The sequence below is a fragment of the Humulus lupulus genome, chromosome 6, assembly GCF_963169125.1.
Source record: "Humulus lupulus chromosome 6, drHumLupu1.1, whole genome shotgun sequence".
NCBI classification, from domain to species: domain Eukaryota; kingdom Viridiplantae; phylum Streptophyta; class Magnoliopsida; order Rosales; family Cannabaceae; genus Humulus; species Humulus lupulus.
Genome location: NC_084798.1, coordinates 3,289,002 through 3,577,359, shown reverse-complemented (window position 1 = coordinate 3,577,359; position 288,358 = coordinate 3,289,002). Strand labels below are relative to the sequence as shown.

Here is a 288,358-nt window from a genome sequence, read left to right as displayed (position 1 = left end):
ATTCAATTAGATAATGTTATTTAATAAAAAATAAATTATTATAAGATATGTAGTAATTTTTAATTAATCATTATTAATTGTAAAAACTATTATTAAATAAAATTTTCAATTTCTATATTCAAATAATTTAATAATAGTTAATATTATTAATTATGTAACATTAATTATTAAATTAAATAATTAATAATATTAACTATTTAATTAATCATTATTAATTTTTAAGATTTGTATTAAATTAAATTAAATTATTCAATTAGATAATGTTATTTAATAAAAAATAAATTATTATAAGATATGTAGTAATTTTTAATTAATCATTATTAATTGTAAAAACTTTTATTAAATAAAATTTTCAATTTCTATATTCAAATAATTTAATAATAGTTAATATTAGATAATAATATTTAATAAATAAATTAAAATAATTTCTTATAATAATTTATTATTTATTTAATTAGTCATTATTAATTTTAAAGACTTATTTAATTAAATTATTTAATTAAATAATATTGAATCAAAATTTTATTATTTAATTAATTAAAAAATAAATTTTTATAAGATATGTAGTAATTTTTAATTAATCATTATTAATTGTAAAAAAATTTATTACTATAAAATTTTCAATTTATATATTAAAATAATTTAATAATATTTAATATTATTAATTAGATAACATTAAAAATTAAATTAAATAATTAATAATATTAACTATTTAATTAACATCAATAATTTATTATTTAAAGAAAATTTTATATACCACCTTTTTCAAAATTGTGTGTTGTTAACTTCGAGAATTTTAGTTTTATTTTTTGTTCATATCAATTTTGAGTTATTTCCTACAAAATTTTAAATTATTTGTACATTATTAAAAAAGAGTTTTATTATACAAGTTAGGCTATCTCAAATGGTTGAGTGTCTTCGAATATTATCAAGCTTATATATGTAGATCTAAAAGACTAAAACATCATTATCAAGTTTCTCTTTCATTCATAATAATTAACTATTAATATATTCATGTCATAATCAAGCTTACACTACTAGAAATATAGGTTTTTACTTCGGTTTTTATAGTGAGCATTCAAAAAAAGCGAAGTAAAAACGTTTTCAAACTCTTTTACTTCGCATTTCAAATTGGCGCTCTGAAAAAAATTACTTACTACTTCGCTTTTTTTTAAAAAACGAAGTGAAAAATTCATAGTGGAGAGGGCCGTGTTTGTTTGCACAAGCCCTTATATTATGTTTAGAGGTAGTAAAAATGCAAAAAACTGGCCAAACCAAACGCGGCCCTTGTGCACTTTTAACTTCGGTTTTTACCAAAAAACCGAAGTTAAAAGTCTCCAACGGGTATAACTTAAGGACCTTTAACTTCGGTTTTTTGGTAAAAACCGAAGTGGAAAGTCCACTTTCTACTTCGGTTTTTACCAAAAACCGAAGTTAAAAGTCCTCTATATGCCCCTTCCCTAGACCCGAACGGTCATCTTCTCAAAACCCCTTTCCCGTCTGTGCAAAAAGAAACCCCCAAAACCTCCATTAACCACCGTGAGCCAACACCCATTTTGATTCTCCAAGCCTTTTTTTTTGTTTTTTCTTTATTTCTTGCAATATTTCTACCCTATAAACCGAAATATAGTCCAAAAATCTTTTTTTTTTTGTTTTTTAGAGAAAAAAAGGCATTTGGCCGTGGGTTTTTTCTCCATTTGAAAGTGGTGTTTATTGCCGGATTTTGGCCGGATTTTTGACATTGCAAGGGGATTTTGAGCTTCAAAACAGGTATAGATTACTAAAATGTGGTTTTGATGATAATTTTTTAATTTTCCATGTTTTTTTTAATTTTTTTTATTATTCCGAATTTAAAATTAATATAATTAATATTTTATTAATTTTTATAATTATTTGTTTATTTTGTTAGTTTAAATAATGTGATAAAAATTAGGTTTATTATATATATATATATGCATATTAGTTAGTTTTAGAAATTTTTACAATAGATAAATTTGTTTTTTAAATATTTGAAAAAAAATAACTTGAAGATGATCAAAGTGTTGTTCATTAGTTTCATTAACTAGTTTGATTTTTTTTATTTATTGATTTGATAATTAATTATGTAGTTTACTAATTATGTAATGTTTTAGTAGGGTCGTTGATTGAGTGGTGAACTTTGTTGTTCATTTCGGGTGCATTGAAGATTAATATTGAAGGTTAGTTATTTTATGTATTTATATTACTATAAGATTTATGTATAAAGATAAGACTAATGTAATCAGGCATATTAGATTTAGTGAAAGTTATGTTTGAAAATTAGTGAAGTAGGCTCTGGGAAATTTGCGTGTTGTGGTGATATAAGGATGGATTGATTTATGCTTGATTATTTTGTTTGTTTGTATTGTTGTTATAGGAAATTTTGAAATTGCGGTATGCTATAGAAACAGAGGATACTCTGCCGAATTTTTAAAAAAATTTATAAGACTAGAAACTAATAATGATAGATTCATCTATGCTTGATTATTGTGTTTGTTTTAAATGGTTTTATAGGTAATTTTAAAATTACGGTATGCTATAGAAACAGAGGATACTCTGCCGAATTTTTTAAAAAATTTATAAGACTAGAACCTAATATAAGTTTTTTTTCTAACTTATTAGGAATTGAATATTTTTATTAGTATGGATAAATCATGGATGCTTGAGAGGAGAGAAACATCACAATTTCAAGATGGATTCAACAAATTTTTAGAGTTTTGCCTAAAGAATTGTAGTGATCCAAAAAAAATTCGTTGTCCTTGTATCGATTGTGGTAATGGAGTAAAGGGGAATATTACCATGATAAAGGATCATGTATTTTGTCGGGGATTTGATATGAGTTATAGTAAATGGTATTGGCATGGAGAATTATTAAATGATGACACATATCCATTAGGTAGGCGAGGTGTAGATGATTTTGAGAGTAATGATTTTGATGATCATCCTATAGAATTGCTTGATGAAGCACAAGAAGAGTTTTTTCATAATCCAGAAAAATTTGATAGTATGGTTAGAGATGCAGACAGACAATTGTTCAGTGGTTGCAATAAACTAAGATTGCCCACAATGGTTAAATTTTATAACATAAAAGCAGAAAATGGAGTTAGTGATAAGTGTTTCAGTCAATTTTTAGCTGCTTTCAAGGAGATTTTGCCGCTAGAAAATTGTTTTCCGGAGTCTACATATGAAGTAAAGAAAACATTAAGTTTGATAGGGTTGAAGTATGAGAAGATTCATGCATGTCCGAATGATTGTATTTTATATCGTAAGGAGTATGCAGACATGGACGCTTGCCCAGAATGTGGTTTATCACGGTACAAACCTAACAAAAGTAAAAAGATTAGGAAACTTATTCCTCAGAAAGTGCTATGGTACTTACCTTTGATTTCGCGGCTGAATCGATTATATCGAAGTGTAGAACTCTCTAAGAACTTAATATGGCACGAGACTGGACGAGTGAAAGATGGTAAACTCCGGCATCCTGCAGATTCACAGGCCTGGAAGAAGGTAGATTATATCAATCCAGAATTCAAAAATGAACCAAGACATCTTCGTCTTGGTTTAGCTGCTGATGGAGTAAACCCGCATAGATCTCTTAGTAGTAGGCATAGTTCATGGCCTGTCTTCGTGGTTATGTATAATCTTCCTCCTTGGTTGGTGATGAAAAGGAAGTTCATGATGCTTTCATTAATGATTTCGGGCCCAAAACAACCAGGACATGATATCGATGTTTACTTGGCACCATTAATTGATGATTTGAAAGAGTTGTATGAAAATGGTGTTGAGGCATATGATGGTTTTAAAAAAGAAGTGTTTAATTTGAAAGCGGTGTTGTTATGGACTGTTAATGATTTTCCAGCATATGGTAACCTATCAGGTTTAAGCACAAAAGGTTACCAAGCTTGTCCAATTTGTTGCACCAACACAAGGGCCCGTCGCTTGTCACATGGACGCACAATGTGTTATATGGGTCATAGACGATATTTGCATTTAAGTCATCCTGACAGAAATAAAAAAAAAGCATTTGACGGTACTGTGGAACGAGACATTGCTCCTTTGCCATTGTCAGGTGAGCAAATTCTTAAGGAAGTAGAAAAAGTTGACTTTAGGTATGGGAAGAAGAATAAAAACAAAAAAGTCAATGGATGTTTTCAAAGAAAATCAATTTTCTTTCAACTTCCTTACTGGAAAGATTTACTCGTTAGACATTGCTTGGATGTCATGCACATAGAAAAAAATGTATGTGAAAGTATAATCGGTACATTACTTGATATCCCAGGTAAAACCAAAGTTGGTTTGTCTAGTCGTTTAGATCTTGTTGAAATGGGCATAAGACACCGCTTGGCACCTGAAGAAAAGGGGGCTCGCACATATTTGCCTCCTGCTTGTTTTACATTGTCTAAAGAAGAGAAGCAAGCCGTATGTCAATCATTGGCAGGGATGAAAGTGCCTGATGGTTACTCATCGAATGTTCGAAACTTGGTGTCTATGGAAGATTTGAAGTTAATTGGAATGAAATCACATGATTGTCATATATTAATGCAACAATTACTTCCAATTGCCATTCGGTCAGTTTTACCAAAAAAAGTTAGAGATAGTGTGACAAGTGTGTGCATCTTCTTTAATCAACTATGCGGAAAAGAATTGGAAATGAAGAAGTTGAATGCATTGCATGATGAAATAGTTGAAACCTTATGCAAGCTTGAAAAATATTTTCCACCATCATTTTTTGACATCATGATACATTTGATGGTCCATTTAGTAAGAGAAGCCAAGTTGTGTGGGCCAGTTTGGGCGAGATGGATGTATCCATTTGAAAGGAATATGAAGGTGTTGAAAGGATATGTACGTAATCACCATCGCCCTGAATCTTGTATGGTTGAGTGTTATTTAGCTGAAGAAGCTGTGGAATTTTGTTTAGAGTACATGGTTGGAATCGACACAATCGGAATTAGCAAACCACGGAATAACTCGGATGGAGTTGATAGAGGATTACGAGGGAAAGGAACAGTAGTGACCATATCTCGTGCAGAATTAGATCAAGCTCATTTAGTTGTGTTGGAAAACAATCCCGAAGTTCAACCCTATATAACGTAAGTTATAGATTTAATAAACATTATACTCATTTTTATGTATAATTGAAATTTTAATATGTTGTATTTTGTATTGTAGTGAGCACAGGGAGTTATTACAATCAATGATTCCCAACAAGGTTAAAAATAAACAGAAATGGATTATAGATGAGCACAATAAAACATTTAGTCGATGGTTGAAAAATATTATTCTAGCAAGGTTGGGAGAAGAAAACCATGGAGTGTCGACAGAGTTAAAACGCATATCATTTGGACCAAGTGTTCATGTAATAAAGCACAATGCTTACATTGTTGGAGGAAAACGATTTCACACAAAGTCACGAGATGATGCTCGAATGGTTCAAAATAGTGGAGTAAGTATTGTGGCAGAAGCAGTGCATTTCGCTAGTGCAAAAGACAATAATCCAGTTGCTTGTACTATGGCATATTATGGGGTTGTTGAAGAAATATGGGAGCTTGATTATTCCTTATTTCAAATTCCTCTGCTCAAGTGTTCTTGGGTGGACAACAATGTTGGGGTTAGAATTGATGAACTTGGATTCACTTTGGTTGATTTAAGTAAGAAAGGTCACAAGAATGATCCTTTCATCATGGCTACCCAAGCAAAACAAGTGTTTTACATAACTGATCCTGCTGATGATAAATGGTCAGTTGTTTTACGAACCCCAGAGAGGCAGTTTATAGGAGATGAAAATGACGAAGAAAACGATGATTTGTTCCATGACAATTTTATTGTTGGACAACCAATACATGAGCAAGTTGAGAAAATCCATAATTTCCATGAAGTTGATGATGATGGGGAATATATTAGAAATGATATTAGAGACGGAATATGGGTAGATTGTGGATCAACCAAGAAAAGAAAAAAGAAAAGAAAATGTGTCCAGTGAGTAATGTATTCATTTTTATGTTAAATATGTATTTATTTATGTCATAATTGTAACATTAATTCTTGTTTATGTGCAGATGACAATTTCTGAAGGGGAGAACACACCAAATAGGCGAGGCCCAACAAAGAAGAACAATATCAATAATAAAAAAGCTAAGGGAATAAAGATAAATATTCAGTTTAATGATAAAGGTCAACCTATAGGGAAAGCATATAGTGAGATGCAATTGTACCTTGGAGTTAAAACTAAGAGAACGGTCTCTCTCAATTATAAGGATTGGAGACAAGTCCCACAAGAATTGAAGAATAGAATATGGGAGGATGTATATGTAAGAAAATATTTTATGAATATTTTAATTACTTTAATATATTGATCATTTTCATGAATTACTTTGCATTTCATTAATCATTTTCTTTCTATTTCAGGGTGCCTTTAACATTCCAGAAAATTGGAAACCAGAATTAATGAAAAGTGCGGGAAGAATGATGAGAGATTTTAAGACCAACATCACTAGTGACTACATCTACCCTTTGGCAGAAGACAGTCTGATAGATGAACTCCAAATCCTTCCTAAGAAATATCCAGAACTTGACCTAGAAGATTGGAGGACATTTGTTAGCCACCGTTTATCTCCTGAGTTTATGGTACTATTGTGTATATCTATTATGTATATGATTTATTAGTTTTGAAATACTAATAATTGCTTAAAAACTTATTGTTACCTATTTAATGTAGGCTTTGCGGGAAGCACAACGTGAAAGAGCTCTCAAATATACTTCGAGGCATCGTACATCTCGTAGAGGGCTTGCCAATGTTAGAGAGGACCTGGTAAGTAATTCGCATCACTATTTTATAATTGTCAACTTGTTATGAAGAATATTGCACTCACCAACTTTAATTAATTGTTGTATGTTGTAGAAAACTGAACTAGGTGTGGCAAATGTAGAACGGGTACCAAGTATGGATAAGAGCACGAGAAAAGAGGAAGGTTCTTGTTACAGATTTGGACAAACAAATTGAAGCAAGAATTGTAAGTGGTTTCAAGCAAGTATTTTAAAGTAATTTAGGAATGATAAAGTTCTTATAAGTCACTAATATAAGTGACCACTGGTTTGTTCCACAGAATGACCTGAAAGAAAAAGTTAGTAGTGGAGAAATCATTGCAAAGGGTCGGAATGACATATTAACGCAAGCTTTAGGGACACCTGAGCACCCACGGCGTGTTAGAGCACTTGGGTATGATATTATTTTTTATTTGTTGCATTTAACTTAATTCTATAATATTTTAGTTTTAAATTAAATTTGGTTGATTATTGTAGGTCGTTTGCGAAGATTTCGTCCGTCTTTGGAAGAAAACCAAAAATAGCAACAGAAATGGCTGATGTTGTTAGTAAGAAAGATGCAGAAATTGCGAGGCTCAAAGCAGAACTTAAAGCTTTAGAGGAGGAAAAAGCTAAACAAGCAGGTGGGTTAGATGATATGGATGAACACGACAATGATGACAAGCAGAGCGACGAAGAATACCACACACCGCACATGCAGGATGACACACCGTACATGCAGGATGTGTTACTTTGTTCGGATAATATTCATAATGTGGTGGCAGAGGGTGTTATCATTGATGGGGTGGGTCCACTGACTATTCATGGTGTTCAACTGACAGACGAATATGCGAGGGTGTGAGTCACCAAAATGTTACAAGAGGATGCTGAAATCCCATGTTCTGTTGGGGAGATACAATATGTTCGAGATACTTATGACACATTTCTTCCTTGGCCAAAAGATTTAATTATGACTGACCAGGTATAAACGAATTCTTTAATTTGTTACCTATTAAAATATTTGTTGGTCCAGTATTTTAATATTATTTTAACTTGATGTTGTGTAGGGTCCTCTAAGAAAGAAACCTCCTATGTCAAAAAGTTCATCCAAGGATATGTCAAAACCTCCTATGACTAGCCCGCATCTGTCATCAGCTGGGTCTCACATCAATCCAGAAAACACTCTGACCGAAGGCCAACCATTTGCCGATCACATCATGAATCGCATCATGTTAGCCTTCAGTTTATGGTGAGAGAATTTTGCAGAGTTAAGGGAATAAACTCAGTCGTCTCCATTCCAGTGGACCCAACATTCATGAATCGCGAGTCAATATTCCTAACTTCAGAGGATGTGGAACAAGTTGCTACCTTGCATATGATTGGAGGCTCAGCAATGATATTCGGATTAAGGTATCCCTTAAACTAATTCTTTGGAATGATAGGAATTTAGAATCAGTTATGAGTACTGCTCTGTGATCTGTTGAAAATTTTCATAGACATTGAATGTTTACAGGTTTGGGAAGTCCTATTTATAGGGGAAACTCTGCCGAAAATTTTTCAAAATATTTAACACTAAAGAAAATTTTGCAGATGCATTTGGGAGTCTCTATTTCCAAATCAGCGTGTCTATTACAAGTTTTATGACATTGAACGTTTTAGCATTAATAATGTTAACGATGTAGAGCGATCAACCATTGACTTGGCGAATTGGTTGATGACCATGGATAGAGTTGGTCAACTTTACTTTATACCTTGGAACATACGGTAAGAAATAGTGTAATTTTTTTTTATTTGATTAGTCATATATTAAAAATTTAATTATTTTACTTAACATACGGTTCTTATTTTAGGGAACATTGGATGTTGGTGATTGCTATGCCAAAAGGAAAAATCGTGTTCTTAGATCCATTGAAATCACACAAACGTCCAGAAGAAATTGATTCAATGATAATGAGGTAAGTTTTAAAATTTTTAAAATATTTCTTAATATGCAACAAATATTACATGTTACTACATTTTAATAACTTTTGTTAATAATTTTCTTTTTAAATAGTGCATATTATAGAGCTTCTTCCAATGCATTACTCGGCAATCCCACAAAGATATTCAATGTTACATGTCGAAGACAACCACAAAGTCATGAATGTGGTTTTTATGTCTTGAAGTACATTAGAGATCTTGTACGGGCATCAAATGCAATGGCTACCCCAAAAGAAAAAGTAAGTTCATTTTTTATAATTTATTTGCTATCGATAATCTATGAAATTAATTTATATTTATTAATTTTACAGTTTGGTGGGAAGACGCAATATTGTGAGATTGCAGACCTCTTGCCAATCCAACACGAATGGTTAGCCAAATTGATACCATACATTTATCAGTAAGCCTATTTTTGTTTAGTTGTAAGTTTAGTCTTTTGTAAATGTATTAATGTTAAGGCTAGTTATCTTACTTAAGTACTTGTATTTTATATGTTTATGTACAACATTTTTAATTAATAAAAGTTATCATATATTTATTCAAAAAAAATTCTTAACCAATTTCAATTGTAAAAATATATATAATTGTAATATTATATAATTAAATTGTTGAAAAATAATTAGGCCAAAAAAAAAAATATTAATTAGATCAATTAAATAAAATCAGGCCAAAATATATATATATTTATATAAAAATAGAAACCATCCATTTAAAAATAATTAGAAACATATATTAAATAAAAAATGCAGCCACTTTCTACTTCGGTTTTTAGGTAAAACCGAAGTAAAATGTACACTTTCTACTTCGGTTTTACCTAAGAACTGAAGTAGAAAGTCCTCTTCTACTTCGGTTCTTAGGTAAAACCGAAGTAGAAAGTGTACATTTTACTTCGGTTTTACCTAAAAACCGAAGTAGAATCCCCACTTTCTACTTCGGTTTTACCTAAAAACCGAAGTAGAAAGTCCCCAGGATGCTAGCGTATATACACTTTCTACTTCGGTTATTAGGTAAAAACCGAAGTAGAATGTGGGGATTCTACTTCGGTTTTTAGCTAGTTTTTACTTCGCTCCGAACTACTTCGGTTGCGAATTTTAGCGAAAACCGAAGTAAATCAAGCTTAAAAACCGAAGTAAAAGCCCATTTTCCTTGTTGTGTTAGTAGAATAAACAGTGGCAAAGCAGGAACTGTAAATTGTATAAAAAACATATTATCAATGCTTTTTTTTATTTATAAAAATCCCAGTGAAATACTATAAAATAATTTATTTTATAAAAAACAGAGTAAACAAACAAACAGAATAAACAAAAAGAGTAAATAGACAAACAGAGTAAACAAAGATACATACTTGAGAAAAACCCCAAAGAACCTTCAAACTTCAAACTTCAATACTGTAAACGATCCAAATCTGAAATAAAAATACATACACACAATCAATTTTGATAAATCCATAAATAAAATCGATAAATCAGCCAAGGTTTGAAAAAGAAAAATGAAAGAGTCACCTGGTTGTATAAAGCAACAAAGATAGTTCTTCCAAAAATAAACAGGGCGCAATATAGCCCTAAAAGCAGACTTAAATCCCTAGCACAATCAAAAAAAAAATTTCGAATAGGGTGTTAAAAAAAATTATTGAAGTGACGAAAAAACTCTTTAAGAATTTAATAAATTTGATTAAAATTAAAAAAAAAATACATTCACCGAAAAAGAATGCATTATACTACTAACTCTTGGACTCATACAAGTCATTTCCTCAATGAATTAATTGGTAGTTAAGTAAAGCAAAATGGTTACTTATTGCCCATTTCCTCAATGAATTACTTATTCCTTAGGTCCACAGGGAAAAATATTCGGAGTAAACAACTGTTTGGTTCTTGTAATGATGCCTGCATAATCCCAAAATCTAGTACTTAAGAACAAGTCCAATGTACCCCATTGCTCCACACCCACCCCAAATAAATAAATAAAAAATAAAATTACCCTGATAGATTAAATCATACACAACATACTGAAAATAATATAGAAATTTGAAAACTGCAAAAGTAAACTGCCATTTTTATTCCTAGAGGTTTGCTATTGCACCTTAAATAGATTATACAGATTAAGATTTTTTATTCAAGTAATATTAGCAAGTACTTAAATGGGAGTCAGTTTTTTTTATTATTATTTACTTGTCAGGCCAAACAACGAAGTGGCAATGAACATACAAAAAACACACAGCATCCATTCAATATGAAATCCACTTCTATCAAAAGCCATCATTACATTAGATACATTGGATTCAATTTTAACAGTAAGAGAAATCTCTTATCTTAAAATCAGTGAAATGGATTTCACTATAAACAAATTTAATATGATATGCTTAATTGGTAACTACTTTATAACGCAAAAAACACACAAAAATCATAAGACAAAAACTATACAGAAGAAGGAAAAACAGAGTTGGAAGAGAAAGTAGTACCAGTTGAAAGCACAAAGGTGGGATGAGGGTGAATAAGAGGAGATGGTGCATTTGCTTTTAGGACAAGCTGAAGTCCCTGCAAATAGGGGGAAAACAGAGATAATAATATCCATTGCAAATAGGGGGAAAATGCAAATTAGTTTAAGGAAAGGTAATACAATACGACCACAATACCAGGTTATCGTTGACACGCTCTCGGTTGAACGATTTGGAGGCAAAGTATTTCTCATAGGCTGATTTGGGATTTGGGTATGCTCCAAAACCTCCGAAATTGCAATGGGATAATGAGAAGAACCAATACTCTCTACTCTGTATTGGAATAAACGGAAGGCATCTATAATAGTATTACCGGCGGGTCTCCGCCGGTAATACATACATCACCGGCGGGGTCCGCCGGTATTACCCCGCCGGTAATACAGCATCGGCGGAGGTCCGCCGGTATTACCCTGCCGGTAATACAGCATCGGCGGAGGTCCGCCGGTATTAAACTATTACCGGCGAGTCCCGCCGGTATCACCATAACCCGCCGCCCCGGGCCCGCCGCTATATCCCTTATCCCGCCGGTAAAATGTCCGCCGGTATTAAATGTGAAAAATCAGTAACCGGCATTTGATTTCCTTAATATTAGCGGCGGACCTAGTACTCCACCGCTAATATACTGCACATTACCGGCGGAGTTAGTCCGCCGGTAATATTTCCGCCTCTAAAAACTATATTTCTTGTAGTGCCTCTCTTGCTTTGACTACTTTTCTTCCCAGCTCAACTCCCAATAATTTCCCTAGTTGTCAAGGAAGTTTCGTGGAAATGGAAATGGAAAGAGGTGAATTCAGTGGAGTCTGCCTAGTAATTGTTTGATTGTATTTTCCTGGAAGTCTCGTGAAAATACTTAATTAGCCAAAATTAAAAATAAATAATAAATACAAACAAACAAACTTTTTTTTACAATGATAATCTTCAGGAATCTTATCCCTTCAGTCAGCTGATAATAAGTTTTAGCCTATTTCCATTTATTTGTTATAGCTATCTTTTGAGCACTAGTCATTTATTTGATTTCCAACTTTATGATATATGTATCTCTTGAGTACCTATGTAATAGTTAAGAATGAAGAATAATGGGTACTAATAATTATTTTGGTATTTTGTGACTTATTAAATTTATTAGTTGGTTGATTATATAACTTGGGAGATATTATTGTTCTATGTATAATGATAGATGATCATGTTTTTATCACTAATATTTTTATATATAATTATAGGAGATATTCCATTAATTTTTATTTATAGTTTTGATATTATTTAGTATAAACTAAATGATCATTTATAATGATTATTTTCCAATAATGGTCAAAATTTGACATTTGACCACTCACGTTTTGGATATTACAAATATGTCACAGTGTAAGGCCCAGTTCGTAACATGTTAAATTTTTATATTTGTTTTAATATATTTTTAATGGTAGTGAGATCATGTAATAAATTTATTTATTTATAAGGAGCAAGTGTGTCTCACGCTCGTTTTTTCCTTCTTCTCTCTAATGTTCTTCATGTTGGTAATTGGTTTACCATATGCGTAGCGGAAAGCACGGGGTGATGGGCTAGAGATTTTAAAAAAGATTATTTAAACAAACTTTAAATAATCGGGTCAATTAATATGCAAAACATTAATCAAAGTGAAATAAAAATATAAGAATTTACTAATTGTAGAATAATCAAGAATCTTCGCTATCTTTTTGTAACTCTAACGAGCATCCAATCTTAAGCAGCCTTTGGAATACTCAGATCAAGATCTTCAAATATATATTTTTACACCTCAAGAAGTGTGTGAACACGTAGAATTATGATAAGAAATTTTCTGATTCGCAAAATTTACTCAACTCATGAGATGAAAAATATGACACGATATATTTTTCTCTCTCTGAAAAGCTTAGAATTTATCTCTTTAGAATATTCTCACTTAAGCAAGTTCTGTGTTAATGTGAAAAATTATTTCTATTTGATACATTCATAAAAGAATTAATTAAATTTAAATTATAAATTAATTATTAAATAAAAATATATTAAAATCCAATCTTGATTCTTGAAATATTATGTTTAGTACTATAAATTTTATTGAAATATTTTTTAAAACTGCAATTAATAAGTTCCGGGAACTTTCAAACTTAAGAAGTATTAAGTACATATAAAATACCCTTTTTTATTATAATTTTGGTCAAAATTAATTACAATATACGTGATAATCATCGAATTAACTTAGACCAAACTCAGTTCATCTCTAGCTATAATTCATTTTCTTTTCTAATTAAATTTACAAAGCCAAATAGAACATGTGTTTTTTTTTATTCTCAATAGTATCATATTGTAAATTGTTTTGTCAAATAAATATATACAAACTTAGCGAAATAACTGAGAACTTCAAAGAAATACTTTTATATGCTTGTTTGTTGTATACACGGGAAAAAAGCTGTACGTAGAAGTTTAAAAAAAATAATGATATATATATAAGTTAAATATTCTATATATAGTATTAAATTTCAAAAAAATATAGATAATATAAAATGTTTAGCTTAATACTAAACTATAAACAATTTTGTTTTGTTATCATAAAAATACAATTAAAATGAATGAGTTTTACACTAGCACATTAACAAATAGATCCACTACTTAAATTATCATACTTGCAGGACATCATCTATAATGGTGAAGTATTGTTGGTACATCTTATGATTATTCTAATATATATCCGAAACACTTTACTAATACTTACAGTTCTAAACACTGAAATGGCAGAAATATTTTCAATCTAACTATTTGAAAAACAAAGGTTGAAAAAAATAATAGTTATTCATATAAAATGGTAAGTCAATAGTCAATATTCATCAATTGTGATAGGGAAATTTCACTTTTTATACATTCTAATAGGTATAATTACAAAAACATCTTAGCATTATTAACTTTTTCAAATTGATGCTAAACTTTTCCCTCCTACCCAAAATACCCTTCCCATTCAATCTCAGCCTTCTCTCTCTCAGTCTCGGTTTCTCTCTCTCTCAGTCTCACAAAAATCCCCCAAAAACCATCGAACCCCCACCTCCGTCGAGCCGCCATCTCTGTCGAGCCGTCGAGCCCGCATCTCCGTCGAGCCCCTACCTTCTCCCATTTCTCCGGCGATCTCGAGCCCACTGCAAACTCCCATTTTTCTGTCAAACCCGAGACCCACGGAGCATATTTCCTTCAAAGTTTAAAAAACAAAGGTAAAATCTTGAACCCAAGTCCATATTTGCTTTATATCGTTGTTGAATCTGTGATTTGTGGAATGGGTTGTCCGATTTTGTGGGAAACTTTTTCTGGGTTTGAACCAGTGGCTCGATAGGTTTGATTATGGTTCGATAGTAGGCTCGATAGGGTAGTTTGAACAGTTCGATGGTGGATCGATAGGAGCTCGATAGATCTACGGCAATATATGAAACTAACTCGATAGGATCGATTATGGTTCGATAGTAGGCTCGATAGGAGGTCGATAGGAGCTCGATAAGATATGTGGTATTATATTACGAGGGCTCGATAGGTTCGATAATGGTTCGATATTAGACTAGACTGTAGCTCGATGGTTATTTATGTAGACAGATTTTTCTTAGCTTGATAGGCTCGACACTGGCTCGATAGGCTCGATAAATTTAGGTTGTTGATATTGCTCGATGGAACTCGATAGTTTCTCGATAGTTGCTCGATAGGGTATGTTCCAACTCGATTATAGCTCGATAGAGCTCGATGACAACTTATTTCAGTGTTTTTATGAAAACTTTTTTATTCTGTTTTCTTACAAAAAAAAATTCATGTGTTGTTATAGATGCCTAAGTTGCTTGTTCCGTTCAGTGATCACTTTCCTGGTCGAGTGACATATCGGGGTAGTAGTACTTTAAATCACATTAAGACCAGGTTTTTGGAGCTCGGGCTGCTTGAAAGGGCTAAGGAATCCCCTTTCAAGCAATTCTTTTTGGCTTCGGAGTTTAATTTCTCCGGAGTCTTGGTGCATCAACTGTTGCTGAGGAAAATCGCCAGCAACAACGAAGATGAGGTGCATTTTTTCTTGGGGTCGAAGTCTTGTAGATTCGGCATGGGAGAGTTTTCCCTGGTGACGGGGTTGGATTTCAGTGCCTTCCCGTCACCAGAAGAGTTGGAAGGGCGTAATCTCAGCGACCGGTTGATAAAAGAGTATTTCAACGATGCTGAGAAAGTAAAGCTGTCACAGGTGGACCATGCTTTCAAGACTTGTACGGTTGTGGAAGATGTGTACAAGCTTGGTCTATGTCTGTTTGTTGAGGGGGTTCTGAATGCCATTGAGGGCAAGTTGCACATTTGGCGAGATATTCTAAAAATTGTTGAGAATGTAGAGTACTTCTTCAGCTATCCATGGGGGAAGTACTCTTAAAGGAGGCTATTGCATTCTTGTAAGAAGGACATGGTGAAGCAAAAGGCCAACTATGATGCCAAGAAGGATGCCAAGGTGCAGCAAGAGTCCAAATACAGTATGTATGGTTATGCCCCCACCTTACAGTACTGGGCATATGAGGCTATCCAACAGCTTGCGGTGGAGCTTGTTGTGAGCTCGGGAAACATGTTCCCGAGGATGCTTAGTTGGTCGCATCGGAGGAACAAGGATTTCACCAAGTCCGTCATCGCACCGATATTATTGAAGAAGAATGTAAGTTATGTTTTTTTTTATCTATATGCTTATCTTTTATCATTATTTGAGTTAAACAAATGTTTTATGTTGTTTGCAGTTAATTGTTCTTCCGATGTTGAAGCCTCGGCCAGCAGAAAAAGACTATTACTTGTCTTTTACTGAGGGAGATCTTCCCCTTTATCCTGGGCTTGGCCAGGATCCCTCAGCGACTGATGAGGAGGAGGATGCGACTTTTGAGAAAATGGCAGAGAAAGTTTTTCAGGCAGCCAAGATATTTGTTGATGCTAACCTGGGGGAGGAGGTTGCAGGTCCCACCCCTCCTATTGCCCCAGCCTCAACCTATGCCCCAACATCAGCCCCAGCCTCAGCGTCAGCCCCAACACAAACCCGAACACTAGCCTCAGCCTCAGCCTCAGCCCCTGATCTGGCTGACTTGATTGAGCGGTTGGACAGAGTCGAGGGTCGACAGGAGACCCTCTTGAAGAACCAGTCAGTGATCTTGGACGTACTCAGTCAGATCTTGACATTTGTTAAGGAGAAACTGAGGGGCTCCAATGAAGATTCAGACTCAGAGTCATTGGATATTCCGCTAGACTATGTTGATGATCCAACGACGCCTCCTACCATCATTGTGACACCTGATGCTGAGACTCCGGGAGTCGTTACTGTCAAACCTGAGGATGTTGCTGGGGTTCAGTTTCAGAGGGCTAGACGCCAAAGATGCAAGCCAGATTGGTTTGAGGACTATACGGATCCCACGAGGAAAAGACCTCGCACTGATGCAACTGCACCAGCAGACGAGGCTACACAAGAGGCTACACATGTGCTGGACCCTCTCAAGAAGCCAGATCCCAAACAGTATAGGACAATGTGCAAGTGGCTTCTTGGAGACATGCCCAACAAGACCCCGCAGGATGTAAAGACTGGGAGTCACGGTCCAGCGTGGTTTCTGACGTTGAAGACACCCCAATCCTGGCTCAATGATGGGGTAAGCCATTTATACCTAGTTATGGACTGTTTTCAATTTTACATGTTTTGTTTTTACTGACTCGATGTGAGCTCGATAGGAGTTCGATAGTAGTTCGACATGGATGTTAAAATAGGGGTTGTTCTTTACTGATTCAGAGTGGCTCGATGTGAGCTCGATAGGTAGTTCGATAGGGATGTTAAAATAGGTTGCTTTTTTTTACTGTTTTATACTGGCTCGATGTGAGATCGATATGAGTTCAATAGTAGTTCGATATGTATGTTAAAATAGGTTTTTTTACTGTTTTAGACTGGCTCGATGTGAGCTCGATATGAGTTCGATAGTAGTTCGATAGGGATGCTAAAATAGGTTTGTTCTTTACTTTTTCCGGACTGGCTTGATGTGAGTTCGATATGAGTTCGATAGTAGTTCGATAGTGAAATTTCCCTTAAAAATAGGGTTTTTCTTTACTATTTCGATGTGAGCTCGATGGAACTCGATAGAGAGTTCGATAGGGATGTTAAAATAGGTTGTTCTTTACTGTTTCAGACTTGCTCGATGTGAGCTCGATAGGAGTTCGATAGGGATGTTAAAATAGGGTTGCTCTTTCCTGTTTCAGACTGGCTCGATGTGAGTTCGATATGAGTTCGATAGTGAAATTTCCCTTAAAAATAGGGTTTTTCTTTACTATTTCAAAGTGGCTCGATGTGAGCTCGATGGAGCTCGATGGGGAGTTCGATAGGGATGTTAAAATAGGTTGTCTTTACTGTTTCATACTGGCTCTATATGAGCTCGATAGGAGTTCGATGGTAGTTTGATAGGGATGTTAAAATATGTTGTTTTTTACTGTTTTAGACTGGCTCGATGTGAGCTCGATATGAGTTCGATGTGAACTCGATGGAGCTCGACAGCAACAATTTATGATGGTTTTTGCTAATTTTTTTATCGTACTCTCTTTTGCAGCATATTGATGCGGCAGAACACATGCTTTGTATGCGTCGCAAGTATTTTCCCAATATATATCGACAGAATGCAGTTGTGATGAACAGTTATTTCTCACAAGTGATACCTGCCCGATATGATCAGTACAAGAAAACAGCCGACAAAACAAAGTATTATTGGGATGCTGACATTATGTCCATGTTGACCGGCATCGAGCAGCAGTTTCTGGCATCTTGGGGAGGAGTTGAGGATGTATATTGGTGCCAGAACTATGGACAACAACATTGGTTTGCCATTGAGGCTTCCATTGCTAGTTGGACTCTGACTGTTTATGATTCGGACAACTCGGTGATTAGTGACGCAAAGCTTGAGGATATTATGAGTCCATGGTGCTTTATGCTTCCTTCTCTGTTAATGCAGAGTAAACTGTTTACTGATAGCTTGATGTTGAAGATTCCATCAGCAGGAAATAGGCCGCATCAGTTCACATTGCGTCGCAAACAGAAACACGAGCTCCCTCAGTCAAAGAGAAGGTAACAAACATCATCTTCATACTAATTTTGTTTATAACTAAATTTATAGTAATGTGCACTTAATATTTATTTATTTTTACAGTGGGGATTGTGGTGTGTATGCTATCAAGTATATTGAGCATCTAATGGTCGGTCTTCCATTGGAAGCTATCTGCGATGAAAATATAGAGGTGTTCAGGAACAAGTGGACCACAGACTTGTGGTATCAAAATTTGTTACCTTGATGATTGTATATATATAGGGTCTTTACATGTACAGTTTGTTGTTCACATTTTTTTATAACTTTCATGGGCTGTTATCGAGCTAACATCAAGCTATATCGAATTGTTATTGAATTATCAAAATTTGTTACCTTCATGATAATCTTGTATACGGGGTCTTTACATCTCCAGTTTCCAACTGTTATCATTTTTTTATAACTTTCATGGGCTGTTATCGAGCTAATATCAAGCAATATCATTTTCATATCGAACCATTAACATAACTTTTAAGAAAAATTAAATAAAAAGAGTTTATTAATACAACAAGTTCAAATGGGAAAAAAGAGTTTAAAGCCTAGCTTTGCCATTAACATAACTTTTAAGAAAAATCAAATAAAAAGAGTTTATTAATACAACAAGTTCAAATGGGAAAAAAGAGTTTAAAGCCTAGCTTTGCATGTAGCCCTGTTGTGGCCAAGACCACCACACATGCTACACTTGCGCTGACTAGGAATGATTTCTCCATTCGATGGAGTTCGGTTTGTCTTCCTTCTTCCCACCTTATTCTTCTTCGGTCGACCAACTGGTTGTTTTTCAACGGGAACCCCAACTTGTATTTTCTCTATGTTCTCGGGAACTTCCCAATCATCCTCGTTGCCAGTTGGGTAAATTGTTTCTTTGTAAGACTCCCTCCACATCTTAGTAGTGTAATATGGTGAACACAGTGAGTAAATGTTGACATTGCGCAACATGGCCACAGCCACACCATGAACACAAGGGTAACCCATTATTTGAAACTGACCACAAGAGCATGATTTGGTCATCAAATTCACCTCACCATCACCTTCTGGGTCTATCACATGAAATTCAAACTGTCCAAGAGGATGGACTTTCAAGTACCTTGCATCATCCGCAATGCCTGAGACATCTTTCTCATATATTGTTGTTAATTTGGATGTGCACTTCTCTACCTCCTCACGACGCGCGGCAAACCATGACTGAATTGTGAAACGAATGAATTCCACAAAAGTAGTGACTGGGAAGGTTCTTGCATCTCTGGTTTTGTTGTTGAAACTTTCAGCGTAGTTGCTTGTCATTACATTGTATCGATTCCCAGGAAAGTATGCACGAGTCCACTTATCGAAGCCAATACCCTCGAGATATTGAGCTATGGCAGGATCCATTTGCTTTATATTGTTGAAGAACCTGTGAAATTTTGACTTCCGAAATGCATATGCCGCATTCCACATGTCCTTGTGACAGTGATCGGTCTTGAACTTAGCGATTACATTCATACTTATGTAATGGTAGCATGCGCCGTGGTAGGCATCAGGGAAGACCAACTCAAGAGCATGAATAATGCTAGCATGCCTATCTGATACAAAAGACAGATTATCAACAACTCCAATGGCTTCCTTCAATTTCATCATGAAATACTTCCAAGAAGCATGATTCTCCCTGTCAACAATCGCGAATGCAATTGGATAAATGTGGTTATTCGCATCCAATGCGACAGCACACAACATGTGGCCACCGTACCTTGACTTTAAGAAAGTGCCGTCCACACATATAACAGGACGACATGATGTAAATCCCCTTCTACAAACTCCGAGTGAGAAGAAATAGTAAAGAAAGCGACCGTCATCTGTGACAAAATCAGTAATTGTACCTGGATTCTTTTGCTGCAGCATGTACAGGTAAGAAGGTAACTTGGAGTACGATTCTTCAGGTGTCCCCCTGACATAACCGAGTGCCTTCTCTCTGCATCTCCAAACCTTCATGTAACTCATATCGATCCCAAAATTATTCTTCATATCCTCCTTTATGCTGTTTGGTGGATAGCTAGTGCCATCAGTAGCATATTTGTTCTTGATAAGGTGCCCAATGACAGAAGGTGATGCTTAACGGTGGTCTTTTTGTCGCAATTCTAGTGAGCAAGTATGTACACTACTATAAACAGTGATCTCAAACATCTCTGATCGCGCAAATTTTTTCCCTCTTATTCTCCAACCACAATCAGGATCCTTACAGGTGATATACAACACATCAGTACCAGACTTCTTAACCATAAACTCAAAATTATTCTTCATTGCAAAGAGAGCCGCTTTGGTTTTCAATTCCATCTTGTTCTCAAATGTCTTCCCAAGATGTAATTCCCCCAACGCTACACCGGATGAGGGTGATTCAGAATGACTACAAGCTATGATATCATCTTTTGTAAACATGGGAGCACTCCATTTTCTGTGATCTTCTGTTGAACATATTGAAATGTTCCCTGTATAGTTATATTATGTTCCACCAGGACGACTAGAGCTGGTGCCAGGTGTTTGACGTCCTTGACTTGGTGGGTTCGTCCATGCAATATGACGTATTGGTTATTCTTGTGCTTCTTCTACTTGCAAATGTTCAGCTAATAGATCATCATCCACTGAATTGTCTCCTAAGTCCTCATTGTGTTCGGCTACCGGATCGTCATTCACATAGGGGTTGTACTCATACTGGTTGTCTCTCAGGTCACCAATAGGAAATCCTAAAGTACTGGCTGCTCCCTCAGGTCCGGGAGTGGAATATGGGTCTACAATGACAATCTTTTTAACAAGAGTGACACACAAGGCCAACCTTTCTTTAGATGTTACTCCTATGAATGCACGGACACCAAGATCACTTTCAACATGAACGGGTGTAAACGGTTGATCGCCGCATGGTGTAAGGAACCTCCAGTTTCAACTCATACATCTGTTTATCAACTTTAAGTTCCTTGTGCAATATGTCAAGAAGTTGCAAGTACGTTACAGGTTCCTCCATTGGTATCACCATGCATTGAGGGTCCTTGAAAATCCACTTATTCCCTTGTAATTCCTAAACACCATTGTAGGATACAAAAACGTAGATAATAGAGCCTGTGTTGGAAAAAAAAAACATTAACATTGTCAGGAAAACTGTCATTTTTCCAGAAATGCAATAAAATAACATTATCGAGCTTTATCGAGCTCACATCAATCTTTATCGAGTTGTCATCGAGCTATTATCGAATTGGAATCAAGCTACCATTTCTCAAAACAGAACATAAACCTAACCAAACCCTCCATCGAACCCCTATCGAGCTATTATCGAGTTAGCATCGAGCTACCATTTCTCAAAATCGACCATAAAACCTAACCAAACCCTCCATCGAACCCTATCGAGCATATATCGAGAAAACCTAAAGCTATCGAGCTCAAATATTGTAGGGTCCATTCGAACCCTTATCGAGTTTCCATCGTGCACAATGGAGCACTAAACCCAAACCTATCGAGCTATATTGAGCTCACATCGAGCTCTTACAAGACCTTCTTCTACATACCATCGAACCGTTATCGAGCAAAAAAATTGCAGAGAACCAAGAAAAACATAGATCGCGGAATCTCTAAAAAAATCCCGAAAAATACACCAATATAGGCTCAGATCTGTTCAAAATAGCCAAAAAAATTTAAACAAATAATACCAAGACATAAAATGTAAAATCTCATTACCCATGGTTTTTCTCCTCCAAAAACTCTCAAAATAGATGTTGCCTTTGATATTAACGACTTCACAGAGAAAATGGAGATGACTAACAATGATTTTGACAAGAAAATTATACAAAACTGTAGGTTTTATGGATGATTTCGTGAGAATTAGAGAGAGAGAGGGAGGAGAGTGGAAGAGAAGGTTTTGTGATTTTTTGATATAATGGAAGGGGTATTTTGGGTATGAGAGGAAAGTTTAGCATTAAATTGAAAATATTATTAGTGTTGGGATTTTTTGGTAATATTAGACATTATTAGACATAAATAATGAAATTTACCTTGTCATAATATGTCACAGACTAAAACTTTGAGGTAGGTGGGTACATAATTTCGACTGCTTTTGTTGTCAAGTTAACAATTGCTGGTAAAATTGGTCAATAATATGACTTTGGTGGAAGATGAGCCTCCTATATACATATACCCACATTTTTTTTTGAAATTTCACAAATAATACTTAATAATGTTTAATATTACTAAATAACCCTAGCACTATTAATCTTTTCATTTTGATGCTAAACATTCCTCTCATACCCAAAATACCCATATCATTATATCAAAAATCCTAAAACCTTCTCTTCCCTTTCTCTCCCTCTCTCTCTTTCATTCCCACGAAAGCATCCCTAAAACCTACAGATTTGTATGATTTTCTTGTCAAAATCGTTGTTAGCCATCTCCATTGTCTCTGTGAAGTCATCAATATCAAAGGCAACATCTATTTTGAGGGTTTTTGGAGGAGAAATACCATGGGTAATAAGATTGTACATTTTATGTGTTGGGTATTATTTGTTTACATTTTTTTTTGGCTATTTTGAACAGATCTGAGCCTATATTGGTGTGTTTTTTGAATTTTATAGGGAAATTACACGATCTGCGTTTTTCTGGGTTTTCTGCAACTTTTTTGCTTGATAGGAGCTCGATAACGGTTCTGTTTACCGAGATTTTTGGAAACGATATTAATAAAAATTAAGCGAGATTAATGATAAGGGATTTAGAAGATATACACAAGATTTTTACGTGGTTGGGGCGTTAATGAGCCTTAGTCCACGAGACAGTTGTATTAGAGCTTGGAAAGTCTATAACAATGGAGTTTTTCTCATTGTTTTAGCAGAGTAACTGTATACAAACCAAAAAGAGATCCTTTCTCCAGTGCTCTGTCACATGTATTTATAGGCTCACAAGAGCACTGGGCTTGGGTCAGGCTGACCCGGGCCCAACAAAGGTATAAATACCACTGGCTTCTCTATCGGAAGCCCAATACAAAGGATAAAAAGATAAAAGGCAAACAGTAACCAAAGCCCACTGGGCCAGCCCAAAGTCTATTCGTCACCTGAAAAATTGGGGCTTTTGGTCTGGGCATTTCGAGTTACGAGGCCGGTTCAGGGGACAAGATCGGTCAGAGTAGTGGCGGCGCAGGTCTGAACCAACGGCGTATAATCCCGAGGTGGCATTTTCCGTAGGTGAGACGTGGGGACAACTCCCACGCTTCATGGGGCGGAGTCAGGGTCACGGATGCTTTATCCTGCCAACCCTGAGGACTCGACCCGGGTTCGTTACCTCTGTCACTCTTCGTTTATCGTAAGCTCAAATCATCCACCAAGAGCCCGGATCATTTACCAGGACTCGGGACCGTTTGCATACATCCCGATCGTAAGCCCAAATAGTTGTACGTCTCCCAGATGAACGTTCCCATATCATTCTTCCTGGACACCGTCCGGGTTTGGACCCACACTTGGGCCGTCGATGTCGATCACTTCCTGCCAAACGAGCCTGGGCTGGGCCAAACCCCAATTGCCCAGTTAATGGGCCTGGACCACTATCCCGGGCCCAAGGCAGTGATAACTCTACAAAATAGAGTTATTTTACCACTTTTTATGTGCTAATTGTTGCTTAGTTCTTGAGTTCTTAATTGATTTATTAATTTTTTAAGTAATTTTGCATTTATTAGTCTTATTGTAATTTTCTAGATTTTTATATGTTTTTATAGATATTTTATTGTGTTATGTTGTAATTGAATTATTTAAAATTAGTATTGTTAGTTTGAATGCTAAAAATATGATTTTATTGAAATTAAATGTTATGTAAATTAAATTTTAATTAATGTTTTCATGGGAGTTATATGATATATTTTATTATGAAAATATTTAATTTTAATTTAGTTTATAATTTATTTTGTAGGAAAATTATTTCATTTGTGGCTCTTGAAAAGCAAGGAATTCAAATGAAAGGTGGTAGTTTTGAAAGAAAGTAACAAGAAAAATGGTATTCTTCTTAGGCCCAAGGAGGCCTACCGAAGCCTAGGCCCATGAAGCCTCTCTCCCACTGCTGCCACGTGTCCAGCTGCCACTCCTTCACCCATCTCTCCAGCCGCCACGTGTCCAGCTGCCATTTCTCTTCCAGCCGAAGACTCCACCAGTTGCTGCCACCTATCCCAGCCTACTGCCTTCATCAATGACCCATTTCCCATCTCCTCCTAGCTGCATCAATTTGGGCCAGCTCAATGCCCCACGGCCCAAGACATCACCCAGCAGCTTCTCCACCACATAGCATTCGCCCCAAGTTCCCCAACGCCCAGTAGGCCTCCAGCAGCTCACCAAGCCTCCCAGGCCCACGCCTGCTCCAATCCATTCGCCCCAGCAGTGTTCAGCTCGAGAGTCACTACCTAGCCACCTGGTGCTACCGTACACCATCCCCTTGAGTCCATCAACTTGCTCATTTGTCCCCTATCACAAAAATGCCAACTTTTTACCCTTTTGTCTACACATTTTCACCACAACATCATCATTATGTTGAGTAAAATTTAGAGTACACAACTACTAAACTTACTAATATTGGACCTGAACAAGTAAACAAATTACTTGTATTATACCACAATAAAGGACACTACAACACTTTCCAAAGACCACTCACAATTTGAAGAGAAATAGACACTCAATAGGAAGCTCACAACTTACACTCAAAACACCACACTAAGAATACAAAGACTTATTTTTGGAGGGATGTCTAACCCAAATGCAAGGGAGGGTATTTATAGTCCTCACCATGCAATCTACACCATACAAATATTAAATTGAGAAATAATCCTAGCCATACATTATTACCACATTCTACACACTTCTCCTAAAAAATCTACTTTCTACATCCTTCTACAATTTTCTCTTAAAAATATCTTTCTTCCACATTTGTTGAGAAGCTTCCAATGTCTTGGCTTTAGATGAAATGGATTGGGCTTTTATTTACCTTTGGGCTTGGATATTTGGAATTTTTGGGCTGACTTGATTCTTAACACTCCCCCTCAATGTCAGCTCTTATTCTTTGTACTATGTCAAGCTGTTGACGAAACTTTTCGAGCTTGCCTGTACTTAGACTTTTTGTGAATAAATCTGCAACTTGATCATCCGTCTTGATCTGTTTCATCTCAATTTCTTCTTGCAGAACCTTTTCTCTGATAAAGTGATAGTGCACTTCAACATGCTTAGTTCTTGCATGAAAGACTGGATTCTCCGCCAAACGAATTGCCGACTGATTGTCACAGTACATCGGAACTGCATAATCTACTACTTGATGTAGATTATTCATCAACTGTATCAACCATGTACTTTCTTGAGCTGCCATTGCTGCTGCTCGATACTCAGCTTCAGTGGTTGACAATGATACCGTTGGCTGTCTCTTGCTACACCAAGAAATTGTTCCGGAGCCAAGCTTAAACACATACCCAGTTGTTGATCTCCTGGTGTCATGATCTCCTGCATAGTCAGCATCACAGTAACCAACTAACTTGCAGTCTTCACCTTTCTTGTACAAAAGACCATAGTCAATTGTACTCTTCACATATCTCAGTATTCGTCGAACTGCTTCCAAATGAGGCTTCTTTGGATTTTGCATGTATCGACTCATCACACCAACTGCATAAGAAATGTCAGGTCGAGTCAAGGTTAAGTAGATCAGACTACCTACCAATTGTCGATACATTGTCGCATCTTCCAAATCTTTTCCTTCATATGCACACATTTTGGCATTTGATTCCATCGGTGTCGAAATCGGCTTGCATTCGAGCATTCCGAACCTCTTTATCAAATCTTTGGCATATTTCTGTTGACAGAGAAATATTCCTTCTTGTATGCGATCAACCTCTAGACCAAGGAAGTGCTTGAGTTGTCCAAGTTCCTTCATCTGGAAACGAACTGATAAATTCTCCTTTGTCTGAAGAATTTCTGCCTCATCATCACCGGTTATGATTAAGTCCTCCACGTACACTAACACTATAGCTAGCTTCCCTTTATTGGTTTTGACAAACAAGCTGGAATCTGCAGGTGTTACTGAATAGCCACTTTGTGTTAGAAATTCAACAATCTTACCATACCATGCCCTGGGTGCTTGTTTCAATCCGTAGAGTGCTTTCCACAGCTTACACACATATTCAGGATGATCTTGGCTCTGAAACCCCATTGGTTGGATCATGTAGATCTCCCGATCCAGCTCTCCATGAAGAAAAGCATTCTTCACATCCATTTGCCACAAATTCCAGTCTTTGTTGGCTGCAAGTGCAAGTAGGACTCGTACAGTTGTAAGTTTCGCCACTGGACTAAATGTTTCGTCATAGTCTAGTCCATACTGTTGAGAGAAACCACGAGCCACCAATCGTGCCTTGTACCTCTCGATTGACCCATCTGGACGACGCTTTATCTTGTAAACCCATTTGCAAGATATGGGTTTCACATCTCTCGGCTTTGGCACAAGATCCCAAGTCTGATTTTGCTGAAGTGCATCGATCTCTTCTTTCATAGCTGTCATCCACTCAGAACTCTGTGATGCTTCTTCGAACGTCTCAGGCTCTGTTGCTTCTTCAATTATGGCTGCATTGGCATATTTGGGATTTGACCTTCGTATTCTTGTTGACCTTCGGAGTTGAGATTGTGGAGTTGATTCTTATGTTTCACTAGGCCCACCTTCTTCGTTTGGTTGTTGATACACGCCAGTTTGCCAAGGATTCTGAGTCACTCTTAGCTTGACATCATCGTTGTGTAGATCTCCTGATTCATCTGAACTTGGTTGGAGTTGAACAGTATGCTCCCCCATCTTTTGTTGCAGTTTGTCTCCAAATTCTCTCGAGTCTGGCAACACCTCCTTCTCTGGGGACCACCAAGAAGATGCTTCATCGAACACCACATCTCGTGACGTGTAGCATCTTCCCCTCATTGGATCACAACATTTCCACCCCTTTCTCTGACTGTCATATCCCACAAAGATACATCTAACAGCTTTCTTGTCAAACTTGCTCCGTAAATGATCAGGAACAAACACATAACATACACAGCCAAATACTCGAAAGTAGCTAACTGTAGGTTTCATGTTCCATAGTTTCTCAAAGGGTGAAACAAATCCTATCCTTGGCTGAGGAAGTCTGTTGATCACAAAGGCTGCAGTCCTCATTGCTTCGGCTCAAAACATTCCCGGTACATTCTTTGCATGTAGCATACTTCGACAAATTTCTGCAAGATGCCGGTTCTTTCTTTCTGCTACACCATTCTGTTGTGGCGTGTTGGCACAAGTGTACTGATGATGTATTCGGCATTCCCTTAGGTATTGAGAGAACTCGATTGAGCTATATTCTCCCCCGTTGTCTATGCGCAAGCAACATATCTTCTTTCCCACTTCTCCTTCAGCTGACTCTTTGAACTCTTTAAACTTTGATAATGTGTCAGATTTTTCTTTCATAAAGAAAACCCACACATACCTGGAGAAGTCATCAATGAATGTTACAAAGTACCGCATACCGCCAATTGACTGTTGCTTAACTGGTCCGAACACATCAGAGTGAACTAACTCTAATGGTTCTTTTGCTTTGAACTTCGATTTGTCGTATGGTAATTGGTGTGCTTTACCATACTGGCATCCTGCACAGATCGTGTCTGTTCTCACGTCTAGTTGAGGAAGCCCCTTAAGCATCGACTTCTTCACCATCACACTTAGCTTGGAATAGCTAACGTGACCTAACCGCATGTGCCATAGATCTGCTGTCTCATTTTTCCTTGTCCTGTCTACATATGCAGACTCTGCTGACATCACGTAGACTGACTCCAAACGTCGCCCCTCCATTGTCGGTGTTTCTGAGATTTGTAGGTCACGATACACCTTCACGTCTTGGGGACAAAATAAGACATAATGGCCTGATGATGTCAATTGAGCCACAGATAGCAAATTTTTCTTCATTCACGGGACATGGTAAACATCTTGAAGTGGCACCTGGTTAGAATTATATCGAGGTGTAACTATTGTCTTACCGATGTGAGTTATCGGTAACCTTGAGTTGTCAGCTGTCACCACCACACGACCTCCCTTGTACTCAGACAGGTTTTGCAACTTCTGTTTGTCACCCGTCATATGATTTGAGCAGCCCGAATCTACAATCCAATCGTTCTTGTAGTCAATCCATTCTGGTGTTGTTACCATGAGAGCTAATTCTTCTTCCTCCGTAGCGAATAACGCTTCAGCATCCCAACCATCTTCACTATTCTCCTTCGAGCTAGAAGTAGCAGTATTACTTTCAACAGGCTTTTTCTTGGTCCAACAGTCTTTCACCATGTGACCCATCTTCCCGCAGTTGTAGCACTCGCCATTGAACTTTCTACTATTACCGCGATTCTTGGAAGCTCCCCCTGGACGAGAAATTCCCTTTCCTTGGTGACTTTTCACCTTGTCGCCATTCTTTTTAGATCCACTACCAATATACCACTTGAAAGTGCCTCTGCTCTTGTTGGTGTAGAGCGCTTCCTCTTCACCCTTCAGCGAGACTCCTCCCATTTGCTTAGCCATAGCTTCTTGACCTGCAAGCAAATTTTCGAATTCAACAAGCGATGGTTGTGTCGGCCATCCCTGTACAGCGGCAACGAACCCTCGATATTCGGGTCTCAAACCATGGATACTTATTCTCTTTATCCTGGTTTCCCCAATAGGAGCTGTCGGATCTAACTCTGAAATTTCACGGCATATCGACTTCACCTTGTGAAAGTATTGAGCAATCGTCATGTCGCGTTGCGCCATCGATAGCAGTTCGTTCTCGAGAAGTTGCAATCTTGTATCATTCTTCTTTGAAAAGAGTGTAACAAGAGTGTCCCATGCTTCCTTCGGTGTTTTGGCATCTCGAATGTGCTCCAACATTTATTCTTCAATTGTGGTCTTTAAAGCAAACATCGCTTTGCCTGCTTTAATTTTCCACTTTCGCAAGATGCCATTGGCATCTTCTGCCGCCGGTTGTGTAACTTCACGACCACCGACAACCTCCCAAAGGTCCTGACCTTGTAAGTAGGACTCCATACATGTTGCCCACGTGTTGTAGTTTTTGTTGTTGAGCTTCTTGATTCCTCCAACTACTTGAAGGTCACCCATCGTAGCGGCAAGGCTTTGACTACACCGAACAAGCTTGAGTAATAAACGTGTAGAGTACTAAATTACTCTAAACACAAAGAAGCTCCACAAGGTTTGTAATACCCCCGACAATAATCTCAAGAAATCTTTTCTGATGTGGAAGATCAGTTAAAACTGCAGCCACAGAGCATACTCGGAATTTCAAGAGACCTTATAACTTGGCTCTGATACCAATTGTTGAGTAAAATTTAGAGTACACAACTACTAAACTTACTAATATTGGACCTAAACAAGTAAACAAATTACTTGTATTATACCACAATAAAGGACACTACAACACTTTCCAAAGACCACTCACAATTTGAAGAGAAATAGACACTCAATAGGAAGCTCACAACTTACACTCAAAACACCACACTAAGAATACAAAGACTTATTTTTGGAGGGATGTCTAACCCAAATGCAAGGGAGGGTATTTATAGTCCTCACCATGCAATCTACACCATACAAATATTAAATTGAGAAATAATCCTAGCCATACATTATTACCACATTCTACACACTTCTCCTAAAAAATCTACTTTCTACATCCTTCTACAATTTTCTCTTAAAAATATCTTTCTTCCACATTTGTTGAGAAGCTTCCAATGTCTTGGCTTTAGATGAAATGGATTGGGCTTTTATTTACCTTTGGGCTTGGATATTTGGAATTTTTGGGCTGACTTGATTCTTAACACATTACACCCTATAATTTACCTCTACATACCATATTTATTTTATTTAATTAATCTAATCAATTTAAATTGATTATTTTAATAATCTCACTTTGGCTATAAATATAGAATTTCAAGACCATTTTAGGGTGCTTAATTTTTAAGTTACTATCTTCTTTTCTCTTATTTTCTCTCTACCATTCTCTCTTCCATTTATCTTATACCTTTTTCTTTTAATTACTGTAATGTTTACATACCTAGCTTTTCATTGTTTATTAAATATTCATGTCAATTTGTATAATGAGTTGTGATTTTACGATGTTAATTTGTTTAATAGGATGATGATGATGATCAAGTTTCTTCTATTTTTTCAACCAGGTAATTATTAATGACAACTTTTCTCTGTAAAACAATATACTTTTACAATTTGTTTGTATTTTTTTATATATAATATAAAATAATTTTTTTTTTCTATTTAATATCAATAGTGGCCTTAAGCTAAAGATATGTGCTTTTAAAAGCTCTGTTTTTGTTTTCTGAACGTAACTAAACACTGTATGGATAATTTTTGTGGTATTTGGTTGTTGGGCAGATCTCAAAGACACTTGAACACTTGAGAAAGCAGCAACTAAAGCAGTCAGAGAAGATAGAATGCTGAAAAGCTTTAAATAAATTCTTTCTCATGCAAAACATTTCCATAGAATAGAATAAACACTTGTTTCAAATGTATATTATATTTGTTGAGATTTTTTTTTTCTGTTCCTTTTTAAATTGTTCCTTTTCAGTCCATGTACCAGGTCACCTCACCAAACCAGTCTTTGATCTGATTTTGTTGCCTTTTTATAATATATCGTGTGCTCTGCTCATCTCATCACCAGCTCAACTATATATATTCAGCTCCCAACTAAATAGGCAAAGAAATTGATATATAACACAATTGAATTAGTTGCTGGAAAAACTAAAAGAAATTCACAAGTAACATTGTGAGAAAAAGAGGTTATATACGGGTCTCAATCTCAACTCTCAACTACATCTTAATTAAGGGGTCCTTATGCAGCTGAGAACCAAACCTGGGTTAGACTCTATTTTCACAATCCCTTATCTAATCTAGTCAACTTTTCTCATCATTTCGGCTCAAGTACTCAGCTCCAGGGGGACCACAACTAGCCAAGAGAGTAAAAGAGCATCTATTGTCATCAGATTCAGAGCCAACAAAACGACTCGACGAAAATACCAAACGAGGGCTGGACCACGTACGGTGCATGGGTTCCCCTCATCCCAGTGTGCCAGCTCTCAATGCAGCCCCACAAGGACGCCGCATATCACTACAACATGGGCAAGGCATTGTGTTAGTGAGGCCCAAGATACAGGCCCAATTTAGCTTAGTGAGGCCCAAAATAAGGCCCAATTTAGCTTAGTGAGGCCCAAGATACATGCCCAATTTAGCTTGACTCTATTGCAATCCAGGAGCAAATGAAAAGCTGGGAGAGGGACTTGGCTCAGCTAGTTGAAGAAGCTCCAGTGCGTGAAAAGGGCACATGCAACAGTCGAGCTGAAGAATAAATAAATAAACCATAGAAATTTTAAAATTTGTTTATTGTAGGAGAATTTTCGACAAAATGGGATCCCAGTAAAAAATAGTCTTAAAATAAACATAGCAACAATTTTTATTGACGTGTCTGAGATCTCCATCGATTATATGATTCTTACAGGATACACACACTTTTAGAATTGGATTGAGTCTCATCTTATTGTATCGTTTAACAAATTTCATATTTTATATGCATAAAAAAGATAAAGAAAGGAATGGGCAACTAAAGGAAGAATGAGAAGATAATATATGAGTGTTGCTATTTGACATTTTATGGTGTCTAACATCATATGATGTGCCACTTTATGGTTGGTTAATGATATTTTATAATAATTCTTATTAAATTCAAATATGTGAGACTTGATATTAAATTGTATCAATAGTTGTATGTCACATTCTTGTGATATATATAATGAAAAAAATACATAGAAAAATGAGAAAACGGGAAACTTGTAATAATAATTTAAAAAAAAAAAAAAAAACCTCACTCAATTTTCTTTCTCCTAGTAATAATTTAAAACATAATCACTCTCAACAAAATTAGTAAGTCCAATCACTGACATTGCAGGACATGCATAAACAAGAGTGTTTGTGTTCAAATCACACCAATACAAACCAAAAAAATAAGAATAGAGGAGTACATAACCATTGTAGCCGACACTACAACAAATTCTACTTTCAATGACTCCCTACAATGTCTTACACCATTGGTGTAAGACATTAAAAATTAGAAGGGATTTTAAATGGCTAATGGTGTAAGACATTGAAAGTGCATATTAATGGTTACAATTGGAAGACATTAAAAATAGTGGAAGACGTTGGAAATAGGCTGGTAGTGATAAGTGGAGACATCCAACGTCTCCCACTGGGAGACGTGCCACGTGTCCCACGTCTCCCAGTGGGAGACGTTGGATGTCTCCACTTATAAAACAAACTCTACACAGCCTTCTTCCTCATTCACGAACCCGAGAGCAAACCAGAGAGGAATTGGGCGATTTGGGGCTGCGTTTTTAGGGTTCTAAGGTAAGTTTTTTTTTTTATTTTCTTGATTTTTAGTTAATTATTTTGCAAATAAATCATAGGTTTTGCATTAGGATGAGTAATATACATGATTTTGTGTTAGTTTTACATTTTTATGCATTTTTTTATATACATTGTATGTTTTTGTGGTTTTTCAATGGAAGTTTTTAGGGATTTATGATTTTTTAGTTTTTTTTTTAATTTAACCTATCACATTGTATATATTTCATTAGAGTATATATGTTCATGATTTTTTTAAATTTTTATCAATTTTTATTTCGAAATTTAGATATATTTTTGTATATTTGAATTTTTTTTTAAATTGTAACTATTTTGTTATATATATAGTTATGTTAAAATAAATTTATTAAATAGAAATATATTAAAATTTTTATGTTTTTGTTTATTATTAAGTTTTTAGGTTATGAAATTTTATATTGATTTTTTGTTGAGGTTATAATTAGCGGCACATTGTGATTTTTTTTATTTGTTTACCAATATCATTTACTATTATTAGATATTTAGTGATATTTGTTTAGTAATGTTTAACATATTAATTAATTTAATTTCATAGGTTGTGATTTTGTGGTGAGATTTTAGAGAGTATTTTGCATCAAAATTTCAATATCAATCACACATTTGAGGTAATTAAGTTTCTAAAATTACAATAATACATTATATATTGCTAGATATTTAGTGATGTTTTATTTATTATTTATTAATTTAATTTTATTGGTTTGTGGATTTAATAGCGAATTTGATTACTAAGTGAAGTAACTTTGCTAGCTTTTGGATTAAAGATTGCAAGAGGTACATATATATTCTCGTACTTCTACTTTTAATATTATTAAACAAATGTTAGAGGAGTTTGAATATCTTAAATATTCATCCATAGTGAAGTAGGTTCTGAGATTAAAATTGTGTGCTGCGGTGATAACGGAAGGTTGAGAACTTGTGTGTATTAGTGAAGTAGGTTCTGATAAATTTTACTGTGTGCTGCGGAGCTATAAGGAATAAACTTATTGTGTGTTGTTTGAATTGTTTGTTTTTCTATTCACATGCAGATGGTTAGGTCACTATTATAGGGGAAATGCTGCCCGATTTTATCTAGGATAATAAACAATTAGTTTTATATAGACATTCTATAAGGAAGAAACTTATTGTATGTTGTTTGAATTGTTTGTTTTGATATTCACATGCAGATGGTTAGGTCACTATTATAGGGGAAATGCTGCCCGATTTTATCTAGGATAATAAAAAATTAGTTTTATATAGACATACAACTTTATCACGTGCTTATTTAGTGTTGTTTCTTTTCTTTTCCATAGACATAGGAGAATATATGGATAAACAGTGGATGTCAGCGAATAGGTTATCTGCGGAATTTAGGAACGGGGTTGATTTGTTCTTAAGGTTTTGTTCGAAAAATGTGAAAGACCCAAATTTTACTTATTGTCCATGTCTTAAGTGTGGAAATGTTAAAAAGATGGATCTTAAAAAGATTAAAGAACACTTATATTTCAATGGGATCGACAAGAGTTACACAATTTGGTATTACCATGGGGAGATAGCTCCGATTGCTCCAACTCTGCCAAGTAGACCAAAAGGAGTGAGGAGGAATATAGTGGAGGAGAACTGGGATCCATTAGATGAAATGATTGATGACGCACATTATGGATCAGGAGTAGACCCAAATAAGTTTGAGACACTCCTTAATGATGCCGAGAAACCAATTTACCCTGGTTGTACAAGGTTTACAAAATTATCTGCGCTTCTTAGGTTGTACAATCTAAAAGCTAAACATGGCTGGAGTGATAAAAGCATTACTGAGTTATTTGGTTTCTTGAAAGAGTTATTGCCTGAAGTTAATGAAATTCCAATTTCATTTTATGAGGCAAAGAAGACATTATGCTCATTAGGCATGCAGTACGAAAAAATTCATGCATGTCCTAATGATTGCATATTGTATCGAAATAGTTTTGCAGACGCAAAATCGTGTCCTACTTGTGGTGAGTCACGATGGCAAATGAAAAGAAATGGTGACGATGTCAAGGAAGGAGTACCTGCCAAAGTTTTGTGGTACCTTCCGCCAATTCCTCGTTTCATCCGATTGTTTAGAAATGCCGAACATGCTAAAAGTTTGTCGTGGCATGCTAATGAAAGAATAAAGGATGGTAAATTAAGACATCCAGCTGACACCCTTGCTTGGAAGAGAGTTGATTTGAAGTGGCCTTCTTTTGGAAATGAATCTCGTAATATTCGTCTAGGTCTTTCGACTGATGGGTTTAATCCACACGCATCCCTTAGCAGTAAGTATAGTTGTTGGCCTGTTATGCTTGTTATTTACAATCTACCCCCATGGTTGTGTATGAAGAGAAAGTTTACGATTTTGACCTTGTTGATATCAGGACCTAAACAACCTGGTAATGATATTGACGTCTATCTAGCTCCTCTTATAGATGACTTGAAAACTTTGTGGGATGAAGGGGTTAAGGTTTATGATGCATATAGGCAGGAAGAATTTAATCTTAGAGCGGTCTTATTGTGGACAATTAATGACTTTCCTGCTTATGGAAATTTATCTGGGTTTAGTGTGAAAGGATATAAAGCTTGCCCCGTTTTTCAAGAAAAAACATGTTCTGAATACTTGAAACACTCTCGGAAAATATGTTATATGGGACATAGGAAGTTCTTGCCTAATACGCATAAACTTCGGACTTGGAAGAAGGCATTCAATGGTAAACAAGAGTTTGAAGAGGCTCCTGAGCCATTGAATGGGATCCAAGTACTTGAGAAGATGTCTAAAATTGTGTTCAAGTTAGGGAAGCCCAAAGTTCGTACACCTACAAAGATGAAACGTAGTCGCAAGGCCAAGGTTGTGGAAGAGCCAAAAGGGTGTTATAAAAAGAAATCTGTTTTCTTTGAACTTGAATATTGGCCTTTCTTACTTATACGTCATAATTTAGATGTTATGCACATAGAGAAAAATGTATGTGATAGTTTGATTGGCACTTTGTTGAATATTCCTGGGAAAACTAAGGATGGAATTAAGGCTAGACAAGACTTGGTTGCAATGGGTATAAGGGATGAATTGACTCCAAAACCAGATAAGATACGAACATATTTACCTCCTGCAGCTTACACTCTTACTAAAGAGGAAAGAATGGAAATTTGCAGATGTTTGTTTAATATAAAAGTTCCAGACGGATATTCCTCAAATATAAGGTCATTGGTAGACATGAAAAGTTGTATTCTGACTGGCATGAAATCTCACGATTGTCATATTCTAATGCAACATTTGCTACCAGTGGCCATTCGATCTGTGTTGCCTAGGAGAGTTCGAGATGTAATCACAAGGTTATGCTTGTTTTTCAAGTCACTGTGTTGTAAGGTGATTGATCCGCTAAAGTTACCTAAGTTAAGAGATGAAATTGTTGAGGTATTGTGTGAGTTGGAGAAATATTTCCCGCTGGCATTTTTTGATATAATGATCCATTTGACAGTTCACTTGGTTAGAGAACTAAGATATTGTGGCCCAGTTTATTTAAGATGGATGTATCCATTTGAGCGATATATGAAGATTCTTAAGGGGTATGTTAGGAATAGAAGTCGGCCGGAAGGATGCATCGTCGAATGTTATATTGCAGAAGAGGCAGTTGAATTTTGTTCTGAATACATGACTGGTGTACAGAAAATTGGGTTAAATGATGTTGAAAATGTTGAGATTCAGAGTCGTCGTGGTAGCGTTGTATGCACAGTAAGTCGAGATCTTCTAGATGAAGCGCATCGTCTTGTGTTGCAGAATATAAATGAAATTCAACCTTATATCGAGTGAGTTATACTCATATAATACATTAAGTTTAAGTTGTGTAATTTCGTATATTCAATTGTTTAACAACATATTTATAATTGAAGGGAACATTTTAATTGGATAAAGACAAAATTTCCATCCAAGTCAAGGAACTCAAAATGGTTACAAGACGAACATTATCGAACTTTTAGTAGTTGGATAGAACAAAAGGTAAATTGTGTTGATTATTGAAAGTTGTCATTAATTAGTACTTAATTACAAGGTGACATTTTTTGTTGTTTTTGGTATGTTGATTTGATAGGTTGTGTCAGAATTACAAAACACATCAAATAAGGTTTCAGACATTGTTAAGTGGATTTCTCGAGGACCTTCAGTTAATGTCATCAAGTTTTCATCATACATGATTAACGGTACTCTATTTAACACTAGGGAGCGCGATAACAACAGAAACACACAAAACAGTGGTGTTAGCCTTGTTGCTAAAACTGTGCAAGTCTCTAGTGCAAAAGATAAAAATCCAGTTGAATGTGATATGACTTTTTATGGAGTAGTTAATGAAATTTGGGAGTTAGATTATATCACAACTCGAGTACCTGTTTTCTTTTGTGATTGGGTGAAAAGTGATAGCGGCATAATATATGAAGATTTTGGTTTCACATTAGTTAATCTAAATCGAATTGGGCACAAATCTGATCGATTTATATTAGCTTCACAGGCGAAACAAGTATTTTATGTGAATGATCCTTCAGACAACCAATGGTCAATTGTTCTTCCAACGCAAACAAGAGAATGGAACATTAAAGATGGTGATTTACATGATATACCTCTCGGAGAAGAACTTGTCACATTCACCGCAATAGAAGATAATGACGAAGTTGATGATGATTGTATTTGTTTCCGTGAAAATGGTGAAGGATTGTGGGTTGATGATAATGGGTCTTGAGGTACCATTTAATATGTTTCATATGTTTATGATATGTGAAATTCTTAGTTGTTATCACAATGTGTTTCATCTTTTGATTATGAGTGTCCAAAATTGTTATAATAATGATATTTATGGTTCACAGATGGAGGCTGATCCTTTTGGTGGTAGTTCTGATGAGGGAGAGCAACGCCCTAATTCTCAGTCAGTGGAGCAAGAAAATAAATCTGTGAGAGGACGTACATGGATGTCTAGAAACACCAAAAAAAGGAGTGAAGGACATCTTACTCTTGTTGAATACAATGAGTATGGTCAACTAGTGGGTGGATCTAGAAGTAATGTTTCATCATAGCTTGGATCAGTTGTTCGAGCAACTGTGTCCATCAACATTAACAGTTGGAAAGATGTTAGTGTGGTGGATAAAAATAAAATATGGGACACAATGAAGGTATATTTTTATTAATTATATTTCATTTAATGTTTTTAAAATATATATTATTTTGATAATATGCTTCTTATTACTTTCAAACTTGCAGAAAACTTATGATTTGGACCCCAAACAAAAGCAACAGATGTTGAAGGATGCGGGAAAGTACTTCCGAAATTGGAAGACTAATCTTACTAGGGTACACATTTACGACGCTTTGAAAAAATACCCAAATGAGTTCCCGCCAGCTTTGCCATTTGGATTTGAGAATGTCATAACTCCGGATGAATGGTTAGCGTTTGTGAACTCAAGATTAACTCCCGAGTGGCAAAGAAAGAGAGAGGAGATGCAAAATTATCGAGCACTGAATAAATACAATCACAACCTCTCTAGAGGAGGCTATGTGCGTATTGAAGAGATGTTAATGGAACAAAGTGGGAAAAGTCTGACTGAACTTGATAGGGCAGATTTATGGAGCATGGGTCGTCGGAATGCAAAATGAGAGCTAATTGGAGAGGCCTCTGAGATTCAAAAAAATATTGTAAGTGCTCATATTTAATAATGTTGATATGTCAAATTATTAGCTTATATATATAACTTTCTGTGAATATTGTTTCACAGGATCATTACCGGCAACTCCAAGCTGAGGGTAAATGGGCACCTGATGGCCCTGATGATGTGCTGACGAGGGCGTTGGGCACTCCTGAGCCTCGAGGACGTGTTAGGGCTGGAGGACACGGTGTGTCCCGCTCAGTATATTGGAATACTCCAACACCTACCTCAACGAAAAATAAATCAAAAGCCTCTTCTTCGAATGACGACATTAGAAAGGAATTTGAAGAAAGATTTCGAAAACAAGAAGAAGAGCATCGTCAACAAGCACAACGCCTAGAAGAGCGCTTTCAACAACAAGATGAGCTCTTGAGAAAATTATTGGCCCAACAGAGCGGGTCAGGATCTAACGTTGGAGTCCCACCAGCGCCATCATCATGCTATGTGCCCGACCCACCAGTGCCACCAGCGCAGGCGTCCTACTATACTCCAAACCCAGTAGTGCCTCAAGCAGAACACCACATTGTTGCACTACAACCACTTTTGCAAGAGGTAATTAAACTTTCTTGAATATTCTGAAACCAAATAAATTTCTTTGCTGCTTCAACATGATTATTTGTATATAATATGTTTCTTACGCAGGGCCGAGCATGCCAATTAGCAATTGGTTCGGTTTCAAACATTGTTGCATCAGGTACACTCATTGAAAGAGAGGCAGGCAACAACTTCCAAGTTATGATTACGAGTGTTCTTAAGCCAACCTGTCCTCTCCCTTTTGCATATCCTGATTTGGACATGTACATAGTTGCTCAGGCCATTGGGACGCCAATAGCGTGGCCTAAGGATTTTGTCATTATATCTGAAGATGTAACTCATGAGGTGATGCCATGTTTTTACATAATTATCTTTACAATTCTATATTTGTTTGTAATTTTTTTAATTGTTGATATAATTGTATACAGACTCCCTCTACAAGTAGGACCAGATCACAACGACCAAGAGCTCCATCAACACAACAACCTCGAGAAAGAAGACGACAACAAACTCCTCCAACACAATTGGCCCAAACTCCATTGGAACGATTACAGAATATCGTATCTCATTGGGATGATGGCGAGTGTGTCAATCTAGGCATAGAGTCTGAAGTTTTTGATCAGGATATGTCTCACTGTTATATATTTAAGGATGACATACTTCAGTTTGCTCGAAAGGCGAAGATTGGACAAGCAGTACTCGTTAGCTACATGAGGTATATATCTGACAAATAAGTTTGTTCATTTAATTTTCTAATTTGATTTATTCATTCATATAACAATTTTTCATATTTTTGTATTAGGTTCATTTACAGATATGTGGTACAACAAGGTCGCCAAAATAAGTTTTTATTTGTCAATCCTAATATCGTCGCCACTCAAGGGAGTTCATTCGACGATCGTGTTCAGAATCTGTTCAGACGTTGCAATGACGTAAAATCAAAAGAACAAGTTATGCTTGCCCCTTGGAACCATGGGTAAGTTTAAAAACTTGTCATTTTTCCGACCCATATCAATAATTTCTTTGTTTAACATTTGAGCTATAATTTTTTTGTTTTTCTTATACAGTGAACATTGGATGTTGCTTATTTTGGCACCATATGCATATCATGTTTATTGTTGTGATCCGGTGAATTCAGAGCTAAATAACCGTGAGGAGATTGTATCAGTGATCGTCAGCGCTTTCAATCTTTTTTTCTCTATGAATCTTCCTGATGTCGAGATCCCTGATACTCTACGCATTAAGCAACCTCAGGTAAGTAACTTTAGCAGAAATTTTTGAACATTTATAATAATTAAGTAGAATAATATGTATGCATTTTTTAAAAAGTTTCAATTTAATAATAAATTACTCATATTTTTAAATAATTAGTGTCCACACCAACCGGACAATGTGGCATGTGGATACTACTTAATGAGGATGTTGAAGGATTTGATTGAGCATGCGAGTCCTGGGCATTACTTGAGAACGGTATTATTAATTAAAATTTACAAATTATTTTTGAAACTATAAATGTAATCAAATAATTAATTAATATATTTTACTTTATATTTCTTGCAGCTAACAAGCACATCATATACAGAGGCACAAATTGATGAGTTGCGACAAGAATGGGCAACATATATGTTGCCGATAATCCAAAGTTACCGACCTCGTTGATAGGTTTTTTTTTTTAATTTTTTAACTCTTTCTTCATACACAATGCAATATTTGTTCATTTTGAATATTTCTAACAAATATTGTATTTCTTGTATATATCTAACAAATATATTTTTTTCTTCCAATTTAATTGATTATTAAATTAATTTAAATTTAGATTAAAATAATTTAAATTTAAATTAATATTATTTCAATTTAATTAATTATTAAATTAATTTAATAATATTAAATTAATAATATTAATTATTAAATTAATTAATAATTAATATTAATTTAATAATTAATTAATTATTAAATTAATTTAATAATTAATTAATTATTAAATTAATTTAATAATATTAAATTAATTAATATTAATTATTCAATTTAAATTAATAATATTAATTATAAATTTATTTAATTTATTTTTTTTAAATGTGGGAGACTTTCAATGTCTCCCATTAGGAGAGGTGGGAGACTTTCAATGTCTCCCAATGGGAGAGGTGGGAGACTTCCCACGTCTCCCAATGGGAGAGGTGGAAAGTCAACATTTGACTTTCCACCTCTCCCATTGGGAGACGTGGGAAATCACTCACCTGTCCCAATGGGAGACGTGGGATGTCTCCTAGGGACTTCCCACGTCTCCCATTGGGAGAGGTGAGTGACTTCCCACGTCTCCCAATGGGAGAGGTGGAAAGTCAACGTTTGACTTTCCACCTCTCCCATTGGGAGACGTGGGAAGTGAGGCACGTCTCCCAACGGGAGACGTGGGATATATACCTACAATGACCCTAGCAACAACGTTTCACTAAGTGGGAGACATTGTAGACTTCCAATGTCTCCCAATTAAAGTCATAAAACATCTATTTTGTTGTAGTGCGAGAGCAACTGGATAAAAAGTAGTTTTATATGGAAGATGATGATGAATATGAATCCATGAAAAAACTTGCATGAGAAAAGGTGGTCGTCTATTATAATAGTTTCTATAGAGCATTTCGACAAGGTTGACTTGTTTGACCCAAGAATCTTCCACTTTCACACCATACTCCTTCATTGCCCAAATCTCAATCAATCCTGGTGTCCCATGAGTCATGGATGCAAGGTTTTCACATAATGTACCTATAACTTGCCTAGATTCAAGACTTGTAACACGATCTTCTTGTTGAGGTGATTTTATGAGCTTGAAAGTCTCTTTGTTTAAATCAAATGTTCTTGAAAGTACCAACTGCCGCGCCAAGTGATACGTCCTGTAAAATGTTCTTCTACTGGAACTATCAGTTGTGGAGGTCTTAAATTCTGCATAAAACAAATAAATACCCAATTAAATAGAATAACAAAAAAAAAACATCAAATTTTATATTCTGCAATCTACTATCAAGCAACTATCGGACACTATCGCACCATATCGGATACCACTGAAAACAAATAAAAACAGGAACAACTATAACATTATCGTGCACCATCGTACCTCACATCGTACACCATCGGAAATTTAAAAAAAAAAAACATCGGGCACGAATCGTACCCTATCGTACATTCATCTTCAATCACAATTTATCAAAAAATACATAAACTATCGTACCAATGTCGACCTACTTTCGTACCCTATCGTACCTCTACAACAACCCAAACAATTTGTTCCCAATATCGGGCACACATCGTACCCAATATCGTACCCTATCGTACCTTCATCTTCAACCTCAAGTTATCAGAAAACACAAAACTATCGTACCAACGTCGAACCACTATCGTACCCCTATCGTACAGTCATCTTCAACCTGAAGTTATGAGAAAACACAAGCACTATCGTACCCCTATCGACCCACTATCGTACCTCTCAAAAAGCCCAAAAAAAAATTCAAAATTTTATGGTTTATCAGATTTCACACAGTCAGATTTCACACAGTCAAATTCAAACAATACATACTATAAACATTTTGCAATGGAAAAGAAATTGAAAAAAACACATACCCTAGACATTTTTGCGTAATGGGGTGTCGGTTTTTCTTCGGGGTCTGGTTTTTTCTTCGTCTCCGGTGGTGGTTGAGGTTTGGGTGAGTGTCGGGGTTTGGGTTAGTGTTTGGGTGAGGCTTGGTCTCCAGTGGTCTGGGTTTTCCTTCCTCGGGTGGTGGGGGTTTTTCTGACCGTCGGGTGAGGGAGAGAGATGCGTCGGGTGAGGGTGGGTGAGGGAGACAGATGCGTCGGGTGAGGGTGAGAATGGGTTGCTCGATGGTTTTGTGGGAGTGAGGAGTTCTGGCAGAGAGAGGGAAAGGGAAATGGCAGGGGAAAAGTTTAGGTTTTTATTTATGTTTTTTATCACTTAAAACAACTAATATCGGGCAAGTATCGGGTACCATCGTGTACCATCGTACTATTAGGTCCGCAGTAGCTTAAAAACAACAATCGGGCATATATCGTACTATTATCAATCCATTATCGTACTTAAAGGGCGTATAGATTCAAAATAATAATTGGGCAACCATCGGGTAGCCATCGAACCTTTAAGACCATCGGGTAGCCAAAACTATCGGGTAACCATCGGGTTGCCATCGGACCTTCATCCCTAACCTTGAAACTCAACAACTATCGTGCCCGAATCGGGCCTCTATCGGACACTATCGGGCATTTAGAAAAAAACTCAAGGAACCCAAAAAAACGGAGATTTTCACAAAACACGATTTTCACCCAAAAAACAGCAAAAAATACCAACAAACTACAGATCCAACATCTAAACAGCATTCTAAATCATAAAAACAACCAATAACAACAAGAATCAAAGAAAATCACTTACCCATGTGTATCTTTCTTGCAAGATTTTAGAGAGAAAAGGTATGGGATTTTGTTATGAGAGGGGTATTTTTGGTATCAAATGAAAGATGAGCATTTGTATCATATGGTGGTTAACTTTGGTTCAAATTTTAATTATTAAGCTAATGTAAGCATGATTTATCAAATTTTCCTATTATAATCACATAATTAATATTTCATAAGTAATTATTTTTATTTTGAGAAATATAAATTTAATTCCAAAAATAAAATTTATATATTGATGACCTGATAGAAAAATATAATGGTTTAGGTACAAGATAAGTTTTTTGTGACTAAAGATTACTTTTAATCACAATTAAATAAGTTTTGTGACTAAAAAATAACATTTAGTCATAAGTTGTCGCTGATACACTTAACTGTGACTAAATATTCATGACTTATTTGTAGGAACATTCAATATGTGTTTTTGACAAATTGGAACAATAGACCCTAGCTAGCTAAGACTTAACCATCAAGAAATATGTTAAAAAAAAACTTACAACAAAAATAATTAATGCATGTATTAGCAAATTGAAATTGGTGCCCAATCATACTACTTTTAATATATTTTAAACTTTTGACGTTAATAGTAGAATTAAAACTAAATATAAAATATGTTAAACATAATCAGGTTGGGAACAATTCGCCAATATATGTAAAGTTTTGGGACTAAATTGTATTTAAATTTTTTGTTGTCAGCTTTTTAATGAACATTTTAATGGTGCTAGTGATATTTAATGGTGCTAGTGATAGAGATGTATAATATGGGGGAGCAACTTGCCAAAATACATTTAGTCACAGCATATTAAAAATTTTGCAACTAATTAATGCTTTTGGAGATTGATTTTTTAATAACAACATATGTGTTGTGATGAGTTTTTAGTCACAAATTTTGAGACGTTTATAAAGATATGGTAAAAATGAAGTTAATTTTTATGTTTATGTGCATTTAACTTTTGCTACTAAATATAGTAAGTTGATCCAAAAAATAGTTGAAAATATGACAATCCAATAAAATATATATATGTATAAAAATAATATTTTACGATAAACAAAAACATAAAACTCTGATCTCTCACGCCCACACTTCCCTAAAACTCTTTGTTATCCACAAAGTAAATGTGGATGACGTGGCAAATATTTTCAACACGTCGCTGACACCTGACAGAGGTTTTGTTCAACCATCGATCAAGGATATTCCCCTGACACGTCATTTGAGTTTTATATACGACCAGACTGCTTGTATAATCTGTATATTTATGAGTAATCTTGTAAAATTGTAATTATATCCTAGATTATTTCCGTTTATACCTGATTATCCGATTAATTAGGCAAAAATATATTTGACTGATTCATGTAACCCACCTTGAGCCTATAAATAGAGAGAAATAGCTCAAGGGAGGGACTTTTGGCTGATTTTTGTTTATACTTTAGAAGAGAATTTTGGCTATTATCTTTCGGTTGTATTACTCATTCCTCTAAGGCTTGTGAAACTCGAAGAACCCTAGTTCTTTGAGCACTCCTTTGAGAATCAAGATCAATAATAGCTTAAGTGGACGTAGGTCATTACCAATTCTTGGGGCTGAACCACTATAAATTGTTGTGTCGTTTATTTTTCTTTCCATTAGATCTTATTCAATACTTTCTATCACATCAAGCATTTGACTCCGTGTCAGTTGAGCAAATGAGGGTGAACATTATGGTGCTTTCATTGAGAGCTTGAGAAGAAGTTGTTGAAGGTACTAATGGCAAAGACATCCAAGAAAACTGGACAGGCTGCTGCCACTCCATCCCAGCCTCCTCCACCAAATATGGTTAAAGATGAGCCGCATTTGGAGTTCCATGAGGAGGAAGTAGACTCTGAGGCCCTGAAGGCAACACTGGGGGTGTTACAAGATGAACTAGCCACTCTGAGGGCCAATCAAGAGAGTGCCGCCGATATAATGGCATCACACCAGAGGGAAATAGAGCGCCAGCGCCAAGAGCTGAGTGAAAGACAGGCGGAGATGGACCGCCGTCAGAGGGCTGCCATGGCAGCCCTCGAAGTAGCCCTCCAATTGGCTAGGAATCAGGCTGCACCTGCCTCGCAGCCTGATCAACCCCCGAGTGGGCCGCCTCAAAGAGGTCCCAATCCTAGCCCTTCGCTCCAGCCAACAAGCCCTCAAAGGCCGGAGCAGCCACCAATGCCTCAAGATGATGTCCCACCTAGGGACCCTGAGAAGCAGCCTCCATCCCAGGCTGGTCGAAGTAATCCCCCGCGTCCAAGGCAGAATAGGGCCGGGCAACAGCCCCGCAATCCTAGACTGTAATGACCCAACTACTCTAGACTTTTGGACCATTAACGAAACTATACATACAAATTCTTAATAAAGCTTACATTGCGAAAATACCATAATTTTATTAGGAACTTGTAAAAATAAGAGTTACTTACAAAAATACCAAGAAGGATATGGGATCCCATTGTCTTAAAAACAAAACATAATTTAAAATAAAGGAGTTACATAGCAAGTGCGGAAAAATTACACATAAACCCATAAATAAAAGACTACATCCTCGAAATCGAACTCTCGACTCCTTGAATCCATTCACCATCGATACACAATCTCCAAGCATCCATGAACCTTACCGCCACTATAGCTATTTTCCTGCACATATAAACAAAAAGGAATGAGCCTAATGCCCAGCAAGGAAAAATCTAACACATAGTTCATATACATAAATTTCATAAGAAACATAAAAACTTAACATAACACTTTATCATACACATACTATAATGGCCATTATTACTTGGGGTCCCATAGACTAAACAAGTCATATGCCCATTAGATTAGTGGGGTCCTACTAGCTAAGTAGGTCATATGCCCATAATCTATTTGGGGCTTGTTAGTCAAATGGGTCATATGCCCAAGCCTACAAACATACACATTTCATAACACTTATCATAACATAAGAAACATAAGATAACATATAACATATGCATTTCTATCCTATTTTCCTTACCAAAGTTACCAGGATGTGAGGACAGAGTTGAGACTTTTGGAACACTCCTAAAACCATATATAACAGGGTGAGTAGATTTGAAGAAAAATAAATGAAAGGAATGGAAGGACTAAACCTTGAGAAAAATACTTACCAAAACCTTTTTGCTCAAGAACTTAAATTTCCTAACCAAAATAAAGATTAAGGTTAGAGGCTGAGTAGAAGACTATGAGAACTTAAAAGAACAAATACAGAAATGAACTAGAGTTTTGGGTTACCTTGAAGACTTGTAAGACCAATCTACACCTCAAACCGAAATACTATAAAACCTTACTTCCCGAAGTGTTTGATAAGCTTAAGATGATCAAGCTTATGATTCCCCAACCCAGGTGTTTACACTCTCACACTCACTTAGCACTTGCAGCCTCTGAACTTAGAGCAAAAGATGAATAATGGCTGGGTACTAGGTCCTATTTATAGAGTTTAGGAATGAAAGGATCTTAATTTCACTTGAATAAAAATAATAGCTTTTTAGGTGAAAATAATTTGAATAATCGTTCAGCAGAGGCTGAAGACTCGTTCAAAAAGGTGCTGGACTTATCAAGAGGTTGAATGGCTGAATGGAAAAAGAATTCAAAACTTTTCAAAATATACTGAAGGAGGCGATATATCGCCCCCTGTAGGCGATATATCGCCTGGGCCAGTATGCCCGAGGCGGTCGTGCATCGTCTCGTGTTTTCTGTATCTACGTGCTGTGATATATCGCCCCCTATAGCTGCGATATATCGGCACACACTGATTATTTAAACACGAAATTACACATTTTTAGCTAAGTTTGAATGGAGTAAACAGCCTTGACTAAGCCCTCAACGTATTCAAAGCTGCTGACTGACCTTAAAGCATCCAAACTTTACCCCTTATTAAATTTAATCCTCAAAATACTTAATCCTTAATCACCCATTCATAACATGTGCTTAAAATCCTATTGGTTCTTAACTAAACCTTATAGTATAATAAATATTATCCTTAATATCAGTCAAATTACTCAAACCTTAGGTTAAAATTAATATTCTTAAACTATAGGTTAAACTTAGAATATCTATAAGTACTACTACGAGTGTCCAAATAATTCCCGGTCCGAACCAAAAATCCACAGTTACAAAGATAATGCTATAAATACTATAATACTACTATCTATCTTAGCTAAGTAAAGTTCTTGGACTCTACATAGACGCCCGGGGGGTGAACAGTCGCACCCACCGAGCAGGGGACAGCGTCCTTCTGCCAACAGAAGGAGCTCATAGACAGGCTTTCCAGTCAGGAGCCCCCCATGGCATGACAATGCACGGGGACCCACCAATCAGTGCAGGCCTCCCCCTAACGCTCGGGAAGTTCCAGCCCAAGGAGGCAACTGAGGAAACAGTCGGTCCCACCATAACCAGTCGAGGTTCAGAGATGGCCACGACTACAATGAGGATGACTCAGGCAGAGGGAATACTAGTCGGAGAAACGAGGAGAGAGGTGGAGGAAGAAGCTCCCCACCTAGAGAAGACCGACATGCAGGACATAATGCTGGGGGACAGCCCAGACAAAACGTCTTTAGCCGGCTCAGAGCTAGCGAGCAGCGGAGAAGAGATGACGACCTAAGGGATGTACTCAACGATCGCCGAGAGAGGCACGATGAGTACATTCCCCCGGCACCAGAGGCCCCGACAATTCCTGAGGCCGTCCAGGCCCAAATAGATGCCCTAAACTAAGTAGTGCAACAACTGGTCGGGGGAAGAACGTCCCATATCGAGTACAACAGGAGAAAGGGCACTCCTTTCATACAAAGGATCGCCATGGCTGAAACCCCCAGTAAGTTTAAAATTCCCACACTTCCGAACTTTGACGGATATGGTGACCCGGTATCTCATGTCAACAAGTTTGAGATACAAATGGACATTCAGAAAGTGTCTGAAGACGCTCAATGCAGGATCTTCCCTGCAACACTTTCTGATGCCGTGCAGGAGTGGTTCTTTAAGTTCCCACCTGCAAGTATTGTATCCTGGGAGATGTTCGTAAATGAGTTTTACAGACAATTCTATGCGGGTCGTGTGCACCCAACTGAGGCAAACCAGCTGGTCGAGATACGCCAGCAAGAAGGAGAACCACTGAAAGATTATGTCCAGCGTTTCATGTGAGCAGTAGCTGGGGCCAAAATAGTGGGAGACGAAGGCAAAATGATGGCCCTAATTGCAGGAGTTAGGCGCCGTACGCCCCTTTGGCGTAGCCTCAGGAAGCATGGGGTTAAAACTACCCAAGAGTTTTTGGATCGAGCTGATTGATACATCAAGCTCGAGGATGCAATTGCCAGCGAGGGAAAATCCCCAAATAAGGATAAAGGGACTAAAGACCCCGCCAAATCCGCCAATGGGTCAAAGCCCAACGGCAACGACAAAGGCAATGGGAATGGCAACGACAAGAATAGGGGGAAGAATCCCCATAACGAACCCTCTACCTTCGAGAGTAAGCGCTCTAAGGGAAACTGTTATGAGCCAAGGTTCACTAACTATACCGCCCTTGTTGAATCTTGAGCAGAGGTGTATCAGGCCACAAGTTTCAATGTACCCTACAAAAGACCCGCTCCCATTCGAAAGGATATTTCGAAAAAGGATACGACTAAGTTTTGTCATTTTCACAACGACTACGAACACGATACGAATGAATGTAACCAGCTGAAGGACGAAACGAGTTCCTTATTAGACAAGGACACTTGAGGAAATACGTGCGAGCCGCGGGAGCTTCCCAACAGGAGGCTCTGGGTGGCTAGCCAACGCTCGCCACCTTTACAGCCTAATCCCGTGGCAGGCACCTTACTCACCATCTATGGAGGTCCGCATCTCACGGGAAACAACAGAAAGGCAAGGGAACGATACGCTCGGACCCTACGCCATGACCAGGACATCGAGATGATGACTGTGGAGGATCGGGCAACGAAAAAGGCTTGAACAGGGGACGATGCAATAAATTTCTCTGATAATGATGCCCAGCATGTCAGGTTCCCACATTCCGATCCGCTGGTCGTGGATGTTCAGATTGCCAATATGATGGTAAAAAGAGTACTGGTCGATATAGGAAGTTCAGTTAACGTCCTGTAAAAATCTTCACTGGAACGAATGAAGTTGTCCACAAAGGACTTGGAGCCTTGCAACCAAACAATTTATGGTTTCTCTGGTGAGGGACTCGCTCCAACATGGTCAATCAGGCTTCTAGTGACAGCAGGTACTGCGCCCGCCAATAGGATAATACTCACTACTTTTATAGTAGTTGACTGTCATTCGGCCTACAACGCAGTGATTGGAAGGCCAATATTGGTCGACCTTCGGGCCGTTACCTCTATATGGCACTTAGCCATGAGATTCCCAACAGACGCAGGGATAGGACGCGTATTGGGAAACCAGAGGGAAGCAAGGGGGTGCTACAATGCCTCAATCACTAAGGCCAAGAAGGGTATGTTGAGGAGTGCTCCCCCAAAAGAGTTGCAAATGGCCATTGATGTACAAGCATAATTAGGTGATGAAGTCACCAAATAGGGTGTTGCCCAAAGTGAGGATAGAGACTTAGATCCTTGCTTTGGGGATTTTGAAGAAGATATAGGACCTGTCAAGGACCTTGAAGAGATCCAACTCGATGAAGAGTTTCCGACTAGAGTTGTAAAGGTCGGAAAAAATTTAGAAACAACAACCAAATACGCATTGGTGGAATTTTTGAGGAAGAACCAGGAAGTTTTCGCCTGGTCGCATAAAGACATGGTTGGGATAGATCTTGCAGTCATCAGCCATGTCCTGAACATTGACAAAAGCTTTCAACCTGTGCAACAGAAAATAAGGCTGCTCGATAAAGACAGATCAAAAGCCTTAAAGGAGGAAGTTGAAAAACTGAAGGAGAATGGGTTCATCAGGGTGGCATTATATCCGTCATGGGTCTCTAATATAGTGCTGGTTCCCAAGCCGAATGGCAAATGGCGGACCTGCGTGGATTTCACAGACCTTAACAAAGCCTGCCCTAAAGATTGCTTCCCACTCCCAATGATCGATCAGCTGGTCGATGCAACTGCAGGCCATGAGATCGTCTCTTTCATGGATGCATACTTAGGGTATAACCAGATCAGTATGTATCCCCCTGATGAGGATCACACTAGCTTTCGGACCGATACAGGGCTATAATGTTACAAAGTAATGCCCTTCGGATTGAAAAACGCTGGTGCGACTTACCAGCGACTAGTTAACCACATGTTTAAGGAGTTGATCGGGATAAACATGGAGGTGTACGTTGATATGATGCTGGTGAAGTCAAAAAAGGCAGAAGGCAACATGTGAAGGATTTACAAGAGTGTTTCAATGTTCTGAACAAATACCAGATGAAGCTAAATCCTCTCAAATGTTCCTTCGGAGTAGGATCGGGGAAGTTCTTGGGGTTCATTGTCAATTTGAGAGGAATCGAGGCTAATCCCGAGAAGATCAAGGCCCTGATCGATATGAAATCGCCAGTGAAGATCAAAGATGTGCAAAGTTTGACTGGAAGGATTGCCACGCTCAGTAGATTTATTTCAAAATCAACAGATAAGTGCGTCCCTTTCTTTAATCTACTTAGAGGCAACAAGAAGTTCGAGTGGACTGAAGACTGCGAACAAGCTTTCCAAGCCTTAAAAGCCCACATGGCGCAGCCTCCCGTCTTATCAAAGCCTGTAGATGGGGAAACTTAGTTCATATACCTGACGATCACTGAATATGCTGCTAGTGCAGTGTTGGTAAGAGAAGAAGAAGGCGTACAAAAGGCGGTGTATTATGTGAGCAAGAGATTAATCGGAGTCGAATTGAGATATCCTCCCATTGAAAGATTAGCCTATTGTCTAATTTTGGCCTCAAGGAAGTTACGTCCTTACTTCCAAACCCATCCAAAATCACAGTCTTGACTGCCAGCCCCTTCAGCAAGTTTTGCAAAAGCAAGAGGCTGCTGGTCGTTTAGAGTCCAAGAACTTTACTTAGCTAGTTATTTAGTAGTATTATAGTATGTTTAGTATTATCTTTGTAACTATGGATTTTTGGTTCAGACCGGGAATTATTTGGACACTCATAGTAGTACTTATAGATTTTCTAAGTTTAATCTATAGTTTAAGAATATTAAGTATAACCTAAGGTTTGATTAATGTGACTGATATTAAGGATTATATTTATTATATTATAAGGTTTAGACATCAACCAATAGGATTTTAAGCACATGTTATGAATGGTGATTAAGGATTAAGTATTTTTTAGGATTAAATTTAATAAGGAGTAAAGTTTGAATGTTATAGGGTCAGTCAGCAGCTTTGAATACGTTGAGGGCTTAGTAAAGGCTGTTTACTCCATTCAAACTTAGCTAAAAATGTGTAATTTCGTGTTTAATTATTCAGCCTGTGCCGATATATTGCAGCACGTAGATACGGAAAACACGAGATGATGCACGGTCGCCTCGGGCATACTAGCCCAGGCGATATATCGCCTACAGGGGGCGATATATCGCCTCCTCCAGCATAAATTCAAACACTTTTGAATTCATTTCCTTTCAGCCATTCAAACTCCTCCATAAGTCCAGCATCTTTTGAACGAGTCTTCAGCCTCTGCTGAACGATTATTCAAATGATTTTCACCTAAAAAGCCATTATTTTTATTCAAGTAAAATCAAGATACTTTCATTCCCAAACTCTATAAATAGGACCTAGTACCCAGCCATTTATTCACCTTTTACTCTAAGTTCAAAAGCTGCTAGTGCTAAGTGAGTGTGAGAGTGTAAACACCTGGTTTGGGAAAATCATAAGCTTAAACATCATAAGCTTATCAAACACTTTGGAAAGTGAGGTTCGTTAGTATTTCGGTTGTGGTTAGATTGGTCTTGCAAGTCTTTGAGGTAAACCCGAAACTCTATTTCATTTGTTTCATGTTATTTTCTTTCTCAAAGCCTTCTACTCAGTCCCCTAACCTCATTCTTATTTAGGTTGGGGAATCCAAGTTCTTAAACACATAAGTTGTGGTAAGCATATTTCTCAATGGTTTAGTCTTCCTATTCATTTTCATTTCTTCTTCTTAAGACTCACTCTTTCTCATATGGTTTTAGGAGTGTTCCAAAAGTCCCAACTCAGTCCATCATATCCCGGTAACTTTGGTAAGGAAAATAGGCTAGAATCTATATGTTTATGTTTATGTTATGTGTTATGTTATGAAACATGCTATGAATATGTTATGAATGTGTATGTTTGTAGGCTTGGGCTTATGCCCTATTTGACTAACAAGACCCCAAAAAGATTATGGGCATATGCCTACTTAGCTAGTAGGACCCCACTAATCTCATGGGCATAAGCTTGTTTAGTCTATGGGACCCCAAGTAATAATGGCCATTATAATAAGTGTATTATGTGTTATGATATGTCTTTACGTTTATTATGAAATTTATGTGTATGACTATGTGTTAGATTTTTCCTTGCTGGGCATTAGGCTCATTCCTTTTTGTTTTATGTGCAGGAAAATAAGCTTTAGAGGCGGTAAGATTCGTGACGCTTAGAGGATGTGTATCGATGGTGAATGGAGTCAAGGGGCCGAGCGTTATTCGATTCGAGGATGTAGTCTCATTTTTTTTTATGGTTTTACGTGTATTTTCCACATTATTTATGTAATGTCTTTTATTTTAAATCATGTTTTGTTTTTAAAGACAATGGGATCCCATATCCTTCTTAGTATTTATTTGTAAGTAACTCTCATTTTTACAAGTTACTCAATAAAATTATGGTGTTTTTGTAAAAATGTAAGTTTATGTATAGTTTCGTTAATGGTCCAAATAGTCTAGATTAGTGGGTCATTACAAGTCTTGGCTGACTTCATTACTGAATTCACTGAACTCCCAGATAATAAGCAGGGTGAAAAGCATAGTGCGCCTGAGCCTGAAGTTGAAGCTCCTTCGTGGAAACTATTCACAGACGGATCATCCAACGAATCCCATGCAGGAGCAAGAGTGATATTGATAACGCCAGAAGGGCATCGATTTCACTGCGCAATTAGGTTTGATTTCACCGCTTCAAACAATGAAGTTGAATATAAAGCCCTACTCGCTGGATTAAGGATAGCCAAAGACATGAACATAAAAGTGCTGGATATCTACAGTGATTCACAGCTGGTAGTGAATCAGGTCTTAGGGTTGTACCAAGAATGAGGCCTAAAAATGGTGGCTTATCTGAACAAAACAAAAGATCTGTTGGCACAATTTGAAAAATATACCCTCTAGCAAATACCTCGAGATCAGAATTCAAACACAGATGCCTTAGCCAAACTCGCGAGTGCAAAAGATGCTGACACTTTAAATATAGTGCCGGTTGAGCGGCTATGCACACCAAGCATACGAGCAGACGAAACCAGTATGGTGATCCAGTTAGCAAATACATGGATGGCACCATACTTAGAGTATCTCACGAACGGCACACTACCAGCAGATGGAAACACATCCAGGACCCTTCAGAGACAGTCTGCAAGGTATATCCTGGTCAATGGTATTTTGTACCGAAGAGGATACTCGATGCCACTGCTCAGATGTCTTATGCCGGAGAAGGCTAAAGAGCTAATGAAGGAGGTCCATGAAGGCTTCTGCGGAGACCACGCTGTGGGGCAAAGCCTATAAAAAAAGATCCTAAGGCAGGGATTTTTCTGGCCAACGATGAATGAGGACTCGATGGAGTTCGTGCGAAAATGTGATAAGTGTCAGCGGTTTTCCAAGATCCCACGAGCAGCTCCCAACGAGTTAAAAAAAAGGTCATGGCCCTTCGCAGTATGGGGTATAGATTTAATTGGGTCCTTTCCTACAGGGAAAGGTGGTGTGAAATATGCGGTGGTAGCTGTCGACTACTTCACAAAATGGGTCGACGCTGAACCGCTAGCAACCATAACGACAAAGAAAGTGTAGAGTCCAAGAACTTTACTTAGCTAATTGTTTAGTAGTATTATATTATGTTTAGTGTTATCTTTGTTACTATGGATTTTTGGTTCAGACCGGGAATTATTTGGACACTCATAGTAGTACTTATAGATTTTCTAAGTTTAACCTATAGTTTAAGAATATTAAGTATAACCTAAGGTTTGATTAATGTGACTGATATTAAGGATTATATTATTATATTATAAGGTTTAGACATCAACCAATAGGATTTTAAGCACATGTTTTGAATGGTAATTAAGGATTAAGTATTTTTGAGGATTAAATTAAATAAGGGTAAAGTTTGAATGTTATAGGGTCAGTCAGCAGCTTTGAGTACGTTGAGGGCTTAGTCAAGGCTGTTTACTCCATTCAAACTTAGCTAAAAATGTGTAAATTCGTGTTTAAATATTCAGCGTATGCTGATATATCGCAGCTATAGGGGGCGATATATCGCAGCACGTAGATACGGAAAACACGAATCGATGCACGGTCGCCTCGGGAACAAAGGTCCAGGCGATATATCGCCTATAGGGGGCGATATATCGCCTCCACCAGCATGTTTTAAAATACTTTTGAATTCTTTTCCTTTCAGCCATTCAAACTCTTTCAATAGTCCAGCATCTTCTGAACGAGTCTTCAGCCTCTGCTGAACGATTATTCAAATGATTTTCACCTAAAAAGCCATTATTTTTATTCAAGTAAAATCAAGATATTTTCATTCCCAAACTCTATAAATAGGACCTAGTACCCAGCCATTATTCACCATTTGCTCTAAGTTCAGAAGCTGCTAGTGTTAAGTGAGTGTGAGAGTGTAAACACTTGGTTTGGGGAAAAACTATAAGCTTAAACATCATAAGCTTATCAAACACTTTGGGAAGTGAGTTCTATAGTATTTCGGTGGAGGTTAGATTGATCTTGCAATCTTTGAGGTAAACCCAAAACTCTAGTTCCTTTCTGTATTTCATGTTATTTTCTTTCTCAAAACCTTCTACTCAGTCCCCTAACCTTATTCTTATTTTGGTTAGGGAATCCAAGCTCTTAAGCATATAAGTTGGTAAGTATGTTTTCTATGGTTTAGTCTTTCCATCTCTTTCATTTCATCTCCTTTCTTTAGACTTACTCTTTCTTATGGCTTTAGGAGTGTTCCAACAATCCCAACTCAGTCCATAATCTCGGTAACTTTGGTAAGGAAAATAGGCTAGAATTAATATGTTATGTGCTTGTGTTATCTATATGTTTTATGTTATTAATGTGTTATGTTTTGTTATGAATATGTTATTGATGTGTATGTTGTAGGCTTGGGCTTATGCCCTATTTGACTAACAAGACCCCAAAAAGATTGTGGGCATAAGCCTATTTAGCTGGTAGGACCCCACTAATCTCATGGGCATAAGCTTGTTTAGTCTATGGGACCCCAAGTAATAATGGCCATTATAATAAGTGTATGTTATATGTGTTATGTTAAGTCTTTATGTTTTCTTATGAATTTATGTTTATGATTTTGTGTTAGATTTTCCTTGCTGGGCATTAGGCTCACTCCTTTCTGTTTATGTGCAGGAAAATAAGTTTAGAGGCGGAAAGATTCGTGACGCTTGGAGAATGTGTATCGATGATGAATGGAGTCAAGGGGCCGAGCGTTATTCGATTCGAGGATATAGTCTCCTTTTATGTTTTTATGGTTTTTATGTGTATTTTCCGCATTATTATGTAATGTCTTTTATTTTAAATCATGTTTTGTTTTAAAAACAATGGGATCCAATAATCCTTCTTAGTATTCTGTTACTTTGTAAATAACTCTTATTTTTCAAGTTACTCAATAAATTATGGTATTTTTGTAAAAATGTAAGTTTTATGTATAGTTTCGATAATGGTCCAATTAGTCTAGATTAGTGGGTCATTACAGAAAGTACTTGACTTTGTTATCAAAAACATTGTTTGTCGATATGGATTGCCAAGAAAGATTGTCTCGGACAATGATACCCAGTTTGATAGTGACTTGTTCATAGACTTCTGCGAAAGACATGGCATCATCAAGAGCTTTTCTTCAATTGCTCACCCCCAAGCAAATGGGCAAGTTGAAGCAGTAAATAAAACATTGAAAGATACCCTGAAGAAAAGGCTCGAGGAAGCTAAAGGAGCATGGCCAGAACAGTTGCCTGAAGTCCTCTGGTCGTACATAACATCCCACCGAACAGCAACGGTCATACCCCATTTTCCTTAGGATACGGGTACGAAGCCATGTTGCCTGTCGAGTTAGATCCGCCCTCGCACTGCAGAATAACATACGATCAAGATCAAAATAGCCAATTATTGATGGAGTCCCTAGACCTAGTCGAGGAGAAACGAGAAAAAGCCCAGCTCTGAGTAGCTGCGTACCAGCAAAAAGTCGCTCGGTATTTTAACTCCAAAGTAAAAGAAAGAAAGTTCAACGTCAGGGACTTAGTACTTCGCAGAGTTACACTCAAGGTCTTCCACTTGCCCATAAAGTTTTGGGTTCTCATATATATTTAAAGGGCAACGAAGTATGGCAAAGCATATTTTAAGTTTTCTGACCAAAACATTATAAATACACTAAAATTAAGTTTTCATGGATACTGGATGATACAGAAAAGAGCATATTTCTTGATATAGCATGTTTCTTTCGGGGTGATAAAAGATATTATATATGTGAAAGAAATATTGGATGATTGTGGTTAATTATTAAACTTTATTAATTTTATTAATAAATACATAAAAAAAATAATTTTTAACTATAATTTACCAATCATAATAATTAATAATTAATTTTAACATTAATATTAGATGTTTTGTAATTGAAAAAAGTTAAAAATATAAATGATTTAATAAAATATAATTAAGTAAAATATAAATATAATAAAATTGTTATTAATTAAGTAAATAATCAAATACAAATTGAAGAATTTAATAAAAAATTACAATATGAAATTAATGTATAATTAAATTAATTTTAAAATAAAAGTAATAAATAAGTAAATAATTTAAAATTTTGTAATAATTAATAATTGGCTACATTTTCTTTGGTAAATATAAATAAGAGATATTTGCGGCTAAAATACCCAAACTTAACTCACTAACACTTAAATATCTAAACTTATTTTTTAGTACCAAAAGTACCAAAACGTGAAATTTACTTGCAATTAGAGATACACGGTGTTAAATGTTAAAGTTGACTGGTCAAAGGTGTAACAGCCCGACTTTTCTTAACTAGACTCACCGAACACGACTATGACTATCCGGGGTCAACTGGACCCTTACGGTCAACTTTAGTAAAAATCGGACGTTAAAAACTAAATAAACTTTAGAAAATTTTACATTGGAGTACTTCGAAATAAAATAGTATTTGGATGGGATCCCATAGTTTAAAAAAATAAACAAAATGTAGTTTAAACGTAACTTAAGAAATAGTCTGTAGCCACATGACTTTCTTTAGATAAACTAGTAAACATGAAATTGATGAAACTGTCACTGGACTCAGCGGAAAACTTAAGAGAACCCTGACAACCCTGTAGGTCAGTTGTTTCACAGTATGCATACTTCAGACAGAACCCCCTCCAGCTTATTGCACTACTCCTTAAGCTTTGCTCTTACCTACACACACAGAGTAACTGATGAGCTATAACGCTTAGTAAGGAAGCTAGCTACAACTTATGACTCTACTATCCAAAACAAACTTTGCATAACAGAAATGCATATCTAGAAACTGCAAACTGAGCAACACACGTCTAGCATATTCACATAAGTCAAAGTGTTGCGTAACATACTGAAAACATATAACTGAGCCATCGTGTTATTTGTGGGGTTTTAATCCCAGTGTGGCCTCCACAGCCTAGAGAATTGTAATGACCCACTACTCTAGACTCTTGGACCATTCCGAAACTATACATACAAATTCTTACTAAAACTTACATTTGTGAAAATACCATTATTTTATTGGAAAACTTATAGAAATAAGAGTTACTTACATAAATACCAAAAAGGATATGGGATCCCATTGTTTGAAAAACAAAACATAACATGACTTATAAAATAAAGGGATTACATAGTAAGTGCAGAAAATACATATAAAGACCATAAACAAATGACTACATCCTCGAAATCGAACTCTCGACTCCTTAACTCCATTCATCATCGATACACATTCTCTAAGCGTCCACGAATCTTACCACCTCTAAAGCTATTTTCCTGCACATAAAACAGAAAGGAATGAGCCTAATGCCCAACAAGGAAAATCTAACACTTAGTCATAAACTTAAATTTCATAAGAAATGTAAAGACATAACATAACACTTACTACATACACATACTATATGGCCATTATTACTTGGGGTCCCATAGACTAAACAAGTCATATGCCCATGAGATTAGTGGGGTCCTACTAGCTAAGTAGGTCATATGCCCATAATCTATTTGGGGTCTTGTTAGTCATATGGGTCATATGCCCAAGCCTACAAACATACATATTCATAACATATTTTATAACATATTTCATAACATAAAACATAAGATAACATAAGCATAAAACATATAGATTCTATCATATTTTCCTTACCAAAGTTATCGGAATATGTGGACAGCGTTGGAACTTTGGAACACTCCTAATAACCATTATGAAAAAGAGTGAGTCTAATGAAGAAAAAGAGATGAAAAGGAATGGGAAGACTAAACCATTGAGACACATACTTACCAAAACTTATGTGCTCAAGAACTTAGATTTCCTAACCAAAATAAAGATTAAGGTTAGAGGCTGAGTAGAAGATTATGAGAACTTAAAAGAACAAATACAGAATTGAACTATAGTTTTGGGTTACCTTGAAGACTTGTAAGACCAATCTACACCTCAAACCGAAATACTCTAAAACCTTACTTCCCAAAGTGTTTGATAAGCTTATGATGATCAAGCTTATGATTCCCAAACCCAGGTGTTTATACTCTCACACTCACTTAGCACTTGCAGCCTCTGAACTTAGAACAAAAGATGAATAATGGCTGGGTACTAGGTCCTATTTATAGAGTTTAGGAATGAAAGGATCTTGATTTTACTTGAATAAAAATAATAGCTTTTTAGGTGAAAATAATTTGAATAATCGTTCAGCAGAGGCTGAAGACTCATTCAAAAAGATGCTGGACTTATCAAGAGGGTGAATGGCTGAATGGAAAAGAATTCAAAAACTCTCAAAAACATACTGAAGGAGGCGATATATCGCCTGGGCCAGTATGCCCGAGGCTGTCGTGCATCGTCTCGTGTTTTCCGTATCTACGTGCTGTGATATATCGCCCCCTATAACTGTGATATATCGGCACACGTTGATTAATTAAACACGAAATTACACATTTTTAGCTAAGTTCGAATGAAGTAAATAGCCTTGACTAAGCCCTCAACGTATTCAAAGCTGCTGACTGACCTTATAGCATTCAAAATTTACTCCTTATTAAATTTAATCCTCAAAATGCTTAATTCTTAATCACCCATTCATAACATGTGCTTAAAATCCTATTGGTCCTCCTCTAAACCTTATCGTATAATAAATATTATCTTAATATCAGTCATAAATATTCTTACACTATAGGTTAAACTTAGAAAGTCTATAAGTACTACTATGAGTGTCCAAATAATTCCCGGTCTGAACCAAAAATCCACAGTTACAAAGATAATGCTATAAATACTATAATACTACTATCTAACTAGCTAAGTAAAGTTCTTGGACTCTACAAGAATACTCAGCTCCCGTACCAAAGGGGTACACTCCGCTAAAACACGACGACTTTATTGACTTGGCGGATAACCCCACTGTATGGCTGCATGGGGAATCTGCCTTCCCAAGGCCTTGTACTGAGCCATCGAGTTATCTGTGGGATCATGATCCCCGGGTGGCCTCCGCGGCCCAGAGAATACTCACCTCCCGTGCCAAAGGGGTATACTCCGCTAAAACCCGGTGACTTTACTGACTGAGCGGCTAACCCCACTACACGGCTGCATGGGGTCCACCCTCACAAGGTTTCCCTTGACAATCACAAACATTGCACATGCATTCATGATAACTTTACTGCACTAAGCACATTCAAACCCGATAGATGGGTACTATCATGCGCATCCAGCCATATAATCACACATATATATAGCAACTAGAATTTACCTAGCAGTATACAAACATGCAAACAATCCACTAAGATCACAACAAACTAAGTTACTCTTGGTGTATACTTCCTTACCTCTTGTCCTTAGCTTTCGCAAATTATGTCTTTGTGAGTATTTCCGATCGCGTTTAGACCCTATAATCATATTGGGACAATATGTCTTAGTTTATGATTACTAGGATTCTAAAATATATAAGGGAATTTAAAAAAAAAACAAAACTGAAATTCCCGACCCTGGCCCAAACCCGAGCCCGTGGGGTAAAATGACCATAATACCCCTCTCAGAATCCCAAACTCAACTTAGAAAATTATTATTCCCAATAATAATTTTATCCTAGGCCATGTTCGAAATCGCAAGTCAAAACTCCAATTATTTCTAAAAATTTCGTTGTTCGATGCTCGAGTCCAAATTCACGAGCCCCAAGCCCACCTCTTGACCTTGAGACTTAAAATCGATAATATTGCACTTCCTAAAATATTTTTTCTAAGTCCTTGAAAATATTTCGTAGATTCTAAGTCATCAAATCTAAACTTTGAAACTAACTCTCAAACCTAGAATTTTTCTTGAAGCTTACATAATAATTCCCGAGCCTAGCTTGTAAATTATTATACTTGGACAATTAACTAGGGAATTTTTATCCTTAATTCTCAATAATCAGATTTTGATCTTAGAATACCTAATCCCAAGCCTTGCAGTAACATCCTAAAGTTTTGGGACCAAATACCACTTTTTGTCCCCTTTGGTTACAAATTGGTAACCAATAGTAACCAGTTCAAAACATGCATGCTCATGCACGTGACCACCTGAATATGGACTCCCTCTCCCACGGCAGCCTCCATGACCAACCCGACTATGGTTGGACTTCATCCCTACACCACCAAGACCACTACCTCAGCCACCTCTGACCGTCACCACCACCACCGGTCTCCACCACCAATCACCGGCAATGCTAATGAACTGCGCATACCCGTCACCCACAAGCACTAACAATCCTCAAAACATCTCAAAGTTCAAGATTTATCCTATAAAACTATCCCTAGCACTTTAATGAGTGTCTCCAGCCCCAATAAACTTATTAGAACTATGTACAACAGCCCAAAAATTCATATCCACGGTAAGGAAGCGAAAACGAACAATCGGAAACATAAAACTACGAAGGAAATCTTTGAATATATACCTCTTACTGTGGTCGGTTCTTGGTGTTTTCTTTCTTCTCCTCAACTTAGTCCAAAACACTATGAACACAAAAAAACCATTCGACATGAATTTGGTACTCAAAATCTAAGAGAAAAATCAACGCAAAGTAGGTTCGGACGTACGTTATTTTTGTATAGGCTATTCTTGCACCGAACTCTCAAAACACTCCCTTCTTTCTCTTGCTTTCTTCTACAATCAAAACAGAGGTTCTAAGGACGTGTCTAAGGTCCGTAATCCAAAGAAAAACCAAAGAAATGACTCACCTTACCTTCTTATTCTTTGACCCAAAGTGGTCGTACACTACAAGAACACAATGTGTTCTCTTCCTCTAACCTCTCTCAGTTTTCTCTCACGTTCAAAGATGGCTGAAACAAATGAGGAAAAACAATCTAGAAGAGACAAGATTTGGTTTGATCAATTGTAATTAGAATATTATATCAGGCCTCTTGGGGTGCTGTAGGATGTAAATATGTTTGGTTTAATACACAATTATCTGATTTACCAAAAAAAAAAAAATGAGGAAAAACAACGGTTCTAATTCCCTCCCTAGTAACCTCTAAAAACTGCCACGGCTGTTTAAATTACGTTTCCCTCCAATAAGTATGTGTGCAGCCAAACACACCGTACGCTTCTCAAAATAAAACATTAAAACTATAGCTTAAGAATGATAAATATAAACTATAGTCTAAACACAAAAAATGCAACTTAATATATGAAATTTAAGTTTCTTGATGATAAGCTCATTCTCCCTCAAATTCATGAACTACAAATTATTGTAAATACATTGAAAGAAAAGAAGTGAGGTTGGAGTATGTGAAGTCTCAAGATGAAGGGACAAACATCTTTATCAAGCCACTCCAGAGAGAAACTTTACTCATAGTATGAGTGTAAAACATAGCAAGATATTATATGGAATCATTAAAAATATAGATTATTGTAGTGATCCCAACATACATATGTCGTGTATAATGTGATCATCATACACGATACCTAGAAAGAATATCTAAGAGATCCTCATCAGAGAAAGCGTATTGAAATACCTTATTTTTGTCAAGATAATATAAACCTTCATAGTTCATAAATATATAAGCTAAATTACTAGCAGAACTTTAAAATAGAATCAGTATACTTCAGAGTAATTATTTCTTTGACACAATGCATTTTAGCTTTAGAGTAATGCCAATACATATTTAATACTTGGATACAATATAATACAAGATGCATGGACAAGTATATGTAATGCATAAAAACATCAAAAGTAAAAAAAATTGTTCCAAATGGTGAAAAATAAAATGTAGACTACTTAAACACAATAACTGAATTACCATTGATGAATTTTAAAAAGATTTTTCAGGAAATGATAACGACCATGTTATATAACCTGTATTTGATCATGTATCTTCAGTGGTAGCCTCGGCGTTATTATAAGATTCTTGTGGATACAAGCAAGGCTTTGGAGGCATTTCTAAACATTCAACATCACCCTCTAACATCTCTATGACTTTGCTCATGGAAGGGCGATCACAAGGCTTCAATTGTATACACCATAATGCAACCACAATCATCTTTTTTGTTATTTCTTCTTCATGTTCCTCATTTGTAATGTCTTCTTGTACTATCATCCGTTCTTTCTTGACATGGTCATACACCCATAATGGAAAATATATTTGGCTTGAATGCTCTGCTTGTGTGTTCAAGTTTTTCCTTCTACTAGCCATTTCCATCAACAACATTCCAAAACTATATACATCTGCTTTGTGGGAGACTCCTCCAATGTTTTTGTAAAATAGTTCTGGAGCTATGTATCCAGTGGTTCCTCTAACTGCAGTTAAAGACACAATGCTATTCTCCAAAGGGCATAATCTTGCTAGACCAAAGTCTGAAATCTTGGGAATAAAATTTTCATCCAAAAGAATGTTGTGAGGTTTAATATCAAAATGCAAAATTTGCATATCACATCCTTGGTGAAGATACTCAATACCGCGAGCAATTCCAAGTGAGATATCAAATATTTTTCCGTCGCATAAGGAATTATTTATTTCTTGGTCTATCAAAAAAATATGGTTATTCAAAGATCCTTTGGGCATGTATTCATATACAAGAGCACGCTTTGAACCTTCCACACAAAAACCTACTAGTCGCACAACATTGACATGGTGAATCCTTCCAATAGTAGAAACTTCATTAATAAAGTCTTGCCAACTACTATTTTTGGATTTTCCCAACATCTTTATTGCCACAAAATGACCACTACGAAGCGTTCCTTTATATACAGAGCCAAATCCTCCTTCACCTAATTTAATTTTAAAGTCTTTAGACATCTTCTTAATATCTGAATATGCATATCTAATTGGTATGAGATTGTTTTGACTTTGTAGAAACTTTTCAATGCCATCGTACGCTGACAAATGTCGTCTACGCCACTTATAAATGACAAGACCAATCATAAATGAAATTCCAATTGTTGTTCTTGGTGCTAGAATCTCAACTGCAAGGATTATCAGAATAATAGTATATAAAAATGTCACTCTTATATATAATAGTATATATGATTACATAAAATTTACTTATGTTCGCCCAAACTTATACACAACATATTAATATAAAATGAATAGTTATTTGAACCCAATGTTTGAAAATTTTAACCTCATATACATATATTCATATTTGATTAGTGGGGCTAGTATTCCTTTTGGGACTAATCCCATTCATATATATTTTTATGTATGAAAACTAATAATTTGAATACGAAAATAAAGAGAAATATTTCAATAATAAGACAGTATGTTTTGAACGTGATAAGAAAAAATTACATGGGCCACCATATATAGAGGCGTATTGGAAATTAGTATGATACTGTAAGTATAGCACACTAATTTTCACTTAGTTCACTAAAAACTACGTTATTAATTTAGAATATAACATGACTAAACTCATTTAGACTTGTAAGACTATCTCTATAGATAGAACCAAAAAGGACAAAAGAGAATGTCAGAAGCGAAAGCAATCTTCATCTATCCTAAAAGTTCGAAGAGGGCATCTAATAGAAAGGAAAAGAAGAACGACTCCAAGAATAAGAATACCAAGGGAAAGTGTTGTTAATGTGGAACTAAATATAAACAAAATGTATTATACATTATATTATTAAAAAAAAATAACAGTTTTATAAATGTAATTATTTTCTAAATAAAACTAAATATATGTAATTATTAATTAAATTATATTTATCGTACAATGATTTAAAACAAGAGATAGTGAAATTAGTAAGGGAGATAAAAAAAAAACCACTTTTTATGAAATATTCAAGTTTTGAAGTTTATACTTTTTTTTCTTCTTCCAAAGTATGAAGTTTATAACAATGGATAAATCTGTTGTGTAAATTAAAGACAAATGTCTTAGGTGCATGTAGGATACTATATAACAGAATATACCAATCTTATGATTGAATCTTGTCATATATAGGTTTGTGTGTGATTGGATAACTATAACTTGGGACAAGATCCACTCAAAAAAAAAAAAAATTCAATTTTAGTCACAACAAAATTTGTTGGAAAAAATTAAGTGAATGAGAAATTGATGCCTTTAATGATTCAGAAAATCACTTTGGTTAAAGATGAGAATATCATAATATTGTGTGATTTATTCTGATTGATTTTAGCAAATCACTTTGGTCAAAATTGAAAGATCAGAATATTGTGTGATTAATTCTGATTGATTTTCAGAAAATTACTTTGGGTAACTACTGATATTAACAGAATAAGTGATTAATTCTGATTTATTTTCATAAATTAAGATTCCAAATTTGTTGGATATTTTGACATTAATGCACTTGATTCACACACATTATCAACTCTCCATGAAGCCTATAAAATGATGTTTTTCCTCTCATTCTGAGACACACAGATACAAAGTATCACACACTTAGTATCTTTCTCTCTTCTGTCTCTATAGTATTTTCTGGTAATAGAAGAAAGGTTTGTTTCGAGTTCGCCTAAGCAGACGCAGTGGTGCTTTCGCTCTGCTTGATAGCTGTTGTATCCTAGGAAGTGGTTGCTCACGAATCCTCTAGCACCGTTCAGGTAGAGGGGGCAAATCTGCTTTAAGGAAAGCATGTTTTGCGTGTCTCGGCTTTGGTTTATTCTTTATATTGTATTTTTGTATTTCCATTCTTCAATTAAATATATTAATATATATGTTTCGTTCTTCTCTACTATATTATTTCTAACAATCTTAATGCACATTTCGACTCCTTCGGAGAAGACAAATAGGTTGAAGGGCGGAAACCAGTTTGGGTTTTCTTTGTTTTATATTTAATTGGTGCCAGTAACTTTATACTTATATATGCACTTATCCAATTCTTTTTATTTTTCGGTACCTATTTTTTTTTTCATATTCTACTCAATCTATATATATGTGCATGAAAATTATATAGATTCATATATATGGCATTGTGCATAAAATTTTTCTTTGTAGGTTTCGTTTATCTTATTTGTCTCATGTTATATTTTATGTCTATATATATGTTTCATATATAATTGTCTTATATTAAATTTTATGTTCTATATATATGTTTCATATATAATTGTATCATAATTAAGAGATATTCATATATAATTATTTCTATATCTATTAATTTCCTTCTGTTTCATATTCATGTATTGAAATTATTTAGATGAAGAAAAAATTGCTTAATATATTTCAATTGGTGGAAAGTCATATTTCGTCTATAGTATATGTATGTTTTTTTTTCTTTTATTGTCTTTTATCTATATACTAACATTAAGGGAGTAGTGTTACATTTTTTTTCTTCTCTGTTTCTTTCTAAGATGAGTTTTGCATATTTAAATTATTTATAAAGTTAAAATCACTTTTTAAATATATATATACATAGAAAATTATATATGTATTTAAATGTGTCATTATTAATGTTGTCTTTAGTACCTATCACATGTGTATACTCACCATTCAAGTATGATGTAATTGCTAGCTTTCAATTTTTTATCTTAAAACGTAATTGCTAAAAGTGCAATTTTTTTTATTTCACCATTCAGATATGGTTGAAAACATGGATGTTATTCCTACTTGTTGGCGCCGTTTTTCGTTAACTTAAAAAGAAGAGCAATTAAACAGATATTATACCAGAGAAAATGAAATAGGAGATGAAAACAGAATTTTATTACGTGGTTCAGCAGTTTAAATCTGCCTAGTCGACGAATCTATGTTATTAGAACTTGGAAGTTCTTTTGGAAACTTTCAAAGAATAGTTTCCCAGAGTTTCTCCTCAAATCTCAGAAATTTCGTTCCTTACAAATGGAGTGTTCTTCTCTATTTATAGAGAAGATTTTTGAATTCGTTCCCACATATCTCGGGAAAATATTCTGTAAATCAAATGATATAATGTCTTTTAATGCATTATTTTCTACGTGCATGATAATATCCCCTAGAATGTGGGATTGGATAATTTATTACATTATATCCCTTAAATATAGGGATTTTATAACAATAAATACATCCATACGTACCCGACTGACTTTGATTTGGGCTTATTACGCCTCCGAGATTATTTGTCAATCACAAACTTGTTATTCTTGCTTTGTCTTTGCTCCCAACAAGTCATTGATGGAGTCATCAAAATCGAGCTTATGTTTCTCAAGCTCAGGTCATTATCACTGAGAACTAGAGATACACCAAAAATATATACAAGTGTTGAACCCTTTGCTGTTTCGAGCTTACCTTGACAGCTCGAAGCATCTTCGAAGCTATGTACTTTTCGAGCTCACGAGATCGTCGTTTACAGCGAGACCGTCTGACGGGAGGATCATATGATGACTGTGCACATTTCGAGCCTACACCTAACAAGGCTAGATTTTGGGATCACAATTCCCCATGCTCGAAATCTGAGTGTAACATTTTGCCCCCTCAAAAGTATCAGTTCGAATCCTATGAGAATGAAACTTTTGAACTGCGCTCCTTGGACACTTTATCGTCTAATGGACACGTTTCAGCTAAGGGTTGCTCAATAAGAGTACTCGAATTCTTTTGGTATTGTGCCCACATTTGTTCGCCTGCCAACTTTATGCCGCCATCATCACGTTTGTACCCGTCCGTCAGATCAGATACCAAATATGGCCAATGGCTCAGATTAGCCCGACCTTTGACCTCCTTTTTCATTTTGCATATATATATATATAGATATATATAGCTTCATCTTCTCTCCTTCTTCACTTTCATTTTCAAACTTTCAGAAAGAAGAAAGAAAAACCAGAACGCAAACATTGTCTTGTCCTCGTATGTTTTCCAAACCGAGAAAACAAAATAACCTTGGATTGCTCAACTCCGTGAGATCGTTCTTGCAACCACTCCTCCGGTCATCAATCTCTCTGTATCCGTAAGCCACCGTGTGTAATTTTCTGTTTTTGATCTCGTTTGTTTATACATATTCTGCTTTTACATTTCTGTGTTCTTGTTGCAGCGTAAGCATATTTATTAGTTTTTTCACTAGTTTTATAAGAAATTTCGTAGCAATTAGTAATCCCAATCACATTTGTTTAGCTGATATTGTGTAAACTCTAGGTTCAAAAAATTTCTAATATCATGGGTTTCAAACCCAGATTTAGGATAGAGGATGCAAATGTAGACATTTTTTATATATAGTTTTAGACCACGGGTGACGTACCGTGTAGACCACGAAATAAGGTACTGAATTAGGGTTTTAAATTGCATGTTTCCCAAAATTAGCACATTTTTGAGTAACCGCCAACTTTTTCCCTAAAAATCTGGGATTCATTAAAACAAATCCACTTTCCCTTTTCGCGTTAAATACATGATCGAAGCCTGAATCCTCCAATGGCTCGAGGCTCCTTCAAATCTTTCAATTGAGCTTATTCTGTGACTTTGAGCTTTCGAGCTTGAATCACTTAGAATTTTATTCTCTGTTCCTTGTGTGCTTGGCCCTCACCCTATTCTTTCTTGTTAGATGTCGCAGAATCTTGAAAGGCAATGGGGGTCAGTGCTCGCAATTCCCTATTCTCGAGCTCACTTCTGGCGTCAAATCGACGAGGTCTAGGAAAGGAAAAGGAAAAAAATTCGGATCGCCATCTATCAAGACCCAGACCCCGAGCTTAGAACGGTCCCTCTCTATCCCAAGCTCAAAGTAACTGTCGCCTTCAATCCAGGAGAACTCATTTTCTCAATGATGGAGACATTAAATCGCCCATCCACCTCGCAACTAGCTGCCGTTCCTACCTCGAGAGAGGAGTTTTTGAGGCCGAGCATTATTGGAGCTCGGTTTCTTCATTAGGACAAATCTCTAACATCCTGGCTTGTCACAGCCTAGGATTGTCAGGATCGTTGAGGTGCCGAGCTTTTACCTCCAACGAACGAAGCTGCTATGCCCCGGGAGATGGCCATCCCGACAAAATACTGAGGCTCGCGGCCTGGAGTCGCGAGCATATGAAGGCAGGGGCTCTTTTACCCTTGAAGTCCTTTTTTAAGGACTTCTAGATTTTTTCGGGCTCCCACCTTTTCAACTCCAGACCAATTCATCCAGGGTCTTGTCAGCCCTGAGGTCGATGTACCACGAACTAAATTGGCAAGGACCTTCACCAAGGGAGATCATGTGTATGTTTTGCTTGAAAGCAACCCCTCCCGAGCTAGGGGAGGAGACGACTTCTATTGCTTGTTGAGCTATCCCAAGTAGAAGAAGATCTTCGAGGGTATGCCCAACAATCCTCCCAACTTCAAGTCGGCCTTCTTTTGGACAAATGGCCTGGCTGCTTCAAAGTTTTATTCATTAAGACGAATTCGTAAGTATACGACCCATTTCCTTTCATGCTTGTCTAACGTTTAGACACGAACTAATTATAATGTGTCTGACTCTTTAGCCAATTATCATCGTCCTACCCCTACAGATGCAATGAGGGAGCACAAAAAAATTCTGCTCCAGCTGCCATATGGTAGGCACTCCCTATCTTATCTTCTCCGTGAAGATAAGATTTGAGCCTGCGGTCTTCTGAAGCAGGACCAGTCAACAGACGACACCGCCTATCGGAAGTACACCATGTGGGAGCATGTACCCCTCCCTACTGATAAGCTTCCTCTAAGGAAGAGGTCAAAAAGCTCAAAAGCACGATCCCCAGCTCGCCATCTCATTAGTCCGTGCTCCGGGAATGACACCAATAATGAGGCCTCGAGCTCGAGTGACAGAAGTAAAGTCATTCTCAGCTCGGCCATGTGGTCCCCTTCCCAGTTTCAACATAGATCCGGTGTCTTTGGTATGTTTCCCCAACATTTTTAAGCCCAAAAGGCATGACATTGTAACAGTACAACCCTTTATCTATTACAAAGCTCATATGCTATTGGTCCGGTGCATGCATGGCGATCTGGTTATATCCATAATAAGCATTCATGAATGACATAAGACCGTGCCTAGCTGTGGCATCTACGAGCTGATCGATCCGAGGTAGGGGAAAGCATAGGTTTGTTGAGATACAAGGGTCGGATATGTGTTCTGTAGGACAATGCGTTGAGGCGAGAGATTCTGGATGAATCTCATACTACTCCTTACTCTTTGCATCCAGGCACCATGAAGATGTATCAAGATGTGAGATTGATGTATTGGTGGCCCGGGATGAAGAGGGATATAGTGGAATATGTGGCAAAGTGCTTGGCATGTCAACAGGTCAAGGATGAGCATCAGAGGCCGGCCGGGTTATTGCAGCCTCTGGATATCCCAGAGTGGAAATGGGAGGACATCACGATGGATTTCGTGGCGGGACTACCCAGGACTGTTCGTCAACATGATTCTATTTGGGTTATAGTGGATCGCTATACCAAGACAGCTCACTTATTGCCAGTGAGGACTACATATATAGTTGACCAGTATGCAGATCTCTATGTGAGAAAGATCGTGCGCCTTCATGGAGCGCAGAGTTCGATCGTGTCAAATCGAGACCCTAATTTTACTTCCAAGTTTTGGAGAACTTAACAGAAGGCCATGGGAACACAGATGAAGTTCAGTACTGCTTATCATCCTCAGATAGATGGACAATCTGATAGGACGATCCATATATTAGAAGACATGCTGCGAGCATGTGTGCTGGACTTTGGTGGATCCTGGAGCAAGTATTTACCTTTGATAGAGTTTTCCTATAATAACAATTATCAGTCTACCATTGGGGTTGCACCTTATGAGATGTTGTATGGTAGGAAGTGCAGATCTCTTATTCATTGGGATGAGACAGGTGAAAGGAGATACTTGGGTCCTGAGGCAGTTCACAGGACCAGTGAGGCCATTGAGAATATTAGAGCTCAGATGCTCGCTTCTCAAAGCAGACAGAAAAGTTATGCAGATCCCAAGCGCAGGAACGTAGAGTTCCAAGTGGGAGACTACGCCTTCCTTAGAGTCTCGCCATGGAAAGGGGTGAGAAGGTTTGGGAACAAGGGCAAGATGAGCCCTAGATTTGTAGGTCCATTTGAGATCCTAAAGAGGATTGGTCAGGTGGCTTACAGGTTGGCCTTACCTCTGGCATTGTCGGTCGTGCATAACGTGTTTCACGTTTCAGCTCTTTGAAGGTATGTATCTAATGTGACTCATGTTTTTAGCTATGAAGATTTGGAGCTTGAGGCAAATCTCTCCTATGAGGAACAACTAGTCCAGATACTTGATAGAAAGGACAAGGTCCTCAGGAATAAGACGATACCTTTGGCTAAGGAATTATGGAGGAACAAGAAGGTTGAGGAAGCATCCTGGGAGCTGGAATTAGATGTGCAGAATCAGTATCCCAAGTTGTTCAGGTAAATTTCGAGGACGAAATTTTTGTAAGGAGGGGATAGTTGTAATGCCCCAAAATCCCTAATGCAATGTAATTGTTGGATTAGTAGGTCGGGAGGGCCGTAATTGATTTATTATGTCATTAAATTATTATATGCATGTTTATGTTAATTATATTATAATATGATGTTAAATGCATGCATGTGAGTCCACATTTCATTGCAGGGACATTTTGGTAATTTAGCCCGTTGAGGGTGTAATTGTATATTTGTATGCATGTCGGTGACCTATTGTCGAGGCCACATTATAATGTGGATTTCTTCGAGCCATTCGGGATGAGACGATCTTTGAGTGCAAATTAGCGGTTTAGTCATAACGGGATTAAGTTTGGGGCTCGGGGTGAGTCTCGGGGTAATTTGGTGATTAGAACGTTGCCGAGAATTAAAGGGTAATAGGATATAAATTATTGGTATTTGAGAATATTAAGAATAACGAGAATTGGAGGGTATTAATTATGATTAACGAAATAGGTGGGAAATGACGGTTTTACCCTTGGGAGCCTTTAGAAAACCTTAAATGACCTAGGGGCAAAAAGGCCTTTAGACCTTATGATATGTTTTAAGCCATTGACGGCTGTTGAAAGTTATATAAAAAAAAGCATAAAACATTCCTCCCGTACCTCCTTTCTCTCCTTTTCTTTTGGATTTTTGGAGCTTTTCTTGAGGATTTAAGTTAGGGAAGTGGATCTTGAGGGCTTGGGATTGTGTTCCACCTTTAAAGAGGGTCCTAATCTGAGCTTGAGGTAAGTTTCTATCAATTAAAACTCTAGCTTTGCTCTATTTTTTTTATTTAGATTTCATCTTGGTTTTCTAGGTTGGTTGATGGGAATTGATGGGAGTTTTTGGCTAGGGTTCCTTGGGTTATGATGCCTAGGACATGTGTAGATGGTTTTTGGGTTCAATTGGGACTTAAAATGAGGTTTGGAAGTGTTTGGTTCAGGTTGGAAATGGTGGAGTCGAAGGGAAAAGTTTCAGGGGCATTTTTGGCTGTGTATAGCGCTACAGCGCCCACAAGTGGGCACTACAGCGTTACTCAAGGAGGAGTTTTTGCTGACTTAGGGGTTGGGGCGCTAGGGGGGGTAGCGCTACAGCGCTACCCTGCTTCTTTAGATTTTGGTTTTGTGCATTTTTAAGGGTTTTTAGCTCGAAGTTTCAATCCATAAGGCTCGGGATCGAATCTACGCACTGTTTGGGTACAATTCGGGGTCCCGAGAGTGAGGTTTAGGTCAAGACCCTTTCATTGCTGATTTTCTTTAGTTGAGGTTATAATTGGTTATGGCTAGGTAACCTCTAAGGAATCTAAAGGTCAATCATTCTCAAGGGTTGTTCTGTTACTACTTCTTGCTCGAACTAGAGCTAAGAAAACTGCACCCCATCTGTGACATGCATGGTTATTATTTAGGCATGTTGAGTGTTTAAATGTGGACAGTGATTGCATATCAAATGCTTAGCAAATCTTGCTTACGTGTGAATGGCACTGACTTACTAGTCAGAATCGGCAATGGTGTCAGATCCGTCTGTGAAGCTGTGACTTACTAGTCAAGTTTGACAGCGGTACTGAGCAATGGTCGTATGTTACTAACCTATGAGTCAGGAGCGGCATAAGTGTCATGAACGCAGAGCCGATAAATATTAGATCTAATTAACATCAGCATTGAATGACTCATCATGAGTATTAATGCCGGACCGACCCCAAGTTCGATGAAAACTAAAAGAGCTTGCCTAGTTCTATGACTAGTCACTCAGAGCCAGGGCCAGAAGGCCCAGGTGACCGTATTGTCACATGGCTAAGGCTACGGAACCTACACTAGTGACTCCATGGTCACTCATTTTGTTTATATTGGTGACTCGATCACTCACTTGTAAAGGGTGCGGAACCCACATTAGTGACTTACACATTTTTCACTCATATGTTTTGGGCTATAAGTCCTGGATGATTATTATGATCATCATTTGATATTCATGCAGTATTGAGTTTTCTTGCTGGGCTTTGGCTCATGGGTGTTATGTGGTACAGGTAAAGGGAAAGAAAAGCCCACCCAGCCTTGAGTGGAGAGCTTAGGTGGCGATGTGTACATATGCGGCCGCTTGACTATCACGAGCAAGGAGTTTCTTAGAGGGACTAGGGGTTAACCCTAATTTTGCCGCTTAGGTCGGGGAGTTGTAAATTTTACACTGTAATGACCATTTTGGATTGTAAATAACTTGTAAACGTTTTTATGGGCCCATGAACAGTTTTATGTTTTAAATAAAATATATAATTTTCTTTTTATTGGCTTTTCACCTTAACCTACTAATAACATCTAGATGCACGTTTATAACCAAAGAACTCGATTAGCGAGTTAAGCACAGTTCAATGTTCACAGTAACGGTCTTGGAGTAACCAGGGCGTTACAATTTTCTTGTGATAAAGGAAGGTTTGTTTTGATTTCGCCTAAGCAGACGCAGTGGTGCTTCGTTCTGCTTGATAGTTGTTGTATCCTGGGAAGTGGTTGCTCACGAATCCTCTAGCACCGTTCAGGTAGAGGGGCAAATCTGCTTTAAGGGAAGCGTGTTTTGTGTGCCTCGGCTTTGGTTTATTCTTTATATTGTATTTTTGTATTTCCATTCTTCAATTAAATATATTAATATATATGTTTCGTTCTTTCCACTATATTATTTCTAACAAAATTTATGACTAATACTAAAAAAAATTATTTAAAAATATTATCTTAATTATGTCATCTCTTAAAAGTTCGTAGTTAAAAATATTAGTCACAAAAATTATAATTTGTTGTGACTAAACGTGTCACAACAAACTTTATTACTACAAGCAATAGGATGTAACTAAGAATATATTAGTGATAATTTGTAACAAAATATGATTTTTTAGCCACAAATAATTTTTTGTTTTCCCTAAAAGTGGCACTTAGTCACAAAAAAAAACTCTATGCTATGACTAAAAAGTTGTCACTAAAAATTTAAAAGAATTAAATAAGTGAAAGAAAGGGTTCTTATAGGATTGAGATAGTTGTTTGAGGGATAGCTTAATGGTCAAACTTGTAATATACTCCCACAAAATCTAAGAATAGAGTTCCTTTCAAATTCACATCACAATAGTTAATTATTAAATAACTAATGACTTGAGTTTTGTTATTTGGCATGTGTCCAATAATGCTACAAAAGTTAATTGGTACAATTTAAGATTAAGTTCCACTTACTCAAATTTGAAATAGAATATGTGGTACATGATATTATATTATTGCAATTTGCCACAACTTGCGGTGATGGACCATAGCAATATTCCAATTAATTATGTCATTCTTTTCTACTTTAACTATTACTCATATATCATCAAGCGCCCACAACAACATATAAGTAATACGTACGGGTGTAGAATTTTACGCAAAAAAAATATATATATATAAAATAACTAATTAAATAAATTATAAATTAAAAAATAGTTAAAGATCTCTTACCAATCTGCTTCCATCTTTCAATTATAAAGTCTGCAACAAAAACAAGAGAACAAAAGGTGATTAAAAGGGGAAAATCGTCGGTGATTAAAACGATATTGGTAAGGTAGAACTCTCTCACCAGGAATAATATAGAGCAGAAATTCTTGGATTATATTCCACAGTGCTGCGTCATCCAATATAGAAATACACATGTAAATTTCTAATAACATTAATTAACTAATCCCAAAGCAGTTTATGTGGTATATAAATATTAGTACATAGAGATGAATTAGTCCTTACTGCACGACATTAAAAATCGAGTCCCTCTTATTGATAAGCAGTAGTCATAAATGCAATGAACCTTGTAGGACCTTTCATCGATGTAGCAAATTTTCCTTGAGTTTTCTTTATGAGGAGCTGCATAGATCCATGACAACTCAAAGCCATTGGTAAGCTCATCGTGGATGTTTCGGTAGGACATCTTCTTCCTCTTCTCATCTTTGGCAGATACGACAGCCGAGTTGACTGTTTTGCAGGAGTCGGCGAAATCAGAATATTTGAAGCCAGAAGCATACACCACATATACGAACCGACCTTTGGGATTTTGCTTGGAGAAAGTAGAGCTATTTATGCAAGGAGATGTGTCTATGTAGAGAGAATTATTGTACACCTTGTTTTCACAACTCAAGTATAATAAAAACTCTGAAAGTTGATATCTTCTAAACCTACTCGACCAAAACTTGTCAACGTGTCCAACCCTGGTTTCTAGTTCAAAATAATCATAATCGAAGCTCCGTGTCCGTTGCATAGGGATGGATGAGCAATTACCCTTGCGGAGATTAGGGTCCACAAGTCTAATTGTGAAGTTCTTTGAATTGATCGCCCGAACACCATATCCGTTGTAGGTAAACAACTTGTTGTTCTTGCAAGAAAGATTAATGAAATGCCAGTCGTAGGACGCCCAGCTTGGTGCGCAGCGGGAGCTGGATGGATCTGTTTCTAGTCCGAAAGGGAAGACTATATTGTGGAAATCTCCACAAGAAGAAGAACAATTAGCAGTAGTCATAGTAGTAGTAGTAGTATTATAATTACTACTATGAGTACTGCTGATCTCATGGAGTATAGTTATGATCGTGATCAGAATAAGATGAAGGGCTTCCATTTCGCAATTACATCTTTTTAAAATCTTTCTTCTTATAAGGCTCCAATGGTTAAATACATAATGATTTAAATTAAAAGCAACTTTATTTAATTTATGGACTTTATTCTAGTGTCAAACTGTAAAATTTCTTTACTTTTACAATTGAAGAGAGAAAATATATGAAAATTATTTAGTGTCACCATCATTTATTAAACAGGGTGTAGAAAAGTATTCGTATGATCAATAATTGTAAAGAAATTTCATAAAGAAAAAGACAAGAGAAAAGTATTCATATGAATAATTGTTATGATATTACATAAAGCAAAAGACAGAAGAGAAGAAAAGTATTCGTATAAATAATTGTGAATAAATTTCATAATGAAAAAGACAAAAGAAAAGTATTCGTATGAGCAATTGTTAAGAAATTTCATAAAGAAATAGACAGATATACGTGTGAAACTTAAACTTCCTTTAATTATTATTTTTGTGTGTAAAAATTAAACTTTGTTTATACTTTTATTATATGGAGAGAAAAATGAAAAGTGAAATAATATGGAAGAAAACGTATGAACCACTTTCACCTCTTACATTCACCAATATCTTTCGAAAAAAAATTAATTATATTTCACTCCCTACGTACCTATATTTTATTTGGAAAAATTAAGTCCTTTTTACACTTCTTATAATTTAAAAATAATAATAACAAGGTATTTTTCTCAATATTATATATGATTATTAAAAAAATGTATATAATTTATAATGAATTTTTTATTTTAAAAAAAATAAGTCTTTAAAAATTGGAATATTTTTGGAGGACTTGATTGGAAAATTATATGTATGTGGACATCAATCCTGCTAACAATATATAATATCAATTGTTTAGTTAATATGTGGTAACTAGTAATGATGGTGAGCATGGTCACCTCTCGTGGTGGTTTGTTGTTGTTTTCCATCATCATATTATTATTAGTCCTTACAGACCAAGCATTAGGAGGAACAGCCGCAAGGAGGTGTTCTCAAGACGAACCACCGATTAGATTCCCTTTCCGATTCGTAGACGAAGAAACAGACAGTCATGCCTATCCAGTCGGTTTCGATATATCATGCTCATATGCCACTTTTCTGAATCTTCCAAGTCTTGATGCCCAATTAGAAGTAACAAACATAGACTATGTTTCACAGGAAATCCAAATAGAATATGATCCATTAAATCATTGCCTTTTGACACTACTGCTGCTTTCGGAAAATAAGATTAGTAGTAGTCGACCATTTAAATTTCCATTCCAATTCAAATATGATCGTCGAAAGAATTACACAAGCTACGCTGTCTTCAATTGCTCTTCAATTTTAAATTCGCTTTGCACCCTTGGATTGTTACCTTCTAATGATGAGATTTTTGGGGATCAGACCATGGGCTGTACCAAGATGTACGACACTCAATCTATTCCAGACAACATATGGACGTCATATAGTTATTCAACTGTTTCTACATTGACATGGGCCAAACCGGATTGTAGATCTTGTGAAGCCAATCGCATGGGATGCAGATTTAAACTACATAGCCATGACCAAGTTGAGTGTTTCCACATACCTATACACAAAAAAGGTAATTATTGCTAGAGATTACTATTATTTTTATACATATAGTCATTATATTATTAGCTATTAAATAATGATAATTTTGTTATAAATATTTCAAAACAGGTGCAGAAATTGTTTTGCAAGTGATCAGAAGTACTATATGTGAGTTTGGACTAAGTCCAATAAATATTAATTTAACTCTCTCTTTTCACTGCTACTTAGTAAACATATATATATATATTCTTTTTATGTGTTTAATTTGCATGCAGTTGTGGTGTTAGCCTCATCAGTCTTAAGTTTAATGGCGGCAGCTGCATCATTTTATCTTTACACAATATACGAAAAAGATAAAGAATATCGGATCAGAATTGGAAAGTTTTTAGAGGATTATATTGCTCAAAAACCATCAAGATATACTTATTCTGACATTAAGAAGATTACAAATCGTTTCAAGGAAAAGTTGGGCGAAGGAGCCTATGGAACAGTGTTCAAAGGAAAGCTTTCCAATGAGATTTTGGTAGCTGTGAAGATCCTAAACAATTCATCAAAGGCAAATAATGGAGAAGAGTTCTTGAATGAAGTGGCTACAATTGGTCAAATTCACCATGTGAACGTGGTTCGCTTGGTTGGATATTGTGCCGAAGGATTTAGAAGAGCTCTCATCTATGAATTCTTACCAAATGGTTCGCTTCATAACTATATATCCTTAGAAGCCAGTCGAAGTGGAGACCGTTCACCACTTGGTTGGGAAAAATTACAAGAAATTGTCATAAGCGTTGCCAAGGGAATTGAGTATCTCCATCAAGGTTGCGATCAACGAATCCTTCATTTTGATATCAAACCACACAATGTATTGTTGGACCACAACTTCAAACCAAAAATTTCTGATTTTGGGTTAGCTAAGTTGTGTTCTAAGGATCAAAGTTTGGTATCAATGACTACAGTTAGAGGAACTGCAGGGTATATGGCACCAGAAGTATTCTCTAAAAACTTTGGAAATGTGTCCTATAAGGCAGATGTTTACAGTTTCGGAATGTTGTTGTTGGAAATTGTAGGAAGGCGGAAGAATACAACTGAAACAGATGAAATTTATTATCCAGAGTGGATATATAATCTCTTAGAAGGAGGAGAAGATCTTCGAATACAAATTGAAAATGAGGAAGACAACAAAATTGCTAAGAAACTTGCAATTGTGGGACTGTGGTGCATCCAGTGGCACTCAATGGGACGTCCAACGATGAAAGTTGTTGTCCAAATGTTAGAAGGTGAAGAAGCTCTCCACATGCCGCCAAATCCATTTGTGTCAACAGGCCAATCAAATACACATACAACGATACCATCAAGAATAATGACGCCTGAGTTAGAAACAATTGTTGAATGAATGCAATGGCTCTGTGTTATGTAGTTTATTTTTCACTTTATGTTTTCCCTTTAGAGTATGATTTTTGTTCATGTCGTATAAAAGTAATGTAAGGAACAACAATAAAGTAGTATGTTTAACATCTCGCTATTGTGTTTAACTGTTACTTCATGAATCGATTGAGCTATATGAGTAAACATTAAAGTCTATGTAGGACGCCCTTCATATATGAGGGGTTTGTTTATCTAATTAGTCCACATCTGACGTGTTTTGAACCAAAATATTCAATGAGTTATAACTTCATTAATCATAAATGATTTTGGTTTGGTCTCTACTCTCTACCAATTATATAAGAGCACTTATTTGACACCATAAGGTATAGGTAACATTAATGACAACGAGATGAATCAAGATTCTATGTCGAATTAGTGTGCCTCATATTGTGTCTAACCAAGGGGATAAGGGTCTGCTTACTCTATAATTCATGCATACATTAAAAGATTTTTCAATCGCGTATATAAGTCAAACTAGACAGCATATGCTAAGAATTTTGCTTCTTATTTCGATTTATCCATATTTCAGATCATCATTAATAGTCTATCTTTTTTACCATTCCCAACACCACACATAAGTGTCATTTTATCTTATTATAAGGGAACTTTGAGTTTTTATGCATAACGAGAGGTTCTAAGTCAAAACAAAAATTCGCAGTTTTTGAACTTAGCGTAGAGTTGATGCCCTTCAGTCGTGAAAAAAACAACCTCAAATGTTCCTCTAAAGCAATATTTATACTAGTCAAGTCAACTGCTATACAATTGGAGAAAACGGATTGATATATATAGAAAATTACATCTTTTTAAAATCTTTCTTCTTATAACGCTCCAATGATTAAATACATAATGATTTAAATTAAAAGCAACTTTATTTAATTTATGGACTTTATTCAAGTGTCAAACTGTAAAATTTCTTTACTTTTACAATTGAAGAGAGAAAACATATGAAAATTATTTAGTGTCACCACCATTTATTAAAAAGGGTGTTGAAAAGTATTCGTATGATCAATAATTGTTAAGAAATTTCATAAAGAAAAAAAGACAAGAGAAAAGTATTCATATGAATAATTGTTATGATATTACATAAAGAAAAAGACAGAAGAGAAGAAAAGTATTCGTATAAATAATTGTGAATAAATTTCATAATGAAAAAGACAGAAGAAAAGTATTCGTATGAGCAATTGTTAAGAAATTTCATAAAGAAATAGACAGATATACGTGTGAAACTTAAACTTCCTTTAATTATTAATTTTGTGTTAAAAAATAAAACTTTGTTTATACTTTTATTATATGAAGATAGAAAAATGAAAAGTGAAATAATATGAAAGGAAACGTATGAACTACTTTCACCTTGAGTCTTACATTCACCAATATCTTTCGGAAAAAAAAATTCAATATATTTCACTCCCAACGTACCTATATTTTATTTGGAAAAATTAAGTCCTTTTTACACTTCTTATAATTTAAAAATAATAATAACAAGGTATTTTTCTCAATAATATATATGATTATTAAAAACACGTATAAAATTTATAATGAATTTTTTTTAAACAAATAAATCTTTAAAAATTGGAATATTTTATTGAAAATTGATACTGTACGTTATTCTTCACAAACAAATTGATACTGTACATCAGACGTGTTTTGAACCATTCAATGAGTTATAACTTCATTAATCATAAATGACTTTGGTTTGGTCTCTACTCTCTACCAATTATTCAAGAGCACTTATTTGACACCTTAAGGTATAGGTAACATTAATGACAACGAGATGAATCAAGATCCTCCTTTGTATTAATATGCCTTATATTGTGTCTAACCAATGAGATAAGGGTCTGCTTACTCTGTAATTCATGCATACATTAAAAGATTTTTCAATCATGTGTCTAAGTCAAATTAGACATCATATGCTAAGACTTTTTCTTCTTACTTATCCATATTTAAGATCATCATTAATAGTCTATCTTTTTTACCATTCCCAACACCCCAACACCACACATACTTATTGTAAGGGAAATTTGAGTTTTTATGCTTAATGAGGGGTTCTAAGTAAAAAAAAAATGCTAAGCATTTAAATCATTTCAAAAAAATAACAATTTTTTTGACAATACTAAAAATATCCCTCTCATATTGTCATAATTTTTTTGACAATATTAATTTTTCTCTCTCTCCCCCAACCCATTATTCAACCACCCATTCATCAACACCATCGAACCACCATCGAACAATATCGATTTTTTCATGAAAATCTTGATTTTTAAGGCCCCATCGAGCTGGTATCGAGCACCATCGAATCACATTGATTTTCTATAGATTTCAAATTTTCATATTTGAAAAAATCACAAAAAAAACTCAAAAATCATACCTAGATCTGTTCAAAATGCAATATTTTAGTGTTCTAAGTAAGGAATATCTGTTATTACATTGAGTTCTCTTATATTTTACCTTACCCATAGATTTTTTTCTAGAAAGAGAGTTGAGATGAATGAGTTGAGGGAGAGAGAGGGAAGAGAGAAGAGGAAGTGGATGGGAAAAATTATAGGAGGGGTATTTTGAGTATTGTCAAAATATTTGACATTTTTTTCAAATGATTAGAAGGCTTAACATTTTTTTAATTTTAGACACCTCATTAAGCATAAAAACTCAAATTTCCCTATTATAATGACAAAGACATGGTTTTAAATTCACCCACATTAATCTAAGCACTCAAAACCAAATATGTAATGAACAATATTTTCAAAAGTCTATTTTCATTATTTACTCCTTATAACATATCATAACGTTTTTGTCTAAAGAGACCAATAATCTCACTACATAAATCAATTTCTGGTTTTATATTTTGTTTCGTGGAAATAGACACTTTTAAAATTAAGTCTCATCCTAAATTTACTTTGTCATTTAAAAGTAGAGGACAAAGAGTTACTTAATAGTAGAAGACCAAAACTTTAGTAGTGAACGATAAGGTTAAAGAGATAGCAAAATTTATCAAAATTTGACCCGATTGGAAATACATGTACATATGTCCTGTATTAATTTTAAAAATCATTTAAAAGAAAACCTTAATTTCATAGAAACTTTAACTAATGTGACTTGGATTGTGTTGAAATTTCAAGCGTGTTCATCACTTTCTTTATTAATCATTCATATATTTTCATGATATTGACTAATAGAACATGACTTTGTCTATAGTCCTTGTATGATTTTGTCTTGGTCATTGTTCGAAAATGACAAAAAGCAATTAATGCATTGAGTCTTCTTATCAACAATTGTCTTCTTCGTTTCATTAAATGAACTTTATGAAAGTGGGCTCCTATTAACAACAAGTGTCTAGTCTCTTCTTCTTCATGGATACTTCACCAATTATATCATCGTATTTTCCACAAATTATACATCTTCATTACGTGTTTTACATATTAAATAGTACTGACAAGTTTTCTTGACTGATGTATGTTGAATCGACAACAAAAATAATTGATTTATAATAAAGACACAAATCTAACAAGGATGTTTACAATAAATATAATATTGAATATTAAACATTATAATTCCTAATGTATAAATTAATTTCCTTTCTTTCTATCTTGGACCATTAATTATATGACTTTCCCATCTCTCTTTTTCTTGACTCTTAAGAGCATCCACAATGCTGGTGGCCACGGAGGTGGCTTGACCATATTTGTCAAATAAAATGCCAACATGACATTACCAAGTGAGATTTCTATTTGTTGTGGTTAGAGAAGTTGCTACTGTAAGGCAACGTTGCCTATTCTAATTTCGAAAAATTAATAATATTTTTAATATGATTTATGTACTTTTTGCAATACAAAAGGTTGCTTCCATTACTGATGCTCTAACAAGTTAGGCATCCATAACGCCAAGACTAATCGGATTTTTGAGTTTGTGACAATTATTCTTGACTTTTGTGGGCCATGGGAAAAATTAATCAACTCTTTTTTTTTATACAAACATGTATATATATATATATATGCTACTTAATAAGTACATGCCTAATTGTAATATTTGTGTTTATCCTTTTTGTTGAAGGAAAAGATTCTATTTTTGAAAATTTAAAATATAATTAAAATTAACATATTATAAAACTTTGATGAAAAATAAGTTGAATAATATATTTGTAGGAATTATACTACTTTTTTTTATTTTCTTTTTGATACCAAAACATTGCTTAGTATTAGTTATTTAAATAAACTAATGTTATATGTTTATAAAGTTACTTTTGTATTAATTAACAAAAATGAGATGTCCACTGCTTAAAATAAAATAAAAAAGATCAATATTTATTTTTTTAAAATTTTAAATATTATTTAAATCAAATAAATTTAATAAAATTTTGACAAAAAAATGAACAAAAAACTTTTGACAAAACATTTTGGTGAATTTTGCTATGACTTTAATCTTGCAGTAAAGCTCACGACAAAAGTCTTGGTCTTCTACCAAATACCAAGACCCACTTTAGCCGTGAGCCTTACAATTAGGTTAAAGTCATAGAAAAATTCACCAAATTTTTGTCCCAATTGGAAATATATGTATATATGTCTTGTATTAATATGCAAAATAATTGAAAAAAAAGTTATATATTTATGTAGTAATCTGAACTAAGGTCACTTGGACTGTGTTGAAATTTCAAGCGTGTTCATCACTCTCTTTATTAATTATTCATAATCTTATTGACTTGAAACATCTAGCCATTCTATTGTGTTTATTATGTGATCCAAGTTTAACACAATTAATAATAGGTTAAATATTCAATGCAATTAATAATAGTAGTGGTTCGTCCTTAGTCTGTCTCTAGCTAGCTAATGGGGTCCTACTGTATGGTCAACATCATCATATAAATAAGTAAATATAATTTTATATTTTCTTGAATAGTGAATAGATCATCACATGGTCTCTGATAAACAAAAGGACTTCTCCTACTATTTCTATGGAGTACTGCTGTTTTGATTGACAAATTTTCTTTGTAATTTCACTCTCAGAAATTTCACTCTCAGTAATAATTGTACTGCTTCGCAAGTTCTGAAGTTTCGTAGAAATGTTTAACAGGAAAAGAAAAAAAAAAAAACCATTTTCCAATCAGTTTTTTCAAACACCACTTTACTAGTAATAATATAATCTAGGAATGATGCTGAGTTAATTGACGAAATTGTCAAACATATTAGTGGGAAATTGAAAACTCCATCTTCAATTGATTATTTAGAGAAAGGCTTAGTTGGAATCGATAAGCGTATTAAAGATCTCAACAGATTGTTAGCAAATGCTTCCAAGGTAGGAATTTGTGGCATGGGCGGGCTGTGGGCAAAAAAATCTGGGCTAAAAAAAAAGTGTCTTGCTTAATAAATTTAAGGTCTTTCTTTGCGAGTGCTAAAAAAATATTAAGGACTCCCAAAGCAATCCTTTAAATATTTTATGTATTACTAGGATAAAATTAGAGTTTTATAATCATATTTTTTTTATTTGAATAATATGATCAGATTTTTATTTATAAAATAAAAATATATATATATATATATAAGTGACAAATCATTTTCTTCCTCCCTCCCTACCCATCCACTTTCCTTTCTCCCTCTCTCTCTCGCATGCTCTCTGCTATCCCGAACGGCTGCCCTCCGATGGTCGCCGCCGTGTAGGCACCGGATCAAGAGTACCAGACACCGCCGAAACTCCAGCCTCACGAGCCCTTCGTTGCCGTTCTCCACTGCGAGCAGAAGCCTCCAGGCTCGTACGTCACCGCCGTGGCTTCAAGGCCAATTTCTGGCCTCCTCTGACATCGTCTCAGGCGAAGGGTACCGTGGGTGAACTCAGGGTATCAAGACGAACAAAGCCCATCCAAGGATCGGGATTTTAAGTGACCGAAGGAGACGGAATCAGCTCTCCATTTGCTGCTTGTAGTCTTCTTCTCGAGGTGAGTTCTTGTTTGTCTCTAACATTGCCTTTTCTAATTGATTTTATGGTGGGTTTATGATTTAGGACTCTTTCCATATGTGAACATTTTGAAGAGCTGAAAATACGAGGAGTGTACTCAATGGGAATAGCTCAAATAATTAGGTCTGTAATTTGCTACTACAAAGTCTGTTCAAATCTATCTTGGGTACCAATTGCTATAGTTCTGAGTACTCAATTATTGTAGGGTTAGATGTTTGCCGGTTCAAATAAATATAAAGTAAGAATAAAACTATTGCAGTACTTGTTATAACCAATATCTATTAGTTCTATAAAATAATTACTTCTAATTCATGCTTAATAAAAAGAAAGAAAACAAAGGGGTTTTGGTTTTTTTTTCACTTATTCAGTTATGTGTGTTTCCTTACACAATTGGGGTATATATAATGAGTCAAAATTAGTAAGGAATATACTCTATACTAGATTCATTCTCTTCATCAAAAATAACAAAAGATTCATTCTCATTACCTTATTACTCCCTGTTGCAGACCAGGTTCTAAATGTCATGTTCATCCACATGAGAGGGGTATAGTTGATTTCCACCCTATATATGTGAGTGACCTTCCAGTCTAGTCTCAAAATTTGGGGAACTGAAAGCTCCTTCCAATTCACTGTCTATTTTTTGGGTTAATTTATTTTCTGCTTATCTATTTTGTTTATCTTACATGTTAGTTATCTTCTATTTGTTTTCCCTTTTGACAATTCCATTCAAATGAGGCTAGTGGATCTATGAAACCAATTACTTATGCGGTTCCATATAATTAACGACAGTTGACCAATCAAGATTTAGAAGGACTCGAGTTACTGAGGGTGGTATGATTCTTTTTGCAGCCATCATTGTTGTGCCTGCTCTTATTATGACTTTTATTTGTGAATGTGTTTTGATTATTAGGAAAGATCTCCTTTTGAAAAGCGTTCTCTCATATATACATATATATAAATATATATAGGCATGTGTTCTATTCAGATAAATTTGAACCATCTAAGATTACTACTAAGCACACCCAAAGCTTCACCCTATCAACCCAAGACCTTTAATTATAGGCACACCCTATAACCATTTAATCTTGGTTGTATGTAGTACAAGAAATGACCCACCAGTCACATCTACAATTGGCTAACCAACATAATTAATTGTTACATCATATAAGAGGGATCATAGAATATATATTTATATATATTGATTGTTGTACGTTCATTTGGCTTTGATCAACAGTAGCAGTTTTATAAGCTTAGGACACACAATTACACAGGTAATCCTTGAATTAAGGTACTGTATCAACTTGCATTTATTATGATTCTTGAACCATTTTTCCCTCCATTAACTGAGTGATGTAGATTGATGGTCATGGAGATTAATTGTCATTGGAAGCCTACTTTTTTCTGTAAATTTCTACAAAATTTACTATGAAATGTATTGTTATGAACTTATGGCATATACTATGGTGGAAGTTCAGTACATTTCAAGGAGCTGTAACTATGTCTGGTGTGGTAGGGTGTTAAGTCTTTGTATTGCTGTTTATTTCTCTGTTCCGTTAGTCTTTGTATTCTGTTAGTTCACTTTCTTTTCAGTGTAATTCCCAGGTGTAGGTCCGGGTGTATTTTGTCTGTTCTAGTTCTTGTTGGCTGGTTCAGATATCTCTGTTGTGTTATTAATATATTTGGTTGCTATGTTTGGCACCAGTTATTAAAAACAAAAAAGATATCTAAACTCTACTACTGATCATGTGATTCTAGTTTTTTTTCCTGTATCCAAGATACAAGAATTGTTAACTGAGTTGTGATGAGTAAACTTTATTTAATTGGAGTTTCTCATTGGCAGTTGAAACTTTATTTAGTCTTTCTTCACTCTATTATTCATCATGGTTTTTGTAAGTGTTGATGATTTTTAATTTAGAAAATAATTAATTTTGCTCTGTGATTCCATGGTAAAAATTCTTCTTCGTGTATGACTTGTTTTTTTTTTTATCGTTTAAGAATAAAAAGGCTACTTTTAATGGCCAATTCAATTTCGTCTTGTGGGCAATGTTTCTTTATAATAATATATCTTGTTATATATAAAATTGGCTCGTTGATAGCAGAAGTATCATATATATTTTTTTTCTCATTAGACTCTACATAATGTTTAACTCTGTTGTGATTATAGTTTTAGGAACCAACCAATAAATGTAAAACCAATGGTATAATACCATCTCTTGTGTTTTTGCAATTGTTTTATCTTTTGGGCCATTAAATCTAACAGCCCATTCATGATATATATATGTATGGTTTTTTTTTTTAACTCAATTAGTTTTACTCATCTGAAATATACAAAGTATAAATAATATGTATGGCTTATTCCAGACTTGATCATTGTACATTATCTCAATTGAACTTACTTGTATGTAGATATATTCTGACATGAGTGTGAAAATTACCAAGTAGTTTAGTTGCCAAATATAATCAGAAGACTTTTATTTAGCAAGTTTTCTAGCATGTGGATTTTCATGGAGTGCTTCATCACATTTTTTCCTTTGTTTTTTCATATAATCTTAACATTTGACCGTCTAATTAACAATTAAGTTGATTATAGAATTTTAAATAACATGACTTGGAGTAATAACATGATATGGAACATACATCTAACTTTTTTATTTTTTATAATGTTGATAATAATGTTTAGGTTAATATTTTGACTGGTCTTAAAGCATTGGATCGGTAGCTAATTGCAAGAGGTATGTTGTATTTAATTTTTTTTTTTAATTTTCAATATTTTACAATTTTGAATGATAAATTGTTTTTAGCAAATTTATGATCATGAGTATCATCTGAAATGTGTTTAAGAGAGTCTATGAGTTTTAGTTAGCCTCTCGTGGTTGTAAATATAGTTTGGACACTCAAAGGGATATATTTTTTAAATCAAAATGAAAATTGTAGCAATTGTGAATAAACTTATTTATGTACACTACAATAAAATCTAGTTATAATTTTTCATGTTCGGTGTATTATAATGTGATTTTTCATGTTTCAGGGATGATTTTAGAAAGAAATTCATGGCAGTCAATCCTTACTTTAGAAAGACAGTGACGAGGGTGAGTACAAGGACAAGAAGAAAGAAGAAATATATATATGTAGTTTGACAATGAATTTAGTGTTTTATTATATTTGTAATTTTTATTAGAGTAAATGATTCTTGTTTGAATGGTGAATTATTTACTTTGTAAATATAGTTATATATTTTTCAAGGTCAAGACGATTATAATTTTAATAAGTTTTGTTATTTTAATATATAAATTTTTAGATTAATTTGTATATAAATGTTTCATTTAAATCATAATTTTTTATTTAAAATAACAATAAATAAATTTTTTAAATATTAAAAAAATAACTTTTAAGGGCACCCAAAGAGAGTCCTAAAAACTTTACATAAATGCACTCAGCAAGATCTTTTAGGACTCGCAATGCGAGTCCTAAAAACCTTACTTAAAGGCACTCAACAAGATCTTTTAGGACTCGCGGACATTCTTTTAGGACTCACAGCGCGAGTCCTAAAAACCTTACTTAAATGCACTCAGCAAGATCTTTTAGGACTTGCAGACATTCTTTTAGGACTCGCAACGTGAGTCCTAAAAACATCATTTTAGGACTCGCAACGCGAGTCCTAAAAACCTTAGTTTTTAAGGCTCTCAAATAGAGGACTCGCGCCCCGTGTGTCCTAAAAACTTTTTTAGGACTCGCAATGCTAGTCCTAAAAAACCTTTTTTGTAGTAGTGTGGTCCTTCTCACCCTGAAGATCGACAAGGGACGCCTCGTTCTCTTGCATACAGCCATCATCAAACTCAATCGGTTCCACTCCGAGTAGTTCTGTCACAGATCTGGTCTTCCGAACACCATCCGAAGAAGTGGGGCCTTTCTTCTTCTTCTTCTTCCCCTGATCCCCTTTTGCCATGGCACCAACTCGAGAGCTGAGAGAGAAAACAGGGTCGGAGCAGCGGTAGGCAGTTTTGTTCAGGTGTGCCGAAGAGGAAGGTAAAAAAAAAAAATTCCGGGTTATTACAAAAGGACATGTGGCACTACATGATTGGTCCACATTGTTATTATTATTTTAAATAATTTAACACTCTATACCTCATGTAGTGGTGCCAAACAGCAACACTCTAAAATTATACATCATCTATTTTAAATTAAAAAAGAAATATGAAAAAAAAAGATGAGATGGCTAATAACGAAAATGAAACAATGTACGTTAATTTTCTGGTGCCAGATTCATGAGATCTTTCAAGAAAAACTCACAATAGTAAAATGAGCAAAACTACATGCCTTAAATAAACGATGGATTGGCTTATTTTATCGAAAGGGTTAAATTTGCCCAATAACATTAGAACTATAATAACCTATTTTTTATTTTACTTTGCAAATACTAACCTTAAAATCAAAAGACCGATTTGCCCATAATTCTACCCTTATCATAATTAGGATCAAGTCTTTCTTGTAATTTCCCCTTGAACTAGTAGTTTTGGCTTATGAAAATTACAATCTCTACCGCAAGATTCATAATTATACTTTAACCCCTAATTTCCAATATATTTGGCACTTAAGCCCTTGATACTTGAAGGTACCGTGTTTTGCTATTGTCATACATACACATATCATAATCATGAAATAAATCACATATTATCATGAAAATAAAAATAATTCATATGTGTCACCTCTCGATCACCTTCAGCAAAGAACCCCTTCCTTCACACCAAGAACAGAACCAGTTCAACTTGATTGAATTATCTCACACATAACTCATAGAATTAACACAAAGATCAAATAATACTAAGTCAACTTAAAGAGAAAAGTATAGCTTTATTGATCTGTATATCAAGTTTACAAAATGAATGAAAGAGTAGTACATTACAGAGTTACATTGCCTTATTTGTACATATAGGCTATGAACCAAACACAACAGTCATAGCTGACTGGACAAAGGAATGACCAATAGAATAATAAACATGATCACTACTAGAAATATAGGTTTTTACTTCGGTTTTTATAGTGAGCATACAAAAAAAAGCGAAGTAAAAACCTTTTCAAACTCTTTTACTTCGCTTTTCAAATTGGCGCTCTGAAAAAAATTACTTACTACTTCGCTTTTTTAAAAAAACGAAGTGAAAAATTCATAGTGGAGAGGGCCGTGTTTGTTTGCACAAGCCCTTATATTATGTTTAGAGATAGTAAAAATGCAAAAACTGGCCAAACCAAACGCGGCCCTTGTGCACTTTTAACTTCGGTTTTTAGGTAAAAACCGAAGTAGAAAGTGGACTTTCCACTTCGGTTTTTACCAAAAAACCGAAGTTAAAAGTCTCCAACGGGTATGACTTAAGGACCTTTAACTTCGGTTTTTTGGTAAAAACCGAAGTGGAAAGTCCACTTTCTACTTCGGATTTTACCAAAAACCGAAGTTAAAAGTCCTTTATAAGTCCCTTCCCTAGACCCGAACGGTCATCTTCTCAAAACCTTTCTACCCTCTGTGCAAAAAGAAACCCCCAAAACCTCCATTAACCACCGTGAGCCAACACCCATTTTGATTCTCCAAACCTTTTTTTTTTGTTTTTTCTTTATTTCTTGCAATATTTCTACCCTATAAACCGAAATATAGTCCAAAAATCTTTTTTTTTTTTGTTTTTTAGAGAAAAAAAGGCATTTGGCCGTGGGTTTTTTCTCCATTTGAAAGTGGTGTTTCTTGCCGGATTTTGACCGGATTTTTGACATTGCAAGGGGATTTTTAGCTTCAAAATAGGTATAGATTACTAAAATGTGGTTTTGATGATAATTTTTTAATTTTCTATGTTTTTTTTAATTTTTTTTATTATTCTGAATTTAAAATTAATATAATTAATATTTTATTAATTTTTATAATTATTTTTTTATTTTGTTAGTTTAAATAATGTGATAAAAATTAGGTTTATTATAAATATATATACATGCATATTAGTTAGTTTTAGAAATTTTTACAATAGATAAATTTGTTTTTTAAATATTTGAAAAAAAATAACTTGAAGATGATCAAAGTGTTGTTCATTAGTTTCATTAACTAGTTTGATTTTTTTTATTTATTGATTTGATAATTAATTATGTAGTTTACTAATTATGTAATGTTTTAGTAGGGTCGTTGATTGAGTGGTGAACTTTGTTGTTCATTTCGGGTGCTTTGAAGATTAATATTGAAGGTTAGTTATTTTTTGTATTTATATTACTATAAGATTTATGTATAAAGATAAGACTAATGTAATCATGCATATTAGATTTAGTGAAAGTTATGTTTGAAAATTAGTGAAGTAGGCTCTGGGAAATTTGCGTGCTGTGGTGATATAAGGATGGATTGATTTATGCTTGATTATTTTGTTTGTTCATTCCTAATAAAGGCTGTGTATTTTGATAGATTGAGGGCGAAAACTATATATGGGAGAGTTTATTTTCTCAGAATACTGGTGTACTGAGAGCAATTTGTGTCTGCATTTCGGCCTCTATGGACCTTACATAAGTATAAAATTAGATTATGCAGCTCTCTGCACCAGTTATATACAATTTAATACAGGGATTATATATTTTTGGATCCTGTGTTTTGTTCCATTATCTGTTTGATAACTTGACTAACATATTATGGTGCGGTCATAGATCTTCGCCATTAAAACAAACCAATGATTAGTGTGGAAGCTACATGGCCACACCTTATCCCAAATCATATTGATTTCATTATATATTTCCAAATCATATTGATTTCATTATATATTTCGAAATTATCAAATCTATTTTAAAGACTTCACATAATCATTAGAAAAAAAAACCTCAAAAGTAGTTTATAATATACAAAAAACATGTGAAATCTAAGAAAATATATAATAAAAGTGAGTGACTACTCATCACAATTTATATAGTAGATACTTTTCTTATTAACAAAAAAAAAAAAAAACTATTCCACGTGTTTTTTTTTATTTGTTTTCTTAAAGTATACTAATATTTGAAATTATTTGTTTCATCGATCCTTTAAGTATATATTTTGAGATATTTAATTGTCAAGTGATTTATGCAATTAGAATTATCTTTGTAGGTTTCGCTTCCGAATTTGAAGTAATTGGTTATGAAGAAATTAGATGTAGTAATCTTATGGCCAGACCAACCTCTATCAAGTTGTGACCTATAAAACTTAACAAGCTTGAAGTTAGAAAGTTGCAAGAGAATATAATATCTATTTTGTTTTTTTAAGACTGAAAGACTTGTAAACTTGAAAGATGTGAATGTATATGATTGTGTGGCTATGAAAGACATTCTCAAAGGTAGGAAAACAGGAGAAGAAAGACGTTCTTCAGAGAATAACACTTTGTTTGCTAAATTAGAAACTCTTCACCTTTCCAAACTTCTAGTTTGCAAAACATTTTTTTTCAGAAGATTCGTGCATCGAACAAGTATCAATTTCTAGACTTCTAGGTTGTTTGGCATATGTTAGGATGATGATGATGATCAAGTTTCTTTTATCTTTTCAACCAGGTAATTATTAATGCTATTAATGGCAGCTTCTCTCTGTAAAACTATATACTTTTACAATTTGTTTGTATTTTTTATATATAAATATATAATAAATTCTTTTTTTTTTGTATTTAATATCAATAGTGGCCTTAAGCTAAATATATGTGCTTTTAAAAGCTCTGTTTTTGTTTTCTGAACGTAACTAAACATTATTTGGATAATCTTTGTGGTATTTGGTTGTTGGTCAGATCTCAAAGGTACTTGAAGAGCTTGAGAAAGCAGCAACTAAAGCTTGATCACTCACACTTGTTTCAAATGTATATTATTTGTTGAGATTTTTCTTTTCTGTTCCTTTTTAAATTGTTCCTTTTCAGTCCATGTACCAGGTCACCTCACCAAACCAGTCTTTGATCAGATTTTGTTACCTTTTTATAATATATCGTGTGCTCTGCTCATCTCATCACCAGCTCAACTATATATATTCAGCTCCCAACTAAATAGGCAAAGAAATTGATATATAACACAATTGAATTAGTTGCTGGAAAAACTAAAAGAAATTCACAAGTAACATTGTGAGAAAAAGAGGTTATATACGGGTCTCAATCTCAACTCTCAACTACATCTTAATTAAGGGGTCCTTATGCAGCTGAGAACCAAACCTGGGTAGACTCTATTGTCACAATCCCTCATCTAATCTAGTCAACTTTTCTCATCATTTCTGCTCAAGTACTCAGCTCCAGGGGGGACCACAACTAGCCAAGAGAGTAAAAGAGCATCTATTGTCATCAGATTCAGAGCCAATAAAACGACTCGACGAAAATACCAAACGAGGGCTGGACCACGTATGGTGCATGGGTTCCCCTCATCCCAGGGTGCCAGCTCTCAATGCAGCCCTACAAGGACGCCGCATATCACTACAACATGGGCAAGGCATTGTGTTAGTGAGGCCCAAGATACAGGCCCAATTTAGCTTAATGGGGCTCAAAATAAGGCCCAATTTAGCTTAGTGAGGCCCAAGATACATGCCCAATTTAGCTCCACTCTATTGCAATCCAGGAGCAAATGAAAAGCTGGGAGAGGGACTTGGCTCAGCTAGTTGAAGAAGCTCCAGTGCGTGAAAAGGGCACATGCAACAGTCGAGCTGAAGAATAAATAAATAAACAATAGAAATTTCTAAATTTGTTTATTGTAGGAGAATTTTCGACAAAATGAGATCTCACTAAAAAATAGTCTTAAAATAAACATAGCAACAATCTTTATTGACGTATCTGAGATCCCCATTAATTTTATGATTCTTACAGGATACACACATTTTTGGAATTGGATCGAGTCTCAACTTATTGTAATTGTTTACAAATTTCATATTTTATATGCACAAAAAAGATAAAGAATGGAATGAGCAACTAAAGAAAGAACGAGAAGATAATATATGAGTGTTATTATTTGACATTTTAAGGTGTCTAACACCACATGATGTGCCAGTTTATGGTTGGTTAACGATATTTTATAATAATTCTTATTAAATTCAAATATGTGGGACTCGATATTAAATTGTATCAATAGTTGTATGTCACATTCTTGTGATATATATAATAAAAAAAATAGATAGAAAAATGAGAAACGGGAAACTTGTAATAATAATTTAAAACAAAAAAAAAAAAAACCTCACTCAATTTTCTTTCTCCTAGTAATAATTTAAAACATAATCACTCTCAACAAAATTAGTAAATCCAATCACGGACATTGCAGGACATACATAAACAAGAGTGTTTAATTTGTATTCAAATCACACCAATACAAACCAAAACAATAAGAATAGAGGAGTACATAACCATTGTAGCCGAGAGCAACTGGATAAAAAGTAGTTTTATATGGAAGACGATGATGAAAATACTGAATAATCCATGAAAAAACTTGCCTGAGAAAAGATGGTCTATTATTACTAGCAGTTTCTATAGAGCATTTAGACAAGTCAAGGTTGACTTGTTTGACCCAAGAATCTTCCACACCATACTCCTTCATTGCCCAAATCTCAATCAATCCTGGTCTCCCATGAGTCATGGATGCAAGGTTTTCACATAACTTGCCTAGATTCAAGACTTGTAACACGATCTTCTTGTTGAGGTGATTTTATGAGCTTGAAAGTCTCTTTGTTTAAATCAAATGCAACTACCCCAAACTTGCATTGCTCCATGTCCGGATCTAGATAAGTCAAGCTCCAATGAATGCAACCATTCAAGACAATGGAACAATCATAGTTCTTGTAAATTAAAGAAGAGTAAGGAAACAACCTAGGCAATGGAATTGTTTTCCATTTATTAATTCGCAAAGAATAAACTAAAGCCGGACCAAAATTAGTGTGAAACAAACCAAAAGGACAAGATTTGAGAACTCGACCTTTAAATATATCTAATGGTTTGGTAACCACCACCACTTTGAAATCATCTGTTAATGAATCGTACCCTATTCCGACTCGGAATCTCTTGTTCTTCCAATAAGAATTCAAAGGAGGAAGAGGAGTGGGGAGTTTCTTCATCTCCTTTCTCATAGGGTTCCATAGGTAAATAGTGATATTATTATTATTCGGATTATATTTATAACCTTCCACAAATAGAGATGATTTACTCCTTCCCTGATCATCATCTACAAGCGGTAGTTTGATCATTTATTAGACAAATGACTAAAAACCAATATATTTATTTTGTTAAATTTAATGACATTTTAAATATATAGCATCTCAGCTCTGGAATCTAGCAACAGCCAGAGAAAGAAAAAAGTAAGAGGATTTTACTACGATGCTAATGTTGAGAGAAAGATCGCAATATTGCGATTCAAGGGGATTACCCATATGAAAGCGGAGTTTGATCCAACGCCTGGATATAATGGTGAGAGAACTAAAATATCAAAAAGTACGTAAGCATTTTTCTTTTCATTTTGCATTAAACTTCTCTATTCTGGATACATCATTAATTTGTTAACACGTCTATTACTATATCCACTGCATGTCACAAATCTCATCATTTCAATATATTATTATTACTATTTGAAATTTAATTACAGTAAGTACTGTATGTATATATTGAATATACTATTAATTTTCTCGGTACACACTCATATACACACAACACAGCATAAATATATATATATATAAATTTGATAGCACATCTATATATATGTGATTACTTGCATTTTTTCTTAGTGATTAAGAATAGTTAGTAATGTAAATATAGACAAGTATATTGTTTTCACTCTATTCTTCATTATTAACTAATTAAAAAAATGATTTAATCTAAATGACTAATCATCAGGTATTTAAGTGTGAAACACGTATTGTCAACTGACAAAGATGTTCATGATCTTCTTTCAAGCTAGGCAATGGTCTTCGATTGATACGATTACATCAAGCTGGATTATTGCGGGTCTTGAATTGTTGTTTGGACTAACAGTTCAGATTTTCCAGCATCTTTTGTTTGCTCTTTCAAGGTTTTAGCCAGACATTGCTATAAGTATATTACAGTGGTTTTGTTTTGGCAAAATTGTGTGTGATCCTATTTGTGTTGAACTTTAATTTGGCTTTGTATTTTTCTGTATTTAGAATATGCTTTATTTTTTCCCCCATCTTTTGGATGGAATACTTCTCTTTTGGATGGAATACTTCTCTTTGAACTTTAAAAGGTTGGTTAGTGCTCTTACTAGATAAGCAAAAATATCATAGTTTTACTGTTTCTCTTTTATATTAGTGCACTGTTTCTCTTTTATAGTTGTTTTGAACTCAAATTATTATGACATTTGTAGTTTCACTAATATATACACACTTTATTCACATGTCAGGTATTGGTTTTGAAAACAACTCCAAAGTACTAGGAATGAAATGAGCGAGAAAATAGCATAAAAGATGTAAAGAAAGATTGATCTTTGACTTGCTAAGGCAGGAGTTATGCCCCTCTCAATATCCCATTGTCTAATTATAATACTTATTGTTTCTCAACTCAATGCAAAAACAAAAGACACTTCTACCGATAAAACCAAAGTAACATACACTATTGCCATCCCTCTATTGCCATTAATTTAGATAAAATTTAACTCCTTTGAAAGTGATGAGGCAGCAGAGAATAATTAAATTAAAGCAAAATCAGGCTATATTGTAAAAGCCGTCCGGTTTGGATCATAATAAGGACAACTGAACCCTCTTGTAATCATCAATCCATAAATTAAGAGAAATTGGTGAAAATAACCTCTTTTTTTAAGTGGTTTTGCACTCTGGCCTACTTTCGATAATTTTTTGCAAATTGACCTCTGTCTAAAATTCGACTAGTTGTCTAAATTTTTCGACAAACTGTCTAAAATTTTCGACCACCTGTCTAAATTTTTCGACCACCTGTCTAAATTATGAGAGGTCATTTTGCAAAGAATTATTAAAACTAGGCTAGAGTGCAAAATGACTTTAAAAAATAGGCCATTTTGCCAAGAAGCCCATAAATTAAATGTAAATAGGCGTAGGATGAGTAAACATTGGATGTATATATAGCAAATTCAGGGTATCTTATTTATTATTTTTGTTTTGAGAACTACTTTGTGAGAATATCTCTTTATTGTAAGATAAGAATGAGTGTTGTTATTTTACTTATGCTGTTTTTACTAAATATTGATTAATAAATTAAATTATGTGAAACTAATAATAGCATGTCACTTTCATATGGTGTTGGACACTATTGAAACCAGTTAGCATTTCTCAACGAGAATTCATAAAATCACTAATTCTTATTGGTTTGCTTTCTTTTATGAATTCTGCTAGAACTGAGCCTTTCGCACTATGTCGAGTATCCATCTCCATACACCGTACTTATTTCGAACAAAAGTAGCTGGTGTTGCTGGAGGCGATGCATCAAAGATGAGGTATATATGTAATTTATTATATACATGTATATGTATATTTATATTTATATATATATATTTTGATTTAGAGTGAGTAAGTTTTTTGACTGATCATTGGAATAATATATTCAATGATCATTTATTACTCTATATTTGTATTAAATAATTCTAAGATTAAAAATTAAAATTTATACAAATTAAAATTCTGAATTTATAAGAATTTGCTTACATAAATAAATATATGCTTCTAAAATATCTCATCAATGCAATATTAATTTTCAACAAAATATCTCATCTCAATATTTAGTAATTTGAATTAATAATGTAAATGCTAGTTATTATGTTATTCTCTTGTTGTTTTATTATTGTGTTAGTTTTAATAATTTAGAGATTATATATATTTATACATATAATTTAGGAAAGATGGTGAGTTGGTTGATGAGATTGTCATTCCTATACAAGTGAAATCGAAATCTACATCTTCAACTAAGGAAAACTTAGTTGGAGCAGACAAAGCCATTGCATATATCAAGAAATTGTTATCGAAAACTACCAAAGGACGAATTTGTGGCATGGGTGGGTCAAAAGTAGCCTATTGATCAGTATATTAGTATAGCCATTCTCTGTAGCTGACTCTGTATTGTTCTCTTCGATTATATATCTTAGCTAGCTCACAAGTAAAGTAACCAAAAATTATTTCATTTGCAACTTTTATGCTCTCTAAATTTTCTCTTTAAATTTTCCCGGATTTTTCTCTGTTCAAGTATAGTTAAATGCATAATATGTGAATTAAGGAATTAACTAGTATATTAGAATTTAAGGGGGTGTTTGGCACCTTAATTAAAAAACTGTTTTTTGTTTTTAAAAGCTAAAAACTGTTTTCTGAAAACAAGTGGGGGTGTTTGGCATTGTTTTCAGAAAACAATTTTTAAAAACAAAGTTACAAAAAACAGAAAATTTTGAGAACAACAAAAAGTTGTTTTCTGTTGTTCTCAAATTTTTTTTCATAACTTTACTTCTTATTTTTCATCATTTTTTCTTTCAAATTATTTTATCTCATTATTTATTACAAACTTTTAAAATATTTTTCTCTTTGTAAATATATTTGTTAATTTTTTTATTTAAGATTTAAAAAAAAATAAAACTAAAAAATTGTTTTTAGAAAACATTAACCAAACACCTCTTATTTTTTGAAAACTACAAAAATAGTTTTCTGTTATCATTTCTGAGAACAAAATTTTGAAAACAAAAAACAGAAAACAATGCCAAACAGGCCCTAACTTATTTGACTCAGGACACATAATCCTTCATAGTTTTCGAGTTCAACCTAAACTAGAAAGTACTTTCAAACAGATACAATATTATAACCATCTTTTTCATAGTTTTCTCATTCAAGGGCAAACAAAAGAGGCTTAAATTTTATACACCATAATGATTTTTCATAAAAAAAAAATTCTAGTTCCTCATTTATCATTTATGCTTGTACAATTATCTTCTTTGTTTCTATTAGAATGGTTAAGAAAGTAACTAGGATGAGGTTCCAACTCAAAATCAATTGGTAATGAGTGAAGTAGCTCAAATCTTATAAATAGTATTAAGTTTCCACATACTTTCAATGTGAGATTCCCTAACTATTATTGCTCACTGAACTTGGACGTCTCGATCGCAAATGATTCTTTAGGTCTTTTCGGCTCACTATCCCAGAATCACAAGTGGGTCTTTTGACTCTCATTTTTGGATTTGGATCGATACTTGTTAAAATTTTCTTTGGCTCGGATAACATGTTAGAATGTGGAGTGTGGTTTAGAAAGTAGCTAGGATGATGAGGTGTATGGGAAGAAGCTTGAGATTCCAACTCAAAACCAATTAGTAACAAATGAAGTAATCTGTGCTCTTAAAAGTATTAAGTTTCTACAATGTTGACTGTCTTTTTCGTTATCAACCTAATCTGAACTTTAAAGAAATTAGAAGAAAAGAACACAATGAGTTTTACGTAGTTTAGTCTATAAAAGAGCCCTAGTCCACGAGTCTTTAGTATTTAGTAAGCTTGAAGCTTCAATGGTGGTTCTCAGGTAGCATTTAGAGTGCTCTGAGTTACAAAGTTTTCTCTCCAAAAATCTCAACCTCCTACAAGGAGATACTTCAACCCTATTTATAGGGGCTGGGGTCATTAATGGGAAATTAATACAAACTCTCCAATTATTTGGGGCATTAAATGTTAAATTAATACAAAAGGTTGCACTAAAGAAAGAGCGGGCACAGTTGGATTGCACGAGGCCCATTGCAGAAAGTTGCTCACCAACTTTATGGGGAACAGGACTCTGACGGTGTCAGAGATCGGCTGCATGTTTCTCCATGTCATGCGACGTTGTGAGAAATATCGATTGTCGAGTGTACGAACTCTACACCACAACTCAAAGCTCTCCACAACTCAAACAATCTTCTGGTGGCCCATAGCTGCAATGATTGACACCTGACAGTCCCTCTAGATCCTGAGGAAAAAATTCAAGACCTGGAGGATTGGTAAATGAAGAAGGTGAGAAGGCCACTAGAATGGTCATCGAGGCATGGCCTCATCTAGAGACATCCACGCCTTGGAACTAGACCACGAGACGTGGCCTCGCTTGGAGATATTCGCGCCTCGAGGACATACCTCGTGGTGTGGCCTTACTTGAGGCATCCATGTTTGGCCAGTCTACAGTAATTACTCCCCTAATGACTGCCACGTGTCAAGTGGTGAAAACACAGATAAGATACACATTTCGATTTTTGATTCTCTAAAAATCTGACCATATATACACCACTAAAGAAAATAAATATTTTTTGAATGCTTTGCAAGTATGTTCAAAATTTTCTTGTTCCATTAGCCATTTCCATGACATCGATACTCCAAATTAAAGTTTAGGGTATATATATTTCGTGTTAGTTTTTTCTTAGATTTATGATATTTTGAAAATTCATAAACTTTATGTATATGTGTTTTGTATATTGATTATAAAAGATTTGTGATATGTTTATTTATTTGAATTTTCTTTTGTTTGTTGGCATATTTTAGAGAAAAAAAATGTACACGAGCAATATGTGTTGGTAGTGTTTGTGCAACAAAATGTACTTTTGACGATAAAATATTTATGACATTTGTTTTTCAATGTCGTCAAAATTTAGTTAAGATGATATTTTTTTTTAAATGTTGTAAAAGAGTGTCATGAAAAATAATTTATGATATTTTTAATAATAAATGTTATATAAATTTGTATTAATGATACAGTAAAATTTTGTTGAAAATATTCTAATTATAAACCTTTGAATTATTATTGTAATATTTATGATGATATTTTTATTACACACATGTCATTTTTAATTTAAATTTTGTTAATGTGCAAAGTATAGAGTTATCTTAGAATAAATTTGAACTCTTACAAATTAATATTTTAATTTATACATAGTAAATATCAATTAAGGAAACTTACAAATAAAACCATAAATAAATAAAAAATATTAAATCAAAGTGATGCATACATAAAGCTGTAAATATGGGCCGAGCTTTCTAGCACGGCACGAGCCTGGGAGGCACGAGTACGACACGACACGAAAAAATATGGGCTTGGGCCAGGCACGACACAAATTGAAAATTGGTACGGCACGGGCCTGAGCACAGCACAGCACGACAAGCCCGAAGGCACGACACGAAAGCATAAACAAACTAGCCCGAAAGCACGACACGATAAAAAGCCCGATATTTTGACATTAATAATGATAATAAATTTTTATTTGTCAATAAATTAAAATTATTATAAAAGTCTATTATTTTTCTCAATTTTATATTTTTATAATTATATTAATTTATTTTAAGATTTGTGAGTTAAAATTTGTAGTATTTATTATTAGGTATTCGAATTCTAATAATTATCTTTGATATAATTTTGTGCAAAATATTGTTAAAAAGTATATAAAAATATATAAAACTATAATTTTAACAAAGATGTGTATTTGGATTGGTGTTGAGCTTATTGGTTGTTAAAGAAGAGGTAGAGGGTTCAATTCTCATTCTCACATTTTTTGCCAATAATAAAATGGGCCTAAAAGTGGGGCCGAATAAGGAAAGTGGGCCGGCCCGACACAGCACGGCACGACATGGGCCGGGCCCATGGGCCGTGATGGGCTTACTCTTTCAAATATGGCCCGGCCCGGCACGAATTGAAATATTCTAAGTCCTTGAAAATATTTCATAGATTCTAAGTCATAAAATCTAAACTTTGAATCTATCTCCCAAACCTAGAATTTTTCTTGAAACTTACATAATAATTCCCGAGCCTAGTTTGTAAATTATTATACTTGAACAATTAACTAGGGAATTTTTATCCTTAATTCTCAATAATCAGATTTTAATCTTAGAATACCTAATCCCAAGCCTTGCAGTAACATCCTAAAGTTTCTGGACCAAATACCACTTTTTGTCCCCTTTGATTACAAATTGGTAACCAAGAGTAACCAGTTCAAAACATGCATGCTCATGCACGTGACCACTTGAGTATGGACTCCCTCTCCCACGACAGCCTCCATGACCAACCCGACTATGCTTGGACCCAAGGTTCCTCACCATGGCCACCACGACTTCATCCCTACACCACCAAGACCACTACCTCGGCCACCTCTGACCGTCACCACCACCACCGGTCTCCACCACCAATCACCGGCAATGCTAATGGACTGCGCATACCCATCACCCACAAGCACTAACAATCCTCGAAACATCTCAAAGTTCAAGATTTATCCTATAAAACTATCCCTAGCACTTTAATGGGTGTCTCTAGCCCCAATAAACTGATTAGAACCATGTACAACAGCCCAAAAATTCATATCCACGATAAGGAAGCGAAAAAGAACAATCAGAAACATAAAACTACGTAGGAAATCTTTGAATATATACCTTTTATTGTGGTCGGTTCTTGGTGTTTTCTTTCTTCTCCTCAACTTAGTCCAAAACACTATGAACACAACAAAACCATTCGACATGAATTTGGTACTCAGAATCTAAGAGAAAAATCAACGCAAAGTAGGTTCGGACTTACGTTATTTTTGTATAGGCTATTCTTGCACCGAACTCTCAAAACACTCCCTTCTTTCTCTTGCTTTCTTCTACAATCAAAACAGAGGTTCTAAGGACATGTCTAAGGTCCGTAATCCAAAGAAAAACCAAAGAAATGACTCACCTTACCTTCTTCTTCTTGGACCCGAAGTGGTCATACACTACAAGAACACAATGTGTTCTCTTCCTCTAACCTCTCTCAGTTTTCTCTCACATTCAAAGATGGCTGAAACAAATGAGGAAAAACAACGGTTCTAATTCCCTCCCTGGTAACCTCAGACAACTTAAAGAGAAAAGTATAGCTTTATTGATCTGTATATCAAGTTCAAAAAATGAATGAAAAACTAGTACATTACAGAGTTACATTGCCTTATTTATACATATAGGCTATGAACCGAACATAACAGTCATGGCTTACTGGACAAAGGAATGACCAATAGAATAATAAACATGATACACGTGGATATGTATTAGTAGGCATCTATGATATCTACAACAATACCAAGAGCGCCAAGGAGATTTGAGAGACCTTGGAAAAGAAATATAAAGCGGAAGAGGAAGGTACAAAGAAATTCATTATTACTCAATACAGTATATGAAATTTAAGTTTCTTGATGATAAGCTCATTCTCCCTCAAATTCATGAACTACAAATTATTGTGAATGCATTGAAAGAAAAGAAGGGAGGTTGGAGTATGTGAAGTCTCAAGATCAAGGACAAACATCTTTATCAAGCCACTCTAGAGAGAAACTTTACTCATAGTATGGGTGTAAAGCATAGCAAGATATTATATATATGGAATCATTAAAAATATAGATTATTGTAGTGATCCCAACATACATATGTCGTGTATAATGTGATCATCATACACGATACCTAGAAAGAATATCTGAGAGATCCTCACCAGAGAAAGCGTATTGAAATACCTTATTTTTGTCAAGATAATATAAACCTTCATAGTTCAAAAATATATAAGCTAAATTACTAGCAGAACTTTAAAATAGAATCAATATACTTCAGAGTAATTATTTCTTTGACACAATGCATTTTAGATTTAGAGTAATGCCAATACATATTTAATACTTGGATACAATATAATACAAGATGCATGGACAAGTATATGTAATGCATAAAAACATCAAAAGTCAAAAAATTGTTCCAAATGGTGAAAAATAAAATGTAGACTACTTAAACACAATAACTGAATTACCATTGATGAATTTTAAAAAGAATTTTCAGGAAATGATAACGAGCATGTTATATAACCTGTATTTGATCATGTATCTTCAGTGGTAGCCTCGGCGTTATTATAAGATTCTTGTGGATACAAGCAAGGCTTTGGAGGCATTTCTAAACATTCAACATCACCCTCTAACATCTCTATGACTTTGCTCATGGAAGGGCGATCACAAGGCTTCAATTGTATACACCATAATGCAACCACAATCATCTTTTTTGTTATTTCTTCTTCATGTTCCTCATTTGTAATGTCTTCTTGTACTATCATCCGTTCTTTCTTGACATGGTCATACACCCATAAAGGAAAATATATTTGGCTTGAATGCTCTGCTTGTGTGTTCAAGTTTTTCCTTCTACTAGCCATTTCTATCAACAACATTCCAAAACTATATACATCTGCTTTGTGGGAGACTCCTCCAATGTTTTTGTAAAATAGTTCTGGAGCTATGTATCCAGTGGTTCCTCTAACTGCAGTTAAAGACACAATGCTATTCTCCAAAGGGCATAATCTTGCTAGACCAAAGTCTGAAATCTTGGGAATAAAATTTTCATCCAAAAGAATGTTGTGAGGTTTAATATCAAAATGCAAAATTTGCATATCACATCCTTGGTGAAGATACTCAATACCGCGAGCAATTCCAAGTGAGATATCAAATATTTTTCCGTCGCATAAGGAATTATTTATTTCTTGGTCTATCAAAAAAATATGGTTATTCAAAGATCCTTTGGGCATGTATTCATATACAAGAGCACGCTTTGAACCTTCCACACAAAAACCTACTAGTCGCACAACATTGACATGGTGAATCCTTCCAATAGTAGAAACTTCATTAATAAAGTCTTGCCAACTACTATTTTTGGATTTTCCCAACATCTTTATTGCCACAAAATGACCACTACGAAGCGTTCCTTTATATACAGAGCCAAATCCTCCTTCACCTAATTTAATTTTAAAGTCTTTAGACATCTTCTTAATATCTGAATATGCATATCTAATTGGTATGAGATTGTTTTGACTTTGTAGAAACTTTTCAATGCCATCGTACGCTGACAAATGTCGTCTACGCCACTTATAAATGACAAGACCAATCATAAATGAAATTCCAATTGTTGTTCTTGGTGCTAGAATCTCAACTGCAAGGATTATCAGAATAATAGTATATAAAAATGTCACTCTTATATATAATAGTATATATGATTACATAAAATTTACTTATGTTCGTCCAAACTTATACACAACATATTAACCTCATATACATATATTCATATTTGATTAGTGGGGCTAGTATTCCTTTTGGGACTAATCCCATTCATATATATTTTTATGTATGAAAACTAATAATTTGAATACGAAAATAAAGGGAAATATTTCAATAATAAGACAGTATGTTTTGAACGTGATAAGAAAAAATTACATGGGCCACCATATATAGAGGCGTATTGGAAATTAGTATAAATAAATTAACTAAAGAGTTTACCGGTTTGACATGGATGCCAATTGAATCAATGTAGCTGCCTGATTTTCCATGGAATCCAACAACGAGGCCACCTTGAATTGGGTTTGAGAAAGCAGTGCCTGTCTCTTTTCCGAATGGTCCATATGTATCAACATTTGTTATAAATGATAGTGATGTGATCACAGTTATTCCACGATAACTTCCATATGTCCCACTTATGGATGTCAAAAACTTCGAACTCCCATCAAACTCAATCTACAATAATACAAAACACATAATGAATGATTTCATTTCGTTGTTGTGTCTCATCAATATTGGTCAACCCATAAATATATTGCCATATATGCTTACTATTTTTTCTACACCCATATCGTTAGTATTCTTGCCACCAAATTTTCCATAGACGAGGCCATTGCCGTCCAAGAAAGTGAGAGACTTGATATTGGAATCGTCATAGCCGACAGATATCTGTTTTATCCAACTGCCACTTCCCACCTTGAAATTAATCGTGTCATATCCACCCGAACCTCCCCATACCCCTGATGAAAAGATTTAGGGGATACTTCAAGGTCAGACTACAGATAGGATTGGTATAAGGAATGTTGTAAAAGACGGTTTTGGCCGACAGAAAGTCTATTGAAGCGATCGAAGGAATCTGAGCCGGGTGTAGCCAGTGTGCTATACTGCGGGGATTGTTGGCATCGTCGGGTTAGAACAAAAGTTTAATGTTGGATACAAGATGGGACGATGTCCCCAAGAGTTGATCTACGACCTGGTTATTACCAGTTGGAAACCAAGGATAAAGACTTTTCGTGAATTTATTAGGTTGCACCGGGTAGGGTGTGAGGAGTTGGTAACAAAGATTCTGGAACGGTTCAAGCTACAGCAGCACAGGTAAGTTCTTTAGGCAGAGGATGCATGAACGGTATGGACAAGTTCCCTTCAAGCTCAGGAGCAGTGCTTACGGATTATCCCCAAACGGAAATGGTGAGCAAATGACTATGCGGAAGACGTTTGTACCTAGAAGGCGGTGTCTCAGGTAAGGTTCTACGGAGTGTTAGTTTGGGTGTCGTCAAGAGTACTCAGAATAGAGCTACAAGAAGAAAGGACAGGTATGAGAAGAATTGATCTGAAGCCGCAAAGAAGCTAATGAAGAACGTCTGAAGAATTGAAGGCATAACAAGACTGGTAAGCACGTCATCTATTGCACAAGCACCTCCGGAGACGACTACATCAGAGATGAGAAGAACAGTAAAACTTGAGGTTAGACGAACTGAGTGGTGTCACATCAGAAAGAAATTCAGAGGACAAGGTAAGAACTGATTGATATCTAGTGAGGCCGGAATACGTGCGTGTTAAGGTTAAGTAAAGAGTGATTGCATAAAGGACCTGATCTATGGTAAGGATATGGAATTATGGGAGTGCAGCACGAGTTGGGCACGCCCAGGAATATATTGGCGCGAGGATGGATTGAACCTTGCGGGAGACAAAAGAATGAATGTGGTTGATATCCTTGGAACGTTAAGTTGACAGTTATGCATATCATAAAGTGCTTGAGTACTGGGTATTAGTAAGAAAGATAGCGTTGAGACACAGAGGTGGTGAAAAGTAACGGACAGATGATCAGTGTTTGAAATCCTCGATTGAGCGAGGGGAGTTATAATTGGAGACGGAACTCCTAGCTGTGAGGCGTGTGTTAGTCTGGGGATAGCGCCATAGACTGTAATAGAGTGGACAAGGCAACGACTGAGATCTGCGTAGCGTTAGCATGTATGATTAGCTGGTGAGTGTCACTGAGCTATGGAATCCGAAGTGTCGGCTTTGGTTGAAGCAGGGAAGGACCCTGCTAAGGTGGTACAAGTTGGGATACCAGGAATGGATGAAGGATCCAATTAGATTTGGTTTATGAACGAGAATTCTGAATGGATATCATTCCACCTCCTAGGGTACGTCGTACCGGGAGGGTCGAGCGGGTGACAGAATCTAGTGTTTTCCTTTGGAGCCTGAGGGGTTAGGTGATGTGGTAGTGTATCGCGGGAATAGACCACTTTGGACCTTGAGTAAAGTGATTGGACATGAAAAATTTTAACTCGGTGGTTTGAGTTAATGTAGTTGGTTCAGGTGAACTGGTAGCAGGGTAAAACGTCGATGATACGGAATTGAGACCCAAGAGTATTTTAAATTTTGGAATGGGTCTAGAGAACGAAAAAGAACAGAGTGGGAACCTGGAATTATCAGTTGATTGCAAGTGGAATGGCAGCCTGAAAGTTTGTCGGATATCTAAAGAATTGAGCGCTGAGTAGGCGAATAATTGAGGTATTAAGGGAAGTGTAATCCCTGGTAAGTTAGTCGTGGTGGCAGTTGCTGGTGTCTTGTTAATGTAACGCGACATAGGGCTTGATAAGAGGTGAAGCATAGTGAATACTACAATTTGGCTTTAGTTCAGAGTGAAAGCCAAAGAGGTCGTTGAAACTTCTTAAGGCAGGAGTGTCTGCCTATTTGAAAGAGTAAAGAGCTGGTAAATTGCTAAGTTATGAAGAAATAAAGTTCCGGAAGGAAAGAGTTGCGTCTCTGCGTAATTACAGACGAGGACCTGTAAGGTGTTCAGAGAGCGAAGGGAGAGTTCTGACTCTTAATTCAACATATATTCTGAAGTTGTACTAAGGGTTAGGCCAGCGGGGCCTACAAGCTGATCCCACCTAGTAGAGGTGATGATTTTGAGTATCTCTGGAATCAGGAATAAGACAATGAATTGGTCATTGTAATCTAGGCAGACCCTGAGGCTTCAGCAGGGTTGCGGTGTAAGCGAGAGGCTATCGAGAGTATGGCCGTTAGACAAGGTCTTGTGGGGCAAGATTGATGTGCCTGTAAGAGTGTTGTTGGAAACTAAAGTAAAGGCGGAGGGCCTTGGAAATTATGGTTAGAGTTGCGGGTTTATGAGGAGGGGATAGTTGTAACGACCAAAATTAGCTAATAAGGCTTAAGGGCCTTGATTAGTGTGCCTGGAGGGCAGGTTGGGATTTATGTGTGATTTTATGAGTTAAATGCATGGTTATGATTTAAAGCATGTTATTTGGCTATGTGTTTATCTGAGATGCATGACTATGTATATTAGTATGCATGTAGGCCCGGATCGTGTTGGAAGGGCGTAATTGTAATTTTGGCCATGTTGGGCATAACTGTATTGATATGTGATAATTGTATTCTGTGAATTGTACCACGTGAGTGTGGTTTTATTATTGTGATGCACGTGCCGAGACGGTCCTAGAGAGCTAGTTAACTCAAGAGTCGCAACGGGATTTCTATACCCGGCTCGGGGGGAGCCTAGGGGTACTTTGGGAATTTTATGGTTAAGTTCAGATTTAGTGGGTAATGGTTATTGGAGATTTAGTAACTTGGGTAAACATTAGTTACTGCTGTGGGTAACAAGTTTTAAGGTAAAAAGTGATAGAATTGGAATGAAGTGTAATGACTTAAGTGCCCTTTGAGGTTTAGCCAAGGAGGATTAGTAGGAAAGGGTAAAATGGTCTTTTGGCAAGCGTTATAGACAAAATTCAGCTGGGATTTAGGGGGGTTCGGTTTGGGCATTTATGTCACTTGAGGCTTGATAGAAATTGAAGAGAAGAAGAGAAGGAGAAAGAAGGTTAGGGCAAGAAGAAGAAGAGAAGGAGAAGTGGGAGTCTAGGAGGAGATCAAGGACTTTGTGTGGGTTCTCCATTTGAGGTAAGGGTTTTATACACATCTAAGTTTTGATTTCTGTCTTGATTTGTAGAATCTAGAGCTTGGGTTGTGTTTTTGACCTTTGGGTTTGAGTTTTCTGAAAGTTGAAATCAAATGGGTGATTTTGAGTGTGATTGTGTTATTGAGTTGGGTTATGATGTTTATGGGTTGATGTATGGTCTATATGAAGTTTGGATTTGAGTTTTGGGGTTTAGGTATTGGTTTGGGGTGATTTGGAGAGGTTGAAGCTCGGGAAAACGCGAAGGAGAAACCCAGAATTCTGGGTCTGCGAAGGCGTGCCGCGACACAGGTTTTTCGTGCCGCGGCGAGGGAGCCCCTGACTGATGGGTGCCGCGGCACAAGGCAAATTTCAGGTTGACATTTTTGGCAATTTTAGGCCTTTGCTCCGGGGGTTCGGGGGATGTCTCCGGGGTGTTGTTTTAAGATTTTAGAGGTCCCGAGAGTGCGGGATTGGTCCCGGGAAGTGGTTTTGGGGTTGATTAGTATTGAGGGATGTTTCTTGTGTGTTGTGACTAGGTTGTTGGTGAGGCTCATGCTAGAGGACCGTGCTCGCGGCTTTAGTGCATCAGGAGGCTCGGATTACAGGTAAGAAAACTATAACACCCGTAGGATAGGGCGTGGGCCCATAGTGTGATTGCCGGGCATGGCCCTATATTGCATGTTGCATGATGAGATGATTGCCGGGCATGGCCCTATATTGCATTACATGTTAGGGTGCAGATTTAAATAAATTGGCATTTGTTTGAATGTTGCTTGATTTATGCTATATATGATTATAATGAAATGAACGGCAAGGGCCGAGTGCGGCGTGGGCCGAGTGCGGCGTAGGCCGGGTACGGCAGCGGAGCCGGAAGTAACACTAAGCACATGGGATGCTTATGGTCAGGGCAGGGCCCGGGACCCAGAGGATATGTGTGAGATCCTTGCGGTGAGGACCGAGACCCCAGGCTTCGGTAAGGCTTCGGGGGCGGCATGGCCGTGTTTGCTTAGTCTAATGGTTGACTTGTTTGTATGTGGATTATCTGTTATGATAAACTCTATGGATTGCATATGTTATGTTATGCATGAGTTTTCTTGCTGGGCTTCGGCTCACGGGTGCTCCGTGTTGCAGGTAGGGCAATGACTGAGTCAACCAACCATGAGTACGGAGAGCGTGAAGCGACGCGTACATGTTTGGCTTGCCCGACTGCTTTGGTTGGGGGTTTATTTGAAATTGGCTGTAATAATCTATGATTTTATAACTGATCAACTGTAAACTTATTTCAAGATGTAAATAGTTTTCAAACCTTATTTTTGGGATCCCAATTGTTTAATACTAGAAGTTTTTATTGAGTCAACGCATTTTCTAAGATTACAGCCTTAACTTTTATTAGTCACACTTTTGCTTCAAAACCTCGGTTAGCGAGTTCATTGCACTGTTTTGTCTTAAAATTCACTTAGTAACGGCTCTAAGGAAGTAGGGCGTTACGCTGAAAGTAGCAGCCACAGAGAAGAGGGTTTGTTCTTCTGAAATGAAGAGAGAAGAAGAAGAGAAATTTGGAAAAATTTCGAATGAAAGGGTGGCCCATGCGTAGAGTGGCCACCCCCTTTATATACATGAAGGACCACGTATAGATGGCCGTTGGATGACCCTGGTGAGGGATCCAAGGCCCTCCACTCGAAATATGCAACGACGGCTGGGCCTAGGCTAGGCCATTAAATGCGGTTCTCGTAAGACGTACCGTCACCAACCACGATGTTCCACGTATCAGGCGCCTGCGTAAGAGGTGGAATGTGAAGAGTCCATGAGGAAGCCTAAAAGCCCTTACTGTGGTCCAACGCGACGTGGAATACCACGAGCAGGAGCTTGGGGGGCAGATGTACGCCCTGATTTTACCACGGGCTGATTAGCAGTCAGAGCTGCGGCCTAATCGTGATTATCCCATGGACATCCCCAAGACCGGAGCTCCCGTCAAGAGGTCGTACCTCTTGAGCTCGGGATAACCCAAGGGTTTGCCAAGATTGCCTAGGACCTGTGTCCGGACTCTGAAGGCCGAAGGTCGAGTTAAGTATCCAGCTCGTGGTACGATCTGGATATGGAGGCTATGACCCTTTGTAAAGTCTGCACACGCAAGGTAAACGGGCATATATCAGACATCATCACGTGTCTGATATCCCCCTGACTTCTCGGACACGCAGCAGGAACGTGCGCATTCAGACACCCACGATTAGGTTGGGCCGTGCAGCCCATTATCTCCTTACCTATCGATTTGACCACACTTATGTGTCAGGTTTAGGAATTAATCATGGATGTCGCAAAATTGATATGACAGGTAAGAAGGTCACGGGATGACCTTCTTGCCAACTTCCAGGTGCCTTCTCCTATAAATATGGAGACCCTGGGAGTTGATAAGGGGTTGGATAAATGATCTCTTGTAAGAAATACTCTGTAATCAAATACTCAGTATATATCAATAATATCGACTAGTGGAGTAGAAGGATTTTAACCTTTGAACCACTTAAAAAACGTGTCTCGAGTCACCTCTATCATTTTCTAAGATCATATATCTGGTATGGTTCATTATAAGCACTAATCTCTTTCTCTTCTTCTTCTAATTATCTGTTGGCGAAGAACCGCGTCAACACGTAGGTACATTGTCGTTAACTGCCAAGTAAGCACATATGAGGCAACTTATGATTGGTCCACGTTATTTACTATTTGATTTTTATTTAAAAGATTCATTTTAAGATTAAAAAATTAAATAAAAATACTTTAAATTATAATAAAAATTATTTAAAATTCATTTTAAATATTAAAATTTAAAAACATCACTTAAACTTAAAAATTAAACACAAATTCTTATTATACAAAAAACAAACTTAAATTCTTATTAGACTAATAGTAAATTTATATTCTTCAAACCCTGTACGACATGGATCCATGTTTGGAAACTAATTGGTTATGTTAATCTATATTTCAATGTATAAGCATATGAAATTATATATAACCTTGTACAGAAATTAACTACACTTTGTTGCTAAAGCCGATAATCCTTATTTATGTTGCAAAGTAATTAACTCAAACTTTCTCTCTAATGTTTTTTGGTATCAGATTCAAGACTTTTTTCTTAATCATCACAAAGCCTTACATATTTACCTGACGACATCAACCCAACACGGCTTTCTCTAACCCAGATCCATATGAGCCTCAAGTCTTTAAGCATCTCAGTGGCCACATGAAACCCAATCTGCCATCAACGGACCTCTCTCTTCTCTAGTGATTGGCATCAATTTTTCAGATTTAGTTTAATTTGATGGGTTTCAGGCATCTTCTTTAATGGTCAACAGACTCATTTTTTTTCCATGACTGGCTTGGAATGCGATAGATCTGGGCGAAGCATGAGTATAGGGTTCAACAACTGGGATAAAGTGCGACAGGTTCTGGCCACGATGCCTCAATGGGGTGGGTGAAGAAGGCTTCAAATGAGGTGGGCGACGGAGCTTCGGTCGGATGGACAACAGATCTGGTGAAGAAATGGACCAATTTCCATACATTTGTGAAATTCAATCTTGTTTTGCTTACTTGGGTTGATAGAAGGGTGCTTGGAAATGGTTGCAGATCTGGGTTTTGGATTCAAAATTGGCTAAATTTTTATTTGTATGTATTGGAATACAAAAGATATTTTTTGCTTAATTTGTGGAAGAACATGAATATTTTGATTTGATTTTGTTTTAATATTGGCTTGTTTGATTTATGAGTTTTGGCGTTATGTTGAAGAAGATGAATAAGTTTGATTTTTTATTTTATTTTTTTGAAAAAGTGGGTTTAATTTTTATTTTTAAAGGATATTTTTAAATTTAATATTTTAAAGTGTTTTTATTTAATTTTTTAATCTTTAAATGAATTTTTTAAATAAAAATCAAATAATAAATAACATGGATCAATAAGAAGTTGCCACGTATGCGCTTACTTGGTAGTTAACGGCAAGGTACCTACGGATGCCAAGAAAGTGTGACGGAAGGTATTTTAGCCGCAAAAATAAAGAATTCGGTATTTAAGTGTTATAATATGAAAAACTTAAGTATTTTTGCGGTAAATATCCCTACAAAAGATACCCTAAAACCGAAATATACATTAAAAAAATCAAGTTTTTGTAATAAAAACATGTTTTAAACAATGAAAATGTCTTCTAATCGTATATAAACTTTAAAAAATGTTATAAAAAACTTTGAAAATAACCATATAAACATGCATTGAAACCCCCATTAAACCCACTCAATACATTGAAACCTACTCAATATTTCTTCATTAGTAATATTTTGGTGAGATATTTTGAGAGATAGAGTAGAGCACCCATTGTGAGTGCTCTAATTAAGGTGAATAAGGAGTATTGTTGTTGGGCATTTGTTGAATTGTTTACTTTATTTTAGAGCATCTCCAATGAAGTGCCAAATCGGTGATGCATCGCTAAAATATAACTCACTTTACAAAAGAGTTGCTCCAATGGTGTGCCAAAAGTTGTGTCAAATTTGGCACCCAACATAGCATGGTGCATATTTTATATCACCATAAAAATGCTACACGTTTTTATTTACTTTTATGTCATTTTTATTATTTTAGTAATATATTTATCTATTAGCATTAAATATTATAACTTTTACCTTATTATTTTATTATTATCTTATACTATTAATAATAAAATATAAAAAAAAATATTATTTTTTTGCATATTTTTAATAAATATCAAATTGACATTAATGAGAGATTGGTTTTTACAATAGTTTTTACAATTATACAATGCTAAAAATTGTGCTAAATATATAATATATTAATTTTTTTTTGTGCCAAATATATCAAAATATATGCATGCTATTGGAGATGGTCATAGTGATAGTAGGACCAAGCTATAAATTAATTAATCCGTACGTTTGTTGGGAGTAGAGAGTAAATACGGAGAGAGAAGGAATTGGTTCGTTAGGTATATATAGTGATAATAATTGTATGAGTTTTAATTGAATTTGGTGGATCAACATGCAATAATGAAAGAAATTCGGGGGAATGAAGAAGAAAGAAAATAAATTTTAACTTTTTATTCTTTTTAATTAATTAGATTTTAGAACATATTTTTTTTAATATTTAATAAATTTAAAAACATGCATGCATGTGAATCAATTTAATGGGTTTCTTTAATCAATCACAATAATAAAAATTCTGATATGTATTCTACAGCTAGAGCACAATTGACTAAACTCATCAGTTCATCTCTATAATTAAATTTACAAAGCCAAATAGGACCTGTGTTCCGTAATGCATTTTTTTTTTTATTATTCTCAATAGTATCATATTCTTAATTGTTTTGCAAATAAATAATAAACTTAGGGAAATAACTAAGAAGTTGAAAGGAATACTTTTATGCTTGTTGGTTGTATATAGTGTAGTATTGTTGGTACATCTTAACATTATTCTAACATATAGTTCTAAACACTGAAATGACAGAAATATTTTCAATATCTAACAATTTGGAAAACAAAAATTAAAATAAAAAAAATAATAGTTATTCATATAAACTGTAAGTCAATAGTCAATAGTCATTACAAAAAATAATATATAACTGGTAAAATAATGATGATGGCCAATAATATGACTTTCGTGGAAGATCAGCTTCCTATAAGCATAAGCCGACATTTTTACGCGTTTTCTGAGAAAAGATAACAGTGTTTTTGTACATATATTATTTCTCTTCTCTGAGCAAAAATCAATTCTTTTTGTACATACATTATATATTTTTCTATATTTTTGTACATACATACAAATGGTCCCAAGTTATCAAGGAAGTTTCGTGGAAATGCAAAGAGGTAATATCAGTGGGCTCTTCCTAGTAATTGTCTGATTGTATTTTCCTGGAAGTTTCGTGAAAATACTTAATTAGCTAAAATTAAAAATAAATAATAAATACAAACAAACATATTTTATGATAATTCTATAGGGCCTTCAAAAAGAGCTCTATTGTAGGACTCTTTTGTATTTTCAATCTGTGAATAGTTTTTGGCGCGATTTTTTTTTATGATCATGTATATTGTAGTTATTTAGAGTATCCTGTAAATTTTTAGAAAATTCCGAATAATTTTCAATGCCGAAAACAGATTATTGCACGCATGTATAATTTTTTTTATGCTTGTGGAAAATAGCATGTTTGAACTTAGTTTTCGGCACTGTAAATTATTCAAAATTTTCTGAAAATTTGCAGGATGCTCTAAATAACTACAATATACACGATCATAAAAAAAATCGCACCAAAAACTGTTCAAAAGTTGAGAACACAAAAAAACCCTACAATATGACTCATTTTAAAGGCCCTGCCAAATAAATTTCCCAAACTTTATTTTACATTAATAATCTTCAGGAATCTTATCCTCAGCTGAAAACAAACTTTATATTAGTTATCTTTATTATATATCTGCCTACCAGAATGTCTAGAAATGCTACTATTTTATTATTTATTATAAAATAATAAGTAATTAAAGATATATAAATAAATGTGTTATATCACCAAAATGATCTCAAGGAATCATACTCTTTCTTTTAAAACACGAGGTTTAATATATCATTTAATTTTTAGGATCTATCTCTTCTATTTAATACTCAATGGCCAATTAAAAATTTAAATAAATCAGAAAAAAAAAGTACATAATTAAAAGTTCGTGAAGCTTTTGAATGGGATTCACATGGCTATAGTCTTCATCATGGAAAAAACAAATAAGCTTTTCGAAAGGTTAGATTAAAGAGAGCACATTTTCGATTTCACATTTGCTGATGAAACCTTTATTGACAAAAAAAATTAATACAACTTTAATATATATTATAAATTCTTTCACCGAAATATATCAATAACACATAAAAATAAACAACAGCGAAACGATCACTCCATTTGATGAGTAATTAATATTAATTATCTATGTAATTAATTATAATTTTGTCTACAAAGCTTCTTCAGCGAAAGTATATATGTTACCCAAAATTGACTATGTATTTTCTGAGAAAAGGTCGACTAGTCATTTTCTGAGAGAAGATTAGTGTTTTGACTATGTATTTCTTGTAGGATTTTATTTAGCCTTTTAAAATATCTAACCCTAAACACTTTGCAATTTTCAGATCTACTATTTCATTACACGCACAAATCAGAGACCAACACAATCAAAAAAAAAAAAAAAAAAGAAGAGATAAAGTGGGAGAAAGAAAGACAAACAACGATTATAGAGGTTCACCACCAAATTACTGGAGCTACATCCTCTTGAGCTCGCCTTAGAGGTGATTGAGCTTGAATCTGCACTAAAATGATGAACTAGTTACAAGATCTTCTGAGATTCCAGCCACAGCGAATCAGCAAAGGTAATCTCCTTTCTTTATTCTTGTTTCTACAGTTCTAGCACTCAATACACAGATGTTCTCTCTGTTTCTTACAACTCTCCTCTCTTTCTTTTCTTTCTGCAGGTCTTTTCTCTCAACCTAAACACAAAGACTAGCTCTCGGTATCTCTTTTTTCATTTTCTTCTGTATATTTTTATTACAATAAGTACACATATATATATAGTTTTGAAATACAGAGAATAATCATGAATTTTTGACTGAGTTGTAAAGTTGTTTGAATTTATTGTAACTGAAATATTGATGTAACTGTCTTTCTGTTGTTTCTGTTTGAAACGGGTTAGGACTTAGGGCGACTCCAACCTAACCCCGTTAAGCCGTTAAGCCGTTTGTGAACAGTGCCACATTATACATACTCTGCACTGTTCACAGAGCAATTTTTTTTAATTTTAATATATATCATATATTTTTAAAAAAAATTAATATATTTATATCTTATTTATTATTTTATTAAAAAATATATTTTTTTAGGGTATAATTTTTGTTGTTATGAAAAAAAAAAGTTGCTAAGATTTGTTCTAGTGATGGGGTATCACTGTATATATTATGAGTTGGAGATGCCATTAACGTGTGGACTTGATATTTCAACATTTCTCTCTCTCTGAGCAAAAATCAATTCCTTTTGTACATACATTATATATTTTTCTGACAAATGGTCCCTCTTGCTTTGACTACTTCTCTTTCCAGCTCAACTCCAATAGTTTCTCAAGTTGTCAAGGAAATGGAAAGAGGTGATATCAGTGGGGTCTGACTAGTCATTTACTGATATCAATGGATGTTGATGAGCTCTCCATCCTCACCTCTCCGAAGAAGTACGCTGTGTTCATTAGCTTTAGAGGCGAAGATACTCGCAAAAGTTTTACTAGTCATCTGCTTAAAGCACTCATCAACAACAGAATTGAAACCTATGTTGACGAAAAACTTGATCGAGGAAAGAAGATCTCCAAAGAGCTTCTTAATGCCATCGACAACTCTAAAATTTCTGTAGTCGTTTTCTCTGAAAATTATGCATCTTCTTCTTGGTGTTTGGACGAACTGGTGCATATTATCCAATGTATGAAGAAGGAAACACAGATGGTTTTGCCTGTGTTTTACCACGTTGATCCAAGTGACGTACGTTCACAAAAAAGAAGTTATGCTGTTGCTTTTGAAAAACTTACTAAAGAAAGTTACAATGATGCTACCATACAAAAATGGAAGGATGCTTTAACAGAAGCTGCTAACCTTTCTGGATGGCATGCAATAAATTATAGGTTCTCTCTCTCTCCTTTAATCAAATTACGTTTTTTCTACCACTTGATACTCATGTTGATCTTTATATATATATATATATATATATATATAGGAATGAAGCTGACTTAGTTGATGTGATTGTCCAATGTATACGATGTAAGTTTGACTTAGTCGATGAGATTGTCAATTATATACGAGCGAAGAATATTACCGATATATATAAATATATATATATATATATTATTCTTTGAATCTAGCTAAATTTCGAGAATGTTTTATTTGCCATTTTTTTTATTGTTATTGCAGTGTTGATCATATTTTCGTATTTTTAAATCTCACGTTATTTATTGCAGTCTGATTCGAAACTTTTGGAATAATGATAACTTTGGTTATTGGTCATTGTTCTAAGTTTTTTAGATTTCTATTTTTAATTGTCGAATAGAGATATACAAATGGCCAAAAATTGACAGGGGCAGAAAAAGATCTTGGAGAAAACAAAATTATGATTTTATAATTTCAATAGTGATCTCAACCCTCAAAGATGACTTGTTGAACACCATAACACGTGAAAACGTAATTACTTTATTATTACAAAAATAATTACACCAAAATTTGAATACAATATTTGACTACAATACACACTAAATACTTACACACTTTATTTTGAAGCACTCACTAATGACTTCTCTCACACTCTTTACACACATTTATATAGTACTCACTTAGAGATTCACACGAAGTGACACACTTTTTAAAAAAAAAAATTGTGTACTCACTTTTGGACACACACTTTCCTACAACTTGGACACACACTTGAAAGGGACCTAAGATCCCTATTTATACTTCCCAAAGTCGGTTGCAATAGCTGACTTTAACATGCTAGAAAACCTTAGCAATTAATTGATTATGGGCTTGGCCCAAAGACTAGAACAATCTTGTATCTAAGGACTACAAGCTTCTTGGAACTTTGATGTACATATATTTCTAAACTTGAAAAGAAATGGATGTGCTAGAAACATCTAGAGGCCGTGGTGAATCTTTAATACTCCCCTTCAACACCCACTCTTCATATTGAGTTGTTCTCTAAGTTTCTGAAATCTTGTAGCGTTGAGTCCTTTTGTGAACAAGTCTGCTACTTGATTTTTCGTTCTTTATTTGGTGCATCTCTAGCTCCTCTTGCAGTACTTTCTCTCTTAAAAAATGATCGTGCACTTCCACTTGCTTTGTCCTTGCATGAAATACTGGATTTTCTGGTAAGCGAATAGCAGACTGATTATGACAATAAAGTGGCATTGCATTGTCTGTAAATTGGTGTAGATCATTCATTAGTTGTATCAACCACGTACTCTCCTGAGCTGCTAGTGCCGCTGCTCTATATTCTGCTTCATTGGTTGACAAAGACACCGTTGGTTGCCTTTTGCTACACTAAGATATAGCTTCAAATACAAGCTTGAATACATACCCGGTAGTTGATCGACGGGTATCATGATCTCCGGCATATTCAGCATCACAATATCCAACTATCTTAACCTGCTCACCTTTCTTATATAAGATGTCATAGTTAATGGTATCTTTGACATGCCTTAGCAATCTTCGCACTGCTTCCAAATGAGGTTTCTTTGAGTGTTGCATATACCGACTTGCTACACTAACTGCATACGAGTTATCTGGTCGAGTCAATGTTAGATAAATTAGACTACCAACCAGTTGTCGGTACATTGCTCCATCTTGCAAGTCCTTCCCTTCATGCGCACATAACTTGGCATTAGCTTCCATAGGTGTTGAGATGGGCTTTCACTCGAGCATTCCAAACCTTTGCAATACATCTCTTGTGTACTTTTGTTGACAGAGAAATAAACCTTCCTTAGTTCGGTCAACTTCAAATCCAAGGAAGTGTTTCAATTCTCCAAGTTCCTTCATTTGAAAGCGAACTGACAGGTTCTCCTTTGTTTGGCAAATTTCTGCTTCATCATCGCCAGTGATGATGAGGTCATCAACATATACCAAAACAACTGTGATCTTTCCTTCCTTTATTTTAACAAATAAACTTGAATTTGCATGTGCCATGACATATCCGCTCTCCACTAAGAACTCAGCAATCTTGCCATACCATGCTCTTGGAGCCTGCTTCAATCCATAGGGCACCTTTTTAAGTATACAAACATATCAAGATGAAATTTATCATCAAATCCTCTTGGTTGGACCATGTATATTTCTCGATCTAGCTCTCCATGTAGAAAGGCGTTCTTCACATCCATCTGCCATAGTCTCCAGTCTTTACATGCTGCAAGCGCTAGCAGGACTCGTACTGTTGTAATCTTGGCAACTGGGCTAAACGTCTCATCATTGTCTAGCCCATACTATTGAGAGAATCCACGAGCTACTAATCGGGCCTTATATCTCTCAATCTATCCATCAAGACAAGTTTTTACCTTGTATACCCATTTGCAGGAAATGGGTTTTACTTCCTTTGGCTTTGGCACTAGCTCCCAAGTTTGATTCTTCTGTAGTGCACTTATCTCTTCTTTCATAGCTTCTATCCACTTGATATTCTAGAACACTTATTCATATGTATCTGGTTCTCTGAACTTTTCTTCTTCAGCTACACAACATTTGCATGCTTAGGATTTGACTTTCGTGCTCTTGTTGATCTCCGAGGTTGTGCGCTTACTTCTTCAGATTGAATATCACATGCATCGTCTACTGCTCTTTGATGCACTCCTGTTTGCCAGGGAATTTGTGTTTCCTCTTCGTTGTCTTCCTCACTTTGTTTTTCTTCATCTATTTCTAGAGTCAAATGTATCTCAACAATTTGCTCCCCTATCTTCTTTTGCAAATTGTCTTCTATTTCTTTAGAATATGGCAACTTAACCTTTTGTGGTGACCACCATGATGAGGCTTCATCAAATACCACATTCCTTGACGTGTAACATTTTCCAGTATTAGGGTCGAAACACTTCCACCCTTTCCTTTGGCTATCGTATCCCACAAAGATACACCGAATTGCCTTCTTGTCAAATTTGCTATGTAGATGACTTGGCACGAACACGTAGCATACACAGCCAAACACTTGAAAGTGACTTACTGCAGGTTTACAACCCCCACAATTTCTCAAAGGGTGAAACGAACCCTAACCCTAACTTTGACATGTCTCTACAAGGTGTCAATTCTTCCTCTCAGCTACTCCATTATGTTTTGGTGTATTGCCACATGTGAATTGATGGCTTATGCGGCACTCTCGTACGTACTGAGAAAATTCATCTGATGTGTATTCACCGCCATTGTCTGTTCGCAGACATTGAATTTTATTACCAACTTCTCCTTCGACTATTTCTTTGAATTCTTTAAATTTTGAAAAAGTTTCAGACTTTGAGAAGTCGTCAATGAATGTAACCATGTACCGCATGCCGCTGATCGATGGTTGCTTGATTCACCCGAATACGTCAGAATGGACTAGCTCCAACGGTGCTTTGGCTTTGAACTTTGAGTCTTCATACTGTAATTGATGTGCCTTATCATATTGGCAGCCAGCACATACAGTCTCTGTTCTAACTTCAAGTTGAGGAAGACCCTTCAGCATAGATTTCTTCATCATCACCTTGAGTTTTCGCTCTTTCGAGTCTTGTCTACATAAGCAGACTCTGCTGACATTACATAGACAGACTCTAAACGTCGCCCTTTCATCATCGGTGTTCCAGAAATCTTAAGGTCTTGATATATCTTGACATCACGAGGAGCAAATACGACGTGGTGTCCTGATGTCGTAAGTTGCGCTACTGACAGTAAGTTTTTCTTCATTCTAGGTACATGGTAGACATCTTGGAGTGATACTTCATTTGTATTGAATCGTGGTACTATTTTTGTTTTACCGATATGGGCAATCGGTAATCTTGAGTTGTTGGTTGTCACTACCACACGACCACCTTTGTACTCAGTCATTCTTTGCAACTTCTCTTTGTCCCCTATCATATGATTTGAGCGGCCAGAGTCGATTATCCAATCATTATTGTAGTCAATTGGTCTAGGAACAGTAACTGCCAGAGCTAATTCTCCTTCCTCCACAGCGAAAGATGCTTCAGCGTCCCATTCTTCATTGCTTGCTCATCCTGTGTTTGATGTGACTACATTGCCCTCTGTTATTTTCTTCTTGGACCAACAATTTTTAGCAATGTGGTCCTTCTTCCCACAGAGCATTTACCATCAAATTTATTGTTACTCTTAAATTGGCCACCCCGGTTGTCTTTCTTTTGAGCTCCCCCTATTTGGGAGCTTCCATGATGACCATCTTTGTCATCATATCTTCTAGAACATTTGCTAGAACTTGGCCGGGGTCGACCTTTCTTATTACTACTAAAGAGTGCTTCTTCGTCACTCTTTATCGAGACTACAAATAATTTCTTAGCCAACGCTTCTTGGTCAGCTAGCAAGTTTTCTAATTCAGTAAGAGAAGGTTGGCTTGGCCAACCTTGTATTGTGGCAATAAAAATTTTATATTCAGCTTTTAATAATCAATGAATAATAATTCTTCTAATTCTGGAGTCTGACATACCAGCTGTAGAGTCTAATGTAGAGATTTTGCAACAAAGAGATTTTATCTTGGTAAAGTATTGGCTGATCGTGATGTCGCGTTGTGTGATAAAGAGAAGCTCGTTCTTTAGAAGTTGCAATCTCACATCATTCTTCTTTGTGAATAATGATGTGAAAGTATCCCATGCTTCTTTCGATGTCTTCGATTCCCTGATGTGCTCCAACATTTCATCTTTGACTGTGGCCCGAATAGCAAACAATGCTTTTCCAGCTTTAATCTTCCATTTCTTTAGAGCAGCTGCCTCCTTTGGTTGTGTGACCTCATTTCCTTTAACGATCACCCACAAGTCTTGGCCTTGGAGATATGCCTCCATATGCAACACCCACGTGTTGTAATTTTGACAGTTATGTTTCTTAATTCCACTAACCACTTGAAGGTCACCCATCGTGGCTTGGCAAAAATTCTATTTTTTCCAAGCAAGCTAGATTTTGACAACAAACTTTGTAGTACTAAACCACACACGAACTCTCAAAGAAACTTAACAAACGACTCTAAGAAAGCTCTCTCAATGACAATCTCAAGAAATCTTTTCGAATGTGGAAGTTCAGTTAAAGCTGCAACCACAGAGCATACTCAGAATTTCAAAAGATCTCATAACCTTAGCTCTGATACCAATTTTTGAACATCAAAACACGTGAAAACGTAATTACTTTATTATTACAAAAGTAATTACACCAAGACTTGAATACATTATTTGACCACAACACACACTAAATACTTACACACTTTATTTTGAAGCACTCACTAATGACTTCTCTCACACTCTTTACACACACTTATATAGTACTCACTTAGACTCACACTAAGTGACTCACACTTTTTTTTAAAATTCTTTGTGTACTCACTTTTGGACACACACTTTCCTACAACTTGGACACACTTGAAAGGGACCTAAGGTCCCTATTTATACTTCTCAAAGTCGGTTGCAATAGCCGACTTTAACATGCTAGAAAACTCTAGCAATTAATTGATTATGGGCTTGGCCCAAAGACTAGAACAATCTTGTATCTAAGGACTACAAACTTCTTGAAGCTTCTTGGAAATTTGATGTACATATATTTATAGACTTGAAAAGAAATGGATGTGCTAGAAACATCTAGAGAAGGTGGTGAATCTTTATTATGACCCACCTCTCATAAATAAACAATAAGATATATCGACACTTAATATCGACTAGCTAGGTCGCTTAATCAACGGCACTAAACAAAATAGCATCTTTATTGAGAGAAAAGATTAAAGGTAAATTTCTGGTCCTAAATGGGGACATAGTACTATTCTACAACAAAACTCACATCTAACAAACAACACTAAACTTCTAATAAACATAAACATGAAAAGAGAATAACAATAACAAGCAGTGAAACAACCACAACTCATTTTCTCGTCCCTCCATATCACTAGCACCCCATCCCATCGGAGCCTTAGAAAGCTGAGATCTCTACCACGAAGACCATGGTCGGGAGGAGGCGAAACACCACATAGACACCAACGGAGAAGATGTGTGTGCCACCCATTCACTACAATAAATCTGACATTTACCTACCAATTTTTTACCTACTTATATTTATTTGTGGGTAAAGATGAGTTTTACCTACCAATATTTAATGGTAAGAGCTATTTGTAGGTAAATATTGCAAAATATATAAATTATTTCAGATTTATTTTTTGCCACCTATAAAATTGGTAGGTAAAGAGTTTTGCCTACATAAATATTGGAGGGAAAAATTTCAGCTTTTGGAGCTTATTTTTCCCTCCAATTTTATTTCAATTTTTAAAATTTTATTAAAATTAATGTTGATGTGTCTACTGTTGGCTTTTATGCCCTTAATAAAACCATACTTCTTATGTAACACATTATTATTATCAATAAAAGAAGTAGAAATCATTTTTTTTATTCAATTGCATTGTTCGCTTGTTTTATTACATGTTTATTTAATTAATACAAACATTCATAAAATTTTTAACATATGGATAGTTACAATTATAGTGACTAGGTCACAGTGGATTATAGTTATAATTATATGTTCAAAAGAACGAGTCCTAGATTAGATCAGTGCATTGGATTTTCACTGATTAGGAAATCTACGATATGATCTACTTACACATTAGGAGTGTGATGTCTTGTCCAAGGAATTGACCAAGTAGATATGATAGAATGTATTTGGTTACATCGGACTAAGACTGATATTGATTATTGATTGATAAATAAGTATCATTGTTATCGAATCTAATCAATGTCACAATATTGACCATAGGTTAAGTCGATCTTAATTCTGAGTGATAATATTCTGCTAATTATATTATTTAAATCTTTTGACTTGTTCGTTACCAGCTTACCCTATGGTCTAGCCCATACTTACATCTTGGAGATTTAGTAATGTAATTGAGTGGGAGTATTATTCATAGATATGAAATCTATAACTTCTGTGTGAGAAGTGAAAAGATGATTTTCTCAATTGCTTTGTTCAAAAGGTTAAATGATTGAGATCTCATTTCTGTGATTAAGTTCATGGAAATATCATTTATAAGGAACTTAGTGGGAGTTAATGATAAAATACTGATGAGGGGTAAAACGGTAATTTTCACCCAGCTTGTTAGTAAGTCATCGATAGAGAATTGACTAACTGTAATGGTTATAACAATGGATAACATATTTATGGTTTGGAAAATACGTTCTATGAATTCAAGAGTTCAATTCCAAGTCTATAGTGGAGTCGCGAGGAATTAATAAGGCAGTGAAATTATTCGTAAATAAATTCACGGTAACTTATTGGAGCTTGATTTCATGGATCCATGGTCCCCGCATCACCTTTGAGAAAATCATCTAGAATGTCTCAATTAATTGATTTAATTATCAATTAGGATTTTTTAAAGTTGACTGGGTCAATTTTGGAAAATTTATAGAGATATGAGATTTAGAGAATAAAAGAGAATCTTTGGGTAAATTTATTAATATTGATAAATTGATGTCAATATAAATAATTAAATTTCAAATTATAATTAGTTTATTTGAATAAGGATTTAATTAATTAATTAAAATAAATAAATAAATAAAAGGTTTTGAATTTACGCACAATTGGGATTTAAATTCAAAATAAAGGCATTGGGCCCAAGTCCATTTGTGGGAGCCCAATGCTTTTATCTTTTTGTTTATTATTTTAATTAATTCAAAATTTAAATTTAAATTTAAATAAAGCCCATTAAGTAGTCTATATAAGGAATATGATATCTAGGGTTTTCATAAGTCAATCTCAGTTGATTCATTGAGTAAGTGAAAACCTAGACACTCTAATCATTTCTTAGCCACTATCTCTTCATCTTTTCTATATCTCTATCTCATGTGTTGAGAACCAGCCCACACTAGTTCTAGGTTGATCAAAGGCTTGGTGAGGAAGACTGTGTTGCTAATCTAGTTCAATCTCTTGATAATACTCTGCTATAGAAAGGAATCAAGAGTTAGAGAGATTGAAGGAATGAGTTGTTCCAGCTCCGCTGCGTATTCGTAAGTTTCTACGTCATTATGTTTATTTTAATTTACGAATCTAATGTTCATATGTATGTCAAGTTATTCTATGTTTCTATTATGTGTTTGGAAAATTAATAGGAAACATGCATCTAGATTTAAATTCAAAGATCCTACAATTGGCCTCAGAGCCTAGGTTGCCTAGATCTAGATGTTAAGAATGCATGATTATATATGTTTGTTGACATGTTTAATTTTAAAAGTTTAATTGGATGGTACATGAAATTTGATATGAATGTTTTGAATGTTTATATGTCATATTGCTAATGTAAGTTGTCATATTTTTCATGTATTTTGAGATCTTAATTGGTGCTTGATAAAATGCTCATTGAAAAATTGCACATTTTTTTTTGTTTTTTGGTAGTTGGCAGCCCCAATTATAAATATATATATATTTAACTCATTATATATATGTACGGTTTGATTTATATATATATTATAAAAAAAATACAAACCGTATAAATCTATTTATATATATATATATAAAATGGTAACCGTATATATGTTTATATATATATATATATATTTTAAAAATAACCGTATATATATATATTTGTTTATATATGTAGGGAGCGACTTCAATGCATCCCCCTTTTTTGCAATACCGGTGCATCATTTTTCTATTACGGCACATGAATAGTTATAATCTCAAATTTTTTTGTATGATGGTGTATATTATAGCTATCTAGAATATCATGCAAATTTTCAAGAAATTCTGAATAAATTATGGTACAGAAACAAGGTCTAAACTGTCTGTTGCACGCATACCTGTTTTTTTGTGTACACGTGTAAAATTTGGCAGTTGAACTCTATTTTCAGCTTCGTAAACTACTCAGAATTTCTTGAAAATTTGTAGGATATTCTAAATACCTACAATGTACACAGTCATATAAAAAATTTGGGATTATATCTATCCAGATACCGAAATACAAAAAATATGCACCAGTGTTGCAAAAAAATGGGATGCATTGTAGTCGTTCCCTATATATATCTATATATAATATAAAAATTGGTTAAGATATTTTTGTTGTTGTGCTAAAGAAATATCTAAGTATCCAATTTTAAAATTTGAGATATTTTCTTTAATGACAATTAAATTAATTTTATGTTTAATTAATTATGTGTTAAGTTTTTAATTGGGAAAAACTTTATGGCAATTAATTAATTTTGATAACTCAATTAATTGTTTTAGATATTGATTGATTTATTTATTTTAGCAATTAATTTATTTATTTTGGTGATAAATGTAATGATACATAAAGATGTGTAACATGTCATATAGGTTTTCATGTTAGACCCATCCAATTAATAAGAAAATTAACATATCTAGTATCATTATTAAGTTATTTTTTGCATTTGGGCTTTAAATATAAGTATAATGATGACTAATTTTTTTGTTTTGAAAAATATGGGAAAAATCAAATAAAACTTTTATAAAATGTTAGGTTTTATTTGGGCCCAATTGAACATGTAAAGTTTAAATTCCTCTCTTGTGGGTGGTTCCACTTGTGAATACTCATTTGCTTTACATTATTAGATTGGGCTTAATCAATTGAATAACGATTAATAAAACGAATGTTTAAATTCCTGTCTTTTTGGGCTTTGTGTGGAAGTTAGGGAATCTTAGTAGTGGGTCTGACATACTGAACACAGCTCTCCTCCATGCAAGCTTGAATTGTTAAGGCCCATTTACCTAAGGTGAACTTAATTGTAATTCCTTTTAGTTGGACCTAATAATTGATTAGAAACAAATTAATTCTAATTTTTGGATTAATTTTCAATGGGTATTTTTAGAATTAATGAGAAAATTATAAACTATGGTTTATTGATTATTTTAATAATTTGACAAACCTAAGTTGGTAATTTTCAAAAGAATAAAATATTAATTAAATAATGAGTTTTTTAAATTTTGAATTCGATCTCCACCGTTGATTTAACGAGGTTAGGGTTTAGTGGGGCTTAATGACGCTTTGATTTCGTCTCCCTACGGAAGGTGTTCACTAGACTCTTAACATGGTTAAATTTTTTATGATAGATGGTTATAGATAAACCTTCTATAGACTCATCCTTACGGTGACTATAGGAATTAAGTCTATAATAATCAAAATCGTGGGTCAAACTCATAAAGTAAGAAATACTGATGTTAAACTATTTCCACATCCAACTACCACCGTCCCACCCCCTCTGAATCGATGGTGGATCATAAGGCAGCCCTGCTCCAACTGCCTTATGGTCGGCGGTCTCTATCATATATTCTCCGAGAAGATCGGCTTTGAGCCTGCGACCTCTTTGAGGAAGGCCAATCGACCGATGACTCGGCCTACCGCAAATACTATAGGTGGGATCATGTGCCACTTCCCAAGAAAATGATTGGAAGCTCTCCGTTCGAAGTTATCTCCCTCAAGTCCAATACACCGATTTTAATGGTGTTTAGATTGTGATTTTCGTTTCTGAATGGTTTCTCTTCGTTTCTCTACAACCAAGATGATCCTTAGGCTCCTAAGAATCTATCCCAAACACCCAAAACTGCCCAGAATCCATATACACTCCAACCCAATGCTCTCTCCTTTTTTTTGAAAAAAAAACGATAAAGAATGTGTTGTGCTCGGTTTAGAGGATCCTCCACTCTTTAAGGTATCCCAAAATTGTGTCTTGAATGAGAAAAATAAAAAGAGAAATCAATATGGCTGGAAAACATCACCTACCATTTTAATGATGCTTAATATTTCAAAAAATATCATAAATAGAATTTTAAATAAATAGAAAAATATCATAAAGATAATTTTCCCAATGGGCCATTTTACCAAACCCAATACAAGGGATAAAATGGTCATTTCACGTAACATGTAGAATTATTATTATTTAATCCCTTAAATAATAATAATATTCCAACTATCTAATAAAATAAATAAAAGAAAACTATATGATAAAATAAATCCCAAAAAATATTATTTTTCATTAATATGCTAATACTAATAATAATATCTTTTTAAATAAATAATTAATTTAATTCAAGTAATTAACTATTTATTAGACATATACTCATACCGGGATTTAATTACCATTGACATCACAAGTTCATACATCTCCAATTTCAAAAAATATGCAAAAAGACAAAAATGCCCTAAGTGGAAACATTACAAAATTACCATTTCGGGAAAACAGATATTACAATTATCCCCCTGAAAAGAAATTTCATCCCGAAATTTTATTCAAACAACTCAGGATACTGCTGTTGTGTATATTTGATTATATATATGTATATATGTGTATCTGTATATATATGTGAGTTAAATTTAATTTTTATTTTTATTTGTATTTTATGACTCTTGTTGTGGTCGTGAGTGTATATATATATATATGTGTATGTGTGTATATGTGTATGAGTATATATATGTCATTGTATGTATGTGTGTATATATATACTAGATATAAGTAACGTGCAATATGCACGTTTGTTTAGTTTTATTTATAAAATTTATTAATTATTTTTATTAAATTTATATTAATGTCATATAAATTTTGAAATAAATACCCTACTTTAATTAAATAATTTATTTATTTTTATTTAAGTTTAATTTTGTTCTAATTTTTTAATTTGGGAGTGACAACAAAAGATTATACATTATATATTTAATGTAATATTATATATTATACATATATTTTAAATTTAAGTATCTTGCTAGTTTTTTTTTTTTAAAAAAAAATCTTTTGTTGCTAATTCACAGTAGATTATATTATATGTTTAATATGATATTATTCTAATAAATGAGTTTAATTTTAATTAAATTTTATTTAAGTTATAAAACGTATGATTTTATTATTTTTAAATAATTATCATTGTAAAATATTATAAATATATCATATTTTAATTTGTTTAATTATTTATTATTTTAAAATAATTATCATTGTAAAATATCCGAAAAATATCTTATTTTAAGTTGTTTAATTATTTATTATTTTTAAGTAATTATCATTGTAAAATATCTTTAAAATATAATTTTTTAATTATTTTATTTAAGTTTAAGTATTTACAAACTACTGTTAAATATAAAAATATTCTGTTAAATATAAGAATATTCCGTTAAAGTTAACATTAAAAAAACAAAAAACCGTTAAAACCAAGAATTTCCGTTATCTACACACTTATTATATAGAAGAGATATATGTCCCTTTTTGACATTTCACTATTACCGCTTGAAAGGTTCTACTATTGTCGAAATTCAATAAATTGCATAAAATATATAAATCACAAAAATATATCCTCAGCGGGTCAATTTATAAATATGTCCATTCTCACAAAAAATGGGTCTTAATCACATATAATTTATATAAACATACTTATATGAAATCACATAATTCCACATAATGAGCATGATACCTTGGTCAATCCAATTTATCTTTATAAATGTTCCTTAAGAAAGCTGATATTACAAATAAAGTGCAAAGTGTAGAAGCTCCAAGACAAAGCTACTGTTTATTTTGTTATATAGTATAATCAAAATGCTAGTAGAATTGCCTTTTTGTCTATTTATTTTGTACAAGTATATGTCTTTTATTAATGGTGTGAAATAGCAGAGAGGATGTGAAAATGCCATAAAAATGCGAGTATTTTTCCCTGATTCAGAACTCTAGCTTCTCTGAAGAATAATACTGTTCTATAGCTTTACTCACATTTGATCATTGTGATTAAGAAAAAGTGTATACACAAAAGCTATACTAATATCAGTTCTTTAAGTATACGTTCCATTACTTGGATTCTGAATTCTAAGAAAGCATAAACTGAGACTCAAAATGATCAATAATACCCTCGAACTGTCTTCGAAAGAGAATCCCATCCAAACATTATTCTTTAGTCAAACACACACACACACATATATATATATATTACAACATTCAAATATACTCGAGTTCAACATGCATCGATCAGAGGATGTGGCAACCTTCCTTTACTTTTGCTCTACCGTCCTGAGCTGTGGTATGCTTGTGAAACAACTGATTCAAGAAATCTTCCATTCCTGCTTTTCTTGATTGCACCCTCTTAGCAAGTTGTTTCACTAGACGTATATCCCTGACAAGGCAACAGAAGTGGAAAGAAATAGCCCCCAAAATAAAATACATATTAGAGAAAAGAAAAATAATCACGAACACAAAAAGTATAGTATAAACCAAAACTAACCTCACATCCAATGCTGCACAAAGTTGTTTCAGTTCATATACCATGTCAGCCATATCACGAGATGATGAGATATTTTGCTCGAGTAGGCGAATGTATTTTTCCAAAAGCACCTAGAAAAAGATGATAGAAGGAAATAAGAAAAATAAAATAAAAAACCTAATAGCAACGCATCACAATATCTTTACATGCTCATATGTGAAACAAAAACAAGTATAGTAGGTTACCTTAATTTTTTGAGCATTTGATGTAAGCTTATTCTCTTGATCTATGCTTCCCTTTCCTTCAGAGTTAATGGCTTCAAATATTTTCCAAAAGCCTAAACTCATTGGTGGATTTGTCTCACACTTAGAACTTGTCTCCCTTGTAAAAGCTTTAACTCTTTTCTGAAACAATGTTCTTAATATGTCATTCTTGCTACGATTCACACTCATATCCACAACATTAAAATCCTCAAACCAAGGCTTTGAGATCCCAAAACTTACAACGACCAGAGAATTTCCAATATGCTCAAATGCTTCAGCGAGCATAGTTACATCACAACCAACTAAATATGACTTGAGATTATCACAAAATTTTAAAGGCAGGTGTTTAGTGATCCTAGGCATTCCCAACAAATCAAAAAGTAGACTTGAACCCATTCCGAAATTTTCTCGAAGCACACAAAGTATCAAAACCATCCTAGACACGAGTAATGAATAGGACTTGTTATATCTTGAGGGAGATTTGTTGATCCAATCAATCATATCCTGCTCGTTGTTAAGGCATTCCTTGATAACATGGGTCACAAATGGTAGATCAGATTGCAGAAAACCAACTGAAGTGTTGAAACATGGCGTGGTCATAGTATGAATCTCTTCATAGACAAGCCATTCAACAAATGCAGACTTTGTTGTAATGAAGTAGCCTTTGAATGATATAGATAACCAAATCACAAAGCGCTCAACAAGATAAAAGAAAAAACCAGGAGATATTGGGTCACATTCTCTCATGCAACTTTCATTGTATGCATCCACCAAAACACCATGAAACCTACAAATAAGAGATGAGCTTGGAAAGTATGACCCTCTAGACCCTTGCAGACACTTAAAGAATGCCTTCCATGGCAGGTTCTGGTTCATCCTTTTCATAATCTTCTCAAATAGTTCATCATTAAGCCTGCTAGAGCCGAGAACAAACACAGCTATGTTTCCAACTTGACTGTGAGTCAGATCATTCCTCGAGTTGCAATGTTCAACAATCATTTGTTTCAGAAACTTATTACAAATGTCTGTTCCTCTAAAAGAAACAAAGTCCTCGCCCAATGATTTCTGCCAATCTAAAGGGAATATGTATCCTGAAAAATCAGTTGCCAGTCTTATCAATTTCTCGAGATCATCTGAATTTTGACATGTTCTATTCAGATTTTTGGACCCTAAAAGAAATTGTGCGACCTCATAGATAAGAGTAAAAATCATGCATTTCCTTGAAAGGGAATCATATGCATCAGTCGCAAAGGTATGGATAATGGCTTCTAGCTTGTGCAGAACCTTAAAACCAACAGAGAGTACTTGTGAAGACCAATAGACCTGGGCAGCATGTATAACCTGGTCAACGTCAATAGAAAGCACTAACTTATTTCCAATACTCCGGACATGTATATGCTCCACATTTCTAGCCCAGTCTGCATCAGAGTAGAGCAAGACATAGTTTGTGAGGGAATTGTGGCATTGTTTCAAAACACCTAAATATTCCAAACAAAACTCTCCATAGCTCGTGAATTCATTGACATCTTGAGTTTGTAGACCTTCAAGATATTCAAAAATTCGAAGAATTTTATCCTTCCAGATATTCCAGAAATAAACTAGTGACTCCACTGAAACATGGATTTGAGACATCATGCGTTCTTCTGAATCCATCAATTGGTCACGTGGTAAATCTTCTTCCCTTAAATATTCTGTAAGATTTGAATCAAGATGAGCATCAACAACTCTCCAAACACATAGGATTTCACCTCTAACACTCTTGTGTCATTGAGAAGAAATCATTTCATTTTTCATCACTGCCAGGTCACTCTTCTTATTTGTAATAATTTCAGCTTCTGTGCAAACAAAATCATAGAAGTCTTTCGTCTCATTCTTGGCAAATGATATGGCTTTTGTTAGAAGATTATCATTTTGTTTAAAACACTTTAAGGGCCAGCCTATTTTACCAGATGACCAGAGTGAGTTGGAAAGAACATAAGCAAGAATAAGCGTTGCTGCTTCCTTAAATTTCCCAGCCTTCTCAAGTAAATCTATCACAACTAGTATATCTCCTCTGAGCCTTGCAATGTCTACAGCTTCCACAAAATTTCCTAATTTTTCTTCCAATGACATAAGCTCATCAAAACAACCCAACAACCGCAAGAATTTACGTATTGAATCCAATGAATAAAAAGCTTCAACAAACCTCATCATAGATTTTATATTTTCAAGCTTGTAATAATGTAGAGCACACCTCTCCAGGAATTCTTGTCCAATTTTTTCTATTTCTGTGCCTTTACCACTCATCACAATAGAGTCTTCTTTTGCTTGTAGTGTCCAGGATTGTATATATGCCAAACCTGTGTCAAATAAGAGTCCTTTGGCACAAACATTTAGACACTCTGAGAACAAATTGCCTTTAGCATAGGCATTAGCAGCTTTCTGATAATCACCTGCCAGGGAGAAGCACTCCCCAGCTCTCTGCAACCCAGACTCAAACTCACCAAAATTTTCCAAATAAATCAAACCTACAACAACAAATAATAGGTGATTAATTTAGATATAAAGTACTTAAATTTCAAGTAATTTATGAGAATGGGCATGAGATGAATTTATATACCTATTTCCTCATTGTCTCCTAAATTTCTATAACAACTCATTGCAGAATCAAATTTCCCCATAGTTTTGAATATCTTGGCAGCTTTTCTTAAGAAAGAGCTTATTACTTCAGGATTGGAAGTAAGCATGTGGTCAGCCATAGCTTGAAGGCTAGCAGCTTTAGACTTCATTTCCCAAGATGTGTCATGAGATTTTTCAAAGCAAATTGTAGCCATTTCATAGTTATGCGCATAATATAGCTGTTCAGAAGCAAATTGAATAGTTTAATTTAAATTATTGAAAAATGGCTTTGTGCATGTGTGATAAAACAACTTGAATTGCTCAATCAAGCAAAATGGATCAAATGATGATGATGATGATGATGATGATGTGATCCTAAGATAATGATCATTCTTGAAAAAAGAAATGATCAAGAACCAAACCTACCTTTACACCCCTCGATTTCCACTCATGTGGACTGCTTGAGACTTGCATTGATAGAGCAAGTGAATCATCTAGTTGTTGAACTTGTACAAGGCACTTCTTCATCCAATACTCAAACATAGGTTTGGAGAATTCAGTGGTATCACAAATCCACAATCTCTTCTTTGTACATGCAATGGCAACATGTAATTGTTTTAGCTCAGCCAACAAAATCCTATCTTTGCTATCGTTGAAAAGATGAAACTGTGGAGACGTGGAGTCAAACAGATCTTGCTCATCCATATATTTATATATAAGCCTCCACTGCTTTCTCAACGGGGAAGATCCAAAAAAGTTATACAGCAGCACATCCTACAACATGCCATAATATATATTAACTTTCATAAATAATGCAAGAACATATTAATAAATATTGTAGTTACCTGAAACTCCAAGTCTTTGCACTCAAGTATGGTTAAGATAAGGGCTTGCTTTCCAACAATGTCCTTTATGCTTTGTCGTGATGTTTCATCTCTGACCAAAATTACCTGCTCCGCACCAAAACTAATGGCATTTCTGCTCGAGTTGTTGTCACATCTCCCAAAAAGTTCTATGATTGCGTTTTCATTCTTCTTGTATTGAACTATAATTGGAGCTTCACCAGGGACCATAGAGGTTTCAGGTTCAATAATATCAATTGACAGAGGAAAGAAATGATATATCAGTTCAATAATACTTTGTGATAGTTTTAGAATGCGAGCATGGCTACGAAAGTTTTGACTCAAACTGAACATATTGGTGATATGTCCCACTTTTCCTTTCATGTTCATCATGGGATTCAAAACAAACTTGTTATAAAAAATAGAACGTAGATCTTGAATCCTACAATCAATGCCCCCAGCATTTGGTCTTACAACATCTCCAGAAAAAACAAAACCCTCTTCCAAGTTACTGCATACATACTTAAACAAAGCAACTTGACTCACTGTGAGATCTTGCACATCATCTACATAGACAAAATTCATTTGATCACCACCATATCCTTCTTGTCTGAGTCGAAAATGAAGATCATTTACAAAGTCAGCCATATCAAATTCACCACTTTCCAACTTGAGTTTTTCATATACCTGGAATATATCATATATAATCTCTCTTTCTTTCCTCCTTAAACGACTAGATCCACACCCCTTTGACAACCTAACATATCTCTTCCTTGTGAGTTTACCATATTTTGTTTCCAGGGCTTGTGGGCTGCCTTTGATTTGAGAAACTATCTGAGTAAAGACACAAGAAGGGTTGAGATTTTTCGTTATTTGGGAATCAAAACAAGGCCAGTATTGTGAACAAAATCTCGTATAATCAACTTCTTTGGTGCTTAAGAAGGAATAGTATATATGTGATCTTGAATTGGGTATTTGACTTTGAGAAACTTCATCGATACCAAGGAATCTTTGGAAATAAGATGTTTTCAGTGTTCCGTCAAGCATCATCAAGAACTTATGGAATGTTATGGCAAGAGGATACGAATTAGGGGGAATGTCGTGAAAGGAGTCTGGGATGTTGTTGAATCTTGAATCTTCATTATCATTATTATTTTCATGAATCAGACCGCTTTCAACTGAATGACTACCACTGCAAAAGAATTTGTGGAAATGTTCAAAAGTTAAATGAAATTTAAGTATCTCATAACAATTTTTATGCTTGTATTTTTAAGTATATATTTAAAGTAAAATATAGCACAGTCAAGTGAAAACTTGAAATATTTAGCACACACCAAAATGAATATATATCACAAATTTCAACGGTTGAATAATGTTCAAGAGATGTTTGCAAAATTATCCTTGGAATTATTCTATCTAATCATTCAGTTTGTACCCATGCAAATGACTTCTCTACCCCTACACTACAAAAAAACAAGGCTTATACCGATAACAAATGTCGTCAGTAGAAGCGCAAATTTTCTCAGTACAGCTTCTACTGAGAACATGTTCTCGATAGTAGATTCTCGGGACAGCTGCATCGGTAGAGGTAAACTTCTACCGAGGACATTGAATATGTCCTCGGTACAACCTGTCCAATTTTGTCATATGGATGGGCTATACCGAGGATAATCCTCAGTATAGACTGAGCCGAGATTTTTTTATATGTGCAATGTTTATTCACTTATATATTTATTTATTGATTTAATTTGAATTAAATATAAAACAATAGAATAAAATTAAAACACTTATATTAAACATATAAATAAAAACATAAGAGTATGTTTGCTTAATCAAAATAAAGAGTTGTCCTAAACATGAAATTGTAATAGTCCATAGTAATAAAACTCATACATAAGTCCTACTGACTTGGTGCTCCAACATCGGGATCATCGGGTGGTGGTGGGGCACTTGAGATCCTGGGGTGGTACAATGATTCCGGATATGCTCCTCTAATTGTCGAACACGCTCTCTTATCTCAATCATCTCTTCATCTCTAGTTTGTGGAGGATCAATAGTAAATGAAGTTCGGTCCCTTATGTTAAGGATATACATCCATATCCTTTGGTGGTTACATCATTTTCCGAAGACAGTTTGTACAAACTCTTATTCTTGCACTGCATACATTGTACAAGAGGGAGATGGAGCCTCCCTCCATCTATAAATATGACGGAGTTCATTGAGAAAAAATAAGCTCAATTAGAGAAAAATAAGAGATAATGCTTGGGAAATTCAAAGACAGCATAGGAAACTCTAGAGATAAAATACTCAGTGAGTGAGATTTCTATGAGTTTGAGAAAACAATTTGGGAAATAACTTAGAGATATTATTGGTGAGAAAATATGTATTTTTATTGTGTATACTTCCTACTTAGCTCCATAATATATGTTGCCTCCTTTGGACGTGGGAAAATTGTCGAACCACGTAATTCTGTGTATTTTATTTTATCGAGACATTTCACCAAGCCACAAAGTTGTTGATTGAGTCAGCAGACTATGTAATTGAGCCGTCAAAGTCGTTGACCAAGTTGCTTTGTGAGTTGACCGAATCGCTAAGCCTGTTTAACCGTTGACTAGTGAGTCAACTCAGTCAAAAGTGAACTTTGGGCCAAGTCAGTATGTTTTTCAATAGAATCAGACTTATTCCTAGCTAATTGGACCAATCTGTATTCAACTATAGACTTCGTTTTTTCAAATAAGGTACAAAAATTTGGAAAAACCCTATTTTAAGTTATTAGTGCAAAACTCACTTATTTTTTTTTTTTGCACTAATTACTAACATCGGAGAGTCAAAAGAAAGTGCACAACTTGATATTAGAAGTTCTAAAGATGAACAATGTGACATTAGAAGTTCTGGTGAAACAAGTGGTTCTATTTGAATAACCATGTTATCCAACACAAAGTTTAAGGTGAAGAAATTCAACGACACCATTAACTTTGGTATGTGGGAATTTGAAGTGTTAGATCTATTGTTCAAATAAGGATCTAATATTACCTTCAAGACTAAGCAAGAAGATTATACAAATGAACGCTGGAATTTTGTCAACTGAAAATCTTGTGGCACAATCTAACTGTATTTCAGAAAAGATCAGAAGTACTCTGTCTTGAAAGAGAATGTAGTCAAAGTTCTCTGGAAGAAGCTCGATGACAAGTACATGAAGAAAAGTGTAGATAACTGACTCTACTTGAAGAAGAATCTTTTCTATTTACAATATAAGAAATGTACCTCTATGATTGAGCACTTGGATAATTTCAATAAAATTTTGGCTGATTTGCAAAATCTAGATGTTGAAATTATTGATCATGAAGATAAATCTTTGTTGTTGCTAAATTCATTACCTGACACCTATAATCATTTAACCATAACTCTGTTATACGGAAAATATGAGGTTAAATTCATAGATTTTTTTAGTGCTTTGGTGAATAATGAGTACCAGAAGAAGGATCAACATGATCACAGAGGCTTAACACCAGAAACACTAACTGTAGCTAGAGGTTGGGCAAACAATAAGAATTCAGGCAGATCAGATAATAGGGGTCGATTCAGATCAAACTCCAGAGGAGAGTCATCCAAAAGACGTGTTGCGAAGGACGAGTGTGCCTATTGCCACCAGAAAGGGCATTAGAAGAAAGATTGTCCAAATAAGGACAAGTCAAATACAAATGTTGCACAAAAGACTGATGATGATGATAATCCGCATTTACAGTTTCATCATCAGACACATACTCAGACAGATGGATCCTTAATTTCAAATGTTCCTATCATATGTGTCAGAACAGGCATTGGTTCTCAAGTTTTGAGGAGCTTGATGGAGGAGTTGTGCATATGGGCAACGAAAATTCCTGTCAGATAAAAAGGATCGAAACATTATGACTGAAGAAGCATGATGATACAATTAGACGACTTACGAATGTCAGGTACATTCCCGATCTAAAGAAAAACCTTTATTTATTTAGGTGTTCTTGATTTTGATGATTACTAGGTAACTTTTGAAAATGGAATCTTGAAATTTCTTCAAGTTGCATTTGTTGCGATGAAGGGTACACGAAAGATGAACTTATACTCTCTAGAAGAGAGTATAGTTACAGAAAGAGCAGTTGTCTCTAGCAGTTCTAAAGAGAAGACATCTAATTATTAACGCCTTTGGCACATGTGCTTAGGGCATGTCGGAGAGAAGGCTTTTGCAAGGCCTAGTGAAGCAAGGTTAACTTAAAGGTGCCAAGACTGGAAAGTTTGATTTCTGCAAGCATTTTATACTAAGAAAACAAACGAGAGTCAAGTTTGGCACTACTGTGCATCCAAAAACAACTTCTTGTTTTCAACTTGTCCATTCAAATGTTTGGTGTCCATCTTTTTATACTTATATGGATGGTTACAAGTATTATGTGAGTTTTATAGATGATTTCACTAAATTTGTCTAGATATTTCCCATGAAATGAAAATCTGAAGTTTCCACTATGTTTTCTCAGTTCAATACATATGTTGAGTGATTATTCAATAAAAAAATCAAAACAATGCAAACTGATTGGGGTGGGGAGTATAGAAAGCTTCAACCAATTCTTCAAAACTTAGGCATCGTTTTTAGACACCCTTGTCCCCATACACATCAACAACAAGGAAGAGTGGAAGGTAAACATAGACATGTAGTTGATATGGGACTGTCTTTACTTGCTATCAAGCCCAAATGCCATTAAAGTTTTGGTGGGAATCCTTTGTTTCTGCAGCTTATTTAATAAACAGGCTTCCAACTCCAACTTTACAAAATATATCATCTTTTCAAAGCTCTTTAATCAATCTCCTAATTAAAACTTCTTAAAAGTCTTTGGGTGTTCATGTTTTCCACTACTCGGGTCTTATAATTCTCACAAATTTGTTTTTCAAACTTCTAAATGTCTGTTCTTGGGTTATAGCCTAGCACACAAAGGTTATAGATGTTTTCATCCTAATGGGAGGGTCTACATTGCTAGAAGTGTCACTTTCAATGAGCTAGAGTTTCCATATATGTCATTGTTTAAGTCAAACTCGGCCTCTCCTCATAACAGCTACTCAAAACATACACATTGCTTTTCCTCTTCCCAATGTACCTATTCCAGCTGCCTCACCTGTCCCTATCACTCAACCAAGCTCACCCACTGACCATATTCCCTCCTCGATCCCAAACACATTTGAACCTCATGTCCTTGCTACTGCATCATTCCCCACAAATAACCCAACCTCAGAAACAGACAACAACTTGCCTCACCACTCAGACACTTTACCTTAAAATCTAGTAATAGACACATCTAAATTCCTTTTACCTATTCCAAACCTTTTTTCTTAGCCTACCCGTACCCCCAACTCAAACTCAGCCCCACAACAAACACACCATGATTACTAGATCCAAATCTGGAATCTTCAAACCTAAAGCACTAGTAACTATGCACAAGAGTTTATCTTTGGAACCAAAAACAGTAAAGCAGAATTTGACAAACCCTCTTTGGACACAAGCAATGAAGGAGGAGTACATTGCATTAATGAACAACAATATATGGACTCTTGTACCTCCATCTCCTCATATGTTTATAGTCAACAACAAGTGGATATTTCAGATAAAGTATGGACCATATGGTACTGTGGAACGTTACAAAGCATGCTTAATAGCAAAAGGTTTCCAACAGATTCTGGGGATAGACTTCTTTGAGATATATAGCCCTGTGGTGGAACCTTCCACAATCCATGTTATCTTCACCATTATTGTTGCTTTACAATTGGGAGGTACAACATATTGATGTTAATAATGCTTTCCTTAATGGTGAGCTTCAAGAAACAATTTACATGTATCAACCTCAGGGATTTCAAAACTCTCAATTTACTCAGCATGTTTGCAAGTTAAATAAAGCCTTATATGGCTTAAAACAAGCCCTCAAGGCTTGGTTTGACAAGTGAAAAGTTCCTGAAGAGTTCCTTGCTACAATGGGGCTTCACCAATTCAAAGTCTGATACCTCTTTGTTCTACACAAGGAAGAAAGGAAAACTCATTCTTCTCCTTGTCTATGTTGATGATATTCTCATCACATGAAAATATATAGCTATGGTGCATCGATTGATCACTGATCTCCACCTTCAATTTTCTCTTAAAGTACTTGGGCAAGTCAATTACTTCTTGGGGGTTTGAGGTGTTTCGAAATTATTTTGGCCTCTACCTTACACAGAGAAAATACACCAGAGATCTCCTTGATAAAACCAACATGTCTACTGCAAAGTTGATGTCAACAACCATGTGTCCCAACTCACAGTTGTACCTTGATCACGGTGTTCCTCTAGCAGACCCTTCTCTTTAGAGAAGTGTCATTGGTGCACTCCAATATCTGACATTGACAAGGTCAGATATTGCCTTCTCCATTAACAAGCTGAGTCAATTTTTGAAGGCCCCCACCACTGATCACTGGAATGCCTGCAAGAGAGTTCTAAGATACTTAGCTGGAACTACCCACTTTGGGTTATACTTTAAGCCATCTACCAATCTCTTCATCAATGGCTTCACAGATGCTGATTGGGCCAGCTCAATTGATGATGGGCGCTCCACTTCGGGATATTGCATCTTCGTTGGAGGAAATCTAGTCAGTTGGTGCTCTAAAAAGCAACATGTAGTAGCTAGATCATCAGCAGAATCTGAGTATAGATCTCTGGTGTTAGCAACATTTGAGATTATGTGGCTACAGTCCTTACTCAGTGCGTTGCACCTAACACCTTCTCAGTGCCCCATACTTTGGTGTGACAACTTAGGTGCAAGCTCTCTAGCCTCCAATCCAGTGGTCCATGCCCGCACGAAATACATCGAAATCAATCTTCACTTTGTTCGTGACTAGATCCTTGCCAAAGCTCTGGAAGTTCGTTATGTTCCGTCTGAATTTAAGATTGCTGATTTGCTCACGAAGCCTCTTCACATCTCTCATACAACTTGTTCTCCAAGCTGAAACTTGTTGTTCCCCCGTGTCACTTGAGGGGGGATGTTAGTGAAGACCAAGTCAACTCAGTCAATGATTAGTTAGAAGAGTCAGTTTTAGTTACTTGATTAACAGAATATTGTAACACCTTTCTTAAATAGTTGACTTATCTTTCTTTAATTGTTCTTGTTATCCCCATTTCCTGCCAGGTGCCCGGGTTCGTGCTTCAGGCCCACGGGCTGGCCAAATTAGTTTGGGCCCAGCCCAGGCCCGTTTGGCAAGAAGTATAATAGATATCGACGACCCGATTTTGGGTGAGGCCCGAAAGGCATCCGGGGAGTATTGTCTGGGACGGTCATCCGGGAGATGGTATGTTTGGCTTTCGGATAACAGCTGGGATCGACGTGGATTGATCCCGAAGCCTGGTAAACAGTCCAGGCTCCTGGTAAATGGTCCGGACCCATGGTAAGCGGTACGGGACCTCGAAGAATGGAGAGGCACATGGGTAAACGAACCCGGGTCGGTTCTCCAAGGTTGGCAGGATAAAGCATCTGTGACCCTGACTTCGTCACAGGAAGCGTGGGAGTTGTCCCCACGTTTCACCTGTAGAAAAGGCCACCTCGGGATTATATACCGTTGGTTCAGACCTGCGCCGCCACTAATCTGACCAATCTTGTCCCCTGAATCTGCCTCGTAACTCAAAATTCCCATACCAAAGCTCCAATTTGTCGCATGATAGATGTGGTTTGCGCTGGCCTAGTGGACTCGGGTTAATATTTTTCTTTTATGTTTTAATCCTTTGTATTAGGCTTCTGATAGAGGAGCCAGCAGTATTTATACCTTTATTGAGCTGGGTCAACCCGGCCCAAGCCCAGTGCACCTGTGAACCTATAAATACATGTAACAGAACAATAGAGAAGGGATCTCTTTTTTGCGTGTATACAGTTACTCTGCTGAAACTTGCAGAAAACTCCATTGTAAAAAGCTCTCTAAGCTCTAATACAACTGACTCGTAGACTAAGGCTCATTAACGCCCCAACCACGTAAAATCTGGCTTACAACTTCTAAACCCTTTCTCTTTAATCTCTCTTATCTTTTACTATTGTAGTTTCCAAAAAACTCGGTAAACATTTTGGTGCTTTCATTGAGAGCCTGAGAAAGCTAGTGTTGACATCAAACCTCTCATGGGTGTGAGCATCAGGATTAGAGTGAGTTGATAAATTAAAGTCAGGAATAGTCTAGTCCAGGCTGTTGGAACCGGGACCAAACACTCGGCTCATTCATGCACGGTGGTGAAACACTTAGTGAAAGCTTAGCGGATGGAAACGAGAAAGAAATAAGCAAAAAATAAAGTGGATAAAACACCAAAAATTATCTTAGACGCATGCGCGTCCATAAAAGTATTGCAAAATTATAAACAAAAAGAAGATCCGGGTCTAGACTTCGCCAGGTCCTGATGCCTCTGGGATGGCTCCATCCGCCTCTTCATCATCCAGGGGCTCCGCGTCAGCTTTCTCCTTGGCCTCAAATTCGGCTCTCTTCGTGGTAGGGTAAGGATAGACCAGGAGGTTCATGTTCTTGTCCCGGACCCAGGCCATATAGATGGCCTCATCGAAGGAGATGCCCAACATGTCATCCGCATGCTCTTTTTCGCAACAGGTCTCCTCGTGTGCCTTCACCTCCTTTTGAAGCAAGCCATCCAGCTCATGGATCCGGGCTCCAGACCTTTGACCCTCTCCCGGTCCTGGATGGACTGAGTTAATGCCGCCTCCTACGAAGCCTTTACTCGGAGAAGCTCCACCTCCAGATTGGCCATCCGCTCACCAGCCTCGGCTTCTTTCCGAGACAGAGCCTCTTCAAGCTGAAACATGACCCGGTCAAACTATGTGCAGTCCGCTTCCGCCTGAGCAACCGCGTTGGCCAGGGACGCTTTGGCGTGGGCTATCTCCTTGGCCAAGGCCTCATTGGCGACTTCTCTTTGATTCACTGCCGCCTCCAGCTCCAGCTGGAGTGTCTCCATCTTCATGGCAACCTCGGCCACCAAGTCGGCATTCCGATGGGATATTAGAGCATCATGGAACAAAGCAAAGTTAGAAGAGTCCTTTTTGAGCAAAGAAAAGGAGAAAGAGAAGATGCAAAGCAGACTTACAGCAGTGGCTTGGTGGCGGAGAGCTTGGGAAATGAACAGTATGTCCTGGTTGGCGATGGTGGCATATCGCTTCAGTTGAAGATTGGACATGGTGCTCCCCACTTGATCCAGTAGATCCACCGCAAACGGGGTCGTATCCTGCCCCAGCTTGGGGCGGAAACCTGTCTCGGAAACCAACCGATCCACGATTTCCTGAGGGGCACTGAAGGCAGTCGGGCGATCAGAAAATTCAACCTAACGACGAATCGTCAGGGCCTTGTAAACCTCCTCCCTCTTTTCCCGGCCACTCTCCCAGGTCCGGGATATGAGTTTGGACTGCTCGTCTCGCAAGACGGCCTCCCCCTCCTCAGGTAAGGCCGGGTGGACGGGAAGAGTCGGTGCTGCCGGAAGGTCTTTAGTGGCAAGCTGACTCTCCCCGAACGACTCCCTATCTGAACCAGCCCACCTTGTCTGGGCTCTCTTGTTTCGTGGTTTTGCCTCCTCCGCGCCCAAATCCGCGGCTCTTTTCTTGGAGCTCTGGCTTGCCTCTGGTTCAAGCTCCAGGTTAATCACAGGGGGTGAGCGGGAAGGTCGGGGATATTGGCCGGGTCAACGGCCGTGATCGGAACCGCTGCTAGGGTGGCCTTGCTGGGTTGAAGGGCCCTAGAGTCTCCTTGCTAGGTTGAAGCTCTAGCCCTGGCGTCTCCTTAGACGCTTTCTTGGCGACCTTCCTGGTCATGGCCCTCGCCTTGGCAGCCCGGGTCTCGAGGAGCTGCTTCATCTTGTCCACGAGGTCGGACATATCAGAGTCTTCTGAAATAAACACAAATAAAAGAGTTAGTACAATAAACAAGCAAACAAGGAAGTCAAGACTAAGAGTGACCCGAGACGAACCCTTATTTAGGCCCCGGACCTGATTCAAGTCATCTAACGCGAAAGAATAGACTCGGTCCCCCATGTCATCCAGGTGTAGAAAGTTCCCGTATTGGAGAAACCCGGCCAAGTACATAAGGACTTCCGAGCCTACGAGAATGGGAGACGAAGGTCTCATTTCCCCATCAGCCCCAAACAAGGGGCCTCGGTGTGCTAGCCTATCCCTAGCTAAGTCCCCAACTTGGGGAGCATAAGTCAAAATCATAGGTGAGTAACCTCGCCCTGATACGCTAGCCCTGGGGGTCCCCATATTCGTTTGTCCCTTGTCGAAGAGGGCTTCCAGCTCCTTGGAGGTGGCCGCCTCCCTCGACTGAGCTTGGTCCCTTTTTCGCTTGGTTTTGTCCGCCAGCACCGCAACCTCTATGGCCCTGATGTGTTCCAGGGCCAGCTCCTCCCTCAGCGCGGGGTCTTTCTCGCATTGTATCCCCCGGAGGCTCGGGGCATGGATCGTTTGGTGGGCCGCAAGCATTCCGATCACTCGGAGGTTGTCAGTGTTGACATAGCCCCCCACGTCCAGATCCTCCACGCTTAGCTCAGAGTAAAGCTTCTTCTGATCCAAGATGAACTGGGTGAGGGGAGTCTGGGCAAAGGGTCCTGCCACCCTAGATGATGTGATGAGAATAAAAGAAAAAGAGGAAGAAAAGAGGACAAAGACAAGAAAAAGGGACGGGAAACCACTTACCCAATCACTGGAAGTCGACCATCAGTGTGGGGTTCTTCTCTATGAGGAAACCAGACGTCATGAACCAGTAGTGTTGGACGTCAGAGGGATGCTTTCAGGCACTGGTAGGAGCAGGGTAGTTGCCCCGCGGTTTGAGCCTGTAGAAGCCGTCCAGGGTCTTGTCCTTGACGTTGACCTACGGCTCCATATTGTAGAAGTACAAGATTTCTACGGAGGTTGGCTCCGGGATCTCCCTCGCGAAGCAGAAGACACGCCATCCTGCAAGCAATCGCTATGCATGGGGCAGAAGCTAGAAGGGCGCGATCCCATGAACATCAGGAACTGTATGAAGTAATCTTGAAGCGGGAGTGTAACCCCCGCATTGATGTGGCCTACGCTCTATGCCCCGAACCCGTTCACGGAGGTGTGGGCCCTCTCCTCTTTCTTGGCCAGGCGATTATGGAATAGTCAGGGAGTCGACTCCACGCCCAAGCACTTCTCCAGGGTGTACAGCATCCGATAGTTCTGGAACAAGTTCGGCACCACGTCCATCTCCCACCTGTTGCCTTTGGTGGTGTTTCCCCCGAGAGGAGTGAAAGGGGCTTGTTAACTTCCTCCACCGAATGAAGGGTGACGCCCGATGTCATGGCTGGTGATCTGAGAGTAAAACAGAGAAACAAACCAAGCACTCAGTACCAAAACCCAAGAAGGTTGGTTAAGGTACGGGGGCTCTCCTATGAACTGCTTGGAAGAGTCCTCTCCGGATCAGGTCTGGGATCACCAGGGATCTGCAAGATCCTAATCGGAAACGAACAATAGGCTACACTCCTAAGATGACCCATTGACGCTTGTCCGGGGATCACCCGGACCCTAAAAGGGCCCAGAGCGGCCCGAACCAGGCTGTTTTTCCCTAACACTAATTCTAAACGCAGGCAAGGTCAAGCAGCATAAGCAGATAAGCAAAATGACACGAAATCTATGTTTGTATACATATAAAGGTGCAAAGGCGAAAGGCAAGGAAACTTACTGTAAGTTGCTGGTCGTGAAAAATGGTGGTTGTCCAGTGGCAAGGACGGTAGAATCTCAGTCTTGAACAAGTGGAGATGATTCAGCAGCTCGTCAAAAGGGCAGGCTGGTGGCGTCTGCTCAGGCAAGGGTGTAGATATCGGAACCATTGGAAAAAGGCAACAGCGCAGGCGGAGCAGACGGTGGAAGATATCAAGCTCGGTCATAAAAAAATCCTTCGAGTTCTTTGACTGGTTCAAGAGTGTAAATGTTTCAAATAAAAGCCTGGGGGGTATTTATAAGAGCCTAGGCGATGATTTTTTATCTAACGGTTGGGATCGGTCCCCCTATCGGACGGTCCAGGATCATGCAGGGGCATTAATGGATCCACTCGAGTGCTGGATCATGATACCCCCAAGGCGCGATCTGCGCCACTTCGATCCGACGTCCCAGAGAGAGGGGCCCTTCAAAGGTCGCCCCATCCTACGGTCCTCCTTGTCACAAAAGTAATAATGGAAAGTGCCCGTGCGGATGGGACGCTTCATGATCTGAGCAGACATAGTAGCCCTAACCTAGCGACCTTTAAGGTGGTTGTTGACCTTTCAGGATCAAGTGCCATCGATGCAACAGTTGCTAGGAGACACGTGTACCCCTCGTCATGAACCGGGGCAGTGGTAAACGAACCCGGACCCTAGTAAATGGTCCGGGCTCCACAGTCGTCCGGCACGCGGTGCCCCCTGCCGTGGACCAGTTGCTCTGAGAAGGAACTGGGAAGAAGGCCGAGAAGATCCGAGACTGAGGTAAGCCTACACCACGCAAGCCCGGGTGAAGGCTTGGGGGTAAATGTTATCCCCGTTTCCTACCAAGCGCCCGGGTCTGCGCTTCAGGCCCACGGGCTGGCCAAATGTATTTGGGCCCAGCCTAGGCCCATTTGGAAAGAAGTATAATAGATATCAACAACCCGATTCTGGATGAGGCCCGAAAGGCGTCCGGGGAGTATTGTCCGGGACAATCATCCGGGAGATAGTATGTTTGGCTTCCGGATAATAGTCGGGATCAATGTGGAGGATCCTGAAGCCTGGTAAGTAGTCCGGGCCCATGGTAAACGATACGGGACCTCGACGAACGGAGAGGGACATAGGTAAACGAACCCGGGTCAGTTTTCCAAGGTTGGCAGGATAAAGCATTCGTGACCTTGAATTCGTCACAGGAAGCGTGGGAGTTGTCCCCACGTTTCACCTGCAAAAAAGGCCACCTTAGGATTGTACGTCATTGGTTCAGACCTGCGCCGCCACTGATCTGACCGATCTTGTCCCCTGAATCTGCCTCGTAACTCGAAATGCCCAGACAAAGCTCCAATTTTTCGCATGATAGATTTGGTTTGGGTTGGCCTAGTGGGCTCAGATTAATATTGTTCTTTTATGTTTTAATCCTTTGTATTAGACTTCTGATAGAGAAGCCAGCAGTATTTATACCTTTATTGGGCCCAAGTCAGCCCGGCCCTAGCCCAGTGCACATGTGAACCTATAAATACATGTAACAGAGCACTGGAGAATGGATCTCTTTTTTGTGTGTATACAGTTACTCTGCTGAAACTTGCAGAAAACTCCATTGTAAAAAACTCTCTAAGCTCTAATACAACTGACTCGTGGACCAAGGCTCATTAACGCCCCAACCACATAAAAATCTGGTTTACAACTTCTAAACCCTTTCTCCTTAATCTCTCTTATCTTTTACTATTGTAGTTTCCGAAAAACTCGGTAAGCAGTTCTGTTAGTGTTTCTTATATTCTGTACACTATATAAACCTATCCTCTAGTATTATTGGGGTGTGGTTTTCATTTTTCAATACAACACATTCATTTTCACACATCTCTATTGTTTATTTCCATTTCCATTTTTCATTCTCTTTCTTGATCACTTTGGTTACAAAACTATTTTAACAAACATGAATCGATGTCATTAAGGATCAAAGGCATGTTTATGAATGTTTTCATGCACCTTCTCCAGTATGAAATGTATTGCTTGACATTATCACAAAGCTTATGAGTTGCTGTCACAAAAAGCTGGCGTAAAACAACATTCTTTGTATCAACAGTTCCAATCCCATTTCTCTTGGCTCCATAGAGTCCTTCCATTTTCAGGCGATGCATATATTCTTTTTGGAACAACTTCATGGATAAAACAGTAGTTTTCCCAGTACCTGACCTTCCCAATACAAATGTACTTGTAGGGAAAAGGATGGTCTCTCTTTCTTGGTCTGGTACTTCAAAAGGGAGATCCAGTTCTCTACCATCTCGATCAGATAGCATGTGATTCACTACACAATTTGATAGGGAGTAGAATTTCATTGGCATCATATGGAGATCCTCAAACCAACCAATGTTCGAAGAGAGCGGCCAACTCTTTGGGATTTCCAATTTTCTAGGGACAAAATCCAGAAAAATCAAACCAAATCAAAGAATAGAAAAATATTACTACTTAAACACAAACTAAAGGAGTTAGCATACCCTTCCAAGCACCTTTCATTGCAATTGTTGATGAATTCTTCTGTGTACTTGTCAAAAACAATATCAAGCTGGTTTTTTAACCTTGGAATTTCTTGATAAGGCAACAAATCCCAGATCTTCAAAACTTGTATATATTCTGAATGCTCTTTTGCTATGTCAACAGTACTGACAACATAAAAACCTTCAACCTTATAACTCATAATCTGCAAAGAGTTTTCACAGACTGAGACGCTAGGCCCCCTTGGTCTCCAGCCATCAGAAAGCTTAAGTAAAAGTTTAATAACTTGTTTCCTTGCTTCAACTACTTCAAGGTTTTTGAACGACTTTAGAAAGTTTTCACTGAAAAAAACCTACAATATTTGGAGATGTACAAAAGAAGCTCCTTTAGTATAGATGTAGAAACCAAATAGAGTAAATATTATGTTAAACTATATTGACTCAAAAAGAGACAGAATAGTAGTAAATGCATGTGAAAACGCAGTACCTTCCACTTTGAACGCTTGAAAAGTATACCATCATTATGGATCATATCATCAAATTGACCGGACTCTTTCTTGACCTCTGTTATAGCCTTGGCCAAATCATCATCTCTGTCAGCATTAAAGAAGCATTTTCTATTTTTTGCATCAATGACAATAGGTGTCCAAACAGTAAGACTCTTAACCAGAGTTCTTTCCTCACCCAATATCCAGAGGCAGTGCCTGAAAACATGAAAAGGGTCGATGTTTATTTGCTGTTATGAAGTTATAATCTTAATGAAAACCATTGAAGAATTTACTTCACATAGTTTGCCTATGTAGTGTTTGTCATACATACCTAGCCCTTGTTAGAGCAACATTAATTCTTTGTGGTTTGGATATGAAATCCAGTGAATGATGAGAACCACTGCAGCGTACAGTAGACATTATTATTATGTCCTCTTCCCCACCCTGAAAGCCATCAATTGTCTTCACCTTTACTTGAAAGCCATTCTTTTCATTGTACCTAAACCTAAGTTGGGTTTGAATTTCAACCACTTGAGCAGCATATGGAGACACAATACCAACACTAAGCTCATATTTTGACTCAACCCAGGCTGAAAAACACACAAAGCAAAGAAAAATGAGTTATTCATTGTAATAAATTTCATGCTTCAAACAGCAAGTGAATATCAAATTCATTACATATTTTTCTTATCACCTTGAAACTTATATACCTTGGTACAATTTTTGTAGTATTCTCATGATAACAGCTACCTCAACCAAATTTTTTCGACTACGCTCATCATCATCCTTATGCTCTCTTCCACCAATTATATTTATAAAAGAATATGGACCAAACATTGGACCTGGAAGATAACTCCTTTCATAGCTTTTCATCTTAACAATAGCAGCATCAAGTATTTGGCTACGATAGAATAGAGAATTTGGGAAAGAGCTTATAGATGGATGCATCCTGTATTGCATACTTAGGAGGTGCCTTGGATGATTTTCTGAACTCAGCCTTTCAAACAAACTTCTTCCGAAGCTAGCTTCCTCTGAAACCTATAAAACAAACATATAAATAGTTAGTGGATTTGTGTAAATTAATAATAAAAGGAATAAATAAGTCTCTAGCGTAGATATATTTAGGGGAATTCTCCTAAGGGTTTACTTTAAACACTACCGGTGGGGCTCTCACTGTTCTCGACCTATGAATATTTTTCGACGCAATTTTTTTTTTATGAGCGTGTATATTGTAGCTATTTAGAGCATCTGCAAATTTTTAGAAAATTCCAAATAGTTTACAATACCGAAAACTAAATTCAAACATTGCACGCGTGACTAATTTTTTTTATGCACGTGGAAAGTAACATGTTTGAACCTACTTTTCGGTAATATAAACTATTCAGAATTTTCTGAAAATTTGCAAGATGCTCTAAACAACTACAACATATACGGTCATAAAAAAAATCGTGCCGAAAACTGTTCACGGGTCGAGAACACTGAGAGCCCCACCAGTAAGGCTTAAAGTGAAGCCCCTATAGAATATATATATATATATTTATATATTATATATTATATATATATACTTTGCTTTTGACAGTTGCTGGTAATTGCCATTCATCACCAACAAGAATAGCATGCTCTACTCCTGGAAGTTGAAGAGGTATGATTGATTCACACTCCTTCAGTTGAGCAGCTTCATCAATAACCAAAATTCTTGGCCTAATTTTCAATCTAAGTAGCTTGTAAGAACTCGATACAGTACAGAGAATTAGTGAAGCATTTTCCCAACAAAATTGTGTAATTGTTTTCTGGTTCTTAAACCAAGAATAGTCAAGCATGTCAAGGGAATAAAGAAGAGATCTCATACTTGAAACACATTCCTTTCTTTTCATATTGGGACTCAAGGAGATATCATCAACACATGAATGAAAAATATATTCAGAAGAAAATATCATCTCCACTACTTCAGAAACCATATTCTCTTGGCATAGTAACGATTGAAAAGAAACGAGTGAGCTAATAAGGGAGACCATATCTTCAAATAGTTTTTCCGAAATGTAACTTTTCGTTGTATGTGTACAGATGATAGACAAGTACTCCTTAAGTTCTGAAAATTTCATGTTAAATTCTTCTCTCACATACCCAAGAAATGTTGGAACGTTTTTCTTCACAACTTCACAACCATTTACTTTTATTATGTGTCTCTTTTCTTCTTTCTCCATGCTTGACTCACTCATTTCCAGCATATCATGGTAACAGAGATCAGAATTTTCAAGAAGATCTATCATAGAAGTCAAGCAAAATCTCCAACCACCTAAACCGAAGCACTTTTCAAGCTTCTCAACTCGATCATCCAGATATATAATTTGAAGATCTGAGTCAATGTTCAGCCTCTCCTTAGTACCGAAAAGAAGAATATTTCCCAATGAATAGAACAAACCATCAGTACCATATGTATCTACTAACACCATCTTCAGAACACCAGAAGCCACCTTAGTAATTGCAATATTCGTGGGAGCACAAACAAGAGTTGTATAGTTCATTCCCAATAGCTCGACAAGAAGAGCACTGGTAGTTTTAGTTTTCCCTGTCCCCGGGGGACCCCATATAAGTTCCAAAGAAGATTTTGTCCCACAGTCCATCATATGAAGACAAGAAACAAGTGCTTTGGTCTGAGACTCATTCAGTTGAAAAGGTAACTTCTTAACCAATCTGTCACCCCATAGTCCATTACTGATTTTGGAACAAACATCACACCACCTCTTCTTACTCTTGGCCTGTTTATCATCAAGGGTATAGAAATTTCTGTCAAAAGTAGTATGTGGGAATTTCAACTTTAGAACAAGAATAAAGAAATCTTACCTCTGAATAATCAATGCATATAACTTTATTTAGAAACCCCAGATTGGTTGACATGTGCAATGCTTCCCATATTCTCCTGAGAGGGGTTAAATTTGCCAAGAAAATGATGAACAATGGCTTCTGAAAGTAATATGTGAGCTCTTTTGATGCCTTCACTATGAATGTCTTACCGCCATTCCCAATGAGATTAATGAGTGATAGAAAAGCCCATGATCTGTCTACCATTTGGAGATCACAGACAGTTTTTGGCTTAACATTTGCCAAAACAAAAAAATCTCCAGGCAAAGCTTTGTAAGGCTCCTTGCCATTTTTACTGTGTTTGTTTCTCCAATCACTAACTTGAACTATATAGTTCTTGTTACCATATGGATTAACTTCTTCTTGGAAATCGTTTACTTCAGTGAAAGGCGCTCCATATAGAACTTCCATGCTTGAGTGCAATTCAGCTCTTGTTTCTTCCAATAAAGGATTAACATAAGACCCCAAATAATGGTCAACTGATCGAAATGAGTTGGGAATCTTTTCAATCTGCAAAATATATAATAAAACAAAACAAAATGAATGAATGAATGGTTGTTTATGAACCGAAAAGAGTTCTTGGAAGTGTACACAAGTTTTAAAATGAAGTCAAATTGAACATATTCAGTTTTGCATAAACATATTATCTAGTTTGCTAACCATCAATGAATAATGAAAATTTAGTTGAAAAGTTACTCAAGGAAAATGGATGGCAATAGTAAACCAATGGCTTAATGATGGTTTTACAGTAAGACACTTGATCAATAAAGTGGATAAAAATTGAAAATTCATTTTGTACAAAGTGATATATATATATATGACAAGAATTAATTATGGGACTTCATCTAAAAATCAATTGGTGATTAGTGAAGATACATTTTTATTAATGGTTCAATATTCTTATTGCTCGCTTTTTTTTTTTTGGATCTCAAGTGTCTTTTCGCACTATGCTAGAGAATACAAGAATCATAGGGCTCCAACTAAAAATCAATTGGTGATTAGTAAAGTTACACATATTCTTATTAATTGTTTAATATTCTTACATTTATTACAAAAATTACACAAAAATTGAAAATCCATTTGGTCTCTATCTAAAAACCAAACTAATTGGTGATTAGTATAGGTTAGTGTAGTGAAGTTACACATGTTCTTATTAATGATTCAACATTGTTACACTTACTGGCGATTTTTCGCTCAATATTCTTACATTTATTCCATCTGGAATACAATAGTCTAATATTCCTTAAGATGGTGGCGATTTTTCACTCCTCAATCTTGAATCACCTGATCACAAGTGGCTCATTAAGTGTCTTTTCGCACTATGCTATGGAATTGGCTCATGATACCATGGCAAGAATCACGGGGCTCCAACTAAAAGCCAATTGGTAATTAGTAAAGTTACACATGTTCTTATTAATGGTTCAATATTCTTACACTTATTTCACGTGGTACACAATAGTCTAATTATATATAATAAAGGTTTTAGTTAGACACTTGATCCATAAATAAAGTAGGCAGTGGGAAATGGGTTAATAATGATGGTTTCGTTTATCTAGTAAGTGTGTGAAAAAGCTTTAGAATTGAACTCAGAACATACCCTGTATTTTCCTAGAAATCTAAAGCTAATAGAACATAGATCATCACACATATAATTATTAGTCAGGCAAATGATATAATAATAAACTCAACCAAAATAATAATAATAATAAAATACAAAACAAACAAACCTTGTTGATGAAAAGCTCTTCATCGAAAACATCTTCAAGAGACCAAGAAAACAGAGTTTCAGTAAAACGGTCAGCAACAGATGATGTCTTATTATTCATCATCATAATATGTAGTATAGCATAACTCACTCAATCACTCTCTCTATCCCTTATAATAATTTTCTCACTCAAACAACTTATAACAATTCAAACCTTAATTCTACAATTTCTTACACCACTTTATCATATTCCACCTCACATAGTATTATAATAAACTAAAAGACTTAGCATATAATCTGTAAGTAAAAGGTAGATTTTCATTCATGTCAACTTAGTTTCTCATTTTATAAAGGATAGCCTAACTCTTAAGCACTCTACTGAAATTAGAAAGGCATAAAAGATAAAACTTTAACGATATTCTATCATCAAATTCGTCTGACTTTAATGTCATTATTCAAGAATATAGCATCGTATTCTTTTTTTTGCTGGAATTTTTTTTCCCGTAGTTGTTGGAATAGTATTGTATTCTTTTTTTTTTTTTTTTATGACTTTTTCAGTAGTGTATTTTTAGTTTGTTATTGGTCCTAAAAGGAACACTTCTAACGCACACTCTTACCTTTGTATTTTCTTTATCAATTTCTCCCTTTATTTTGAGATATATTTTTTTTTCTTTTTTTGATTAATTTTGGGAGATTAATCCCGTCCAATTTTGAATTTTTAATAATAGGGAGAATCTTATAAGGAGTTTTTATGGTGCTCCTTCCCAAAAGGGCTTTTGGTGTACCAATGCACCTTATTTTGTTTTTAGCGACTATTTTTTTAGTTATGAGTAGAAGATAAGAATCTTCTATGACCAACATAAATCGTCTTCCCAATTACTCGACATGAAGGAATATCTTCGTTGCATGACATATCCTTGGCCTAATATATATATTCAACCTTTCTTTCTTCTTCCCCGAGCGCACGAACCAGAGGCGGAGAAGGGCGATTTCAGGGCCATTTTTTGACGATTTTGGCCGATTTTAGGCTATAAAGTCTCATTTGAGGTAAGTTTTTATTATTTATAAGTGTTGTATAATAGTTAGGATAATTTTCATGCTTATTGTCTCTAGTTATTAAGGAATTGATATTGAGATTTTAGGGTTTATGAGTTGCGGTTTTTGGTGATTTTTGGCTCAACAAAGTGGATTTAAAGCATATTTGAGGTAGGATTTCAAGATTAAACAATGTATTATAGTTAGAATGGTAGAAAAAATTATTTTTGTGCATTTTTTTTATATGATTTGTGGGTTTTATTAGAAATATTAGTTTAAAGTATGAAAAATAATTTTTATGTATATTTGAGATACTATATTGTTTAATTTTAAGATGATACCACATTATTTACTATTTTAAAATTTTTATTACTATTTAATCCGAAAATTATACATTTTTTAATTAATTTTTAATATTTGTTAAGCAAATATATGTAAATATGTGTTTGCTAAAATGTATTTAATAATTGTCTAAAATAAGAAAAATAATTTAATTTTAATTTTACATAAAAAATAGTAATTCGAGTTTATAATGTTTATAATTTTTTTTAATTTATATTATTATTTAATTAGAAAATGATATATATTTGTAATCTTTATTAAAATTTAACTAGGTTATTTATATATAGTGATGTTATTTTATTGATTTAGTAATATTTTATTAATTAATTAATTTAAATTTTTAAGTTGTGGTTTTAACTTAGATTTTTACCTCAAATTTTCGATTTCAAGCACACATTTGAGGTTTTTAAATTTCTAAAATTTCAATAATAAATTATTGTTAATCTAATTATTTAATGAAGTTTGTTTATTAATATTTTATTTATTAATTAATTTAATTTTGTAGGTTGTGAATTTAATAACAAAGTGCGCTCTTTGCAAAGTGAAGTAAATTTGTTAGCAATGACTATTAATTGCAAGTGGTACATACATTATCTTCTTTCTTGTTTTAGTATTATTAAACTTTTGTTAGAGGGGTTTAAATATCTTAAATATTTATCCATAGTGAAGTAGGTTATGAGATTAAAATTGTGTGTTTCGGTGATAACAAAAGGTTGAGAACTGTGTGTTTTAGTGAAGTAGCACTACTACAAATATAGGGTTTCTCTGCGTTTTTTTTTCAATCTAAAATAAAAAGCGCAGAGAAAATGATTGAAGGACACTTAGGAATTTTGTTACTGCGGTTTTTTTTAAAAACGCAATGTAAAGTAGGAAAAGTGGGAGAAAAACGCAGAGAAAAGTTGCACTACTTTTCTCCGCGGTTTTCTTAAGAAAACCGCAGAGAAATAAAGACTTTTCTCCGCGGTTTTATTGAGAAAACCGCAGAGAAAAGTAGTGTAATTTTTCAAAACTTTTACCAAGCATAACTTTTTGCTCGGTTGTCCGTTTTGATTGTTTTTTTTTTTAACTTTGATATTTTTTCGAGATCTATCCAAAGAAAAGACTATTTTCTTTGGATAGATCTCGAAAAAATATCAAAGTTAAAAAAAAAAACAATCAAAACGGACAACCGAGCAAAAAGTTATGCTTGGTAAAAGTTTTGAAAAATTACACTACTTTTCTCTGCAGTTTTCTCAATAAAACCGCGGAGAAAAGTCTTTATTTCTCTGCGGTTTTCTTAAGAAAACCACGGAGAAAAGGTTCCAGACCTATATATAAACTCATTCTTCCCCACAAGGTTCGTAAACCTACTTCATTTCGCGAAAAAACTTCTTCAACAGCGGCGGTACGTCTTTCAACCTTCATCTTACTATTTTATTTTTCATCTTTTTTAGCTAAATCTTAGTTAAAAACTGAAGTTGATGCTTAATATTTGTCTATTTTCAGGTTTTTTGTAGTAAAAATGGGTAGGATTTGGTCAAAAAATTGTCCATTTTCACTGTATTTTTGGGCATGCATTGTGTTCTTGAGCTTCAAAATAGGTAATGATCTATATATCTTTGTTTGTATAGTTTTTTGTTTTTTTTTCATCATTATTTTTAGAGTTTATTTTGTGTGAAATAGAAAAATAGAAATCAAAATTTTGAGAGGTTTTTCATAAATCATTAATTTGGTTGCTGAATTTTTTTTCTTCAGATTTTTCGGTGACAAAACTTGAAAATTTTGTTTTTTTTTTTTTTTTCAGGTTTTCAGGTTTCTTTTGTATGCAGCTAGATAGATCTCGAAAAAATACCCAAGTTAAAAAAAAAAAACACCAAAAACAGAGAACTGAGCACAAAGTTATGCTTCGTCAAAATTTTGAAAAATTACACTACTTTTCTCTGCGGTTTTTTCAATAAAACCGCGGAGAAAAGTCTTTCTTTCTCAGCGGTTGTTTTAAAAAACCGCGGAGAAAAGTACATCTTTCTCTGCGGTTGGCTTACTACAACCGCAGAGAAAAGTGACACTTTTCTCCGCGGTTGGCATACCACTTTTCTCTGCGGTCGAATACACTGCGCTTTTCAATACTCTCGAAAACCGCAGTGTATTGAGTAAAAAAACCGCAGTGAAAAGCCTTTTTTGTAGTAGTGTAGGTTCTGGAAAATTTGTTTGTGTGCTGCGGAGCTATAAGGAAGAAACTTATTGTGTGTTATTTAAATTTTTTGACTTGTTGTTCACAGATGGTTAGATCACTATTATAGGGGAAATGCTGCTCGATTTTGTCTAGAATTATGTATTTTATTATTCTATTATTATATTTGTATTGTGTTGTGTTTATTCGATTGGATTTGATTAGATTGACAGATGGTTAGGTTACTAATATAGGGGAAATGCTGCCTAATTTTTCGTATGCTGATTTAGTATTTTTTTTTAGTTTAATTTTTCATAGACATAGGAGATGATATCGATAGAAAATGGATGTCAACGAATAGGTTATCCGTGGAATATAAAAATGGGGCCAACCTTTTTCTGGACAGTCTACCAAAACATCCCGAGATTCCAAATTAAATATAAATTGTGTAACCTAAAGTAACTAACTACAATTTCAATTATTTTGACAATCTATAGTTGAATTTTACTAATATTCTTTATATTAAGTATTTTTAGTTAAATATTAGTGTCCACACCAACCAGACAAGTGACATTTGGATATTATGTGATGAGGATGTTGAAGGATTACATTGAACATCCACGACCTAGACATTACTTGAAGAAAGAGGTATGTATATATAAATTTATACAAAGTTAACAATTTATTTATTATTAAAGTATATATAATTAAATAATAATTAACTAATATATTTTACTTTGTATTTTTTTGTAGCTAAACACTACGCCATATACACCAGCACAAATTAATGAACTGCGACAACACTGGGCGAACCATATGCTACCGATAATTCAAAGTCATCGTCCCACATATTAGGTTTTTTTTTACATTTTATTTCTTACCATATGTCTAGCTATCTAGAGTAATATTTATTAATTTTGTATGTTTAACAACAAATATTACAATTTTGTATATTTAGCTAGCAAAAACATATTATATACACATTTCGGTTTTATTAATGAAAATTCACAATTTAAACTTGCAAATAATTTAGATTTTTTAATTAATATATTTAATTCTATTTCAAAAAAAATTAATATATTTAATTCTATTAATTAATATACTGAAAATAATTATTTAATTATTTTTAAAAAAAAATTACAAAAACCAATGACGTCTCCCACGGGGAGACGTTAAAAGTCTACAAAGTCTCCCCATGGGAGACGTTGTAGGTACCTATGACGTCTCCCATGGGGAGACTTTGTAGACTTCCAACGTCTCCCAGGGGGCCACTTTAGATGTCTCCTGCAACAACGTCTCCCCTAGGGGGAGACATTAAATGTCTACAATGTCTCCCCAATATAGCCATTAAATGTCTATTTTGTTGTAATGGCGGCAAGCCGAGATGGACCGTCGGCAGAGGGACGCGATGGCCGCCCTTGAAGCAGTCGTCCAACTGGCAAGGAATTAGGCTGCACCGACCTCTCAAATGAATCTGCCACCTCAAAGGGCAGAGCAGCCACCCGTGGCTCAGAATGAGGCCCCACAAAGGGATCTCGGACCATAGCCTCCATCCCCAGCTGGTCAACGCAATCCTCTGCTCTCAGGGCAGAAAAGGGCAGGGCATCAGCCCTAGACGCCCACTGGAAGAGGAGCCAAACCTACCGAGCAGGGGGCCACATCCTTCTGCTAACAGGAGGAATACTGAGTCAGGCTCTGCGGTCAGGGGCCCCCCATGGTACAACAGTGCACGGGGACACCACGACCAACGTAGTCCACCCCCCAACGCTCGTGGAAGACCAGCCCATGGGAACAGTGCGAACAGTCATTCGCACCGAAGTCAGCCACAGTTCAGAGATGGCCATGACTACAATGAAACTGACTCTGGCATGAGGCATGATGGTCGAAGGCATGAGGAGAAAGGTGGAGGCAGGAGTCCACCTCCCAGAGAAAACAGGCCAATTAGCTATAACGCTGGGGGGCAACCTAGGCAGTATAATGTTTTCAGCCGACTGGGAGTCAGCGAGCAGCGACCTCAAGATGATGACTTGAGGGACGTACTCAATGACCACTGTGAGAAGCATGATGAGTACGCCCCCCCCCCCCCCCCCCAGCACCAGCTACTCCGGTAATCCCAGAAGTTTTCCAGGCCCAGATAGACGCCCTGAACCAGGCAGTGCAACAGCTGGTCGAGGGAAGGACGTCCCATATCGAGTACGACAGGAGAAGGGGAACCCCTTTTGCACAAAGGATCGCCATGGCTGAAACCCCCAGCAAGTTTAAAATGCACACACTTTCGAACTTTGATGGGTATGGTGACCCAGTATCTCATGTTAACAAGTTTGAGATACAGATGGACATTCAGAAGGTATCTGAAGTCGCTCGATGCAGGATCTTTCCTGCAACACTTTCTGATGCCGCACAAGAGTGGTTCTTTAAATTCCCTCCTGCAAGTATAGTATCCTGGGAGATGTTCGTGAAGGAGTTTTACGAACAATTCTACGCGGGTCGTGTGCACCCCACTGAGACAAACCAGCTGGTCGAGATACGCCAGCAAGAAGGAGAACCACTGAACATCTCCATCCAGTGTTTCATGCGAGCGGCAACTGGAGCCAAAATAGTGGGAGACGAAGGAAAAATGATGGCTCTAACTGCAGGAGTTAGGCGTTGTACCCCCCTTTGGAGTAGCCTCAGGAAGCATGGGGTTAAAACTACCCAGGAGTTTTTGGATCGAGCTGATCGATACATCAAGCTCGAGGATGCGATTTCCAGTGAGGGAAAGTCCCTAGGTAAGGACAAAGGGACTGGAGAACCCTCCAAAGCTGCCAATGGGTCAAAACCCAACGGCAACGGCAAAGGCAACGAGGATGGAAATGGCAAGAATGGTGGAAAACGGGCCCATAATGAACCCTCGACCTCCGAGAGTAAGCGCCCGAAAGGCAATCGTTATGAGCCAAGGTTCACCAATTACACCGCCCTCGTCGAGTCTCGAGCAGAGGTGTATCAGGCCACAAACTCCCCTGTGCCCTAAAAACGACCCGCTCCCATTCGAAAGGATATTTCGAAAATGGATACAACCAAGTTCTGTCATTTTCACAATGACTACGGACACGATACGAATGAGTGTAACCAGCTGATGGACGAAATCGAGTTCCTTATCAGACAAGGACACTTGAGAAGAACCGTGCAAGCCACGGGAGGTTTCCAACGAGCAACGAGTAGGCGCCTGCACACCAACGCTCGCCACCTTTACAGCCACATCCTGTGGCAGGCACCTTACTCACCATCTGCGGAGGCTCGCACCTCGCGGGAAACAGTAAAAAGGCAAAGGAACGATATGCTAGAACCCTACGCCATGACCAAGACATTGAGATGATGAATGTAGAGGATTGGGCATCAAAAAAGGCTTGAATAGAGGAGGAAGTAATAACCTTCTCTGATAACGATGCCCAGCATGTCCGGTTCCCACATTCCGATCTGTTGGTCGTGGATGTTCAGATTGCCAATATGATGGTGAAAAGAGTACTGGTCGATACAGGAAGTTTAGTTGACACCCTGTATAAATCTTCGCTGGAACGGATGAAGTTGTCCGTCAAGGACTTAGAGCCATGCAACCAAACAATTTATGGTTTCTCTGGTGAGGGACTCGCTCCAACGGGGTCAATTAGGCTTCCAGTAACATTAGGTATTGCGCCTGCTAACAGGACATTCACTACTTTTATGGTAGTTGATTGTCCTTTGGCCTACAATGTTGTAATTGGAAGGCCAATACTGATTGACCTTCGAGCCGTCACCTCTATATGGCACCTAGCTATGAAATTCCCAACAGAAGCAGGGGTAGGATACATATTGGGAAACCAGAGGGAAACAAGGGTGTGCTACAATGCCTCAATCACTAAGGCCAAGAAGGGTATGTCGAGGAGTGCTCCCCCAAGAGAGTTGCAACTGGCTATTGAAGCACAGGCCCAATCAGGTGATGAAGTCACCAAATAGGGTGTTGCCCAAAGTGAGGATAGGGACTTAGATCTTCGCTTTGGGGATTTTGAAGAGGATATAGGACCTGTTGAGGACCTGGAAGAGGTCCAACTCGACGAAGAACATCCGACCAGAGTTTTGAAAGTCGACAAAAACATAGAGACAACAACCAAACATGCACTAGTGGAATTTTTGAGGAAGAACCAGGAAGTTTTCGCTTGGTTGCATAAAGACATGGTTGGGATAGATCCTGCAGTCATCAGCCATGTCCTTATAATCGACAAAAGCTTTCCACCCGTGCAACAGATAAGAAGGCTGCTCGATAAAGACAGATCAAAAGCCTTGAAGGAAGAAGTTGAAAAACTGAAGGAGAATGGGTTCATCAAGGTGGCATTTTATCCATCGTGGGTCTCTAATCCAGTACTGGTTCCTAAGCCGAATGGTAAATGGCGGGCCTGCATGGATTTCACAGACCTTAATAAAGCCTGCCCTAAAGATTGCTTCCCAATCCCAAGGATCGACCAGCTGGTCGATGCAACTGCGGGCCATGAAATCCTATCCTTCATGGATGCATACTCAGGATACAATCAGATTAATATGCATCCCCCTGATGAGGATCACACTAGCTTTCGGACCGATACAAGGCTTTACTATTACAAAGCAATGCCCTTCAATTTGAAAAACGCTGGTGTGACCTACCAGCGACTAGTTAACCACATGTTTAAGGAGTTGATCGGGATAAACATGGAGGTGTACGTTGATGATATGCTGGTGAAGTCGAAAAAGGTAGAAGGACATGTGAAGGATTTACAAGAGTGTTTCAATGTTTTGAACAAATACCAGATGAAGCTAAATCCTCTCAAATGTTCCTTCGGAGTAGGATCAGGAAAATTCTTGGGGTTCATTGTCAATTCAAGAGGAATCGAAACCAATCCTGAGAAGATCAAGGCCCTGATCGATATGAAATCGCCAATGAAGATCAAAGATGTGCAAAGTTTGACTGGAAGGGTTGCCGCACTCAGTAGATTTTTTTCAAAATCAACAGATAAGATTGCGGATAAGCTTTCCAAGCTTTAAAAGACCACATGGCATAGCCTCCCATCCTATCAAAGCCTGTAGATAGGGAAACTTTGTTCATATACCTGGCGATCACCGAATATGCTGCTAGTGCGGTGTTGTTAAGAGAAGAAGAAGGCGTACAAAAGGCGGTATATTATGTGAGCAAAAGGCTAATCAGAGAAGAATTGAGGTATCCTCCTATTGAAAGATTAGCCTATTGTCTAATTTTGGCCTCAAGGAAATTACGTCCTTACTTCCAAGCTCATCCAATCATAGTCTTGACTGACCATCCCCTACAGCAAGTTTTGCAAAAGCCAGAGGCTGCGGGTCGATTGTTAAAGTAGGCGGTTGAACTTGGGCAGTTCGATATAACATACTCGCCACGAGCAGCAATTAAAGGACAAGTCTTGGCTGACTTCATTGCAGAATTCACTGAACTCCCAGATGACGAGCTGGGTGAAAAGCTTAATGAGCCTGAGCCTCAAGTTGAAGCTCCTTCGTGGAAACTGTTCACAGATGAATCATCCAATGAATCCCACGCAGGAGTAGGAGTGATATTGATAACGCCGGAAGGGCGTCGATATCACTACGCAATTAAGTTTGATTTTAGCGCTTCAAACAACGAAGCTGAATATGAAGCCCTACTCACTGGATTAAGGTTAGCCAAAGACATGAACATAAAAGTGTTGGATATCTACAGTGATTCACAGCTGGTAGTGAATCAGGTCTTAGGGGAGTACCAAGCACGAGGCCTAAAATGGTGGCTTATTTGAACAAGACAAAGGATTTGTTGGCACAATTTGAAAAGTATACCCTCCAACAAGTACCTCGAGACAAGAATTCGAACGCATATGCTTTAGCCAAACTCGCAAGTGCCAAAGATGCTGACACTTTAAATATAGTGCAAGTTGAGTGGCTATGTGCACCAAGCATACGAGCAGAAGAAACCAGTATGGTGATCCAGATGGCGGATACATGGATGGAACCATACTTAGAGTATCTGACGAACGGCACGCTACCAGTAGATAGAAACAAGGCCAGGACCCTTCAGAGACAGGCTGCTAGGTATATCCTGGATGATGGTATTTTATACCGAAAGGGATACTCTATGTCAATGCTTAGATGTGTTACACCAAAAAAGGCTAAAGAGCTGATGAATGAGGTACATGAAGGCTTCTGTGGAGACCACGCTGGGGGGCAGAGCTTATCGAAAAAGATTCTAAGGCAGGGATATTTCTGGCCAACAATGAATGAAGACTCAATGGAGTTTGTGCGAAGGTGTGATAAGTGTCAGAGGTATTCCAAGATCCCACGAGCAGCTCCCAATGAGTTAAAGCAAATGCAGAGTCCATGGCACTTCGCAGTATGGGGTATGGATTTAATTGGGTCCTTGCCTATAGGGAAATGTGGTGTGAAATATGCAGGGGTGGCTGTCGACTACTTCACCAAATGGGCCGAGGCTGAGCCACTTGCAACCATAACGACAAAGAAAATACTTGATTTCGTCATAAAAAACATTGTTTGTCGATATGGATTGCCAAGGAAGATTGTCTCGGATAATGGCACCCAATTTGATAGTGACTTGTTCATAGACTTCTACGAAAGGCATGGTATCATCAAGAGCTTTTCTTCAGTTGCTCATCCCCAAGAGAATGGGCAGGTCAAAGCAATTAATAAAACATTGAAAGATACCCTGAAGAAAAGGCTCGAAGAAGCTAAATGAGCATGGTCAGAACAGTTTCCTGAAGTCCTCTAGTCGTATAGAACTTCTCACCGAACAGCAACAGGGCATACCCCGTTTTCCCTAGCATACAGGTATGAAGCTATGTTGCCTGTCGAGTTAGAACAGCCCTCGCATCGCAGAATAACATATGACCAAGACAAAATATCCAACTATTGATGGAGTCCCTAGACCTGGTCGAGGAGAAACGAGAAAAAGCCCAACTCCGAGTAGCTGCGTACCAGGAAAAAGTCGCTCGGTATTTTAACTCTAAAGTAAAAGAAAGAAAGTTCAACATCGGAGACTTAGTACTTCAAAAAGTTTTCTTAAACACCCGCGATCAAGCTACTGGAGTACTCGGACCAAACTGGGAAGGACCTTACCAGATTGAAGAAGTCCTTCAGTGTAACGACCCAAATTTGCTAATAAGGCTTAAGGGCCTTGATTAGTGTGTCGAGAGGCCATAATGGGAATTATGTGTGATTTAAATGAATTAAATGCATGATTATGTGAAAAGCATGCTTATATGGTTAATTGAATATTTTTGATGCATGACTAGGTGTATTAGTATGCATGTAAGCCCTGAATAGGTTAGAAAGGGCATTTTCGTAATTTTGGCCCGTTGAGGGCATAAATGTTAATAACTGTGATAAATTGATAAGACCACATTATTATGTGGATATATTAATTACCAGTGATTCAAGACGATCCTAGTGAGCGAGTTAGCGAAAAAGTTACGGTGGGGACTTATACCCGACTCGGGGCGAGCTAGGGGGTATTTATGGAAATTTAGGTAATATATTGGCAATTATTTGGTATTGAGGAATATAAAATGAGATTAGTTAGGTGTCGGGAATTAAGCGGTAAATATTAGAGACATACGAGGAATTAGCGGGAATTGGGGTGAAATGACCAAAATGCTCCTAGATGCACTTAAAGGTTTAAAATTAAAAGGGAGGGCATTATGGTCATTTGGCTTACAAGATAAGTGTGTTGAGGCTTTATACTTAGTGGGAATTGTAGAGTAATGTAGAAGTCTGAGAAAAGAAAGAAAAGAAGGAAAAGAAAGAGAAGAAAACAGAGCAGTTTTTCCAAAGGGTCAGTTTGTGATTCTTTCACCATTTTTTTCTTCAATTTTCTTGGAGCAAAACTCAGAAGGGAGCTAGGTTAGGCTGAGCAACAAGAATACTAAGCTAAGCTTGAAGGGTTGGCAAAGGATTAGCAAGAACACACCAATGCTTGAGGTAAGCCTTGAGAGTTTTCAGTTTCTGGTTTGGTTTGTTTAAACTAAGGTGTCTAAGCTGAGTTGGTGGGAACTTTAGGGAAATTCAAGCCAAGGAATTGAGGAATAACAATCTAAGGAGGGCAAGAGGCTAACTTGAAATCGAATTTCCATTAAAGGTATAAAATTATGAGCTTTAAACTTTGAAGTTTTGACTGTGTTTTGCTGAATTCTGAAGTCTAGGAGTGACTATGGTGAATTTTGGGATTAGGGGTGCATGTGGTTAGGTTTTGTATGTTTGGGATGCTTGGGATGAGTTAGATATGTTGGTGAGCTTGATTTTGAGTTTGGTGAAAGTTTGGGGAAGTTTTGGTTAAGTATGGCTCGGGGGAAATCGCAGGAAGAAGTGATCAGTTTGGGTAGTCTGTGACTAGTGCTAGAGCGCTAGCCTTTGGGCGCTGCAGTGCTAGGCCAAGCATGCTGAGGGCATTTTGGTTCTGTTTGTAGCGTTGTAGCGTCCTCCAATGAGCGCTGTAGCGCTACCCTGTTTTCAGAAAGGGATTTTAGGGTTATTTTCAAGGGTTTTTGACCAAGGGTTCGGGGTTCAATTCCACCACCCTGTTTGGTGGAATTAGGACTTCCCGAGGGCTCGAGATGGGTCCCAAGGCTAGGTTATGGAATTAAGGGTTGGTGATGACTTTTGGTCTATGTTGTGACTAGGTACCCACTAGGGCTCGAGAAGGATCGTGCTTGAGGATTTCATTGAACAAAGCTAGCAATTTCAAAGGTAAGAAAACTGCACCCGGTTATGTGTTTGTGATGGGACTAAGTGCTCCCGATATCTGTATAATGTCATAGATGGTATTACGCCATGGGACATGTGATATACGGCCTAAGAGTGTCGTAAACTATATTTGTGCATAGGGCGCGGCTCGGCCACTGGTAGTCGAGGACAGCTTAACATTCACTGAGCTCGGTTTAAGCGGGCCAGAGTCAGTGGGATAAATAGAGGGTGCGGCCTTAGGGAATTAACCCTAGTTATCATTGTAAATGGATAATTGATATGAATTGATATGTTTAGTGAGATGAATACTTGATTATTGAGAATGTTTATATTGTTGAAAACATGCTTATGTTATAAGAGATATTGAATTGTCTGTTGATTGCTTATGCACTGTTGTTGTGTTTTCTTGCTGGGCCTTAGCTCATGAGTGCTTCGTGGTGCAGGTAAAGGCAAAGGCAAGTTGGACGAATCCTGAGATGGAGAGCTGCGGGGTTGAATGTACATAGTCAGCTATTCGGTCGCCATGGGCGAGGAGTGGATCAGGACAGGGATTGCCTAACTTTCTGTTTTGCCTTAATATGGCCTATTATTGTATTTAAACCTTATGTCTTTTGTAAACAATCTTTAATCCTATTATTTTGGGACCCCGTGTAAACAGAAATAGGTTATCTATAAGAAATGCAGTTTTTTGAGACCAAAATCTTTTAACCCTAGTTCCGCTTTAGTTTCAATAACACGGTTTTAATTAAATGACTAGATTAGCAAGTCTAGCACTTTTATAAACACACAGTGTAACGGTCTTGGCTATCCAGGGCGTTACATTCAGCCAGGCACTTACAAACTTGCACGCCTAAATGGAAATCTTGTTCCACGTTATTGGAATGGAGAACACCTGCGCAAGTATTATCAATGAACAATCTATCTTAAAGGATTGACTTGTATTAATCTTTTACTATTTATAAGTTTTGAAAAAGGGTTGGTCATTTTATATGGCTAATCGCTTATAAGTGTAAGATCTTTTTAAGATCACTCGTAAAGACATGTTTAGTCCATTTAATACGAGAATTATAAAGGACTGTGCGCAGCTAGTCATTCTTGCCAAACTTTGTATTTTTTACAAGTATTTGCTCATTGCGAGTGTTATTTTGCTGTATTCCAAGTTTTATATTTTATACCGAGCAGTAATGTTCGTACAGGTGTTGGTCAAGGCAAGTGACCAAGGACCTAAAGCTCCTCGATCACTTGGGGGGCATATAAGGTACATAGAAAGCAAAGCATACCAAAAGGTATGTAAACACATGAGAAAAATAAGTGAAAGCATGCTACGGTACTTAGAGTATTTTTCAAACTTTTATATTTTGTTAAATCAAACCAAAGTACTATGCTAAGTTCGGTCATGCGAACAAATGTTATAATAAAGCAAAAATATTATAATATCAAAGGAATTCTTTTGCACCGCGAGCAGTACTGCTCGGATGTAAATGTCAAGTTTAAAAGAAAAAGCTGCCTGTGCAGCAATATAAAAATAAATAATGGTTTTACATCACGACCCGTGGGTCGTGCAAGTTAAAGAAAAGATAAAAGAAAAAGACTAAGAGGCAGCAGGAGGATCTTGGGGAACGTCTTGGTTGACCACTTCTTCTTCGGCTTCCCCTCCTTCCATCCCCGTGGCCAGCGAAATTTCTGGGGAGGTTGGAACTCTTGCTCTTTCTTCGGCAGCCAGGCGAGCAGCGCAGTGAGCCAACTCAGCTTCCCTTGCATTCTCTGGAAGGTAGTCGAAGTTGGCACCCTGGTTATGGTTCCAGAAGTCGTAGAAGCATCAAAGTGTCGCGTTCTTGTACCTTTCTAGGTCTTTGGCGTTCGTTAGCTTGAGTTGCTCCACTTGACTCTTCAGGCTGGCAATGCTTTTGTCCCTCGCGAGCAGTTCCCCCTCGAGCCTTTTGTTTTCTCGCCAGCTGGTTCAACAAGCCCCTTGGTATTCTTCTCTCTATTTTACAACACCTTCCAGAGAGGCATGCTTCTCCGCAAGTTGCTCGGCCAGTGAGTCCTTCTGCTGGGTCACCACCTCCAGCTCCCCCGCGTGCCTTTCCTCCGCAGCTTGAAGCTCCTCCATCAGCTTCAACTCCCAAGCCCGGGACTGTTCGGTGCTTGCACCCAAGCGTAAACGAGCTACCGTCAAAGTCAGCATTGCCTGCAAACAAAAAACAAGTGTTAGACAGCCTTTAGAAAAATCAAATTATTTACAAAGGAAAGTAAGATGCTTATGTTGGCCATCTCGTTTAGAGCCCTGTTAAGGATCTGGTCAACCCACATTGCCTCTGTTCCAGCCATGACCTTTTTGCAGCAGTCATGTTTGATAATTTTAGCAAGGCGGTCCTTGGCTGACCTCAAGGCTCAGCCAAGGCACGGTTGACAGTTCGGTCCCGAGAGAAGCCCCCCCAGCCTGTTGCATTTGTTCAGTAGGGGCTGGGGGTAAAGGAGTTTCGGCAGTTGGAGCGGTTGGGGGCAGAACCTCTTGTTCGAGAGGAGGTTGTTCGTTGTCTTGGGCAGAGGGCCCATCGGGGGAAGGGCCCGTGGCTCGGCTCCTCTTAGCCGAGGGCATCTGGCTGGACTCCCCAGCATGTCGCCTGGTCGACTTTTTCTTGCGAACCAAGGGGACTTCAGCTTCAGTTTCCTTTTAAGTACTGTAAATGTCGAAGACGTTAGTGGAGTCCATTTCTGCAAATAAAGGTAAACATGCGAACAGTGAGCCAAAGTGAATGACAAAGTATGTTGCATCAGAAAATGAAAAAAAAATTGTGAAGTCCAATACCCGAGCTATTACTATTGGTCGCTATACTATAGACTCTACTAGTCATACACTCACTCTCTAGCATGAAGAATTCTGGCCCTAAGTTTGGAGCATATGTAAAATTGTCGTTCCAATCGAATAAATGACAGGGAATTGACAAGCTATTTAAGAGTAAAATAACTGTACCATTCTTGTCAGATGACTCATCTAAGTCTATGACAGGCTCGGTCACCTTTTGTTTTCCCTTTCCTTGGGGGGCAGAAGACCTTTCTGCTGGAGGGGTGCCAATGCATTCCCTGATCGTAACCCCAGTTGGTCTCCGTCGAGGAGAAGACAATGACGGTTGCTGCTCAGGTTCTTCCTCGGCAGTGGCACTCCCTGCCATGGATTCCTTCACATCCTAGTGAGGGGCCAGAAGGCCAACTAGCCTCAAGTTGGCCTCGGTGACCAGAGTCTTGACGCTTTTCTCAACGTCCGTCATGCTGGCCAACATGGCAGACCTCAACACCATTTTTGGTGTTGGGTCTGGTCGCAACCACGGCCCTGAAAAACACAAGAATTTTTGAAAAGAATGCAAGGAAAAAAGCTAAGTAAAACCAGTGACCAGTGGAAGAAGACTTTTACCTCCTCGAGTGAAAGCCAGGTTATTCGCGACCATGTCAGTCGTGAGGAAACACTCCTGACTGTATTTCCCCACGTTTGAAATGTTGGTTGTGTCACTTAGGAAGGTGCGGCTGGTTTCCTGGTGACAAAAGTGAAAGAACCCCGTACCAGATTGTTGGGGGTTGGACTTAAGGTTAAAAAGGTAATTGACCCCATGGAGAGTAGGCTCGGGCCATTTTTTGTGGTTATAAAGGATATAGAGTGCAGCAAGCATTCTTTATCCATTTGGTGTGATTTGGAAAGGGATGACTCCAAAATAGTTCGCCACCCCTTGGAAGAATGGATGAAGAGGAAGGGTAACCCCAGCCTCTATATGGTACCTCGACCAGGCGCTTAGGACGACCCCAGGCAGGTTCGCTCGCTGGTCGTCGGTAGGAAGTTTAAGGGTTACCCCAGGAATGCCGTATTTTCTAAAGTAGTTGGCTAGCATCCTAGGGGTTACGTGACTGGGTGGGGCAAGATACCGGTCGATGTCAGGAAGAACCGAGTATCGAGGACTGGCTCGGACTTGAATGTGGGGCTCAGGAATATTACTTTCTCGACTACTGGTTGAGGGAGCCCCAGCCTACGAGCCACGTTGGGCTGGAGGATTTGAAGGGTTTGAAGGATATTTCTTCTTTTGGGCGGTAGACTTGACACGACCCATGCTGACTTGAGTTGGTTGAGGTCTTGGAGGAGAAACTCGTGAGAAAAGGATCTCTTGGATGCGCTGAGCTGGCTGTTCTTCACCATCGAGAAGCTGCGCGAGCAGGTCGTCGTCTATCAGCCTCTCACCTCCCCACAAATCTGGCATTAAAAGCTGCAAATAGAAAAAGGGGGAGGTGAGGATGAAGAGCCTAAAAAGTTGGTTAGAATAACGCTGCTTGTGTATAAAAGTTTAACTTTTCTACGACCAGCAACATTCTAACAAAAATCTAAATTTTTATACGAAAGTTTGAAAAACAGATCAAAATGTGAAAGTAAAAAGTTTTTTCTGGAAAAGCTTTTTCAACTCCAGAAAGGGCGGGAGAAACCCAATTTTTCAACTAGCCTAAAAATCAAATTTTTACTTCGATTTTACGCCCTAAACCTATGATCTCGACTATCAAACTGATTCATAACCCCTATAAGGAAAATATACACTACCATATCTAGCATCAATCAGCAAACATACTATTTTCATGCATTTTTACCCAAGAACACGAAGCTATTTCAGAGCCTAAAAACTAGCAGAAACTGACATGCATGGCACAATAAAGGGTACGAAAGTTCTGAAAATTACCTATGCGAAGATTGAGAAGTTCTGGAAAAATTTAGCACTGGGCGTGCGAGCAGCAGATTCGTGGAACAGCAAAGGATGATCTTCGAAGAAATTTTTGGGCTTTGACTTGGGAGTTCTTGGAGTGTTCTTGGCGAGAGATGGCGAGTAAAAGGTGAAAAAGTAATTTTAGAGGCTATATATATAATGTCTGAGATATGGTAAAAAGGGGTAATCATGAGTTACCCTTTTTCAAAGTATGGGGAAGCGCAATAGCCGTCAGAAGGTTACTTGGAAACCGAAAAGGCATGATTGGACGTGATTATGTCACTTTTTTCGAGGAGGCACGAACTACTCTGACAGATTTGGTGGGGTAATCGAATGGTCATTTTCCTAAAGTTTATTTATTTCTGGTCGTAATAAATAAACTTGGGGGCAAATGTTATCCAAAAAACAAGTATGGATGACGTGGCAAATATTTTCAACAGGTGGCTGACACCTAGCAGAGATTCTGTTTGGCTATCGACCAGGGTTGTTCCCCTGACACAACATTTGAGTTTTATATACGACCAGCCTAGTCGTATACTCCGTATATTTTTTAATGATCTTGTACAATTGTAATCATATCCGAGATTATTACTCCATTATACCTGATTATCTGATTAATTAGGTAGAAATATCTTTGATTGATTCATGTAACCCTCCTTGAGCCTATAAATATACAAGAAATAGCTCAAGGGGGGATCTTTTTGGGCTAATCTTTGTTTTACGCTTTAAAACAAAGAACAAGATAATTATTGCTATTTTTCTTTCAGTTGTATTATTCATCCCTCTAAGGCTTGTGAAACTCAAGAACCCTAGTTCTTTGATCACACCTTTGAGAATCAAGATTAATAATAGCCTAAGTGGACGTAGGTCATTACTAATTCTTGGGGCCGAACCACTATAAATTGTTGTGTTATTTATTTTTCCTTCCATTAGATCTTATTCAATACTTTCTATCCCATCAAACATTTGACTCCGCGTCAGTTGGTCAAAACGAGGGTCAACAATTTGTTTATCCACTATGTGATACAGATTATAGCAAACAGTAAATATGTTGACATTAACACTCAGAATACAAAAGTTAGGCAAAAATGAAAAATTGAATATTGATGTAATTGCTTCCGGTGGTGAAGATGTGAATAGAATTGGAATTCATGAGAGCCATAATGAAGAAGATCACAAGGAATAGCGTTGTGTAATGGCATTAGGAAAAAAGTTTTGGAGATTCTTCACATCTTTATAGTGCTAGAAAGTAGCTTCAGCATTGTATGATGTTAGAACGTGGAAAGTGGTCTAGAAATATAATGGAGTACATGGTAAGAAGCATGAGGTTCCGAATGCCTGGATGACTACTCACCACAAACAAAGCACAAAGAGGGTGACAAATGTTGAAATTGTTATTAATATAGATATAGTATTTTTGTACATATTTGTTTTTAAGTTTTCATTACTATGCTTTCTTGCTTTGCTTAACATATTTTTCATACTTTAGCATTTGAAGTATACAGATTGCAATAATGCTTATGGACTTTTAGAAAAGAAAAATCTGGGAATGCCCATAAAAAAATGTTAATACTTAGACTAAGGATGGTGTGTGTGAATGCCCATCAAAAAATATATATTATACCATATATGTGTGAGCAAAGAATAATTGTTATTGAATAATTTATTATAACAATATGTAAACAACGACTGAAAACTATTATAAATGGTTGCAAACTTTTTATAAAATAAATTATATTACCATTTCATAAAGTATTTTCAATTTTTTTTTAAAATGTTATCAATTCTTCCGCTTAACAGCTGAAATTATAAATATGTACATATTAATATCATTACACATATATAAATTATAAATTCTTCATGTTTACATGTATTAAATTTGATTAACTAATGTATATTTTATTATTAAAAACTTGAAGTCGTCAATTTTTTAGAATACATAATTGCTATATTTAGGTCCACTATAAACTTCAAGGAAATTTCTCTTATATGTATATTATTCCACGCTAAAAAGTGAAACCAATGCTATTAATTAATAGGCTTATTATGATTTTTTCTTCCCGAACTATTACCATTCTAAATCGTGCCCCCAAAATTTTTAAACTTGTTAAAAATTTTCCCTAAATTATTCACGTTACTGAAATATGAGACATCCGTCCAATTTCACTAATAACATAATGCCGATGTGGCCGTTTGGTGGCCGATGTGGTATTGTTATGTCAGGGGTACGATTTGGTAATAGTAATAGTTTGGGGGAAAAATCCTAATAAGCCTAATTAATATAATGGTAGTGATTAATTGGTTCTATTATTAGTATTAGCTTGGTTGATCAACATATCATCTATGTTCCACAAAATTTATTAATTTTTTTTTTTTGAAGTAATAACATCTAAATACAAATAAAATAATAACATTGAATGGTCAGTCATTTATTATAGTCAATAATTGTTATATATATGTCCGCCGTAAACTTCAAGGAAGTTTCCCTTATATTGTAAATTTATATATATGTTTAAATTACTCCTATAAATATATATAAAAGAATATTATAAATTTTTATTTTAGCATTTATAAAAAAAATTATCTAATATATTAGTTATCTTTATTATATATCTGCCTAGCCGAATGTCTAGAAATGCTACTATTTTATTATTTATTATGTAGAAACTTTCAAAAACTGCAAATAAGTAATTAAAGATATATAAATAAATGTGTTATATCACCAAAATGATCTCAAGGAATCATACTCTTTCTTTTAAAACATGAGGTTTAATATATCATTTAATTTTTAGGATCTATATCTCTTCTATTTAATACTCAATGGCCAATTAAAAATTTAATTAAATCAGAAAAAAAAAGTATATAATTAAAAGTTCGTCAAGCTTTTGAATGGGATTCACATGGCTATAGTCTTCATCATGGAAAAAACAAATAATTATATATATAAAGAACTTCTTGGAATTCACATAAGCTTTTCCAAAGGTTAGATTAAAATATAATTAACAAAAGTTAAAGAGAGCACATTTTCGATTTCACATTTGCTGATGAAACCTTTATTGATAAAATTCAACCTTTTATATCGATTCTTTAATTTAATTAATATTGAATGATGAGTGCGTTGGTCCTCAAAATCATATATTGATTACTCTTACGTACAACTTTAATATATATATATATATATATTACAAATTCGTCGAAGATCAGCATACACCGACATTTTCAAACAGGGCATCAAATCAATTATGTTGCTTTCTATAAAGGAAAATTTATTTACTATATGAATGAAGATAAATTATATTGATATTGTAAATTATAATATCGATTCCTGGGGTACAATAAATTAAAAAAGATAACAGTGTGTTACGAGTTTTTTGAAAAAAGGTCCACTAGTAATTTTCTGAGAAAAATTACAGTGTTTTGACTACTTTTCTTTCTAGCTCAACTCCCAGTAATTTTCTAAGGCAAGTTTCAAACTTTGTTTACATACTTTACCCTTTTAATTCTCTCATTCATTCTTCTCAAAGCAAAGAATTAATGAATCAAGATCTCTCTCATTCCCCACTGATAAGCTTCACAAATCATCATGTCCTTCTCAATGTTTGAAATTGTTCTCTCGATCTTTGTTTTGATGGTATCACCAGTGATGATTATCTCTATTCCATGGACAACGTCAGTGATGGTGATCTCTCTCTCAATAATCATCGTATGCATGGGTTTCATAATAAGATCCTCCTGGAATAAGTATACCAATCGTTATTTCCCTTCTCACGAAGAAATTATTAGTGATTTTTCTCTGGAGCCACCAAGCATGGATGTTGATGAGGATCAGCGCTCCATCCTGGCCTCTCGGAAGAAATATGTCGTTTTTATCAGTTTCAGAGGAGAAGACACCCGCAACGGTTTTACTAGTCATCTCTACGAAGCACTCACAAAGGGAGGAATTGAAACCTTCATTGATGATGGCAAACTTGAGCGAGGACATGAGATTTCCAAAGCACTTTTCGGTGCCATCGACGACTCAACATTTTCTGTAGTTATATTCTCAGAAAATTATGCAACCTCGTCGTGGTGCTTGGATGAGCTGGAGCATATCATTCAATGTATGCAGCAGAAGAAGACGCAAATTGTTCTGCCGGTGTTTTACCATGTTGATCCTTCGAATGTGCGCAGACAGAAAGGAACTTACGCAAAAGCATTTGCAGAACATAAACAACGATACAACGATTCTGTGATACGCAGATGGAAGGCTACTCTAACCACGGCAGCTAATCTTTCTGGATGGCATTTATCCAAACTCAAGTACGTAATACATCTCATTGATATTCTTTCATGTATTAGTTTTATTTTTTGAAATTGATTATGTATAATTTAGGAAGGAAGCTGATTTAGTGACTGAGATTCTCAATCATATACGAGGAAAATTAAATTCTACATATTCAAAGAGTAGTGCCCATGGCCACGGTGATTATTATTTAAAACAAGGTTTAGTTGGAATCGACAAGTCTGTTGCAGATCTGAATAAGTTGCTATCGATCGATAATGCTCCCATTTTAGGGATTTGCGGCATGGGTGGGGTGGGTAAGACCACCCTTGCTTATGTCATGTTCGAAAATTTTCGTCATCAATTTCAGAATCATTGCTTTCTTCGAAATGTTAAAGAAGAACACCAAAAGCATGGATCAGATTTGGAGAAACAATTTTTTCAAAGACTGTCAAAAGAAGAAAATATATACTTGGAAGATTTGGGTTCCATAAAGGATAGGCTATATCATAAGAAGTTGCTTATTGTTCTTGATGATGTGGATGACTTGGATGTCTGTAATTCTTTACTTGAAGATCGTCATGCTTGGTTAAATTCTGAAAGTAAAGTTATCGTAACAAGTAGAGATCAACAAGTGCTTCGAAATATTATTGGAGATGATGATGAAAAGATGATATATCGCCTTGACATACTCAATGAAAAGGAAGCTCTTGAACTCTTCTATTTGCATGCCTTCAAAGGTAAAACTGTTGATCAAAACTTCAAAGAACTTTCAGAGAAGTTTGTAGATTATGCTCAAGGTCTTCCTCTTGCACTTAAAGTTTTGGGTTCTCATCTGTTTTCAAGGAAGAGAGAAGTATGGCGAAGCTTGTTGAGTGAGCTAAAAGAATATTCCGATGAAGCAATTTTAAAAGTATTACAAATAAGTTTCGATGGACTAAAGAATATAGAAAAAAGCATATTTCTTGATATAGCATGTTTCTTCAGAGGTGAAATTGAAAATTATGTGAAAGATGTGTTGGATGCTTGTTATCGTAATTCTTATGATGTCGTTATTGAAGTTCTTGTTGACAAGTGTTTGATAACTAAATCTAAGAATTATTTTGGTGAACAAAGTTTTATTATACTTGAAATGCATGATTTGTTGCAAGAAATGGGTCAGTCAATTGCTTGTGGGTCAGATGATCATTGTTTGGAAAACTGTAGTAGACTATGGAAGCAAGAAGATGTCTACCACGTCTTGGAAAATAATATAGTAAGTATTAATATAGTTTTCTATGGAAAAACTAAGGTAATTTTGTATTTACTATAAATTTTATTGATTATTTTAATCAATAATTTCTTTCAAATTTTTAAACCCACCACAGATATCTTTACCATTAATTGTAAATTTGTTATTTATAATTCTTTTGAGCAAATATCATGCAAGTGGAGAATATTTAAATTGCTTTTACACTGGTATATTTATATCTATGTCAATTCAAACTTACTATATTATAATATAAGAAATACGAGATACTTTTTTTTCCTTAATAAACACCATTTTTATTTAAAATATATATATATCATTCATAAAATTTGGGAGGATCAGATATATTATGAACTTAAAGGATTTAAATTAAAATTTTAAAAATAATAATACATGAGTTTTAGGGGGGAAATAAAAATGAAGAATAAAATTTTGTTGAGTAGATAGAAAAGCTTTCTTTGTGTTTTTTGGCATGATTTTTTAAGCTCCTTAAGTGCCTAAAATAATGTATTGTGGTGTGGTTTTGTTTTATGAGTATTAAGAAGTACTTTAAATTATTTGTTTGAAGTATTCAATAACTCTAAAAGAAATAAGTGTTCATTATTTTGATCTTTGCCGAGAAAAATAGAATAGTAAAATCATTTTGAGCTTTCATATAATATTTATATGTACAGATTATTTTATTTATTTCTTTATAAATTTCTTATTTTATCATTGTTATCTTCAAAGAAAAAAGTATGTTAAAATATTATTTGGGTTATTTATAAAGTAGTGTACACTATTCAATCAGTAACACTAAACCAAATAGATTTTTAGTTATCTTTTCTTGATGTAGGAAAGTTTTATCATTATCCATAATGTACCCTATTCAAATATGATATCTAAGTTTATATTATTAAAACTATATATTCATATTGATTAAGAAACATAAACTTTGGATAAGATATATGTATAATGTATTGCTATTTTGTCATAATATTATATGTTTGTAATCGATAAAATGTATGATTGAGAAAAATAATAACTAATATTTTTAGTTACTCATTTTATATTTATTACCTAAATAGACACCAAAATATCTATATTAAAATTTCTTTTGGTTTGACTTTCCAAATTTTAGGGCACTTCAAAAATTAAAGGAATATTTATTCGTGGTTTTGACAAACGAGAAGAAGGAAACTTGGACTCTTCAGTCTTTAAAAAAATGTCAAGTCTAAAATTGCTTCAACTATCAATCAAGGATCTATTTCAGTCTACTAAATTTCAGCCTCCTCAATTTCAGCTGCTTCCTCATGGCTTAGACTCTTTTCCTATGGAGCTTAGATATCTTGAATGGGATGGCTACCCTTCGAAATCTTTAGGGTCAAAATTTACACTGTGTAATCTTGTTCATCTTAGCATGCCTTGGAGCCACCTTGAGAAACTATGGGATGGAATTCAGGTTGGTAAAATAAATATATGTTTGATCTTTTATGTATTAATTCATCCATCAATCAAGTTGATGAGATTTTAATTTATATAGTAAATTTAATTGTCAATCACATGACATACACACATTGATTAATATATGATTTCTCTTTTTGTCATTACAACATGCAGGATCTTAAAAACTTAAAATATGTCAATCTTTATTCCTCAAAGAAGTTAACTTGTCTCCCAAATCTCTCCAGAGCAAATCTTTGTCACATGAACCTACAATATTGTGAAGGTTTGGTTGAACTTCCTCCTTTAAGGTTTCACAACGTTCATGATGGCAAACTTGATCTTGCTGAGTGTTGTAATCTGAGAATTGTTTCAGAGATGTTTGGTAATATCAAATTCATAGATTTGTCTTGGACGGCAATAGAAGATTTACACTCTTCCATTGGCTCTCTTAAGAATCTTCATGAGCTCCGTCTCTCTTATTGTAAACATCTGAAGAAGCTTCCCAACAGTATTTGTTATTCTGAATCATTGCAACTTCTACATATGAGTGGATGTGTGTCCATCGACAAGTTTCCAGAGCTTCCTAAAAATATAAAAGAATTAGATTTGAGTGAAACATCGATACGACAAATCAATCCATCATCCTTTGAGTGCATGCCTTATCTTGAGTATTTAAACATGACAAGGTGCACAATTCTTGAAAGCCTCCCAACCACCATTTGTAAGTTGAAGTCTCTTCAAAAACTATATTTCGACTATTGCTCACAACTAAAAAAATTTCCAGAAATTTCGGAGCCTATGGAGAGTCTGAAAGAACTTTATGTAACTGAAACATTGATTGATGAGGTTCCACAATCCATTTGTAAGTTAAAGTCTCTTGAAATGCTGTCTTTCAGAAAATGCTCACAACTAAAAAGTTTTCCAGAAATCTCTGAGCCTATGGAGAATCTGAAAAAACTTTCTCTAGAAGGAACATTGATTGATGAGGTTCCACAATCCATTTGTAAGTTGAAGTCTCTAGAAATGCTGGTTTTCAGCGAATGCTCAAAACTAAAAAAATTTCCAGAAATCTCGGAGCCTATGGAGAATTTGAAAGATCTTTATCTAGATGGAACATTGATTGATGAGGTTCCACAACCCATTGAGTATCTACCTAAGCTTACAAATTTAGATTTGAGGAGATGCGAAAATCTCAAGTCTATTCCAGTGTCTAACATTTATAATATGCCCAACATTTCTAGTGTCTACATTGAAGAATATCAAAGAGATCAAGATTGGGTTGTTTTGTCAGATGTTTGGATTTCTGAAACTCTTCAACAGTCTAAGTGTAGATGTTCTTGTTCGAATACAAATCTAATCTCTATCCTAAAATTGTATGCTCTATGTGACAATTTTAAATTTTGGAAATATTTCACTTGTTGTGAGTGTGTTTTGTTCTACACAATACACAATATTCTAGTGAGCAAAGCTCTGCAGGATAAAATTGTCAAACTAATGCCATGGTTCGAAGAAAAGGTTTGTCTCTTTTTTCTATAGCTTATACTAATAAGTGTGATAAATTTTCACTATTATAATATCTAATAGAATTGACTCTACTTGTTTGTCTCTTTTTTCTATAGCTTATAATAACAAGTGTGATAAAATTGTATTACAGGGTTTACATGGTCCTAGAGTGAACTTTTGTTATCCAGAAAATAAAATTCCCCAGTGGTTTGCTTATAAGTCTCTGGGATTTGCACTACATGTAGACTTTGCTTCATCGACTTGGAATGGTGATGAAAGCTTCTTAGGCATTGTTATATGCATTGTTGTTGATTTTGACTGGTGCTTTTGGTATCGTGATGTGTTGACCATAGTTTGTGAAATCCATTATTCCCATATGGATGAACCAGACTTGGACATATGTCGTTATTCATACCTACAGATAATGAAACAAGACTTGTATATACAAAAGGGCCATACAGACCATGTGTCCATATGTTATCTTACCAGAAAAGACATAATAAATGATTTATTTGATGCAAAGAATGCTTCATTTAAATCATTCAAGTTTTACATGATGAACAAATCACATGATAAATGTAGCAATGAGAGAATAAAAGAATGTGGAATCCACTTGCTATATGGGGAAGATGCAGAGGAGTTTCATACTATACATGCAGAACTGCATGCAAAGTGATTTAGGTAAGCATTTTTCTCTAATTTGAATACATTATTAATTGCTAGGTCCTTGTATGCATACAATCACCTATACACAAAACATATATATATATATATTTGTTAACATTTGTTATGGGCTAGTTTGAAAAAAGTTAGAATCTACGTTTTGAAAAAGTTGTGCAATAAAAGTGATTTGTAAACAGTAAAAGAGTAACTTATTAAAGAATTTATGCAGAAGTTTTAGCTTTTTTTAAAAGTTGCTTTTTGAAAAAATTCTACTATAAATATGTTTCTTCATCTAAATATATCTACTTATTATTATATACTGACTCAAATTAAAATATTTAAAATAAATTAATATAATAATAACATAAACAAAATTTAAATCTTAAATATTTTTATTTTGTTCTAAAAATATTTTTATAATTTTGTATTTATTAGATATTTTTAAATATTTCTTTTATTTTGATAATTTTATATTAACAAACCACATTAATATAAAGATTTTTTTAAATGTTTAATATAGAGATTATTATACATTAATATATTATTTTTGCATCTCATAGCAACAAAAAAAAAAGATAATATATTATTATTATTATTATTATTATTATTATTATTATTAATACTATTTGAAATTTAATTATAGTAAGTGTTGTATGTATATATATACTTGATATATACTATTAATTTTCTCGGTACACACTCATATACTCACCACACAACATATATATATATATATATATATATATATAAATATATATATTTGATAACACGTATATATGTACATAGTAACAAGTTTTAACCATTATTATTCTTTGGAAATAATAAGTACTTGCATTTTTTGTTAGTGTTTAAGGTTAGTTAGTAATGTACAAATAGATATGTGTATTGTTTTCACTCTATTCTTCAATAATTAAAAAAATGATTTATTCTTATTGACTAATCATCAGGTGTTTAAGTTTGGAACTTGCATTGTGGACTGACAAAGATGTTGATCTTTTAAGCTACACATTGTTGGTACTCTTGAAATGTTGTTTGGTGGACCAACTTCTTTTGTTTTGGATGACTGTACTCTTTTTCATTTCTAGAGATTTTTCTCAACTGGGTTTAGCTCTTTAAAGATTTTAACCGACATTGCTATAAATACATTACAATGGTTTTTTTTTGGCAAAATTGTGTGTATTCTTATTTGTGTTCTACTTTGACTTTGTATTTTGCTGTATTTAGACTATGCTTTATTTTTATTTTTCCTATAATGTACATGATGGAATATTTCTCTTCGGACATGGATATAATTAGACTGCTTTATTTTTTTGTGTATTATTGGCTTTGTAATGGGATAAAAGAAGTCAAGAAATATTGATCATTTAGGTATCTAGCTAAGGCTGGGATTTTGCCCCTCTCAATATCCAATTGTCTAATTATAACACTTATTGTTTCTCAACCTGATAACTCTAGGATTTAGAGTTATTTTTATAATCTTTGAACTTGCTTTTTGAGTTAAAAAGAGTAATGAAACCATGTTTAATGTGAATTTGTTAGTTTTTATCCTTATCTTCTAGGTAGTGAGTCTATGTTAGAAGTCAGTCATGTTAATGTATTATTATTAAGTGTTTTATGTAATTTGGTGTTCTGTGTTCATCAGGAAAGGAAACTGAAAAATATAAAAGGGAAATTTTGGGAGAAAAAAGGAAACGAGATCTGAACTGGGCGTACTGCTATCTTGATGCTGCAAGCTAACCACATAGCATTCCAAGGGAAAAAGGCAGATGACGGGGAGAGAAGCCAGCTGGACTTAATGAATTACATCAGCGCCTATGTGGCAATTGTTTTAATGGATTAAGTCAGCTGGGTGAGGTGGTGTGTGAAGGACAAAGTAGGAAATGACTTTCCTATTAGGGTAAAAAGAAAGCACCCTAAAGAAGGGGAGGAGGAGCGGAAATAGAGGAGGACCCCCATTCTTGGAGGAGAGCTGATTTTTAGCACCATTTTGAGAGAAAACAGAAGTACAGAGAAAGAAAAGCAAGAAAATAGAGAGAATACAGAGGAGGAAGAGGACCACGAGCTGACAACTAGGGGGATTGAGCACAACAATTCCTTCTAACTTTTTCTTCCCCCTTCTTCATTTTGTATTGTATTTTCTCTCTATCTAAGTTGTGAACAAACTTCATGGATACTCTAATTGCTGCTGGTTTTGTACCTCTAATTTCATACATGAACTAATCTTCTAAGGATTTGGGTGGTTATGAACCCTATATAATGAAGTAATGTTTTGATGCATGGATGTAGTAATTGTGCCATTGTTCAATTAAGTGTTGTTAATGTTAACTGATTGTTGTTTACTGGCCATGAGTAACAATTAATTAGCTAGATCTAATTTTGGAAGGAATTAGGGTAGTTGAACCCACTTAATTGACGCAAGAGAATTACCTGTTTTTAGGTAAATCTTAGTGGTAAAATAGGGATGTTTTGCTGCCTTGTGTAACATGAGATTTGGTGTTTAAATGACTGTGTACAACCTGATTTAATACAGGAATGTGTTGAGTTGAGTTGTAAACGTTTATCAGTGGGTTTTGGAAAAAGCTTACTGGGCATTTGTGAAATCTGTTAACTCTGGGCTCGATTGCTGAACCATTGCTGAATCTTTGCTATAACAACTGGAAAGAAATTATAGGGGGATTAACCACCCAGATCTACTCGTTCACATAGATTTTCTCTCAACTAATTTCTCCTGTTCTTTTTTATTTTATTTTAAATGAAATTACATATACACACTAAATTTCAGATTCATATTCCAATCATGTTCTTAATTTTGTTACCTTATTTTTAAATTGTTCTTAGTTGATTTTACAATAATTTAGTTTAAAATCCCTGTGAAGACGATCTCACTTTACATTATATTACTTGTGCGGCTATGTATACTTGCATATTTTAATTGCTATAATTTTCGCAACACAACCCAATGTAAAATCAAAGTTGAGTAGAGAAAAACTAAGAGGTAATGAGTTTTACACATGTCAAACCCAAAACTTGGCATTAGACTTGTGGAATATACATTCTTCAATTTAAATATATTATAACTTTTCCATAGATTTATTTTAAATCTACTAAAGACAGTTTTTGGGTATAGTATGCAAAATCAGAATGTGCACCACTACAATTTTAGTTCAAAAATGCACCACTTAACTAACGTGTTGTTTTAACTCAATAGCTACAATCCAACTCCAACCAAATTGAAATTTGTTCTATATTAGTCTTTTATTAGAATGTAAAAAAATCAGCTCATCGCTCCAATTTGCTGCCGAGATGTCGAGTCGAGCTATGTGTTCAAATAGATCTCAGCCTAACCTGTTAGATTACTTCTAAAAAAATACTAGGGAAAACTCCATGTGAAAACTCAAAGTCCGTCATGGTTTTGGGATTGTTCTTTGTTCATCGAGTCTAGTTTTTGTTGTAGTTCCTACAAATTCAACATCAGTATATTCAGCCATTATGAGAGTATAAGGATTAGAAAGTAATCAGTCTCATTTCAATATTTATTACCATATGTTTTTCCTCGAAGCATACTACAGGAGTTGATAGGAATGCTACATATCTGTCATAAGAAACAAAATATTAAGAATGGAGAAAATGAAGATTTATATAAATATATATATAAAGAGTTCTTACTCGCAACAACTTGGTTTATCTACATCAGTAACCTCATTTTTCAATCCACATCTAAGCCTAACGTGAAAAATAATACAATAAAACAACTCATATTATGTAAAACAAACAAAACCAAAAATTTGTGTCTAATCTAAACTAAAATAAGTACCTTTAAACTTCTATCAGGTCCATTCCAACACTTATCTCCATTCGAAAAGATCATGACTCTGTATGAGTCCTCAAATTTATCCCATTGCCTTGTTCCAGAATAATGTATATAAGATATAAAACAGAGGCCAACAAGTAAACATAAAACACATATAAATCTATCACAAGAAATAGAACATGCATAATATGTAATCGATATCAAACTCATTACTAGTAATTTTCTATAATGCTTTCCCTAATATCAAAAAATAGAATCTAAGCGAAAAAAAATACAGTCATCTTAAAACAATTTTATTAATGCTTAGAAGAAAAGACAATCTAGATCCCTAAATATTCTAGACGAAAGAGATTAAAAAAGACTAGTAAAAAACAGAAAAAGGGTATGTGAACATTTATTGATACTTTCTCTTTTTCTTTTAGAGTTTAGTTCCAATATTTATATATATAAAGATCAAAACCATAACAAGAGACTTACCCCAAACAAGTTGTGCTGTGTCCATCGACCTGGGAAGCTTGTTAAATGGGCACACTTTGTAAACATACCCGACCGAAGAATTTTACAAGCCAAGGGTGAGGTTCATCAAAATTATCAAATTTGAAAAATTCCCTATAAACTATCTATATTACTTTACGATGAAAAAGAAAAACAGTCAAATTTATTACTTGTTTTCCTTGCCCTCAAAACATTGACCATATAATGAATAGAACTACTTATCTACTCCTGCAATTTACAAACCGAGTTTAGCCATCAAATCAAGCCAGAAAAATAAACTTCAAAAGTACAAAATGCAGCTAATTCTTATAATGACCAAAATCAAGTTTTAGCTTTTGTGTCAAACTTGATATTCTTGATTGGATTTTAGACAATTTAGTACTAGATTCATTGTATTCCTTGCGTTTACGAGCAACATCTGAGGAAGTGAACATATATATAATTACTTTTGATACACTTATTTCCAAAATCAAAAAACAACAAAACTAAAAGTTTTTGGCTTCTACCTGACTAATTCACTGGAGTCTGGAATAAATTAACAACTAGAAGAACGCTCATAATTACTTGTTATTTTTACATCTAAATGGAAATTCTGTATTTTAATGTTACCAATTTATATTTAATTAAATGTGGAATAAAAGGTTGATACTGTAACAGATATTCTGTAGCTACAGATAGAGATTCTGTAACTACAGAAATACACAACAGAAGGATAAAACAGAAAAATAAAAAACACAGAGTTTTTTTACGTGGTTTCAATATCCTTTCGGATATTACTACTCCACGGGGCTATGCCCAGAGATAATATTCATTAATAAAGTTTCTCAAAAATACAAAGTATTTGACTTAAGCAAGGATTATACTCCCTCTAATTGTATGCCGCAAGCTTGATGTATTTTCCACTTGATGAATGAACCTTGTTGAAACTTCAGGAACTCGAACCCCCTTCGATTTGCTTGAAGAGTGCTTGTTTCCTCCCAAGGCAAGACTAAGATGCACCTTCTCCCAAAGGTTTTCTTTGTTATTCTCTTTGTTGAATTGTTTCAATACATAGAACACATACAAAGACACAAAATAAAAGAGGTATAGTCGAACCACTAACCTCTACAAAATAAACACTCTTTTTCTAAAGATGTAAAATAAGTTTATGAATAGACAAAAGACTTAACCTAGACAAGGCTGCTATGGTAAGTATTTAAACACAAATATACTCACATAAGACATTTTTTACTAGGTCTGAACGCACACAGCTCACTAGGAAATGTTTCCTTAAATAATCAATCAATTACATTGAATCATCCGAGATCTGAGGAAACAGACAGACTGTCTGTAGCTACAGATCAGTCCATATCTGGGCTGTCATTGGAAGATCCTATCTTCGATTTTAATGAGTATCAATCTAATCCTATATGTTGAAATCTGGTCATAAGAATTAGATTGTCAAATGAAATCAGCCAGATATAAAATACATCAACATTTATTATTTGATTCAAATGACAAAATCTAAATATATTGTCAAACCTTCTAAAAATAGAATAGATTGATATAGTGAGAACATAAATGTGAATATAATTAAAATGAAATAATCTTCTATTAAATGTCGAGATTACAAAAATTAAATAAAAAAATATTTTGTCAAATATAATTTGCCAAAAATTGAATTTACATAAATTATAGTTAAATAGATAATAGCAAACAAGAAGTGGCATTAAGCTTAAACATGGTCAAAGTAATTAAATAAAATATAGTTACACATAGAATATTTACTGAAAACAAACAGTTGAATACATGACAAATCAGAATCAATATATGAGTTGTACTTGTATGAAGACCTAGAATCTTCAAGATCCTCCTCTCTAATATCATCGTATACCCCATCCTCTATATTGTTGTCATCATACTTATGGTGTTCGTCATCAGTTTCTGAAGCATAGTCATCATCTTCTTCCTCATCATGTGTACTGTCCCTTGACATTTTTTCATTGTTTTCATCTGCTTCATGATTATGACATTATTTATTTATTTATTTAAAATTTAGAATAGAATAAACTAATTAATTTTATATAAAAAAAACTAAGAAAACATGTGAATAAATTATTATGAGAATAAATTACTCCACTAAGTGTTATTATAAATATGTATAACACTACTATATATATGAATTCTTCAATTATACATTTATTAAAAAAAAATAACTAATATTTTATAATTTAAAATTTTGAGTCAGTCTTCAACACCAAATAATTGTAATAGGTCCACATACTATAAACTTTAAAGAACTTTCACTACGTTTCATCATTTTGCTATCTTAATGGTAGTGGTTCAATGGAATAAGGACAAAGAAAATAATGCAAAAATAACTTTAAAAATAAATCATTTTACCAAGAGACCCATGTATATATATAGTCATCTCATCACACGTTTTCTTACAAACAAAAGGGGTCCAGTGCTTTCATGAGTACTTACTTTTCTTTTGTTTGGCAAGTTCCGGGAAGTTTCAAGGAAATAATAGTTAAACTACGTTTACTTACACTTCTCTCCACTCATCATCTTCAGATCTTATATATCCTCTAATTTAGCTCACAAATATCAATATTGAACTCTCTCTAAAGCCACGGAGATAATCAACTTTAAATCCGTTGTCATGATCAAGATCAGAATTCAAATAATTAGTTGTGCGCATGTAAGAAATTGTTTGAATCTTAATTTCGACTTTCTAAATTACTTAAAAATTTGTGAAATTTCATTTTTAACTATATTATATATATACACTATCATGTAAAATAAAATATAGTTATAACTTATCCATATACCGAAAATACTAAAAATATATATAGATAATTATCAAAAACAATTATTACTATAATATATATAGAGTGATTATAACACATCTTTTTTTTGTAACACCAGTGGATTCTTTTTCTATTTTCGGCACCTGAATAGATATAATCCTAAATTTTTTTTTATATGACGGTGTACATTATAGCTATCAAGAACATCCTACAAATTTTCAAGAAATTCCGAATAAATTATGGTACCGAAAACAGGGTCTAAACTGTCTGTTGCACGCGAACTTGTTTTTTTGTGAACGCGTGTAAAATTTGACAGTTTAAACATTATTTTTAGCTTCATATACTATTCAGAATTTCTTGAAAATTTACAGAATATTCTAAATACTTACAATATACACCATCATATAAAAAAAGTTTGAATTATATCTATCCAGGTGCTAAAAATAGAAAAAAGAATTTACTGGTGTTGCAAAAAAAAGTGATGCGTTGTAGTCGTTCCCATATATATATATATATATTTAAATATAAATTATAAATACTACTGCATATAAATATATAAATTCTTCATTTTTTTACATTTATAAATTTTTAACTTATATATATTTTATAATTTAAAATTTGAAGTCAACCTTCATCAGTAAATAATGGTAATAGGTCCACAGAAGTCAATTCAAGGACGGAAAGATAATAATGATAATAATAATGGCAGTAGTTGGTTATAGATAAGGTGGGGGTCCTATAACCTTAATTATTGATTTAAGTGGTGTAGCTTCTTCTTCATCATCCACAAAATTTCCCAGAAATTCTCACAACATTACCAAGCTTGGTAGATATATATACCACTTAGTACTTACTCTTGATTCAGTTAAAGATCGATCCTTATAGTATTGCTCATTTTGCTTTTTTTGTGAGAGTTTGTCTTAATATCATCACTAATACTATGGCACCAAAGAATAAGTACAATATTTTCATAAGCTTTAGAGGTGAGGACACCCGTTACAATTTCACTAGTCATCTCCACAAAGCATTGTCCCAAAAGAGTTTACAAGTTTACATGGATCAGAGGCTGGAGAGAGGTGATGAAATTTGTTTTTCTCTCTTGAAAGCAATTGAGGACTCAATGCTTTCTGTCATCATTTTCTCGGAAAATTATGCATCTTCGAGGTGGTGTTTGGATGAATTGGTTCATATTCTAAGGTGTAAAGAAAGAGATGGACAGATTGTTGTACCTATATTTTATCATGTGAGTCCGTGCGATGTCAGAAAACAATCAGGGAGTTTTGGAGTTGCATTTGGTGAACTTAAAGAACGCTTTAAGAGAAACTTTGATACACAATGGATAGGTAAAATGGAAGGTATTAAGGATTACACCCTTTCTCATGCATATATCTTTTGCTACCTTTTTTCCATGCATTCTTTCTTAACTTCTGATAAGCTCCATGGTTATTAATATATATATATATATATACATTGTTTTCGATCTCCTTTTATTAATATTCCTAATTAGTTGCTTAGGTAGTTTGAACGGTTGTATATCTCTAATTCATTTTTTTTTCTTCGAGAAAACGCTAGTTTGGTCTCCGTGTTTCTTCCGAATATTTCTCTATCGGTTCTTATGGATTAAAATAGTATTCTAGATTTGATTATGGACAAACATAATTTTTATTTCTTAGTTCCTTGACAATTTTCTCCACTTAAACTCTTCGCATCGTCAACGACTCACTAATTGATCTTATAATTGAAAATAATTTGACTCAATCTTAGAATTAATCTGGTCTAAGATATTATTTTGTATTTAACAAAAGAAGGCATAGATCTTTTTTTTTTATTACATTAGATGTCCGAATGATTATTATTAATATTTTTTATTTGCTTTTATCTTAAAAAAACTGTGCATGTGACTAATCTAATTAATTTTAATATTGAATATATCCATAATTTTATTTTAATGGAACCTTCAATGGTGCACTTAAAGATTGTTTTAGGAGTGAGCCTGATAGATTGACTCAATGGAGGAATGCTTTAATATCTGCAGCTAATCTTTCTGGCTGGGATGCACCCACAACAAGGTACATTTTTTTTTATTTGTTTATCTTACTTATTATAAAGATCAAAATGTTATAACAATTTTCCCAGTTTTCTGTTTATAAAATAGAGCAATTAATAATAAAATTTCCTCAAAAATCCAAAGCCAATAGTTTAACTAAGTACTACAAAAGCATCATAAAGTAGTAGACTCCAGTTAAAAGTCATTACTGTATCTAGAATGCTCTAGAGTTCTAGAATGTTCTAGAATATACTAGGAAGAACATAAAACATTCTAGAAAGTTCTTGAAAAAACTCAGAACTAATTAGACAATATATAGAGAGTTCTAAAATCATTTAACAAAATGTAGCAAAGTGTGTTTAAAAAAGTTCCCCAAAAGTGTGAGTCGAAGTGAAAACTGTATAAATGTGTCTAAAAAAAATGAGAAAAATTATTAAGTAAGTGCTCTAAAACAAAGTGTGTAAGTGTTTAGAGTGTGTTGTGATAAAATATTGTATTCAAGTCTTGATGTAATTACTTTTGCAATAATAAAGTAATTACGTTTTCACGTGTTTTGGTGTTCGACAGACCCTTAGTTGATGTTCAACTTGTGATTTCTAAGGAAGAAACTTATTTATTCAAATCCTTGATAATATTCTTTAATTCGTTATTATGTATAATTAACACAAAGTTTTAATCATATATATATATATTATGTAAACATTTTAAAAATGCAAGAGAAACATTGAGATTGATTCTCTCACCTAGCTAGCATAATAATATGAGGTAGATTATATATATGTAGTGGTCTAATTCAATCTTATTTGTTTTTGGTTATACTATTCTAGGTGTGATGAGTCTGAATTAATTGAGAAAATCGTCAATGACATTTTGAAGAAATTGAATCAAGTGACATCAAGTACAAATGTTTTGAATGGTCTAGTTGGAATGGAGAGATGAATTGAATATATTGAATCATTGTTTCTCACCAATAAGTCATCATTAGATGCTCAGATTGTAGGAATTTTGGGGATTGGTGGCATGGGCAAGACAACTCTAGCACATGTCTTATTTACTCGAATTTACAATAAGTTTGAAGGTCATTGCTTTCTTGAAAATATTAGGGAAGAATGGCAAAACCCTAATAGGCTCAATTTGAAGAAAAAACTTTATGCTGAGTTATTGAAGGAAGACAATAATCAAGATATGGTAGTTGACCTGTTTGTGAAGGATAGACTTTGTCGTAAAAAGGTACTTGTTGTTCTTGACGATCTAGATGATGTAGAGCAATTTGAGTACTTAGTTGGAGATCGTGATTGGTTAAGCCATGGAAGTAGAGTAATTGTCACAACTAGAGATAAGCAATTGCTTAAGAATATTGGGATTGATTGGATCTACATGGCAGAGCAACTAGATGATGATGAGGCTCTTCAACTCTTTAGTTTGAATGCATTCAAAAGAGATTCTCCACCAGAGAAATATATGGAGTTGTCAAAAAAAGTAACGAATTATGCTGCAGGCATGCCTTTGGCTCTTAAAGTTTTAGGTTCCCATTTGTATTCGAAGAGCGAAGAAGAGTGGAATAGTGCATTGAAAAAGCTTAAAAAGTTTCCCAACAAAAAGATTCAAAATATACTGAAGATAAGCTATGATGGTTTGGACGATAAACAACAAGATACATTTCTTGATGTTGCATGCTTTTTCAAAGGCATGGAGAAGGATTTTGTGGGAAGAATTTTGGATGATGATGGTATGTTTGCGGATGTGATCAGAGATCTCATTGACAGATGTCTCATAGTTGTTACATCTTTTGAGAGACTATGGATGCATGATTTGATACAAGAAATGGGAAGGGAAATTGTTCGTAAAGAATGCGTTAAAGATCCTGGAATGTGTAGCAGACTATGGATTACTGAAGATATATGTCATATGTTAAGGAAGAACAAAGTGAGTCCTAACTAGTACTGTATATACTAATAAATTGAAATTATCATTATAATGTAAAAATAATATGAGAAGTTTTCTTTCTTAATTTTCAGGGGAGCGAAAAAATTGAAGGAATATTCCTCAACATGTCTGAGATTAGAGAGAGTCATATCAAATTGGAGCCTAACGTCTTTAAAGAAATGTCCAAGCTAAGGCTACTTCAAATATGTGGAATATCAAGAGAAATGGAGCAATGCAAACTTCAACTTCCTCAAGGTCTTGACACACTTCCGGATTCTCTTAGATATCTTCATTGGCTTCACTATCCTTTAAATTCTTTGCCGTCAACTTTTGTGCCACAATATCTCGTTGAACTCGACATGCCATCAAGCAAGTTGGAACAACTTCCTAACGAATTTGAGGTATGTATGCTTTGGGGATTTCACTTTAAACACATTTGTAAAGAGTACATTAAGTTATACTTGCCTTTTTCTTTTGTTACAGCTTCTTGAAAACTTAAAAGTTGTCAATCTTAGTTCTTCAAAGAATCTAATCCAAATCCCAGATATCTCTCGAGCTAATAATTTGAAGAGTCTATGCTTGAAAGATTGTGAGAGTTTGGTTGAAGTTCCTTCACTCAGATTTGAACAAGCTCTTGATCACAAGTGTTTTACAAAAGAAAATTTTGTAGGACAAATACTATACACCGGCTATGGTATTGAAGACAATTATGTGAGGCCGGGAGAAAATGATCATAAACCATCTTGGTGGGAATCCTATGAAGCCATTGACTACTTTCTTAATCTCAGTGGTTGCTCTAATCTTAAAGTTCTTTCTGAGATGTCGGGGAGTATTAAATACATTTGTCTGCGTTCCACAGCCATAGAAGACCTACACTCTTCAATTTGGTCTCTTGTTAATCTTTCTCTTCTGGACCTTAGCAATTGTAAATGCCTTAAGAATCTTCCAAGTGGAATTGGTCAGTTAGAGTCCCTAAATCATCTCTATTTAGATGGTTGCTCATCTTTCAAAAGCTTTCCAGAGCATCTTCCGAAGAACATTAGAACATTAGACTTTAGTGGAACAAAGATAAAACAAGTGCCTTCATCAGCCTTTGAAAATCTAACTAGTCTTGAGGATCTATGTCTAAAGAACTGCATAGAGCTTGAAACCCTCCCAACGAGCATTTGTAAGTTGAGCTCTCTTGTGAGTCTCAACCTATGTGATTGCTCAAAGTTTAAAAGCTTCCCGGAAATCTTAGAGCCAATGGCAAGTTTGAAAAAACTTTATCTAGATGGAACAGGAATCACAAAGTTACACTTGTCAATCGAAAATATTACTGGGCTTCAATGGCTGATTTTAAGGGAGTGCAAGAATCTAGAGTTTATTCCAAACAACATCTACAATATGAGCCATCTTAAAGTGTTATGCCTTTCTAGATGCTCAAAACTTGTTGCTTTGCCTGCTGTGACGAACGATTTCCAATTTAAGATTGAAGTGGATCTTAGCTATAACAACATAGCTAATGTCCCTAGTTGGAACCTTGGTTTATCTTCCTTACCACTGATGGAATACGAACCATGTGGATCAATGATTGATAGAAGACCAGTGAGTATTGAACGACTTTCTAATATGATTTTATATTTGTTAGAAACTTGTGACAATAACCAAACTTTCACATCACCTGATTTTGATGTCACGTCATGTCGATGCTTCATCTCATCTCGTAGAAAAAGCCCATACCAGTATTGTGGTTGCTCAAGATGGAATGTTGTCAAATATAAAAATCTGGTGATACATTTTTGGGTTTCTCTTTTCAAACAAGCAGCTTATTTTGGCCTAAAACCAAAGGTATGCATGTGTCTTTCTAGATTCAGTATATATAGATTAAAATATAACTTGTGTTATTTCACAAATGATATAATAATAATAATTATTATTATTACAATTTTTTCTGTTGCAGAAAAACTTTTTCCCCAGAATGAATTTATGTTGTCCAGGAAATGAACTTCCGGAAATTTTTTTGGATCAGTCTGAAGGATCTTCAATTGATGTTAATCTTTCTCCAATTTCCTATAATTCCAACTTCATAGGTTTTGTCTTTTGCGTTGTCATTGAATTTCAGCACTACTGTTTTGATATAAACCTTCTGAATTTTCAATGTGAATACCATTTCAAAACCAAAAATGGGGAAAGCAACAAACGTAATTGGAGTCTTCATCTACCAGAGAACACTAGCAGATTTTCAAAAATAGGAATTCTCAATTCAGATCACATGTTTATGGGGTTTATTAACGAGGAGTACGATGAGAATTTTGGTGCAAATCCGATATTTCAGGTGTCGTTTAAGTTTCACCTTGAACAACATGATTGGGAAGAACTTGTTAACATTGGCAAGTGCAAAGTGAAAAAGTGTGGAATTCAAGTGTTAGATTTTGAAGATTTAATTGATGTGTTAAATCTTAAAGATGCAAAGGCAACTACATGTGGAAGTGAAAGTGAGACCATGGACTTTCCTCATCTCCCACCAAATCCCAGTTATCCTGATAGAAAGAACTCCCAAATCCATCCCGACCAGGAGCCTTCCTCCCTGGTATGGCAAACATGGCAACTTTAACCTCTTGAATGGAGAAAGGTTTCCGAAGGATTCGAAAGTGTTCCTCGGAAAGTAATGGACCAGCAGCCACCACTGAATGAAAAACCTTTCTTTTTTTGCTCATTAAAGTCCCTAATAAGTGCTGATAATAGCTCAGAAAAGCTTGTTGAATATCCCCTGGTTTATCCATCCAAATACCACTCTCAGTCCGGATCAAGTGGAAGCATGCCTATTAAGATCTTTCTCCAATTTAATCAGCCTAATCGTAACGAAGATGCACCGTATATGTATCGATACCTCACAATGTTTGAATCTCAATGTCGTCCTCTTAGTAAGTGAATTCCCGTGCCCCCCTCGATGAAAATACTCGGAATAAAGCTGAGTTGTTCATATTGGATAATTATCCAGAAACTGAAGTGTATTTAGAGTAAGTACATAATTAATATTCATTTTATTCTTTGTTCAATCTACTCTTTAATTAACAATATTGACATTGTTAATTAATTAACAGGGGACACCTAACTGAGGTGCAACAAAGAGATATGGCTGCCAATCATAAATTGATACATAAGAAAGAGTTTCGTTCATTGTTTCATAAGAAGGTAACTTGTACTTAGCAAATTGCATACTACAAATTACATTCTCATTCTAATATATTTCTTTATTATTAGATATATTACTTACACCAGCTTGGGTCATTAGAGCATGTTGATGAATTACTAACTTTAGCATCTGGGTCAGATCTATTGGCTTACTCCTACCAAGCATGTATAGTGAACGGAGTTCGATTTGTTTCATACAATCGAGATCATAATCGAATTACACAAAATAGTGGAGTGTGTGTTGCTGGAACAGAAGGTTTTAACTATTACGGGCAACTTGAAGAAATACTCCAGCTGTCTTTTACTGGTTCTTATTCGGTGGTATTATTTCGATGTAAATGGTTCAATACAAATCTGAAAAGAAAAAAAAAAAAACCATCACTGTAAATAATATTACTAGTATCAATGTTAGCGGTGAATGGTATAAAGATGAACCGTTCATACTAGCTAGTCAAGCAAGACAAGTATTCTACATCGATGATCTTGTTAGAGGACAAGATTGGAAAGTTGTCCAAGAAGTGAATCATCGGCAAGTTTGAGACTTTCCAGATGCTTCAGATATGATTGCTAATGTTGATATTGTACATGACACCAACTCATCGAATTTTGTTTTGACTGTTGATCTCGGAGAGTTGGTTGTTCAGCAATCTGATGTACCAGGGACTCAAGTCAACACGACCCATCGACCTTCTTTAGTTGTTTAAGAAGATGATGGATTTATTTATGACAATGAAGATGATATGGCAGACAGTGTAGAAGAAGCAGAAGATGAGGATGAATTAATTGTCGACCTTAGTGATGATAATACTGATGATGTGTGCCCGATAGATGTTGATGTAATTAGTGAGGATAGTGACTATTCAACTTAGTTTTGTATCTAGTGTTCAATGTATTATACATATTGAGAAAAAAAAGTTCGCTTCCAAATAGCATGTTTCAAATTACCTAATCAATTGAAATAATACTCAATAAATTAATTATAAATAATAATTAAATATTAAAATAGATAGGTTAAATTACTGTCGTGTTAGTAGATGTCAGCAGATGTGGCTAGAGCTCACGGTGGAGACGCTGGCGGTGATCCTCCACCGGATCCTACTAGGATCCCAACTACATGCGAGTCAGGTAATTTTTTTGTTATTTTATTTACTCACATATGTTTATCATGTATATACTAATATTCTATGTATTATTAATAAAAAAAAATACAGAAATCCCAACTAAGAAAAAGGGTCGTGGCGTAGCTATTGGAAAAGATCTAGAGGCGAGGCGGCGTAAAAATGGAAAACCACTGGAAGTAGCGTTTTGCCCACGAACGTACAAGATTGTTGGGGGCGAGCACGCTGCTTTTGTCCGCCTTGTGGGAACCCAAATTAAAACGAAAGTTCCCGGACATTACAGTTCATGGGAATTAGTGCCTAAACAATACAAGGATCAGGTCCTTGGCATAATTCAGGTAAAAATAGTATTAAATATATTTTTTAAAAATTTATCTTTAATATAGTACATATATTATTAATATGTTTAATTTTCAATTTAGTACTATTATCAAATAGCGGGTCGCGAGGATTTCTTAAAGTGTTTAGATGGTATCGATCGAGAGACGAAAGACCGATACCGTAATAGGAAAACACTAAGACACGAACACTTTGAGAAACACTACAATGGACCGGAGGATTGAGATAAGGTTCTAAACAACCCAACCAATGATGTTAACAAGGAGGAGTGGAAGCAGATCTGTCAGTTATTTACAAGTCCACAATTTATTGCGCGCTCCATAAAGAATAAGGAAAATCAGAAGAAACAAAAGTATTCTACAACGCAGGGTACAAAATCGCTAGCAGCTGTCCATTTTGAAAAAGTAAGTAAAAGATAAAATATTATCAAAATTATGTTCTTTTAAATTATATGTTCTCTAACATTTGGGTTATATTTTTTAGACGAACTCGGACCTCATTGAGTCATGGAAGGATTATCATTGGAAGAAAGCAACAAATGATTTCGTGAACGATGATGCTCGCCAAGATTATGTAAGTTTGAATTATATTTTTTAATATTAATAGAGTTATATTTAATGTTAGTGTCTAACATTTTTTGAAAACAGGAAAAACTGAAGGCTCATTTTGAGTTACAAACTCAGCAAACATCCACTGATGCTTCTAATAATGATAGTCCGTCAACAGTTGATCAGGTGGAGGTGCTACAAAAAGTATTAGGCCAAAGGCATGGACATGTGCGAGGAGTGGGCCGCAAATTGAAGGGGTCGGGGTCGGGGTCGGGGTCGGGGTCGGGGTCGGGGTCGGGGTCGGGGTCGGGGTCGGGGTCGAGGTCGAGGTCGGGGTCAGGTTCAGGGTCATCATCTACCCAACGCTCTCACTTCAGCGAGTCTCAAGTTCCTCCTCATCATTCAAGAGAATATATAGAAAAGTTGGAGAATAATCTACAAAAATTGACTGATCAAGTTAATTTCTTAACTCAATATTTTGTACCTTCATTTCGTCCACCAAACATTCAGATGCCGCCTGTGCCTGATAGTGACAATATTTCTAGGGCTTCGTCTTCTCAACCTCCAGCTCCAACTCATCCTTCTATGTACGGGGCAGCGCCGTCTCAACATATGGTACCTCCATATATGTACGGAGCAACACCTTATCCGTGTCCGATTCCACCGTCCTCCCAACCATCGTATCCCTACATGTATGAAGCTGGATCGTCCACATTACCTCCCCAATATCCTTGGCTGATGCCGCCACTGCAACAATCACAACCACAGCCACCGCAACAACCACAACAAGAAGACAATAGGGAGGAGGACGAGGTAGCTGATTTAGGAGACTAGGTTTATTTTATTATTAATTATTGTTAAATTTTATGAACAATATGAATATTTGCTATGTTAATGTATTATGAATATGTAAAATTATTATTTTAATAAACTAATTTGAATATTTAATATAATATTTTTATTTTTAATATATTTGTTTTCAATTATTTAAATTTTAAATAATAATTTCGATAAATAATTAATTAAAATTGTATTTAATTAATTAATTTTATAATTTTTTTTTATATATAAAATAGTATTAGGGGCGACATTATCGCCCCTGATAATATGCCACGTATAAACATTTGGGGTGCCATAGTATAGTATTAGGCGTGACACGTCGCCCCTAATAATTAAGTATTAGGGGCGACTCATGGAGTATCAAGGGCGACATATCGACAAAAAAATTTCAAATTTTTGAGGCGACATTTCAAGTTTTAGGGGGGACTGTGTCGCCACTGATATTTGAATATCAGGGGCGACCCTTCAAGTCGCCCCTAATGTACCATTCAGGGACATTTTTCCACGGGCAACTAATCAGGGGCGACTTTTCGGGTTATTAGGGGCGACCCTAAAACTCATTTTTGTTGTAGTGTACTTGTTTTCCTTGCCCTCAAAACATTGACCATAAAATGAATAGAACTCCTTACTACTATTGCGATTTACAAACCCAGTTTAGCCATCAAATCAAGCCAGAAAAATAAACTTCCAAAGTACAAAATGCAGCTAATTCTTACTAACCAAAATCATGTTTAAGCTTTTGTGTCAAACTTGATATTCTTGATTGGATTTTAGATAATTTAGTACTGGATTCATCGTATTCCTTGCTTATACGAGCAACATCTGAGGAAGTGAACATATATATAATTACTTTTGATACACTTATTTCCAAAATACAAAAACAACAAAACTAAAAGTTTTTGGCTTCTACCTGACTAATTCATTGGAGTCTGGAATAAACTAACAACTAGAAGAACGCTCTGCACCTTTTGTTGTATTGTCTCCAACCAAGAAGGATTACTTGTTGTTTTTACATCTAAATTGAAATTTTGTATTTTAATGTAACCAACTTTATATTTAATTAAATTAATTAATTAAATACAAAATAAAAGGTTGGTATTGGAATAGATATTCTGTAGCTACAGATAGAGATTCTGTAACTACAGAAATACACAACAGAAGGATAAAACAGAAAAATAAAAAACACAAAGTTTTTTTACGTGGTTCCAATATCCTTTTGGATATTACTAGTCCACATGGTTATGTCCAGAGATAAGATTCATTTACAAAGTTTCTCAAAAATACAAAGTATTTGACTTAAGCAAAGACTCGACTCCCTTCAATTTTATGCCGCAAGCTTGGTGTATTTTCCACTTGATGAATGAACCTTGCTGAAACTTCAGGAACTCGAACTCTCTTCGATTTTCTTGAAGAGTGTTTGCTTCCTCCCAAGGCAAGACTAGGATGAACCTTCTCCCAAAGGTTTGTTTTGTTCTTCTCTTTGTTGAATTGTTTCAATACATAGAACACATACAAAGACACAAAATAAAATAGGTATAGTCGAACCACTAACCTCTACAAAATAAACACTCTTTTTCTAAAGAAGTAAAATAAGTTTAAGAATAGACAAAAGACTTAACCTAGACAAGGCTGCTATGGTAAGTATTTATACACAAATATACTCACATAAGACATTTTTTACTAGGTTTGAACACACATAACTCACTAGGAAATGTTTCCTTAAATAATCAATCAATTACATTGAATCATTTGAGATCTGAGGAAACAGACAGACTGTCAATACATCAACATTTATTATTTGATTCGTATGTTAAAATCTAAATATATTGTCAAACATTCTAAAAATATAATAGATTGATATAATCACCTCTTTATAGAATCAGAACATAAATGTGAATAGAATAAAAATGAAATAATCTTCTATTTAATGTCGAGATTACAAAAAATAAATCAAAAAACATTTTGTCAAATATAATTTGTCAAAAATAGAATTTACATAAATTATAGTTAAATAGATAATAGTAAACAAGAAGTGGCATTAAGCCTAAACATGGTTAAAGTAATTAAATGAAATACAATTACACATAGAATATTTACTGAAAACAAACAGTTGAATACATGACAAATCAAAATCAATATCTGAGTCGTACTTGTATGAAGACCTAGAATCTTTAGGATCCTCCTCTCTAATATCATCGTATACCCAATCCTCTATATTGTTGTTATCATACTTATGGTGTTCGTCATCAGTTTCTGAAGCATAGTTGTAACACCCTGATTCCCCAAGACGGTACTTAGGGAGTCTGTTTAAAAATAATAAACAATAAATATTTTAAGATACTAAAAGAAAATATTTATTTAAAATTTAAATAGACAATGAGATCTCATTATTATTTAAATTTTACTATATGTGTATCATCTTGTCTGTGACTTCTATTCAATTTTTGTCTGTGTTATAATATTCTCTGTTCATGAATTTAACTACTTTATCAAATCTTGCATTTTTTTTGGAGCAAAAAAGTAAACACCTAAATCACATATTTCCCGTTGATCTCTTGATCTGTAGGCTGTTTCATAGCTCTAATATTTTTTATTTGAAGGTATAGCTAGGGGTGCATCCCTGAAAAATTAAGGTATTTTCATCACTGAAAAATTAATACATATACTTACTGTAATAACACTAATATTAAAATGAAAATAATTAATTTCCAGATAGAATTGTTAATAACACTAATTGGGTGCTGCCCAAATTTTTTACTCAGGCATCAAAGTGGCAAAACGTACTATATAAGTATTTATGTCACAAATTTGAAAAAATTTCTGCTAATCAAGTGCTATTACGTGTACCTTTCGACACACTTAACATCCTAAAAATCAACATCTCCACCAAAAAATAATGATAGATATTTTTGCACCAAATTTTTTACTTAAACATTTATATTATACTTTATATATGTGTTGTAAAAATGCCAACAAAAAAACATATAATACATACATTACATAAGAAGACAAAAAATGAAAAAGGACAAAAGGACAAAAGAAGAAAAGAAGAAAAGAGAAAAAAAAAAAAGTCAAAGCCACAAAGTAGTGTAACTTTGTCATATTGATTCTTCTATATATTATAGTCCATCATGGCACATTACTTCTGACATAATTAATAGGAATTTATTAGGAGCACATGTAGTTGTGTCATATATATATATATATATATATATTAATGTGATACACACAAAATGAGACATAGAATATAGTCTAGCGAACTTAAGCTCTGAAATGAATGTGACTTTCTACACCAAATTAAATGTAAGATATCAATTAAGGAACAAGCTATAAAGTCAGCATAATGAAAGAAAAGTATTTGCAAAATATGTATATCTTCATGTTAGAAATTAATAAAAAAAATGATTTAAAATACTTAAAATATATTTTTTCCATCAATTTAAAATATAAGTTTTTTCTAAGAGAGTGAAGGAAAACTATAAGTTTGATAATGTGGGGGCCATATGGCTCCTTATTTATACCACTGTTCACACGTCACACACATTATTTATACCTAACAAATAATAAATAAATATTTATTTATATTTGTATATATATATAATATAATATTAGAGATCCATGGAGTGATCAAAGTTAACATCTTTCGTATACGATCGAGAATGAGATTACTTTCTCAATCCTTTTACCAAATCATTATAATACAAATATATAAATAATTATATAAATTAATGATACAAATGCAGTTGAAAATATCCACACATGCATACAATATATTTAGTATTATAATATATACACAATAAACATATCAGAAAAGACTTTACTTAAAGTGTGATGTTTGGTTGGGAGTAATATAATAAAATAAAATTGAATGGAAATGAATCAATTTTCATTCAATTCCTTAGTTGTATTTTAGAATATTTAAATGTTATTCCAATAAAATGGTTTTTCCATCGTTCTGGTGGAATCACTATTCCATTTGAAAGCAGAAGGAAACATAATTCCAATACAATATTGAAAAAAAATTATATTAATTTTTGTTCCATTCTTATTTATTTTCTTATTCTCATTCTCATTCCTATTTCTCAATTTTCATTCCATTCAACCAAACGACACCTTATCAGGTCAGAAATAATAAGATTAAAAAATTGGAATAAATAGTGGTTCCCATAGACACTACAAAAAACTTGATTTTTAGTCACAAAAAAATTTGTGACTAAAATTTTTAGTCACTAAAAAATATTATCACCACGTTATCACTAAAAAGTCTGTGGCTAAAATTTTTAGTCACACTAAAAATATCGTTGTGACTAAAAGTTACTTTTAGTGACAACAATTATTTGTAACTAATAGTCATCACAATTAGTGACAACTTTCTTTAAGCCACAACACATTTATTTTTAGTGATAATTAATTATCACTAATATTTCTTTAGTGACAACAAAAAGGTATCACTGATACTTCTTTAGTGATAATTTGTTGTTGTCACTAATAGTCTTTTAATCACAAAAAAAAAATCATGAATATATTTAATTAAAATGAATAAAAAGATAAAAATATGACGAATCAATGCAATTTTTTACACAACTAGAGAAAAAACCTGGATATAATAGCAAGTAGCCACATTTATTAGCATCAAGAAAGTTAAGCATATTGTTATACCACTAATATCTAAAGTATTACAGTCAAATCAAGTATGAGACCAGCTGAAAAAAGCTAGAAACAAGCTGAGAAAAGCTAACCAACAAGCTGAAGGTTCAATCACAGATAATGTATTTTATTGGGAACCAAAAAAAGATTAAAATCCACAAACATCAAAGCCCATTAATAAAAAGAAAATCAGAATCCATTGGATTAGTCATCCTTCTCTTGAGCTTCCTCTCATCTTTATCACCCTTCTTCTTTACCTGCAACATCTTAGTATTGTTATACTTAGAGACAAAATAGTTCATATTACATTTTGCCTAAAAATTATTTTGAACTTACCACCACTTTAGCACAAGTCCTCAATATCAGTCTCAAAAGACTTTGGTGAGTGACTGTGCGATTGCGATGATGAACAATTCATTTGTCTCATAACTTTTTCAAACATCATTTGCATCGCCTCACACTTGGCTTCATAATATGCAGTTACTTCACTCAATCTTTCTTTCATTTATGATTTTCATCTCTTCTTTCATTCTCTCCATTTCTTCATTTCTTCTTTCTTGGCTGCCTTTCGATTTGAACCAAATCGTTCTAAACGGGCAAGTTTTTTTGATCCTAAAACTTGTGAGAAAATCTTATCTTCATTTATTGAGGTGGATCCGTCCTTTGAGAGTTTACTAGTAATCTCATCATCATATTTTTCCTGAAAGGGATTAAATAAAACATAATTTTATCAATCATGTGTTGTCATACAAGATAAATATCAAATAATTATAATATTCATACCATGATATTTTCTGAAGTGGAATCAACCCAAGATCCATCCTTTTTCTTGTGGGTTATAACAAAAAATTCTCTAGCAGAAAGTTCTTTACCTTTCACTTTTTCCTGTTATCACAATTATAACTTTATATGAATATATATATATACTAATCAATTTTATGCCATTTCATATCCTGAATTTTAATGCCAACAAAAATGTAAGCAACAAATACTCCAACAACTATTTGGCAAGGTATGATACAAAATATGTCATTTGTATTTCGAACCACCATCTATCTAGATCGATTGATCAAGGCAAATAATAAAGTCATTAGTAGTTGGCTTGGCTATATATATATATATAAATACATATAATTGGATGCTGCCAAGAAGGAAGGGAACGCCAAACCTGATGCTCGATATCTAATAATGTTCCTTCATTGAGGCTTTTCACCACTCCTACTACACATTAATATGTTTTCTTTCACTTCTGTCTCTTACATCCCATTATTGGTCTATGCCATATATCACACACACACATATATGCATACATCTTAATCATCATCATCACCCCTTTTGGATAAATTCACCAATTTTTTTATTTATATATTTTTACACATATATATAATAAGAAATGAGAAGGCAAAGACAAGAAGGAAAAAATTGATGAAAGCTCAATTAAAGATATGATCTAGTTGCTAAAGATTTTTATTGATTTATGTAAAGTACAATGGAAGATTTAGGAAGCTTAGGAAAGAAACAATTATTAGTTAGAAAAGAATAATAGAAAATGCGTAGAAAGAAAGAGGTTGATATGCTAGCTCACTAAAATCAATTGACACTAACAGATTGCTAACAATTAATTCTCACCAAGACCAACTGACACTAACAAATTAATTCTATAACTAACAATCCTGACTGTCAACTAACTTATGTACTAAAAGCCCCCCTCAAGCTATGCTTGGAGTATTATAAGTGTAGCTTGTGATGCAAAAACTTGAATAGGAAGTATACATGCTGAACATGAATACCTATTTCGAGTAACAAGAAATGCAACAGAGGTAAGGCATGATACTTGAATTGAGTGTTGGACCTATAGCAACAAAGCATTAATTATTTTCTTAAACATGAACTATTTGAATCCATGTTTTGTCTTTTTTTTTTATCTTCTTTGGTACCTTTTCCACAAGCTACCCTTTTCCACGCAGAGCTAATATGCTGCATGTATGTTACAGAGAAATTTCCTATAACTTCCATTATAACATTATACCATTACCTGGCCTCTAACAAAAACAGTGATCTCCAACCATTTAAACAATTTCCGCAATGTTCCACAGCTTGTTGCTTGCATCAATATCTCTCAATCAGCAGAAGCCATCTTTTGAAGAGTAATTAGGTTCCTCTGCTACATGGTTTGATTGAGCTTTTTCTATACACATCCTTGATCAGTCATGGCTTGAGCAACAGTCAGAAAAGCCGAGATGACACCTCTGTGAGCCAAAGCCCTGTGATGTTGTTCGCGAGTTAGAGAAAAAATAAGAGTCCGAGAGCAACATAGTGTGTGCATAGTGTGAATTATTGACATGGCTGCTTTTATGCAATGTCATATGGAGATTGAACTTGCAGCATAACTGCTTTATGCAAGGTGAGACTGGTGAAAGGAAAAATAAGAAAAAAGTAGCACACAGGTTTTGATGGGTCCTTGTCTGTATTTTAGTCGAAAATGATGTCTTAGAAAAGAAAAGACATACATCTGACATAACAGAAGATAGTGTCTAAGAAAAAATACTTACTCAGGGCTCTCTTTCTGATATCCAAAATCAGTTGCTGCTTTGAGTGCTCTCTGGTAAGTCTGTTTCATTGCTTCCTGGAGATTGCCAAACAAATGGGATCAGAAATCATAAAACATATAAACCAGTTCAAGTTCAAATCTGACAGACACACTCCAAGGATGATTTTTGCTGTGTAATCATGTTTAGTTGAAAAGCTTCATAGCTTGTCAATAGAATATCACCTGCAACTTAGATTCAAAGCCCTCAGGTGACCAGTTCATTAAATTGCACTCGTGGTTTAACTCAAGTTCTCCAGCAACAACCTGCAGCCAAGTAGACAGCATATCTTTAACACTCAGAAAATAATGAGCAAAACCGAAAGCCATGTAGATGAGGATGAGTATCACTACATCCCTACTATGTTAGCTATTCCAAACACTTTCAGGTTAATCACACAGCGACAGTTTTGAGATAATAGTCTAGATCAGACATCCCACTGAGAAATTTGATCCACGTGTCACAAAAACAGAGATACAAACACAAAAACATATATCAGTGAATTGCTAAACATCACATACAATAACTGGTATAGATATAGAAAAACAGTAATAGAGAACTGGTATCCTACAATAACTCAATAGTGTAAACTCTTGACAATTAAGAGTTTGAAAATCAAATTACGAACCCTAATTTGAACATCTAAACAAAAATATATTGAAGGCGAGACAAAAAATTTGGTTATAAGAGAAAACAAACCTTTAGAAGCAGCTGAAATAGGCCAAGTGAAGATGATCTTAGAAGAAACTTCGGTCCTTGTTCGTAATCCTTGTGAAAGCCTCTGGTGATGGGAAAGCACAAAAGATAGAAGACAAAAATCTGTGTTGTAACTGAGAAAGAAGAGAGATTTGATCAGAAAGAGATTTGATCAGCAATGAATTCAGTCAGCAAGAAGATTTTGAGAGCCAGTAAAATCGAACATGGAGGTGAGAGAGAGCGAAGGAGAGAGAGAGAGCGAGAAGGAGAGAAAAAGCTAAAGTGTATTATGTGTTTACTGTTTTAATTAATAATTTAGAAATAATTTTTTATTTTATTTTTGGATATTTTAGTCACAGATAAAGTTATAGTTGTGACTAAAAATCAATTATTGGTCACAACAAAGTATGGTTATAACTAAATATAAATTAGTGACATATTTAATTGATTAACGTTTATTAGTTGTCACTAAATGTACTATTAGTCTCAATAGTTTATTGTGGCCTTCTTAAATTTATAAAATAAAAAAATTAAATATTGTCACAAAAAATTTGTTGTCACTAAAATATTTTTTGCCACAAATTATGACTAAAAAATACATTTAGTCACATATTATTTTTGTTGTCACTAAATGGCTGTAACTAAAAGTTAAGTTTTTTGTAGTGAGAGCATGATTAATAATTGGTTGTTTCAAGATTGAGCTTAAAAAGAGTAGCTTACAAAGTTCAATCCACTTAATAAATATGAGATAAATAGTTTGTGAGTGTATTATGATTACTAGTCAAGATATTTAATTTAAAAGAGTGATTATATCAATAAAATTATAGAGAGTTAGTCAATCTTTGTGTACTTATATACTTAATTATCAATGTAGTCTATGTAACTTGTTTCATGATTATTGGATTATATATTTATTGTTAAAGATTTGAAATGACATGCAACAAATCTTATAGAAAAATTGAAATTGACATTCAACAACCTATATTGAAGGTTTCGACAAATCTTATTACAATTGTAATTGAAGTACACTTAAAAGAACTTATCCAATTGTTTGCTAAAAGCTATGTAAAATTTGGCATATGTTAAAAGTTGATTCAAATTTTGATCAAAATTTAGTATGATTAAAATTTGAATCACAATAAATATTCATTTTTTTATTTACATTTTTGCCATTGCTTATTATTTTATTATTATTATTGGTGTCTTATTTATTATTAGCATTAAATGTAAACTGTGTTGTACACTTCTACATCTATGTGCATTGTAGCACAATGCTAAAAGATAATTTTTTTTTAAAATATGGCTTTTATATATACCATCAATGTGCAAAAATACAAGAATTATATTTTTCTTAATTTGTATGAGAAAATTTCTTAAAGAAAAAAATTAAAGTATGAGAAATACAATTAGTAACTAATTAAAATATGAAAATGTTACAATTTTTTATCAAGTTATATTTTCTTTGATTTTGAATGTAATTTTATTTTATTTTTATTTTTTTCCTTCATTTTTTGATTATTTTTCAGTTATTTTTTGTTTTTTTTCTTCCACTTTTTCCTTTTTCTTTTTTTTTTCCTACCAATTTTTTCCTTCATCCTTTTTTTCTTTCCATTCTTCTTATTCTTATTCTTCTTCTTCTTTTCATTTTTATTCATTTATCTATATTTTTTCTTTCATTTGTATTGTTTTATTTTTTTTTCTTAATATTTTTTCAGTTTTTTTTTTCCTTCAGTTTTTTTTTTCATTTTTGTATTTATTATTTTCTCCTTTCATTTTTTTCTTTTTTCACACATATGAGCTGTTTTTTCTTCCTTTTTTTCTTCTTCCATTTTTTTTTTCATTTTTTCTACCAGTTTTCATTCTTATTTGTTTTCTTTTCATTTTTCCATTATTTTTCTTCTTCTTCTTTTCATTTTTATTTATTTATCTGTCTTTTTCCTTCATCATTTCATTTGTTTCTTTTTCATTTTTGTACATATTATTTTCTCATTCTATTTTTTTTTTAATTTTTTTCGCACATATATTTTAACATTACATAATTATTTTATGATATTTTTATTTATTATCTTTTATTATTGTAATTTTTTTTATAACATTTTCTACTATATGTAAAAAATTCAAATCAATTTTTTCAGCATTTTCTTTTTCCTATAACACTTATAGAAATACCAAAATTTGGAAAGAAAACGTGAATGGGTAACTAGTTACCTTCACGTTCTCTGTGTGTATATTTTTTAGGGCAACTGGTTACATTCACGTTCTAGTGTGTGTATATTTATGAGTCTTTATGGTAACTGGTTACCTGTGTTACTAAAATCATATTTACTTTTTCTTCCTTTTTTAATGAAGTGTTCTTCCTCTTTTTCCTTCAAATTTGATGTTTCTTTTCATATTTAATACGAGTAACTCGTCATCCCTCTTATGGTAACTGGTTACCCCTCTTATGGTAGAAAGTTACTTTTCTCAGGATAACTGGTTACCCTCCTAGTACATAATTGTCAAAGATCAATTAAGTAACTGGTTACCTTACATATGATTTGAAAAAAAGAAACATACAATCTAAAAAAGCAGGAAACAAATGTATATAATAAATAAATATACACACTGGTTACTCGATAGGTTCGATTACCTTCTTCTTTCCTTTCCCCGAGGGGGCAGGGGGCATTTCAGCTCGAAGGGTGCCAGATGGTTCCCTGATTGTCACCCCAGTCGGTCTCCTTCGAGGAGGTGACGCTGGTGGGTGCTGCTCGAGAACCTCCTCGCCTGTGGCACTCCTTGTTGTGGATTCCCTTACGTTCTGGTGAGGAGCCAGAAGCCCTACAATTCGTAGGTTTTCCTCGTTCACCAGATGCTTGATGCTCTTCTCCGCGTCAGACATACTGGCTAGGAGAACTCACCGAAGCTTTGCCTCTGGAGTTGGTGCTGGTCACAACCATGGACCTGAGAAGAGCTAAAAGTCTAAGGACAATGTGCAGAAAATTGAAGAAAAATGAACAACCAGTAGTACAAAGAATTTACCTCCTTGTGTGAAGGCCAGGTTGTTCGCAACCATGTCTGGGGTCAAAAAGTACTCCTGGGGGTACTTCCCCACGTTCGATATATAGGTGGTGTCAGTCAGAAAAGTGCGACCCGTTTCCTGATGACAGAAATGGAAAAACCCCGTGTTGTCCTGATTGGGGTTGGACTTAAGGTCTAACAGATAGTTGACCTCATGGGGCGTGGGGATGGGCCATTTCCTGAGGCTGTAAAGGATATAGAGTGTAGCAAGCATTCTATATCCATTGGGGGTTATTTGAAAAGGGGCGACCCCAAAGTAATTGGCCACCCCCTGAAAGAAAGAATGGAGAGACAGGGTCACTCCTACCTCAATGTGGAACCTCGACCAAGCGCTGAAGGCACCTCCAAGCAAGTTCGTCCTTTGGTCTTGAGTAGGTTAGACTAACTCCACCCCAGAAAGTCCATACCTTTTGATGTAATTTCCAATCATTCTGATCGATACCCGACTAGCAGGGGCTACATACCATTCAACGTTTGGTTGAACAGCATTTCGAGGCTGGGCTCAGGTTTGAATGATGGGCTCGGAGATATTTCTTTCCCGGCCGCTGGTCGAGGGAGTCCCAGCCTGAGAATCAGGCTGAGTTGAAGGGTGAGAGGTTTTCTTTTTCTAGGCCGTAGACTTGACTCTACCCATGATTGGAGGATTTGGCGGGAGTCTATTGGGTGAGGCTTGAGAAAAGGGAACTTTTTGTATCAGTTGCGATGGTTGCTCCTCGTCTTTGAGTAATTGGGCGAGCAGGTCGTCGTCGATAGGCCTTTCACCTCCCCACGGATCTTGCATCAAAAGCTGCGAACAGAGAAAGGGGGAGGTGAGAACGTAAGGCCTAGAAAGTAGTCGAGGGTTAGAATAATGTTGCTCGCGTATAAAAGTTAAGTTTTTATACGACCAACATCATTCTAACAAAAACTCTAAATTTTATACAAGCAGTTTGAAAAACAGATTGAAAAGTGGAAGTAAAAAGTTTTTCAGAAAAAAACTTTTTCAACTAAAAAAAGGGCGGGAAAAACCAAGTTTTTCAACTAGCCTAAAAATCGATTTTTTACTTCGATTTTACGCCCTAAATCTACAATCTCGACTACCAAACTGGCTCCTAACTCCTACAGAACAATACTACACTACCCCCATCAAGCATCTGTCAATATACAATTAATCCCCATACAGTTCCAGGCAAGAACACGAAAATGTTCGAAAATAAAAACATGCATGAAGCAGTTTCGTATGGCAACACAAAAGACAAGAAGTTCGTGAAACTTACTCAGATGAAGATTGAAGGTTGACTACGAAAGATTTGAGCGTCCGAACGTAAATGCTTGAAAATTTATGGGATCTAGAAGGCAAGAGTTCTTCAATGTTCTTCAAGAAGGCAAAAGTAAGTAAAAGGTAAAAATGAAATCTTGGGGGTTACTTATAGTGACCGAGGTATGATAAAAATGGGTAATCATGAATTACTTTTTTTAAGGCATGTGGAATTGTAATAGCCGTCAGATGGGTTACTTGGAAGCCGAAAATGTATGATTGGACGTGATTGATCACCTTTTTCATAAATATTTAACTTTTTATTCTTTTTAATTAATTAGATTTTAGAACATATTTTTTTAAAATATTTAATAAATTTAAAAACTAGCATGCATGTGAATCAATTTAATGGGTTTCTTTAATCAATCACACTAATAAAAATTCTGATATGTATTCTACAGCTATAGCACAATAGACCAAACTCATCAGTTCATCTCTATAATTAAATTTACAAAGCCAAACAGGACCTGTGTTCTAATGCACTTATTTTTTATTATTATTCTCACTAGTATCATATTCTTAATTGTTTTGCAAATAAATAATAAACTTAGGGAAATAACTAAGGAGTTGAAAGGAATACTTTTATGCTTGTTGGTTGTATAGTGTAGTATTGTTGGTGCATCTTAACATTATTCTAACATATAGTTCTAAACCCTGAAATGACAGAAATATTTTCAATATCTAACAATTTGGAAAACAAAAATTAAAATAAAAAAATAATAGTTATTCATATAAACTGTTAGTCAATAGTCAATAGTCATCACAAAAAATAATATATAACTAGTAAAATAATGGTGATGACCAATAATATGACTTTCGTGGAAGATCAGCTCAACTCCCAATAATTTAATACATGAATTATGTTGCTTTCTATAAGGGAAAATCTATTTACTACATGAATGAAGATAAATTATATTGAGTAGATAGAAAAATAATAGTCAATAGTCAGCACAAAAAATAATATATAACTGGTAAAATAATGATGATGGCCAATAATATGACTTTCGTGGAAGATCAGCTCAACTCCCAATAATTTACTACATGGATGAAGATGAATTATATTGATGTTATAAATTATAATATCGATTCCTAGGGTATAATAAATTGAAAAAGGTCGCAGTGTTACGCGTTTTCTGAGAAAAGGTCCACTAGTAATTTTCTAAGAAACGATAACAGTGTTTTGACTATATATTTCTCTTATCTGAGCAAAAATCAACTCCTTTTGTACATACATTATATATTTTTCTATATATATTTAGGTGACAGTGTTACACGTTTTTTAACAAATGGTCCCAAGTTATCAAGGAAGTTTCGTGGAAATGGAAAGAGGTGATATCACTGGGGTCTGACTAGTCATTTACACATTTTCTGATTGTTTGATTGTGAAAATACTTAATTAGCTCAAATTAAAAATAAATAATAAATACAAACAAACAAACAAAAACTTTATTTTACATTGATAATCTTCACGAATCTTGTCCTTCAGTCAGCTGATAATAAGATTTTCTCTGAAGAAGTATACCAATCGTCATGGAGCCACCAAGCATGGAGGTTGATGAGGGCCAGCGCTCCATCCTTGCCTCTCGGAAGAAATATGCCGTTTTTATCAGTTTCAGTGGAGAAGACACCCGCAACGGTTTTACTAGTCATCTCTGTGCAGCACTCAAGAACGCAGGAATTGATTACTTTATTGATGATGACAAACTGGAGCGAGGACATGAGATTTCACAAGCACTTTTGGATGCCATCGACGACTCAATATTTTCTGTAGTTATATTATCAGAAAATTATGCAGCCTCGTCGTGGTGCTTGGATGAGCTGGAGCATATCATTCAATGTATGCAGCAGAAGAAGACGCAAATTGTTCTGCCGGTGTTTTACCATGTTCACCCTTCGGATGTGCGCACACAGAAAGGAACTTACGCAGACGCATTTGCAGAACATGAACAACGATACAACGATTCTATGATACGCAGATGGAAGGCTGCTCTAACCACGGCAGCTAATCTTTGTGGATGGCATTTATCCAAACTCAAGTACGTAATACATCTCGTTGATATTGTTTCATCATTAATTTGATTTTAATGTTCTTCTACCTAATAAGTATGTAATTTGATTTGAAATTGATTATATATAATTTAGGAAGGAAGCTGATTTAGTGACTGACATTCTCAATCATATACGAGGAAAATTAAATTCTACATCTTCAAAGAGTAGTGATTATTATTTAAAACAAGGTTTAGTTGGAATCGAAAAGTCTGTTGCAGATCTCAATAAGTTGCAATCGATCGATAATGCCCCCATTTTAGGGATATGGGGCATGGGTGGGGTGGGTAAGACCACCCTTGCTTATGTCATGTTCGAAAAATTTCGTCATCAATTTGAGAATCATTGCTTTCTTCAAAATGTTAAAGAAGAACACCAAAAGCATGGATCAGATTTGGTGAGACAATTTTTTCAAAGACTGTCAAAAGTGAAAAATATAGACTTGGAAGATTTGGGTTCCATAAAGGATAGGCTATATCATAAGAAGTTGCTTATAGTTCTTGATGATGTGGATAACTTGGATGTCTATGATTCTTTGCTTAAAGATCATCATGCTTGGTTGAATTCTGAAAGTAAAGTTATCATAACAAGTAGAGATCAACAAGTGCTTCGAAATATTATTGGAGATGATGATGAAAAGATGATATATCGCCTTGACATACTAAATGAAAAGGAAGCTCTTGAACTCTTCTATTTGCATGCCTTCAAAGGTAAAGTTGTTGATCAAAACTACAAAGAACTGTCAGAGAAGTTTGTAGATTATGCTCAAGGTCTTCCTCTTGCTCTTAAAGTTTTGGGTTCTCATCTATTTTCAAAGAAGAGAGAAGTATGGCGAAGCTTGTTGAGTGAGCTAAAAGAATATTCCGATGAAGCAATTTTAAAAGTATTACAAATAAGTTTCGATGGACTAAAGAATATAGAAAAAAGCATATTTCTTGATATAGCATGTTTCTTCAGAGGGAAAAAAGAAAATTATGTGAAAGATGTGTTGGATGCGTGTTATGGTAGTTCCTATGATGCCGTTATTGAAGTTCTTGTTGACAAGTGTTTGATATCTAAGGATGATTATAAAAAAGGTATTATACTTGAAATGCATGATTTGTTGCAAGAAATGGGTCAGTCGATTGCTTGTGGGTCAGATGATCGTTGTTTGGAAAACTATAGTAGACTATGGAAGCGCGAAGATATCTCCCACGTCTTGGAAAATAATATAGTAAGTATTAATATACAAGTGAATTAATATAGTTTTCTATTGAAAAACTAAGGTAATTTTGTATTTATTATAAATTTTATTGTCTTTTTTAATCAATAATTCCTTTGAAATTTTTAAACTCATCACAGTTATCTTTACCATTAATTGTAAATGTGTTATTTATAATTCTTTTGAACAAATATCTTGCAAGTGGATAATATTTAAATTGCTTTCAAACTGATATATTTATATCTATGTCAATTCAAATTTACTATATTATAAGAGATACGAGATACTTTTTTTTTTTTTCATAATTAACTCCATTTCTTAATTAAAATATATAAATAAAAAATAATTCATAAAATTTGGGAGGGTCAGATTTTGATATATTATGAACTTAAAGGATTTAAATTAAAATTTTAAAAATAATAATATATGAGTTTTAGGGGGGAAATAAAAATAAAAAATAAAATTTTGTTGAGTAGATAGAAAAGCTTTCTTTGTGTTTTTTGACATGATTTTTTAAGCTCCTTAAGTGCCTAAAATAATGTATTGTGGTTTTGTTTTATGATTATTAAGAAGTACTTTAAATTACTTGTTTGAAGTGTTAGAATTTATGAAATACACTTAAGCAACACACATAAACATTAGTATTTAACATAATATATCAGATCTTAATCATGTTACTAAAAGTGCATAAATGATAAATCTTAAATCATGACTCTATAGATTCTTTGCTAAATTAAAGAAGAAGATAAACATGAGAGCGGGAACACTAACCTGAGGCTATTGTTGTAGATTGCACAGAGGATTTAGATCTTCCTATATAATAGGTATCTCTATGAGAGAAGATTCTTTTTTTTTTCTGTTAATGAGATGACAGACATAATAAAATGATACATATATATAGGGGATCATAACCCTAATTTATAATTAATGATTTCCAATATTGCACATTATAAAATTAAAAATTCACTTTTCTGTTTCTACACATTAAATCCATGACATTTTAATACCCTATGATATTAATAACATAATTGGACACTTAATTTTATATCACACTTTATAATAGCATTATACATTATACATATGTGCTCATAAAATAGGATTTTAATCCAACATGAGGTATTCAATAACTCCAAAAGAAATAAGTGTTCATTATTTTGATCTTGGCCTAGAAAAATAGAATAGAAAATTCATTTTGAGCTTTCATATAATATTTATACGTATTATTTTATTTATTTCCTTATAAATTTTTTATTTTATCATTATTCTCTTTAAAGAAAAAAACACGTTAAAATATTATTTGTGTTATTTGTAAAGTATTGTACACTATTCAATCAGTAACACTAAATTTTTTTTTTTAATAATCTTGTCTTGATGTAGGACAGTTTTATTATTATCCATAATGTACCCTATTCAGATATACTATCTAAGTTTATATTATTAAAACCATATATTCATATTGATTAAGAAACATGCACTTTGGATAAGATATATGTATAATGTATTGATATTTTGTCATAATATTATATGTTTGTAATCGATATAATGTATGATTGAGAAAAATAAAATCTAATATTTTTAGTTACTCATGTTATATTTATTACCTAAATAGACAGCAAAATATCTCTATTGAAATTTCTTTTGGTTTGACTTTCCAAATTTTAGGGCACTTCAAAAATTAAAGGAATATTTATTGATGGTTTTGGCATACGAGGAGAAGGAGAGATAAACTTGGACCCTTCAGTCTTTAAAAAAATGTCAAGTCTAAAATTGCTTCAACTATCAACCCAGTATGATCAGAATATTTCATTTCAGCTTCCTCATGGTTTAGGCTCTTTTCCTAAAGAGCTTAGATATCTACATTGGTATTTCTGCCCTTTGGAATCTTTAGGGTCAATACTTACACTGCGTAATCTTGCTCATCTTAGTATGCCTCGGAGCCAGCTTGAGAAACTATGGGATGGAATTCAGGTTGGTAAAATAAATATATGTTTGATCTTTTATGTATTAATTCATCCATCATTCAAGTTGAGATTTTAATTTATATAGTAAATTTAATTGTCAATCACATGACATACACACATTGATTAATATATGATTTCTCTTTTTGTCATTACAACATGCAGGATCTTAAAAACTTGAACTATGTCAATCTTCGTTGCTCAAATAAGTTAACTTGTCTCCCAAATCTCTCCAGAGCAAATCTTTGTCACATGGACCTGCGATTTTGTGGAAGTTTGGTTGAGCTTCCTCCTTTAAGGTTTCACAACGTTCTTGATGGCATACTTTATCTCAACAAGTGCTTTAATCTAAGAATTGTTTCAGAGATGTTTGGTAATATCAAATTGATAGATTTGTCTTGGACGAAAATAGAAGAATTACACTCTTCCATTGGTTCTCTTAAGAATCTTCATGAGCTCCGTCTCTCTTATTGTAAACATCTCAAGAAGCTTCCCAGCAGTATTTGTTATTCTGAATCATTGCAACTTCTACATATGCGTGAATGTGTGTCCATCGACAAGTTTCCAGAGCTTCCAAATAATATAAAAGATTTAGATTTGAGTGAAACATCGATACGACAAATCAATTCATCATCCTTTGAGTGCATGCCTTATCTTAAGTATTTATACATGACAAGGTGCACAATGCTTGAAAGCCTCCCAACCACCATTTGTAAGTTGAAGTCTCTTGAACAACTGTGTTTCAGCAATTGTTCCCAACTAAAAAGTTTTCCAGAAATCTCGGAGCCTATGGAGAATCTGAAAAAACTTTATCTAGCTGAAACATGGATTGATGCGGTTCCACAACCCATTGAGTATCTACCTGAGCTTATAACTCTAGATTTGAGCGGATGTAAAAATCTCAAGTCTATTCCAGTGTCTAACATTTATAATATGCCCAACATTTCTAGTGTCTACATTGAAGAATATCAAAGAGATCAAGATTGGGTTGTTTTGCCAGATGTTTGGATTTCCGAAATTCTTCAACAATCTAAGTGTAGATGTTCTTGTTCGATTACAAATCTAATCTCTATCCTGAAATTGTATGGTCTATGTGGCTATTATAAATTTTGGAAAGATTTCACTTGTTGTGAGTGCTTTTTACTCTACACAATACACAATATTCTAGTGAGCAAAGCTCAACAAGATAAAATTATCAAAATAAAGTCAGGGCTCACAGAAAAGGTTTGTCTCTTTTTTCTATAGCATTTGATCAATTTTCATCATTATAATATCTAATAGAACTTTGTCTCTTTTTTCTATAGCTTATAATAATAAGTGTGATAAAATTGTATTACAGGGTTCATATGGACCTAGAGTGAGCTTTTGTTATCCAGGAAATAAAATTCCCCAATGGTTTGCTTATAAGTCTATGGGATTTGCACTACATGTAGACTTTGCTCCATCGACTTGGAATGGTGATAAAAGCTTCTTAGCCATTGTTATATGCATTGTTGTTGATTTTAACCGGTGCATTTGGAATCGCGATGAGTCGACCATAGTTTCTGAAATCCATTATTCCCATATGGATGAACCAGACTTAGACTTGTTTCATCGTTCATGCCTACAGATACAAAAACGCACTCAGTACAATACAGATCATGTGTTCATATGTTATCTTACCAGAGATGACATTTATTATGAGTTACGTAATGCAGAGAATGCTTCATTTAAGTTCTACATGGAGGACGAATCATATGATAACTGTGGCGATAAGAGAATAAAAGAATGTGGAATCCACTTGCTATATGGGGAAGATGCAGAGAAGTTTGATGCAGAGAAGTCTGATGCAGAGGAGTTTGATGAAGAGGGGTCTGATGCAGAGGAGTTTGATACTATACATGCAGAACCACATACTAAGAGAACTAAAATATAAAACGTAAGCATTTTTCTCTAATTTGAATAATACATCATTAATTGATATCGGTCCATGTATGCATACAATCACCTATACACAAAACATATATATATATATATAAATCTATATTTGTTAACACTTGTTAAGGTCTAGTTTGATACAACTTTTAAAAAAGTTAGAATCTACTTTCTGAAAAAGTCGTGCAATAAAATTGATTGGTAAATAGTAAAAAGACAACTTATTAAATAGTAAGAAGTTAGAATCTATAAATGTGTTTTTTCATTTAAATATATCTATTTATTTATCCTAAATTAAAATATTTAAAGTAAATTAATATGATAATAACATAAACAATATTTTAATCTTAAATATTTTTATTTTGTTCTAAAAATATTCTTATAATTTTATATTTATTAGATATTTTTAAACATGTCTTTTATTTTGGTAATTTTATATTAACAAACCACATTAATATAATTTTTTTTTAAAAATGTTTAATATAGAGATTATTATCCATTAATATATTATTTTTGCATCTCATAGCAAAACAAAAAAAGATAATATATTATTATTATTATTATCATCTGAAATTTAATTATAGTAACTGTTGTATGTATATATATACTTGATATATACTATTAATTTTCTCGGTACACTCATATGCACACCACACAACATATATATATAAATATATATATTTGATAACACGTATATATGTACATAGTAACAAGTTTTAACCATTATTATTCTTTGGAAATAATAATTACTTGCATTTTTTGTTAGTGTTTAAGATTAGTTAGTAATGTACAAATAGATATGTATATTGTTTTCACTCTATTCTTCAATAATTAAAAAAATGATTTATTCTTATTGACAAATCATCAGGTGTTTAAGTTACACATTGTTGGTACTCTTGAAATGTTGTTTGGTGCACCAGCTTCTTTTGTTTTGGATGACTGTACTCTTTTTCATTTCTAGAGATTTTTCTCAATTGGGTTTAGCTCTTTAAAGATTTTAACCAGACATTGCTATAAATACATTACAATGGTTTTGTTTTGGCAAAATTGTGTGTATTCTTATTTGTGTTCTACTTTGACTTTGTATTTTGTTGTATTTAGACTATGCTTTATTTTATTTTTTTCGTATAATATACATGATGGAATATTTCTCTTCGGACTGGATATAATTAGACTGTTTTATTTTTTTGTGTGTTGGCTTTGTAATGGCATAAAAGAAGTCAAGAAATATTGATCATTTAGGTATCTAGCTAAGGCTGGAATTTTTCCCCTTTCAATATCCAATTGTCTAATTATAACACTTATTGTTTCTCAACCCAATGCAAAATCAAGGTTGAGTAGAGAAAAACTAAGAGGTAATGAGTTTTACACATGTCAAACCCAAAACTTGGCATCAGACTTGTGGAATATACATTCTTCAATTTAAATATATTATAACTTTTCCATAGATTTATTTTAAATCTACTAAAGACAGTTTTTGGGTATAGTATGCAAAATCAGAATGTGCACCACTACAATTTTAGTTCAAAAATGCACCACTTAATTAACGTGTTGTTTTAACTCAATAGCTACAATCCAACTCCCAACCAAATTGAAATTTGTTCTATATTAGTCTTTTAGAATGTAAAAAAATCAGCTCATCGCTCCAATTTGCTGCCGAGATGTCGAGTCGAGTTATGTGTTCAAAATAGATCTCAGCCTAACCTGTCAGATTACTTCTAAAAAAATACTAGGGAAAATACATGTGAAAACTCAAAGCTCACCATGGTTTTGGGGTTGTTCTTTTTTCATCGAGTCTAGTTTTTGTTGTAGTTCCTACAAATTCAACATCAGTATATTCAGTCATTATGAGAGTACAAGGATTAGAGAGTAATCAGTCTCATTTCAATATTTATTACCATAAGTTTTTCCTCGAAGCATACTGCAGGAGTTGATCGGAATGCTACATATATGTCATAAGAAACAAAATATTAAGAATGGAGAAAATGAAGATTTATATAAATATATATATATAAAGAGTTCTTACTCGCAACGACTTGGTTCATCTACATCAGTAACCTCATTTTTCAATCAACATCTAAGCCTAACGTGAAAAATAATACAATAAAACAACTCATATTATGTAAAACAAATCAAAACCAAAAATTTGTGTCTAGTCTAAACTAAAATGATGAGAATGATTACTTTTAAACTTCTATCAGGTCCATTCCAACACTTATCTCCATTCGAAAAGATCATGACTCTGTATGAGTCCTCAAATTTGTCCCATCGCCTAGTTCCAGAAAAATGTATATAAGATATAAAACAGAGGTCAACAAGTAAACATAAAAAACATATAAATCTATCACAAGAAATAGAACATTCATAATATGTAATCGATATCAAACTCATTACTGGTAATTTTCTATAATGCTTTCCCTAATATCAAAAAATAGAATCTAAGCGGAAAAAAATACATTCATCTTATAAAATTTTTATTAATGCTTAGAAGAAAAGACAATCTAGATCCCTAAATATTCTAGACGAAAGAGATTAAAAAAGACTAGTAAAAAATAGAAAAAGGGTATGTGAACATTTATTGATACTTTCTCTTTTTCTTTTAGAGTTTAGTTCCAATATTTATATATATAAAGATCAAAAGCATAACAAGTGACTTACCCCAAACAAGTTGTGTTGTGTCCATCGACCTGGGAAGCTTGTTAAATGGGCACACTTTGTAAACATATCTGACCGAAGAATTTTACAAGCCAAGGGTGAGGTTCATCAAAATTATCAAATGTGAAAAATTCTCTATAAACTATCTATATTACTTTATGACGAAAAAGAAAAACAGTCAAATTTATTATTTGTTTTCCTTGCCCTAAAAACATTGATCATATAATGAATAGAACTCCTTATCTACTCTTGCAATTTACAAACCGAGTTTAGCCATCAAATCAAGCCAGAAAAATAAACTTCAAAAGTACAAAATGCAGCTAATTCTTATACTGACCAAAATCAAGTTTTAGCTTTTGTGTCCAAATTGATATTCCTGATTGGATTTTAGACAATTTAGTACTAGATTCATCGTATTCCTTGCGTTTATGAGCAACATCAGAGGAAGTGAACATATATAATTACTTTTGATACACTTATTTCCAAAATAAAAAAAACAACAAAACTAAAAATTTTTGGCTTCTACCTAACTAATTCACTGGATTCTGGAATAAATTAACAACTAGAAGAATGCTTTGCACCTTTGTAATGACCCACTAATCTAGACTCTTGGACCATTTTCAAACTATACATACAAATTCTTACTAAAACATACATTTGCGAAAATACCATAATTTGTTATAAACTTGTAGAAACAAAGGTTACTTTCATAAAAATAAGTAGGATATGGGTACCCATTGTCTTTAAAACAAAAAAATCATAAAGTGAAAAGAGTTACATAGAAAATGCGGAAAATACATGTAAAACCATAAAAAGTAAAACAAGACTACATCCTCGAATCGAATAACGCTCGGCCACTTGACTCCATTCACCATCGATACACATCCTCTAAGCGTCACGAATCTTTCCGCCTCTAAAGCTATTTTCCTGCACATAAAATAAAAAGGAATGAGCCTAATGCCCAGCAAGGAAAATCTAACACATAGTCATAAACATAAATTTCATAATAAACGTAAAGACATATCATAACACTTAATACATACACTTATTATAATGGCCATTATTACTTGGGGTCCCATAGACTAAACAAGCTTATGCCCATGAGATTAGTGGGGTCCTACTAGCTAAGTAGGCATATGCCCATAATCTTTTTGGGGTCTTGTTAGTCAAATAGGGCATAAGCCCAAGCCTACAAACATACATATTCATAACACATTTAATAACATAAAACATAAGATAACATAAGCATATAACATGTTGATTCTAGCCTATTTTCCTTACCAAAGTTACCGGGATATGTGGACTGAGTTGGGACTTTTTGGAACACTCCTAATAACCATTAAAAAGAGTGAGTCTAAAGAAGAAAAGAGATGAAATGAAAGGGATGGAAAGACTAAACCATTGAAAGTTACACTTACCAAAACTTATGTGCTCAAGAGCTTAGATTTCCTAACCAAAATAAAATGGGGTTTGGAGACTGAGTAGAAGATTAAGAGAAGGGAAAATAACTTAAAACAAATGAACTAGAGTTTTGGTTACCTCAAAGACTTGTAAGATCAAATTACACCACAACCGAAATACTATAGAACCTCACTTCCCAAAGTGTTTGATAAGCTAAAGATGATTAAGCTTATGACGTTCCCACCCAAGTGTTTAACTCTCACACTCTCCTAGCACTTGCAGCTTCTGAACTTAGAGCAAAAGGTGAATAATGGCTGGGTACTAGGTCCTATTTATAGAGTTTGGGAATGAAAGTATCTTGATTTTACTTGAATAAAAATAATGGCTTTTTAGGTGAAAATCATTTGAATAATCGTTCAGCAGAGGCTGAAGACTCGTTCAAAAGATGCTGGACTTTTGAAGAAGTTTGAATGGCTGAAAGGAAAAGAATTAAAAAATGTTTGAATTTATGCTGGAGGAGGCGATATATCGCCCCCTATAGGCGATATATCCCCTGGACCATTGTTCCCGAGGTGACCGTGCATCGATTCGTGTTTCCGTATCTACGTGCTGCGATATATCGCCCCCTATAGCTGCGATATATTGGCACACGCTGAATATTTAAACACAAAATTACACATTTTTAGCTAAGTTTGAATGGAGTAAACAGCCTTGACTAAGCCTTCAACGTATTCAAAGCTGCTGACTGACCCTATAACATTCAAACTTTACCCTTATTTAATTTAATCATCAAAAATACTTAATCCTTAATAATCATTCATAACATGTGCTTAAAATCCTATTGGTTGATATCTAAACCTTATAGTATAATAAATATAATCCTTAATTATCAGTCATATAATCAAACCTTAGGTTATACTTAATATTCTTAAACTATAGGTTAAACTTAGAAAATCTATAAGTACTACTATGAGTGTCCAAATAATTCCCGGTCTGAACCAAAAATCCACAGTTACAAAGATAATACTAAACATACTACAATACTACTAAACAATTAGCTAAGTAAAGTTCTTGGACTCTACAATTCTCCCCTACTAAAAAGAATTTCGTCCTCGAAATTTACTTACCAAATAACTCCGGATACCGGCTCTGCATGTCCTTCTCCAGCTCCCACGTTGCCTCGCGTTCAGAACTATTACTCCATAAGACTTTGACTATAGGAAAGCTCTTGGACCGCAACTGCTTCATCCCTCTATCTAGGATGCTAATCGGTCGTTCCTCATAACTTAAGTCTTTCTGGAGCGCTATGGTATCGTACTTGAGGACGTGAGATGGGTCTGACACATACTTGCGTAACATCGAGATGTGGAAGACGTTGTGACTATCCGCTAGTGTTGGCGGTAGGGCTAGTCTATACGCAACTGGTCCCACTTTGTCCAATATCTCAAAAGGACCTATGAATCGGGGACTGAGCTTGCCTTTCTTCCCGAACCGCTTGACACCCTTCATAGGAGATATCTTCAGGAAGACTTGATCTCCAACTTGGAACTCCACATCGCGTCACTTGGTATCCGCATAGCTTTTCTGTCGGCTTTGAGCAGCAAGCATACGCTGTCTAATAAGCGCTACTTCTTCTTGAGCTTGTCTAACAGCTTCAGGCCCTAGAAGCTTCCTTTCTCCTACCTCGTCCCAGTGCAACGGTGATCGTCACCTTCTCCCATACAGCAACTCATAAGGTGCCATACCGATCATCGACTGGTAGCTGTTGTTGTATGAGAATTCGATCATCGGTAAGTACTTGTTCCACGATCCTCCGAAATCAAGTATACACGCGCGTAGCATATCCTCTAAGATCTGAATCGTACGCTCGGACTGACCATCTGTCTGAGGATGGAAAGTTGTACTAAGACTTATCTTAGTACCCATGGCTTGCTGTAAGCTTCTCCAGAATCTGGACGTAAAAACCGATCCTCTATCTGACACTATCGTCTTGGGGATTCCATGCAATCGTACAATCTCTTGGATGTAGATGTCTGCATATTGGTCTGCCGTATATGAAGTCTTAACAGGCAGGAAATGAGCCGACTTGGTTAGTCTATCTATTACTATCCAAGCGGAATCATGCTGCTTATTCATCTTTGGCAGACCCGTCACGAAGTCCATGGCTATATAGTCCCACTTCCATTCTGGCACGCTAAGTGGTTGCAATAATCCTGCAGGCCGCTGATGCTCCGCCTTCACTTGCTGGCATACAAGACACTTAGATACATACTCTGCTATCTCCTTCTTCATCCCTGGCCACCAATAGAATGCCTTGATGTCATGAGTCATCTTGGTAGACCCTGGATGAACTGAGTACGGGGTATTGTGCGCTTCTTCTAGGATCGTCTTCTTAATACTTTGATCGTCTGGCACGCATACCCGATCCTTATATCTCAATAAACCTTGACTGGATATTGAGAAATCTGTAGTCTTGCTTTCTCTGACTGCATCCATGTGTGCTGCTAGTGTGTCGTCATGTCCCTGACCAACTCGTATGTCCTCTAGCAGATTCGATTGGATAAACAAGTTAGCCAGCTTGCCTACAATCACTTCTATTCCGGCACTAATAAGCTCCTGCTGTAGCGGCCTTTCAATTCCGGATAAGGCTGCTAAATTCCCATAGCTTTTCCGGCTGAGTGCATCGACAACTACATTTGCCTTTCCCGGGTGGTATAGGATTTCGCAGTCGTAATCCTTTACTAACTCTAACCACCTGCGCTGCCTCATGTTGAGCTCCTTCTGCGTAAAGAAGTATTTTAAACTTTTGTGGTCCGTGTAAATCTCGCACCGTTTGTAATGACCCACTAATCTAGACTCTTGGACCATTATCGAACTATACATACAAATTCTTACTAAAACATACATTCGCGAAAATACCATAATTTATTATAAACTTGTAGAAACAAAGGTTACTTTCATAAAAATAAGTAGGATATGGGTACCCATTGTCTTTAAAACAAAGATAACTTAAAGTGAAAAGAGTTACATAGAAAATGCAGAAAATACATGTAAAACCATAAAAGATAAAATGAGACTACATCCTCGAATCGAATAACGCTCGGCCCCTTGACTCCATTCACCATCGATACACATCCTCTAAGCGTCACGAATCTTTCCGCCTCTAAAGCTATTTTCCTGCACATAAAATAAAAAGGAATGAGCCTAATGCCCAGCAAGGAAAATCTAACACATAGTCATAAACATAAATTTCATAATAAACGTAAAGACATATCATAACACTTAATACATACACTTATTATAATGGCCATTATTACTTGGGGTCCCATAGACTAAACAAGCTTATGCCCATGAGATTATTGGGGTCCTACTAGCTAAGTAGGCATATGCCCATAATCTTTTTGGGGTCTTGTTAGTCAAATAGGGCATAAGCCCAAGCCTACAAACATACATATTCATAACACATTTAATAACATAAAACATAAGATAACATAAGCATATAACATGTTGATTCTAGCCTATTTTCCTTACCAAAGTTACCGGGATATGTGGACTGAGTTGGGACTTTTTGGAACACTCCTAATAACCATTAAAAAGAGTGAGTCTAAAGAAGAAAAGAGATGAAATGAAAGGGATGAAAAGACTAAACCATTGAAAGTTACACTTACCAAAACTTATGTGCTCAAGAGCTTAGATTTCCTAAGCAAAAAAAAATGGGGTTAGGAGACTGAGTAGAAGATTAAGAGAAGGGAAAATAACTTAAAAAAAATGAACTAGAGTTTTGGTTACCTCAAAGACTTGTAAGATCAAATTACACCACAACCGAAATACTATAGAACCTCACTTCCCAAAGTGTTTGATAAGCTAAAGATGATTAAGCTTATGACGTTCCCACCCAAGTGTTTAACTCTCACACTCTCCTAGCACTTGCAGCTTCTGAACTTAGAGCAAAAGGTGAATAATGGCTGGGTACTAGGTCCTATTTATAGAGTTTGGGAATGAAAGTATCTTGATTTTACTTGAATAAAAATAATGGCTTTTTAGGTGAAATCATTTGAATAATCGTTCAGCAGAGGCTGAAGACTCGTTCAAAAGATGCTGGACTTTTGAAGAAGTTTGAATGGCTGAACGGAAAAGAATTCAAAAACGTTTGAACATATGCTGGAGGAGGCGATATATCGCCCCCTGTAGGCGATATATCGCCTGGGCCAGTATGCCCGAGGCGACCGTGCATCGTCTCGTGTTTTCCGTATCTACGTGCTGCGATATATCGCTCCCTATAGCGGCGATATATCGGTACACGCTGAATATTTAAACACGAAATTACACATTTTTAGCTAAGTTTGAATGGAGTAAACAACCTTGACTAAGCCTTCAACGTATTCAAAGCTGCTGACTGACCCTATAACATTCAAACTTTACCCTTATTTAATTTAATCCTCAAAAATACTTAATCCTTAATTACCCATTCATAACATGTGCTTAAAATCCTATTGGTTGATATCTAAACCTTATAGTACAATAAATATAATCCTTAATATCACTCATATTAATCAACCTTAGGTTAAAATTAATATTCTTAAACTATAGGTTAAACTTAGAAAATCTATAAGTACTACTATGAGTGTCCAAATAATTCCCGGTCTGAACCAAAAATCCACAGTAACAAAGATAATACTAAACATACTATAATACTACTAAACAATTAGCTAAGTAAAGTTCTTGGACTCTACAATTCTCCCCTACTAAAAAGAATTTCGTCCTCGAAATTTACTTACCAAATAACTCCGGATACCGGCTCTGCATGTCCTTCTCCAGCTCCCACGTTGCCTCGCGTTCAGAACTATTACTCCATAGGACTTTGACTATAGGAAAGCTCTTGGACCGCAACTGCTTCATCCCTCTATCTAGGATGCTAATTGGTCGTTCCTCGTAACTTAAGTCTTTCTAGAGCGCTATGGTATCGTACTTGAGGACGTGAGATGGGTCTGACACATATTTGCGTAACATCGAGATGTGGAAGACGTTGTGACTATCGGCTAGTGTTGGCGGTAGGGCTAGTCTATAAGCTACTGGTCCCACTTTGTCCAGTATCTCAAAAGGACCTATAAATCGGGGACTAAGTTTGCCTTTCTTCCCGAACCGCTTGACGCCTTTCATAGGAGATATCTTCAGGAAGACTTGATCTCCAACTTGGAACTCCACATCGCGTCGCTTGGTATCCGCATAGCTTTTCTGACGGCTTTGAGCAGGAAGCATACGCTGTCTAATAAGCGCTACTTCTTCTTGAGCTTGTCTAACAGCTTCAGGCCCTAGAAGCTGCCTTTCTCCTACCTCGTCCCAGTGCAACGGTGATCGGCACCTTCTTCCATACAGCAACTCATAAGGTGCCATCCCGATCGTCGAATGGTAGCTGTTGTTGTATGAGAATTCGATCATCGGTAAGTACTTGTTCCACGATCCTCCGAAATCAAGTATACACGCTCGTAGCATATCCTCTAAGATCTGAATCGTACGCTCGGACTGCCCATCTGTCTGAGGATGGAAAGCTGTACTAAGACTTATCTTAGTACCCATGGCTTGCTGTAAGCTTCTCCAGAATCTGGACGTAAAAACCGATCCTCTATCTGACACTATCGTCTTGGGGATTCCATGCAATCGTACAATCTCTTGGATGTAGATGTCTGCATATTGGTCTGCCGTATATGAAGTCTTAACAGGCAGGAAATGAGCCGACTTGGTTAGTCTATCTATTACTATCCAAGCGGAATCATGCTGCTTATTCGTCTTTGGCAGACCCGTCACGAAGTCCATGGCTATATAGTCCCACTTCCATTCTGGCACGCTAAGTGGTTGCAATAATCCTGCAGGCCGCTGATGCTCCGCCTTCACTTGCTGGCATACAAGACACTTAGATACATACTCTGCTATCTCCTTCTTCATCCCTGGCCACCAATAGAATGCCTTGATGTCATGAGTCATCTTGGTAGACCCTGGATGAACTGAGTACGGGGTATTGTGCGCTTCTTCTAGGATCGTCTTCTTAATACTTTGATCGTCTGGCACGCATACCCGATCCTTATATCTCAATAAACCTTGACTGGATATTAAGAAATCTGTAGTCTTGCTTTCTCTGACTGCATCCTTGTGTGCTGCTAGTGTGTCGTCATGTCCCTGACCAACTCGTATGTACTCTAGCAGATTCGATTGGATAAACAAGTTAGCCAGCTTGCCTACAATCACTTCTATTCCGGCACTGATAAGCTCCTGCTGTAGCGGCTTTTCAATTCCGGATAAGGCTGCTAAATTCCCATAGCTTTTCCAGCTGAGTGCATCGGCAACTACATTTTCCTTTCCCGGGTGGTATAGGATTTCGCAGTCGTAATCCTTTACTAACTCTAACCACCTGCGCTGCCTCATGTTGAGCTCCTTCTGCGTAAAGAAGTATTTTAAACTTTTGTGGTCCGTGTAAATCTCGCACCGTTTGTAATGACCCACTAATCTAGACTCTTGGACCATTATCGAACTATACATACAAATTCTTACTAAAACATACATTCGTGAAAATACCATAATTTATTATAACCTTGTAGAAACAAAGGTTACTTTCATAAAAATAAGTAGGATATGGGTACCCATTGTCTTTAAAACAAAAATAACTTAAAGTGAAAAGAGTTACATAGAAAATGCGGAAAATACATGTAAAACCATAAAAGATAAAATGAGACTACATCCTTGAATCGAATAACGCTCGGCCCCTTGACTCCATTCACCATCGATACACATCCTCTAAGCGTCACGAATCTTACCGCCTCTAAAGCTATTTTCCTGCACATAAATCAAAAAGGAATGAGCCTAATGCCCAGCAAGGAAAATCTAACACATAGTCATACACATAAATTTCATAATAAACGTAAAGACATATCATAACACTTAATACATACACTTATTATAATGGCCATTATTACTTGGGGTCCCATAGACTAAACAAGCTTATGCCCATGAGATTAGTGGGGTCCTACTAGCTAAGTAGGCATATGCCCATAATCTTTTTGGGGTCTTGTTAGTCAAATAGGGCATAAGCCCAAGCCTACAAACATACATATTCATAACACATTTAATAACATAAAACATAAGATAACATAAGCATATAACATGTTGATTCTAGCCTATTTTCCTTACCAAAGTTACCGGGATATGTGGACTGAGTTGGGACTTTTTGGAACACTCCTAATAACCATTAAAAAGAGTGAGTCTAAAGAAGAAAAGAGATGAAATGAAAGGGATGAAAAGACTAAACCATTGAAAGTTACACTTACCAAAACTTATGTGCTCAAGAGCTTAGATTTCCTAACAAAAAAAAAATGGGGTTAGGAGACTGAGTAGAAGATTAAGAGAAGGGAAAATAACTTAAAAAAAATGAACTAGAGTTTTGGTTACCTCAAAGACTTGTAAGATCAAATTACACCACAAACGAAATACTATAGAACCTCACTTCCCAAAGTGTTTGATAAGCTAAAGATGATTAAGCTTATGACGTTCCCACCCAAGTGTTTAACTCTCATACTCTCCTAGCACTTGCAGGTTCTGAACTTAGAGCAAAAGGTGAATAATGGCTGGGTACTAGGTCATATTTATAGAGTTTGGGAATGAAAGTATCTTGATTTTACTTGAATAAAAATAATGGCTTTTTAGGTGAAATCATTTGAATAATCGTTCAGCAGAGGCTGAAGACTCACTACAAGAAAATGGGGTCTTTAACTACCAATTGTAAGTGTAGGCAAAACTAGTATAATGGTGGGTAATATAGTTTATCCACCAATATTGAATTGGTAGAGATTGGTAGGTAAAGGTTAGTGGGGAAAGAGTCTTTACCTACACTTATTAATACTGGTAGGTAAAATAATCAGTGGACCCCACTAAGTTATAAATCAATTGATGAGTCAGCAGATGACGTGTTTGATGATGTGGCATCCTACATGTCTGATGACATGGTTTCCATAGTTTATGTGTCTGATGACGTGGCATCCTACGTGGCATACATTAAAACCGCCACTTGGCATCTTTTGGTTGCTCCATGTGTCAGACAATAATTTGTCCACGTGCTACAAGAAATTCGAATGATTGTGTTACTTAGCCCCTTTTTATCGGTTATGTGGCACTAAATGATTGGTCCACGTGACATGTTGTAGTATACTTATTTTTACCTACACTTATTTATTTGTGAGTAAATATAATATTTCTATGTAGGTAATTTTAATTATATATATAAATTTTATTTAATATAAATAATAAATGAAAGTAATTAATTTGAAAAATATTTAACATTATTAATCAAATAAATTATTTAACTTTAATAAAAAAATAAGCAAACATATATTATACAATATTCATTGCTTATTAAGAAGCACATTTCATAAAAAAAATATCTATACATTATTTTTAGGTCATTGAAAACTCAATAATGTCATTTTTCTTGACATTCTTCCTATTCTTCACTTTGGGATCATTGTATGAGAGCCTCCTTTTCTCTGACTGAACTTATTGTGAATGTCGATGATGACTTTGGGAGGTGGACACCGACAATGGCCGGAGGTGGGGTTCGAATTGGCGCCAGTGAGAAGGACTTTATAATTAATTTCAACAAAATAAATATCCCCAATTTAATCATCATAAGGATTTCAAAAAATATATGACTTATTATTATGGGCATTTACGACACTTGAGATACCAACATATATTAAAAATAAAAATAAAATATGAGCACATCAAGTGTCATAATCACCAACATAAAATAAGTATATTTATTCTTGAACATCATAGGCCAAAATAATTCAAAGTAACAATGACACCTACCACAACAAATTGCCTAAAAATAAATCAGAATACAAAAATATGGTGATATGAAACACTAAAGAACTAAACACAACAAACCAGAACAACAAAAAAGGATCGATACATATTATAAAAAATTACCTCAAACAGAGCATAAAAAAAATTGCCTCAGAATAATCAATCATCATAAACCCTTCAAATTATTAGGGATTTAATCAACATAAATTCATATCTTATACTCACATCAAAACCAAACTAAATTCTTATTTAGAGTAAAAGGCAAAGTCTGAATGAACAGATTATGCTTGAATGCACATAGAACAAACCATACAAATAAATAGCAAGCTGAAAAGCAAGTTGTAAACCAAACTAGACCATACAAGCAAACAGAGAAAAATACACAAAATTCTGAAAGCATCCACCATATTTCCCCTGAAAGATTGAAATGATAAATTATGAAAAGTGCCAAACAAGTAGATAGAAAAATGAATTTAAACCTCATAAAAACTATAGCTGATAAGTGACAATTTTGTTATTAATCAGAAACAGTTGGCACTTGGTCCAAGTTGGGGTTCAATCCCCAGACCCCTTATACTCAACTTAACCAATCACTTGAGGCAGCCTCAAATGGCTTAGCTGACAGCAAATGGCGAACAATGAACTAGAAGAGGGAACAAAACCACATTACAGTAATAGCAAACAAAACAGTACTCTTATTCTAGCTTGTGTTAAAATAAAAATGTCAAAGGAATAGTAATACTAAAATTTTGTCAACATAGTAGTCAGTGACCACTGTTTTTCTTTATTAAGTAATAGTTAGTAGTTACTGTTTGTTAAATTATCACAGCTGAGGTTTGAACCCCAGATCTCTTACACACACCCAACCACTTGAGATAGACTCGAGTGGCATCATTTTCATCTCAATAAATCATAACCATTATCAACCATTTGCATAATAATTCCTTTACCAAAACAGAAAGAAACTAAAAGTCCTCCTCATACATATATGTTGAATTTGAGTATTATAAAGGCCATGGTGTTTGATAAAGGCAAGGTGTTTGACAAAGGCTGATCTTAAATTCAACCTGCACTTAGCAAGATGGCCCAATTTTCGGGAAGAGACATAGGAAACCAGAACGTGGAAGGTTATCAATTTTAATACTAATATTGTTTTCATTGTTGCTATACTGTGTACTAATATTGAACATTATAAAAGCGTAGCATCATTACAAACTTCTAAAACAAAGACTATAAAATTGTTCAAACTATTAAAAGCACTAAAACGCCTCATTTCTTCTCGGCTGGATGAACAGCACTTGAAAGACATGATGAAAATAATATATACCTATAAATTTACTTCTCGGCTGGATGAACATTATAAATGATTCACATGAAAATTGTTCAAAGCATAACCAGCAATGATTTTGCTATTACAAAAAAAAAAAAAAAGAACCTAACATCTTATACCATGTTTTCCTAAATCTCATTAGAGCATTATTACAAACATATGGTGGGCAGATGCCACAACTCTCTAAACTATAACGTGAATCATTTAACTTTACAACAAGCCAAGAACAATCAATCAAAGATTAATGTACATAAGCTGCCAAATCATTAGAACAAGAGCAAAACTTATACTAGTATAATCCATTTCAATTAATTACTTTAACTTAAATCAATCAAATCCAAGAATGAGTAAAAAAGATATATATTTCAATTCCCCTAAATTCAAAAACTGAAACTTGAAACACAAACAATGAACAAAACAAGACAAACAACACAAACCCAATTGGTGGCCTGAACGAGATTGGTTCGCGCAAGGAGAAGGGTGGCCTGAAGATTTTGGGGCCTGGTTCGCATAGGGAAAAGGGTAGCCTAAAGCTTTTGGGGTCTGGTTCACGTCAAGGAGAAGGCTCACTAGAAGTTTTGGGGTCTGGTTCGCGTAGAGCCCCGTCGCAGTCTCCATCGAGCCTCCCGCGCTAGCCACCTGCAAGAGAAAAGGGTGAGACAGAGAGAGGGAGAAAGAAGGAGCTGAGAGGTTAGATGTGAGGGAGATTGAGAGGTGCGGCTGAGAGGAAGAATGAGAAACAAATGAACCGTAATCCCTAAAGCCCAATCTGATTTTTAGGTCTGTTTTTTTTAATTAAAAATTTTCTTATTTAATTAATAAATATAAACTTATTTTTAATTATTAATTATTAATTTTCTTAAGAATATATTTATATAATACAAATTTATTATAAATATATTTTATTTATATTTTTTCCAACTATGTACACACGTGGCATGCCACATGTTATACAATGTGTACACATCATATTATTAACTCCACATAAGCTTCCAAATAAACATTTATAATAATAAAATAATATAATGAAAAAAAAAATGGGGGGAAAATTGAGCGGGAAAAAAAATTGCCCTCCATAATATACGTAGGTAAAGATCATTACCTACTGATATTATTGGTTATTAAAGCTATGTTCCGAAATATAATATAATGGACTAGCATTTACCTACTAATATTATCTACCAATAAATATTGGTAGGCAAAACATTACTTTCCCTACCAATATATATTGGTAGGTAAAATATTAGTAGGTAAAGATCAAATTTCTTGTATTGACTCGTTCAAAAGATGCTGGACTTTTGAAGAAGTTTGAATGGCTGAAAGGAAAAGAATTCAAAAACGTTTGAACATATGCTGGAGGAGGCGATATATCGCCCCCTGTAGGCGATATATCGCCTGGGCCAGTATGCCCGAGGCGACCGTGCATCGTCTCGTGTTTTCCGTATCTACGTGCTGCGATATATCGCCCCCTATAGCGGCGATATATCGGCACACACTGAATATTTAAACACGAAATTACACATTTTTAGCTAAGTTTGAATGGAGTAAACAACCTTGACTAAGCCTTCAGCGTATTCAAAGCTGCTGACTGACCCTATAACATTCAAACTTTACCCTTATTTAATTTAATCCTCAAAAATACTTAATCCTTAATTACCCATTCATAACATGTGCTTAAAATCCTATTGGTTGATATCTAAACCTTATAGTACAATAAATATAATCCTTAATATCACTCATATTAATCAACCTTAGGTTAAAATTAATATTCTTAAACTATAGGTTAAACTTAGAAAATCTATAAGTACTACTATGAGTGTCCAAATAATTCCCGGTCTGAACCAAAAATCCACAGTAACAAAGATAATACTAAACATACTATAATACTACTAAACAATTAGCTAAGTAAAGTTATTGGACTCTACAATTCTCCCATACTAAAAAGAATTTCGTCCTCGAAATTTACTTACCAAATAATTCCGGATACCGGCCTTGCATGTCCTTCTCCAGCTCCCACGTTGCCTCGCGTTCAGAACTATTGCTCCATAGGACTTTGACTATAGGAAAGCTCTTGGACCGCAACTGCTTCATCCCTCTATCTAGGATGCTAATTGGTCGTTCCTCGTAACTTAAGTCTTTCTGGAGCGCTATGGTATCGTACTTGAGGACGTGAGATGGGTCTGACACATATTTGCGTAACATCGAGATGTGGAAGACGTTGTGACTATCGGCTAGTGTTGGCGGTAGGGCTAGTCTATAAGCTACTGGTCCCACTTTGTCCAGTATCTCAAAAGGACCTATAAATCGGGGACTAAGTTTGCCTTTCTTCCCGAACCGCTTGACACCTTTCATAGGAGATATCTTCAGGAAGACTTGATCTCCAACTTAGAACTCCACATCGCGTCGCTTGGTATCCGCATAGCTTTTCTGACGGCTTTGAGCAGCAAGCATACGCTGTCTAATAAGCACTACTGCTTCTTGAGCTTGTCTAACAGCTTCAGGCCCTAGAAGCTGCCTTTCTCCTACCTCGTCCCAGTGCAACGGTGATCGGCACCTTCTTCCATATAGCAACTCATAAGGTGCCATCCCGATCGTCGACTGGTAGCTGTTGTTGTATGAGAATTCGATCAGCGGTAAGTACTTGTTCCACGATCCTCCGAAATCAAGTATACACGCTCGTAGCATATCCTCTAAGATCTGAATCGTACGCTCGGACTGCCCATCTGTCTGAGGATGGAAAGCTGTACTAAGACTTAACTTAGTACCCATGGCTTGCTGTAAGCTTCTCCAAAATCTTGACGTAAACACCGATCCTCTATCTGACACTATCATCTTGGGGATTCCATGCAATCGTACAATCTCTTGGATGTAGATGTCTGCATATTGGTCTGCCGTATATGAAGTCTTAACAGGCAGAAAATGAGCCGACTTGGTTAGTCTATCTATGACTATCCAAGCGGAATCATGCTGCTTATTTGTCTTTGGCAGACCCGTCACGAAGTCCATGGCTATATCGTCCCACTTCCATTCCGGTATGCTAAGCGGTTGCAATAATCCTGCAGGCCGCTGATGCTCCGCCTTCACTTGCTGGCATACAAGACACTTAGATACACATAAGAAATGCGGAAAATACATATAAAACCATAAAAAGGTAAAATGAGACTACATCCTCGAATCGAATAACGCTCGGCCCCTTGAATCCATTCACCATCGATACACATCCTCTAAGCGTCACGAATCTTACCGCCTCTAAAGCTATTTTCCTGCACATAAATCAAAAAGGAATGAGCCTAATGCCCAGCAAGGAAAATCTAACACATAGTCATACACATAAATTTCATAATAAACGTAAAGACATATCATAACACTTAATACATACACTTATTATAATGGCCATTATTACTTGGGGTCCCATAGACTAAACAAGCTTATGCCCATGAGATTAGTGGGGTCCTACTAGCTAAGTAGGCATATGCCCATAATCTTTTTGGGGTCTTGTTAGTCAAATAGGGCATAAGCCCAAGCCTACAAACATACATATTCATAACACATTTAATAACATAAAACATAAGATAACATAAGCATATAACATGTTGATTCTAGCCTATTTTCCTTACCAAAGTTACCGGGATATGTGGACTGAGTTGGGACTTTTTGGAACACTCCTAATAACCATTAAAAAGAGTGAGTCTAAAGAAGAAAAGAGATGAAATGAAAGGGATAGAAAGACTAAACCATTGAAAGTTACACTTACCAAAACTTATGTGCTCAAGAGCTTAGATTTCCTAACCAAAATAAAATGGGGTTAGGAGACTGAGTAGAAGATTAAGAGAAGGGAAAATAACTTAAAACAAATGAACTAGAGTTTTGGTTACCTCGAAGACTTGTCAGATCAAATTACACCACAACCGAAATACTATAGAACCTCACTTCCCAAAGTGTTTGATAAGCTTATGATGTTTAAGCTTATGATTTTCCCAAACCCGGTGTTTACACTCTCACACTCACTTAACACTAGCAGCTTCTGAACTTAGAGCAAAAGGTGAATAATGGCTGGGTACTAGGTCCTATTTATAGAGTTTGGGAATGAAAGTATCTTGATTTTACTTAAATAAAAATAATGGCTTTTTAGGTGAAAATCATTTGAATAATCGTTCAGCAGAGGCTGAAGACTCGTTCAAAAGATGCTGGACTTTTGAAGAAGTTTGAATGGCTGAAAGGAAAAGAATTCAAATTTGTTTGAATTCATGCTGGAGGAGGCGATATATCGCCCCCTGTAGGCGATATATCGCCTGGGCCAGTATGCCCGAGGCGACCGTGCATCGATTCGTGTTTTCCGTGTCTACGTGCTGCGATATATCGCCCCCTATAGCTGCGATATATCGGCACACACTGAATATTTAAACACAAAATAATACATTTTTAGCTAAGTTTGAATGGAGTAAACAGCCTTGACTAAGCCTTCAACGTATTCAAAGCTGCTGACTGACCCTATAACATTCAAACTTTACCCTTATTTAATTTAATCCTCAAAAATACTTAATCCTTAATCATCATTCATAACATGTGCTTAAAATCCTATTGGTTGATATCTAAACCTTATAGTATAATAAATATAATCCTTAATTATCAGTCATATAATCAAACCTTAGGTTATACTTAATATTCTTAAACTATAGGTTAAACTTAGAAAATCTATAAGTACTACTATGAGTGTCCAAATAATTCCCGGTCTGAACCAAAAATCCACAGTTACAAAGATAATACTAAACAAATTATAATACTACTAAACAATTAGCTAAGTAAAGTTCTTGGACTCTACAACCTTTTGTTGTATTGTTTCCAACCAAGCAGGATTACTTGTTGTTTTTACATCTAAATTGAAATTCTGTATTTTAATGTTACCAACTTTATATTTAATTAAAAGTGGAATAAAAGGTTGATACTATAACAGATATTCTGTAGTCACAGGTAGAGATTCTGTAACTACAGAAATACACAACAGAAGGATAAAACAGAAAAATAAAAAACACAGAGTTTTTTTACGTGGTTTCAATATCCTTTCGGATAATACTAGTCCACGGGGCTATGCCCAGAGATAAGATTCATTAATAAAGTTTCTCAAAAATACAAATTATTTGACTTAAGCAAAGATTAGACTCCCTCTAATTTTATGCCGCAAGCTTGATGTCTTTTCCACTTGATGAATGAACCTTGTTGAAACTTCAGGAACTCGAACCCCCTTCGATTTGCTTGAAGAGTGCTTGCTTCCTCCCAAGGCAAGACTAAGATGAACCTTCTCCAAAAGGTTTGCTTTGTTCTTCTCTTTGTTGAATTGTTTCAATAGATAGAACACATACAAATACACAAAATAAAAGAGGTATAGTCGAACCACTAACCTCTACAAAATAAACACTCTTTTTATAAAGTTGTAAAATAAGTTTAAGAATAGACAAAAGACTTAACCTAGACAAGGCTGCTATGGTAAGTATTTAAACACAAATATACTCACATAAGACATTTTTTACTAGGTCTGAACGCACACAACTCACTAGGAAATGTTTCCTTAAATAATCAATCAATTGCATTGAATCATCCGAGATCTGAGAAAACAGAGAGACTATCTGTAGCTACAGATCAGTCTGTATCTGAGATGTCATTGGAAGATCCTATCTTCGATTTTAATGAGTATCAATCTAATCCTATGTAGAGTCCAAGAACTTTACTTAGCTAGTTAGATAGTAGTATTATAGTATTTATAGTATTATCTTTATGACTGTGGATTTTTGGTTCAGACCGGGAATTATTTGGACACTCATAGTAGTACTTGTAGATTTTCTAAGTTTAACCTATAGTTTAAGAATATTAATTTTAACCCAAGGTTTGATTAATATGACTAATATTAAGGATAATATTTATTATACTATAAGGTTTAGATAAGGACCAATAGGATTTTAAGCACATGTTATGAATGGGTGATTAAGGATTAAGTATTTTGAGGATTAAATTTAATAAGGGTAAAGTTTGAATGCTCTAAGGTCAGTCAGCAGCTTTGAATACGTTTAAGGGCTTAGTCAAGGCTGTTTACTCCATTCAAACTTAGCTAAAATTGTGTAATTTTGTGTTTAAATAATCAGCGTGTGCCGATATATCGCAGCTATAGGGGGCGATATATCGCAGCACGTAGATACGGAAAACACGAAACGATGCACGACTGCCTCGGGCAAACTGGCCCAGGCGATATATCGCCTACAGGGGGCGATATAGCGCCTCCTTCAGCATATTTTGAAAGTTATTGAATTCTTTTTCCATTTAGCCATTCAACCTCTTGATAAGTCCAGCATCTTTTTGAACGAGTCTTCAGCCTCTGCTGAACGATTATTCAAATTATTTTCACCTGAAAAGCCATTATTTTTATTCAAGTTAAATTAAGATCCTTTCATTCCTAAACTCTACAAATAGGACCTAGTACCCAACCATTATTCACATTTTACTCTAAGTTCAGAGGCTGCAAGTTGCTAGGTGAGTGTGAGAGTGTAAACACTTGGGTGGGGAAATCATAAGCTTGATCATCATAAGCTTATCAAACACTTGGGAAGTAAGGTTCTATAGTATTTCGGTTCGAGGTTTAGATTGGTCTACAAGTCTTCAAGGTATTTATACACCTTAGTTCTTTGATATTATTTTATTTTAAGTTCTCATAGTCTTCTACTCAGCCTCTAACCTTAATCTTTATTTTGGTTAGGAAATCTAAGAACTTGCACATAAGTTTTTGGTAAGTATGTTTCTCAATGGTTTAGTCCTTCCATTCCTTCCTTTCCTTTCATTTCCTTTTCTTCATTAAACTCACCCTTTCATAATGGTTTTAGGGGTGTTCCAAAGTCCCAGCGCTGTCCTCTTATCCCGGTATTTTGGTAAAGAAAATATGATAGAAATTCATATGTTATATGTTTTACATGTTATCTTATGTTTCTTATGTTATGATAAGTGTTATGATATGTATGTTTGTAGGCTTGGGCATATGACCCATATGACTAACAAGACCCCAAATAGATTATGGGCATATGACCTACTTAGCTAGTAGGACCCCACTAATCTCATGGGCATATGACTTGTTTAGTCTATGGGACCCCAAGTAATAATGGCCATTATAGTATGTATATGGAATAAGTGTAATGTTATGTTTTTATGTTTCTTATGAAATTTATGTATATGAACTATGTGGTAGATTTTCCTTGCTGGGCATTAGGCTCATTCCTTTTTGTTTATATGTGCAGGAAAATAGCTATAGTTGCGGTAAGATTCGTGGATGCTTGGGGAATGTGTATCGGTGGTGAATGGAGTCAAGGAGTCGAGAGTTCGATTTTCGAGGATGTAGTCTTGTTTTATGGTTTTACATGTATTTTTCCGCACTTGCTATGTAACTCCTTTTATTTTAAATTATGTTTTGTTTTTAAGACAATGGGATCCCATATCCTACTTGATATTTCATGAAAGTAACTCTTATTTCTACAAGTTTCTAATAAAGTTATGGTATTTTCGCAGATGTAAGTTTTATTAAGGATTTGTATGTATAGTTTCGTTAATGGTCCAAGAGTGTAGAGTAGGTGGGTCATTACATCCTATATGTTGAAATCTGGTCATAAGAATCAGATTGTCAAATGAAATCAGCCAGATATAAAATACATCAACATTTATTATTTGATTCAAATGATAAAATCTAAATATATTGTCAAACCTTCTAAAAATAGAATTGATTAATATAATGAGAACATAAATATGAATATAATAAAAATGAAATAATCTTCTATTGAATGTCGAGATTACAAAAAATAAATCAAAAAATATTTTGTCAAATATAATTTGCCAAAAATAGAATTTACATAAATTATAGTTAAATAGATAATAGTAAACAAGAAGTGGCATTAAGCGTAAACATGGTCAAAGTAATTAAATGAAATATAATTACACATAGAATATTTACTGAAAACAAAATTCTGAGTCGTACTTGTATGAAGACCTAGAGTCTTCAGGATCCTCCTCACTAATATGTGTATTGTCCCTTGGCACAATCATCATCTTCCTTATTATGTGTATTGTCTATTGGCATCTCTTCATTGTTTTCATCTACTTCATGATTATGACATTATTTAATTATTTATTTAAAATTTAGACTAGAATAAAAACAAATTAATTTTATATAAAAAAACTAAGCAAATATGTGAATAATTTATTATGAGAATAAATTACTCCACTAAGTGTTATTATAAATATGTATAACACTACTATATATATATGAAGTCTTCAATTATACATTTATTAAAAAAAATAAGTAATATTTTATAATTTAAAATTTTGAGTCAGTCTTCAACACCAAATAATTGTAATAGGTCCACATACTATAAACTTTAACGAACTTTCACTACGTATTATCATTTTGCTATGTTAATGGTAGTGGTCCAATGGAATAAGGACAAAGAAAATAATGGTAATGTGGTTCATCTTTGTCTAGTCACTCTCTTTATTTAAGAGTGCTGCTAGCTATTTGGTAATTTTAAACAAGTAAGTAGAAATATGAAGATTTAAATTAGTCAAAATATAATTGATTTATTAATGAACAGCAGTGATACTATATGGGCTAAAATAAATATAACTTTAGATCGTATATATATAGTCATCTCATCACACGTTTTAATAATAACAATACGTCCTGAAAAAAGATTATAATGAAGTGCAGTATATACTAGTATTCTATAAGTTATAGTGAATATATTTAGAGAAATTTGTGAAAATGTCTTTTGTTTTTTTAGTGATTTCGTATTCTGGCCTACTTTTGATATTTTTTTACAAAATAACATCGGTCTAAAATTCGATGCAAAAATAACTTTAAAAATAAATCATTTTAGCAAGAGAACCATGTATATATATAGTCATCTCATCACACGTTTTCTTACAAACAAAAGTGGTCCAGTGCTTTCATGAGTACTTACTTTTCTTTTGTTTGGCAAGTGCCGGGAAGTTTCAAGGAAATAATAGTTAAACTACGTTTACTTACACTTCTCTCCACTCATCATCTTCGGATCTTATATATCCTCTAATTTAGCTCACAAATATCAATATTGAACTCTCTCTAAAGCCACGGAGATAATCAGCTTTAAATCCGTAGTCATGATCAAGATGAGAATTCAAATAATTAGTTGTACGCATGTAAGAAGTTGTTTGAATCTTAATTTCGATTTCCTAAATTACTTAAAAATTTGTGAAATTTCATTTTTAACTATATTATATATATACTATCAAGTAAAATAAAATATAGTTATAACTTATCCATATACCGAAAATACTAAAAATATATATAGATAATTATCAAAAACAATTATTACTATAATATATATAGAGGGTGACTATAACACATCTTTTTTTTGTAACACCAGTGGGTTCTTTTTCTATTTTCGGCACCTGGATAGATATAATCCTAAATTTTTTTATATGACGGTGTACATTATAGCTATCAAGAACATCCTACAAATTTTCAAGAAATTTCGAATAAATTATGGTACCGAAAACAGAGTCTAAACTGTCTGTTGCACGCGAACTTGTTTTTTTGTGAACGCGTGTAAAATTTGACAGTTTAAACATTGTTTTTAGCTTCATATACTATTCAGAATTTCTTGAAAATTTACAGAATATTCTAAATACTTACAATATATACCATCATATAAAAAAAAATTGAATTATATCTATCCAGGTGCTAAAAATAGAAAAAAGAATTTATTGGTGTTGCAAAAAAAAGTGATACATTGTAGTCGTTCCAATATATATATTTAAATATAAATTATAAATACTACTGCATATAAATATATAAATTCTTCATTTTTTTACATTTATAAATTTTTAACTTATATATATTTTATAATTTAAAATTTGAAGTCAACCTTCATCAGTAAATAATGGTAATAGGTCCACAGAAGTCAATTCAAGGACGGAAAGATAATAATGATAATAATAATGGCAGTAGTTGGTTATAGATAAGGTGGGGGTCCTATAACCTTAATTATTGATTTAAGTGGTGTAGCTTCTTCTTCATCATCCACAAAATTTCCCAGAAATTCTCACAACATTACCAAGCTTGGTAGATATATATACCACTTAGTACTTACTCTTGATTCAATTAAAGATCGATCCTTTTATATAAGCTATAGTATTGCTCATTTTGCTTTTTTTGTGAGAGTTTGTCTTAATATCATCACTAATACTATGGCACCAAAGAATAAGTACAATGTTTTCATAAGCTTTAGAGGTGAGGACACCCGTTACAATTTCACCAGTCATCTCCACAAAGCATTGTCCCAAAAGAGTTTACAAGTTTACATGGATCAGAGGCTGGAGAGAGGTGATGAAATTTGTTTTGCTCTCTTAAAAGCAATTGAGGACTCAATGCTTTCTGTCATCATTTTCTCGGAAAATTATGCATCTTCGAGGTGGTGTTTGGATGAATTAGTTCATATTCTAAGGTGTAAAGAAAGAGATGGACAGATTGTTGTTCCTATATTTTATCACGTGAGTCCGTGCGATGTCAGAAAACAATCAGGGAGTTTTGGAGTTGCATTTGGTGAACTTAAAGAACGCTTTAAGAGAAACTCTGATACACAATGGATAGGTAAAATGATAGGTATTAACTTTCTGTCGTCATAGATTAACTTTTTTTTTTTTTAAATTGCCATATTTTTGCACCCTCAATTAAAAATCTCATATAAAATGTAATTTCCTCATTGTAAAAGTTGTGATACATATGACAATTATTAACTTTTTGTGCTAAATTTAACACAATTTTTACATCCCATTGGAGATGGTCTAACAATTTCAATTATTATACGCACCATATATGATGTTGTCAAATATATGCTTTGGTCTTACAATATCAATTTTTTATGGTTTTTATATCTGAAATGGCCACAAATAGCCATTTTGTTATATCATTCCATATATTTGACATAATTTAATTCTAATGAGATTAAAGTTTTAATATTAAATTATTTATGTTTTTTTCTTTTCTTAATTTTGACTTGAATTATAAAATTAATAATAATGATATCTTAATTTCTGTAAAATTGATTAAAGCTTTAACACATATCATATTAGTAAAAGTGATTCATGAATTAAGTAGATTTAACTACTAAACCACATAAAATCTATTGTGTTTGTCGCTATTATTTAAGAACAATTTATTCGCTTAATTGTTCTTCTTATTTTAGTATTACCAAAAGAAACGCACTAACCAAAGCCATTATTATTGGAATTTTCATAAATAAATATAGATATTTGTCACTTAAATATATTTATGAAATGACCATAGGGACTACCCTTAGTGGGAAATTTGCATCAGATTTTAGGCTCTTTACCATTTATGTACCTTAGAATTTGACAAATTCTAACCATAGTAGTTTTTATCACCAGTGTATGCTAAATAATATATATATATATATATAATATAACATAATTCTCAAATTATTGATTTTATTATTACCTTCACTAAATTATATTTGGTTTCAAAATATAGTTAACAAATTTCAATCCACTTATAAATATGAGATAAATAATTAGAGAGTGTATTAGAATTACTAGTCAAGATTTATAATTTAAAAGAGTATAATTAATTCAAGTAAATTATAGAGAGTTAGTCAATATCTTTGTATACTTATATACTTAACTATCAATTTATTCTATGTAACTTGTTTCATAATTATTGAATTATATATTTATTGTTAAAGATTTGAAATTGACTTTAATTCAACTAACTATATTGAAGGTTTCAAATGTCATGTGACCAACCGACTATCTTTGATTAATATGTAACATTTAATTAATGCCATGGATGATGTTGTCAAACATTTGCATCAATTGGTCTTTTAAAATCATTTTTTTTAAGGTTTTTATTTTGGAAATGTCCACAACTTGCCATTTTTTGTATATATATATATTTGCTCTGTTGAAAGCAATTGAGGACTCAATGCTTTCTGTCATCATTTTCTCGGAAAATTATGCATCTTGGAGGTGGTGTTTGGATGAATTAGTTCATATTCTAAGGTGTAAAGAAAGAGATGGACAGATTGTTGTACCTATATTTTATCATGTGAGTCCGTGCGATGTCAGAAAACAATCAGGGAGTTTTGGAGTTGCATTTGGTGAACTTAAAGAATGTAACGCCCCGATTTCCCGAGACGTTACTTAGGGAGTCCATTTAAAAATAATAAACAATAAATACTTTAAGACACTAAGAGAACATATGTATTTAAAATTTAAGCAGCAATGAGATCTCATTATTTAAAAATAAAAATGTTGGACGCTAGGTTTAATAACAAAACATAAGGAAAATAACCATTCAAGTCTGAAAATTTAAAAACATAACATTTATTTCTAAAAACATAAAATAACTGGAGCCCAGCCTCTAACATGTTTCGTCCATGCCTCGAGCCCGCACCACTCACTGCTTTGCTTTGCCTTTACCTGCACACAGAGTACCCGTGAGCTAACGCCCAGTAAGAAGAGCTATGTAGGACATAACTCCCCAAACCAGAAAACATAAACTTTCAACTAAACATAAATAAACATCATAAGCACAATAATCATCGTGTGATATATAAACACCATATCACACTAACATAATGTGAGTTACACTCACACACATAAATACTAACAAGTCATGTTGATCGGACATGAAATGTAATCTGCCTTGCCTGCGCTGTACTCACACTCGGCATTCCCACGGTGGCTACTAGTCTAGCCTGCGCTGTACTCACACTCGGCCGTTCCCTCGAGACATCGTTGCCCTGCCTGCGCTGTACTCACACTCGGCAGTTCCGTGGTGGCATCCTATTATCATGAGTTATACACACCCAAGATAATTCCTGCAAGTGCTATACTCACACAAGCAGCTAAAATCTAGTAGCACGCCTACTCTATCCTCTTAGCATGTCTACTAACTAAAATCTCTAGCACTATCCTCATGCTAGTCAACCTAATGCAACAATTCAGGTCACAAATATAATTACATAACTAACAAATAAGAAAACAAGGTTGTACGCATAACGTACACCCTATGCGCAGATGTCCACTCTTCTTACCTTACACAGTGCGTTTTCCGCTGACGTGTCTCGAACCACTCGCTGCGTCACCTCGATGACCACTAGCTCCTAGACGTCCAATTACACAGCGAAAATTTAGGAAAAAAATAAAATAGGCGTTAAGGTTTTGTTTCGAAACCTTAATTATCGAAATAATTTAACTATGCCATTTTAACATGCATGACACGTAAATTAAAACAATTTTCCACAAAAGGTCCAAACCATCATGTCACATACACAAACAATGATGTTTCTAACATATCGCATGAATTCATATAATTACTTTTTATGTGAAATTACCAAAATACCCTTTAATATCATAATTACATTAAAGACTCAATAATTTTATAAAAATTATCATATGACAACAAAATTTAATAAATAACTTTTCCAGAACCCTAAATAATCAGCAAATTCTCATATACGACCAGAAAAATAATTTTTAACATTTATAAATTATTTTTCCTCAATTTCTCAAATAAAACCCAAATAATATAAATAAATACACAACCAAGCCCAAAAATCAAACTAACATACAGAACTGTTTAAAATTCCAAAATAAACTTATAAAAATTATTTTAGAATTTTCTGGGCAAAATAACTAATTTTCTTAATTAATTTATAGAGAAACTAATTAATTAAAGAAAAATTAATAACTGATTAAAAATAGAATCTAACTATACAGATCGGTTTCTACACCCTACAGTAACACACAAAAATTATCTAAGGTTCAGAACAGTAGCATTAATATTTTTTTATATTTAAAATATAACATAAGCCAAATAAATCATGAAAATTTCATAAATGATACAAATTCGAAATAAAATTACAGAGAGCCTTAGAATCTCATTTTAAACATATACAAAAATTCTCAGAATTTTCAGAATACTTTAAATAATTTTCCACATTTATTTTCTTAAATCACACATTTAAAAGTAAATAATTGAAGAAAATTATCAAATACGATCAAAACTTAAATCTAAACGTACAAAGTCATTCTAAAACATACAGATATCATTGAAACATAAAATCATATTTTTCTGAACAATAAAAATATTTTTCATAATTAATCTTTATTTAAACTTCAATAAATCATAATAATTCAAAGAAAAATCAGAAAAATATGAAACCAGTTGGAAAATGCTCTAAAATTAATGTACTAATTTTTAAGATTGAAAAACCAAAAAAAACACCTCAGTAAACACCCAGATCGGGTTCGCCGGAAATATCGCCGGTTTTGTCTTCTTCTCCGGCGACGGCGACTCTATGGCTGACTTTTGCTGCTTTCCAATCCTTCTCTTGCTTGGAAAATGATCCCCTTATGTCCAGAACTTCAAATCAATAGACCCCAGCCCAAAAAGATGTCCGTAACCCCTTGTTCCGAAGTCTTCTTCTCCAAGTCCGGTGTACCGCCAAAAATGGAGCTCAAAATTAGTTTTTCTTGCTCTAGACCATTTCAGCCCATTTCTTCACGTCAAAACCGATTATTGGAGTCCCCTAAGCTTGTTTATCACCACCCACACACACCATACACTCTTGAACACACTTAAATCCAAAATTATCCAAGAATATGCATTTTCTTGGATAAAAATGGTGAATCACAATCCGAGGCTTTATAAATGTATTTCTCACACTCAAAATGTTTATTTCCTCCCCTAGAATGATTCTACAATGCTCTTTACTGCCCAGATTTTTCCCAAGTGCAAGAACTCAAAAATTTCTTCTCTTTAAAAAAAACGATAAGAACACTCTCTCTCTTCAATCCTTTGATTCCCTCAATATTCCCACGATTTCTTCATCAGATTATCATGGTAACACGTTTTGGAAATAGGTTTTAAAAAAAATAAATTAGCGTTTGAAGTGGTAAAATCCTCTTTTCAAGGAATTTATTTATTTATTTTCTTTAAAAAAAAATAAAATAAATTGACTAAGTTCCACAACTGATATTATCAGTTAAATTTCAAAAATTTAATCAATTTTATGAATATTTAATCATGTTAAAACAGAAGAAATAAAGTCTCTAAAATGCCCCTTGAACCAATCCCAAACTTGAGGGTATTATGGTCTTTTCACAAATTCTAATATTTAATATTATGGTAAATCAAAAATTACACATAATAAGATAAAATAATTTCAAGCATATTATTATTACTATTATGCTCATAATAGTAATAATAATTACTATTATAATTTTTAAATAAATAAAATAACTTAACCCGAGCCATTATTTATTCACTTGACATTATTCTCATGTTGTGATTCCACAAAAACTCAAACATGAGAAACCATGAATTTTATTTCCATTGGAAGTCATACATATCCAATAATCCATCAAAGGAAAAGAAAAAAAAAAATGACAAGGATGCACACAATGGGAAAATTACGAAATTGCCCTTCCGGGAAAACGGATATTACAATTATCCCCCCCTGAAAAGAAATTTCGTCCCGAAATTTTATTCAAACAACTCGGGATACTGCTGCAGCATATCAGACTCTAATTCCCAGGTTGCCTCCTGAACAACACTGTTCCTCCACAATACCTTTACAAAGGAAATGGTCTTATTCCTTAGAACTTTGTCCTTTCGATCGAGTATTTTCACTGGACGCTCATCGAATGACAAATCCTCCTGCAAACCCAAGGTCTCGTAGCTCAGCACATGCGATGGGTCGGATACATATTTTCGAAGTTGTGACACATGAAATACATTGTGCACCCCGGACAATGATGGTGGTAAAGCTACCCTGTAAGCCACATTGCCCACTCTATCCAAAATCTCAAAAGGTCCGACATATCTGGGACTTAGCTTTCCCCTCTTGCCAAACCTCTTCACCGAGATTCCTTTCCTTGGAGTCACACGAAGAAATACATGATCACCAACTTCAAACTCAACATGCTTGCGCTTTAGGTCTGCATAAGACTTCTGTCTACTCTGAGCTGTGACCATTCTAGCCCTGATTTTCTGAATAGCCTCATTGGTGTGTTGCACTGCATCGGGTCCAAGTAGTTTTCTCTCTCCTAGTTCATCCCAGTGAAGTGGGGACCTACACTTTCTTCCATACAACATTTCATATGGTGCTACCCCGATGGTAGATTGGTAGCTGTTGTTGTACGAAAACTCAATTAGTGGCAAGTATCTACTCCAGGATCCCTGAAAGTCAATGACACACGCTCTGAGCATATCTTCTAAGATTTGATTTGTTCTCTCAGTTTGACCATCCGTTTCTGGGTGATAAGCTGTACTGAACTTCAACCGAGTTCCCATCGCTCTTTGCAAACTCTCCCAGAATGATGATGTAAACCGAGCATCCCGATCACACACAATAGAGTACGGTGTCCCATGTAGCCGTACTATCTCATTCATGTACAACTCGGCGAACTGATCCATAGAATAAGTCATGCGCACTGGTAGGAAGTGAGCTGACTTAGTATACCTATCCACAATTACCCAAATTGCATCGTGCTGTTTTGTGGTCCTAGGTAACCCCGTCACAAAATCCATAGATATCTCATCCCATTTCCATTCAGGAATATTCAACGGTTGCAATAGCCCCGCTGGTCTTTGATGTTCTGCCTTAACCTGTTGACAGGTTAAGCATTTTGCCACATATTCCACTACATCCTTTTTCATTCCCGGCCACCAATACAATACCTTAAGGTCATGGTACATCTTAGTGGTCCCGGGATGAACTGAATATGGGGTAGTATGAGCTTCTGCCAGAATCTCTTTCCTCAGCTCATCATTGTTTGGCACACAAATACGCCCCTTGAATCTGATTAGTCCAGTATCTGACATAGTGAAATCCTTGGCATTCCCATCCTGCATCTCTTGCTTTAGGTCACTTAACTTCTTGTCTGCATTTTGTCCTTCCCTGATCCTTTCTAACAAGGTGGACTGAAGTGTAACCTTTGCAAGTTTTCCTGTGATCAGTTCTATACCAGCGCGTTCCATGTCTTCTAGGATCTTCCTTGATACTCCTTGTAAATAAGAAACCATTCCCGGCCCTCTGCGACTAAGTGCATCCGCCACAACATTGGCTTTACCAGGGTGGTATAGTATGTCGCAGTCATAATCCTTGACTAACTCCAACCATCTCCTCTGTCTCATATTTAACTCCTTCTGGGTGAAGAAGTATTTGAGGCTCTTGTGATCGGTGTAAATCTCACATTTCACCCCATAGAGATAGTGACGCCAAATCTTCAGTGCAAAGACAACCGCTGCTAATTCCAGGTCGTGTGTCGGATACCTCTGCTCATAATCTTTCAGTTGCCTAGAGGCATAGGCTATCACCTTACCAGACTGCATCAGTACACATCCCAACCCTTGTTTTGATGCATCACAGTAAACCACGAACTGCCCGTCCTCTGAGGGTAAGCTGAGTACAGGTGCTGATATAAGCCGACTCTTCAATTCCTGGAAGCTCTGCTCGCATTTATCTGACCAATTGAACTTCAGATTCTTTCTTGTCAATTCTGTCATCGGTGCGGCTATCTTTGAAAACCCTTCGACAAACCTCCTATAATAGCCCGCCAAACCCAGAAAACTTCTGACTTCCGAGGCATTCTTTGGTCTTGGCCATTCTTTCACTGCAGCAATCTTTGCAGGATCTACTTTCACTCCTCCATCGGTGACAATATGACCCAGAAAACCAACCTCAGATAACCAGAACTCACACTTCTTGTATTTGGCATATAGCTGATGTTGTCTTAATCGTTGCAAGGTCAGACGTAAATGAACCTCATGTTCTTCTTCTGTCTTGGAGTAGACCAATATATCATCTATGAACACAATGACAAACTGATCCAAGTACTCCTTGAAAACCCTGTTCATGAGGTCCATAAAAGCTGCTGGGGCATTTGTGAGTCCAAACGACATCACCAGAAATTCGTAATGCCCGTACCTGGTTCTGAAGGCTGTCTTTGGTATATCATCATTCTTGATCCTCAATTGATGGTATCCCGACCGAAGATCAATTTTTGAAAACACCTTGGTCCCCTGAAGCTGGTCAAACAGATCATCGATTCTTGGCAAAGGATATCTGTTCTTTATTGTGACCTTATTCAGCTCCCGATAATCAATACACATCCTCATAGACCCGTCTTTCTTCTTGACAAAAAGCACTGGTGCGCCCCAAGGAGAATAGCTCGGTCTGATGAACCCCAACTTTAGTAATTCCTCCAATTGAGTTTTGAGCTCTTTCAATTCTGCTGGTGCCATTCTGTATGGTGCTCGAGATACTGGCGTTGTCTCGGGCATCAGATCAATTACAAATTCTATCTCCCTGTGCGGAGGTAAACCTGGCAGTTCTTCTGGAAAAACATCGAGGAACTCAGCTACAACTCTTGTCTCTTCAGGTCTCCTTTCTGTCTCTTCGGTTTCATTGACCATGTTCACGAGATACCCCAAACATCCGTGTTGCAACATTTCTCTAGCTTTCATCGCTGATATGATAGGAGTTCTGGGTTTCTTGCTTATGCCTTCGAACTCAAACGAATCTCCACCTTCCGGTGCAAAGACCACTTTCTTGCGTTTGCAGTCGATAGATGCACCGTATTTGGAAAGAAAATCCATCCCCAGAATTAGATCAAAATCATACAAATCTAATACAATCAAGTCTACATACAATTCCCTCCCACCTATCCATAAAGGTACAGCTTTAACCCAATTTTTAGATATTACAATTTCCCCAGAAGGTAACATAGTCCCAAACCCCACATCAAATATTTCACTAGGTGCATTTACAACATTTACAGTTCTACTAGAAATAAAAGAGTGTGATGCACCAGAATCAAATAAAACTTTACATGTGATATTGGCCATAGGGATCTGACCTGTTATGACGGAAGGACTTGCCTCAGCTTCAGCTTGGGTGATGGTGAAGACTCTGGCTGGGACGTACTTGTCATCCTTCTTCTGTTCTTCCTTACTGCCAGATTGTTCCCATGTCGGACAATTGCGCTTCACATGACCTTCCTTCCCACATTTGTAGCAAACTCCAGCTCTGCACTCACCAAGATGGCGTTTTGTGCACTTAGGGCAAGGTGGAATGTTTCTGCTACCATTTCCACCAGGACGGTTGTCATTGTTGGGCTTGGGCCGTTTATCATTTCTGGCTTGGCTTGGCTGGTCCTGTACCCTTTTCCTATTGTCAGTGGAGGTGGTTGCCCCACTCTTCTTAGCATCTCTTCTAGCAACATTATCTTTCCAGATTCTCTCTTCGCTTCTTTCAGCCGTAAGAGCCATTTCCACCACTTCAGCATAGGTGAAAGCACCTCTAGAAACAATCTCCACATCCCGAGCTATCATTGGTTTTAGACCTCTCACAAACCGGTCCGCTCGTACCTTGTCAGTAGGTACAAGATCCTTGGCAAACTTCGCCAACCGATCGAACTTCTGTGCATATTCTGTCACCGAGAGATTACCTTGAGTCAGCTTGGTAAATTCATCCATTTTTGCTGCTAACACTGCTGAGTTGTAGTATTTATCATTAAACACTTGTTTGAATCCGTCCCAATCCATAGTGTTAACATCCCGTGATTGCTCCACTACCTCCCACCAAATCCGAGCATCTTTTCTCAGCATGAAAGATGCGCACACCACTCGTTCATTTCCTTGAACTCCCATCATGTTCAAGATCCTCTCCATCCCACTGATCCACTCCTCTGCCTGGACAGGATCGATGCTGCCTTCAAACACTGGCGGGTGTTGCTTTCGAAACCTTTCAAACAAAGGCTCCATACGATTCTCCGCAACTGGTAACCCTACGATGGCAGGTGGCTGACTAACCATTGGTGCTTCAGACCTTACAGGTGGCCCAGCTTGCTGCCTCAGTTGATTGATCTCTGCGTTCTGTCTTTGAATGGTCTCTTCCATTCTCGCAAAACGTTCCTCCCATCCTTGTGGCGGTTCGGGCTGTGCTGCATTCATTGCTGCTCTCCCCCTACCTCGACCACGTCCTACTCTGACTGATCTACGAGGGAGCATTCTCAATTTCCTGAACCACACACGTAAATAACTTATAATGAAAAGGAATTATTGCGGTAAGAGATCATTATAAGAGAACACTAAGTACATAAATGTGCATAGTCAAAAAGCAAAAATTCTTAAGTAATCTTTAACCGCTTACAGTACAGTGAGTCGAGCTCGTCCTTGGCGATGAACTTTACATGTTAGGGCTTATCACAGATTCTTTAGGACCGTTTTTCTCTGATACCATACTGTAACGCCCCGATTTCCCGAGACGTTACTTAGGGAGTCCATTTAAAAATAATAAACAATAAATACTTTAAGACACTAAGAGAACATATGTATTTAAAATTTAAGCAGCAATGAGATCTCATTATTTAAAAATAAAAATGTTGGACGCTAGGTTTAATAACAAAACATAAGGAAAATAACCATTCAAGTCTGAAAATTTAAAAACATAACATTTATTTCTAAAAACATAAAATAACTGGAGCCCAGCCTCTAACATGTTTCGTCCATGCCTCGAGCCCGCACCACTCACTGCTTTGCTTTGCCTTTACCTGCACACAGAGTACCCGTGAGCTAACGCCCAGTAAGAAGAGCTATGTAGGACATAACTCCCCAAACCAGAAAACATAAACTTTCAACTAAACATAAATAAACATCATAAGCACAATAATCATCGTGTGATATATAAACACCATATCACACTAACATAATGTGAGTTACACTCACACACATAAATACTAACAAGTCATGTTGATCGGACATGAAATGTAATCTGCCTTGCCTGCGCTGTACTCACACTCGGCATTCCCACGGTGGCTACTAGTCTAGCCTGCGCTGTACTCACACTCGGCCGTTCCCTCGAGACATCGTTGCCCTGCCTGCGCTGTACTCACACTCGGCAGTTCCGTGGTGGCATCCTATTATCATGAGTTATACACACCCAAGATAATTCCTGCAAGTGCTATACTCACACAAGCAGCTAAAATCTAGTAGCACGCCTACTCTATCCTCTTAGCATGTCTACTAACTAAAATCTCTAGCACTATCCTCATGCTAGTCAACCTAATGCAACAATTCAGGTCACAAATATAATTACATAACTAACAAATAAGAAAACAAGGTTGTACGCATAACGTACACCCTATGCGCAGATGTCCACTCTTCTTACCTTACACAGTGCGTTTTCCGCTGACGTGTCTCGAACCACTCGCTGCGTCACCTCGATGACCACTAGCTCCTAGACGTCCAATTACACAGCGAAAATTTAGGAAAAAAATAAAATAGGCGTTAAGGTTTTGTTTCGAAACCTTAATTATCGAAATAATTTAACTATGCCATTTTAACATGCATGACACGTAAATTAAAACAATTTTCCACAAAAGGTCCAAACCATCATGTCACATACACAAACAATGATGTTTCTAACATATCGCATGAATTCATATAATTACTTTTTATGTGAAATTACCAAAATACCCTTTAATATCATAATTACATTAAAGACTCAATAATTTTATAAAAATTATCATATGACAACAAAATTTAATAAATAACTTTTCCAGAACCCTAAATAATCAGCAAATTCTCATATACGACCAGAAAAATAATTTTTAACATTTATAAATTATTTTTCCTCAATTTCTCAAATAAAACCCAAATAATATAAATAAATACACAACCAAGCCCAAAAATCAAACTAACATACAGAACTGTTTAAAATTCCAAAATAAACTTATAAAAATTATTTTAGAATTTTCTGGGCAAAATAACTAATTTTCTTAATTAATTTATAGAGAAACTAATTAATTAAAGAAAAATTAATAACTGATTAAAAATAGAATCTAACTATACAGATCGGTTTCTACACCCTACAGTAACACACAAAAATTATCTAAGGTTCAGAACAGTAGCATTAATATTTTTTTATATTTAAAATATAACATAAGCCAAATAAATCATGAAAATTTCATAAATGATACAAATTCGAAATAAAATTACAGAGAGCCTTAGAATCTCATTTTAAACATATACAAAAATTCTCAGAATTTTCAGAATACTTTAAATAATTTTCCACATTTATTTTCTTAAATCACACATTTAAAAGTAAATAATTGAAGAAAATTATCAAATACGATCAAAACTTAAATCTAAACGTACAAAGTCATTCTAAAACATACAGATATCATTGAAACATAAAATCATATTTTTCTGAACAATAAAAATATTTTTCATAATTAATCTTTATTTAAACTTCAATAAATCATAATAATTCAAAGAAAAATCAGAAAAATATGAAACCAGTTGGAAAATGCTCTAAAATTAATGTACTAATTTTTAAGATTGAAAAACCAAAAAAAACACCTCAGTAAACACCCAGATCGGGTTCGCCGGAAATATCGCCGGTTTTGTCTTCTTCTCCGGCGACGGCGACTCTATGGCTGACTTTTGCTGCTTTCCAATCCTTCTCTTGCTTGGAAAATGATCCCCTTATGTCCAGAACTTCAAATCAATAGACCCCAGCCCAAAAAGATGTCCGTAACCCCTTGTTCCGAAGTCTTCTTCTCCAAGTCCGGTGTACCGCCAAAAATGGAGCTCAAAATTAGTTTTTCTTGCTCTAGACCATTTCAGCCCATTTCTTCACGTCAAAACCGATTATTGGAGTCCCCTAAGCTTGTTTATCACCACCCACACACACCATACACTCTTGAACACACTTAAATCCAAAATTATCCAAGAATATGCATTTTCTTGGATAAAAATGGTGAATCACAATCCGAGGCTTTATAAATGTATTTCTCACACTCAAAATGTTTATTTCCTCCCCTAGAATGATTCTACAATGCTCTTTACTGCCCAGATTTTTCCCAAGTGCAAGAACTCAAAAATTTCTTCTCTTTAAAAAAAACGATAAGAACACTCTCTCTCTTCAATCCTTTGATTCCCTCAATATTCCCACGATTTCTTCATCAGATTATCATGGTAACACGTTTTGGAAATAGGTTTTAAAAAAAATAAATTAGCGTTTGAAGTGGTAAAATCCTCTTTTCAAGGAATTTATTTATTTATTTTCTTTAAAAAAAAATAAAATAAATTGACTAAGTTCCACAACTGATATTATCAGTTAAATTTCAAAAATTTAATCAATTTTATGAATATTTAATCATGTTAAAACAGAAGAAATAAAGTCTCTAAAATGCCCCTTGAACCAATCCCAAACTTGAGGGTATTATGGTCTTTTCACAAATTCTAATATTTAATATTATGGTAAATCAAAAATTACACATAATAAGATAAAATAATTTCAAGCATATTATTATTACTATTATGCTCATAATAGTAATAATAATTACTATTATAATTTTTAAATAAATAAAATAACTTAACCCGAGCCATTATTTATTCACTTGACATTATTCTCATGTTGTGATTCCACAAAAACTCAAACATGAGAAACCATGAATTTTATTTCCATTGGAAGTCATACATATCCAATAATCCATCAAAGGAAAAGAAAAAAAAAAATGACAAGGATGCACACAATGGGAAAATTACGAAATTGCCCTTCCGGGAAAACGGATATTACAATTATCCCCCCCTGAAAAGAAATTTCGTCCCGAAATTTTATTCAAACAACTCGGGATACTGCTGCAGCATATCAGACTCTAATTCCCAGGTTGCCTCCTGAACAACACTGTTCCTCCACAATACCTTTACAAAGGAAATGGTCTTATTCCTTAGAACTTTGTCCTTTCGATCGAGTATTTTCACTGGACGCTCATCGAATGACAAATCCTCCTGCAAACCCAAGGTCTCGTAGCTCAGCACATGCGATGGGTCGGATACATATTTTCGAAGTTGTGACACATGAAATACATTGTGCACCCCGGACAATGATGGTGGTAAAGCTACCCTGTAAGCCACATTGCCCACTCTATCCAAAATCTCAAAAGGTCCGACATATCTGGGACTTAGCTTTCCCCTCTTGCCAAACCTCTTCACCGAGATTCCTTTCCTTGGAGTCACACGAAGAAATACATGATCACCAACTTCAAACTCAACATGCTTGCGCTTTAGGTCTGCATAAGACTTCTGTCTACTCTGAGCTGTGACCATTCTAGCCCTGATTTTCTGAATAGCCTCATTGGTGTGTTGCACTGCATCGGGTCCAAGTAGTTTTCTCTCTCCTAGTTCATCCCAGTGAAGTGGGGACCTACACTTTCTTCCATACAACATTTCATATGGTGCTACCCCGATGGTAGATTGGTAGCTGTTGTTGTACGAAAACTCAATTAGTGGCAAGTATCTACTCCAGGATCCCTGAAAGTCAATGACACACGCTCTGAGCATATCTTCTAAGATTTGATTTGTTCTCTCAGTTTGACCATCCGTTTCTGGGTGATAAGCTGTACTGAACTTCAACCGAGTTCCCATCGCTCTTTGCAAACTCTCCCAGAATGATGATGTAAACCGAGCATCCCGATCACACACAATAGAGTACGGTGTCCCATGTAGCCGTACTATCTCATTCATGTACAACTCGGCGAACTGATCCATAGAATAAGTCATGCGCACTGGTAGGAAGTGAGCTGACTTAGTATACCTATCCACAATTACCCAAATTGCATCGTGCTGTTTTGTGGTCCTAGGTAACCCCGTCACAAAATCCATAGATATCTCATCCCATTTCCATTCAGGAATATTCAACGGTTGCAATAGCCCCGCTGGTCTTTGATGTTCTGCCTTAACCTGTTGACAGGTTAAGCATTTTGCCACATATTCCACTACATCCTTTTTCATTCCCGGCCACCAATACAATACCTTAAGGTCATGGTACATCTTAGTGGTCCCGGGATGAACTGAATATGGGGTAGTATGAGCTTCTGCCAGAATCTCTTTCCTCAGCTCATCATTGTTTGGCACACAAATACGCCCCTTGAATCTGATTAGTCCAGTATCTGACATAGTGAAATCCTTGGCATTCCCATCCTGCATCTCTTGCTTTAGGTCACTTAACTTCTTGTCTGCATTTTGTCCTTCCCTGATCCTTTCTAACAAGGTGGACTGAAGTGTAACCTTTGCAAGTTTTCCTGTGATCAGTTCTATACCAGCGCGTTCCATGTCTTCTAGGATCTTCCTTGATACTCCTTGTAAATAAGAAACCATTCCCGGCCCTCTGCGACTAAGTGCATCCGCCACAACATTGGCTTTACCAGGGTGGTATAGTATGTCGCAGTCATAATCCTTGACTAACTCCAACCATCTCCTCTGTCTCATATTTAACTCCTTCTGGGTGAAGAAGTATTTGAGGCTCTTGTGATCGGTGTAAATCTCACATTTCACCCCATAGAGATAGTGACGCCAAATCTTCAGTGCAAAGACAACCGCTGCTAATTCCAGGTCGTGTGTCGGATACCTCTGCTCATAATCTTTCAGTTGCCTAGAGGCATAGGCTATCACCTTACCAGACTGCATCAGTACACATCCCAACCCTTGTTTTGATGCATCACAGTAAACCACGAACTGCCCGTCCTCTGAGGGTAAGCTGAGTACAGGTGCTGATATAAGCCGACTCTTCAATTCCTGGAAGCTCTGCTCGCATTTATCTGACCAATTGAACTTCAGATTCTTTCTTGTCAATTCTGTCATCGGTGCGGCTATCTTTGAAAACCCTTCGACAAACCTCCTATAATAGCCCGCCAAACCCAGAAAACTTCTGACTTCCGAGGCATTCTTTGGTCTTGGCCATTCTTTCACTGCAGCAATCTTTGCAGGATCTACTTTCACTCCTCCATCGGTGACAATATGACCCAGAAAACCAACCTCAGATAACCAGAACTCACACTTCTTGTATTTGGCATATAGCTGATGTTGTCTTAATCGTTGCAAGGTCAGACGTAAATGAACCTCATGTTCTTCTTCTGTCTTGGAGTAGACCAATATATCATCTATGAACACAATGACAAACTGATCCAAGTACTCCTTGAAAACCCTGTTCATGAGGTCCATAAAAGCTGCTGGGGCATTTGTGAGTCCAAACGACATCACCAGAAATTCGTAATGCCCGTACCTGGTTCTGAAGGCTGTCTTTGGTATATCATCATTCTTGATCCTCAATTGATGGTATCCCGACCGAAGATCAATTTTTGAAAACACCTTGGTCCCCTGAAGCTGGTCAAACAGATCATCGATTCTTGGCAAAGGATATCTGTTCTTTATTGTGACCTTATTCAGCTCCCGATAATCAATACACATCCTCATAGACCCGTCTTTCTTCTTGACAAAAAGCACTGGTGCGCCCCAAGGAGAATAGCTCGGTCTGATGAACCCCAACTTTAGTAATTCCTCCAATTGAGTTTTGAGCTCTTTCAATTCTGCTGGTGCCATTCTGTATGGTGCTCGAGATACTGGCGTTGTCTCGGGCATCAGATCAATTACAAATTCTATCTCCCTGTGCGGAGGTAAACCTGGCAGTTCTTCTGGAAAAACATCGAGGAACTCAGCTACAACTCTTGTCTCTTCAGGTCTCCTTTCTGTCTCTTCGGTTTCATTGACCATGTTCACGAGATACCCCAAACATCCGTGTTGCAACATTTCTCTAGCTTTCATCGCTGATATGATAGGAGTTCTGGGTTTCTTGCTTATGCCTTCGAACTCAAACGAATCTCCACCTTCCGGTGCAAAGACCACTTTCTTGCGTTTGCAGTCGATAGATGCACCGTATTTGGAAAGAAAATCCATCCCCAGAATTAGATCAAAATCATACAAATCTAATACAATCAAGTCTACATACAATTCCCTCCCACCTATCCATAAAGGTACAGCTTTAACCCAATTTTTAGATATTACAATTTCCCCAGAAGGTAACATAGTCCCAAACCCCACATCAAATATTTCACTAGGTGCATTTACAACATTTACAGTTCTACTAGAAATAAAAGAGTGTGATGCACCAGAATCAAATAAAACTTTACATGTGATATTGGCCATAGGGATCTGACCTGTTATGACGGAAGGACTTGCCTCAGCTTCAGCTTGGGTGATGGTGAAGACTCTGGCTGGGACGTACTTGTCATCCTTCTTCTGTTCTTCCTTACTGCCAGATTGTTCCCATGTCGGACAATTGCGCTTCACATGACCTTCCTTCCCACATTTGTAGCAAACTCCAGCTCTGCACTCACCAAGATGGCGTTTTGTGCACTTAGGGCAAGGTGGAATGTTTCTGCTACCATTTCCACCAGGACGGTTGTCATTGTTGGGCTTGGGCCGTTTATCATTTCTGGCTTGGCTTGGCTGGTCCTGTACCCTTTTCCTATTGTCAGTGGAGGTGGTTGCCCCACTCTTCTTAGCATCTCTTCTAGCAACATTATCTTTCCAGATTCTCTCTTCGCTTCTTTCAGCCGTAAGAGCCATTTCCACCACTTCAGCATAGGTGAAAGCACCTCTAGAAACAATCTCCACATCCCGAGCTATCATTGGTTTTAGACCTCTCACAAACCGGTCCGCTCGTACCTTGTCAGTAGGTACAAGATCCTTGGCAAACTTCGCCAACCGATCGAACTTCTGTGCATATTCTGTCACCGAGAGATTACCTTGAGTCAGCTTGGTAAATTCATCCATTTTTGCTGCTAACACTGCTGAGTTGTAGTATTTATCATTAAACACTTGTTTGAATCCGTCCCAATCCATAGTGTTAACATCCCGTGATTGCTCCACTACCTCCCACCAAATCCGAGCATCTTTTCTCAGCATGAAAGATGCGCACACCACTCGTTCATTTCCTTGAACTCCCATCATGTTCAAGATCCTCTCCATCCCACTGATCCACTCCTCTGCCTGGACAGGATCGATGCTGCCTTCAAACACTGGCGGGTGTTGCTTTCGAAACCTTTCAAACAAAGGCTCCATACGATTCTCCGCAACTGGTAACCCTACGATGGCAGGTGGCTGACTAACCATTGGTGCTTCAGACCTTACAGGTGGCCCAGCTTGCTGCCTCAGTTGATTGATCTCTGCGTTCTGTCTTTGAATGGTCTCTTCCATTCTCGCAAAACGTTCCTCCCATCCTTGTGGCGGTTCGGGCTGTGCTGCATTCATTGCTGCTCTCCCCCTACCTCGACCACGTCCTACTCTGACTGATCTACGAGGGAGCATTCTCAATTTCCTGAACCACACACGTAAATAACTTATAATGAAAAGGAATTATTGCGGTAAGAGATCATTATAAGAGAACACTAAGTACATAAATGTGCATAGTCAAAAAGCAAAAATTCTTAAGTAATCTTTAACCGCTTACAGTACAGTGAGTCGAGCTCGTCCTTGGCGATGAACTTTACATGTTAGGGCTTATCACAGATTCTTTAGGACCGTTTTTCTCTGATACCATACTGTAACGCCCCGATTTCCCGAGACGTTACTTAGGGAGTCCATTTAAAAATAATAAACAATAAATACTTTAAGACACTAAGAGAACATATGTATTTAAAATTTAAGCAGCAATGAGATCTCATTATTTAAAAATAAAAATGTTGGACGCTAGGTTTAATAACAAAACATAAGGAAAATAACCATTCAAGTCTGAAAATTTAAAAACATAACATTTATTTCTAAAAACATAAAATAACTGGAGCCCAGCCTCTAACATGTTTCGTCCATGCCTCGAGCCCGCACCACTCACTGCTTTGCTTTGCCTTTACCTGCACACAGAGTACCCGTGAGCTAACGCCCAGTAAGAAGAGCTATGTAGGACATAACTCCCCAAACCAGAAAACATAAACTTTCAACTAAACATAAATAAACATCATAAGCACAATAATCATCGTGTGATATATAAACACCATATCACACTAACATAATGTGAGTTACACTCACACACATAAATACTAACAAGTCATGTTGATCGGACATGAAATGTAATCTGCCTTGCCTGCGCTGTACTCACACTCGGCATTCCCACGGTGGCTACTAGTCTAGCCTGCGCTGTACTCACACTCGGCCGTTCCCTCGAGACATCGTTGCCCTGCCTGCGCTGTACTCACACTCGGCAGTTCCGTGGTGGCATCCTATTATCATGAGTTATACACACCCAAGATAATTCCTGCAAGTGCTATACTCACACAAGCAGCTAAAATCTAGTAGCACGCCTACTCTATCCTCTTAGCATGTCTACTAACTAAAATCTCTAGCACTATCCTCATGCTAGTCAACCTAATGCAACAATTCAGGTCACAAATATAATTACATAACTAACAAATAAGAAAACAAGGTTGTACGCATAACGTACACCCTATGCGCAGATGTCCACTCTTCTTACCTTACACAGTGCGTTTTCCGCTGACGTGTCTCGAACCACTCGCTGCGTCACCTCGATGACCACTAGCTCCTAGACGTCCAATTACACAGCGAAAATTTAGGAAAAAAATAAAATAGGCGTTAAGGTTTTGTTTCGAAACCTTAATTATCGAAATAATTTAACTATGCCATTTTAACATGCATGACACGTAAATTAAAACAATTTTCCACAAAAGGTCCAAACCATCATGTCACATACACAAACAATGATGTTTCTAACATATCGCATGAATTCATATAATTACTTTTTATGTGAAATTACCAAAATACCCTTTAATATCATAATTACATTAAAGACTCAATAATTTTATAAAAATTATCATATGACAACAAAATTTAATAAATAACTTTTCCAGAACCCTAAATAATCAGCAAATTCTCATATACGACCAGAAAAATAATTTTTAACATTTATAAATTATTTTTCCTCAATTTCTCAAATAAAACCCAAATAATATAAATAAATACACAACCAAGCCCAAAAATCAAACTAACATACAGAACTGTTTAAAATTCCAAAATAAACTTATAAAAATTATTTTAGAATTTTCTGGGCAAAATAACTAATTTTCTTAATTAATTTATAGAGAAACTAATTAATTAAAGAAAAATTAATAACTGATTAAAAATAGAATCTAACTATACAGATCGGTTTCTACACCCTACAGTAACACACAAAAATTATCTAAGGTTCAGAACAGTAGCATTAATATTTTTTTATATTTAAAATATAACATAAGCCAAATAAATCATGAAAATTTCATAAATGATACAAATTCGAAATAAAATTACAGAGAGCCTTAGAATCTCATTTTAAACATATACAAAAATTCTCAGAATTTTCAGAATACTTTAAATAATTTTCCACATTTATTTTCTTAAATCACACATTTAAAAGTAAATAATTGAAGAAAATTATCAAATACGATCAAAACTTAAATCTAAACGTACAAAGTCATTCTAAAACATACAGATATCATTGAAACATAAAATCATATTTTTCTGAACAATAAAAATATTTTTCATAATTAATCTTTATTTAAACTTCAATAAATCATAATAATTCAAAGAAAAATCAGAAAAATATGAAACCAGTTGGAAAATGCTCTAAAATTAATGTACTAATTTTTAAGATTGAAAAACCAAAAAAAACACCTCAGTAAACACCCAGATCGGGTTCGCCGGAAATATCGCCGGTTTTGTCTTCTTCTCCGGCGACGGCGACTCTATGGCTGACTTTTGCTGCTTTCCAATCCTTCTCTTGCTTGGAAAATGATCCCCTTATGTCCAGAACTTCAAATCAATAGACCCCAGCCCAAAAAGATGTCCGTAACCCTTTGTTCCGAAGTCTTCTTCTCCAAGTCCGGTGTACCGCCAAAAATGGAGCTCAAAATTAGTTTTTCTTGCTCTAGACCATTTCAGCCCATTTCTTCACGTCAAAACCGATTATTGGAGTCCCCTAAGCTTGTTTATCACCACCCACACACACCATACACTCTTGAACACACTTAAATCCAAAATTATCCAAGAATATGCATTTTCTTGGATAAAAATGGTGAATCACAATCCGAGGCTTTATAAATGTATTTCTCACACTCAAAATGTTTATTTCCTCCCCTAGAATGATTCTACAATGCTCTTTACTGCCCAGATTTTTCCCAAGTGCAAGAACTCAAAAATTTCTTCTCTTTAAAAAAAACGATAAGAACACTCTCTCTCTTCAATCCTTTGATTCCCTCAATATTCCCACGATTTCTTCATCAGATTATCATGGTAACACGTTTTGGAAATAGGTTTTAAAAAAAATAAATTAGCGTTTGAAGTGGTAAAATCCTCTTTTCAAGGAATTTATTTATTTATTTTCTTTAAAAAAAAATAAAATAAATTGACTAAGTTCCACAACTGATATTATCAGTTAAATTTCAAAAATTTAATCAATTTTATGAATATTTAATCATGTTAAAACAGAAGAAATAAAGTCTCTAAAATGCCCCTTGAACCAATCCCAAACTTGAGGGTATTATGGTCTTTTCACAAATTCTAATATTTAATATTATGGTAAATCAAAAATTACACATAATAAGATAAAATAATTTCAAGCATATTATTATTACTATTATGCTCATAATAGTAATAATAATTACTATTATAATTTTTAAATAAATAAAATAACTTAACCCGAGCCATTATTTATTCACTTGACATTATTCTCATGTTGTGATTCCACAAAAACTCAAACATGAGAAGCCATGAATTTTATTTCCATTGGAAGTCATACATATCCAATAATCCATCAAAGGAAAAGAAAAAAAAAAAATGACAAGGATGCACACAATGGGAAAATTACGAAATTGCCCTTCCGGGAAAACGGATATTACAAAGAACGCTTTAAGAGAAACTCTGATACACAATGGATAGGTAAAATGGCAGGTATTAAGGATTACACCCTTTCTCATGCATATATCTTTTGCTACCTTTTTTCCATGCATTCTTCCTTAACTTCTGATAAGCTCCATGGTTATTAATATATATATATATATATATACATTGTTTTCGATCTCCTTTTATTAATATTCCTAATTAGTAGCTTAGGTAGTTTGAACGGTTGTATATCTCTAATTCATTTTTTTTTCTTCCAGAAAACGCTAGTTTGGTCTCCGTGTTTCTTCCGAATATTTCTCTATCGGTTCTTATGGATTAAAATAGTATTGTAGATTTGATTATGGTCAAATATAATTTTTATTTCTTTGTTCCTTGACAATTTTCTCCACTTAAACTCTTCGCATCACCAACGACTCACTAATTGATCTTATAATTGAAAATATTATTTTGTATTTAACAAAAGAAGTCATAGATCTTTTTTTTTATTACATTAGATGTCCGAATGATTATTATTAATATTTTTTATTTGCTTTTATCTTAAAAAAACTGTGCATGTGACTAATGTAATTAATTTTAATATTGAAAATATCCATAATTTTATTTTAATGGAACCTTCAATGGTGCACTTGAAGATTGTTTTAGGAGTGAGCCTGATAGATTGACTCAATGGAGGAATGCTTTAATATCTGCAGCTAATCTTTCTGGCTGGGATGCACCCACAACAAGGTACCTTTTTTTTTTATTATTATTTGTTTATCTTAGTTATTATAAAGATCAAAATGTTATAACAATTTTCTCTTTATAAAATAGAGCAATTAATAATAAAATTTCCTCAAAAATCGAAAGCCAATAGTTTAACTAAGTACTACAAAAGCATCATAAAGTAGTAGACCCCTGTTATCTAGAATGTTATTGAATATAATAGGAAGAACATAGAACATTCTAGAAAGTTTTTGAAAAAAATCAGAACTAGCTAGACAATATATAGAGAGTTCTAAAATCATTTAAAAAAATGTAGCAAAGTGTGTTTAAAAGAGTGCCCCAAAAGTGTGAGTCTAAGTGAAATCTGGTATACATGTATCTAAAAAAAGTGAGAGAAATTATTAAGTAAGTGCTCTAAAACCAAGTGTGTAAGTCTCTAAAACTGTATATTGTATTCAAGTCTTGATATAATTACTTTTGCAATAATAAAGTAATTACGTTTTCACATGTTGTGGTGTTCAATAGACCTTTAGTTGATGTTCAACTTGTAATTTCTAAGGAAGAAACTTATTTATTCAAATCCTTCATAATATTCTCTAATTCGTTGTTATGTATAATTAACACAAAGTTTTAATCATATATATATATATATATATACGTATTATGTAAACATTTTAAAAATGCAAGAGAAACATTGAGATTGCTTCTCTCACCTAGCTAGCATAATAATATGACGTAGATTATATATATGTAGTGGTCTAATTCAATCTTATTTGTTTTTGCACTACAACAAAATAGATGTTTTATGACTTTAATTGAGAGACATTGGAAGTCTACAATGTCTCCCACTTAGTGAGACGTTGTTGCTAGGGTCATTGTAGGTATATATCTCACGTCTCCCATTGGGAGACGTGGGAAGTCCCTAGGAGACATCCCACGTCTCCCATTGGGAGAGGTGAGTCACTTCCCACGTCTCCCAATGGGAGACATTGAAAGTCTCCCACATTTAAAAAAAAAAAAATTAAATAAATTTATAATTAATATTATTTTAATTTGATTTAATAATTAATTAAATTGAAATAATATTAATTTAAATTGAAATAATATTAATTTAAATTGAAATTATTTTAATTTTAATTGAAATTATTTTAATCTAAATTGAAATTAATTTAATAATTAATTAAATTGAAATAATATTAATTTAAATTGAAAGAAAAAAATATATTTATTAGATATATACAAGAAATACAATATTTGTTAAAAATATTCAAAATGAACAAATATTGCATTGTGTATGAAGAAAGAGTTAAAAAATAAAAAAAAAACCTATCAACGGTGTCGGTAACTTTGGATTATCGGCAACATATATGTCGCCCATTCTTGTCGCAACTCATCAATTTGTGCCTCTGTATATGATGTGCTTGTTAGCTGCAAGAAATATAAAGTAAAATATATTAATTAATTATTTGATTACATTTATAGTTTCAAAAATAATTTGTAAATTTTAATTAATAATACCGTTCTCAAGTAATGTCCGGGACTCGCATGTTCAATCAAGTAATGCCCGTTCTCAACTAATCGTTTATTATCCTAAATAATATCGGGCAGCATTTCCCCTATAATAGTGACCTAACCATCTGCATGTGAATAGCAAAACAAACAATTCAAACAACATACAATAAGTTTCTTCCTTATAGAATGCCTATATAAAATTAATTGTTTATTATCCTAGATAAAATCGGGCAGCATTTCCCCTATAATAGTGACCTAACCATCTACATGTGAATATCAAAACAAACAATTCAAACAACATACAATAAGTTTCTTCCTTATAGCTCCGCAGCACATAGTCAAATTTCTCAGAACCTACTTCACTAATACACACAAGTTCTCAACCTTCCGTTATCACCGCAGCACACAATTTTAATCTCAGAACCTACTTCACTATGGATGAATATTTAAGATATTCAAACTCTTCTAACATTTGTTTAATAATATTAAAAGTAGAAGTAAGAGAATATATATTTACCTCTTGCAATTAATAATTCAAAAGCTAGCAAAATTACTTCAAGTAGTAATCGAATTCGATATTAAATCAACAAACCAATATAAATAAATTAATAAATAATAAATAAAATATCACTAAATATCTAGCAATATATAACTTATTATTATAATTTTAGAAACTTAATTACCTCAAATGTGTGATTGATAGATATAGAAGTTTTGATGCAAAGTACTCTCTAAAATCTCACCACCAAAATAACAACCTACGAAATTAAATTAATTAATATGTTAAACATTACTAAACAAATATCACTAAATTCCTAATAAGTAATTGATTGGTAAACAAATAAAAAAAAACTCCATTGAGCCACTAATTATAACCTAAACAAAAAATCAATAAAAAACTTCATAACCTAAAATCTCAATAATCAACAAAAACATAAATTTTTTCATATATTTATATTTTAAAAATTATTTAATAAATTTATTTTAACATAATAACTATATATATATAACAAAATAGTTAGAATTTAAAAAAAAAAAGAAGTTTAAATATACATACAAAAATATATCTAAATGTCGAAATAAATAATGATAAAAATAAAAAAAAATCATGAACATATATATTATAATGAAATATATACAATGTGATAGGTTAAATTAAAAAAAAACTATGAAATCTTAAATCTATAAAAAACCTCCATGGAAAAACAAATAAATCTAACAATGTATAGAAAAAAATGCATAAAAATGTAAAACTAACACAAAATCATGTATATTACTCATCCTAATGCTAAACCTATGATTTTTTATCAAAATAATTAACTAAAATTCATAAAAATTAAAAAAAACTAACCTTGAAAACCCTAAAATCGCAGCCCCTTTCGTGCTCTCTGTTTGGTGTGCTCTCTCTGTTTGGTGTTATGAGGAAGAAGAAGACCCAAAATTCATTAAATGGCCAGGGGGACATCCAACGTCTCCCACTGGGAGACGTGGGACACGTGGCACGTCTCCCACTGGGAGACATTGAATGTATAGAGGGGTACATCCAACGTCTCCCATTGGGAGACGTGCCACGTGTCCCACGTCTCCCAGTGGGAGACGTTGGATGTACCCCTCTATACATTCAATGTCTCCCAGTGGGAGACGTGCCACATGTCCCACGTCTCCCAGTGGGAGACATTAGATGTCCCCTTGGCCACTTCTCAACCTATTTCCAACGTCTTCCACTATTTTTAATGTCTTCCAATTGTAGTCATTAATAAAAACTTTCAATGTCTTACACCATTAGACATTTAAAACCCCTGATAAGTTTTAATGTCTTACACCAATGGTGTAAGACATTGTAGGGAGTCATTGTATATCAAATTTGTTGTAGTGTTGGTTATATTATTCTAGGTGGGATGAGTCTGAATTAATTGAGAAAATCGTCAATGACATTTTGAAGAAATTGAATCATGTGACATCAAGTACAAATGTTTTGAATGGTCTAGTTGGAATGGAGAGACGAATTGAATATCTTGAATCATTGTTTCTCACCAATAAGTCATCATTAGATGCTCAGATTGTAGGAATTTTGGGGATTGGTGGCATGGGCAAGACAACTCTAGCACATGTCTTATTTACTCGAATTTACAATAAGTTTGAAGGTCATTGCTTTCTTGAAAATATTAGGGAAGAATGGCAAAACCCTAATAGGCTCAATTTGAAGAAAAAACTTTATGCTGAGTTATTGAAGGAAGACAATAATCAAGATATGGTAGTTGACCTGTTTGTGAAGGATAGACTTTGTCGTAAAAAGGTACTTGTTGTTCTTGACGATCTAGATGATGTAGAGCAATTTGAGTACTTAGTTGGAGATCGTGATTGGTTAAGCCATGGAAGTAGAGTGATTGTCACAACTAGAGATAAGCAATTGCTTAAGAATATTGGGATTGATTGGATCTACATGGCAGAGCAACTAGATGATGATGAGGCTCTTCAACTCTTTAGTTTGAATGCATTCAAAAGAGATTCTCCACCACAGAAATATATGGTGTTGACTGCGTTTTTAGCCAACGACGTGAGAACGTCAAATACGACGAACCTTCAAGAGAATATAAACGACAACAGACGGTATAAACAAGAAAAGTAAAGAACACATGAGATTTTTATAGTGGTTCAGCCCCGATTGTCGGTAATAGCCTAATCCACTTAGAGTTGTGATTTATAAATCTATACTCAAGATGAGATGGACTGAGCCAACTGAGTTTCTTCAGTACAGATTGTGAAAATACAAGAATTCTCTCTAATTTCAGCATTTTCTCTCTCTAGAATAGACATACCCAATTTTATCTCTCTAGAAAGAAGAAGCAGAAGTAGTCCCTTCTCATCCCATCAGCTCTCTATTTATAGAGATGGGATCCTCAACTGATATCCCCTTATAATAGGGATATTTTATTATATTTATTACATTTATATTACAAATAAACATTCAAAATTCAAAATGTAACAAATTCCCCATTTGTGGGAAGAATGAGAGATTCCCGCGCATGTTGTTGAAGTTGTGTCTGACTTAGGCTCCTCTAGCTAGTTGGTCCACCTCCTACTCACTACCCATGCAAGTGTTGGTTAAACATGCATGGTGGTAGGATATGCATGGTGGTAGGACATGCTTTGGGTGGGTTGAACGTGCATGGTTCTCCTCGAACATGTACTCTCCTCTAGCATGCCATGTTCCTCCTTGAACCAATCTCCTTGTCTTCTCCTCGGACCAAGGTGGTCCGAGGCAACTTCCTTGGCACCTCACCTTGAACGACATTGAGGCAACCTCACCTTGGACAACATTGAGGCAACCTCACCTTGGACAACATTGAGGCAACCTCACCTTGGACAACATTGAGGCAACCTCCTTTAGCATCTCCCAAACATGTCCGATCGAACATTGTATAGACTTTCCTTATGAAAGTCTAAGTCTCCATTCTCTTGCATGAGACTCCTCCTCCTTAGCTATTTACCTTGGGCACGTTTGAGCCAACACTTAGAAAACCTTGGGAGGCTTACCTCCTACACACCCTTGGGGTCTCCTAGGACCACACCCTCCTTGGGGTCTCCTAGGACCACCCTCTTAGCCCTCCTAGGAGGCACTCTCCTAGATGCATTCTCCTTAGCCTCCTAGGATGCATTCTCCAATTTTTGGGTATAACATATGGAGTTGTCAAAAAAAGTAATGAATTATGCTGTAGGCATGCCTTTGGCTCTTAAAGTTTTAGGTTCCCATTTGTATTCGAAGAGCGAAGAAGAGTGGAATAGTGCATTGAAATAGCTTAAAAAGTTTCCCAACAAAAAATTCAAAATATACTGAAGATAAGCTATGATGGTTTGGACGATAAAGAACAAGATATATTTCTTGATGTTGATGGTTTGGAGAAGGATTTTGTGGGAAGAATTTTGGATGATGATGGTATGTTTGCGGATGTGATCAGAGATCTCATCGACAGATGTCTCATAGTTGTTACATCTTTTGAGACACTGTGGATGCATGATTTGATACAAGAAATGGGAAGAGAAATTGTTCGTGGAGAATGCGTTAAAGATCCTGGAATGTGTAGCAGACTATGGATTACTGAAGATATATGTCATATGTTAAGGAAGAACAAAGTAAGTCCTAACTAGTACTGTATATACTAATAAATTAAAATTATCATTATAATGTGAAAATAATATGAGAAGGTTTCTTTCTTAATTTTCAGGGGAGCGAAAAAATTGAAGGAATATTCCTCAACATGTCTGAGATTAGAGAGAGTCATATCAAATTGGAGCCTAACGTCTTTAAAGAAATGTCCAATCTAAGGCTACTTCAAATATGTGGAATATCAAGAGAAATGGAGCAATGCAAACTTCAACTTCCTCAAGGTCTTGATACACTTCCGGATTCTCTTAGATATCTTCATTGGCTTCACTATCCTTTAAATTCTTTGCCGTCAACTTTTGTGCCACAATATCTCGTTGAACTCGACATGCCATCAAGCAAGTTGGAACAACTTCCTAACGAATTTGAGGTATGTATGCTTTGGGGATTTCACTTTAAACACATTTGTAAAGAGTACATTAAGTTATACTTGCCTTTTTCTTTTGTTACAGCTTCTTGAAAACTTAAAAGTTGTCAATCTTAGTTCTTCAAAGAATCTAATCCAAATCCCAGATATCTCTCGAGCTAATAATTTGAAGAGTCTATGCTTGAAAGATTGTGAGAGTTTGGTTGAAGTTCCTTCACAAAGATTTGAACAAGCTCTTGATTACAAGTGTTTTACAAAAGACAATTTTGTAGGACAAATACTATACACCGGCTATGGTATTGAAGACAATTATGTGAGGCCGGGAGAAAATGATCATAAACCATCTTGGTGGGAATCCTATGAAGCCATTGACTACTTTCTTAATCTCAGTGGTTGCTCTACTCTTAAAGTTCTTTCTGAGGTGTCTGGGAGTATTAAATACATTTGTCTGCGTTCCACAGCCATAGAAGACCTACACTCTTCAATTTGGTCTCTTGTTAATCTTTCTCTTCTGGACCTTAGCAATTGTAAATGCCTTAAGAATCTTCCAAGTGGAATTGGTCAGTTAGAGTCCCTAAATCATCTCTATTTAGATGGTTGCTCATCTTTCAAAAGCTTTCCAGAGCATCTTCCGAAGAACATTAGAACATTAGACTTTAGTGGAACAAAGATAAAACAAGTGCCTTCATCAGCCTTTGAAAATCTAACTAGTCTTGAGGATCTATGTCTAAAGAACTGCATAGAGCTTGAAACCCTCCCAACGAGCATTTGTAAGTTGAGCTCTCTTGTGAGTCTCGACCTATCTGATTGCTCAAATTTTAAAAGCTTCCCAAAAATCTTAGAGCCAATGGGAAGTTTGAAAAAGCTTTATCTAGATCGAACAGGAATCACAAAGTTACACTTGTCAATCGAAAATATTACTGGGCTTCAATGGCTGATTTTAAGGGAGTGCAAGAATCTAGAGTTTATTCCAAACAACATCTACAATATGAGCCATCTTAAAGTGTTATGCCTTTCTAGATGCTCAAAACTTGTTGCTTTGCCTGCTGTGACGAACGATTTCCAATTTAAGATTGAAGTGGATCTTAGCTATAACAACATAGCTAATGTCCCTAGTTGGAACCTTGGTTTATCTTCCTTACCATTGATGGAATTCGAACCAGGTGGATCAATGATTGATAGAAGACCAGTGAGTATTGAACGACTTTCTAATATGCTTTTATATTTGTTAGAAACTTGTGACAATAACCAAACTTTCACATCACTTGATTTTGATGTCACGTCATGTCGATGCTTCATCTCATCTGGTAGAAAAAGCCCATACCAGTATTGTGGTTGCTCAAGATGGAATGTTGTCAAATATAAAAATCTGGTGATACATTTTTGGGTTTCTCTTTTCAAACAAGCAGCTTATTTTGGCCTAAAACCAAAGGTATGCATGTGTCTTTCTAGTTTCAGTATATATAGATTAAAATCTAACTTATGTTATTTCACAAATGATATAATAATAATTATTATTATTACAATTTTTTCTGTTGCAGAAAAACTTTTTCCCCAGAATGAATTTATGTTGTCCAGGAAATGAACTTCTGGAAATTTTTTGGATCAGTCTGAAGGATCTTCAATTGATGTTAATCTTTCTCCAATTTCCTATAATTCCAACTTCATAGGTTTTGTCTTTTGCGTTGTCATTGAATTTCAGCACTACTGTTTTGATATTAACCGTTTGAATTTTCAATGCGAATACCATTTCAAAACCAAAAATGGGGAAAGCAACAAACGTAATTGGAGTCTTCATCTGCCAGAGAACACTAGCAGATTTTCAGAAGTTGGAATTCTCAATTCAGATCACATGTTTATGGGGTTTATTAACGAGGAGTACGATGAGAACTTTGGTGCAAATCCGATATTTCAGGTGTCGTTTAAGTTTCACCTTGAACAACATGATTGGGAAGAACTTGTTAACGTTGGCAAGTGCAAAGTGAATAAGTGTGGAATTCAGAGGCAACTACAAGTGGAAGTGAAAGTGAGACCATGGACTTTGGCACAGAGTACAATATCAACTTCGATAATTATAATCATGATGTAACTTATTATAGAACAAAACAATTTACAGTTTCAGCAGGTAATAGCAAACTCTCTATTCCATTATCAGAACTCTTGTAGCTAGTCTTATGATATCAATAGTATTTGTGAAGATTATAATGCTTTTTAAGTGTTTCTTGTGATGAGTTTGAGAGACTTGGTGAGGAACCAGGATGGTGACTTCTATTCAATTTTACTATATGTGTATCATCTTGTCTGTGACTTCTATTCAATTTTTGTCTGTGTTATAATATTCTCTGTTCATGAATTTAACTACTTTATCAAATCTTGCATTTTGTTTGGAGCAAAAAGTAAACACCTAAATCACATCTTTCCAGTTGATCTCTTGATCTGCAGACTGTTTCATAGCTCTAATATTTTTTATTTGAAGGTATTGCTTAGCTTATATATGTTGTCCCACTTAGCCATTAACATACTTTGAACAATTATATGCTGAGGAGAATTTTAAAACACTTAAACGTGAAAACACGATAGAATTATTGGATGAATTCATCAATTGAAAATACGGTATTTTCATCACTGAAAAATTAATACATATACTTACTGTAATAACACTAATATTAAAATGAAAATAATTAATTTCCAGATAGTATTGTTAATAACACTAATTGGGTGTTATTAACAATTGGGTACTATATAAGTATTTATGTCACAAATTTGAAAAATTTGCTGCTAATGTACCTTTTGACACACTTGACATCCTAAAAATCAACATCTCCACCAAAAAATAATGAGAGATATTTTTGCACCAAATTTTTTACTTAAACATTTATATTATACTCTATATATGTCACTACAAAAAATTTTAGTTTTAGTCACAATAAAATCTGTGTCTACAAATAAAAAAATTGTGACTAAAGAAAAATCATCTTACTTATGTCATCACTAAAAAATTCGTGCCTAAAAGTATTAGTCACAAAAATCATAATTTTTTGTCACCAAATGTATTTTTAGTCGTAATAAACTTTATCACTAAAAATAATAAATTAAGACTAAAACTATATTAGTGACAACTTGAGATAAAATATGGTTTTTTAGTCACAAATAATTTTTTGTTACGACTAAAACTATTATTTAGTCACACAAAATATATATTATGATTAAAAAGTTATCACTAAAAAGTATCATTATAGTGTGTTGTAAAAATGCCAACAAAAAAACATATAATACATACATTACATAAGAAGACAAAAAATGAAAAAGGACAAAAGAAGAAAATAGAAAAGAAAAAAAAGTCAAAGCCACAAAGTAGTGTAACTTGTCATATTGATTCTTCTATATATTATAGTCCATCATGACACATTACTTCTAACATAATTAATAGGAATTTATTAGGAGCACATTGTCATATCAATGTGATACACACAAAATGAGACATAGAATATAGTCTAGCGAACTTAAGCTCTGAAATGAATGTGATCTTCTACACCAAATTAAGGAACAAGCTATAAAGTCAGCAGAAAAGAAAAGTATTTGCAAAATATGTATATCTTCATCTTAGAAATTAATTAAAAAATGATTTAAAATACTTAAAAAAAAAAATTTATTAATTTAAAATATAATTTGTTTTTAAGAGAGTGAAGGAAAACTATAAGTTTGATAATGTGGGGCGGATATGGCTCCTTATTTATACCACTGTTCACACGTCACACACATTATTTATACCTAACAAATAATAAATAAATATTTATTTATATTTGTATATATATATAATATAATATGAGAGATCCATGGAGTGATCAAAGTTAACATCTTTCGTATACGATCGAGAATGAGATTACTCTCTCAATCCTTTTACCAAATCATTATAATACAAATATATATATACAATTATATAAATTAATGATACAAATGCAGTTGAAAATATCCACACATGCATACAATATATTTAGTATTATAATAAATACACAATAAACATATCAGAAAAGACTTTACTTAAAGTGTGATGTTTAGTTGGGAGTAATGTAATAGAATAAAATAGAATGGAAATGAATTAATTTTCATTCAATTTTTTTGTTTGGTTGTATTTTAGAATATTTGAATGTTATTCCAATAAAATGGTTTTTTCACCGTTTTAGTGGAATGACTATTCTATTTGAAAACGGAAGGAAACATAATTCCAATATACAATATTGAAAAAAAATTATATTAATTTTTGTTATATTCTATTCCTATTTCTTTTCTTATTCTTATTCATTTTCCTCAATTTTCATTCAATTCAACTAAACGACACTTTATCATGTTTGAAATAACGATATTAAAAAATTGGAATAAATAGTGGTTCCCACATAGCATGATTAATAATTGGTTGTTTCAAGATAGAGCTTAAAAAGAGTAGCTTACAAAGTTCAATTTTACTTAATAAATATGAGATAAATAGTTTGTGAGTGTATTAAGATTATTAGTCAAGATATGTAATTTAAAAGAGTGTGATTATATCAATAAAATTATAGAGAGTTAGTCAATCTTTGTGTACTTGTATACTTAATTATCAATGCAGTCTATGTAACTTGTTTCACAATTATTGAATTATATATTTATTGTTAAAGATTTGAAATGACATGCAACAAGTCTTGTAGAAAAATTGAAATTGACATTCAACAACCTATATTGAAGGTTTCAACAAATCTTATTACAATTGTAATTGAAATATAGTACACTTAAAAAAACTTATCCAATTGTTGATTCAAATTTGGATCAAAATTTATCATGCTTAAAATTTAAATCACAGAAAATATTCAATTTATTATTTATTATTATTTTTGGTGTCTTATTTATTATTAGCATTAAATGTAAGTTGTTGTACACTTTTAATCTATGTGCATTGTAGCACAATTGTAAAAGAGAATTTTAAAAAATATGACTTTTATATATACCATCAACGTGCAAAAATATGAAAATTATACTTTTCTTAATTTGTATGAGAAAATTTATTAAAGAAAAAAAATTAAAGTATGAAAAATACAATTAGTAATTAACTAAAATATAAAAATGTCACATTTTTTTTATCAAGTTATAATTTATTTGATTTTGAAGGTAATTTTATTTAATTTTTATTTTTTTTCCTTCATTTTTTGATTATTTTTCAGTTATTTTTTCTTCCTTTTTTTTTTCTACCAATTTTTTCCGTTCATCTTTCTTTTTTAATTCATCTTATTATTCTTCTTCTTTTCATTTTTATTCATTTATCTATTTTTTTCTTTCATTTGTATTGTTTTGTTTTTTTTTCATATTTTTTCAGTTTTCTTTTTTTTTTTTCTTTTTTTTCCTTCTGTTTTTTCTTTCTTTTTTTTGTATTTATTATTTTCTTCTTCCATTTTTTTTTTCATTTTTTCTACCAGTTTTTTCATTCAAATTTGTTTTCTTTTCATTTTTCCATATTTTTCTTCTTCTTCTTTTCATTTTTATTTATTCATCTGTTTTTTTTTCCTTCATCATTTCTTTTGTTTCTTTTCTATTTTCAAACATATTCTTTTCTCATTCTATTTTTTTGTCATTTTTTTCAAACATATATTTTAACATTACATAATTATTTTACGATTTTTTTATTTATTATATTTTGTTATTGTAATTTTTTTTATAGTTTTTTCCACTATATGTAAACAAATTCAAATCAATTTTTTCAACATTTTCTTTTTCCAAAAACATTTGTAGGAATACCAAAATTTGGAAAGAAAACGTGAATGGGTAACTGGTTACCTTCACGTTCTCTGTGTGTATATTTTTTAGGGCAACTGGTTACCTTCACATTCTGGTGTGTGTATTTATGAGTCTTTATGGTAACTGGTTACCCATGTTACTAAAATCATAGTTACTTTTTCTTCATTTTTTAATGAAGTTTTCTTCTTCTTTTTCCTTCAAATTTGATGTTTATTTTCATATTTAATATGAGTAACTCATCATCCCTTTTATGGTAACTGGTTACCCATCTTATGGAAGAAAGTTATTTGTCTCAAGATAATTGGTTACCCTCCTAGTACATGTTATTTAACATAACTCTAGGAATTTTTTTTTTACATAACTGTCAAAGATCAATCAAGTAATTGGTTACCTTACACAAGATTTGAAAAAAGAAACGTACAATCTAAAAAAACAGGAAAAATGTATATAATAAATAAAAATAATTTTCAAAACAATTCATATTAAAAAAAAATTGCAAAACAACCAAAGAAAAATTTAATATAAAAACAATATAGTAAAAGAAATAAGCTAAAAAAAATAATAATAAAATTACAAACATACCCTTCAAAATTAATAAAACTTGATTAAGAGTAAAACTATGACATAAACCAACTTTTATACAAAAATATGGGAAAATAAACCCATAAAAGTAAAAATTCTTAAAAAAAGTCATAGATTATTTTTTTTTTTTAAAAATCACATTTTTGCACACTCAATTAAAAATCTCATATAAAATGTAATTTCCTCACTGTAAAAGTTGTGATACATATGACAATTATTAACTTTTTGTGCTAAATTTAACACAATTTTTACATCCCCATTGGAGATGGTCTAACAATTTCAATTATTATACGCACCATATATGATGTTGTCAAATATATGGTTTGATCTTACAATATCAAATTTTTATGGTTTTTATATCTGAAATGGCCACAAATAGCCATTTTGTTATATCATTCCATATATTTGACATAATTTGATTCTAATGAGATTAAAGTTTTAATTTTAAATTATTTATGTTTTTTTCTTTTCTTAATTTTGACTTGAATTATAAAATTAATAATAATGATATCTTAATTTCTGTAAAATTGATTAAAGCTTTAACACATATCATATTAGTAAAAGTGATTCATGAATTAGGTAGATTTAACTACTAAACCACATAAAATCTATTGTGTTTGTCACTATTATTTAAGAACAATTTATTCGCTTAATTGTTCTTCTTATTTTAGTACCAAAAGAAACGCACTAACCAAAGCCATTATTATTGGAATTTTCATAAATAAATATAGATATTTGTCACTTAAATATATTTATGAAATGACCATAGGGACTACCCTTAGTGGGAAATTTGCATCAGATTTTAGGCTCTTTACCATTTATGTACCTTAGAATTTGACAAATTCTAACCATAGTAGTTTTTATCACCAGTGTATGCTAAATAATATATATATAATATAACATAATTCTCAAATTATTGATTTTATTATTACCTTCACTAATTTATAATTGGTTTCAAAATATTATAGTTAACAAATTTCAATCCACTTATAAATATGAGATAAATAATTATAGAGTGTATTAGAATTACTAGTCAAGATTTATAATTTAAAAGAGTATAATTAATTCAAGTAAATTATAGAGAGTTAGTCAATATCTTTGTATACTTATATACTTAACTATCAATTTATTCTATGTAACTTGTTTCATAATTATTGAATTATATATTTATTGTTAAAGATTTGAAATTGACTTTAAATCAACTAACTATATTGAAGGTTTCAAATGTCATGTGACCAACCGACTATCTTTGATTAATATGTAACATTTGATTAATGCCATGGATGATGTTGTCAAACATTTGCATCAATTGGTCTTTTGAAATCAATGTTTTTTAAGGTTTTTATTTTGGAAATGTCCACAACTTGCCATTTTTTGTATATATATATTGACATAATTTAATTCTGATGAGATAATAATTTTCATTTCAAATTATTTATGTAATAAATTAAATGTTATGATAAAAAAATGTACTCTTAAATATATTATTATTATTATTAATTGAGTGTTAACGAGGCCTTAATTCAAGGGAAGGCCTTGACCACTCCATCACCAGAGGTAAAATAGAATACATCTAAAAATAATTCATCTTTTTTTCTCACCCTATATATAATATATAAAAATAATGTGCAATGTACATTTATTTTATTTTATTTAGAAAATGTATTAATTTATTTTTATTATGTTCTTTTAATTGTTATATAAATTTTTAATAAATAAAAAATGTTATATATTATAATAGAATGATATAAACTTACATATTAAAAAAATTAAACCAAAGTCATTGTCTGTAGTTTTTAAAAAATAAATAATATGATAAATTTTTAAATCACAAACTGCCTTAATTACTGCTTTTCACGGTACATTTAAAATATCCCGCTATGATAATTTTCAATGATTGGAGAAAAATTTGTTTATTATTAATAGAAGAAGAATTTTATACGTAATCACACTCTTTATACACACACAACACCTACATATTATGTATTTCTAATATTTGTTATTCTTTAATATAAGAATATATGTACTTAAAATTTTTTGATTATGTAATAATAAAAAAGAGTTACATGTTTTTCTAAAAAAATATAAATAATAAAAATTATGGTTATAATAATGATATTTTATAATATTTGAATTTATATTGATATAATTATTAAATATATAGTCTTGTAATAAATATTATCATAACAATAGTATTTTATGATATTTGAATTTATATTAATATAATTATTAAAAATATAGTTTATAGTATTTTTTTAATTGCTGTATTTTTTAGTTAGATTTATATGTATATTCCGTTAAATAGTTGTAAGATTCTATAAAAGTTATAAAAAATAACTGCTAAATTAAAAATATGTTTAATACATAATTTATACATATATAGGAGAATTTTTTTATAGGGCTTTACTTTGAGCCCTACCGGTGCAGTTCTCAGTGTTCTCGACCCATGAACAGTTTTCGGTGTGATTTTTTTTATGACCGTGTATATTGTAGCTATTTTAGAGCATCCTGCAAATTTTCAGAAAATTATGAATAGTTTACAGTACCGAAAACTAAGTTCAAACATGTTGTTGGACGCGTGACTAATTTTTTTTATGCGTGTGGAAATCAACATGCTTGAACCTAGTTTTCGGTACTGTAAACTATTCGGAATTTTCTAAAATTTTGCAGGATGCTCTAAAATAGCTACAATATACACGGTCATAAAAAAACACTAAGAGCCCTACCAATCGCGCTAAAAACTATTCACGGGTCGAGAAACACTGAGTGCCCTACCAATAAAGCTTAAAGTAAATCTCCTATAGAAGAATTGTCTTATATATTTATATATATTATCTCTTTCGTCACTCTATATACATATGATACAATAAAAAATAATTCTTTTATTACTTTTTTACAATAATTTTTTATTTGATTAGATACCTAATTACATATACTTTATAAATAATATATTAAAATTATATAAAGTATTTATATTTTTATAATATTATAAAAGATATTAAAGCATATAAAGATATTATTGATGGTTAAAGAAAATATTGAAATGAATAAAAAAAACACAAATATTTAAATTATGTAAATAAAATGTAGAGGGACTAATATATGATATGTTCATACGTAAAAGATTGATTTAAAATAGAAAAAAAAAATAGTGTATTTTAAAGAATAAAATAAAGAAATTGATGTGAGTGCTCTTAAGCGATAATTGCCAAGTTGACGTATGCCTTAAGCCAACCTTGACTAGTAGTTATTAGCATTATTATTAGATTGAATAACAATTTTCTCCTGAATTATAGTCTTTATAAAGTTTTGCCCTCTAAATTATAGTCTATAATATAAGAAATATATTTACAATAGTTATTATAGTTCAGATAGATTTTTGCCACGAAAAGAATTTCAGGAGCAAAACTCTATAAAGGCCATAATTGAGGGGAAAATTTTCGTATTTACCCTTATTATTATAAGTTATAATTGCTTTATTATTGGGAACACTAAGACCATCTTCAATGAGATGTGTAAATAGTATGTTATATTTGGTACAAAAAGCCAATATATTATATATGTAGCAAAAATTTTAGTATTACGCTCCAATACACAATTATAAAATCTGTCGTAAAATTTAATATTTCATTAACACTAATTTGATATTTATTGAAAATATACAAAAAGTAAACATTTTTCTTTATATTTTATTGTTGATAGTCATATAAGATAATAATAAAATAATCAGGTAAAAAATATATCATTTAATGCAAATAGATAAAAATAATACTAAAATAAATGACATAAAATTAAATAAAAAAATGTAACATTTATAACTCAACTTTTAGCATGTATCAAATTTAGTACAACTTTTGACACACTATTAAAGCAAAATTTTTTGTAAAATAAGTTATATTTTAATTAACAATGCATCACAAAGTTAACACTCGATGCTATGAAGTAAGGTCTCAAGGACATGAATAAAGTACTATATATATAGGATTAAATGTTATTGATAATTTCACAAACTAATACATTACATCTACAATCCATAACTTCTACATGGAGTTCCAACTACCCTCTTTACCAATCCTTCTGTCTTCATTACTTTTACTGATTATGGTGGTGAAAAGAATTCAATCCAGAAACTCAGCTTCAAAACTACCCCCAGGACCATGGGGACTACCCTTACTTGGAAATTTGCACCAGATTATTGGCCCTTTACCTCATCATTCAATCAGCAAGTTAGCTAAGAAATATGGACCCTTCATGTACCTTAGACTTGGACAAATTCCAACCATAGTAGTTTCATCACCGGAGTATGCGAAAGAGGTGATGAGAACCCACGATGTGGTGTTTGCATCGAGGCCTCGGACTCTCATTTCGCAGATCATAGCATATGGCTGCACGGACATAGCATTTGCTCCATATGGTGAGTACTGGAGACAACTCAGAAAGATTTGTGTGCGGGAGCTTTTGAGTCCAGCAAGAGTTCAAACTTTTGGACCCGCCAGACGAGAAGAGTATTTCGATGTTCTGCAAGTGATTTCATCAAAAGTTGGGTCAGCTATCAATCTTACTGAGATGGTCACAAGATCGTCGTATAGGATCACAGCTCGGGTTGCGCTTGGCAAGGAAAGCATCAGTGACCATGATGAGGTGATATCGATTGTGGAGGAAGCTCTCAAGGCAGCTCTAGGGTTTGAATTTGGAGAAGTGTTTCCTTCTTTGAGTTTTCTTGATTGGAGCAGTCGGCCTAAGTATGAGATCCTCAGGAAAAGGTGTTCAAGGATTATGGAAAAGATCATCAAAGAGCATATAAAGAAGAATGCAACTATGTCATCGGCAGAGAAAGGTAGTAAAGAGGAAGATTTGCTTGACGTTCTTCTCAAGTATCATAACAACAACATTACTACTAATGGAGATGTTGGGTTCACATTAACAACTGACAATATCATAGCAGTAATCTTGGTAAGTTCTTTCAACATCGTCATTTTAATTATATTTTCAAGTTTTTATTAGAAGGGTTTATACCTTTTTGGACCATGTGTTTTGTTTATTACCTGTTTGGATCCTGTGTTTCGACAAATTACTTTTTGGACCCTATGTTTTGTAAAATGGTTAAAATAGAACCTTAAACTCAATTTTGATGAAGAAAAAATTGAATATAACAACAGAGATTTTAAACAGAATGATTTTGTTTTTGTTTTAAATTATTAGTTTGGTAAATTATTTGTGATTTTAGTTGAGAAAACATTGACCAAAATCGGGTTTATGGTTCTATTTTAACCATTTTACAAAACATAGGGTCCAAAAAGTACTTTGTCAAAACACAGGGTCCAAACAAGTAATTAGACAAAATACATAGTCAAAAAAAGTATAAACTCTTATTAGAATAAATAATTTTACAAGTTTGAGAAAAGAATAAATAAGAATTTTGTCCTACAAACTATAACCCATGTAGAGTTTTGTCCTCCGAACTTTTTTAGCTCAGGGAGAAATAAATCTTATTTATTAAGTCATAATATTGTGACTTTATTATTATTATTATTTCAGGATATTTTTACAGCTGGAAGTGAATCAACAGCTTTAACTTTGGATTGGGCTATGGCAGAAATGATGAGAAATCCAAGAGTGATGAACAAGGCTCAAAATGAGGTGAGGGAAGTGTTTGGTAGAAATGGGTCAGTGGATGAAACCTCAATCAATGAGATGAAGTACTTGAAATCCATTGTCAAAGAAATTCTAAGGTTGCACCCTACAGCTCCACTGTTGGTTCCAAGGGAAAGTAGAGAAAAATGTGAGATTAATGGTTATGAGATACCTATGAAAACCAGAGTACTGGTAAACATTTGGGAAATTGGAAGAGATCCTAAATATTGGGTTGAGCCAGACAGTTTTATGCCAGAAAGGTTTCTTGATAGCTCTATCGACTTCAAGGGCAACAACTTTGAGTATATTCCATTTGGTGCCGGAAGGAGAATTTGTCCAGGCATATCATTGGGTACCATCAATATTGAGCTTCCTCTTGCTTTGTTGCTGTACCACTTTGATTGGAAACTCCCTAATGGAATGAAACCTGAAGATTTAGACATGACTGAGTCGTTTGGTGTTACCGTGAGAAGAAAATATGATTTGTTGTTGATTCCTGCGCACCACTCATGATCTGTCATCTACGGCAAAATCACAAGAAGATGAAGTTGAAGATAAAGATTTGTATTACTATATATATATATATATCATCTAGCTATACTAAGAATGAATAATGAAGCAGTTTGTCTTTTACAAATATTGTGCTTGGAATAATTACAAAAGTATGTGCTTATTTTATTGTTATTATCAAGTGTTAGTTGTAATTTTGCTTTGTACTTTGTGAAATAACACGTATGTTGCAATAATTAATGAGCTATTAGTGTTTAAAAATGCAATTTAATATTGGTTTTATATATTTTAATTTAATAATTACAGTATTATAAAAAATCGCTAATCACTCGTTATAAGGTGTCATCTCGTAATAATGTTCGGCTCCAGCTGTGCCTAATAGCAATGCTCTTATTTTTTAGCGGCTTGTGAATTATAGAACATTCATTTTTATTTATATTATTATTTTTAAGAAATTTGGCCTTGCATGATCTAATAGAAAAAACTCAAGAAAGAAAAATATTAACCTGAATAAAAAAGTCATTGGGTACCATCAATATTGAGCTTCCTCTTGTTTTGTTGCTATACCACTTTGATTGGAAACTCCCTAATGGAATGAAACCTGAAGATTTAGACATGACTGAGTCGTTTGGTGTTACCGTGAGAAGAAAATATGATCTGTCATCTACGGCAAAATCACAAGAAGATGAAGTTGAAGATGAAGATTTGTATTACTATATATATATATATATATATATCATCTAGCTATAATAAGAAGGAATAACGAAGCAGTTTGTCTTTTACAAATATTGTGCTTGGAATAATTACAAAAGTATGTACTTATTTTATTATTATTATCAAGTGTTAGTTGTGAAAATTTTGCTTTGTACTTTGTGAAATAACACGTATGTAGCAATAATTAATGAGCTGTTGGTGTCTAAAAATGCAATTTAATATTTTTTTATGTATTTTAATTTAATAATTACAATATTATGAAAAACCGCTAATCACTCTAGGAGCAATGCTCTTATTTTTTAGTGGCTTGTGAATTATAGAACATTCATTTTTATTTATTATTATTATTTTTGAGAAATTTGACCTCGTTAAAATCACTCTAGAACATAACCCAATAGAAAAAACTCAAGAAAGAGAAATGAGTGCAAAAGAAATATCATTGAATAAATATTAACCTGAATAAAAAAGTCAACGCAGTGGGAATGATCTGGTCTCATATACTTGTAAGGATTTAACAAATTTTGAGTACAAGAATTTTGTTAGACTTCAAACTATTGAGAAAATAATTCCACAGCAGGCTGGTGCTTCATAAAAAATAAAAATTTAGTGTGAACGAGAAGATTCTTCACCAAATTTGGTATGAAACAAGTCATCTACACCATTTTGGTGTGTAACTTTTTCTTTTGCACTTTAATCCTATTTTTATTTTTCTTTGAAAAATACTTTGCATTTTTACCAACAAATTAAATTTGTGTACAGTAATATCTTTAATATTTTTTTTAATTTATATTTCTTAGCTGATTATGTTGTGTTTTAATTTTTATAAGTAAAAAATTATAAATTTAAAGAAGAATAAAAATATCACTAAAATTAAGAATACTAACATTAATATAACTGATTTTTTTTGTTAATTTAGATTATGTCTAATGTTTAATCAATGAATGTAATGTTTAATTGAGTTAATAAATATTTAGTTTTATTATATTAGTTTAAAATTTAAATTATAATTAATAATTAGGGAAATTAGTGGTGATAATACCCAAAAAAATTTATCAAAAGTTGCACTTTAATATCCAAATTTTTTTTTGGCGTAATACTACATAAATCTATAACTTCGGTGCATCTATTAGTACTCACTGTTACATTAAGTATCTATGTTATACATTTTTATTAGTCTAATTAGCATCGATAATACCCAAATCTTTTCAAAAGTTACACTTTAATACATTTTTTTTTTGCGGTAATACCTAAATCTACAATTTCGGTGCAACCATTAGTACTCACCGTTAACTGCTCGTTAAGTATTCACGTGACACATATGGATTTTGGAATGATTTTAGACTAAATTATTTAATTTTTTAAAATATTATAAAAATCATTTTAAATTTTAAATATCTAAAAGATTATTAAAAACTAATTAATAATATGGATTTTGGGATGATTTTGAGTTTCAATTTTAATTTTGGTTGTTTCCAATTTGAAAATTTTGGTTTTATTAATTTGTTTCAAATAATCTTTTAGATTTTTTTAAATTTTAAAATGATTTTTATAGTATTTAAAGAATTTCGAGATATTGATAGCGATAATACCCAAATCATTTATAAAGTTACACTTTAATACCTAAATTTACGAGTATAAAAATGTGTCACGTGGATAATTAACGGGAAGTTGACGATGAGTACTCACCGAAATTGTAGATTTATGTATTATTACCGCAAAAAAAAAAAAAATTGTGCGTTAAAGAGTAACTTTTGAAAAAATTTCGGTATTATCGCCGCCAATATCCCTTAGTAATTAATTGTAAAAATATAATAATTATGATATATTATTTAATTTGTTGAGAATTCATAAATATCATACATTAGTTATTGGAGATTAATGTAAAATATATGGAATAATATTTAGTGTGATATTTGGTTTTTCCTTTGGAAACACTAAAAATGTTGGAATCTACATCAAAATGGTGTAGATTCTTGGAGATGGTCATGTATAGAATAATCCAAAAAAAAAATTAGTATAAGGTACTCTAGGGTGCCTAGCACCTTAAGATATGTCACATTACTATTAGTGTAATTTAGTAACGGGTTCTACATATTTTAGTTTAATTTAATTTAAATTAAAATATGCGAAATACAATATTTATTTGTATCAATAGTGATAAAGAGTGTTTGACACTCTAAGATGCTCTTTAGTATTTCTCTAATCCAAAAGCATGCTATGGTGGGTAGTTACTTTGTTAAGCTATACGCGTATGGCTATTAGATTAGATTAGTGTTATTTTTCCAAAATAAAAGAAGATTACTTAAAGCACTCACACTAGGTGAGCTATTTTTTCTTCATTTTGCATCACTAAAACTCAACCATTTCTATTTTACATTAAACTACGATACACCAGCTTCTCTATATTTTACATTTCCAAAAGTCCACCTTTTTTTATTCATTTAAAATATTTTCTCACTTCCAATAATATCGCTATATGTTTTCATATTTGTAATATTTATCCATTTATGATGTCAAATATAATTATACTCTACAATTAAAAAAATTATACTCTAAATTAATCAAAAGTTATAAAAGAAACTAAAATATAAATTATATCAAAAATATAAAAATAAGAAAATTATTATAACAACATTCATTCTAATTAAATATTGTATTAACAAAACAAAATATAATAAATATAAAAAAATATTGTAATTTAATAAATACCTAAGTAAAAAAAAATAATTAATTAATGAGTCATAAATAGTAACATAAAAACACCTAATATATATATATATATATGATACTGGAAAAAATGTAAAATAATATTGTAGAGATTGATAAAATATTTATATATGCTTTTTTAAAAGGAATATATGTTAGGAAGAGAGTATATACATCTATTGACTGCATTTTTCGCTATCAACCTATTCTAAGAACTTGACAGAAAATAGAATAAAATAACACAAATGTTTTATGTGGTTCAGGCTATTAAAGAGTCATAATCAACGAATCTTTAGTATTAGTGATTTTGAAGCTTGTTTGAGCAAGCTTCAATGGAGTCAATGTATATATTTCTCTGGGTTTATAATGTTTAACCAGCCAACATTCTGAACCCCTTACAAGGAGATATCTCAGCCCTATTTATAGAGGGCTAGGTCATTAATGTCCTTAATGGAAAATTAATACAAAACTCCCCATTATTTGGAGAGTAAAATGTTAATTAATTACATATGGATGCACTATAATAAAGACCATGGGCCCAGGCAGATTGCACGAGGCCCATTTTCAGAAAGTTGTCCACCAACTTTATGGGGAAAAAATATTTGGCAATGTCACGATACGGCTGTGTGGAGGGAAATATCGATTGAACAGTGTACGAACTCGAAACAACTACTCAAGGTTCATCAAAAGTTGTCAGACGAGCTTCTAGTGGGCCACAACTGCAACGATTGATACCTGGCAACTACTATAGGTCTGAGGACAAGAATCCTAAACCTGAGGGGTTGCTGAATGAAAGCAAGAGGACCACCTAAGCGGTCCTCGGTGTGTTGCCTTATGTGGAGATATCCATGTCTTGGAAACAGACCACGAGACGTGGCCTCACTTTGAGACATATGCGCCCTGAGGACAGACCTCAGAGAGTGGCCTCACTTGGAGACATACACGTCTGACCGGACCACAACTCTTGGAGGAGTTTACACTTTGAGGAGATCTACGCGAGCTGCACGAAACCTCATTAGTGCTCGAGGAGCTTAATTAATCCTCTAATGACTACCACATGTCCTATGGTGAAAACACGGACAACATTTGCCCCCCAAGTCTTCGCTTGTCCTTGAATAGTGGAGACTTAGCCTGAGAGAAGTAATTCGAAAGGTCTTCGAGAGGAAACGCTTGGGCTCTTCATGACATCACACTCTTGAAAATGTAGTGCCACGTGTTGACTCCCTATTACTAATCCCATCAATCTGTGCCATTAATGAGGAGTCCACTCCACGACCCAAAACATCTAATATGTACCTCAAGTGTCCTTTCTCCCCATACCCGAGGCGTCTTTTTCCCATGCTAATGATCATGATGCACACCTCTTAGATTCTGATTGTTGGATTACTTACGAGTGCCTATGTAGTAGGTTATTAACGGTCGGCGTGGAGTTTCTTCCACCCTAAGCTCTTCGAGTATGAAACTCAACAACTGCCTCTCAGAAATAACTTTTTGCATTCGAAATTCAAAACCTCAGAACCTTCAAACCCTCTCTTCTTCTTCACTTCATAGCTTCCCAAATCTCCCCTATTTTTTGGGCTCTCGATGCTCTGGACAATTGGTGAGAATCATCTTACTTCTGTTCAGACGGAAAATAATTTTTTTAAAGTCCGGGCTCACTTCAGCACGTACAAGCACTTCATCTCGAGCATGTATTTACTTCTCCATTTCTTGTTTGGCTTTGAGCTTATTTTTTAATTATGTTGAGGGTTTTAGGTGCATGCCTAAGATTTTGAATTTCTGACACTTCGGAGGTCATTTTGACCTCTTTTAGACCTTTGTGGGCACATTTTGATGATAAAAACATTCAAAATGGCCCATTGCGCTCTGTGCGAGACTTTTAGCATTTTTAGACGCTCAACCGGAATTTGGAAAATTCCCTAATTCTGGCGATGTTCATAGCTTCTGATAGTGTTCTTGGGCAGTTATCCTTTGGCCCCGAGGACAGTCCAGCCCCTTAGGAGTTTTTTCTTCTCCTCTTCCGAAGTAGTTGTAACATCCTTGTACGCCCTGATTTTCCCCCGGGCTGATTAGCAAGCCGAGCTGCGGCCTAACCATGATTACCTCATGATCATCCCCAGGGCTGGAGCTTCTGTCGTAATGTCGTGCCTTCTTAGCTCAAGGAAGCCCCAAGAGCTCGCCTTCACCGCCCAAGGCCGGGGCAGGGATTCCGAAGGCCGAAGACCGAACTAAGTATGAAGCTCGTGGTACGAGCTGGATATGGAGGCTGTGACCCTTTGTGAAGTCAACACACGCAAGGTAAACATGCATATATCAGGCATCACGTGTCTGATATCCCCCTGACTTCTCGGACACGCAGCAGGAACGTGCATGTTCAGACACCCACGACTGAGTTGGGCCGTGCGGTCCATTACCTCCTTACCTATTGATTTGACCACACTTATGTGTCAGGTTTAGGAATTAATCATGAATGTCACAGAATTGATACGACAAGTAAGAAGGTCACGGGATGACCTTCTTACCAACTTCCAGGTGCCTTCTCCTATAAATATGGAGACCCTGGGAGTTGATAGGGGTTGGAAAAATAATCTCTTGTAAGAAATACTTTGTAATCAAATACTCAGCATAGATCAATAATATTGACTAGTGGAGTAGAAGGATTTTAACCTTCGAACCACTTAAAAACCGTGTCTTGAGTCACCTCTTTCATCCTCTAAGATTATATATCTATTTCGGTTCACCGTTAGCACTAATCCCTTTCTCTTCTTCTTTTAATTACCTGTTGGCGATGAACCGCGTCAACAGTTTGGCGCTTTCATTGAGAGCAAGATCGATTAGTGCTGCTGCAAACATGCAACTATGGTGACTACTCAGTCCAATCATGGTAACGAGACAGAACAACATGATGGGCAGGAGGCTCATCATACTGCCATCCCTGATGAACAAGTTCCTGAAGTCCAGCAGCAGCCAGGAAAACAGCCGGTGGGCCAAGATGATACTGGTAGTTCGGCGCCTCGGCCACCTAATCCGAACCCATGTTATTATACTACGGTGGCGATGGAGAACGCTCAACTGAGGAGC

The 288,358-nt window shown here is 34.8% G+C and overlaps 16 protein-coding genes, 4 long non-coding RNA genes and 1 pseudogene across 33 annotated transcripts; 14 read left to right on the top strand and 7 right to left on the bottom strand.

Moving 5' to 3' along the window:
- Positions 1-37,378: 37,378 nt before the first annotated feature.
- On the top strand, positions 37,379-38,871 carry LOC133783697 (uncharacterized). Its single transcript, XR_009870924.1, has 4 exons — positions 37,379-37,578; positions 37,702-38,004; positions 38,093-38,524; positions 38,605-38,871. It is a non-coding gene; the product is annotated as an uncharacterized LOC133783697 (long non-coding RNA).
- Positions 38,872-57,893: 19,022 nt separating this feature from the next.
- On the bottom strand, positions 57,894-76,331 carry LOC133781414 (LEAF RUST 10 DISEASE-RESISTANCE LOCUS RECEPTOR-LIKE PROTEIN KINASE-like 2.8). Of its 3 annotated transcripts, none has more exons than XM_062220385.1 (5): positions 75,400-76,331; positions 75,239-75,283; positions 75,121-75,150; positions 63,213-64,319; positions 57,894-58,086 (listed from the first exon to the last, which is right to left on the bottom strand). In XM_062220385.1, exons 1-4 carry the CDS (start codon positions 76,259-76,261, stop codon positions 63,223-63,225), a joined length of 2,034 nt encoding a protein of 677 aa, XP_062076369.1. In that variant the 5' UTR covers positions 76,262-76,331; the 3' UTR covers positions 57,894-58,086; positions 63,213-63,222. The 3 variants fall into 3 exon arrangements, with proteins under 3 accessions (XP_062076369.1, XP_062076368.1, XP_062076367.1); XM_062220384.1 differs by lacking the exon at positions 57,894-58,086 and adding an exon at positions 58,461-58,680; XM_062220383.1 differs by lacking the exon at positions 57,894-58,086 and having other exon boundaries at positions 62,940-64,319.
- A 776-nt stretch (positions 76,332-77,107) lies between these two features.
- On the top strand, positions 77,108-79,326 carry LOC133781415 (rust resistance kinase Lr10-like). 2 transcript variants are annotated; one of them, XM_062220386.1, is made up of 3 exons: positions 77,109-77,846; positions 77,945-77,983; positions 78,091-79,326. In XM_062220386.1, the coding sequence occupies exons 1-3, from the start codon at positions 77,144-77,146 to the stop codon at positions 79,200-79,202; spliced, it is 1,854 nt and encodes a 617-aa protein (XP_062076370.1). In that variant the 5' UTR covers positions 77,109-77,143; the 3' UTR covers positions 79,203-79,326. The 2 variants fall into 2 exon arrangements, with proteins under 2 accessions (XP_062076371.1, XP_062076370.1); XM_062220387.1 differs by lacking the exon at positions 77,945-77,983 and having other exon boundaries at positions 77,108-77,846.
- Positions 79,327-84,780: 5,454 nt separating this feature from the next.
- LOC133781418 (uncharacterized) lies at positions 84,781-88,422 on the top strand. 2 transcript variants are annotated; one of them, XR_009870109.1, is made up of 4 exons: positions 84,781-85,154; positions 85,681-85,744; positions 87,855-87,906; positions 88,203-88,422. It is a non-coding gene; the product is annotated as an uncharacterized LOC133781418 (long non-coding RNA). The 2 variants fall into 2 exon arrangements; XR_009870110.1 differs by having other exon boundaries at positions 85,915-87,906.
- A 15,222-nt stretch (positions 88,423-103,644) lies between these two features.
- On the bottom strand, positions 103,645-105,045 carry LOC133781417 (rust resistance kinase Lr10-like). Its single transcript, XM_062220388.1, has one exon. It carries the CDS (start codon positions 104,980-104,982, stop codon positions 103,927-103,929), a length of 1,056 nt encoding a protein of 351 aa, XP_062076372.1. The 5' UTR covers positions 104,983-105,045; the 3' UTR covers positions 103,645-103,926.
- Positions 105,046-116,102: 11,057 nt separating this feature from the next.
- Positions 116,103-210,281, top strand: LOC133781436 (disease resistance protein RPV1-like). 3 transcript variants are annotated; one of them, XR_009870113.1, is made up of 3 exons: positions 116,103-116,456; positions 116,559-116,596; positions 210,264-210,281. XR_009870113.1 is itself a non-coding variant. In XM_062220415.1 (3 exons), exons 2-3 carry the CDS (start codon positions 117,264-117,266, stop codon positions 117,974-117,976), a joined length of 621 nt encoding a protein of 206 aa, XP_062076399.1. In that variant the 5' UTR covers positions 116,103-116,456; positions 117,180-117,263; the 3' UTR covers positions 117,977-118,077. The 3 variants fall into 3 exon arrangements, 2 of the variants coding, with proteins under 2 accessions (XP_062076399.1, XP_062076398.1); XM_062220415.1 differs by lacking the exons at positions 116,559-116,596; positions 210,264-210,281 and adding exons at positions 117,180-117,745; positions 117,838-118,077; XM_062220414.1 differs by lacking the exon at positions 210,264-210,281 and adding exons at positions 117,180-117,745; positions 117,838-118,077 and having other exon boundaries at positions 116,103-116,596.
- On the top strand, positions 117,264-118,133 carry LOC133783654 (disease resistance protein Roq1-like). The gene is made up of 2 exons (XM_062223301.1): positions 117,264-117,727; positions 118,079-118,133. Exons 1-2 carry the CDS (start codon positions 117,264-117,266, stop codon positions 118,131-118,133), a joined length of 519 nt encoding a protein of 172 aa, XP_062079285.1.
- Positions 121,320-122,698, bottom strand: LOC133783653 (uncharacterized). Its single transcript, XM_062223300.1, has 3 exons — positions 122,275-122,698; positions 121,924-122,190; positions 121,320-121,813 (listed from the first exon to the last, which is right to left on the bottom strand). The coding sequence occupies exons 1-3, from the start codon at positions 122,696-122,698 to the stop codon at positions 121,320-121,322; spliced, it is 1,185 nt and encodes a 394-aa protein (XP_062079284.1).
- LOC133781433 (uncharacterized) lies at positions 130,429-132,930 on the bottom strand. The gene is made up of 3 exons (XM_062220404.1): positions 131,240-132,930; positions 131,016-131,125; positions 130,429-130,907 (listed from the first exon to the last, which is right to left on the bottom strand). The coding sequence occupies exons 1-3, from the start codon at positions 132,908-132,910 to the stop codon at positions 130,763-130,765; spliced, it is 1,926 nt and encodes a 641-aa protein (XP_062076388.1). The 5' UTR covers positions 132,911-132,930; the 3' UTR covers positions 130,429-130,762.
- LOC133781429 (uncharacterized) lies at positions 132,948-154,294 on the bottom strand. Its single transcript, XM_062220401.1, has 12 exons — positions 153,973-154,294; positions 152,228-152,755; positions 150,949-152,142; positions 150,094-150,421; positions 149,715-149,973; positions 149,383-149,599; positions 148,899-149,248; positions 148,390-148,812; positions 134,701-135,889; positions 134,282-134,629; positions 133,857-134,094; positions 132,948-133,764 (listed from the first exon to the last, which is right to left on the bottom strand). Exons 1-12 carry the CDS (start codon positions 154,075-154,077, stop codon positions 133,022-133,024), a joined length of 5,922 nt encoding a protein of 1,973 aa, XP_062076385.1. The 5' UTR covers positions 154,078-154,294; the 3' UTR covers positions 132,948-133,021.
- LOC133783652 (TMV resistance protein N-like) lies at positions 174,221-180,068 on the top strand. Its single transcript, XM_062223298.1, has 5 exons — positions 174,221-175,253; positions 175,327-176,470; positions 177,585-177,905; positions 178,064-179,404; positions 179,544-180,068. Exons 1-5 carry the CDS (start codon positions 174,538-174,540, stop codon positions 180,066-180,068), a joined length of 4,047 nt encoding a protein of 1,348 aa, XP_062079282.1. The 5' UTR covers positions 174,221-174,537.
- LOC133783696 (uncharacterized) lies at positions 179,499-181,458 on the top strand. Its single transcript, XR_009870923.1, has 2 exons — positions 179,499-180,073; positions 181,003-181,458. It is a non-coding gene; the product is annotated as an uncharacterized LOC133783696 (long non-coding RNA).
- LOC133781435 (disease resistance protein RPV1-like) lies at positions 187,980-190,320 on the top strand. The gene is made up of 3 exons (XM_062220413.1): positions 187,980-188,508; positions 189,129-189,222; positions 190,028-190,320. The coding sequence occupies exons 1-3, from the start codon at positions 188,094-188,096 to the stop codon at positions 190,137-190,139; spliced, it is 621 nt and encodes a 206-aa protein (XP_062076397.1). The 5' UTR covers positions 187,980-188,093; the 3' UTR covers positions 190,140-190,320.
- LOC133783651 (disease resistance protein RUN1-like) lies at positions 188,094-197,142 on the top strand. The gene is made up of 14 exons (XM_062223297.1): positions 188,094-188,508; positions 189,129-189,222; positions 190,028-190,088; positions 190,176-191,126; positions 191,219-191,527; positions 191,610-192,956; positions 193,069-193,698; positions 193,831-193,982; positions 194,213-194,303; positions 195,338-195,428; positions 195,515-195,759; positions 196,244-196,333; positions 196,819-196,923; positions 197,077-197,142. The coding sequence occupies exons 1-14, from the start codon at positions 188,094-188,096 to the stop codon at positions 197,140-197,142; spliced, it is 4,647 nt and encodes a 1,548-aa protein (XP_062079281.1).
- On the top strand, positions 190,221-193,737 carry LOC133781431 (disease resistance protein RUN1-like). Its single transcript, XM_062220403.1, has 4 exons — positions 190,221-191,126; positions 191,219-191,527; positions 191,610-192,956; positions 193,069-193,737. The coding sequence occupies exons 1-4, from the start codon at positions 190,221-190,223 to the stop codon at positions 193,720-193,722; spliced, it is 3,216 nt and encodes a 1,071-aa protein (XP_062076387.1). The 3' UTR covers positions 193,723-193,737.
- On the top strand, positions 195,234-196,333 carry LOC133781437 (uncharacterized). The gene is made up of 4 exons (XM_062220416.1): positions 195,234-195,428; positions 195,515-195,759; positions 195,844-196,164; positions 196,244-196,333. The coding sequence occupies exons 1-3, from the start codon at positions 195,338-195,340 to the stop codon at positions 195,982-195,984; spliced, it is 477 nt and encodes a 158-aa protein (XP_062076400.1). The 5' UTR covers positions 195,234-195,337; the 3' UTR covers positions 195,985-196,164; positions 196,244-196,333.
- LOC133781439 (uncharacterized) lies at positions 203,744-204,650 on the bottom strand. Its single transcript, XR_009870114.1, has 3 exons — positions 204,569-204,650; positions 204,348-204,421; positions 203,744-204,059 (listed from the first exon to the last, which is right to left on the bottom strand). It is a non-coding gene; the product is annotated as an uncharacterized LOC133781439 (long non-coding RNA).
- A 614-nt stretch (positions 210,282-210,895) lies between the features above and the next one.
- Positions 210,896-217,708, top strand: LOC133781430 (TMV resistance protein N-like). The gene is made up of 6 exons (XM_062220402.1): positions 210,896-211,469; positions 211,576-212,692; positions 214,343-214,648; positions 214,804-215,862; positions 215,978-216,556; positions 217,421-217,708. The coding sequence occupies exons 1-5, from the start codon at positions 210,964-210,966 to the stop codon at positions 216,551-216,553; spliced, it is 3,564 nt and encodes a 1,187-aa protein (XP_062076386.1). The 5' UTR covers positions 210,896-210,963; the 3' UTR covers positions 216,554-216,556; positions 217,421-217,708.
- Positions 217,709-240,917: 23,209 nt separating this feature from the next.
- Positions 240,918-271,360, top strand: LOC133783650 (disease resistance-like protein DSC1; annotated as a pseudogene).
- LOC133781434 (uncharacterized) lies at positions 243,024-262,148 on the bottom strand. 8 transcript variants are annotated; one of them, XM_062220407.1, is made up of 5 exons: positions 253,251-254,005; positions 252,058-252,126; positions 249,746-250,908; positions 243,916-243,984; positions 243,024-243,298 (listed from the first exon to the last, which is right to left on the bottom strand). In XM_062220407.1, exons 3-4 carry the CDS (start codon positions 250,896-250,898, stop codon positions 243,917-243,919), a joined length of 1,221 nt encoding a protein of 406 aa, XP_062076391.1. In that variant the 5' UTR covers positions 250,899-250,908; positions 252,058-252,126; positions 253,251-254,005; the 3' UTR covers positions 243,024-243,298; position 243,916. The 8 variants fall into 8 exon arrangements, 7 of the variants coding, with proteins under 7 accessions (XP_062076391.1, XP_062076395.1, XP_062076389.1 ...); XM_062220410.1 differs by lacking the exons at positions 243,024-243,298; positions 243,916-243,984; positions 253,251-254,005 and adding exons at positions 257,888-259,050; positions 260,200-260,268; positions 261,393-262,147 and having other exon boundaries at positions 250,703-250,908; XM_062220409.1 differs by lacking the exons at positions 243,024-243,298; positions 243,916-243,984; positions 249,746-250,908; positions 253,251-254,005 and adding exons at positions 250,922-251,440; positions 257,888-259,050; positions 260,200-260,268; positions 261,393-262,147.
- An 8,379-nt stretch (positions 271,361-279,739) lies between the features above and the next one.
- On the top strand, positions 279,740-281,925 carry LOC133783694 (cytochrome P450 71D11-like). The gene is made up of 2 exons (XM_062223343.1): positions 279,740-280,666; positions 281,252-281,925. The coding sequence occupies exons 1-2, from the start codon at positions 279,758-279,760 to the stop codon at positions 281,858-281,860; spliced, it is 1,518 nt and encodes a 505-aa protein (XP_062079327.1). The 5' UTR covers positions 279,740-279,757; the 3' UTR covers positions 281,861-281,925.
- Positions 281,926-288,358: the final 6,433 nt, after the last annotated feature.

Excerpts from the sequence above, each read along its gene's own strand:
- LOC133781414 (XM_062220385.1), bottom strand. The coding sequence starts at position 76,261 with ATGGAAGCCCTTCATCTTATTCTGATCACGATCATAACTATACTCCAT. Across the intron at positions 75,284-75,399 it reads TCGATTTTTAATGTCGTGCA|CACTGTGGAATATAATCCAA; the intron begins GTAAGGACTAAT and ends TGGATGACGCAG. Across the intron at positions 75,151-75,238 it reads TCTGCTCTATATTATTCCTG|ACTTTATAATTGAAAGATGG; the intron begins GTGAGAGAGTTC and ends TTTTTGTTGCAG.
- LOC133781415 (XM_062220386.1), top strand. The coding sequence starts at position 77,144 with ATGATGGTGAGCATGGTCACCTCTCGTGGTGGTTTGTTGTTGTTTTCC. Across the intron at positions 77,847-77,944 it reads CATACCTATACACAAAAAAG|GTGCAGAAATTGTTTTGCAA; the intron begins GTAATTATTGCT and ends ATTTCAAAACAG. Across the intron at positions 77,984-78,090 it reads AGTGATCAGAAGTACTATAT|TTGTGGTGTTAGCCTCATCA; the intron begins GTGAGTTTGGAC and ends ATTTGCATGCAG.
- LOC133781417 (XM_062220388.1), bottom strand. The coding sequence starts at position 104,982 with ATGATTGGTCTTGTCATTTATAAGTGGCGTAGACGACATTTGTCAGCG.
- LOC133781436 (XM_062220415.1), top strand. The coding sequence starts at position 117,264 with ATGGATGTTGATGAGCTCTCCATCCTCACCTCTCCGAAGAAGTACGCT. Across the intron at positions 117,746-117,837 it reads TGGCATGCAATAAATTATAG|GAATGAAGCTGACTTAGTTG; the intron begins GTTCTCTCTCTC and ends ATATATATATAG.
- LOC133783654 (XM_062223301.1), top strand. The coding sequence starts at position 117,264 with ATGGATGTTGATGAGCTCTCCATCCTCACCTCTCCGAAGAAGTACGCT. Across the intron at positions 117,728-118,078 it reads GCTGCTAACCTTTCTGGATG|TCTGATTCGAAACTTTTGGA; the intron begins GCATGCAATAAA and ends TATTTATTGCAG.
- LOC133783653 (XM_062223300.1), bottom strand. The coding sequence starts at position 122,698 with ATGGGTGACCTTCAAGTGGTTAGTGGAATTAAGAAACATAACTGTCAA. Across the intron at positions 122,191-122,274 it reads TACATTAGACTCTACAGCTG|GTTGGCCAAGCCAACCTTCT; the intron begins GTATGTCAGACT and ends CCACAATACAAG. Across the intron at positions 121,814-121,923 it reads GAGTAACAATAAATTTGATG|AATGGGACGCTGAAGCATCT; the intron begins GTAAATGCTCTG and ends CAAGCAATGAAG.
- LOC133781433 (XM_062220404.1), bottom strand. The coding sequence starts at position 132,910 with ATGGATTCAGAAGAACGCATGATGTCTCAAATCCATGTTTCAGTGGAG. Across the intron at positions 131,126-131,239 it reads CAAATGCTCAAAAAATTAAG|GTGCTTTTGGAAAAATACAT; the intron begins GTAACCTACTAT and ends ATCTTTTTCTAG. Across the intron at positions 130,908-131,015 it reads TGTGCAGCATTGGATGTGAG|GGATATACGTCTAGTGAAAC; the intron begins GTTAGTTTTGGT and ends TTGCCTTGTCAG.
- LOC133781429 (XM_062220401.1), bottom strand. The coding sequence starts at position 154,077 with ATGATGATGAATAATAAGACATCATCTGTTGCTGACCGTTTTACTGAA. Across the intron at positions 134,630-134,700 it reads GCAAAGACTTGGAGTTTCAG|GATGTGCTGCTGTATAACTT; the intron begins GTAACTACAATA and ends GGCATGTTGTAG. Across the intron at positions 134,095-134,281 it reads GGAAATCGAGGGGTGTAAAG|CTATATTATGCGCATAACTA; the intron begins GTAGGTTTGGTT and ends GCTTCTGAACAG.
- LOC133783652 (XM_062223298.1), top strand. The coding sequence starts at position 174,538 with ATGTCCTTCTCAATGTTTGAAATTGTTCTCTCGATCTTTGTTTTGATG. Across the intron at positions 175,254-175,326 it reads TGGCATTTATCCAAACTCAA|GAAGGAAGCTGATTTAGTGA; the intron begins GTACGTAATACA and ends TGTATAATTTAG. Across the intron at positions 176,471-177,584 it reads ACGTCTTGGAAAATAATATA|GGCACTTCAAAAATTAAAGG; the intron begins GTAAGTATTAAT and ends TCCAAATTTTAG.
- LOC133781435 (XM_062220413.1), top strand. The coding sequence starts at position 188,094 with ATGGCACCAAAGAATAAGTACAATATTTTCATAAGCTTTAGAGGTGAG. Across the intron at positions 188,509-189,128 it reads ATGGATAGGTAAAATGGAAG|ATTGTTTTAGGAGTGAGCCT; the intron begins GTATTAAGGATT and ends GTGCACTTAAAG. Across the intron at positions 189,223-190,027 it reads TGGGATGCACCCACAACAAG|GTGTGATGAGTCTGAATTAA; the intron begins GTACATTTTTTT and ends ATACTATTCTAG.
- LOC133783651 (XM_062223297.1), top strand. The coding sequence starts at position 188,094 with ATGGCACCAAAGAATAAGTACAATATTTTCATAAGCTTTAGAGGTGAG. Across the intron at positions 194,304-195,337 it reads GTTCATTGTTTCATAAGAAG|ATGTCAGCAGATGTGGCTAG; the intron begins GTAACTTGTACT and ends TCGTGTTAGTAG. Across the intron at positions 196,334-196,818 it reads ATGATGCTCGCCAAGATTAT|ATGCCGCCTGTGCCTGATAG; the intron begins GTAAGTTTGAAT and ends CCAAACATTCAG.
- LOC133781431 (XM_062220403.1), top strand. The coding sequence starts at position 190,221 with ATGGGCAAGACAACTCTAGCACATGTCTTATTTACTCGAATTTACAAT. Across the intron at positions 191,127-191,218 it reads ATATGTTAAGGAAGAACAAA|GGGAGCGAAAAAATTGAAGG; the intron begins GTGAGTCCTAAC and ends CTTAATTTTCAG. Across the intron at positions 192,957-193,068 it reads ATTTTGGCCTAAAACCAAAG|AAAAACTTTTTCCCCAGAAT; the intron begins GTATGCATGTGT and ends TTTCTGTTGCAG.
- LOC133781437 (XM_062220416.1), top strand. The coding sequence starts at position 195,338 with ATGTCAGCAGATGTGGCTAGAGCTCACGGTGGAGACGCTGGCGGTGAT. Across the intron at positions 195,429-195,514 it reads CCCAACTACATGCGAGTCAG|AAATCCCAACTAAGAAAAAG; the intron begins GTAATTTTTTTG and ends AAAAAAATACAG. Across the intron at positions 195,760-195,843 it reads AGGTCCTTGGCATAATTCAG|TACTATTATCAAATAGCGGG; the intron begins GTAAAAATAGTA and ends TTTTCAATTTAG.
- LOC133781430 (XM_062220402.1), top strand. The coding sequence starts at position 210,964 with ATGGAGCCACCAAGCATGGAGGTTGATGAGGGCCAGCGCTCCATCCTT. Across the intron at positions 212,693-214,342 it reads ACGTCTTGGAAAATAATATA|GGCACTTCAAAAATTAAAGG; the intron begins GTAAGTATTAAT and ends TCCAAATTTTAG. Across the intron at positions 215,863-215,977 it reads AGTCAGGGCTCACAGAAAAG|GGTTCATATGGACCTAGAGT; the intron begins GTTTGTCTCTTT and ends ATTGTATTACAG.
- LOC133781434 (XM_062220406.1), bottom strand. The coding sequence starts at position 259,040 with ATGCTCCCTCGTAGATCAGTCAGAGTAGGACGTGGTCGAGGTAGGGGG. Across the intron at positions 252,127-257,887 it reads AAGTCCTTCCGTCATAACAG|GAGCTAGTGGTCATCGAGGT; the intron begins GTCAGATCCCTA and ends TTGGACGTCTAG.
- LOC133783694 (XM_062223343.1), top strand. The coding sequence starts at position 279,758 with ATGGAGTTCCAACTACCCTCTTTACCAATCCTTCTGTCTTCATTACTT. Across the intron at positions 280,667-281,251 it reads ATATCATAGCAGTAATCTTG|GATATTTTTACAGCTGGAAG; the intron begins GTAAGTTCTTTC and ends TTATTATTTCAG.